This window comes from Diadema setosum, chromosome 5 (assembly GCF_964275005.1).
Source record: "Diadema setosum chromosome 5, eeDiaSeto1, whole genome shotgun sequence".
Classification (NCBI taxonomy): Eukaryota; Metazoa; Echinodermata; class Echinoidea; order Diadematoida; family Diadematidae; genus Diadema; species Diadema setosum.
The window spans coordinates 43,835,124-44,057,218 of record NC_092689.1 but is presented as its reverse complement, the minus strand read 5'-3'; the positions used below and the strand labels follow the sequence as shown (position 1 = coordinate 44,057,218).

General features: G+C 38.2%; 10 protein-coding genes and 1 pseudogene across 10 annotated transcripts in view; 3 read left to right on the top strand and 8 right to left on the bottom strand.

The window, feature by feature from the left end:
- Positions 1-6,934: 6,934 nt before the first annotated feature.
- On the bottom strand, positions 6,935-8,752 carry LOC140228337 (uncharacterized). The gene is made up of 2 exons (XM_072308564.1): positions 8,460-8,752; positions 6,935-7,580 (listed from the first exon to the last, which is right to left on the bottom strand). Exons 1-2 carry the CDS (start codon positions 8,750-8,752, stop codon positions 6,935-6,937), a joined length of 939 nt encoding a protein of 312 aa, XP_072164665.1.
- A 7,722-nt stretch (positions 8,753-16,474) lies between these two features.
- Positions 16,475-17,948, bottom strand: LOC140228336 (uncharacterized; annotated as a pseudogene).
- A 6,125-nt stretch (positions 17,949-24,073) lies between these two features.
- Positions 24,074-26,249, bottom strand: LOC140228335 (uncharacterized). Its single transcript, XM_072308563.1, has 2 exons — positions 25,957-26,249; positions 24,074-24,722 (listed from the first exon to the last, which is right to left on the bottom strand). The coding sequence occupies exons 1-2, from the start codon at positions 26,247-26,249 to the stop codon at positions 24,074-24,076; spliced, it is 942 nt and encodes a 313-aa protein (XP_072164664.1).
- Positions 26,250-33,412: 7,163 nt separating this feature from the next.
- Positions 33,413-34,850, bottom strand: LOC140228334 (uncharacterized). The gene is made up of 2 exons (XM_072308561.1): positions 34,558-34,850; positions 33,413-34,061 (listed from the first exon to the last, which is right to left on the bottom strand). The coding sequence occupies exons 1-2, from the start codon at positions 34,848-34,850 to the stop codon at positions 33,413-33,415; spliced, it is 942 nt and encodes a 313-aa protein (XP_072164662.1).
- A 2,549-nt stretch (positions 34,851-37,399) lies between these two features.
- On the bottom strand, positions 37,400-39,587 carry LOC140228333 (uncharacterized). The gene is made up of 2 exons (XM_072308560.1): positions 39,295-39,587; positions 37,400-38,101 (listed from the first exon to the last, which is right to left on the bottom strand). The coding sequence occupies exons 1-2, from the start codon at positions 39,585-39,587 to the stop codon at positions 37,453-37,455; spliced, it is 942 nt and encodes a 313-aa protein (XP_072164661.1). The 3' UTR covers positions 37,400-37,452.
- A 6,908-nt stretch (positions 39,588-46,495) lies between these two features.
- LOC140228734 (hypoxia-inducible factor 1-alpha inhibitor-like) lies at positions 46,496-63,836 on the bottom strand. Its single transcript, XM_072309015.1, has 8 exons — positions 63,672-63,836; positions 56,079-56,323; positions 55,250-55,398; positions 54,461-54,606; positions 53,786-53,892; positions 51,888-51,951; positions 50,527-50,637; positions 46,496-49,792 (listed from the first exon to the last, which is right to left on the bottom strand). Exons 1-8 carry the CDS (start codon positions 63,834-63,836, stop codon positions 49,718-49,720), a joined length of 1,062 nt encoding a protein of 353 aa, XP_072165116.1. The 3' UTR covers positions 46,496-49,717.
- Positions 63,837-66,304: 2,468 nt separating this feature from the next.
- Positions 66,305-135,277, top strand: LOC140228733 (uncharacterized). The gene is made up of 2 exons (XM_072309014.1): positions 66,305-66,797; positions 132,033-135,277. The coding sequence occupies exons 1-2, from the start codon at positions 66,401-66,403 to the stop codon at positions 134,633-134,635; spliced, it is 3,000 nt and encodes a 999-aa protein (XP_072165115.1). The 5' UTR covers positions 66,305-66,400; the 3' UTR covers positions 134,636-135,277.
- Positions 135,278-143,559: 8,282 nt separating this feature from the next.
- On the top strand, positions 143,560-185,968 carry LOC140228332 (SPARC-like). The gene is made up of 7 exons (XM_072308559.1): positions 143,560-143,772; positions 175,861-175,894; positions 180,811-181,044; positions 181,522-181,679; positions 182,293-182,472; positions 183,566-183,701; positions 184,153-185,968. The coding sequence occupies exons 1-6, from the start codon at positions 143,725-143,727 to the stop codon at positions 183,689-183,691; spliced, it is 780 nt and encodes a 259-aa protein (XP_072164660.1). The 5' UTR covers positions 143,560-143,724; the 3' UTR covers positions 183,692-183,701; positions 184,153-185,968.
- A 2,293-nt stretch (positions 185,969-188,261) lies between these two features.
- On the bottom strand, positions 188,262-199,344 carry LOC140228936 (interstitial collagenase-like). Its single transcript, XM_072309201.1, has 9 exons — positions 199,264-199,344; positions 198,760-198,883; positions 195,373-195,581; positions 192,948-193,170; positions 191,715-191,873; positions 190,863-190,982; positions 189,662-189,798; positions 189,159-189,303; positions 188,262-188,635 (listed from the first exon to the last, which is right to left on the bottom strand). The coding sequence occupies exons 1-9, from the start codon at positions 199,342-199,344 to the stop codon at positions 188,262-188,264; spliced, it is 1,572 nt and encodes a 523-aa protein (XP_072165302.1).
- Positions 199,345-211,115: 11,771 nt separating this feature from the next.
- LOC140228330 (uncharacterized) lies at positions 211,116-214,215 on the bottom strand. Its single transcript, XM_072308558.1, has 2 exons — positions 213,929-214,215; positions 211,116-212,176 (listed from the first exon to the last, which is right to left on the bottom strand). The coding sequence occupies exon 2, from the start codon at positions 212,102-212,104 to the stop codon at positions 211,223-211,225; it is 882 nt and encodes a 293-aa protein (XP_072164659.1). The 5' UTR covers positions 212,105-212,176; positions 213,929-214,215; the 3' UTR covers positions 211,116-211,222.
- Positions 214,216-218,279: 4,064 nt separating this feature from the next.
- LOC140228329 (aqualysin-1-like) overlaps positions 218,280-222,095 on the top strand; it is an 11,799-nt gene continuing 7,983 nt past the window's right edge. The window contains exons 1-4 of the mRNA XM_072308557.1: positions 218,280-218,320; positions 220,228-220,358; positions 221,077-221,217; positions 221,828-221,957. Of these exons, the coding sequence (XP_072164658.1) occupies positions 220,251-220,358; positions 221,077-221,217; positions 221,828-221,957 (379 nt within the window). The 5' untranslated portion in view covers positions 218,280-218,320; positions 220,228-220,250. The remainder of the gene's footprint in view (positions 218,321-220,227; positions 220,359-221,076; positions 221,218-221,827; positions 221,958-222,095) is intronic.

Below are 222,095 nucleotides of genomic sequence, written 5' to 3'. Positions count from 1 at the left end.
ACCCCAGCAAAAAAAAAAAAAAAAAACCTAAATGGCCATGTTATTAACCATAGATAATTCCTAATGTTCATTCATTTGTTTTGTCAGGTGCAGGTCATGAGACCGACACCCACGAGTTATACAGCCAACGAATTATACAGCCCACAAACCATACAGCCCATGAGTCATACAGCCCACAAGTCATGCAACCCAATAGTCACACAGCCCACGAGTTCGACACTACGTAAACAAAACACACAAGTTCGACATCACGTAAAATAGGTCCATGAATTTTACAACCCAGGAGTTCTACACTAGACAAAAGAGAGCGCATGAATTCGACACTACGGTAAAGAAGGCCCACGAGCCCGACAGGATGAACAGCAACATCTATAAACCAATTGAAAGTGTGTAATTGTATAGGGTGTCTCATTAGTGGATAACGAATGATGGGAACGTGCATGGTATTAATTGCCAGAGTTTTACCGCTTCAACTACTCTTCGTTACCCCCCTGGAATTTCCAAGACCTTTCGTGGCTGTGTGTATGAGTGTTTGTGCCAAAAACAAAAACAAGAATAAAATAAAACAAAGCAATACAATTCATCACACGTGTGCATCACTGGGATCTTTCCACTTTATTTCCAAAATTGCACCCTCGTTTGAGTGTTACTCCTCGACATTTGTAGGTATTCTTTGCCCCCCCCCCCCCCATAAAAAGGGGGATCTATGTGTGGTCATGGTTAATGTAGTCTATAGTGGGATCTTCAAGGAAAAAAATGACTACTACTGACGTTTTCAATATTGTCTCAATACAATAATTACTGCTTTGCTACTTTATAACTGTTCTTTAGGAAATTAAAATTGCACCTTCGCCGTCCATATTTTGATTTTTTTTTAATTTTTTTTTAGGAGGTAGGGCAAATAAAAATGATGAGCATGCATACTCAGGTTACCCTACGAGAAGAATATCCAGTTGTGAAATGAAGCTTTCAAAGAAATATTTCGTAAAATGATCAATGTATCGGCGCACACTTGCTGCACATGATCTGGAGGGGACGTAGTCATCACCAATCTTGTGCTTGATAGTGTGACTAACGTGTACTCTGTAGTATGTTATCTTTTCCTTCTGTGTCATTAATGCAATACCCTGAACAGATTCATACTAAGAGTTGCCATTCGTTCGCTCTTCATCTTTCAGTGCTCGTCCCTATAACTGGTCAAGACTGGAAGATATATATAGACGTTTTACTTTTCAGCTTTGTTCATTTCATGAATTTCCTCAAAAAAAGACATGATGTTCAAAGGATTGAACATGCAGGAGAAATGACAATGATAAACTGGAAAAGTATTTAAATCTATAAAATGGGACAATGTAAAATGTTTTAAGTGTTCACACTAATTGGAGGGGACGATGGTGGTACGGACTCTAAGAAATGTACAGTTTGAATTTTTTGTCACCTTATTATCACTTGTGATGTGCTCTAAGGTAGAGCCAGTGTTGTACATGCTTATTTTTCTTTTGTTTGTTTCTACGTTTTTGTCTGAATGTTACATCTTCGTATTTATTAGCAATGCCAAGTGTGCATGTCTGCTCTTAGGGAAGGTCACATGTTCGCAATTCTTTATTGAACCTACAGAAATATTATTCGCACCAGTTGAATCTATGTATCCACTGTATCCATTGTATACATTGTTTCACACGTTAGCCCATCGAGTGACACATTCCATTCGTGCTTGCAGAACCCCAGTACTTTTTATTCGCTCACTTGCTATTAGCACTTCCGAATTCCATGCGTTGATGCTGGTGTATTTTTCCCCGTCCTTACGTAAACATGTTTTCCCCACTGTCGGCAATAGCTGCTCAGGTGCATACATGTCTCCAGGACAAACATTATTACGTGTCTTTTACCACCTTGTATCTTGGTCAATGGCAATATGTCATGTTCAGTATTTCTCATTCTGCACATTTTGTCACATTTCTCAACGAAAATATTGTGGAAAATAGGATGATTTGCATAGAGTTTTATCCCAATGAATATGAGTGATACTCTTGCAGATGTTCAATTATCGGAAGGTGGAAGTTCTGTAACCACTACAAATAATGAGAACGATGATAAGTTTGCTTCTAAAATGTTTTTAACCACAGAATCTGATGAATTAAAATTAGATTTTGATCCTAATGATATTCCAGCTCATATGTTTTCTACAAGTTACTGCTTAGAAAAAGATCTCATTTCATCATCCCATTCTGACCCAAATCAACTTTACATTTCTCATTTTAATATAAGGAGTTTAAACCAACATTTTGATCAATTTCTTTTATTCATTGATGAATTACGATTCACACATGGTGTCATCGGCCTCAGTGAAACATGGTTACAGGAGAAGTCACCTTCCTCTTTATTTCACATTGATCGATTTAAACTAATAACAAATAATAGATTGTGTAAGAAAGGAGGTGGAGTTGGTTTTTATGTCACAGAAAATTTAAACCATCGGTTATTAAAGGAGTTCAGTTTTATGACAGAATTTTTTGAAAGTATTTTCATCGAGATAAAAGTACCAAATAAAGGAAATGTAATTGTCGGGGAAATTTACAGGCCACCGTGACCAAATTCGAATTTAACTGAGTTTGTTGAATTACTCGATAGCATTTTGTTGAACCAGTATCTTAGAAATAAAACATGTTTTCTTATGGGTGAGTTTAATTTAAATCTTCTAAATTATGATAATTATAATTGTCAAGAGTTTCTTAATCAAATGTTGTCTAAGTCTTTTATTCCTCTTATAAGAAAACCTACAAGAATCACTGATATTTCTTTTACTTTAATCGATAATATATTTGTTAATAAGTTATCTTCTCCTATTTCACCTGGTATTGTAGTTACTGATATCTCCGATCATTTTCCTGTGTATGCACTTATTGGTAACATTCACACTCTGACAGAAAGTGCGCACAACAATGCCGGTTTTCGTGTTATGTCAGAGTCAAATATTAATAGACTTAGAGAAAAGTTAAAACTCGTTGACTGGTCGATTGTTTATAATCAAAATGACGTAAACTTATCATTTGATTTATTCATTGACATTTTAATTACTCAGCTCAATACTGTTATCCCTTGTCGTAAATGTTTTAGATTAAATTATAAAAAAGTACCTCGGCAGCCATGGGTTACTAAATCACTTTTAAAATCTATCAATAAGAAAAACAAATTGTTTCGTAAATATCGTAAAGTACCCACTGTTATGAACAAGTCCCGATATACTCGGTATCGTAATATCCTCACTTCTTCATTACGGTTAGCCAAACGGATGTATCTTATGAATCAATTCGATAAATGCAAATATGATGTGAAGGGTACGTGGAGGGTGATAAATCAGGCGTTGAAATGTAATACTGACAATAATGCTCCTAGTTATATTCAAGAGGATGATGTTCGTATCGATGACCCCATAGACATAGCTGAAGTTTTTAATGATTTTTTTGTACACATTGGCCCAAATCTGGCTGACAAAATCCCTTCAGCGCACCAGGAATTTCACTCTTTTCTGGATGATAGAAATATGGCATCTTTATTTTTTGTACCGATTGTTGAAGATGAAATAATAAAGATTGTTGATAGATTAAATAACAAAAAAAGTTCGGGATATGATGGAATCACAAATTTTTTGGTAAAAAACGTGATTCATGAAATAATTTCACCTCTTACTTTTATTTTAAATCAATCCTTATCTAGTGGTAAAGTTCCTTGTAAAATGAAAGTAGCCAGAGTTGTCCCCATTTTTAAAAAAGGGCGAAAAGATTTTTGTTAATAATTATCGTCCTATTTCTCTTTTAACTTCCTTTTCAAACTTACTCGAAAGACTTGTGTATAAACGTACCCTTAATTTTCTTCTTCAGTCAAAAATTTTTACTGATTCTCAATTTGGATTTCGCAAAAAACATAGTACAACTCACGCATTACTCAAGTTCATTGATAAGATAGCTCATGCTATAGATGATGCATCTCATACTGTTGGTGTTTTTCTTGATTTTTCAAAGGCATTTGATACAATAGATCATGATATTTTACTTTATAAGTTAAATCATTACGGAATTCGGGGTAAGGCGCTAGAATGGTTTTCTGATTATCTGACAAATAGAAAACAATTTGTAAGTATCCACGGTCACGATTCCCAACCTAAGTTAATTTCTTGTGGTGTTCCCCAGGGTTCCCTGTTAGGTCCACTTCTTTTTATTCTGTATATTAACGATATTCAGAACTCATCTAAGATCCTTTCCTTCGTTTGTTTTGCAGACGATACAAATTTGTTCTTTTCTCATCAAAATCCTGATGAGCTTATAAACATAATAAATGAAGAACTTGTTTCTGTTCAATCTTGGATTTTTGCAAACAAACTTTCCTTAAACATTGAAAAAACTCATTATATTTTGTTTAGTAATTCCCCACCTGTACTACCTATCTCTGTCAAGATCAACAACATTGATTTGTCACAGGTCAATAGTACAAAATTTTTAGGTCTTTACATTGATAGTGATTTATCTTGGAGAACCCATGTTGGTTATGTAACTAGAATTATTGCTAGAAATACAGGGGTTCTAAACAAACTTAGTTATTATTTTCCATGTAAATTGTATTTTGATATTTTATGTAATACAGGGCTCTCTTGTAAAGCAGTTTTATGTACTGAAGAGACTACCCTGTATAAAGAAGACAGAATAAATAAATAAATAAATGTAATATTCTACAGAGTATATATTCAACTTTGATATCTCCCTATCTTAATTATGGGATTCTGGCGTGGAGAAATGCTTCTAAAAACCGTATCGATTCGTTATTTATTGTGCAAAAACGCGCTATTAGAATTGTAAACCACGCTGGATATTTATCGCACACGAATGAACTTTTTGTGAGCAATAAAATTTTGAAAAATCATGACTTATTTTCCTACAACGTTTGTCTGTTTATGTTTCAATTCTCAACTGGCCAATTACCAGATGCATTTTCTCAAATGTTTACAAGAAACTATACATTTCATGATTATCCAACCCGCCAACGTTATGCGTATCACCTTCCACGTACCCGAACAATTTTTGCGAAAAAAACTATTATGTTCACTGGGCCTAAGTACTGGAATGAACTCCCTACGGAACTTACAAGCTGCACCACTTTAGCCTCATTTAAACGAAAATTAAAACAATATCTTTTGAGCAGCTACGGCTTGCATATTGTATAGTACTTGTTGCTCAGTATTTTCCCCCTTGTCTATCTTATTTAACTTCTATTAGTAGTCCGACGGGATCCTAACCATGTACATTATTATTTTCGATCAGTCTGCCTGTTGCGCTCTCTAAAGCATTTACTGTTACATTCGATTGTTGGAATTCTTGAGCGTGGCAGCTGTCTGTTACCATGGTCACACGGCCTGCATGGTTTAGGACCCCGCTGGAATTTTGACTCATGAGCTCCATTGTCCTTGTGTGTATATTTTGTATTCACGACAAAATTCTATTATCCCACCTTCCATTTATGTATTTATGCCAAACTGTTACGTCATCATCTATACCTCCATACCCACTTAAATCCTGACAATCTCAGTCGTTGTTCTCTCAATGTCCTTATTTGTAGTAGGGTATAGTTGCAACATGTGACCTTTCTGTATTTTATTCTGTATTTTATTTAGTGACACTTATTTGATTTGATCTTTGTTCGTTTTAATCGGATCCCCCAATTATAATATGGTCTAAAAAATATTTGTACTTATGTTTCCCCAAATCTGATTTTATCACGGGACCTGCGGCTCTATACAAGCTTGCTTTTACGCAGGCCCCATCATATTTTTTCGCATTATGATCTCAGTTTAACTCGCATGTATACAGACCTTGTGTATACCAAGACAAATTTTTGAACATTCCGGTGAAGTTCTATTTTGAATTATGTTCTGTATAAATTTCGCATCAATTTACTTTATATTGTGATATATGTGAGAAAATATGAAAATAAATTGAAATGAAATGAAATGAAATGACATTGGTTACACTGCCTTCATCCGTTTATTGAATACAACAGAAGCAACAAATTTTTAAGACATACAAGCAAAGTATAAAGTCGTACAGTCATGTCTTGTTCGCAAGGTAAACCTGTGATCAGATAATGTTGAACTGGCACAGTTGGATAGGTGTCACCTCACTGCATTACTTCAGTGCAAGCGAGCAATCTCAGTATAATATTATGAAGACACTACGTTTCATGAATTCATGAAGCATTCTAACCCTTCTACTGTCGTCATACTTTATGAATTATCTAAAAGTAATTTCAACCCTCATGTGTGAATTATCATTATGCTTACATGATTTTGAGCTCGCCGGATCAAAAGTAATTATGAGGATCCATATTCCACTACTCGTCACTTCATAATTATCAAATGATTCAGATACATTGTAACATGTTATAGCACTAGAAAAGGAGTCTACTGTATAATCTTTGCGACTGTAATCTACAATCTAATGTAATGTTCCCTCAGTTAAAACATTCAGCCGACCATCGAAATGTTGCGTTAAATGAAATGACGAAATGAATTTATGATAGGAAAGAAAGCAGTAGCAAATAACTTCCTAAATAAAAAAAAGAATAAAAAAGGAAGTAGCCAAACACTAATTTACACTCTGTGGTCATATCAATAGCACCTCTAAAGGATTTCTCAATATGAGTGCATAAAGAAATAAGATAATCCCCTTCCATGGCATTTTTTCTTCTTTGTCCTTTTTGTTTGCTTGTACGGTAACTATGAAATCCTTGCCTTACTTTGAAATACCTTATGGCTGCTACATAAGTGGTATTAGGATGCATGTTGCTTTTTCAGTTGATGTTCTTACCCTATGCCTTGTTCCATTACAATTTTCATGGTATGGCGAGCTTATGAAGCGAAGAATGATAAATAGATTTTTGTTGATTACTTCAACCGATGTTGAAGCATGTCTTCATAGTAGGGCATCGCTTTCTCAGCGAGTTCCCGCACATCGTCTGTTACCTCTTCCCAGGCCGGGACCGCTGCCGGTGGAGTGAAATGGGTGCTGTACATGACCACACCCAAGAAGGCTTCATTCTTATACATGTTATCAGCTGGCCATTGCCACGACTGGGCTACCTCAGGCGATCCAGACCATTGTAGGAGCGACTCTGAGTAGGGGAAACCCACGGCTTTACAGAACTCTCGAAGTACCGGTGCGGGGTTGGTGAGAAGAGCAGACGAATCGATGACCAACGGTGACGGGTTGACATGATCTCGTATGTAGGTCCAGAGCTCGTGATGCTGCTGGAAGAGGGCATCGGTGCTATACTCTTTGGCGTAGGGACGAAGGTCGAAGGAACTTTCATCAGTTTCGTTGAACTCAAACATGTCAGCTTCTTGGAGCTGTGCGAAGGACGCCTTCCTCATAGACTTGTACACGAGCAGAGGATGCCGGATGATGAAGGCTTGCTGGTATCCCTTTGGGATGAATTGTCTTCTCTGGTCGGTTGGCATGGCTACGCTTTCATCTTTGACGAAAACATATTCACTGGTTGATTCCTCCAAATTCTTCTTGATAGTTGCAAACCTATATTTAACAGAAACAGGAGCGCATTTTGCATGATAGATTTTCTTTGCCGTTTATAGGTTACTGTTGATTTTCCTTAAACCTTCTGGACTGAAATTGGCCTAAATTAACATCACAGATTGTTCCTATTCCAAGAAAGACGTAAAAACATTCAATTGCCTTTCATTTTTTTTCTTTTCAATTCTTTATTGTAAATTAAAGCGAAGAAGACATGAGATGCAATAGTTGATTTTGGAAGATCGTATTCAATTCAATTTAGTTCAGTTCAATTTTCATTTATATTCATTAAGAAAACGTACTCTACGCAAATCAACTTTTCATCATCGATTTGCAAGAAAGAGATAATGCAGTGTGGATCATGAAGTACACATCAAAAATTTAGTTAAAGTATGAACTGTTACAATTGCATAACAATTATCGATTGCAAAAGAACCAATGAAACAAGTGCATCGTCCATTATTCCTTTATTTTATATCTATTTATTCATTCACCACTCATGAGTTGGATGAACCTATTCAGCCAATGGCTGCTTTTCATAGGGGCCCACACCACATTAAAAATACATAAAAATTCAAAATACAACAAATTCAGCTACATGAAATCAAACAATCAATACAGACATAAGATACATACAAGTATATAAATGAACCTAACAAAGGGACAACAATTATTGGGGGTAGAAGGAGTGAGATATGTTCAAATAGATCGTTATACTCGTAAACTTTTTAATGCAAATATTGTGCTATTCATTAGATTCTATTAGTGGAGTGTTATTCGATTCAATAGAACATGGTCGTTATTAAGATTCATGCTTAAAAGCTGCTTGTTCAAATTTCCTGTTGAAGAATCATAAAGGACATACACGCCTTAAAAACTTACGGTAATCTATCTGGAAAATAGGTGACCCCAGGCATGTATTTCTCCATAGCCTCGGCAGCTATCTTAAACTCCTTCTCGTGACCATCATAGCTCATTGGTTGCTCCGTAATCCCGATCTTCTCTAGTTCCTTCAAGGCAAAGTGGCAGAAGCCAAACGGTTCCATCCACACCTCGCAGCCTGGAATCCCCGACATGCACTTTGTGAACGCCGTCGAGATTGTTCTGGGTATCATCCACAGAATCGCCCGACCCCCGCTTTCTCCACCAGGGTTGTCTTTCGGTATATTAGACATTGTGAGGTGTATCGGGGTTGACTAAAATCTGAAACAGGTCTTCACTTATTAGAATTATGCCACCAAAGTGGGACTACTCAGTAATCAAGTCTGTTCACCGAGTTGTTTGCCAAGTGGCCTTTGATCGTCTTGATTACATAGGGATTCGAGATTCTAGTTCTTATGTTTGCTTTCCCTTTTCAACCTCTGTCTGACGTGTAGTGGTAGACAAACGTATGATTTGTTCATATCTGTAAATATAGTGTACGTATATATATATATATATATATATATATATATATATATGAAGTGTTTGTTTGCAAAAACCGATAAGTCCATATTTGCCAAATGGAGATATTTGCGATTAAAGGTCAAGAAAAATAAAGAGAATAATAAGAAAATTTGTGCTTCTTTTGACCATAACTTCAAAAATATACCTTTATATGTAGTGACCAATATATCATTTAAAAGGTACTATTTTGTACTTTATGACAAAGACCGTAACTCAAAATCTTCAAAAATGGACTTGTCGGTTTTTGCAAACAAGCTCTTCATATACATATATATATATATATATATATATATATATATATATATATGTGTGTGTGTGTGTGTGTGTGTGTGTGTGTGTGTGTGTGTGTGACGGAGGAATGACTCGCAGACATTGCAGTAATGTTCACTATGGCCTTTTATTCTCCCAAGCTTTCGACTGTGTTACCAGTCTTTTTCGAGGGCTTGATGAGACATAAACATAAAAGCAGAAAAACAACCAATTTGCATGCATTTTAACAGAATAAGGCAAAATAAAAGTAAAAATAAAAATAAAAGGCCAATCAAACGGAATATAGACAGCAACATGACATTCCCATCAATTTGCATACATTTAAACAGAATAAGGCAAAACAATGCAAAAGAAAATCAAAGAATCAAACAAATGTAGACAGCAACATGACATTCACTACACTTGCAGTGAAAATAATGGAACAGTAGTAGCAGTATAGTATATGAGCAATAACAGCGGTAATGATTGCAATGAAATCATTGGAAATACATAGACCAACATTTAAAACACACTGGTTACCTTTTAAGGCGTTGGGATGTGCTTGCTGTGTTTGGTGTGGTGTCAGATGGATGAGTGTTATTATTGTTGTTATTTTTTGTCTCTGCCTCTATCATTGTCGTTATTATTAATTTTTCACTATTGCCCTGATCATCATTATTTTTTGTATATAATATCCATGTTCTGTATTATTCTGTATTTCTGTCCGAATAGCTACGTCTACCGCCTCTTCCTAATACTCGATCTCACCTATACTATAATATGCGAGAAGAAGAGCATTCGTGGACGTACAGTAGCTAGTGATCAACGTGCGTGTTTATTGCCGATTATATAATTACATATTCATTATAGACTCACGCTATCTAGATTTATATTGTTACAAGTGTAGCCATACGAGTGAGTCATTTTTGTATCATTACAGCTGCCCTGATGAAGGTCCTAACGAGCTCGGAAAGCTCGGCAATAAACACACGTTGATCACTCTACGTCCACGAATGCTCTTCTTCTCGCATTGAATATAGATAATGAAGGAGCTACACTGGTGCTGTAAATGGTCGAGACCCCTTCTCTCACTCTCTCTCTCTCTCTCTCTGTATGTATATATATATATATATATATTTATACTTTTCATATACATATATCTATGCACATATACATGTATTATCACAACTATGTTCTTCCCCCGAAAGTGTCAATTGTTTCTCCTAGGAATTTTGGTGCAGCCGCTCTTTATTTTTTTGATAGAATGTTATGTTTGAAACATACCATCTTTTAACACGTTTTTATACTAGCCTTATTTTTGTCTCCATTCAATACGAAGCGATTATGGAATTTATAGATTTCAGTCATCTCTGAACTGCTGAGAATATCAAACAAGGAAAAATAAGAGAAGAATGAAGTATTAATGTGTTGTATGTTATCATTGCATTATGGTACTAGATTACGGATGGTTGATGAACAATAATACCAGAAGAGACCTAACACTGATTTTTGTGGGGCACCTGCAGCTACAGAGCCTATCAATTCTGTGCTGAAAATTTATATAAAGTGTTATGTTTGTGATGGTTTCACTATTCTATGTTAGTCGACATCACATTTTAGGGCGAGGCAAGAAATGATACACTCATACAGAGTTCTCCAGTTTACTCAAGGCACGTAATATAATTATCACAAGTACAATAGGCGCAGCGTACACAGTTGTCATTGTGTGTATTGAGTACATCACTTTAGGGCATATTTGTAGATATATAGACAAATAAATTATGTGAGGACAGAACATTGTATTACATAGATGATGACTGGCAAGGGAGTGAACACACCGAATATTCCACCCGAATGGTTTGAAATGCTATTGAGGGAGGTTATAAGTCCCGAGACGAATCGTGAATTTATGTGCGTGTGTATATGTGTGTGTATGTATGTTTGTGTTTTGAACATGTAGGCTACCAAACGTTCAACCCTCAAGGTTTGAAATGCTATATAGCCTCCTGAAATAGCATTTCAAACCCTGAGGGTTGAACGTTTGGTACATGTTCCCGACAACAAAAGTCATCATCTGTTATATTATATGGGTTAGTCTATTACATTAATCGGTCATCTGCTTTTTCACATTGTATGGAATAGGTAAACTTGTCCCATTGATTGCGTGAAAATATGATTGTTCAATCGTTTGCTAACGTTTGTCATTTTTTTACGTTACCGCTTTGTTACCTGCCCATGGGCGAACATAACCGATGTGCCCCCATCACGTGACTGTGTTTAACCAATCACTAACCGGTATTTCACTAACCCATTTGATATAACATAATGTTCCATTTTCGTCATGAATATCATGTCAAGATCTATGCAACCAAATTATAATAGCGAAGTCAAAACACAAACATACATACACACACATACACGACACACATACACGAATACACGACAATTCACGATTGTCAAACGCCATGTTCTACAGTAGCAAGAGTGCTTCGATCTTGGTTTTGCCGTCCTTGGTTTTGCCGCAGATCCCCCAAATATTGATAGCAAAGTTAAGATAAGGAAGATTGAAGGTACTGTATATCATAGATAAGACTTAATATAATATAATATTTTGTAAAATAACAGCGCTTTGGTCGGACGCCATTTTGGCTGTGCAAATGAGGTGCAAAGGTCTATATTCTTTACTTTGTATCTTGCTTACTAAATGCATAATCGGGACCAGATTTTGTACATAATATATGGACCATATTGCCTGGATCATTTCATAAAACAACGACTTTTGACTCAAATGCAATCTAGGCTGTGCGAGGCATATAGTCAACGGTCAAGACTATTTTGTCCTGTATCTTGGTAATTACATGCCCTATCACTCCCATATTTTGCACATATTTAGACCATGTCATATGGATCGTTTTATGAAATTACAGCTTTCTAATCAGACGCCATCTCGGCTGTCTAAAGTAGGGTCAAGGATCAAACAAATTTTGTCTTGTATTATGGTAAATACATGGCATATTGACCCCATATCTTGCACAGAAATAGACCTTGTCAACAGTCAAGAGGTTCACTTCATAAGATGACGGCTTTTTCCTCAGACGCCATGTTGTATGCCAAAATGAGGTTCACTTTGTCTCTTTGTTAACATAATATGCCCTTTCCATTTAAATCTGTAGGCATGACAGGTTTGATTCCCCTTTCTTCAATTATAATCTCAGAACCTGACAAATTCTCGAATCTATTTTTTTATTATTATTATTATTGTTAACTAAAATGTATGTCAGTATCCTAGTAAAAACAGCCTTAATTGCATGTTATCAACTATAGATAATTGCTAATGTTCATTCATTTGTTTTGTCAGGTGCACATCACGAGACCGACACCCACGAGTTATACAGCCCACGAATTATACAGCCCACAAGCCATACATCCCATGAACCATACAGCCCATGAGTCATACAGCCCACGAGTTCGGCACTACGTAAACAAAGCCCACAACTTCGACATCACGTAAAATGGGTTCACGAATTTTACAACCCATGAGTTCTACACTAGGCGAAAGAGAGAGCATGAATTCGACGCTACACAAAAGAGGCACTAAGCACGTTAAGGCCCACGAGCACGACAGGATGAACAGCGCCATATATAAACCAATTAAAAGTGTGTAATTTGTATAGGGTGTCTGAATAGTGGCATAAGGAAGAAGGTAATGAATGGTGCGAACGTGGAGTTGGTGAAGTTTTACCACTTCAACTGCTCCTCCTCACCCCCTGGAATTTTTAAGACCTTTCGTGTCTGTGCGCGTGAGTGTTTGTGCTAAAAACAAAACAAAAACAAAACAAAACAAAACAATAAAATCCACCAAACGTGTGCACCAGATCTTTCCACTTCATTTCCAAAATTGCACCCTCGTTTGAGTGTTACTCCTCGACATTTTTAGGTATTCTCCCCCCCCCCCCCCCATAGAAAGGGGATCTATGTGTGGGTATGGTTATTATAGTCTATATAGTGGGATCTTCTAAAAAGATATAACTGCTACTGACGTTTTCAATAGTGCCTCAATACAATCATTACTGATTTGCTAGTTTATAACAGTTCTTTATGAAATTAAAATTGCACCTTCGCCGTCCATTTTTTAGCTTTTTATTCATTTTTTTAGGAGGCAGGGCAAAGTCGTCCTGTCCCTTCCCGCAGAACATGATATACTCACGAAAAGAAAAAAAAAAAGAACAAGAAATGATGAGCATGCATATTCAGGTTGCCCTACAAGCAGAACATCCAGTTGTGAAATGAAGCAAGGAAATATTCCACAAAATGGTTAATGTCTCAGCGTACAAGTGCTGCACATGATCTGGAGGGGGCGTAGTCACCAACAATCTTGTGCTCGATAGTGTGGCTAAAGTGCACTCGGTAAGGTTTTATCTTTCCCTTCTATGTCATTAATGCAACACCCTGAACAGATTCATACTAAGTGTTACCATATTGATGGCGCTGTTCATAGTTTATGTTCATGTCGGTCTCGTGGGCCTTCTGCGCCCAGTGTCGGTCTCGTGAGCCTCTTGCGCAGTGTCGGTCTTTTGCGTTTTATCGGCCTCGCGGGCTTTTCTTGCGTAGTGTCGGACTCATGTTATGAGCCTTCTTCGCGTAGTCTCGAACTCATGAGCTGTATGGCGCATGGCCTATTTTTAATGTCGGTCTCGTGGGCAGTATGACTCGTGGGTGTCCTCGTGGGATGATCCCGTTTTGTCAGTCTTTTCTGACACTTATGTTTAGCGTTTTGTTTTCATTTTGATGTCGTGCTTTTTCAGCAATGACTGGCTGAAAACAGCCCTATGTAACAGGACCTGTGTATAATCAAACAAGCTTTACTGAACTGATCATTGCTGATCCGTCAATTGCATAAATTTCCTTCACCAAGTAATGGCTTCATATATTCCATAGTCTATATGATGGATTATCATGGTGACACTTTACTTGTTACAAGCGCACAGGCCTAATATACTGCATTATTGTCGTTCTTCAAGATTACCTAAATATCTATCTATCTATATATATATATATATATATAATAACTGAAGAAAATGAATTTTATTGAAAGCAATGTAGTTTTTGAATGACATTTAGAGCAAGTTTAAAAATAGTTTGAAAACATAGTATTGGGAAGGGATATTTCTGTATTCTTCTGAGAATAGTGATCGTCACATCAACTGTGGTCATGACTGGAAAGTATATCGATGTTTTCTTTTTAGCTTCGTTCATTTCATGAATTTACTCAAAATATATATTTGATTTTCAAAGAAGTGAACATGGATTAGAAATGTCAATAATAAAACCGAAAAGTATATAAATCTATTAAATGGGACAATGTAAAATGTGTAAAGTGATCACCGGCATTGTATGGTGGGGACAACTTTGCTATGGACATTGGTTAAACTGCCTTTGACCCACACACACACACATTTGAAAGTACTAATCCTCCGTTTATTGTATAGCAGGAGCAACGCCTATAAAACACATGTAAAAAACAAAGTTGTACCGTCATTTCTTGTTCGTGAGTTAAACCTATGATCTGATAATTTTGTATTGGTACAGCTGGATAGGTGTAATCTAACTACATTACTTCAGTATATACGATCAGTCTCAGAACGAAGACACTACATTTTCATGATCATGGGTGTCACGGGCTGGGGGTGCTTTGGTGCGAACACCCCTCCCCCCTTCAGACCGGTAGAAACAACAACAACTAATACAACAACAACAACAAACTAATCAACTCCACGGTCTCGGAGCCTTGGCCTTTTTTTTCCCTTGTCAGCTGAAGAAACCCGAAAGTGGAATGAGAACGTTGCGCTGAACGCCATCTCGTTTATCTTTATTTTTTGTTTGTTAGCTGATGAAACCCAGAGGTGGAACCAGAAATATAAACGCACCCCCCCCCCTTGAAAAAAGCTGGTGACACCCCTGTTGATACACGCTCAGTCGCTTGTCTGTTCACAAACAAGAAGCATTATAACCCTTCTGCTGTCGCCATTATGAATTATCTAAAAGTAATTCAACTCTCATGTCTATATTATTATCTTATCATGTTTACATGACATTGACACCTAGTCCTTTTTTTTTAATGAAACTTTTGACGTATAGGGAGGTGAGCTCGCTAGATCAAAATAATTATGAGGATCCATATTCCACTACTGGTCACTTCAAAGCAAATTATTCAGATACATCTTAACCATGTTATAGCACTAGAAAACGGAGTCTACCGTATAATCTTTGCGACTGTAATCGACAATCTAATGTAACGTTGCCGTAGTTTAAAAAAAATAGCCAACCACCAAAATCTTGCGTTGAACAACTTGAAAATGACGAAATTAATTTGTGATACGACGGAAAGCAAACGCAAATGACTCGCTCATATAAAAAAAAAAAAAAAAAAAGAGGAAGCAACCGAACACGAATTTACACTCTTGTGTTCATATTAAGCTGAGTCTACACCATGTTTTCGGCGCCCACGGCAGTCCCATTTGCCCGAAACATAGTGTGCTGTGGGTAGATGAGACATTCCCCTGCTTTCCCCAACTTCGCATTCTAGTCGTCTTCGATTCAGTCCTCGCGCGGTGAACATATTGCTATCAGACGCTGTTCTCACGGCGTTTGGTCAGGCTAGACTATCAATATTTTCATCGCGTCTCACTCGGACAGCCTCCAAGTTTTGTTACGCCTATTACATACCGCCGTTTTGTTACGTTTTACCCGTTCTGCAAAATAAATGGTCTTCATCATAAATCTCAATATATTCAAAGCTAAATGAAAAAGACACACATACATAGCCCCAAACTAACTAAATTCAGGACTTCTTTTGAACTGAATGCAGTTATTTGGAATATGGTTGACTATTCACGAATTTGAATGACCGACCAGATTCCGTCACCGGCTTGACATGAATTCGAATGCTAATTGCTGCTCCGATGGTGAATTTGAATGCTCCGACAGTGAATTTGAAAGCTCCGATAGTGAATTTGAACGCACCGATAGTGAATTCGAATGACCGGATTTTGAATATGATTGCTGATTCAGCGCTGCGATCGTGGAATGCGTGAAATCGAATGCTCAGAATAAGAACTTGAATGGCAAAGGTATGAAATGACCGGGAAAACCTATATAGTATGGCGTGCTTATGAAACGAAGAATAAACAGATTTTCGTTGATCACTTAATAAGCCGATGTTGAAGCATGTCCTCGTAGTACGGCTTGGCTTTCTCAGCGAGCTCCCGCACATCGTCTGTTACCTCCTCCCAGGCCGGGACCGATGCCAGTGAAGTGAAATGGGTACTGTACATGGCAACACCCAATAAGGCTTCATTCTTATACATGTCATCAGCTGGCCACTTCCACGACTTGGCTTCCTCAGGCGAGCCAAACCATTGTAGGAGCGACTCTGAGTAGGGGAAACCCACGGCTTCACAGAACTCTCGAAGTACCGGTGCAGGGTTGGTGAAAAGCGCAGACGAATCGATGACTATCGGTGACGGGTTGACATGATCTCATATGTAGGTCCAGAGCTCGTGGTGCTGCTGGAAGACGGTATCGAGCGTCAGCTCCTTGGCATAGAGGCGGAAGTCGAAGGAACTTTCATCAGTTTCGTTGAACTTCAGCATACCAGCTTCCTGGAGCTGTGCGAACCACCCCTTTCTCATAGACTTGTAAACAAGCAGAGGATGCCGGATGATGAAGACGTGTTGATATCCTTTTGGGAGGAATTGTCTTCTCTGATTGGTTGGCATGGCTACGCTTTCATCTTTGACGAAAACATATTTACTGGATGATTCCTCCAAGTCCTTCTTGATAGTTGCAAACCTATATTAAACAGATTGGATACAGATTGCATGATTATGCTTATTGTATAGATCATGAATGTCAATGACCAGTGCAAGTGCATTTTGCATAAGAGACATTTCTTTGCCGTATAAAGGCTACCTTCTGGACTGAAAGTGGTGTAAATGAACATCTCAGATTGTTCCAGTTCCAAGAAAAACAAATAACATTTAGTGTTCTTACATCTTATTAGATTCTTAATTGTTAAGTAGAAACAAAGAAGACATGAGATACAATAACATTTTGGAAGATCTTATTCAATTCAGTTTAGTTCAGTTCAATTTTCATTTATTTTCTTTAAGAAAACATACTCTACGCAAACCAACTTTTTGTCGATTTGCAAGAAAGAGAAAATGCAGTGCAGATCATGAACTGTAACAATTACATAACAATTATCAAATGCAAAAGAACCAATGAAACAAGTGCATCGTCCTTTATTCATCATGCTTGAAAAATGCTCGTTGGCATTTCCTGTTGAAGAATCGAAGAGGTCATACACGGTCGGAAAACTTCCGGTAATCTATCTGTAAAATAGGTGACCTCAGGCATGTATTTTTCCATAGCCTCGGCAGATATCTTAAACTCCTTCTCGTGACCAGCATAGCTCACTGGTTCGTCTGTAATCCCAAGCTTTTCTAGTTCCTTCAAAGCAAAGTGGGGGAAGCCAAACGGTTCCATCCACACCTCGCAGCCTGGAATCCCCGACATGCATTTCGTGAACGTCGTCGAGATTGATCTGGGTATCATCCACAGAATCGCCCGACCTCCGCTTTTTCCGCCAGGGTTGTCATTCGGTACATGAGACATTGTGAGGTATTATGGGGAACGAGACTTTTAAACAGGTTTTCACTTATTAGAATTATACCATCAAAGTGGGACTACTCGGTAATCGAGTCTGTTCACCGAGTTGTTTGCCAAGTGGCCTTTGATCGTCTTGATCACATGAGGGTTCGAGACTTTTTTTTTCTAATGTTTGCTTTGTCTGACCTTTGTCTGACCTACAGTGGTAGATAAACGAATGATAAATAAATCATAAATAAATCATAAATCTGTAAATATAGTGTACGTATACAGTATTTACATAATATGCGTGATGTCAATTCCTGACCATAACGTACGCGGTGTCTTATTGTGAATCAAATAATTTCATGTGGAAGAAATCAAGTTTTAGGAGGAAGTTGCTCTCTACTTTTCCCATTAATCAAGCTTTCCGAAGATTTGTTATTATTATTATTATTATTATTATTATTATTATTATTATTATTATTATTATATTGTACTACGATATTGTACTCTATAATATTGCAATTATTACATCATGGCACATTATGCCGTCTAGACAATTATTGTAATGTGTTCTCTGGTAGATTCTGGTGAAGCTTCATTAAAGGGCAAATTAGAGAGCAACGTCTGCCCTGATTTCTTATATCGGTTACATATATATATATTATTATGTATATATATATATATATATAGTGTGAAATGTGGGTTTTCAGTTGTTAAACCCCTGGGCCATCGCATCGTAGTAGTGTGTAGGTGAGAGGAAGGATGAGACGATAGACGTAGCTTAACACAGTTTGATTTTTATTCTCAAGCTTTCGGGCCCTGCCCTTTATCAAAACTGAGGATCAAAGAAATCGAACAAAATAATGATGATGGATACAGAACATGATATAGATATTGTATACAAAAATGATAATAATCAAGACAATATTGAAAATAATAACGGAAATGATAGAGGCAAAAACAGCAGAAAATAACAAAACAAATAGGAGTGTATTATATGCGTCAATCATACATTATATAACATACATACATGCAATCACAAACAAGCATAAATAATACACACGACGTCGTATAACCAAACACATGCGCACACATATGCACATAGGGTGCGTTCGAGCGCTCTCCTAAAGCGAAGCGTACCGTACCGTACCGAGCCAAAAGTGGACCACTTCCCGATGCGCTCCAAAAGCGTACCAAAAGCGTACCAAAAGTTCGCTGCACGCCCGTATCATGCGCATACGTCACAATGCAAAGACATCATTCTCTTTGTTCGGGACAGCTGTAAGTAGTTCAAGCGCAAGGTGGATGACATTCTTGCTACAAAATGCGTGACCTTTTCTAAAAATAACTTGTGAGGTACGATTTCTCGACAGAACGCTCGAGCGCTCCAAATCTGGCACAGTTCGGTACGGTACGCTTTGGTTCAGTTCGCTTTGGTTCGCTTTGGAGCGCTCGAACGCACCCATAGATACAAATATGCACGCGCATATACAAATGTATATCTGCACACACATGTGAAGACAGGCAACCACATAAACAATAACGACAATTAATAAAAATCAGTACAGTAATTAAATTTGGGGGTGTCTGCATAAATAAACTGAACACAGGCACAAAAAGAGGAGGACACATAAATAGCATTCCCAACCAGAAACATGTGTATAATGGTGAGTTTGACAACAATCACGGCGCGAACGTTTGAGACGACGCTTGAGCTGGACGTTCTCCTCTTCCCTGCGTTGTGCTGAAAAGCAGTTTTAGATTACACGGAGACGCAACCTATAAAAGATAAAATGCCGCCCCCATATGATTGGTGCATGAAGTAGCTCTCTACGCCGTAAATTGAGCGGATGTATGGCAAGCCATTTTAACATTCAATCCTATTTCTTGATATCAAGAATTCGACTTCTTGATATCAAGAATTCGATTTCTTGATATCAAGAATTCATTTCTTGATATCACGAATTCAATTCTTGAATTCGATTTCTTGATATCAATAAATCGAATTCTTGATATCAAGTATTGTCATTGGTTAACAACGCAAAGTCATTTCTTGATATCAAGAATTTGACTTCTTGATATCAAGAATTCGATTTCTTGATATCAAGAAGTCGATTTCTTGATATCAAGAATTCATTTCTTGATATCATGAATTCAATTCTTGAATTCAATTTCTTGATATCAAGAAATGAATTCTTGATATCAAGAAATCGACTTCTTGATATCAAGAATTTATTTCTTGATATCAAAAAGTCATTTCTTGATATCAAGAAATCGAATTCTTGATATCAAGAAATGATTTTGTGTTGTTAACCAATGGCATTTCTTGATATCAGGAATTCGACTTCTTGATATCAAGAAATCGAATTCTTGATATCAAGAAATGAATTCTTGATATCAAGAAGTCGAATTCTTGATATCAAGAAATAGGATTAAATGTTAAAATCGCTTGCCATATGGACGTAAAAATAGCACATAACGCGTAATGAAAACTCAGGCGCGCAAGCTATGAATAGATCGACTTTGTTTGGTACCCGATTCTGCGCACACTCAGAATAGTCCCCCCCCCCCCCCCGAACGTCCCCGTCGCGAAAATCTTAATCTTCCTTTTGTTGCTCTGAGGTGAGTTTCAAGAGCCGCTTTTCGAGTGCGATCATCGGGCATGACTGACATGCATCCCAAGCGGTGAGTAGCAATAATGTATCAGATGAAGCGTTAGTCATCATTAATTTTGTGTATTAGATATTATACTGATATATATGATATATCCTTAGATCTTTGTAGATCTCGTCAGTTATAGTGTTTTGCACATGGAATTTTGTCCCTTATGCTATAGGCATGATTATCCTTATAGTTTTTTTTTATTCCACAGACTGGTGAAGTTTTGTTCATATACATAAGGACGTCCATATCTTTGGAAAATAGCTTTTGTCAACCTATTTGGAGTTGATTTTACCCAGGGAGGTTTTCGTCTCATCTCCCTGATCTTGCCACACTAGTTATCACACAAACACACGCACACACACATACACACAGACACACAGACACACACACATCGACAGGTAAACGATGCCGTCATGTCACTAGGCATTTTTATTGTTGTAGTTCAATAAGTTGTGGCATGGTTCCACATGCACTTTGTTCCTTTCTGCGTTTTGCTATAAAGAAAAAGGAACCTTGAACTTTATATTGTGACATCGTATTGCTGGTAACACTTCCAAGCAAGTGTATTGACGTTCATATCGTACAGATGCAACTGCTGTGAGATTTTCCACAATTAGTCCGCTCGCCACAGGAGACATATGTTTCAAATATTCACACTTGCTCATTTCTGAAAGCTTAAAGGACAAGTTCACCTTAATTAATAAACATAAGGATTGAGAGAATGTAGCAATATTAGTAGAACACATCATTGAAAGTTTGAGGAAAATCGGACAATCCGTTCAAAAGTTATGAATTTTTGAAGTTTTTGTGCAGTAACCGCTGGATGAGAAGACTACTGCAGTACACGATGTCACATGCGTACAACAATATAAGGAAAATATAAAGAGAATTTCACAAAATTTCATCTTTTGAAAAAAGCACACATTCCCTTGACTTGTTACCGACATGTCATGGGTAATATTATTCCCCCCACCTTTAGAAAGAGGCAAGTCAAATGCTCTTTTATTATGCGAAAAAAATGAAAATATGCTGAATTTTCTTTACATATTCTTTATACTGTTGTACTCATATGACATCACAAGCTGTAGTAGTCTCCTCGTCCAGCAAGTCCAACACGAAATTTTTTTAAAATTCATAACTTTTGCATCGATTGTCCAATTTTCCTCAAACTTTCACTGATGTGTTCTACTAATATTGCTGAATTTTCTCAATCCTTATGTTTATGAAGGTGAACTTGTCCTTTAAAGGGACTCCTACAAACGCACGTATCTTTTTCTTCCAAAGTCGTTCTCACAGTGTTGTAGTAAATATCGGAGTCAACAACCCATGGATATGAAAATTATACTTTAAAGGGATTTTAAGTACATGTAGAAAGATAAGATTGTAAGCTATAATGTATCTCAGTATGTTGGTATATTACATACAGCACGGATAGGAACGTTATCACGGAGAGAAAGTGGTAATTTTCCTTGTCTTTTTTTTTCTGCGTATGTTCTCATGCATACGTGTTTTTACGTTTTAATTGTATTCATTTTAATGTACAGTTTTTATTTAGGTATTTTTATCGGCACTGACAGTCTAAAATACAGTCTGTACCTGAGACAGGATCTACGTATACACTACATAATTATATTCAACTGAACAGATCATTGTTGAAGGAGTCGGCAAATTGCAGGGATAGATGACTTTACTACACAATAACTGCATATAAACAGTTCATTCATTGGTTATGGTCCATTGTGAGATATAGTACATGTATTTGTAACAGGCGGATAACCCTGATTTACGTTTACACATAGGACATTGGTATTTTTTTTTAACTTTATTCCGATATGTTAAGAAATATTGAACACTTAAAAGTGATAAAAATTTTGTGAATGAAGCAGAGTTTTAAAGAGGTCTCCTAATCGACAGTTGGAGATGGACATTTTCTTTTCTTTTCTTTTAGTACGATGCAAAAGTGCTAACTACAGCTGGAAAGAAGTTGACGCTTTTTTCGGCTTTATCATTTTCATACATTTATTCCAAATGAACATTTGATGTTCACGGGACTGAACACACATAAGAAATGGCACTGACAAAACGGAAAGGTGTATCACTTCAAGAAACTGGACAATTTAAAAAACATATAGGCTAAAACATGTATCACGTACATGCTATAAAAAAATGAGTTGAACAAAATGAGTGTGGTCTTCGAAGTTACCGGTTTGTTCAACACCTAAAATAACATACTGAATTTTAGATCACATTATACGGTGACCATGAGGCCGTTATGAACGTTGGTTATCTGCTTTTGACGCACACATTATTTGGAAAGTTCCAATCATTCTGTCATTGTATATAGCAGGAGCAAAGCCTGATACAAGTAGATTATAAAGCCGTACATTCCTTTCGTCTTCTAAAGGTAAACGCTGTAATCAAATCATTAAAAAAATGTTTTATTGCTTGTTTGTCTGTTTTGTTTTATTTAATCATCGGATAAAAGGCCCTCGATTAAACATGTAAGGCTGTTTTTTAGAGAGGCTGTGAATACAATTTTACAACAACAACAATAACAACAACATGAACACAACAATGGGCAAATCAATTAAATAAAATCAACAAATTAATAACAGCGGGACAGGAGTTAACTGCATCGCTTCAGTGCATAACAGTCCACGTCTGAAGATGTTGCATTTCATAATATGGATTCCACGCGAAGTAACTAGTCTGTTCACAAACAAGAAACATAGCACGTCTATGTACTGTTGTCATTTTTAACTGCCTATTGGTAAAGATATAACTCTCACGTCTATAATGCTAACATTGGAACACATCATTGTCCTTTGTTGTATTCAACAATGACATTACGAGGGAGAGCTCACCAAATCAAAATGTGAGGATACATGTTCTGTGCTATCCGTCACTTTATATCAAATAGATATCATATCATATCAAATTAATATCGCATTACATATCATAATATATCGGTATCAAATTTTTGCGAATGTGAAACAATTTTGTTATGTTCCCTTTGTCACGAGATCTGGCTAACCGCTAAAATGTGAAATTGAGCGACATTACATTTTTGTCGCGATGAAACGAAATTTTCAAAACGAAAATCATTCCACAATTGATGTTGTTCTCATTTTTTTATTAATAATAAGAAGGTACAGCAGATAACTTTTTTCAGGGGTAAACCGAGATGAGATATACTTGTATTTGATACGAATTTTAACTTAATGTTAAATGAATAGGTGCGTAATCGCGCCTACCGGAACATCTTAATTGAATGTCATTTGCATTCAGATAATCTTCATAGTAGACAATGTTTTAGTCATGGAGTTCTCGACTTATATTTTTCGTGACTGCCAAAACATAGGTTATGTTATCACGTTTATAACTCTCTGAAATGACATACTCATCATGTATGTCTTGCTTCATGACAATTTCTTGTAACATGGAGTGTGTGTCCAATAAAAATAAACATACATTCTTATTGACTACTCAGTAGGCCGATGCTGAAACATGTCCTCGTAGTGCGGCATCGCTTTCTCAGCGAGCTCCCGCACATCGTCTGTTACCTCCTCCCAGGCCGGGACCGCTGCTGGTGGAGTGAAATGGGTACTGTTTATGGACACGCCCAAGAATACGTTATTCTTACAAATATCATCACCTGGCCATTTCCACGACTCGGCTACCTCAGGCGACTCGGACCATTGTAGGAGCGACTCAGAGTAAGGGAAACCCACGGCTTCACAAAACTCTTGAATTACCGGTGCGGGGTTGGTGAGAAGAGCTGACGAATCGAAGACCAAGGGTGATGGGTAGACATGATCTCGTATGTAGGTCCAGAGCTCATGATGCTTCTGGAAGACGATATCGACGCCCTCGTCCTTGGCATAGGGGCGGTAGTCGAAAGAATTTTCGTCAGTTTCGTTGAACTTCAGCTTGCCGGCTTTTTGGAACTGTGCGAAGGATGCCTTCCTCATAGACTTGTACACGAGCAGAGGATGCCGGATGATGAAGGCGTGTTGGTATCCTTTCGGGATGAATTGTCGTGTCTGATCGGTTGGCATGGCTACACTTTCATCTTTGACGAAAACATATTTACTGGTCGATTCCTCCAACTTTTTCTTGATTGTTGCAAACCTATATATCATACAAAGATCATAAAAAGATACAATCTAAACTAAAACTAAACATTACAAAACACGATATATGTAATATTATTACTGTCAATGGTGGGATTTTTTTTTTGTCCCAAAATGGTGAATTCTTTATTTCTCCGCCGTCGCGTAGTAGATATAGTCGATTTTTATTTGAAGTTCCAGCCTATCTGCCCTTGTGCACTTCAAGCACTTGCACGCACATTCACCACAATCACACATCAGAGTTTATTTTTCCCCTGCTATCTTCGCAGCAGAATTTGTATTGTTACGAATCTAGTACGTCCCTTCCTTTTCCTCGGGCCGATTATGCTTCTTAACTTCTTGTAGTTAAGAAGCATAATCGCTTCTTAACTACAATTGTTATTGTAATCCCTGCTGCATAGACATGCACACTGTATATTATATCATTAATTTCCTTTTGTATCGTTGTTTATGCAAGTCAAACGACTCTGTGTTAAATTTACTTTGTATATTTCTCACATGTTCATGATTATGTAATTTAGGTATATTGATTTACTGATTGATTTATTTATTTGCAGAAAATAAAGTATTCATCAAACAACAAAATCAAACAAACCTTATCAAAGACCCATGAGACTGAAAAAAGTGCCTATCTATAGACTCAAATTTTACCTTACATCATACTTATTCCTGTAAGAACACAAGTAGGAGGCACTGTGGCATACTGAGTATTTTATGAGATTCTTCATGTTCAGGTCCTACAGAGTCCTCACGTAATAAAACGTTGATGATTTTACCCATGAACTTCCTCTGGACCAATCAAATAATTGGTTTACCTGGAAATGCTTGGGTAATAATAATTCAAGGGCCTTTTGGAAGTCACCCAAGAGGCTACCCTTTAAACATAAACAACAGAAAATTATTCATCTGTATTACTATCATTGTCATCATTATTACATTTTATCATCACTGGTATCGTCGTCATTATTAGTAGTACAAAGATAGTATTAATATTATCAAAATTGTATATATCCTAGACTCTTTATCCCTCAAGTGAAAAACAAAAGAAGAAGCAGTGTCTCCATGTAGCTCACATGGAAATCAAACTCGGTTACCTTTTGGTATGAATGTTACAAAGTACCATAAACATAAACTGATTTTTAAACCCAAAGTAAACTATTTGTCATAATTGAAAATTCCTCGTTGTGCATGTCTTGGTAGCGAAGAGATTCGAAGACGCTTGGTTTACATGCGGTAGTCTATCTGGATAGAAGGTGGCCCCGGGCACGTAGGTCTCTAGTGCCTCGGCAGCTATCTTGAACTCCTTCTCGTGGCCAGCATAGCTCATGGGAATGTCTATGACCCCAAGCTTCTCTACTTGCGTAAATCCCAATTGGCTGATGCCAAACGGTTCTATCCACACCTCGCAGCCTGGAATCCCCGACATGCACTTCGCGAACGCCGTCGAGATCGATCTTGGTATCATCCACAGAATCGCCCGACCTCCGCTTTTACCGCCAGGGTTGTCTTTCGGTATATTAGACATTGTGAGGTATTATGAGGAACGAAAATTTGAAACAGGTCTTTACTTAGTAGAATTATACCACCAAAGTGGGACTACTCGGTAATCAGGTCTGTTCACCGAGTTTTTTGCCAAGTGGCCTTTGATCGTCTTGATCACATGGGGATTCGAGATTCTGGTTCTTATGTTTGCTTTCCCACTTCAACCTTTGTCAGTTTGTCTTACATGTTGTGGTAGATAAACGTATGATTTCTTCATATCTGTATATATATATATATATATACATATATATATATATATACAAAGATATAGATCTATACAGTGCATATATATATATATATATATATATAGGGGAACCCGGGGCAAAGAGGAACACAGGTAGAGTGAAACAACCCCACTTAACCTACATAATATATTCATTCCTGAATCTAAAGCTCATGCACCAAGAACCCTCTAGGGATGCTCCATCTTTTGATATAAGAGCTGTGTAAATAAATAATTGTATATGTGTCTTGAGGGAAAATATCTTTTTTGTATACCTCAAAACCAACAATTGATTTTTATATACTTTATGACAAATTATCAGGCTTATCTGAAATAGTATCTCGAAAACCATGATAACAACGATGCATGGATTTCAATTCAATTCAATTCAATTCAATATGATTTTGTTTCCATATAAAGTAATACAAAATAAGTCAAGCTTCCATAGATCTTGATATCAGGGCTAGCAAATATTGGCCGACGTCACAATGATGCATGTTGGGAAAAATCATACATGGTTGAGGCAAAGTGGACGGGGCAAGATGGAACATGTTAACTAATGGGCTTGTGGGTAAGATGAAGTTTGGTGCATTTTCACGCACGCCTCATGCTTTGCGTTTTGTATTCCACTTTGCCCCAATGGTCTGGGGCAAAGTGGAATTTTCATACTTTTTTCAAATTCACAGTAATTGATAAAACTGATAATCTAAAAACAAATTTTATTGTCATTTGTTAGCGGTGGTCCTAAAGTAATAGTATAAACAAAAAATCTTAGATCTTGCTTTACTCTGCTTTGAACTCCCGTTTTGGCTGGACAAACATTTTTGATCCACTGTGCCCCGGGTTCCCCTATACACTGTATAGATATAAGTGTGTGTGTGTGTGTGTGTGTCTGTGTCTGTCTGTGTTTGGGCGCGTGTCTTGGATTTCTGCTACCTATGAAACAATCATTTATATTACGTTCTTTCATGTCAATTTTACTCCTTGCAATTTTAGTGCAGCCGCTTGCTTTATTTCTGAATTAAAACGTTTTTAAATTAGCCTTGAAAATAACATAACTATCCACAGATGTAGCTTAAGAATTTCAAAAGTAAATAAAATCAGCTTTACTTTTTTTAATCAAAGCTTATTACATTGAAACCATATCTGAACATTTGTTGGCTCAGAGTGATCGTTGTGGTAAAAACGTAAATATTTTCATTTAAACTTACATATAAATGTCGACTGCATATAAAAAAAGAAAGAATAAAAGTCAATTTTGGAAAATTTCGGAAAATTAACGGAAAGATGTTTGACTTTAGTCAGACGAATTCGAACTGGTTATAAGTGGTCAGTGATATCTAGGTTTTGTGATATCCCAACTGGTATGCAAAACAAACTTTACTAGGGTTATTTGAGAAAATATCATTTTATCAGTGTTGAAAATTGAGAGTAAAATCCAGGTCACACCATCTAGTAGGTTATGAAATTACTAGAAAAAAAAGTGATTATGATAAGAGCATGTCTATAAAAAGTTTGAAAACATAATGAAGAAAACGATATGGATCACTCTTTTCATGAGTCTTTTTTTTTTTCGTTTTTGTTTACTGAGGAATGTAGAAGTCTTCCATCAGAAAGATAAAGATGTTCATGGAAAGGAAGACATGTTATTCCTATTCCATACATTCCCAGTGTAACTTCCATACAACTGTGACAAACATGCATACAATCGGCAATACACATGACATTCTCAGCATCAATAAAAAAAAAAAGCAATGTCGATGTACGCGGACCCCGAAGTTTGTTTTAAGTTTATTCAGTCCTCACTGATTCGAGGTAGGCGAGACTGATTGTACTCGAAATAACATCGAACCCCCTAGGCATATCAATAATAATGATAAGTACATTGAAGATCAAACTGATATGGCAGAAGTATTAAATGAATACTTTGCAAGCATAGGACCTAACCTTGCCAGCAGTATTCCGTATTCAAACACTGATTTTTATCACTTTCTAAAAGACCAGAATCAGCAGTCTCTTTTTTTTCCCCAACCAGTCATTGAAGAAGACATCGAAGATATCGTGCAAAATTTTAACACAAAGAAAAGCTCTGGATGTGACGGAATCACAAATTTTCTCCTTAAAAACATGATTAATGAAGTAGTTGCACCATTAACACACCTTTTTAATTTATTGTTATCTACTGGCGTAGTTCCACACACACAAAAAAAAAACAACAACCGAAAATAGCTAGAGTAGTACCAATATTTAAAAGAAGGACAAAAAGAATCCGTGACAAATTATCTCCCCATTTCTCTGTTAACTTCATTTTCAAAACTTCTTGAAATGTTGGTATGTACGCGCACACACAAATTTCTCGAAAAGTGTGAAGTTTTTTGTAACTCTCAGTTTGGATTTAGGAAAAAAAACCACAATACGACCCATGCCTTACTCACTTTTATCCATAAAGTTGCTCACGCTATTTATAGATGATGTCTCCCACACTAGTGGAGTTTTTCTTAATTATTTCGAAGGCATTCGACACAATTGACCACGATATTTTGATTTACAAGCTACGACATTATGGTATACGTGGGAAGGCTTTGGACTGGTTTTAAGATTATTTATCAAACAGAAAACAATTCGTGAGTATAAATGGCCGTGATTCCCAGTTAAAGTTAATTTCATGTGGTGTTCCACAGGGCTCCTTATTAGGCCCACTATTGTTTATTTTGTACATTAACGATATTCCTAGTTCCTCGCCAAATCTTTCCTTTATATGTTTTGCTGACGACTCCAATCTATTTTTTACACAAAGAGATCCTAATACTCTTGTTAACACAATGAATAAAGAACTTAAATCCGTGCAATCTTGGATATATGCCAATAAATTTAATATTGTTAAAATTCATTGAATGCTTTTTTAGCAACAGTCTTAAAACCCTTCCTTTTCATATTAAGCTTAACGAAATTGAATTAAACCAGGTTAGTAGAATAAAATTTTAGGGCTTTTTATTCATAGTGATTTATCTTGGAAATCCCACGTTAGTTATTTAAGTAATATTCGTTCTTAATAAACGTAAGAGTGTTTCTCCAAGTCAAATTCTGCTTAAATCTTTATTCTACTTTGATTACTCGGTACCTTAATTATGGTATTCTTGTGTGGGGGAATGCAACTAGAAATCTTCTTGATATACTCTTCCGTATTCAAAAACGCGCCATCAGAAATATCAACCATGTTAGATATTTGTCCCTCACGAATGATTTTTTTTAATAAAATACTGAAAAAAAAATCAGATCTGTTAAGTTACAACGTCGGTATATTTATATATAGATTTTCTGCCAAGGAGTTAGCGGATGTTTTTACTTGCATGTTCAGGAAAAACTATTTGATTCGTAATTATCCTACCCGCCAAAGTGACGCATTTCATCTTCCACATACTCGAACAATTTTCGCTAAAAAAAAAAAAACAACGATAATGTATACGGGCCCTAGATACTGGAATGACCTCTCGCCCGAAATAACAAGCTGCTCGTCTTTATATTCCTCCTTCCCTCTACCTCTCTCTCACTTTCTATCCGGAGCTTGACGGCAGACATCAAATGGCTTAATAGCTGTACATGTCACTTTTTGTGTCTTACTGATCATATCCTTGCGGTACTATAGTATTTAATGCAACAACAGTTTATGGTGTATATACCAAAGTAGGATTTATATGCAAATCATGTTCTACTCTGGAAACCAATGATAGCTCGGTCACAGTGATGGTTCACATTTTAGTATAGTTTTTTTTTTTTTTCTTCTTCTTCTTTTTTATCACATAGGCATACCCCGCTTTTCTTATTTGGCACCATTAAATCACCTGGTCTTATCTTCTACCCGTTTTCCGTTTCTTTTCCACAAACACTGTTTACTCGGGGCCTACAGCCAAACAAGCTAGCGTTCGTGTAGGTCCCGTCATACTTCTCTTTGATCAACCCCATTTCGATTTTGACCAGTTATCATTACATGTAATTACTGTGTTATCACCATGTATATTGTTTATTTTCTGCACATTGTTTACAAGGTAAAAGAACTTGCATTTATTATTTATGTTGTAATGTTCATAAATGAGAAGTATGAAAATAAATGAATTGAACAATCGAACAATTGAACTCTACTCACTTGAAAATTTGTCACCTGTGGCGATGTTTTACTCTACCAGTTCCCTCCACCATGGTATTAAACCTAACCATTTATTTCTATGTTTGTTTTTCATACTGTAATACAGTCACCGCCTGTGGTAAATAGGGTATTATGTCATTGTTTCTCTTGCTGTATTGCCTTCAAGTGATAGCCATCTTCTAAAATCAGTTGTATTATAGTGTCAATTTGTTGGGGGAAGGGGGACATGGAGGAGGATGAAATATCTGTCTCTTCCGCAATAATACAATCCTAAATTAGAGTTATATTCCAGTTCGCCAATATAGGTGTGTGTTCGTGTCAAACGGGTGTGTTTGATATACATGTCTGTGTGCGTTCGACACTAAGTAAACCACGGCCACAAGTTCGATATCAGGTAAAATAGACCCACAAATTATTCCTCAAAGGCGTCTCGTCCCTCCCCGCAGAACACTATACCCACTAAGAAAAAGAAAAAGAATGATGAGCATGCATATTCAGGTTATCCTGCTAGAAAAATATCCAGTTGTGAAATGAAGTTTGCAAGGAAATGTTTCACAAAATCGGTCGATGTCTCAGCGCACAACTGCTGCACATGATCTGAAGGGGGTGTAGTCACTAACAATCTTGTGCTTTATACTGTGACCAAAGTGCACTCGGTAGTATTTTATTTTCCCCTTCTAAGTATGGCATTAATGCTACACCCTGCACAGATACATACTTCTAGTTGACATATAGATCGCCCCGTTCATCCTGTCTGTCTCGTGGGCCTTCTTTGCTGTGTGCGGTCTCGTGAGCCTCTTTTGCGTAGTATCGTTCTCGTGGGTTTTGTTTTCGTATGGTCGGTTTCGTGCCGTGAGCCTTTTTCGCGTAGGGTCGACTTAATGGGCGGTATGACTCATGGACATATTTTCAGTGTAGGCCTCGTGGGCCGTATGACTCTTGGGTATCCTTTGTATTGTATTGTTCTGAGAATAGTGCTCGTCCCTTAAACTGTGGTCATGACTCAAAGGTATATTGATGTTTTTCTTTTTGCTTTCCTTCATTTCATGCATTTCCTCAAAATATAGATTTGATTTTCAAAGGATTAAATTTGCCTTAGAAATGGAAATGATAAAACGGAAAAGTATATAAATTTATAAAATGAGACAATGTAAAATGTGTGAAGTGATCACATTGTTTGCTGGGGACGACGGTGTTATGGACATTAGATATGCTGCCTTTGACGCACACACATTTGAAAGTACCAATCATCCGTTTAGTAGAAGTTAAACGCATGTAAAGCACAATTTAAACAAAGTTGTACAGTTATTTCTTGTTCGTATGGTAAACCTATGATCAGATCATGTTTGTATTGGCACAGTTGAATAGGTGTCACCTAACTGCATACGAGCAGTCTCTGTACGAAGACACTACATTGATCATGGGCGTCACGGAGGGGGGGGGGGGGGGTTCGTTGGCGTGAACGCACCCCTCTCCAGACGATGACGATTTATTTATTTTTTTGCTTGTTAGGTGATGAAACCCGGAAGTGGGACCAGAAATATAAACGCAACTCCCCCACCCCCACCCCCCTTGGAAAAGCTGGTGACATACCCACTCATTCGCTAGTCTGTCCACAAACAAAAAGCATTCTAAACCTTCTGTCGTCATTTATGAATTATCTAATAGTAATTACAGCTCTCTCTTGTCTACATTATCATCATGTTTACATGATTGTGTGACACCTAGTCCCTTTTTGAATGAAACTGTAGATCAAAATATCAGTATCTATAATCAACTACTAGTTACTTTAATAATCAACTACTAGTTACTTTATATCAAAATAATGATTCAGACATATCATAGCAGAAGAAAAGGGGCTTTATCGTATAATCTTGGCGACTGCAATCGACAGTTTACTGTAATGCTCCCTCAGTTGAAAGATTTCAAGTTTACCAACCACCAAAATCTTTCCTTCAACGAAATGACGAAATTAATCAATAAATGAAAATTAATCTATACAGATTAAAAAAAAATAGCATAACAATAATTGATAATAAAACAACAAAACTGCACATATGCACTTGCACCCTGACTCACCTTTGCACTGTTGCATTTTGTAGCTACTCTGTTCGGTTACACGATTTATAATATTAAATGATTTGTAAAGAAATAGAGCCATATGTTTTTCCAAAGGCAACCATCAACCTCCTGCTTAGTTAATTCTATTGAATAGGCAATGATTTTCCAATTATTTTTGTATGATCATAATTCACCTATACAGTATTTCATTATTGGTACATTATACATGACTATATTTATATTCACTTTGTGTTGGATACAATGTAAATAAGTAGTATTGGAAAATTGTTTATGTTGTATATACTGCAGAAATAAATCAAATCAAATAAATCAAATCAATAATTTGTGATACGAAAGAAAGTAACAGCAAATGACTTGCTCATAAAAAAAGGAATGAAAGAGGAAGCAGTTAAACGCTAATCTACACTCTGTTCTCATCAGCTACGCCTCTCAAGGATTTCTCAATTTGAGTGCATAATCAATTATGCAATTAAATTTCCTTCCATGGCATATCTTTTTCTTTTTCCTGTTGGTTTGCTTGTTTGTTTGCAATGAAATCTGTGGCTTACTTTGAACTATTTTATGAGTGTTATATATTATAAGTGGTATTAGAATATCTGTAGTTTTTCAGATGACGTTCTTACCCTATGCTTTGTTCCTTTACATTTTTTTTTATTATGACGTAATTATCAAACGAGGAATTAAAAGAAATCGCTGATCACTCAATGAACCGATGTTTAAGCATGTCCTCGTAGTACGGCATCGCTTTCTCAGCGAGTTCCCGCACATCGTCTGTTACCTCCTCCCAGGCCGGGACCGCTGTCGGAGGAGTGAAATGGGTGCTGTACATGGACACGCCCAAGAAGGCTTCATTCTTATACATGTTATCACCTGCCCACTTCCACGACTTGGCTACCTCAGGCGACCCGGACCATTGTAGGAGCGACTCTGAGTAGGGGAAGCCCACGGCTTGACAGAACTCTCGAAGTACCGGTGCGGGGTTGGTGAGAAGAGCAGACGAATCAATGACCAACGGTGACGGGGTGACATAATCTCGTATGTAGGTCCAGAGATCGTGATGCTGCTGGAAGACGGCATCGACGCCATCCTCCTTGGCATAGAGGCGGAGGTCGAAGGAACTTTCATCAGTTTCGTTGAACTTTAGCATTCCAGATTCTTGGAGCTGTGCGAACCACCTCTTTCTCATCGACTTGTACACGAGCAGAGGATGCCTGATGATGAAGGCGTGTTGATATCCTTTTGGGATGAATTGCCGTCTCTGATCGGTTGGCATGGCTACGCTTTCATCTTTCACGAAAACATATTTACTGGATGATTCCTCCAAGTCCTTCTTGATAGTTACAAATCTATATTTAACAGAAAATCGCAAATAAGATAATTACTCTGAATTTCTAGATCATTAATGTCAATGACCAGTGTAAGTGCATGTTGCATGATAGATTTGTTTTTTCTTTTTCGTACGTAGGCGAATAACAATCGATGTTCTTACATTCTATTAGATTCTTTACTGTGAGGTAAACACAAAGAAACAAGATGCAATAGTAATTTTTTGAAGATCGTATTGAACGCAATATAGTTAAGTTCAAATTTCATCAATTTTCATTAAAACAACATACAAAATACCCTATCCAAACAGCTTTTTGTCGATTTACAACTGTAATGCCGTGTGCATCAGTAGGTACACATTAAATTTCTGTTAAAATATGAGCTTTAACAATACAACATAAATGCAAAAGAAGCAATGAAACAAGTGCCTCGTCCATTATTCATTATGCTTGAAAACTGCTCGTTGTCATTTCCTGTTGACGAATCGAAAAGGTCATAGACGCTCGGAAAACTTACGGTAATCTATCGGGAAAATATGTGACCCCAGGCATGTATTTCTCCATAGTCTCGGCAACTTTCTTGAACAACTCCTCGTGACCATCATAGCTCATTGGTTTGTCTTTAATCCCAAGCTTCTCTAGTTCATTCAGGGCAAAGTGGCAGAAGCCAAACGGTTCCATCCACACTTCGCAGCCTGGAATCCCCGACATGCATTTCGTGAACGCCGTCGAGATCGATCTTGGTATCATCCACAGAATCGCCCGACCTCCGCTTTTACCGCCAGGGTTGTCTTTCGGTATATTAGACATTGTGAGGTATTATGAGGAACGAAAATTTGAAACAGGTCTTCTCTTATTATAATTATGCCACCAAAGTGGGACTACTCGGTTATCAAGTCTGTTCACCGAGTTGTTTGCCAAGTGGCCTTTGATCGTCTTGATCACATGGGGATTCGAGATTCTGGTTCTTATGTTTGCTTTACCTTTCTTTTCAACCTCTGTCTGACCTACAGTGGTAGATAAACGAATGATTTCGTCATATCTGTAAATATAGTGTACGTGTATTTACACACACACACACACACATGTATATATATATGTATATTATATATATATATATATATATATATATATATATATATATATATAACGTGTGATGTCAATCCTGACCATAACGTACGCGGTGTATCATTGTGAATCAAATAAATTTGTTTGGATGAAATTAAGTTTTAGGAGGAAGTTACTCTCTACTTTTCTCACTAATCAAGCTGTCATCAGATTTATGTTATTATTGTTATTGTAATATTATACGATATTGTACTGTGTGATATTGCAATTATTACATCATGGCACATAATGCCGTCTAGACAATTATTGTAATGTGTTCTCTCGCATATAGATCCTGATGAAGCTTGATTAAAGTGCAAATTAGAGAGCAACGTCTGTGTTTGCGTGTGTGTATAAACTATATTCACTATGTCCTTTCCAAATAAACTCACTGTTAATCGTTTCTCCTAGGAATTTTGGTGCAGCCGCATTTTTTTTTTTTTAAAGAATGACAAATGTTATGTTTCGAAGCATAATCATCTTGAAGCACGTTTTATATACTAGCCTAATTTTTGTCTCCATTCAATGCCAAGCGATTATGGAATAAACATTTAAGTACTTTAGTCATCACTGAATTGGTGAAAATATTAAACAAGGAACAATAAGAAAAGAATGAAATGTTAACGTGTTGTGTGTTACCATTGCATTGCGATACTAAATTATATATGGTTGATGAACAACAAAAAGAGCATGGACCTAGTACTGATTTTGTGGGACACCTGTAGCTACAGGGCGTATAAAATATGTGCTGAAAATTTATATAAGGTGTTATGTTGGTGATGGGTTCACTACTTTATGTTAGTCGACAGCATATTTTAGGGCTAGGCAAGAAATGACACTCATACAGAGTTCTTCATTTTGCTCAAGACACATTATATTATCACAAGTACACAGGCGCAGCGTACACAGTTGGCATTGTGTGTACTGAGTCATTGTGAGTACATCACATAAGAGTATACTGATATCTTCAATTAGACAAATGCTATACTACATGTCTAAGTAATTTGAGGACAGAACATTGTATAACATAATGTTCCATTTTCGTCATGAATATCATGTCAAGATATATATAACCAAATTCTAATAGCGAAGTCAACACACACACACACAGAAATTCACAATTTTCAAATCACCTGCAAATGCATTCATGTTCTGCAGTATAGCAAGTGTGCTGCGATCTTGGTTTTGCCGTCCTTGGTTTTGCCGCAGTTCCCCCAAACAATGTTGGGAAAGTAAAGATAATTATGGAAGATTGAAGGCACTGTGTATCGTAGATAAGACTTAATAGATATCAAATTGTTCAGTTTGTGGAATATACCAATATTTCTAGATTTTGAATTATACATTGTTGACATGATCATGCCAAATCTAACGACTTTTATAGTTACTCGTAAAGAATTTGATTGAAAATTTCCAAAGAGTTACACTCTTTATATCATAATGTAGGGATTTACAGTGGAGCGTGAGAATTTCGAAAGTACATAAAATTAGTTATATTATAGTACATCTAATGAAAGCCTATTAAACCATAACTGAACTTTTCCTAACTCAATAAGAGTTGATCGATCGGCAATGCCTTTATGTGAATATGATATATTTAAGAGTCATCTGCGAAAAGAATGAAAGAAAGTTTTGGAAAATTATCAAAAGAATGTTTAAATCAAGTAAGAACAATTCGAACTGGTAAGTGGTCGCTGTTAATCCAGGTTTGGTGATATCACAACATCTGGGTATATGCAAGACAAAAATACTATTAGGTTCACTTGAGAAAATATCATTTACCAGTATTGAAAATCGAGAGTTAATCCTATAAAAGTGGTTTATTGATAAGGAAAATCCCATAAACAGTAAAAAAAAAAAAAAAAAAAAAGCAAAACAGGCTGAATTGCTGTGTATACTTTACAATGAGTTAAAAGTGAACTGAATTACACACTGAGAACTCTAAGGTATGAATATAAAACAATCGATGAATGTGGACATACGCGTATATAGAAACTAAAAATTTAATCAATATATAAAAACATTAAGATAAACATAAAAATGGAACATGAATCTGATATATCACTTCCTTTTGATGTATAACAACAGCAGAAAACATTCATTCTCATTATTGATATTATATAGGAGGCTATGAAATGAATGGGAAGAAAGAACAAGATGCTTTATGACTGTTAATATAAGAGGTATCGAAATGATTGCTGCTTTTTCATTTGATGTTCATACCCTATGTCTTGCTTCATTACACCTTTTTTTTTCTAATACGGCATGCTTATCTAACGAAAAATGATCAATAAATATTCGATGATCACTCAACAAGCCGATGTTTAAGCATGTCTTCGTAGTATGGCATTGCTTTTTCGGCGAGCTCGCGCACATCGTCTGTTACCTCCTCCCAGGCCGGGACCGCTGCTGGTGGAGTGAAATGGGTGCTGTACTTTGCAACGCCAAGGTAGGCTTCATCTTTATAGATATTTTCACCCGGCCATTTCCACGACTTGGCTACCTCAGGCGACCCGGTCCATTGTAGGAGCGACTCTGAGTAGGGGAAACCCACAGCTTCACAGAACTCTCGAAGTACCGGTGCGGGGTTGGTGAGAAGAACAGACGAATCGATGACCAACGGTGACGGGTTGACATGATCTCGTATGTAGGTCCATTGCTTGTGATGCTGCTGGAAGACGATATCGACGCCATCCTCCGTGGCATAGGGGCGGAAGTCGAAGGAACTTTCATCAGTTTCGTTGAACTTTAGCATGCCAACTTCTTGGTACTGTTTGAAGGACGCCTTCCTCATAGACCTGTACACGAGCAGAGGATGTCGGATAAGGAAGGCGTGTTGGTATCCCTTTGGGATGAATTGCCGTCTCTCATCGGTTGGCATCGATATGCTTTCATCTTTGACGAAAACATATTTGCTGGTTGACTCCTCCAAGTCCTTCTTGATAGTTGCAAACCTTAACAGAAAATTCATTGATAAAGATTGCATAATTATGCTGATTATATAGATCATTAACGTCAATGACCAGTGCAAGTGCATTTTGGACAATAAAGGTACAAAATTAAATCAATTCATCTGGACTTACTGTTTTAATTCCGAGAACGGTTTCACGTCCGATCCTGGACGCTGCATCAGCTCGTCTGATTTGATGGCGGGAAGGCGTCGTTGCCAACTGGCGCAGACGCACTACCGACGTTAAGTCAGTCGCCGAGGAATTCTCCGGATGACAGAGCTGTACACCCGGGAGAGGTTGTGTCGCAGTCTCCCACCCTTGTTAAGGGAGGGGTTTTCGGAGTTGACGTAGACGGCTTCCCGAACTCCCCTCTCAAACCACCGAGGCTCCTTGTCTCAAATGCGTACATCTTTGTCATTGAAGTTATGTTTGAAGGTCTTCAGGTGGGAGAAGACGACCGAATCGTTGCCCAATGTACCTGGTCTTCGATGTCTGTAACGTCGGTAGTGCGTCTGCGCCGATTGGCAACGACGCCTTCCCGCCATCAAATCAGACGAGCTGATGAAGCATCCAGGGTCGGACGTGAAACCGTTCTCGGAATTAAAACAGTGAGTCCAGATGAATTGATTTAATTTTGTACCTTTATTGATCGTTACCTGGATGAAACTTACACGATTTGATTTGGACAATACATTTTTTTTTTCTTCGCCGTAAGTAGACTACTGATGATAGGTTTCTAGGTTTCTAGACTGAAAGTGGCCTAAAATAACATCTCAGATTGTTCCAGTTCCAAGAAAGACAAATAGCATGTAATGTTCTTATATTTTATTAAATTCTTTATTTCAAAGTACAAAGAAGACTTAAGGTGCAATGGTCAATTTTGGAAGATCGTATTCAGTTCAATTCAGTTCAGTTAAATTTTCAATCATTTCTATCAAAAAGAGTGAAATAAAATGCAAAACGTACTCTACACAAATCATCATCTTATCCATTTCCAAGACATAATGCAGTATGGATAATGAAGTATATACATTAAAATTTAATTAAAGAATTAACTGTAACAATATTGAGTCATTATCAAACGCAAAAGAATTAATGTAATAAGTGAATCTTTCATCATGCTTGAAAGCAGTTACTGATCGTTGACATTTCCTGTTGAAGAATTGAAAAGGTCATTATACGCTTGGAAAACTTACGGTAATCTGTCCGGAAAACAGGTGACCCCAGGCATGTATTTCTCGAGTGCCTCGGCAGCTGTCTTGAACAACTCCTCGTGACCATCATAGCTCATTGGTTTGTCTTTAATCCCAAGCTTCTCTAGTTCATTCAGGGCAAAGTGGCAGAAGCCAAACGGTTCCATCCACACTTCGCAGCCTGGAATCCCCGACATACATTTCGTGAACGCCGTCGAGATCGATCTTGGTATCATCCACAGAATCGCCCGACCTCCGCTTTTACCGCCAGGGTTGTCATTCGGTATATTAGACATTGTGAGGTATTATGAGGAACAAAAATTTGAAACTGGTCTTCACTTCGTAGAATTATACCACCAAAGTGGGACTACTCGGTAATCAGGTCTGTTCACCGAGTTGTTTGCCAAGTGGCCTTTGGTCGATCGTCTTGATCACATGGGGATTCGAGATTCTGGTTCTAATGTTTGCTTTCCCTCTCAGACCTTTTGTCTGACTGACGTATTGTGGTAGAAAAAAAAAAAACAACAACGTATGATTTCGTCATACCTCTAAATATATATTACATAAATATAAATATAGATATGAATATAAATATTAATATATATATGTAATACAAATACAGTTAACAACAAAATTATTCATACCCCTGAGAAATTATTAGTTTTGAGCAGATTTCTTACAAGTGAAGAATGGAGTGATGGTGATTGGTTGTTAACTTTTTACTCTAATTTGTCCTCTATAAATTGACATTCATTCCAGTTTCACCCCATTTGCATAACAATAGAAATGTTGAGATATAACACCCAATCACTATCACTCCATCTTTCACTTGCAAGAAATCTGCTCAAAACTAATTTCTCAGGGGTATGAATAATTTTGTTGTTAACTGTATATATACATATATGTGTACATATATATATATATATATATATATATATATATATATATATAGATATATGTGTATGTATGAATGTATATATATATATATAGAGAGAGAGAGAGAGAGTGAGAGAGAGTGCGAGAAGGGGTCCCGACCGTGTACAGAACCAGTGTAGCTCCTTCATTATTTATTCAGTGCGAGAAGATAAGAGCACTTGTGGACGTAGCTAGTGATCAACGTATGTGATTTATTATCGAGCTTTCGGTCTGTTTAAGACCTATCATTTCGAGACGTATTATTTCACAGCCCTAATGAAGGTCTTAACTGACCGAAAGCTCGGTAATAAATCATATACATTGATCACTAGCTACGTCCACGAGTGCTCTTATCATCTCGCACTACATATAGATAGATATATATATATGTATATGTATATGTATTATATATATATATATATATATATATATATATATATATATATATATATACAGTGTATATACAATGCGAGAGATCGATCCTGATTGTAACCAGGGAGGCGAGCCTCTCACCTTGCTGTAACGTACGAGGTGTCTCATTGTGAAGCAAATAACTTTATGTGGAAGCAGGGACCTCCCTGGTGGAAGAAATCAAGTTTGAGGCAGACGTTGTTCTCTACTTTTTTTTCCATTAAAGGGAACGCAAACCCCAAGAGCAATGTGGATTGAGTGGAAGCAGCAATATTAGTAGAACACATCAGTGAAAATTTGAAGAAAACCAGACAATCGATGCAACAGTTATGAATTTTTAAAATTTTGGTGTTGGAACCGCTGGATGAGGAAACTACTGGAGTTCATGACGTCATGTGTGGACAATATAAAGAAAAAAAAAAGAGAATTCCACGAAAATTCATTTTTCATGAAAATTACACATTCCATCAACTTGATACTGACATATGTTAAGGGTATACATAGTAATTATTCCCCCTGCTTTCTGGAAGCAGTTAGTGAAGTGCTCTTTCATTACGCTAGATAAGTGAAAGCATGTTGAATTTTATTTACATTTTCTTTATAATGTTGTCCACACATAGTACGTCATAAACACAAGTAGTCTCCTTATGCAGTGGATCCAACACCAAAACTTTAAAAATTCATAACTTTTGCATCGATTGTCTGATTTTGCCCAAACTTTCACTGATGTACTCTACTAATACTGCTGCTTTTACTCAATCTACATTTCTCTTCGGGTTCTGGTTTCATTTAATCTAGCTTTCAGAAGATTTGTGTTATTGTTATACAATACTTCACAGTATGATATTGTAATTATTACATCATGGCACATTATGCCATCTAGATAATTACTGTAATGTGTTCTCTTGGTAGATCCTAATGGAAGCCATGATAGGCCGAACGTCTGCCCTGATTTCTTCCATATGTCAGTATATGTATTCATTATTATATGTATATTATCACTGATATTTTCTTTCCAAATAAACGCAGTGTCAATTGTTTCTCCTAGGAATTTTGGTGTAGCCGCTTTTTTTTTTTTTTTTTTTTTAGGACAAATGTTATGTCTGAAACATAATAATCTTTAAGAACGTTATAAAACTAGTCTTATTTTTGTCTCCAGTAAATACCAAGTGATTATGGAATAAACATTGAAGTATTTTAGTCATCTCTGAATTGTTCAAAATATCAGAAAATGGACAATAAAAAAATAATGAAATATTAATGTGTGTTCTCACTGAATTAGGATATTAGTTTGTGGATGGTTGGTAAACAATAAAAAGAGGAGGGTCCTAATACTGACTTTTGTGGGACACCTGTAGCTACAGAGTGTATAAATTCTGTGTTGAAAATTTGTATAAGAGTATTCATGTATCCTGTACAATTACATATATTTTACTCTAAATTTTCAGGACAGAACATCATTTAACATAATGTTCATTTTCGTCATGAATAATATGTTAAGATCTATACAAATATAGTGAATTATCTAAGTCTTAAAAAAAAAATCATAACATAAATTCACAATTTTCAACTGTATCTATGTTCTACACCAGCAAGAGTGCTTCGATCTTGGTTTTGCCGTCCTTGGTGTTGCCGCAGTAGTTCCCCCAAACAATGTTGGGAAAGTCAAGATAAGGAAGATTAAGGGCATAGTATAATACAAATGGAGACTTTACAGATATCAAATATTTCTATTCGTACAGTATACCAACATTTCTAGATTTTGAATTTTGACATGATCATGCCAAGTTATACTGGCGTTTATAGTTATGTACTCCTGAATATTTAACTGAAAACTTTCTCGTAAGAGATACACCATATCATACTGTTGAGATTTACAGGTGGGACATGGGAATTTCGTTGAGGGTAATGAGTCATTGCTACATTAATGAAATTGCGAAGATCTGATAATGGTCTTAACTTTGAGTGGCAATCTGCAGAGTCACCTCGTATGTTCAGCAACTTTCTTGTCAAGTGGCCTTTGACCCTCTTGATTATATTTGGGGTTTGGGGATACAGTTGTACTGGTGTTTGCTTTCTCACGCCACCCGTTTGGCTGACGTAGTGGTACATCAAAATATATGTACACATGTATGCATGTATGCATATACATGTATATTATATATATATATATATATATATATATATATATATATATATGTATATACATTTACCTAGTCCCGCTATTTATTTGCCATTTGCAGATGAAACAAAAACCCAGCTTTAGTGCCTCAAAATACATGTAGTTCTAAAATGTGAGTTAGAGACAGAAACATCCAATGTAAAGCTGTTAATCAGTATAGGCAACTTTAAGTATTGTTAAATGTACAAATTGTGAATAATAGCTATGATAAAATTGTTTCTAGAATAAACTCGTCTGCAGTTACAATAACAAGAAAAGTTACAGGAGATACAGTATGTGTGACAAAATGCGTTGGCCACAAGATCATAACTCCAGACTATACATAACAAGGATAAGAACAGGGAAGCCGAACAAAGAAACAGTAGAAAATCTGTGGTAACTGTGACAGCTTTCCTCGGCAGAAGTGTATGCAATAACAAAATATTAATGTTATATAGAATTAACGATAAGTGGTATATAATATATATATATGTGAATATACATACATATGTATATATATATATATATATATATATATATATATTCATATATTTATCTATTTATATATATATATATATATATGTGTGTCTATATTCACTCGATAGGCTTGCCATTGATATTGACTTTTTTCGGTGCTCAGATTTGCTGGAAGTGCATTGAATAAGATTAGGGAGCAATATCATGAATTATTATTATAAAATCAAAAAAAAAAAAAAAAAACACTTCAAGGAACTAACAATCAGTACCGTATCTGAACTATCATCAAATGTTTCCTTACTATGCCTACTATCAACACTCCACTTGATTTTTACGCTTCGGGTGTAGGATACGTTAAAAAAAAAAATCTGAACACAGACTATACTTCACTCACTGAGAACTGTCACAGCTATACAGATTCACGCATAAACTTAAGGAGATTGCTAGATAAGACAATGAGTATTCAGTTGATGTTAACAAATAATGACATGCTTATGAAAGGTAAAATCAGGTACCTGTGGTCAAGAGATAGTGTCTCTTTCGTAACTTCATTACAATGAATGCCTATCAGAGCTTGTTTCTACGTGTGAAGGGACATCTTCAACTACTGACGACTTCTAGACTAGAGAACTCTCTTAGCATAACCCACTGCCAGATTGTTAACATACCCTTCCCACCTGCACTTACCTCTGCTCTTAATTTACCAGCAGGAGTTATAAAGTGTATAAAAAGATTTTATCATGGTGCATATAGTATGTGTTGTGGAACCTTGCTTGAAACAAAACCATCCAAGAATAGATTTTACACACTGCAACTGAGTGAAGCACCTACACTTTCGTTGGATTCTGCAGGTACTAACACATCAAAACAAAACATGTAGAGTGATTCCGCATTTATTCCTCATGAAATGCAAGATACAAGTGGAACAAATGAAAAATAAACTACTCTAAGCATCAAATTCCATAGAAACATTCATTATATCTTTGCCAATGAATATGTACAGCTCTCATATAATTACAAAACAAATTGGCTAAGTGTTAAATCTTCTTGATTCACACACACACACACACACACAATATCAAATGTGGTCTGACAGACAAAATACCAAATTTCTCCCAGCTGCAAATGACAAAAGAAAGCAGATTTCTCTCACTTTTAAAATTGTTGAAAATAAAGCCAAGCCAAATGATGGTTTGTCTGAAATAACAATAAAAAAAGACTTTATAAAACCATATCTACTTTATACAGCAGTTTGACAAACATTAAAATGTATGTATTGAGCTTCCTATTCTGTACGGTACACTATGATGGTGCATGGCTACGAATCAACATCTGTACCTGGAAAATAAAAGTGTACAAAGGCATTCTACTTTGTTGGATATGTTCATATGAATTAAAACAAGAGAATGGAAGTTCTTTGTCATTGAAGGTATTAGCAGAAAGTTTAAGTCCAGGCATGTTTTGTTAGAATAGGAACAAATCTAGGACTTCACTGCATGTCAAAACAAACCCAAGGATGAGAGATGAAGCTGAAATATGAGAACTCTGATTGGTGTTTGAGGAAAAAAAAATTCTGTGATCACTACCAAAATTTAATAATTTTTTTTTGTTTTATGTAGCCAACCTTTCATGTAGGTTTCATCCAAATCTGTTCACAACTCTTTGAATTATTTTGCACACAACAAACAAACCAACAAACACATGCCGATGAAAACATAACCTCCTCCCTTGGCGGAGGTAATCATCTCTGCTAAAGTTCCTGTATGGTTATCATATCATGTCATCATGCCTTCTAATTGGCAAGTTGTAGCGGCTTCTGATAGTTTGTGGCACACAACAATTCTTTGAATATAATCTTAAAATCTGTTGATTTTTTACATTTTCCTCATAAAGATTTCAGTCTGCTTGGAACATCAAATTCATCAATTACAACTCTTCATGTATCAGTACAGTGCATTCCCGTTATAATGAACACAGTTATGATGAAATTCCGCTAACAACAAAGTCAAAATTCAGGCAACAATACTATCTGCTCTATGTCTTTTTTTAATGGTTTATTTGTTCAATTATACTGAAATGTTGATATAACAAAAGAAAACAGCCTGTCCCCAGGAGTTCGTTATAACGGGAGTTCACTGTATTTTTGTTGTTGTTGTTGTTGTTGTATTCTTGATCTGTTGGCAATTCATACAAACAAGGATTGTAGGACTACACGCAAGCAAGTTAAGATATCATATTCATAAATGATTGTACATCAATCTGACAAATGTTTAATTTGTCTTTTCAATTTGAAATAGGACACATTACTGGATTTTGCTGATAAATATGCATACTGTCAACACCACCACCAGTAAAAAACAAGAGACATCCATTTGTAAAGACATTCCTCTTAATAACAGAAACTTGTCAAGATGTGAACTTGTAAAGATGTTGGTCTAAAAAAAAAAGAAAAAAAAAGTGTAAAATACTCTAGAAATGATATGCAAAGATCAATAACATTACAGAAAAGCAAACAATACAAAGCACTGGAAAGGAAAGATGGTAAAAGTTTTGATCACTTAAAACTCAACTTTATCAAGAACAGTTACACTTTCTATCTTGAAATATACTTTGGAGTCAAAGTTTGATTGCATGAGAATCCACATGTTCTTGACACATACATGTACAAACAGGCATCATACCCCAAAAACAGGGGAACAGATCTGACAGATGACTGTGCCATAAATCCTCTACTATTGTTTTAATTTAGTCAAAGTAGAAACCACACATTTAAACATTTTTCAGACATTTAACAGATTAAGCACTTCAATTTGGCTGCTGTTACAAGCATACATGACACTAGTGACAATGAATGGGAATGCATGGAATTTGGTTCACACCTCAAGAGGCAGGATGCAACAGTAATACTTGAATTCAGACCATACCATGAAGGAAAACCAGGAATAGGTTTGTGGATTTGCAGCAGAGCAGAAATTACAAAAGCAATAATCCAGTTTTGGTTACACTGTAATTTTTTTTTTTTGTTCATGGATGTGACATAATTTCAGATTGTCAAGCAAAAATTAAACACTGGCTATGTGTTTATATGCAATTTGGACTACACAATGCACAATCCATGTACAAGCTTTGCATCATGGAGAAGCTTGAACAAGCAGAAATAGATTTACAAATAATTCTTAACAAAACACATACACTACAGAGCCCCTCCCCCCCACCCGAAAAAAATTTTTTTTTTGTTCTTTCAGTACTATGAGAAGTGTTTCAAGGTACATGTTGTAAAAAGACACATTTCCACACGTAACAAAACACACTTGCATCCCACATACATGTATGTAAATTTAGAACTTAAGATCATGGCAAGAGGAAAAAGTAATCTTCCTCTATCAAACACTGAATTTCTCCACATATTCCATGGCACAGTAATTCTATCAGTCAACAAGTGATACTTCTTGAATAGCAGGTGCAAGGAACTTTAATTGAACTACAAAACTGTTTGTTTTTTGTTTTGTTTTGTTTTGTTTTGTTTTGTTTTTGTTTTTGTTGTTTTTTTTTTTTTTTTTTTGGGGGGGGGATACAATTGTGAAAGCAGACTTCAATGCCTGTGCATGTTTTCTGTCAAGTGCACTCATCACACTGGACAAAAACCAATTATTACTATACTTCCCACTCTAGTGGAGGGATATGCCTTGAGTTTGTCAAAGTCTTACCTGCCTTGAAAACAGTTCATACAGGGAAAAAAAAAAATTCCTGGCAAAGAAATGAAATGGAAGCATACAAGTGTCATGACAAGTTGATTATGGGACATTGTGGAGAGAAGCATCCCTCAACATCAGTGGGATATATTATCAAACCAGTATCCTACATATGGGCAAGTTCTTCAAAGCACGCCGACTTTAGTTTGCAATCTGAGCAATGGACTAGCCAAAAATGTTTCTATGTACATCTGAGTGTTGATATAAACCATGCATATCCTATCAGTTTTTACGCTTTTGACTTCTCTATATTGATCACTTAAATGGCATTATACATCCCACATATATACAGTATGTTACTGTAATATATGACATCAACTGAAAACAAATGTAAGACAGAGAGCTGTAAACAAGCACTACGTACTTATTCAAGAATTAAATGAGATCAACAATATTATCAAAAGTGCCACCAAATGTTAACAGACATTTTTTTTTTTAAATCACACAATTACAATACCTCTGATATCTTCATAGAAATTTTCTTTATAAAAATTACTGTCTATGTGTGAGGTTCCTTTTCTTTATTTTTCAGTGTTTCTCACATGTGATTGGTTTTGACAAAGCCTTCCGCACATATTTTGACGTTCCACACCAATCAGTTTTATCGCAGTGATGACATGACACATAACATGATCATCCTTTTATCCTACATAGAAGTGTACGTCAAACTATGTCCGTCACAAATGTCATATATTATCTCATATTCTATCTGTCACAAACGCTCCAGACAGCAGGTAATTATGAAGCTACAAGTAATACTTCATTTCTTTCTCCATTTATAACACAATTTGCACAACTAGTCAAAATATGCATAGCAACAAATATTTCAGTTTTATGCCCTACAAAACAAGTTTTCAACAAAAGAAAAAAAAAAGAAATGCATGCTGCTCCTTTACGGTAAGATTTTGTTATCTCTTTTTCATGGCACAGCAACCCCTTTGGAGAAAAAGGTTATTTTGTATTTGTAAATTTACCATAAAGAAAATTGCTACTTATTCATTATCTAAATAAACTTGAACAAGAAGAGAGTTGTAAGGGGACCCTCCCCACAGCTAAAATACTCATTTACTCATTGAATATTCACAACTCTTTCAAACTACAATGTATGTACCTCTACACATGGTCTAAGCGTCTTCTGGTCAGACATACAAACCCTTCATTCTCCCATGCACAACTTCAGTCATAAAAGGCACATACAAATGTCATCAAACATCCCAGAAAAAAAAAAGAGATAAATCAAACTGAATATGTCTTTGTACCAACCAGTTTGCAGCAAGCATGTAAAACATAAATCTACACTAATTTTTTCATATGTACAAAGAGAAAAAATTGCACATTCGATAAATACGTCTTTTTGACATAATTCTGAGGCATCAACACCATAACAATTAATGGCACAAGTCTTATGCAATTACTTTAAATCCTTTGCAATGAATCAAATACATATCAGGTTGAAAACTTTAAATCTAAGGAGCTAAGAAGATATGCCTGACAGATGTTTGATTATTAAAGCAATTTGTTTCATTTCTGCTCATCATTTTGTATCTGATGGCTTGTGTAAAAAATCATCCATGTGATAATTGTATGTGCTTAGCTTTCGTTTAAAAAAAAAAAAAAATAAATATCATCATGGTCAAACTCAGCATGGTATACTGTATAAGCTGTTAATTTTGCAAGGGTTTAATTTTCTCAAATAACTGTTGGATTACGAATTTAACAACACACAAAAATGTTGCCATACGCTATGGTAGCGATACATTTATGATAGTTTCGGTGTTAATTCCTGAAAACATAGTAATATGTGATGTTGAGTCATCATTGTGTATGATGTATAAACTAGATAGCTGTTTGTTTGATTGTCCCCATCTGCAATTACTATAAACTACAGTAGTAGTTATCGTGCAAATAATCATTGAATATAAATTCTGAGAAATGTTTTTAAACAGAAAGTTGTCAAGGATAAAATCTCACAGTTGTCATGTGCCATTTGGCCTATGATATGCAAGGAAATGAGTAGAGTATATACATACTTAAGAAAACAATTGTTCTTATTCATGTTTAAGATTATCAAAAGTGCACAACGTAGAAGTAGAGATAAACATGTATGAGGAAAACATAAAGCCTGCAAAAATACATAAAGTGAATATCATCTTAACTACTAAATACTTGTTCTTGGTTGTTGCTTTTGCTAATATATCTTTGTTGTTTTCTGCAAAGCAGGCAACATTCTCTCACAACTGTACACTATCCTCATCTCAATCAAGTAACAGATAGATCTGACAATCTTGTTGGAATTTATAACGACTGACTGCTAGCTGTCCAGCAATTTCTGTGATAAAAAAAAAAGGACTACATAGACAAAGCTTCTCTATAAACAAACATGGATATACCCTAGTGCTGTGGGGGACAATTTACAGGAAACATCATAGGCCTACAGAGCATTGTGAGTTTCATTTGGACTGATGCACTGCTTACAATCCATCACCTAAATCCTGCAAATCTCTCTAAGCAAGCAAGGTTCATTCCTTCTATTCGTAAATCATCACTAACATTGCAAGAACTGGAGGAAATCTCACCCAAATCAGATAACACCCGCATACCACTAACCAGCACAGCAGGTCCGTGAGAACAGTTGCCACATGATCTTACCCTTAGCCCCCCATGGGGAGGGGGTGGGGATATGACTTGAGGTAGGCGTTTACTACCGGTGCTAGCTGGTAGGGGGCATGGGGTCTACTTCATCGATGTAGCGACCATCAACGATGAGATGGAGGAGGGGTCCAACCTGTGGGAACATGGGACAGGAAGACACCAATACCACTGACATTCACTCTAAAACCAGTTATCTGAACATGAGACTCTTTTTTTCTTTCTTTTTGCGGGATGGAACTTTTGCAAATTGCTGTCCATGAAAACAAAATCATGAGTAACAACATGTACTACTAATAGAAGGATTTGTTGAACACACACTGCTGGTTGATATACAACACACCACAAACTGAATGAGCACTAATAAATACACATAGTTATGAAAACACAAATTAATGTGCACTAATAAACATGCTTAGTTATAAAAAAAAAAAAACAAAGCAAAACGAATGCCCACCACTAGAACAAAAACTAATATGAGTACTTGTACAAAGTACAGCATTGCATGAGCACCTACCACACAAGTCTCAACGGGATTCCAGAGCAGTTTACAACTCCATGGCACCCCCTACGAGAACTCTGGAGTAGCACCATAACACTGATCCTTAAAGAGTGAGAGTGTATTCAATATTATTTCATTTGTTTCCTCTCGAAGTGAGCATATCTGCAGGATTCTTTAGTAAGGGGTACAGATGTTGCGCGGTCTTTACCATTATCCTTGAGGAATGAGTACTCACTCTGATAAAAGTCAAAGGGTACCTTCAAAACTGAGCACCTTGTAGACACAACTAACCGTTCTTCCTGACAAGTGCTTGACCAATGTACAACCCTAACAAGGACTTCTGAGAAAGGACCATTAAATTGACAAACCTCATTAGGATCCTTGAGAACCTCTCCCAGCATCTTCTCGATGTTTCTTGTGATGGAGACCTTCTGCTGGGCCGTCAGTGGATAGTCAACTTGCTTTGGAGTTGCTCCAGCCTACACCATAAAAACAGCAGTGTATTAGACATTTTTTTTTTTTTTTTTTTTTTTTTTTTTTTTAACAATGACCTGGGCCCTGTGCATGAAATGATGCAATCAAACAGAACTCAGAAGATCATACATACATACATACATACATCAAACCTAACTCAGGTATCAGTCAATGAGAATTGAGTATTCAGCAAAGAGCTTTTCCCCAGTAAGTACTAGAGTGCGGAGTATGCATATGCCCTGTACTATTGTTTTGTGAGCACACGGGGAGCAATGGAAGATGAGGCGGTAGGCTCACCCCTCATGCTAACATGCTAGCAAACGAGCAACCGAGGAGCAGCAAAATCTAGAAGCACATACTCGCGTAAAAGTTCAAAAGTTCAAATACGCGCTGTAAAAATGTTACTTCACTACGCAAAAAGTCCGCCATTACTATTGAAGTGGGTAATGGTGGCAGCCCCCATGAAATCTCAAACACCATTGTATAGTCTGCCCTCTAGTGGTGGAGAGGAGAAACATCTCTTTGGTATTCAGAGACTCGTGTTTGACCTAGCAGCTTCGTATTGAAATTGTGCAATGTAATTTTCTTTAATGTAGGTCCGACTTCTCTCAAAGGTACTCTGATTGCTTTCTTGATTTTATAGATTTCTCTCTGAGTGACTTGTCATCTGCGCTACATCTCCCACCAGTACTGACAATTGAATTTACTATTTTGTTTTAAGCCCATTGCACATTATACGACTCACGACCATACGACCTTCAGACCAGTAGATCAGGTCGTACGACCTGGCAATGCACACTATACGATTAGACTTCATGGCTCTGGCCTCAGTACATTTCACTAATGATTACTAAGTATGAAAGTGCACGCAGTGCACATTGCATGTGCTTCTTTGCTCTTTGCATAATGCTGTATCTTGATTGGCTGAAAGTCCTCGAACGGTCGTGAAAATTCAACATGTCAAATCTTAATGACTGGCACTAAGACCCAGTCGTACGACTGGAAACTGGCAAGGCTGGTGACGTCATACTTCCGGTCTTAACCCATTGAGGACGGACAGATTTTCCTGCAACATGCATTTTCCAAAGACACCTGCCCGAATATACTCGGGACTCATCCTCAACAGGTTAAGGTCATTCGACCAGTCTGATTGTACAGTGTGCGGTGGGTCTACTGTTTCCCTTCAAAATGTACCTAACACTGACTTGACAGGCATTTGGGCACTGATGCAAAGAATGAAATAGGTTTAACCCACCTTGAACCAGAAAGTGACTGAGATGGTGACACCACCATGAAGGATGGATTCCACATGATGCCACCTATGGTGCAGAGACCACAAAGAGGTATATTAACCCTTTGTGTTGAGTGCCAATGGGGCAGTAAACCTCATAGCACTGTACACACTGTCTAAGGGTGCGTTCGAGTGCTCTCCTAAAGTGAACTGTACCGTACCGTACCGTACCCGCGCCAGAGTAGCGCTCGAACGCTCCTAAAGTGTACTGTACCGTACTGTACCGAGCCAAAAGTGGACCACTTCCCGATGTGCTCCAAAAGCGTACCAAAGCGTACCAAAAGTTCGTTGTAAAGTATGCACGTATCATGCGCATACGTCACAATGGAAAGACATCATTCGCTTTGTTCGGGACAGCTGTAAGTAGTTCAAGCGCCAGGTGGATGACATTCTTGCTACAAAATTGCATGACATTCTTGCTACAAAAATGCGTGACCTTTTCGAAAAACAACTAGTGAGGTACGCTTTCTCAACAGAGCATTCGAACGCTCCAAAACTGGCACAGTTCGGTACGGTACGCTTTGGTTCAGTTCGCTTTGGTTCGCTTTAGAGCGCTCAAACGCACCCTGAGGTCCCTGGCACACAAAGAGTTAAGTACATGAATGCCTTCAGATATCATTTCTTATCATGCAGTCATAGCATTATCACACTTAACGTGTTGACATGATGCTACCTGAATTCCTCGAAGCATAAATAGTAAAGGGCTATCTCACTGAGCGGCAAATGTTTGCGAATGTAGCAAATTTTAGGGAATTTCAGGTTTTGCCAGGTTTTGTTAACAGTTGCTATCAAATTCGCAAACAATTTCATTGTCATAAAGTTTTTCTTGTCGTAAAGAAATTTTGAACATGCTCAATGTTTCTTTCTGACAACAAAAACAGTTTACAACAATGAAAACTGTTTCCGAACTTGATTGCAACTGTTTACGAATTTTATCACAACTGTTAATGAACCCTGATATTCCTAGAATTCGCTATGCTCGCAAACATTCGCAGCTCAGTGAGATACCACCTTAGCCATTTACATAAGGAAATCAATATCTTTATCTCAGCATAACTTCAAGACATCTTAAATGCATTCTACTGAAGGCAAGATGAAATGTATAAGATACTTTCATCACTCTCTTTCAACAGTTTGAGAATGAGCTAGAATTTAAACAAAAGACTTATAAATGACAGATGCAATATGCATATGAAATATGATGGGGAAATTCTAATGGCATTTGCTGTAAGCTTTATGTCATACTTCTTTTGTATGGAAAATGATACCCAGGAACAGTATTACAATGCACATTTTTATTGTAAATGTTGGAGAAAATGTTAAGTCACATGTTACATACAGTACTCTGTTTGGCATCAAAGAAAACAGAACTTTTAGAGAATAAAGAAGAAACATATTAAACGGATGATACAGTATTGGTTGAGGTGAGGATTTAGCTTGTTTTTGCGAGATACCTAGAAACCATTCTATGAAATATTAAAGAGCATGCAATTCTAAGAGGAATGGCCGAGATATCCAAAAACAAAGTAAAACAAAGCAATCCTAATAAAAGGTTGGTCACACCTTTTATTACTATTGCTTTGTTTTGGATATTTGAGCCATTTCAAAACCAATATTCACCAAATAAACTTTGAATTCCTCTTAGAATTATATGCTCTTTCATATCTAATAAAAAGTTTCTCATTATCTCACAAGAGAAATTTGGAAACCTGAATCCCCATTTCAACCAAGACTATACCATCCCTTTTATGGCTGCATTATACATGGGTATTAACTCTTTTGCAAAATCTGTGGGTTTTTTAATGTACTCCTGGATTTCAACTGATAACTTGATACTTAATTCATGTTTCTGACGAACTCACCAGTACATGGGAATGTAGATGACGTCTCCTGGACCAACCACTGCCTCTACAGCCTTAGCATCTCTGAATCTGGGGAATCTCTTGAAGTCTGGTTTGTCAAAGTCCACCTAGTGGTAAGCATATTAACCCATTGAGGACAAGCAGATATTGCTACACCTGAACAAGTAAAATCTGGACTAGTCTTCGAAGGGTTAAGAGGTACATTAAGTAGAGGGGTCTAGAATCACTGGGTTAGGAACACATACAATGTATGGGCCCATATGTGTAAAAGTTCTCAAAGAAGTTACTTCCTTTATTAACTTTTTCCCCCAAAATCGATGAACATGCCTGTGTGAGTTACCACTGGAACTGCTGACTTAGAACTATGTAGAAACATTGCTGAACATAAAGTGTATATTCTTCAAATTGAATTGCCAGTCCAGGGGTGAAGATAATCTGTGATATATCAGACCAAAAAAGTCTACATTTAATTCATAAGTAATTGTTGCATACAAATACAAACCATCCCACCAACTCGGCTTGTTCTGTAGTCAAAAATCTACTATCCATTTCCCCCTTTTCTGGTGAGATACTACTAGTACTCCAAAACACAGGAAATCTAGCAAAAATTTGTGTGCTTGCATCTATAAAAGGCTGAGAAGTATGATGAGAAAGATGAGGAAGACCCTTTATTACCTGGCTCTGCCGATCACAAGGATGGTGGACTGGATAGGGGTACATACATCCAAACTGGCTGGGTGGGAACATGATGAAGCGCTTGTAACCTTTGACCTGAGCGAAAAAGTTCTCTTGTTCATCATAGTGTGCCGGTGTCACATTGCCTATATTAGGGTGGGCAACATAGAGAGAGAGAGAGAGAGAGGAAAAAAAAAAACCATATAGTGAGAGATTGGGAAAAAGATAAATGCATTTAATATCTGTCTTGATGAACTCCTAGAAAGAAACGTAATGAACTGATCTACGAAAGACAAAAAGATCAAATAGGGTTATCTGCACGAAACATACATTCTATCAGTTAAAGGTCCTTGTTCTCATGTTTTTGTTTGTTCTTTCTTATTTTATCTCTTCTTCTCTGTCAGAGTTGTTCATCTTTCATCTTATACTTCAGAGAGTTCAAAAGTAAAGAGTAACCTCAGAAATCCCTACCACCTCACTGCTTATCAGGGTTCTTTAAACTTGTAAATATTTCAGAGAAAAGACATTACACAGAGACAAACCAACTGTCACTTTGACAGCAAAATCAAATGTTCCTCTATTATTTGTGGAGGTTACACAAACGGCAGTTCATCATGAAGAGTTTCGTCTCATCATAGCAGAAGCACACACAGGAATTAACCCATTGAGGACAGAATGATTTTGCTACAACACGCATTTCCCATAGACACCTGCCCGAGTATACTCGGGACTCGTCTTCAACGGGTTAAAAGGAGATAAAGAGAGGCTACATGTAGAAGAGTATCTCACCTTCCATTGAGATGAGGAGTAAGTTGGAAGTGAGTGGACCCCAGCTGTTCCTCTTCTGATAACCTGTCACCCAGTGCCAGTTGAACCTCACAAAGTCCTCCACAATGTTGGGGCCTACTGTGTCATTTAGTGCCTGCTGTAGGTATATCCTGGCAGTCAAAAACAACAAAAAGGTGATCACAAGTAAAAAAAAACTCACAAGATTGGCTTGTCAGAATTGTGCCAATCACTCCTTATCCCACAAATATGAAACGGCACACATATAAAACTACATCAAATGTATGGGTTTCATTTTACATCAAATGGTTCTGAAGTTATGTCATCCACAAGATCAATTACAGGCAGGACAGACAGATGGACAACCTGAAAACATAACTCCATCGGCGACACTTCATGGTGGAAGCATAAGCATAGAATTTTTGACAATACAAATAACAGAACTAGAGACCCTTTCTCTTCAACTGTTGTGTGCCATGGTGTAAACTCCAGGGTACACTGTGCAACATTATTCTGAGACTGCAACGCATGAGTGTTCTTGCAAAACATTGTTTTTCAAGGCCATGTAGCGTCAATACTAGAAATACAGTACAGCAGAGATGTAGAGAAACTAGCAAGCTTTGCTAAGACATAAATCTTATGACAAAGCTATGGTTATGAACTTTCTCAATAAACCATGGCATGTGGAGATTTATCAGTCCTATCAGTTTATGTGTGGTTGTGCCACTTGAGCAAAATTTGCAACGCTGGCAAGCCATCGATTGAGTCGGGCTTGCATACGTGGTGCACACAGAAAGTATGGAACAAACATTCACTCTATGGTTTGACTCACTTGTCCATCTTGCCATCACTCTTCTCCAACAGTTTCACAAAGTCTGGAAATGTCATTTCCGTCAGCCGAGACTTTGGCGAAAACTTCTGCTCCTTGTTCAACTTCTTGTTGTCGTAGTACATGAACTTGTGGTTCTTGGAGATGTACACGTTGAACTTGCCATCGCCAAGGTTTTTTTCCAGATAGTTCAGATCCCACTTGAGTGCAGTCTGAACCAGGTTGCTACCTGTTATAACCACTGGTCTCTGTGAAGATGAAGAGTTTTATCTGTTTACAGCATGTGTGAAGAATTTGTCAACTTTTGCATACAATATCCATATAGGGCACTCAACTTATGCACCTCGTATTGAATACCTTTGTTATTATAAAGATCTCTTAACTGCTCCACACACACAAAAAATAAAATAAATAAATAAAACAAAGTCCCATGCTCTTGCTATTTCTAAATGGTCACTATGTAGGTGAGATACCTTCCTGAAACTTTGAACAAAAGCTATTAAAATCATCATTGACGCAAAATAATGACAGTGGACAATAGAAAGCACTTGTGCTATCGTGAATTGAAAACATGAGTATACATTAAACGCATAATTTATCATTTGCAGATGAAACAAAAACCCAGCATTAGTGCTTCAAAATAGATCTACATGTTAGTTAGGGATAGAAACAACCAAGGGACTCTGAATGTAAAAATTTAAATCAGTATAATCAATGTTAAGTATTGTTACATATATACAAAATGTGAACAATAGTTATATGAATATGACTCCCCTCAAATTCCTTCTAAATATGTAACTGTTGACCAATTTAAAGATTATACAAAAAGTTTTTCACAAAGTATATTTTCCATGTTACATCTAAATATAAGGAGTATTAATAAACATTTTGATGAGTTACAGATATTGTTAGATAATCAAAATAAACAACAAATTTCAGTAATAGGTTTAACTGAAACATGGTTATCATTTGACATTAATTTGCCGTATGCATTAAATGGTTATGATTTTATTGTTAATAATAGAGTAAACAGGACGGGTGGTGGAGTTGCTTTTTATTTTTCTAAAAAATTTGAATTTAGTGTTTGTGATGAATTAAATGTAATAAATGAAATTGTAGAGACTTTGTTTGTGGAAATTTGTATTCCGCAAAGTAAGAATATTATAATTGGTATTGTTTATAGACCCCCAAGTTCTAGTTCCAAAGATTTTTTGAATTGTATGACAAATTTATTAAAAAGTCCTCTATTTATTAATAAAAGCACTTTCATAATGGGTGATTTTAATATTGATTTGATTAAGAATGATGATAACACATCTAAAGAATTTCTAGAAATGTTTTTGTCAGCCTTTTTCTTGCCATTAATTTCGAAGCCAACTCGTGTTACAAATCACTCCGCAACCCTCCTTGATAACATTTTTTCTAATTCTGTGCAGATTTTAAATTCTGCTATAATTTTATCTGATATAACTGATCATTTCCCTATTATAACATGTTTTGATCTTAAACATTTGGTTAATAAGTTTCAGTTTTCTTCATTTAGACGTAGAGCTTCACCGGAAAATTTGGCTAGTCTTGGTGCTTGCTTAGATAGGGCTGACTGGTCCAGTGTTTATGATAATGATGATGTAAATGCATCATTTGAAAATTTTTCAGGGATTATGAATAAATATTTAGATGAATATATTCCTAAATTAAAAGATAAGTCAGTTAATTATAAAACGTCTCCTAAACTTCCATGGATTTCAAAATCTGTTCTTCGTGCAATAAATAGGAAAAATAGGTTATACTATAAATTCAAAATGAAAAAAACTGAGAAGTTAAAAAATAAATACACTTCGTATAAAAACATTTTAACGAAGATTATACGGTTGGAAAAGAGGAAATATTATATGATTCAGTTAGAAAAATATAAACATGATATAAAGAATACATGGAAGGTATTGAAGCAGGCTATGAATATATCAAAAAAGAAATTAAATATTACAAAGTTAAAACATGATAATAACATTGTTGAAGATCCTAATGATATAGTTAATATTTTTAACTCTTATTTTTCAATAATTGGGGAAAATCTGGCAGAAAAAGTACCACAGTCAAATACGCATTTTTCTACATTCTTAGGTGAACCTAATTCTAGTTCTATTTTTTTTTGTTCCAACAACCAAATATGAAATAATAGATATTGTTACTGCAATGAATAATAAGCGAAGTGCTGGTTATGATGATATAAGTAATTTTATTTTAAAGGGAATTATATCATCAATTGCTGACCCACTTTCACATATTTTCAATAAATCTATACTAAGTGGTGTTTTTCCTGAATTTATGAAAATAGCTAAGGTTTTTCCTTTATTTAAAAAAGGAGATGAATTTGATGTACGTAATTATAGACCCATTTCATTGCTTTCATCCTTATCTAAAATTTTGGAAAAATTGGTGTTTGTAAGAACAATTAATTTTCTTAATTTTCATAATGTTTTTACAAATTCTCAATTTGGGTTTCGTCAGAAACACAGTACCATTCATGCCCTTTTGAAGTTTATTGACCACGCCGCGCATACTATTGATAATCATTCTCATCTTATTGGTATCTTCCTGGACTTCTCCAAGGCCTTCGATACGATAAATCATGAAATTTTATTATATAAATTGTCTCATTATGGAATACGGGGGAAGGCCTTGGAGTGGTTCAGGAGTTACCTACAAAATCGAAAACAATATGTATCTCTGAACGGGAATGACTCAAATCTAGAATTTATTAAATGTGGCGTCCCACAGGGTAGCTTCTTAGGACCTTTACTTTTTATCATTTATATTAATGACTTTTGTAGATCATCTGATATACTCTCATTTATACTTTTTGCTGATGATTCCAACGTTTTCTTTTCTCACCGAAATCCAGATACTCTCGTACGCATTGTTAATTCCGAATTGAAAAAAGTTACTCAGTGGATAAGAGCTAATAAATTATCACTTAATCTCCAGAAAACTAAGTATATGCTTTTTAGCAATTCCGTAGAAGATTTGCGCACAAATATCATTTTTGATGACACTCTGCTAGAACGTGTATCTCATATAAAATTCCTTGGTATCACAGTGGACGATAAACTTTCATGGAGACCGCACATTATTAACATTAGTACCATAATTTCTCGTAATATTGGTATCATAAATAGACTCAAGTCTCATATTCCAATGTCCTCTTTGTTGACCTTGTATTTTTCTCTAATTTTACCGTATCTTAATTACGGACTCCTAGCATGGGGTAGTGCCCATCAAACTTTGCTAGATAAATTACTGTTACTGCAGAAAAAGGCACTTCGTATTATTTGTGGCATCCCACCACGTTCCCATTCAGAGCCACTGTTTAATAAATATAAGATTTTGAAAATTAAAGATTTGTATTTTTTACAGCTTGGTCAGTTTATGTTTAATTACAATGCAAATGCACTTCCCAGTATTTTCAATTCAATGTTTCCACGGAACCAGTTTTTTCATAATTATCCCACTAGGCAATCTAATGAGTTTCATTTGCCCCTCCTGAGAACTTTATTAGCCCAGAGTACATTTATATACACCGGTCCTAGATTTTGGAATTCATTAAGCTGTGAAATAAAAAATTCCCCTTCTTTGCATTCTTTTAAGCGCAAGTTGAAATCATTTCTCTTAAATCCTCTCTGATATATTCTTTATTAGTTAGATCTCATCAACCTCAGGGTTCATCATCCATCCACCAATCTTTCGATCACTGGCTTCATTATTGCGTAATAGATTACGTGTTTTATTATGTAATAGCCATCAAATCCTTGCACAGCTGCGTCCAGTACCAGCCCTCTGAAGCACATTTTCAATCACCCCCTGTTCCATTTCCCTAGTTCAGCGTGTAGGCATTCTCTCTTTTTTCTCTTCTTTTCTCTCTCTCCATTCTTTCCGTCTTTTTTGTCAAGTCGTGTCATGTCTTTTGTATTTCTCCTGTCTTGTTCTGTTCTGTCGTAGTGTGATAAGTATTTGTAAATAATAATTCATAAGTTTGTTCATTTTTTGAGTGGTTCACAACATACAAGCTTGCTTTTTAGTGGACCTCTCAGTTCTTTTTTTTTCTCAACTAAAGCATAACTTTGTACTTTTTTCCAGTATGTGTTCTTTCGTTTATCTGTATCATTTATCTTTTGCAAAGTCGAATGTTTATATTTATGATGTAATTCCAAATTTATTATGTGTTATGTTTTGTTGGAAAAAAGAAGAATGAAAAAATAAATGAATTGAATGAATGAAGTTATAACAAAAATGTTTCTAGACTAAACCGTCTACAGTTATGGTTTTTTGGGGAAAATACTGATATCTCCTTATAGTTCAGGCTTTATTGCAAAGTTTTTATATGCTATAATGGTAAAATGTTTTACGATACAACTGACCTACACATATGCATCTAATGTGATATCTCGAACATTTTTTAAATTACTGCTCCCACAGGTAAACAGGACCTTAAACACATATCACAGATCTCAATTTAAAATCCAATACTACAGCACATGATGATATTCTAAAGCAAAAGTAAAACACAGTTGCAGTCCATACCAGCCTTACAATATCACACATCATTAGTGCTTGGTTCTTCATCACTTGATGCATAAAAACATCATATAAAGCTAGCAGCATGCAATCTTTGCTACATAATGTGAAAGATACATTTTTATGATGATGAATAGATGTGATGACCACAAGACATGTTTACAGCTGTTACAGCTGCTGAGACATTGTTGTTGATATCAAACTAATGACATCTTGAAGATGGAACTGTCAGCACACACTGGCAGAGAGAAAGGACTTGATCTTTGCAATGCCATGCCTGAGCATCTGGCTGATTCATAACAGCTTGGATAATGCAATCTGAACTTGTCTAAAGTAAGTGGGGGAAGGGAGGGGTTGGGATAGAGTGACAAAGGTTTGAAATACTAGGAAATGATGGACCATCAAACCCCTCCCTACTCTTCACAAAAAAAAAAAAAAAATCATAAAAAAAAAATAGAAGCAGGTAACACCTTCAAATGTCTGTATTTCAAATAAATTGTAACATCCTATGATCTTAAACACAGCATACAGTGTTACCTCCTTTTTCCTTCATATGTTACTATTGTCATGGTTATCGGCATTTAGCTTGATTACTGATACCTTTTAAACACAGATGGCTGAAATATTTACCTTTGCTTCCATTGAATTAGCTAAAATAAACATGCTAAATTTGTTCATTATAGGTCAGTATGCTTATTGCACTAGATTCATATCATGCAAAAAAAAAAAAAACAAATCAACCTTGTCAAATTTCTTTACTGAACATATGCATTTATGGGCTGGGAGAAAAAAAAATCACAGTTTCCCATATTTCCCTGTCTATTTTCAAAATCATCTCAGCCCGCTTAATGCTATAAGGATTATAACCAACACTTGCTGTCGGGAGGAAGCTCGGTGGTCTAGTGGAGATGACGCCTGTCTAGAGATCAGGAGGTCATAGGTTTGAATCCTGCTCAAGTATGTACGCCCGTGATTTTTTGTTATCATGGCTACTACTAAAACACTGATCGATTCAGTGCTTATTTACGTTGATATAGGGCAATTTGTCAATCAGTTGCAATGAAAACATCTTGACGGAAGAATTTCAAGAATTTGTATCTCGGCCATACATGTACACAATTGTACAATCATACAATTCATCCAACTTTGACATTAATTCATCATTAATGTTCACTTTACATGACATGATGACATATCTTAACTGTGCAGTTTGGTTCCAGACCTTAAATTTGGCAAAAAAGAAAAAACATAAACAAAACAAAACATTTTGCAACAGATTTCAGTTAAGCAAAGCTGAAAAAAAAAAAGATTGAGCTTAGCTTTATTTCCATGAAATGTGCATAATGTAAGGAGGGATGTCATACAAAAATACAAAATGTTAGTTGCATTCAGATAATATGATTTTGTACTACAGTTGTGACACTTTGGCTAATCTTACACACCTGGAATCTTATACACCTGGGTTGAGAGGGACATGGTGGGTAAAAACATCTTGTCCAAGGACATAAGCACTGTAGACGGGATCTGAACTCGGGTCTTCCGATTGGAAGTCAGGAGTCTTATCCACAATGCCACAGCGCCTCCCCCCCCCCCCCCACTACTTGTTGTTTATTTCTTACAAGGCACACTGACAAAATATATTTGCATCAATATGCTGGTGTTTTACCTCAGACCTCTCCCTTGCATACAATATCCCTGCAACATGAACAGACTAGACTACAGGTATTGATGGCTCATACGGTATGACTGTCGGTGATGCAGCCTCTGGCTCTAGATTATGAAGTACTGAAACTGGCAACCTAAAGTGTATGAATCTGTCCACAAACAAACCATGTACATTGCATAGTCAGATATACTTGGAAACACATTGTGTACAATAGGTGTATGTCCATAATCATGTATTGCTCTACTGACATATTAGATGGTAAAATGCAATGTCACTGCAGTGAAACAATATTAAATTTATGACCTGAATGCAAAATGCCACAAAGAAAAATCTTTGTAGAACCTTCTAAAGAACGTCAAACATAGGTAATGCAGTGAGGAATATTCTTTTCAATTCCATCTTTCTGTCTAAATCAGTTAAAGATACATATATTTGTCACTATGAGTATGATTAATAATCTGCTAGGCCCTATCTCTCATGTACTTTTGTAGAAAGTGATAATCAACAAAGCGATAAAGACTGCCGACATATAGGAGTAATTCAGGTTCACATGCACACGACAGAGCTTGCACTCAGTGGAGGGGCAGACCACCACGAATTTACTTGAGTAGGGCTAGATGTGTTCTAACATCCGAGTGTCATTCTGACCTCGTACAGAAGTTTTATAAATTAGATATAACTGTTCGGTGTCAGGATATGATCTGGTATTCTGGACCTTACGTCTTTCCACACTGTCAGCAAGTAAGGAACAAGTGGTAGATTTCTAGGTCCTGCTGCTATTATATTTGAAATGAATATAATTAAAAAGATGATCAAATTAATTGTGGTCTGTAAATGTAAAATGATAACAGATATGACTGTGTTAGCTATGTAGTACAATCAATGGCAAAAATGAAGTGCGAAGATGGAAGTTCTTCTATTGGAACATTTTTTTAGTGAAGGTAGGACTCTATTCTGAGAGTGAGACTATTGTCTCTATAAATTCTAGACTTATTCTAAATGCTGTATAATGTTAGCTAGGGTGTTGCTAAGTTTTAGTTTTACAACATGTTCAAGACAGCTGACGTGGTAGAAGTTATGTGAGTATGACCTTATGAAGCATGGATAACTGTGAACTTGGCTTCTGTCCAATTTCGGCTCTGCCTCTATCTAGCGCGTCAGCGAGTTGTCACGCGATTACGCACGTAGGCCCGCGGCTGACACGGGCAAACACTTGCGGGAAGTTCTGCGTAGCGTTTACGGTAGCTGCGACTTTTTTTAGCTTCACTTCAACACATAGATAACGCACCGACATCAACACAATTCCACAATCAAGATGGTCAATTATCTATGAGCATTCTAGTAATCATACTTACTCCTTCTGCTACATACTCTTCAATCTTAGGGTCTGACACATCAAGCCTTGGAATTTGTCCTGTCGGGAATGTATACTCTCTGAACTGGGAAGGATCTAAATCAGAACTCTCTGTCCCATTTTTCTGAGGGTTTGAAGTTCCGCATCCACTTGCAGACGACGCCATGTTGTTTGTAAACAGAACGCTGATGGCGCTCTAACATCTACTTCGTACGCCTGATGCAGACCCCGCTCTGATGAATCTACGCATGAGACTTTTCAGTACACTCTTATCGAGAAGTTTCGGGTTTTGTCCAAGATAATCTCCTCACCACCACCTACTCATTATAAGTTCCTTAAGTTTTGTCCACAAAACTTTTTTTTTTCTGTGGTTTTGTCAGCGCGTAGTATGAAAACGCCCTCACGTCTTCTTTTTCCTTTATTTCCCTTCTTTTCAACAGTGACGATGTTAGTAATGATGATGATGGTGGCGATGGTGATCAGGGGCGGATCCAGGAATTCCGTAAGGGGGGGGGGGGGATCATTTTCCTATTATTTCTTTTGTTTTAACCAAACATTAAGGAGGTGTGCGCCCGGTGCGCCCCCCCCCCCCTCCCCCCTCCCCCCTCCCCCCCCCCCCCCCCCCCCCGGCCTGGATCCACCACTGGGTAGTGATGGTGAATTCAGATTACAATGATTATGATGATAATGATGATAATGAAAGTAATACTGTGTGTAATGCCGGGGGAAAAATGGTTCACTCCGTCAGGAGTTAGCCCAAACTTTGATGAATAAATTGTTAAAGGACGAAACTCTTTCGTTCTATGCCGCTCTCTCTTCATCGGTTGTCGGGGAGCGGCATAATAAATCAACCATCATCACTATAGGCCTACAATAGAATGTAACGACAAATAAAAATTGCGTTAGACGATATGTTTGATATGTTGATAATTGACATTAGTATAAATCGTTATAACTAATGATAACTCAAAACGATGATTATTCATAGCGATGACGATACAACAGCATACACAAGAGTTTGTTCGCAAAAACCGATAAGTCCATTTTGAAGATATTGAAGTACGGTCTTAGTCTGTCATAAAGTACAAAATAATACCTTTTAAATGATTGGTCACTACATATTTTTGAAGTTATGGTCAAAAGAAGCAAAAATTTTCTTATTATCCTCTTTATTTTTCTTAACCTTTAATCGCACTATAATATCTCCATTTAGCAAATATGGACTTATCGATTTTTACGAACAAACTCTTCATATCATGCATACTATATCTACACTACATATCACTATTAATACTATATACTGTATAATATTAGTATATACTATCTGTCAACACAATAACTGAAAGAGCTACAATTATGTTTCTGCACTAGGCCTATATACAACTTGGGCCTACATTCCGACTTTCTTTTCATTCCCTAACACTACGTAGGGTGCCTATTTCCATCTTACAATATTCTTTCTCTCTGCTGATAAACTTCAACACAATAGGCCTATACTCAACTGCGATACATACATTTTAATGAAATTTTGTGACTGAGGAGTAAGGTGAGTGAATTGTGTTACAAGGGACACACAACTTCGGAAATGGACCAATAGGACCTAATAGGCCTATCATTCTTCGTCCGTAAGTTGTTTTCACTCACAAGAGAATATCATTTCAAAAATACTTAACCAATTATTACCCAGCAGAGATACAACAGAACAGAAGTGTTTGTGAATCACGGTAAAACGATGAATCAGAAGACGCAATATAAGAAACTGAAATAATCTGTCTCCATAGCGGCAGTCCTCACTCTACTTCGTTGCTTTGTTTTGTGCAAAGGGGTGGCAACCTCTTTGCATGCCCCAGTTGTCTTTCGATACAAGACGGAAAGCATATCAAAACCCCAAGATTTTATTTTGTACTACAGCTGTATATTGTTAAGAAATGTACCCTTTTCAACCAAATTAAACTATTGAAATCTTATGTGCTATTTTGGTATCTTTGGTCGGCAAAATGATAGCACATTCCATTTCAGACCCGAAATGGAGTCAAATAGACCTCCTAAACTGGGCCCTTGATCTGGAACAAGATGTGTCAAGGGTCTATCACTGCACAGCAGTTTTAGAAGTCTGTCATCGAAATCCTGACATGCAAATCCACGTCCGAATAAAGAGTAGCACCCCTTACTTGTATCTTTTCCTCAACATGATACTGTACTGTACATAGATCCCTTTTCTAGGTCGTGCAGCGCGCACGGACACGAGCACGCGCGGGATCGAGGGTACGCACTTGCTCGCCACGTACCCATCCTATGGTAAGCCATTCCACTCGCGCATCCCTCGGCAACAATCAGGAGCTTGCGCTCAGATCGATCGCAGATACAGATGGGACTGTTCATACTCGCTACATATCAGTGCGTTTACACGGAGTGGGCGATCGCTGCTAAGCATGTGCCCCAAGAGCTGAAGGGAATCACGCTACTGACCATCTAAACACGGCCTAACCGTACCGATATATCGATACAAAGCGCCGAGCTTCTAGCTATTCAAATACTTAGTATAAGTACTCGATCGGCTCGATCGCTTGTGAGCTTGTTGGTTGAATGAAACAAGACAAGAGCTTAGCGTGGCAAGATGAGAAAGATAGTCGCTCCACGGGATGTTGCTGAAAGTTTGAGTACCTAAATGTTCTCGTTGTGTTCAAATGACTTCTCTACGCCATTGCTAGTTAGAGACGCTGAGACATCATGAATTCGTATCCAACTACTCAGAAAACGCCCACCAGAGACCGCAAACAAGTGAGTAAAAATGTGACAATAGCACCGGACTCGATAGCCATCATCTTCTCACCAGTCCCGCCGAAACCCTCGGCGGGCGGAGAGACCGATGCTTCGTCTAACACAGCACATCACCGGCACACGGCCAGAAATGGCAAGGAGCTTTTCAAAGAATTGCAGCGAGAAAACAAACACAGTGTATGGAATAAGCCCCTGGCCGACAGCATTCGAGGGATATCTTACTTGGGAAGCTTTGAACCTTGGACTATTTTTGTAAAGGGAACGGAACAGCAGCTGGATTGTTTGAGGTCGGCTTATGCCAGAAGAGTTCTCAAGCCTCCACGGAACTTCATGATCTCCAACCTAGGTGAGAAACTGCGATAGGCCTACTGGTAATGCTTCTGCAACTTGCGTGTTGTGCTATATTCTGTCTGCTAAAACGTCTGCAGACTTCAGTCTGCACCTCTTCTTGGAAGATTTTGAAAGTTCTGAATACCAGAGCACTGCGGAAGAAGGAGTGATGGTAGAAATTAAATTAAATTACTGTCCTAAGGACCTGGATGAAGAATTGATTTTCATACTTGTTATACTAAAATGCTATCGAATAGGTTATCGGATTGGACATAATTAATAGAAGAAGGGATAACTTTTGGAAGGAAGGCAAAAAACAAAAACAAAAACCTTGCGGGAGGGGGATTATGATATTGGGACTTCTAACATTTTGTTACTGCAAAATACATGTAATGATTTATCAAAGTCACACACGTATCTGCAGTAAGAGCTGTAATGTTTGGTGCTAGATTTTACATTCCCTACTGTTGGTAAGACTTCCATTGCTCCCCCCCCCCCCCCCATCCCCACCCCATACCCCACCACTCGCCAAGGATAGTGCATGTAATATAATTTACATCCTTGTGTAAGCTACAGCTATTACATGTAGGTAATAAGAAGAAGGGTAGGGTAGTATAGCCCAGGGTGGCTGGCAAAATTAGTTGAGGCTGGGGACTGAGGGAAGTTTTTCCTACTTTGTTTGAATGATTGCAAATGAATATCTGCATCTGTGCCACAGCATAGTTGTTAAAGCAGCCCCCCCCCCCCTCAAAAAATGCAACCCTTGCATTTATTGAATTCTGTGTACTATTCAAAACATTGTAGTACAGCAAGATTTTAATGAAACAAAATGCTTCTCTTTAGTATTGAATGAAAATAGAAATTTGTAGCCCTATACAGTGTAGCTGAGCTACAGTATATTGTTGAAGTACTGTACATGTATATTGAGGTATATCGTTGTTGACACAAATAAAGTACTATACACTGTACATGGTATCAGTGAGCTTCATGATACTGAAAAGGAATATGGCAGAGACATCAAGAAGATGAAGTTGCAGTTTGGTGAAAGCAAACATTTTGAAGAACAATTAATACTAAGAAATGAATATCCCAGTCCTTGCAGCAGGGGAACAAGATAGATGTCGAATAGTTCTGTCCTTTTGGGAGGATAGTTTGCTACAGTGTACATCCCTGAGGAGCTCCTGAAACCCTTAACCTGCAGTAACCCACAATCTGCCAATCTGACAGGCCCAATAATCTTCTTGGTTTCCGTGGCATTCCAGGCACGAGGCATCACCTATGGGTGACTAGGTCTTGCCCTCCTTGGATACAGGGCTGTGTTGTGAAAGGCGACCCCCTACTGTCACACCCCGCTGCACAGATACCGGGCCCATGGTTGGAAGCCCAATTATAATATTACACCAATACAGCCCTCAAACCCCTCTCAACAATATCATGTAGGAGTACCACATTTTTCACTTTCTTGTTATGTTTGTTTGGAACTCCTTGTTGTTTATCCAACAGTGTTTGGTGTATGAGGAAGTAGCAGTTCTGCTCTAAATACTCACTAGTGGATAATCCCACTGTCAATCTTGCATTTTCGTTATCTACGTGGGGGGAAATTCAACTTTTTTTGTGAAATTACAGTAAGTTTTCCACATCTGCCTGATTGATACATTTCATAGTCAAGTCTTGTTGCTGATAAGGATTAATAAATTATTTAAGATGCTAAATGTCCAGTGTAGTGTGTCAAGAATGTGGCTGATTCATGTGATTATCCACAGTAGTTCATTCTTTTTTAGCCTATTTTGAACCCAAAGAGCAGACTCTTTTTTTTTTCTGCTTCTCTGAGAATGGACAGCTCCTTTGATATGTCAATAGCTTAACCAATATATATTTTTTAAGTGTTTATGGATTATGGCATATAACTTTGTGGACTAGTGTTGTATGTGTACAATGTAGGCCTTATATCTTTTTGATGACATGTCAACATTATGCTCAGTAATAATTACTTAATTATGTATTCCCAGGAACTGTAGCGATTGATCCATCTGCTAGCTCCTGTGTTTAATACTGAACTACGTAGCTAAGAAAAGTTGTTATTACAAGCGTGTATTACAGTCTTTACAACATTCGTTTTACCAAACTCTGACTCATAGTCATCAGAGGTTTTGCATTCAAAACTTCTATCATGTACATGTACTGAATTTTTCTCAAGTGTTGGAACACTGAAACAGTGGAATGTATTTTTTGTCTTTGTTCATTATTTTATTTGTTTTTTCATAGAATGTTACTGGCATTGGTCTGTAACACATAATATTGAGCAAGATAAAATGGAATAGTACAGGAAAGCTGAATTCTTTTATTATCTTTGCCTAGCAGTCTCTGTGGCAGGAGATATTAGCCATAGACTGGGTTGACATGTGCATCATCTCACAGGCAAAATCTGTGTGCATAAATGACCAAGAAATGTTATCTAATTGGAGAATGCATTTTGATGCAGGGAAGCCAGAGAACCCAATATACGGACAGTTCAGTTTATGAGTCATTTTCATACCCATTCTCCACTGCATTGTCTGTCTTAGACTTTGTTTCAGACATTTTGCTCTCTGCCTTCAATTCTCATGGGTTAGCTCTTTCAACATTATGGCTCATGGGAGACCACTTAATGGAGACAGTGTCCACTGAGATGAAGAAATGAGATACCTTTCAAAGTTCCACACATAGAAAAGTCTGTGACTCATCATTCGCATACATTTAAGCTCGAGTCTAGCTAAGCAGACTAATTTATCTTCACTCTTGTCAACCAAGACACAGCAGGATGTCCAGTACCATTCATTTTCCTCTTCACGTCATTCATTTAATCCCCCACTTCTTGAGACTCCAATCTCCTGTTCTTTTTAAAAGATCATCCTGACACTTCAAGGGTTAATCTCCTCTTTCATCCATCTTCTTTGTTGTCACTATCTTTAACCCCCTCTTGCCAGAGTTGGCATGGTTATCTCATCCCCATTCTCTTTCTTTGCCCCATGGTGTCAGAGTCGTTAAGTGTATCTCACCATTCATTCATGGCATAGCCACATAACTGAGCTCATTCAGCCCAATAGATAATTGAGCCTCATTCATGGCTTCTAATTATCAACTTGCAAAAGCAGGAGAGTCCTGATGAACAGAAAAACACAGAGAAGAAAGGGAGGAGGCAGTTTGCCCACTGGGTTACAGCGTCTGATCAGGGCGCTGCGGCTCTTTGTTGTGTGTAGACCCAGTGCACACAGCCCACCCCTGGAGCTATTCATCGACAAACTGGTGAAGAATGGAGACAAGATCTGCCTCCATTGTCTACCACATCCAATCCTTTACAAACCAGGAGGCCATTTATTCATATTTTCCCTCACTGCCATTGAGTTGACAATAGAAGGAAAAGCAGTCCAGTCTGCCTGTTTGTGACTGTACTCAGTTTGTGTCTGAGGGTTGCTAGTTGTAGAGACAGCCATGTATTTGATGTGGAATACCTCAAGAAACTATTTTTCTTTTCAGATTTTAGAGATCTTGAGATACAATTATGTAGTTCTGGCACTGTACCTAAGGTTGTTCATTGCATCAACAAACAACTGTACAATACTGTATGCTTTGATTTCTGTAGAGACATACAGTCTACAAACTGTACATCTTAAGTTTATGCTACAATGTGTACCTCGAGTTTATGCCTCATTTCTACTAGATTGAGTCAAGAGGTTACTCTGCTGATAATCACAATGTTCATATTATAGGAGTCATAATACTTATGTGGTATTTTCTTGTAAGATTCACATTTTCTGCTCTATCTACCTGTAATTTGCAAATAGAGTAGAAAGGGAAAGCTTGAAACTTTCAAGTAAAGAGTCACTTTTCCATGGAAATCATTGTAAGAAAACATTTAGGATGTCATTGCTAATTGTCTCTCTGGCATTCTAGTCACAGGCACAACTTTTGTAACCTGTGTGGTCATGTTCTGAGTTGTGCCAAATTTTCTTACTGTCATGTACAGTACAGATACCATTCATAAGCACAATGCTCATGTACTGTAAAACCAGAAATATTCGAGGCATGAAACTTTCACGAATTGGAACCAACTGCCTTTTTCGTGGCACGAGACTGTCACAAATGGTCAAATTTGCAAAAGTTTGATGTATAGGCCCTACAATGCAAAAATTTCTGGTTTTACAGTATTCTAAACTTTTTTCATACTCTAAGGCAATGCTTGAGGTATCAACATCATTTTGAGGTCGGAGTTGTGGGAGGGTTGAATTTGAGGTCAAATATGTGAAGAAGAGCCACACTATTACACTTTGTACACTTTGTCAGAGCACTTGCATTATTAATTTATCACTATAAAGGATAGTTTAAAGAGCTGGAGTAGATCGTACACCTGCTCTCCACTACCCAGAATACCACAAGAATCTTCAGGAGATTAGAAAACAAAAATAGAAGGGTGGAAAGAGAATACTCAAAAAGAGAAAGAAAAAGATATGAAAGTGTTTATGATGTCAGACAGGATGACTGACATTGAGGTGGTAGTTTGATTTTTGGTAAAGATTAATTGATTGAGGTGGCAGATTGATTTTTGATAGAGGAATATGAAATTTTGTGGATTTGATAATACAGTGTATACATGTTGCCCCTACAATAGTGGATGGGTGACTTCCATCCATGGATACATGTACATTGTAGCCTATGTACCAGTGCATTTGTACATGTACAATGTCCCATGTAACCTTGATGGGGGTGGGGGAGGGTACTCTCATCCCTCTATCTACTATCTTCATTCTTATGATAAAGAAACAACGAAGTAAAATGAATAATCAGCATGCCTACATGGTAGGCCTACATGGGTAAACAAGGGGCTGAGTTATCTTGCTTATTTCACAGTTGAGAAACTTGTCACATGATACAGTATGTTTATCAAATGACCTTGGATATCATGTACATAGGGCCAACATGTTTCAATTCCTACACCATGTAATAAATAAAAGCCAATTTGCAGTAACACCACAGGGCACTGTTATCACAAATAATGATGTACAGTGTCGCTCATGACTTAATAAAGCTTTAATGAACTTCAGGTAAAAAGCTGATACAAATGAAATGCAGAAGGTCAAATGGCTTATGTTGCTGCAATTGTATCATTTATAGGCTGGCACAATTTTCTTTGTCCTGAACTTGGTTGAGAAGTCAGAAGGTGGTACTTGCTCTATACAGAACTGAAGAATAAAAGTACTTCTCACTGTCATTATCGGAGAAGCAGCATTAGTAAACCATGCACACATATTATACAAATATAGTACCTACGTCACAGAGGCAGCAATAATAGTGTCTAGGAAGAACACATCCAATTCTATGTCTTCAGAGAAAGAGCTGCCAGTTATTATTACAGGTTCAAAACAAATCAATACACCCCGGTAATGATTACAAGGCCAACTTATTTCAAGCAATCATGCTCCAACAAAAGGCCTTGAATTGAGCTGGTGACTGTGTGAATAGAAAGATCAAGCCCAGGAGTTACAGTTGAGTATGCACAGGTGTGTAATTCTGTGTGGGGGGTAATTGTTGTAATCAGGGCACAATTAAATACAACATACACTTACAAGTTATGTATTGAGTGATTTGTTGATGGCAGAATATTGAAAATTTAACTTAGCCCCTTTACCTAAGAGAAACAATGAAATGCTCGACTATTTGCCAATACTGTATATGGACAAATCTCCTACAGTAACTGTACATTTCCTATTAGGGGACTCCAGAAACAAACAGTAGCACGCATTCGAAATCTGGATTTCACTCATCTGTCATCATTTTCATCTGTTGTTTGTGACATGTGTTCTCTCGCATCATATTTCGTGACACTGATCTCATGTTTATGATCCTTTCATTTCCCATCGTACCTTTCAATAATACCTTTCAATGACGAGGGAGTACTCTATCCAGGAGACAGACCAATTTGTGCATGTATCATATCTGCAACAATCTCAGTGGCAATTTCATGCCGCTGTGCAGGACTGTGTACCTTTGGGACCAAAGTGGCATCAACCTCATTTTACCCTGTAAGAGGTCCCCAAGGGACATGAACTATCATATCAACAATCATTGAAATTTTAGATGGATGGAGGTAGCACATTATTTCCCCAGGCGAGGTCCAAATAAATGTCCTAATATTGCTGGGAGTGGGGTCAAATCACTCCCAGGTGGGAGTACAGAAAGGGGCCGCCAGTCATTCAGGGAGGGCTAATTGACTAGTGTGATAGGGAGAGTGGTTGTTACATTAGGGCAGCTGAGTGAACCATTGATGGCTGATGAGTTATTGGTAGAGGATTTGATGTATAGATGAGAATTGGATGAAGCTGCCTTACCAACAACATAACAGCTTGAAACAGTTATACTTTACATGTTACAGGGGAGAACATACCATCCTCCGATTCTGTACCACACTTCTGTACCTGCTACGTGTACTTCTGTTTAATACAGATAGGGTTCGTATAGCCATGAATTTGTACCAATTGTAAGGACATTTACAAAGAGTATGATAGAAGACCAGTGAATGAGGTGGTTATGTTTATATTCTTTTTGAATTTGGGCAAGATTTCTATCTAAGTACCAAAAAATTGATTGTTGTGCATGCTGATTTTATTAAGAAATATAATGTATCATTATCATTGTTATCCCATTTTGAATTGAGAACCAGGAGACTTTTGGCACTCTTACAAACATTTTTCATGGAGATCAATATACTTGACTGAAACCCTGCTGAAGCTACATGTATACAAGCTTTATACATATAATGTTTGAAAACATCTACAACCTATGCATGAGCTCTAGGTTGGATTTTAAGTTTGAGGTCTAGGAAAATATATATCCTAACTGAATTAAGCAAATGAAAGATAAAGATATGAAAACCAACAACTTCACTTTGCTTGCCATTACTTGAAGTGTTGAGATGTTATCATTGTATTCATGAATCACATTTTTGACAGCAAGCCTGAAGCTGAGCTTCTGTACATCTCCTATCACAACACAGGAATTTTGTTGTAATAATTAATGAAACTTCATTAAGTTTATGCAAAAGGGATGCATCTTCTCCACCATTCCAATTCTCAAGTCACTGGTTTCCTTAAAATTGATCATCTTGGGAAGGAAGTTGTGTAGATCCCCAACATAAGAAGTCTGCTTCAGGACGTACAAGTAACACGCAGCTCAAGGTTTTAACGAGTGAAACCCATGTACGCTGTGATGCTGTAAAGCTGTAAGATCAGCCTAAAAAATTTGCACAGAGGATGCACGGTGGTTGTGGTAATCGCATTAGAGCATGGGATCATGGGATCATAATTCACTCAAGCTCAAAATCAAATATCTTCTGCCGCAAACTTCTAAGCGGTCAAATTAGATTTGGGCTCTGGTATATTGATTCCCACATCCATGAGCTAACAGAATGTTCTCTGCGCAACCTCCTCCCACCTCCACCCCATCCCCCCCCCCCCCAAAAAAAAAAAAAAATGAATAAATAAAAAAAAAAAAAAAGAACTTGAAGAAAAAAGCAAGGACCTTTATTTCAGAGTTTATTCCTGTTCACAGACACAGATAGAACTGTGCGCAGGTTTGCTGTCACCGAAAAATGATTTAGTAATGATATTAACCTTCAGCAAACTTCAAACATCATATCTTCATATCAGGCTCTCAATGCTCGTAAATCATGTGACATGAAGAACTGATATGATGCTCGTAGTCAGTCAGTATTGATGGATTACATGCTCAAATCTTGTTTTAAGTACATACATGTATTTGTCTAGTGGGGTCGTAAAAATACGAAGTTTATACTTCACATTATACATAACATATTCTCATTTGTATGGCAACCATTGCCCATACAGTACTTGAGCTGTGTTTTTGTTGGTCATTTCAATACCACCATTTCAGCACAAGTGGGGAAAATATATATTTCTTCATTTGTGCTGCTTTCAGAGCAAGCCTCAGCCACAGACACAATATTCAGTAAATTCTTGACAATCAAACACAACATCTCAAACAATACTACGAAGTTTGATTGCAACACCTGTAGGTAAAGTGCTTGGCTCATGGAGCTTTAGTGCAGTCATTGGGTGTGTTAGAGCGCTCTCCTAAAGCGAACCGTACTGTACCATACCTGCGCCAGAGGAGCGCTTGAATGCTCGTAAAGTGTACCGTACCGTACTGTACCAAGCCAAAAGTGGACCACTTCGCGATGTGCTCAAAAAGCGTACCAAAAGCGTACCAAAAGTTCGCTGTAAAGCATGCACGTATCTTGCGCATACGTCACAATGCAAAAACATCATTCTCTTTGTTCGGGACAGCTGTAAGTAGTTCAAGTGCGCCAGGTAAATGACCCTTTTGCTACAAAATGCTTGACCTCTTCTAAACATAGCTCATGAGGTACGCTTTCTCAACAGAGCGCTTGAACGCTCTAAATCTCGCACAGTGTGGTACACTTTAATTCAGTTCGGTCAGTTCGCTTTAATAGAGCACTTGAACGCACCCAAAGTCAAGTAGGCATTGGAAACAGCTGATGGACTTACTGTTCAAAACAAGTACAGAGAAGCTGGTGACCTTAGCTTCTTGTCCCAGTGTCATCTAGCCATAACTCATGGCGTGGATCAAAGGCACTCTTTGCTCAGATCATGGACCTATTGGCCTGGAGTCTCCCCCACTCGGAACTATCTTCCAGCTTGAATGGAATCTCCACTACTGTGCATTATCTTCCGGATTTCACACAAGTCCAAGCTGACTTGCTAAATCTGCTAGTGCTTATGATTTCCTTCTTGCTGCTTGTGCTATTGGTGTTTTAATGACAACAAGAACATAGCTAACTGACTTTTTGGAATTTGAAAATACTTGGAGGAACATAGCATCCAAGTTATGTCTCCTTCATTTTCAGTGTCTCAGAACCAGTGAGGTTTATTGCTTTATTAACTGTATTGATTTAGTGCACTTTTTGGTCTCTTGCCTAAAAAGTTAATGCTCATGGGATTCTGCTTGCCATATCTGATTTGCAAAAAATGTGCTCTATGTCTCTTTTTAAATAATTTAAGTTATGTATTATGCATTAAGTGAGGGTAGGCTGTTTGGTGTATTTCAAATGACCATGCTATATTGTTCATTCCAAACATTACCAGTAAAAAACAACAACAAACAAACAGAGGCTATGTCCAAAACATATACTGAGTAGAATCTATAAAGATGGAACATGTCATTCCAAGGAAAGTTAATTTTGACCTGTAATTCAATCATATGCTCACACTTGTTTTTTACTGAATTTCATTAGCCAATCAAGTTTCCACATAAAAATTTAATGTAGATTTTACACCCTCCAATTACCTGACCTTTAAACAACCAAATATTTCTAACCATTACAAGTCAAGCAGTCATGTGCATTACTCAACACCAATTCCTGATACAACATGATATTTCCTTGGAGATTGCCATCTCAATATTTTGTATCTCCAGTGCAATCTAAGGGTGTGATGTGAACAGTCCCATCAGGCATGTGACAGGAATTTTGTCAGATGTGTGACCACAACCGGCCTCCGAAGACATAAATCCAGATTATTTGTGCTTGGTCTTGATGTCAGGGAGAGTTTACGGTGGATGCAGATTAATTCTGAGCTTGCCATAACAAAATCTTACAAATGGATGTATGGAGCACTGGGTGATCTATTCCACCGCCGGTTTAGATGCCATCTCACTGAACATTTTCTCAACATCTAGGACACATATCTGTCACCCTATGAGATTAATGCATTACATCAAGCTGGGGCTTACGTGGAGATTGCTCGTTTTCCAGCTCATCAGGAAATATTTCAGAATTTGAGGTGATAGCCTCAAGATACAGCCCTACCCCCACCCCATACAATCTGTGAGTTCACTTCCATGATACCTTGGTCTTCTTCTCTGTTTACAGGAAGCCAAATAACAGTTTTGGTCCTTACTCCAGAGGACATATGAGGGAGAAATAGTACCCCAAAACTAATACTGGCAGAGGTTAGAGGTTGGATTGGTATGTTACCGGTCCTCTCTGTGCCTGGCTACACACCTGGTGTTATCAATCTGAGATACCAAAACACTTTGTTGCTTGCTGGCAGTGTGGAATGCATAGTGCTGTAGATAGCCGCTATATTCAGCTTGCTAGAAATGTAATGAACTTGACTTTCCAAATCCAGTCTTTTAGTTGTTTGAGTCTGCATAGTACCTCTGGTATTCAATTCTTATTCTTCCAGGAATGACCAAAGTTGATTTGTTTCATTATGTCAATCAAATATTGGAAGTAGGAGAAATTCTATGCAGTAGGCGGCCTGCTATACAAATATTGATGGGGGCAGTTTGATCTTTGATTTGTTGCATTAACAATTGATGCACTCGAAATTAAGGGCTCACTTGACTGTTCAATCAATGCTTCAAAAGTCAGCCAGCAGATCACGCTGGGTGCTGTTAGATGCCATATGTATGCTGCATATATGTAACAGAACCTGCGTTCTTCAGATTAATTAGCTGATCAATTAAGTGACCGCTAATGGGTCAGGATGGGGCGAGGGGGCGAGTGGTGTGGTAGTTCAACTGTAAATCGACTCCCAATCAAAGTCAGTCGAAATTCAAGGTGGCTGCAGATTGTTTAGCCATTAGATGAGGTGAGTGATGGATGAGTTTTAGTGGCTTGTTTACTCATTTGCCAGTGGAGGTGATAAATTTTCATAAACAGTTGTAACATCTTGCTCGTAAAAAGACAAAAATAAAAGGAAAAGAAAAAATACAGGCCTTTGGTTTGTTCTGAAGGGAACCAATATACATGTAAGCTCTAGATCATCTCCAAAGATTGACCTCAATTGTACTCATATAGTTTTATGTATCGTTATGGTAAGATCACTTTTGTTCAAAGTTTGTTCAGATTACATGCCAAATATTATTCTTAATCTCAAATGATTAAATCTGCTATACTGATTTCTCATATGAGGTTTATCAAGTTGATATTGATCACATTGTTTGTATGTTGTTGTTGTTGTTGTGTTTTTTTTTCAAGATTGTTGTACCAGGGTTCGAAATTGGCGATGGTCCGCTGGCCATTGGCCACCCAAAATCACGTCGGACTAGCTAAAAATCATAAAAATTCTGAAGTTACTAGTCCGTCTGGCTAGCCAAAATTTTGCTATAGTGTCAAAATTGATTCTAAGTAGTCCGCCTGGCTAGTTAAAAAAAAAAGTTAAGTGCGACCCCTGTTGTACTGATTCTTTTGCAATGAAAGTTCATGGTCCATATTTTGGATGTCTAGAGAATTTTTAATACAATAAAAGTTAGAGATATGAAGTACTAATAGATTACTAACATTCTCACCTCCCATGATCAGAAATCAAGTGTTATTGTCTAAGAGAGACAGATGGCATTAAAGCATTTCGATTTCTATTTACATGGGAAATGATTGTAATTTACATGTTAGGACAAAGCAAGGCCTGAAGTTCTTTTTGTAACAAATCTGTTCTTATTTCACTCCACCGACAGTGACATTATACATGTACAGCTAAAATTCATTCTCCCTGGAAAGAGCTTGATAATTGAATCCATGAACAATGGAATTAACTATTATAAATCATATGTTTCAGTGCTTATTAGCATTTTTTTCTGAAGAAGAGGCCAGTTCCTACATCCATAATGCATTTTTTTGTCTTTGATAAACAACTGCATCAGTTTAGAATTGCATGGAGTATATGCAGTACATTAGTGGGGAATTATTACACGCCCAGTCTAAGCACTTAAATTGATTTTGAATATAAATGTTGGTTTTGTTCACATCAAAATATGCTTAGGGTGAGAGATAAATCAATGGCAGACTTTATATACTTGTAGGGTGAAATCAGTGCATTGAAAACCAATCAAGCTTCACTTTTTTTGCCTTTGCCAATAGCAATTGATTCTTTTTCCGGTTGATAACGCAGGCAGTGATGGCAGCCTGAATTAGCGTCACGGTCTATGCCGTGTTTATACCGTATGGGATGCCTGCACACTGCACCAGATTGTATAGTAGCCTCACCTTGAATAGGGCAGGCAAGACGAGTAGTACTAGAGTGTTGAACCTCGCTAAGCCGTCCTTTGTTTACCAGCAAACAAGAGGACAATAGCCGTTTGATCAAAAGGGGGGAAAGAGATTTGGACCATGGGCAAGAAAGCGCCCAGGGAGTTATTCTGGCCAGCAGAGTGTATCTGTATGTCTTGTATATGAAGCCATGCACACATTTGAGGGTGAGGGGAAGGCAGTAGGTTAAAGCTTTGATAGATAGTAAAATGTATGAGTCATTGAAGTGATGCCCAAAATCTGTCCCAGTAGATTGGTATCACAGGCCTTTTTCATCTCAACCTTTGCTGGTTTCTCTGTGGTGACCTGGGCTGTGGCACATTTACTTTGTGTGATCGTTTTCTTTTATTCCCAAGTCTGTGTACACAGTGCCCTTTCATATCTTTTATAATGCAAGTCACTGAGTTGATTACAGAAAGTGCATTTCCCTCTGTCCAGCCAGGGAGGTGTTACAGAGATGGAGTGGCAACTCTTCGTAATTCATGCAAACACATGTTTGGGTTCAAGGCCTTACAATGGGATGTCTAGCATTCCATTACGCTTTGAAGTCATGCTCGGCACCGCTCTAGTTGCAAGACGAAGTTCGGAGACGAAGAACGCATTTCACCTTTCGTTGAATTACAAGCTTTATTTCACCGCAAAATTTTAAATGAAATACTCTAATATTGATTTAGAATAGTTTAGGAAAGAATTCATTATTAACATGTATTTCTAGTTTCTTCGTAATTTGCAAATCGAAAGGAAACGAAAATTAGGCCCTCTTAAAAACCTAATTTTTTCTATAATGCGCACATTTCCGCATGTTAATTTTCTATCTGTTAATAAGGGGATATTTTAATCTTTCAAATAAAGTACTCCGTTAAAGCGTGTTCCAGCGTGTTTTTAAACTATTTAATGTTAAAATTGTGAGTTTTACACTGCATTTTGATTCGCTGCCCCAATTCAAGGTACACAAATTCATTGTTGCCATCACATTGAAAGAGAGAGCGAATTGCAGTAGGAGCAAATATTTCTAGATGTGAGAGCGCTAGTCCCGATTATTGATGCTCCCTTTTGTCAAGGCACATGGGTAACACCTGTAGTTGAACGCATAACTTCTCGGCGGTGCCGCGCATGACTTCAAAGGAGAGCTTTAGTTGCCTCTCCTTCTCTAGCACCTCCCTGGTCCAGCTAAATTTAGTTGAATTGATGCACACCTCTGTATCATATTTCCTTTAGCCAATATTGTCACTAACAGGTGCAAAGTAAGGACACTATATTACAGATATTTAACCGACTGGCCCAAGTGGGCATGCAGACAATGTCATATTTTCAACAGGCAAGTGAAGTTTGTATTAAACACTTGCCCACCATAACTTTGATTGCTCAAAGTTACAGTGTAGTACTTGGCAAGTGGGTTCATAGCACCTTGCATTGCCAGTACAGGTGTCAGTGGATGACATCAATCTAAAAGCATATTAAAGGTCATTACCACTTTACAGGATCTGATGCTTTGTTTAAAATCTTCTAGCACTCAACTGATGTATAGGTTTACAGGTGAGATTTAGGTTTTGCTGCATTCTGACATTTGCACATACACAGACTTCAGCATTTCGAGAACGTGTCAAATTAGGCCCTTTATCATTGTGAAGCTGTTGCAACAAAGTAGGCTAATTGCCCAAGCCTGAAGATATTTGCAAATGCTCTTTACCATGAGTGGGGTAACTTCTGTACAAGTGTCAGCTAAATTCCAGTTCCTTCAACAACTCAACTGCCATTGATAGCTGTATAGATCACCTTCTGTTTGCATTGAAAGGTGATTGGGTCTAGCATACTGATCTACATGTGACACTTTGGACATAATTTTCGTTATCTATGTGATAAATACTCTTGACGGCATTGTATTCAATGTGTTGTCCCATGTATGTGCTCTGCACCTTGGACTCCTTGTCCATATTGCACATAAGATGTATTTTTGATACCCTTCAGTGCGCTGGTTCCAGTCACCCATCTTTATGGAAGTTCACACACAAATACATAAAAATCTGTTGTAGGGGGAATGCTTATCTCTGGGCGACCGTTTGGGGCCCTCCTGTAGCTGGCATTGTTGGCGTGTTTGCCCATGTTGTAAAGAGGTAACCCTTGCCTTTGACCCTGAACGCAGGACGCTAGCTGGATGGGGCAGGGCCTGGTGCAAGATTGACTCAGATTCTGCTCAGTGATGACAGAGAAGGCATGCTGAAAAAAAGAAGAAGTTTCTTAACCCTCTCAGTACCAATGTACACCTTTTCTGTGATGACTTGTGGTTTCCATATTAGCTTGTCTGACTCTGGTAAACCTAGGCCAGATTATGGCCCAAGTGTGACTGGCTATGTTATCTAAACTTTCATAGGGAAGAAAAAAAAAAACAACAACAATAAACTCCTCACCTCTATCTCCATGGAAACAAAATCACAGCTGAGATACTGTATCTCTGAGTGAAAAGGTTCACAAATGTTGAAGATGAACCACATGTAATTCATTGCAATGCTGCCACAGCTTGTATTGTGTGAGATTGTACTCATCTAGCTATTATTTGAATGTGTGCGATTAAAGTAGAGAGACCCAAAGGGAGACAGACCAAGGATTTAAGCCAGTGGTAGTGGGGCTGAACATGAATATTACTTTCTGAGTGGTCTATTGTAAGTGGCAGAAGTTACATTGCCCTTTCCATAGGGTTCCCTGCGTCAACTTTGATCAAGTTTGAAGATGTGAGGATGCCTCCAACTCCGGCATTGATTTTATAGTCTGTCAGGGAAATTATATTGTTCAAAACTTGATGCCATCAAATGTATTTTGAGATGCGCTGAATTATCTGATGGATTCTTTATTTTTGACATTTTAAGACAACAGAAAGAAGTAAGTCTTTTTGAAACTAAGTGATGGAGAGAGGCTCAAACAGAGGTCTCTGCTTGTGCATGCCCTGTAAAACGGGGACCAATATCTTTCTGTCAAGTCTACCATCAGTATTTCATTTGTACGAAAGTTATGGCAGAAATCCATGTTTCTTTCAAGCTGTAATTCTGATCAAGAAAAAGAGATGGGGAAAATGATCCTTTGCAAACTTGTATCTCTAGAGTTATCTTGACCAATTTATCATAATCCACTATCATAGCATATCAAAAGAGTGCAATAGGCTCCCTGGCCTCAGACTTTGGTTTCCAGCACTATCAACAAAACATTGTGCGCAATTCATGTTTAGTGTACCATGTCTGTCATAATAAACACTACTTCCTTGCAATAGCCCTCAGGCTGTTGTCCCAAAAGAGAAGAGAGAGGTATCCCTAAAAAACAGAAGAAGAGCTGATTGAAAATTGTGCTCAGAGCACACATATGAACAAGGGAACGAAGTAGAATTGCACAGAGCATTTGTCTCCTGGGTGGAAAGATTTCTATGATAGATTAATATGGCTCTGGGAACAGTCCTGAGTCCTCCTGTATTAATCTGGAAGATCGTGTGTGTGATGACATGTAAACATTCCAGATTACTTGGAGCAGTAGTTCGTTGATTTAAAGAGGTAATGTTTAGCCTTTCTTCAGGAAGTGTGCCCAGGAAATGGCTCTTTGGTGGGCAGTTATTAATTCACAGGAAGGAGGATGACGTTGAAAGGCAGGTTGATGCTAGCCAAGGATGGAGATGAATCAGGGAGAAGAGTGAGTGGTCTTTGGATCTTTCTTGGAGTGACAGGATATGCAACTTGTTTGGTGGGATTGGGTTTGTCAGTACCTACTAGAGTCTGAAATTCCCAGGAATATAGTGGAGAATCCACCGCGGTCCCATTATGTGAAGGGTTAAATAAAGTTGATTCACTGTTAAAGCTTCAAGTCCAGTATGTTTAAAGGCAAGGCTTAATTAATGTTTCAAATGTAATCATGGTGCAATTAGAATTGTATCAGTGACTGAGATGCTGTAAAATTTCAACCTTTCAACAAAATTCACACATTATGTCACACCTTTTAAAGTAACATACGTGTACACTATGTAAAGATGCTGAGTACTTGTGGAAAAAAAAACCCCCAAAAAACAAAGAACTTTCAGATTTAAAACTAGTTTTGAAACCTTCATATGTCAATGTCACACTAATTGAGCGGCCAGAAAACCATACATTGATATTTCTTGGCTGGCATTGTGGCAGTACCTTTTTTAAATAACAGCTTGTTTGGAATATTAAACTGGAAAATGTATGTTCATTAGCTATTCATCATTTAGCATGATGCATTACTCTATAGAACTTCCTCTCATAGTGATAACCACCTATTTTTTTATTGTTTCAATTAGTTACGGTGCATGGAACAGTTGTTGCCAAAGTGTCTTTTGTGTGATATTACATCTCCAGGGATCATATGTGAGTCCCAAGTCCAAAAGTTTGATTGCAATAGCATGACACCCAGAGTTTGGTTACGCTTGGCAACAGGTCCGGCTTCTATTTGTGGAGCGTTGTGTTGAGTCAACATCGTGGCTTCCCTGTCCACTGGGCCATTCATTCGGTGGGAAATAAACATTCCATGCTTGGGTTAGAACGATCCAGTGCGAGAAATATAGATTAGGCCCGTTCACACACAAGGGAAAAAGTGCGATTTAAAAATCGATTTTCTTGTCGAGATCAAAATTTCGAAATTTTTTCCAGTGTGGACAGAAAAATCTCACTAATTACCGCGATCCTTATCGCGATCCAACTCGCACTATTAGTGCGATTTTTCAGAATAATCGCGAGTATTTTGCCAAGCATCATGTGTGTGAGCGCGATCGAGATTCGGAAATCGGTATTTTTAATCCCATCGTTCGTAGCGCGTGCGAAACTCTATTGGGACTGCGGGGTCAGTCTTCGGTCATGCAAGATTCGCGCATGCGCAGTTTGGCCACTGATCGTTCTTTCCTTGCTGCGAAGTGCGATTTTTCCCTGTGTATGAACGGTCGAAAAAAAAATCGAAATTTGGATCGTGATTGAAATTTCGATTTTCGTTGTTTGTGAACGGGCCTATAGATTGACATTGGAGAAAAGTACAGTGAGATATTGCGTAGGTGTTCCACAGGGACGTTATACATACGTGTACATGTGCCTTGGAGATGTGATGTAAGGACAAAGCCAAAGTATAGTGTTGCTACTAAAAATCAATTTATAACAAAAATATGGGGGAGGGGGTTCGAAGTATTTAACAAAGATGGGAATTCTTCAACTAATCTGATATTGCATAGAGGAATGTAATTTGAGGAAATCCAATATACAGCCTCACAGAGTGTTTTAAACTGAGGAGAAAAAAAACCCAAATGTTATAAAAGTTTCAGCACAGAGACATAGTATATAGATATGAATATGGATATATGGATGTGAGAATCAGTTTTGTTTTTGTCATAATGAAATTGTGGCAGTTCAATGTATTTGTCGTCTTTGTACTCAAAGCAATGCTGGTAAATATTCATAATAATGATCATCGTAGTCTTCAAAATCTTAAAGTGTTACGATGGTAATCATATTATTTTTTAATTGATTTTATTAGTATTTCTTTGCTCATTTTTCCACTAATAGATGGTAATTATAATCAGCTTTCATACATTTTCCAATCATCACTTTCAGACTGCCAGATTTTGAATTTGTGCAGTATCAGATATCCTTTCCAGCTCTTGAGATTGTTTTTAACTATGCATTAAGCCTCATTATTCCTCTGTAGAGTAGAAGAATAAAGGTATGTCTGCCTTCTTTGTTTGGTTTTGTTTGTCTTTATTGGTTTGTTTTTCATCTTTTTTTTTTTTCTAAGCTGAGGGAACCCTTCTTGGTCCGAAGATGCCAGTTTTTGAAAAGGCTAGGATTTAGACAGTTTTTGATGAGGAAAAGTCATAATGGGTAATAATCGTTGACTGAGAGCGAGGAAATGTTCCGTGGCAGAGCACTGATCAGTGTGGCAGTATTTCATTTATCCATCATTTCTTGGCAGACGTGTGAACCTCGCATCATCACAACTTTGAACGGCGTGCTCGTTACCGACAAGCCCAGAAAACGAGGTGCATGATTGATTGTGTCTCCTGGTCTGCACGTATAACTGTTTATGTCCTGCAGTTTTCAGGCAATTTACGAATGAGAGAAATGAACCATAGCAGTTTTAAGTGCTAATTTTGGGGCGTCAAAGTTGCAACATTTTCCATGAGCAATATGTTCTTCAAAACACTCTGAGAGTTGTAATATGAGATTGTCAGAGCACTCCATCAACAGCAAAAGGAAGCAAAGATGATGAAATCTGCTGGTTTGGTTTACTACAGTTTGTGTGTAATAGCGCATCTCTGAAATCTTTTATCAGTAACAACAAGCATGAGGGGTACAATGCGAGCCATTGCAGTGCTAAGTACCAAACACTCCTGCTACACTGTTTTTGAAACGACATGCACACATAGCGACAGTTTACCATTTTTCTTTGTGCTGAGCGTGTGCAAACAAAACTGAACGTTACCGGTAAAACGAACTGCGATAACTCAAGATGATTCAAATGTTTGCTTTTGCAATAACCTGAGTGCACTCACACATAGCAGTAGTAGATTAGAGACTTGGCATGCATTGGAAGACTTGAACAGAAAGAAAAGAAGGGTAAAAGATGCACCCTAAGGGAATGAATACTACACGGTAGTGTAATCAGTAGAACAATACCTTGGTAGAATTTATCTATCAGGTGGAGATATGGCCACTCAGATATTGTAAATCTATAGACTACACTAACAAATGCCATTGCATCCCTTTTTTAAGTGTTTCATAATTCATAATTTTGCTGTTAGATTTTCATTGTTTCGAAACATTGCCAATATTTATGCTCACATTAGTTGATGTCATCCACATGTCCATATCCACCGTGCTGTTTTGCTTGCCTACGGTGTAGCTAATCACTGATTATGGTTTGCTGTAAGAGCATGCAGCTGTTTTTTAGGTTACTTTCAATTGTGTGTAGGAGCGCTGTGCTTGGCGTAGAAAAATGCCTGCCCGTTGGATTTAATCAATTTTCCACATTTGTTAATTTCCCCGTGGCTCATTTATGATAACCTTGAAGCATACTGCCAATCATTTGATTTTACATATCTTGTGAAATTGTGAAAATGAAGAAATATAAATCAGTGTTTAATGCCAGTATCCCATATCTTGTCCTGTACAGATGCAAATTATCATGTTATTTTGGGATTATTTCTAGTGACATGTTTTGACTCTGTAATGTTATATAAAACAAAAGAAAATGAATGATATAACATTTGTCCTGTCTTGTTTGTGTGTGAAACAAAACATGAAATTAAAGAAACATGAAACTACCACGTATAGTCACATTAGAAGTGATGCAAAGTTATCTGAAACAGAAAAAAATTCTAGTCAGTGAGTAGATTAATTCCACCAAAAAAAAAAAAATATACACAAAATACTTCACACTTTGTATTAAGATGGTGTCTGGTCTATCCTCTCACTAGTCCTTCATTTCAAAACAAAACTGGAGCATTCAGATGAAATAGGAGTTAAAGGTTATAGAAATATATTCCTCATACAGTCCTTTGCTTTCCGAAGAGAATTATCTTTCTATTGATATGTATCCACAAGTTTACTGTCAGCTAAACTGCTTACTTTGTCAGTAAGAAAATGCATATGCAGGGTAGATCAAGATTCTGATGTGATTTGGGGAAAAATATCTATCGTTTCTCGATGAGTGTGTCAGAATGTACAGAAATGGCTCTTGCCTAAAGTTTGATTGTAGATGGTGGATTGAGAAAACTGATGAATGGTTTGTGCATTTATATTTCACCTGTCAGCACATCCCAATCAGAATGCCTCCGACTTTCCTGCCGAGAAGTGATTTTGCTCAGCTTCTCTTGTCAATTGCTACCTGTTACACTAATTATGGTCTGGGGAATCACTGCCAATCAATTCCTTGTGCATCAATCCTTACAGCAGATGGACAGATAGTGTCATTCTCAAAATGAAAGCAGAATCTCGTTCTTCAGCTTCAAACTTTGTTTAATCCTGCATAAGTATGTCGCCATTTACAACGCATACTCAGGGTATTTAATTTGAATTATAGATAATTTGTTACTTGTCAAGACAAGTATGCACGGACATTAATCAATGGATGGGTCTGTTTCTTTCTCATTATACATGTATTGACATCCATTTGAGCAGCCTTTTTCCATGAATTAATTACTGATGATTCTTTGGATGCCATCTTTTATAGAAAATATTTAATATAGCTTTGACTTTGTCGGTCACAGGAGTATTTTGTTGTTCTCTGAAAGAAATTTAAGTTCATAATATAAAAATTCAGTCCTTGAAAAATAACTAGACACGTGAAGATCAAACTGTTGAATTTCAAGAGATAGATTTGATGGTGTGCTTTGGGATGGAATAATGGTTGACTCTTCCAGATTTATTGCCTGTTACGTTTATTTGGTGTATAACAGCAAGAATATAGTATAATTAATATTTTACATGTACTCTGATAAAGACTTTTTGCACCATGACATTTTTTTTCTTCTCATGTTATGTTATTAATCTAAAAGCTGCTGTATGTTAGAAGTAAGTTTCTTTCATGATTTATCAAGTGTGAGTATACCTCTTAGAATGAATCACATTCAATGCTGTTCGATTAAAACTACAGTGGTCACATGATTTATCATTGGGAACTAGGAGATAAGTTAAAGAATCCATTAAATCATAAATTTGAAATTGCTAATCACATTTGATTACCGTGATGGGCAGTTAACTGAACAATCTTAGTCCCTGAGATAACGTTGCATGTTTGTTCATTTGTCTCGCATTTCCTTTCTCCCATCCATATTGGCCATTAATGAGTTGTCCCTCTGTCATCATTAATCCATCCTTGCATCCATCTTCATGCTGCCTCATTTCACCCAATCATCATTAGCCCTCGTTGCTAAGGAAGGGGAGGGGTCTGCATCCAGCCAGCTATCGACCACAGCGGGGGAGAACCGAAAGCTGCGTGCCAATGCAGGCGGACATTTGCCTACATAGTCTGTAGTCAAGACATTCATGGAATGATGCATACATTCATCAGGACCTATGGACACCTTACAGGGTCATGAAAGTCAGAACTTGTGCATCGTCTCACATACTTTGACAACAACAACAACAACAAAAGAATGTCATTGAATAGACTCTCTTTGCAAGCAGAATTCCATCAGAATAGTTTTAGAATGTGAATATTTATATCTTTGTAGAATAGTTGGTATATACTACTGCTGATTGGGATGGAATGACATGAAGGAAGTCTGCAGTGCAAATGGAGTCACAGCAGTCTGTACAAATCATTAAATGTTCCTGTGAAGGTATGTCTCATTCATGTATGTTTCATTCAGATGAAGATTACAATGGATTGTAATCACGGTAGTTGATAAGTTCTTTGGGCTTTTGCTCAATTTAAGTATACCTTTATTACGTATAACTGATAGGCTTCTTCAGAATAGATTTTGCATGCCTGAGATGTGTGGCTTTCTCATGATAGAAGTTGAAGTCTAAATGCTAGATCTGGCATAATTATCATCATTATCTTGAAGAGCATGTGATGTGCAAACTATCCAACAGTAAGGATGTCAATTATAGATAATGTATGCTAGAAGCATAATGGACAAAGAATGAGGATCATCCAGTCATGAGAAAGGAGCAGCAAAAGACTATTTAGAAATCTGTCAATCGCTAGACTCAAGAAATAGTGGGACAACATTTTCAGCATTCTGCCATTCACCCTGAACTTTTCCTTGATGATGACTTACCCTGGAAGTGGTTATGATGACTCAGTAAGCATTTTGTTGATTTAATCAAGTCTGATCTCAAGTGACTTCAATTTGACCATTGAAATGCAAACAATGTGAAAAACGCACACGATTCTGACTTGCTCAATTGTCCAAGTACCTTATCATTCAGTTATATTTATTCACACTCTAGTAACCAGCGAGGATTCTTTTTTTCCCCCTGAAAATAGATGAGGAGTTTAGGTATTATTTTTCCCAAATGTGAAGGTCACATATCTTTATCGGGCATGATAGTGTTGATGGTATTTGTGTGGACTCCGCAGAGATGAAGAAATTGGTATGACTGTAGATGTGACACATCTGTAGAAAGTATTTGAGGAGACAAAAAAGAAAGAAAGGAGGAGAAATTGGTCAGGGATTATTCAACTGGTTGTAAGTGGGCACCAGGAGGTGATGTTCTCTCACTTCTTCATTAAGGATGGCATTGGTGTGCAGCCTTGAGGAAGGAACCAAAGCCTGGGATGATGACTCACTAAATAGGGCTCAGTCGGTGGTCGCCGCTCTTCGCACCCACCACCAGGGAAGACGGGGATTTCATTAGGTGTACCTGAGAGAGCTCCAAGCATGGCGTGATCCAGTCTCAACCCAATTGATTTTTCTTCTTTAAAAGAGGAATTGGAGCCATTTCTTTCTCAGCTCTCTCTCTTATTACACTCTCTTGTTATGTCAGTACATATTTGCCGATACACATCTCGTTCTTCATTCCTCATCTTTTTCCAAAATGGTTCCCATGACGATGGATGAAGGTGGCAGTTACTGCAAAACTGGCATGAGGTGGTCTCCATTTCATATTTCATATCCGGGCCTCCAGAGTTGGTGTGCCTTGCTCATTCATGAACAGCCAGTGTGCTTGGTAAGCAAGATGAGCAATTTGATCAGGAGCATAAGTTGTATTGAAAATGGTGAAATCTACTCAACAGTTCAGCAGTCAAGTCATCTTCTCTTCTGCTCTATACTGTAGCTGAACATATAATTTCCATCAAAGTTTTACTGCCTATCATTAATAAAGTGAGATAATGGAAAATTTTTAATGAAAAGTCAGCGTTGTATTTTCCTGGAGCTCATTTGTTATGGCCATAGCTGGTTTATGTGAACTCTTAATTTTCCTTTGCACCTTTTCAAATAGTGTTCAGGCATGATCACACAACTATCCATTAGGGTCATCTTAACGCATTACTTATCGGGATCAGTTTTACTGTGCATCAAATCTATTGGCAATTATGGCAGAGAAGCAACAAGGTTTAGAAAGTCATATGGCTGTGATGTCACTTGTGTAATACCTGTCATTTACTTCAAAGTTATGTAGATGTTTTGCATATCATGTAGGAAAAGGATGTTTAACAATGTACAAAATTCCATGCTGTAACTTTCACTTCCCTTGTTTCGAAGTTAGCTCAAAATCATGCTGATTTGCTACTTTAATTCCACCAGTTCCTCATGAGGCTACCTCTTCTGTGTGGCAGTCCATCTCTTTTAACCCGCTGAGGACGAGTCCCGAGTTTACTTGGGCACGCGTCTATGGGAAATGCATGTTGTAGCAAAATCAAACCGTCCTCAACGGGTTAAGGAATGTATAAAACGGGGCTCTTTGCAGTAACACGCAAAGTTACTTTCCATTTTTGAGTGTTTTCACAACAACATTCTGTTTTGGTTAGACTTCTCATTCGCTTAGTCCCACTTCTCTTATCCCTGCGATCCAGAAGGCAGTCAAGCATGAAATGGGTTCACTCCACCATAACTTCCTGACCCCAAACAACCAAACAATTCTTAGTGTCATTGATCCTCTGTTCTGACTTGAGTTTCCGGTCGGAGATTTCATCCCCAGGACTTTTTTCCCCCTGTTCTTTCTCCCTCGCTTGTCCACAAAGTGCAGGTAAACTTTGTCACGACATCTACAGTACAAGACCTCTACCACAAATGCCTTACAGGTTGCAACAGAAGTCATTACCTTCTCCCTTTCTTAAGAGTCAAGCATTATTTGAAGTGAATTACCTGCTTTATACTGGTACGTTACACTGGATAAGATAGGGATGAAAGGTACAATAAAAATCAACAGATTGCTGCTTGCTGCAGATTTTTGTTTCCTTACAATGCACGTCGACAGGAAACTCAGGGTTAACTCTTTTTTTTTCTTTTTTAAAGTCTTATTATTTGTACATCCACATCAGTATAATTCCAAAGATTTTGTTAACTTTACAAAATCAGTGATGTGAGAAGAAAGTAGGGAGCAAACCACAACCAGTTATCCATGTCAAGTTCCCCTTACCCTCATTACCTTGTGGTTTGGAGGGAAAGATGGTACAGATTACCCACTTTAGTTTTATTTGAAATTGATTTAAATTGTTACAAATTGCTCACCATTGATATCAGCTAGGAGCTCCAAATATCCCAAACAAATCTCCTTGCCTTGGCCTTAGGCATGTGCCTTTATGTCAGTGCCCTGGTTTGGAGGTTGTCTGAATATGGCGAGGAAGGATTGGTAATGAGGGGAATATCTAATGGCCCATAAACATAGCTCATTATGTGCATAGAAATATTGGCATTTGATAATGGACCCTCTCCATGTTTATCCCAAGAGGCTGAAAGGTTAGCCATGCGGTGGGTGGGGGTATACTTCAGTCTAAACATACCAATATTTTAGCTCACTATGAACACATCTATGTATCAACAGGGAAAATTATGAAGGCAGTTTAGGAAAATGTATTGGAAAAGAGGATTATAACTAGTTTTGTCTGAACTGGATGTTGGTTTTACCCCTTCCTTCCCAACCTTTACCCACACCCCCCCCCCCCAAAAAAAAGAAGACGAAGAAAAAATAAAATTCTCATAAGATGTATTATATGACAATTGGATTTTTCGTTTTGAGGGATCAGTAGCTGTGTATTTTGTTGAATAAACTGATGATTGGATCTACCCTGTGGGATATATACTTGCAATGAAGCGTGAATTTTCAATTTATAAAAGTCAGAAAAGAATATGGAAGCTGATCACTAGGATCAATATCCAGGGATGAATGCCTCATTCACCTTGTGAAGGCCAATTTTCTATAGCAGGTGATTGCATTGCACAGACATTGTAATTGCTTTGGATGAGCTCGGAAGAAGCACAGAAGCCTACATACACTGTAATGCGTCATGGGAATAAGTTATGAAACAAACCTATCTCAACAGGCAAACTTGTCTGTTGTAGTTGACTGGAAAGTTGGCAAATAATAGAGCTGTTCTGTAGAATAAAGATCTGTCCATATGTCCATCTTGGATGCCCATCCTGTAGTCAGGTCGCTTAGTGAAATTACCGTTACACGGCGGATAAAAGCACCAAATTTGGAGAGATGACCCCTCAGGACCTACTCCTTGATATTTGAGTAGGAGCCCTCTGCAAAATTTTTATTTTCATGGTATAAATGCTGAATTTCATTTTGCAGAAAATTTCGCAGGAATGAAACTTTTGTAAATTTCGAGAGGAGCTAATATCGCAAAATCAAAATGCGCGCGATTCTAAACAATGCATTTGATGCCAGTGGCAATTTGCGGAAGTTTCATGCTGCGAAAAAAGGTCGTCGGCTCCAAGTCACGAACATTTCATGTCAGGAAAATAACACCGTTTTTATGTATCTGAGAGAGTAAAGTAATGAAAACGAGGTTCACATTTGTGGTACTTTTTTCATTTTCATGGAACTGGAAAACATGAACCCTACCTTGAATTCCATGATCAACAAAGCATTTGAAACATGGAGGTTGGTGAATTAATTACCGATTTATGAAGAGAAAATGCTGTTGAGTTGTCACATTGTGGTGTAGGTCCCTATTCCCAGTTTAGTTACTTTATAAAAGGGGCTTAGAACGTTTTCTAATGGTAAGGGGAGGGGGAGATCACTGACCCTTGAACACTCCCGTCAACGGTCCGCAGCCCCCTCCTTCCCTCCCTCCCCCCCCCCCCCCCAAAGGGGGAAGAAAAAAAAACATTAGAAAACGATCTGCAGCCCCTTTAATATCGGGTCTATGCTTTATGTACATAACTCTGAACTGGCATGTACATGTGACACTGTGACACCTCGACAGCATTATTCTCTTCATAAATCGGTAATTAATTCAACCACCTCTATGTTTCAAATGCTTTGTTGATCATGGAATTCAAGATTGGGTTCATGTTTTCCAGCTCCATGTAAAATGAAAAAAGTACCACAAATGTGAACCTCGTTTTCGTTACTTTACTCTCTCAGATACGTAAATACGGTGTTATTTTCCCGACATGAAATGTTCGTGACTTGGAGCCGACGGTCTTTTTCGCAGCATGAAACTTCCGCAAATTGCCACTGGCATCAAAAGCATTGTTTAGAATCGCGCGCATTTTGATTTTGCGATATCAGCTCCTCGCGAAATTTGCGAAAGTTTCATTTCCGCAAAATTTTCTGCAAAATGAAATTCAGCATTTATACCATGAAAATAAAAATTTTGCAAAGGGCTCCTACTCAAATGTCAATGAGTAGGTCCTGAGGAGTCATCTCTCCAAATTTGGTGCTTTTATCCGCCGTGTAACGGTAATCTCAAAATTTGACGTTAAGCGACCTGACTACTGGGAATGATAGGAAATATAGATGTAATCTACGATTTGTTTGCAGTGAATTATTTCATTTCCTTTTGCTCCTGTGGCCTCATACAGTGTATAGTTGAGGTGTTCATGAAACTTGAAACTTTGTGAGTCAAAATTATTGAATCATCACCATACAACTTATGATTTCAAAGTGAACGGTTCACGAGAAAGAAATAAAGGGAGGGAGAAAGAGAGAAGTTAAAGGATATGTTTGTACAATTTTGTACAATTTTTGGATACTAAGCAAAGGTGCCAAATCTGGTTGATCTTATGTATTAACTTGTAACTGTTATCTTTTCACCCTACTGTGCTTTTCAGTGCTTATAAAGATATGAACTGTTACATTGATGCACATTATGATATTATCATTTTCAGATTGAATTAAATAAAACTTGCTTTTTCTCAGTGGTATACTTTGTATGATCTCAATGGTAGACAAAAAACCTGAATTTTTTTACAGTGAAACATTGAAAGAATGGATAATTTTCAATCTGCTGAGTGAACAAAATCCTCTCAGTCACATATAATATTACTTGCCTCATTTGATAAAGCAAAAGAGGTGTGTGATACCTCTTTCGTAAAGCCTAACAGCAGACATTTGAATTGTGATTCAAGTCTGGATGCCAAGGTATTTCCTCCCTTTAGCTCTTAAAACATGCTCCTTGCCAAATATGCTCCTTGCCCTACGTGTCCAACTCTATCTGCCCTTTGCCCTCCATGGGATTCCTGCGAAAGAAAGAAAGAAACGTGGCGGTTAATTTGTTGGTCCGTAGACACCAGCGCCAAGGTTTCCCCGTCTTTTTTTGTTTCAGGTGGGATTAAGTCAATATTGACGGGCAAAGATAAAAGGCAAACAGGATGGTGAATGCTTTCCTATCAGGTGTCATGGTGACATCCACATGCATGATGCTGCTCGTCAAGCTGAGGAACACCTCACCAAATTGAGATGGAAAAGTGATGTGGACATGGAGAAAAAAAGACAAACTAGGAGGAAACAGGGAGAAAAGATTGTAATAGAGGGAGGAAAAAAAGTTGACTCATCAGAAGATACAAACTTTATTTGTAACATTTAGAGTCTAATGGAGATGTTTTTTTTTTTTTTTAAATAGATGGAGACTAGTAATAAGATGGAGAGAGAGGAGGGGAGAAAGGGAAGAAGAAGTTGTCTAGTTAGGCAATATTTTTTTTTCTTTTTTAATTCAGGATTTTTATACCCATTGATACTGCCGGCAGGTTTCAGAGCCTCCTTGAGGAGGTTTTGAAAGCCCACGCGAAAAAGTGGTCTCTCATCTGTTTATACTGCTCAGGCTGGTTTCGCCTGAGCAGGTCTAACTGACTCCGTTCCCATGGTAACAAAGTTCTGCTCCGATACATGGCTCAGGCTTATGAATTTCTTACATAACGACAAGCATGACTGAGCACGAAAGTGTGCAAGTTGCGCGGCATTTATCAGCAGCGGTTGGTTGCAACGGCTGGTTTGAATGTTAGGCGGTGATGACCTTCAGTGATAACTGCCGGTTAGGCCAAAAAGTGGCTTCTTGAACCCCCTAGCATTTATACTGCAGCCGAGGCTCTGCGAGGCTGTTCTGAAAACACCCCCTGTAGGTGGTTTCAGAACCTGATCTGAACGGGTCTCCTTTTCTGAAATCTGTGTGTTTATATTGAGCTGAAAGGCTCCTCGAGGCTGCTGTGGGAGGCTTCAGAATCTGTGTTTTGCTCAGTATAAATGGGGTAATATTGACTGCTTTTGAAACAAAATTGCAAACTGAGAAACAGAATGGCATTAATGCTCTGGATAATCCATAGAATTAAACTCTGTTCTGCCTCTCAGCTGATGGTTATTGTAAGCTGTTCATGCAGGTTGGTGAAAAGCGTGGACCACAGTTCTGTCCTGTTTGCTGTTGTGAAAACTTCCATGTTATCATGCATTCATGAGAGCCCAGTGAGGGGGAGTGGATGAGCAAAGTAATGAAGGAGGTGGACAGAGTGTGCGTCCGACAGAGATGGATGTTTGCTCGGTCCAAACGTGTCAGAGATACCTTTCGGTGCATGGCAAGATACGAGCGCACACGTGTCGGTGACAATCACGCGAGGACTCGTGAGCAAACGATGAACAAAAGACAGGGGTAACATCAGACTTTTACAACATCTTACACTCTACACCAGGCAAATGTTAAGGATATCCGTGCTTCCTCAAATACATGTCGATCCCCATGAATGCACGTACCCGTCGAGGCAGGGAAAAAACTTCATGTGTCATTGGATCACTTCATTTCCATGTGAATATATCATGTTCATTCCCTTGATTTCAGAAAATGAATTGATTTCTTGCTTGCCTCACAAATATCACACCCTCAGAAATGCCAGGAATTCAGGTTTTATATGAGTCTTGCAGTACTCTGCTTAACAGAGTAAAATTCTTTGTTGCTGTATGAAACTAGTGGTAAGGCGTACAAACATGCATCACTTAGAGACATGCCCATCCCCGCCATCACACACCTCCATGTGATCCATGGCAGACCCCCCTGTATGATTTTCTAAAGAGTATGGTTATAACATAACACAGAAAGGCATATTCATTGGAACTTAAAGTAGTTCTTACCGGACTGGACTTAAAGAGAAACTAATTTAGATGTGAAATCAGTGTGCCATGTGATGTTTGGTACTATCTGTCACTGCTGCTGTGATGCTCAATTGAGCTTTGACTGGTCGACTCACTTTGTAGATGCAGAGTATGGTTATAACATAACACAGAAAGGCATATTCATTGGAACTTAAAGTAGTTCTTACCGGACTGGACTTAAAGAGAAACTAATTTAGATGTGAAATCAGTGTGCCATGTGATGTTTGGTACTATCTGTCACTGCTGCTGTGATGCTCAATTGAGCTTTGACTGGTCGACTCACTTTGTAGATGCAGAGTATGGTTATAACATAACACAGAAAGGCATATTCATTGGAACTTAAAGTAGTTCTTACCGGACTGGACTTAAAGAGAAACTAATTTAGATGTGGAATCAGTGTGCCATGTGATGTTTGGTACTATCTGTCACTGCTGCTGTGATGCTCAATTGAGCTTTGACTGGTCGAGTCACTTTGTAGATGCATAGTGGTTGATTCTGACCACACCTAGCATCTCTCCAGTGGCTGTCTCATTAATTATGTCATTGCTACTCTACATTACATGTTGATTGTAATTTTCAAGCGATGGTCCAAAGAGGATTTAAGAATTCAAATGGGTATCCATGCTACAATTGTTTGAGTAAATGAAACAGAGGATTTAATGACAAGACCATGAACAGTAGTTGTCTATCTTCTTGACTGCCTTTCTTTCGCTTTTCCCTAGCTCATCTGTTTCTTCTACTTCTTCCTCTTCATCTTCTCCCCTTCCTACACACACCCCTCCCCTCTCTTTGGAGCCTTTTCCTTTTACTACCTCCTCCCTTCGACTCCCTCTCCAGTGTGAGAACCTTTTCAGACCCTCATAACGAGGTCCAAGCACAAGTAAACTCTTAATTTTAGTGGGATCGAGTGCAGACAGATGTGCCCAGTGGAAGCAGACATGATGATGAGGGAGATCAGTTGGTCTCTAGCTGGGACCCAAGAGGAGTTGGGACCTTTAAAAAGTGGCTCCTCACTACCACCAGAGTTCAATTCACTTTTTTTTCTTCCATGTCTGCCCAAATAGTCTGAGTCTGGTTTCGTCTGCATCCAAGAAGGGATTTGGAGCGACCTGTTCATGCACATGGGACGGGATGAGTGACAAGGAAGAAAACCAAGGAGTGGGAGGGGCGGTAATTGATTCGTGTGCTCTGGAGGAAGAGGAAGAGGAGGGAGAAGAAGAGATAGAGGAGGAGTAAAAGAAATAGGAAGAGGAGAAGGAGTAGGAGGTGGAGGAGGAGGATAGGGAGGAGGAAGAAGAAGAGATAGAGGAGGAGTAAAAGAAATGTGAAGAGAAGGAAGAGGAGGAGGAAGAAGAAGAAGAGATAGAGGAGGAGTAAAAGAAATATGAAGAGAAGGAAGAGGAGGAGGAGGATAGGGAGGAGGTGGAGGAGGAAGGAGAAGAGATTTTGGAGGTACATCGTAGAGGGAAGAGTATATAGGAAGAAGTGGAGGAGAAGGGTAAGGGAAATGTGAAAGGAGAGGTAGAGGAGGAAAGGAGGAGGGGGAGGGGTAGGACGGGTGGGGGGGGGGAACAGGAGGGGATGTTGCGACTAAAGAACAAATCGTGTTGATTCATTGAGGAATATAAGAGATTTGCAATATACATGTACTAGTATCCAAGTTACCCTGAACTCAGGTGAGATGCCAAGTTCCTGACTACTTGTGACCTATTATTATCAGTTCATTGTAATGTTTCAGGCAAAAACGAGAAACAGTTCAAGAATGCTACCCATGGAAATAATTTCTCAGGTGATATGTGGATGACACAAGACCATGTTTCTTCTCATTCAATTTTTTCTGTCTGACCTTGGAAATACGTTTGAATAAAATGGTAAATTGTAGGCATGATTGCATAGTCTAGCTAGAAGAGCAGCACTGGTTTCCTGTAAGAATTAGTATGATTTTTATATATAAATGTTTTTGAGTGATGAAGGAAGGTACAATATGCTCTGTTCCATACTGTTAATCTACAGCCATCTTCTCAGATACACGTAGAAAATGAAGCAAATAAACTAACTGCCTACCTGGATTTTGTGCATAGTATTCCCCTTTGTGCTGATGATTACAGGATAGGCAATGATATTAGATATTAGAACTACCAGATAGTAGTGTTCTGTGACTGCAATCGCCCTGCAGTTAGTGAGAGGGATCCAAAGAGTGTCTCAAACAAAAGGCAGTCAGTCTTCATATCACTGTTAGGCCACCGAAGGACCAACTTCAATGGGGCAGCATTCAGCATCACCGTACAGGGGAGACCTTAGAGGAAATTGTATCCGCAGCTTTTGTTCGTCGCTCTTGTACATCCCTTTACACTCTCTCGGGATTTTCTGTTTTTCTTTTCCTTTCCTCTCCCCCTCTCTCTCCCTTTTTCTCCATCTCCCTCCCTCATCTTTTCTCTCTCTTTTGAAAAGAAAAACGTAAGACTGATAACTGAACAAACTTGTCTGATATGGTTGGCAGGGTAATGTGCAACGTGACGGGAATAGAAAGCCATGGGCTGGCGATGTATTCATGTTTGACATTGTGCTTGAAGCATGTACTACAACCGGAGTGGATTATTACGTCCAGTCATGCTCTGCAAATTTGAGCGTCCTCCTTTACCAAGGCGGGGGAAGAACATCCTTCCGGCAACTTCTGATTCATACAAACTTTATGGAAAATTGATCCAAAGCTGTACTTCCAGTGGGCATATCTTTCATATTGCATTTTACACATGAGAAAGGGATATGAACAGTGAAAGGGATAGATACCTATATGCATACACAAGGGCAGAGGGAGAGAGAGAGGGAGAGATATGATAGGAGCATACTGCAAGTAAACCTGAAGGTGTTACTGTCAAAGCCAAGTGAACAGAAAACTTCATCTGCATGAGCAGCGAGCAAATGGAACTACTATGGTGTGTACCAACACCTTCTTGTGCAAACAAAAATATCTTCTATGCAAAGTCTCCATGGCAACTGGTAGTCTTTACCTCCAGACCTTCTTGCAGAACTCTGGTTTAACAAGAATTGTGTGGGGCATAGTGATTGTGTCCACAAGCAAAGTTGCCATCCACAGTAGTAAGTTCCATGTCACGGATGCCAAGCTATGTAGAATGAATTATTCTCTCTTTTTTTTTTCTTTGTCCTGATTTTTTTGCTCAGTCAACTGATGCATAATATCTGACAGAGAGTCATTCATCATCATTATAAAAATGCAACATTATCTAAAGAGAGGGAGAGAGAAAGATATTTAGATGGCCATACAGAAAGAAAGAGTAAGAGTATATAAGGAGAGAGAGAGGGGCAACATGAAATAATAAGATAGATACATAGTTCACTGTAGTCCCAACCTGTTAATCACATTGAATTGATCCTGAAATTTTGAAGGCAGGAAAGTAGGATTAATGGCACTCTACACAGCAGAGACACAATCACATCTGAAAGCCGAATGAACCACCAGACACATTGGATCAATCCAAATCACATCTTATGATACATGTAGTATAAACTTTGGCTTGTACATGTGGGTTTGTGTATGAAGTATGGCATCTACATGGAACGTTATTGATACAGCCACTGACTTTTTATATATATACACTATACATATAGTTTGTTTGGTGGGGAAATTAATAGTTATTCAGTTTTAGAATAAAACTCTAAGCCTGTGTGTAATAATGACAAAATTGTCATTTACTACATCATGATTATCGTAATATACTTTAGACAATATAACTTGGATGATAATAATAATAATAATAATAATAATAATAATTGTTTTGGATATAAACTCCAAATTTTATTGTCCAAGAATGGAAATTCATTTTGCCCAATTGATCGTGGGCCCGGCAGCCACTGACCAGCGCCAGATCGACGTTGCTCTAACCTTTTCAACTGTTGAACGGCAAACAAGGCAGCAGCAACTCCCATCTTTTAACGTCTTTTGGTATGACGCGGCCGGGGTTTGAACCCACGACCTCCTGATTGTGAGGGCAGCCGCTCTACTCACTGAGCCAACACATCGGTACTCTTGATATTCTTGAATGAGCTACACATGATATTCTTGAATGAGCTAAAGGTTTTACTTCATCTGTACTCTCCATTTGAATAATAGAAGTTCTACATAAAAAAAAGTGAATTGCATTTCAATTGATGCATTAAAAGCCATTCTAAAGATCTGTGAAATGAAATACCTGGTAGTAGGTAGATTCTATGTGGTAGCTGCTTTCAATACAAAATCACACAAAAAAAAAACACTGCTTGCTCAGTGTTTATCCTTTTGTGTTCTTGCAATGTTGATTGGCACAGAAAACCCCAGAGCATTATACACACTGTCTAGTAGTCCCTGGCACAAAAAGGGTTTAACAACAGAATAGTCCTTACATGATGTCATACCTCATTACAATTCATGATCAAGCATTTTAATGTTTTGTAGATGGTATGTACAGCACTTTATTGAAGAAAAGCTACTCAATCTGTAAAACACCACTTGTTTAGTACACAGACTAGGAAGCACAGGTACTCTGTCTTCGGTATCGGAGGGTATTGACTGAAAATGCAAATGGAATCTGTGTAATTAAGCAGAAGGATGATTCACGATAGATGCGCTCATTTTGAATATCGGCGGTGAACTCAGATCGCTTGGACAAATAAGGTGCATTAGACACAGTGCTGATTACCATACATCAAATCTTCCGACGAGGGAGACCTGTTTCACGTACATGGATGTAATGGGGAGTTTCAGTACCTGCTGGTTAAGATTATGTGGCATTTGGAAGCTGTAAACCTCAAACTTTCTGCCAAGAATGATCAACAAATACAGCAAAGTCTCCCCACACAAAATTATTATCGTGAGTTCTCTAAAGCAGTGAAGAAAGCCTAGAGCTTAATACAAAAAAAAAAAAATGAATCTTTTATTCGAATCACCTCAAATCAGTGCAAACTCTGCCTGCTGTCTAAGGCAGAAGTGAAGATATTATGAATTCAGTCATTTTGCTTCAGATATGGAATGGTTCAACAACAGTGCTATGCATGATTTCGGGAAAAAAGCGGCAATTGTAGCTTTAGTGTTTGACTGCATGCTTTGTACTGACAATATTAATTCTGACGATGATACCAATGACAGTGACAAATTATATGTTTCTGAAGTAGCACATCAGTAACTACGTTGATGACTGCAACACTTTACTTTGTAATCTTGTTGAGGAGTAATGATTCTTCTGCCCTGTTGTGGAACATGGCAACTTGTGTGTATTTTAGCCTCCATTAGCAGTGCGTAAACATTTTCAACATAAATATTTGAACCTCGGTGTGAAAAATCATTACTCAGTGGTCTGGAATCGGTACAAAATGCAAGAATAACATGTCAGTTTTGAGAAAAATATGTGCAAGGTCAACACATACAATGGAAAAGAATGGAAGTTCATTCAAATTGAGGAAAAGAGTCAGTCAGAAGACATTGAGATAGAGCAATAGAGAAAGAAATTAAGAGACAGAGAGATGGGAAAGATAGACAGAGAGAGATAGAGGGAATGAGTGCAATAGACTGTGAGAGATTGAGGGAGAGAGAGAGAGAGAGAGAGTGAGAAGGTATAGGCAAAGTATAGATAACAATCAATGGAAGCAGAGAATGGTAAAAAAAAATGAGGGATGGGAGGGAAGGCGGTGGTGTTTGCTTTTTAAAAAAATGAAAATGAATAGGAATGGTTGATTTTGGAGAGGGTCGAGATTGGTATAGCACTGGGAAAAGAGAAGGAAAGAAAAAGGGGAAGAGACTTGCGTGTGGTGGTGACGTGAGTGAGATGGGAGTTTGAAGAAGAATTTCAGGTTTGCTGTTTGCTTTCGACATCTCCTGCTTCCTGATGGTGTGAGGAAGGAGAGAAACCGAGAAGACAAATGCCATCCGTTGTGATGGGGGAAGGAGATGTGTGACTGGAACCTGTAGCTGTCTCTCTCTCTCTCTGTCTCCCCCAGCATTTTTGTTTGCTCAAATTTCAAGAAGAAATAAACTGTGAGAAGGAGCAGAGCTAATTTGTCTTCTTGCATTCATTCCTCAGTGTCAGCAATTTGTTACAAAGTGTTCTGATGATTGCAGAACTGCTATATGTGTGAGTCCAATTTTGCAGTTTGATTATCAAAAGCTGTGGCCATGTGTAAGTTATAGCTATGATGAAAGATTCATCTACAAAAAGTAATCAGTGTATCAATGCTAGCTACCTGTAAAATTCAGCATTATGGTTGCCAGGTTTTCGTGAAAATGTTTCCTTCTGCACCTAGATGTGTATGAAATTTGCACATTTTATCATACTCAAGTTTAACGATATAACGGTATAATGCTCGTGGAACATTCAAACAATTCTGCTTATGGGACTCATTAAAAATTAGGCTGCTCATCTTATTTATTCCTTTGATTTTTTTTTTGGGGGGGGGGTGGGAAGGAGAAAGGTTTCTTTAAGGTAGGATTGGATATCACCTTCTGTACCAGTGATAAACAAGTATTGTATGATGTTCTTTAAAGAGTAAAAGCCAAAAGGATGTGCTCAAAAAGTAGCAATCAGTGTCTTAGTTTTGAGATTTTTTGCACAGTAATCCAGAAGGGATAGAGGTTTTCAGCCGAGTATCTCTGACCGTTGTTTTTGTTTTGTAGAGAGAGAGGCTATTTTGGTCATAGCTATGACCGCAGGTGACCCTTGTTTACTCCAAAATGGACATCTTTACTAACTGATACTTTCGATGTACAATACCTGAAGCTCAACAACCATCTCTGCCCAGAATAAAAGGTTTGTGGAGCAGGAACAACTGCACGTCTCCAAGGTCTCAGAGGGAAGACCTTTAAGTCAACTCCATGCTGAATACAGCTACTCACTGCTTACAGTTAATCAGATTTTCTGAACCGATTACCTGCCCAGTCTGCTACGGTTTTGCCTTTTTATGCGTAGATTTTTGTCTCTGGTGTAAATGTACTGAAACTAAGTAAGGCTGTATGCAGCAACCTATTCACCTGTATAGAGTGATCAGCTACTAAAATGCTCTTTGCCTAAGCTAACCTAAACTCAATTACAAAATCTTTCTTATTTAGATGAAATTGCTGATGGATGAACGTGAAAGAGAGCTTCATTCTTATCAAATTGTTTTTTGAGGTAGCGATCCCCCCCCCCAAAAAAAAAAAAAATAATAAAAATGATTCTCCATGTAATGCCTTACTCCAAGGCTTGGCTTCGTGGATGCTATTTCAAGTACAGTATGTACATTGTAAGAATCATCTTCTCATCACCACACCTTTGTGAGTGAACCAAGTGATAACAGCCAATTCAGTATATAGTTGCAATGATAACTTACCAAAAAAAAAAAAAAAAAAATCCCTAAAAAAGTAACCCTAGTACTATAAGCATCAGTATTTTTATGTTTTTATTTTTTGCACTGAGTGGCTCAAAACCAAATTCACAGGTTCTTGAATTCACGCTGCTCAATTGTCAACGCTTTCAAAATGTGCCGAGAAAAGAGCGAAGATATTTTCAAGACTTTTAGAATTTGCGCTAGCCGTAAGTACCACTAAATATCCAAAAATTACTGCATTTACAGTATAAGAGCTGATACTTCGTCTGCTATGAGGATTACAGGAGGAGTTTTCAAATAGTTCATAATCTTCTCATACATTCAAATTCATGAAATTCTTCTGTCGAGTTGTGTCATTGCAACTGATTAAGAAATTGGCCTACATTGACATGAATAATTAGAAGCACTGAATTGATCAGTTTTGTGTGTGTATGCCCATGATTTCTTTTGTCATGGCTACTACTTAAACACAGATCAATTCAGTGTGATCAATCAAGTGCTTATTTATGTCAATGTATATAGGGCAATTTGTTAATCAGTTGCAACTTCTCATACATGTAGTATATTCTAAGGTACCGTGTACAGATATGAGATTCTTGACATCCACAGAGTTGATATCACATTTAGATACAAACTCTGAGGTTTTTCTTCCAAATCATCTCTCAAGATTGAAACCCAGGACAGCCTAAGCCAGGCTTCTCAACCTTTTTTAACCGAAGGCCCACTTTGGCTCATATAAGTTGTTTTTTTTTTTTTTTTTTTTTTCCAGTCATGATGAAATATATAGGTTATTTGATCTCTTTCAGTGATGATAGAAAGTATGCAAGCAAATTGATTTTTTTTTTTCAGTTATGATGGAAAATATATCAGCAATTTGATCACCGGGATTTCGGTCCCAGTGATTTCGTATTGTATGATTTATATCCATTTCCTTTTGGCTGAATGTGACATATAGAAGACCGTCAAAGGAGAGTTCCTCAACAAAAAATTAAGAATAAACTCTTCCAAAGAGGAAAGAGGTTTCCTTTCCTCTGCAAATGGTCACATTTTAAGTGTGCTTGATTTCCTGAATTTTAGAGAGAGAAAAAGAGGGAGGGTAGGAGGGAAAGAGAAGGAAATATGAAAAACTGCAGTTTCAAAACTTGAAGGGGCTTCATTCTTTGGAGCAACTCCTGACAAAAGGGCTGAACCGTGCCTATGGCCTTGGTAGCTGGCGAACCCTAAGTACTTCCTACTCCTCCTGGACAAACCTTGGAAGAGGAGAAGGCCCCAGTGGGTGTGAGGTTCTGGCGGGGCAATTCCCCACAGGGATGGGACTAAGGGGAGCCAGGTATGAATACAGGGAGGTGTGAAACCAAACGATGACGTCACGCCATGTTTGTCCTCTGCCATGCTCCTTTGTCCCTACCATGTGCTTCCCCATCCTGAAACATGAGAATGGATTTCCTCACGTAGACAAAGATGGAGAGGGAGGTGGATGTGGAAGGGTTGGACATGGGGGAAGGAGAGGAGGGGAATAGAGAGGGTCAGGGTTTGAGGGTTAGATGAAATCAGCTTAAGCCTGGAGAGCGATTGGAATTGGACTTGGATCTGTGAATATGATATTTATGCCATTATTGCCTTGCATTAAAGTAAAAATCTCCTCATTTCTATATCTGAATAGTGAGATTTGAGTGGAATGGAATTGCCAGAAAGTTTAAAGGACTTCAATGGAAGTTGATTCAAAAGGAAAGTGCATTTTGTGGTTTTTTGAAGATGATGCTTACTTGTACTTTCATTCTTATCATACTTATTTCTTTAAATTATCAGCATATTTCAAATCTATCTCAAAGATATACATTTACATCTTAATGAATAAAGTGGACGCAGCTGTATTATCAAGCACTATTAAAATTATTTCACAAGTATGAATTGTGGAGAGGGAATGCTATCATCATATGGATGATAATAGATCATTCAACATTAATGACCAATGTAGATCTCACAATTGTGATCAATCAAAAATTTTCCAGAAGATTTAAATATAGGAATATCCCTTTAGATTCCCATCAGTTATTCTCAGAGTTCAATATTTTGGACCCTTGAAACTTATCATTCTGATCCATCGCAACATTCTTCATAGCCTGTCACATATTCTTATCAATATTTTCATTTCCATCAATTCAGCCATTTCTCATGCCGCAATCTGTTAGCATCTCTCGTCCAGTCAACATGGGTCCACTGTGCTATCAGAGAGTCACCCTTTTGCCATTGTAATCATGCATCATCATCTAGGGTTCTTCCACTGCCTTCTCCCTCTCATGAATGTGAGGAATCAATGTGATTAAGTTTTTTTTTTTCTATAATCATTCTCACATTCATCCCTTATCTCTTTGTCTGCTGATTTCATCCATAGTCCATCTACCCTTGCATGTTTACCTTGAAAATTAGATATCTTCTATATGCCCCTCCTGCAGGAACTTGCTATGCAAAGCTCATTGCATAAAATATTCTAGAGAATGTCCACCCTTAGCTCTTGTTAACCTGTTAAGGATGGGCTGATTTTGCTACAACACACATTTCCTATAGACACTTGCCCGAGTATACTCGGAACTCGTCTTCAAGGAGTGTCAATTTGGGCACAGGTTTATTGTTTCTGTTTCATTCAATATTTGCCAATACAATTGTAGTTTATTTTTTTGTTCTGTATTCATTAGGCCTGTTTGTTGTTGTTGTTTTTTAGTTTTATGTACAGTGGCAAATTAAACCCTCCTGTTGCAACCATTAATAGTACTTTGCAATATGTCAAATACAAAGATGAAGACAATACCACAGTATGGTATATAGTGAATTCATTTCCTCATTTGCTATTGCCTAAGGATGTCCTGTGTAATCTATTTTATCAAAGTCCCTTCTCAATCTACTCTCCTCCTATCACTTGTAGATTGCTGCTGCCCACCATGTTATGCCTCTTTGCTGATAACTTATTCCAAACAACTTGTCCATCACATGCCACTGAGATAGTTTCCAGCTCTGATTAAGCCATCTCCTTTCCTCAGACGATGCAGTTGTCTTTTGCGAAGGCTGTTGGAGGTCCTTGGGAGCAATGAGGTGTTCTCATAACTCTGAAATCGTAAAAGCATTCAGTGCATGATTGAAAAATGTAGTGTTGTAGAACAATTTTCAGGTCTGTCAACTGAAAGATATTGTGAGCCATCAAAGTAAACATGTAATGGAACATACAATTTGTCTTATACTAAGAGTTCATATATTTCCCACCTCATGGAGAGGGTTTGAACTCTGGTTGAATGTGTTGCATCCATGCTGTGCTGATACCAATTATCATCTTTGGATGTGATCTTGTGGATATGAGAAGGCTTGCATCAAAAGAGCTCCATCTCCATTCACATCCTTAAACCTACCATCCCCTGTTCCCCTCCCCATTACACCTGTAGATGCTTGTCTCTGGATCCACCTGTTCCCTGGTTGTCAATTCTTGTCTTTTTCTTTTTCCTAAAATCCTTTTCATGTGCCCTTCCACCCCCAAGAAACACAAACACAAAAACAGAACCCATTCTGCTGAAGTCACAGGCTGGTGATTATGTGTACTTTAGACTGAGACTGTACTGACTTGCTCATGCATTATTCAGCCTACATTCTCCAGCCTCTTCTAGGGATCTTGATGATTATTTTCCCTCTCGGTCGCTGGGCTCCTTCATTGATGCTTTTGTCTGTGAGCATGTGCCAGCGAGGGCAGATGGATGTGTATTGCTCTGATTTTTGTTTTGTTTTCGTGTGTTTGTCTGTATCGGAAATTCCCCATTTATTTCATCTATTCGTTCCTGTTTGTTTCTTTGTCTGCCTGTTTTGGCATGTTGTACTTAGAATCCCTCATTATTTCAAATATTGTTCCACATCCTTTCTACTAAAACTTCATCCCATCTCATCTCCACCTTCTTTCTACCTCATCTCTAATCATTGCCCGCCTCCGCTCACCAGCCGCGGCGATCCCCGACAAATTAATAGACAAGCAGCAGAGCTCGATTCTGACTGATTACGTTTTTTCCGCCCTGTCGTTTCAGACGGAGGACGAGGCCAATTTTGCAATTGCCGTTTTCGCTTCCAATCAGTGAGGTTATCGGAAGTAGATGAGAGCGTATGTAGACCCATAGCATGGGGTGCTCTGTTCACACATGGTTCAAATACTGAACCATAATGGGTGCAGCCAAATAGATGGGTATCTTCACATCATGTCATGCTTGTACGTCATTGGAATTCGTGCAGACAAGGCATTGAACGAAAAGCCAATAAACTCAAAAAAAGAAAAATAGAAAAAAATGTGCCTGTATTTTTCGTCTTGAACTTACTTTGTCAGCCACAATTTTTTCTTTTTTTTCTTTCCTTTGTGTTTAATTTGTTGTAGTAAATAACCATGCAACGGTCTATCTAGGAACTGACTGCCTGCTGATTAAGTGTTTGAGGATACAGTACATTTGAAGTGAACTTTCTAAGCTGAGATCATTTGGTGTCATGATATGTGACACAGTTTGCAGGATTCTGTGTATCTGTGACTCTGACACTGTAGATTGTGATAGGACACACATTGGCCCTCTTCAGTCAAACCATACCCTGCTCTGTGAGTGGATACCGTCATGAGCAGTGTCTGTACATACAGTTTTACACTGGAGAGAGGATAGATGTGATGTAATCAAGACATTGTTCCAGTTCCTCCTGTTACCATGGCCACTCCCTCCAAGGAATCAGTAAGTGGATGCGGTTCCATATCACAATCAGTGCAGTGGTATCAGAGGTCTCCATCTCTACAAAAACCTTCCTGCTAATGAACAAGTGTCTGATACAGTCCTATATTTGAAATGCTAGGAATGGCTATGGTGCACGAAGCAGGCCCCTTGTAGGTCATTGACCGCTCGTTACTCAGCAATCAGCGAGCGTGTACAGCCAGCAACCATTAGTACAGAAGTCATTACAACAGCGGTCAATATGCAATCAGTACCGCCAAGCAGAAGGCTATGTATGTATAATATGTATACACACACAAAACAATCAGCATTAAAATTGCAGAGCTTTGCAATCAGGCAAATTAGGAATCGCTCAGGTCTGAAGGTGTCAGAACCAAACTGTGATGATTAGATTGATGAGACAACTTTTTGATAGGAGACAAACAGATAGACAGACAGGCAGATTTACCCTGGCACACACACACACACACACACACACACAAATATGGCTAATTGCATTTAGTATCTTTGGCGTGATCATGAGCAGGGAGTTTGGCCAATGAAAGAGGCCTGTTCTAGAGAATGTGTCAGTTATTATGGATCCACCCTATTCAGGGAGGTGGGAAAAAGACTGGGGGTAGTCCATCACCTTCACTGCTGTGTGTTCATCAGCTGTCTTCATATTAGCCTGAAACCAATCAATGAATATCAAGCAATAATGGTTCATTTACTCACTTAATTATGGTGGGCCTTGTGCTTTGATTAGATTAGGTAATAGTGTGAGTTAAGGAGTTCAAACATACTTACATTATTGCAAGAATGGAGTTTAAATTTGCCTAGGAAAAGTAAATACCAGTTGGTATTCTGCTTGCCCTGTGCTGTAGCATATCAGCTGATTTTCTAGCCCCATGTTAACCCTGTCATTATTATCAATGACTTGTTTGAGTAGTGTCAGTGACATTAAATCTGGTGGGCCTTAAAGGGTTAACAGAGCTCAAATCAATGATGAGCTCAGAGAGTACATACACACACACACACACACACACACACACACACACACACACACACACACACACACACACACTATTTTCCATTGCTTATTGAGATGAACAACTCCAGGAAAACCCCCTGAAAATATCACAGTATAAAACTCTGATTGGAAATCAGTGAAATTCTACACTATCAGTTCTTTTTATAGACATGGTAGTCTGGGACGCATGATGATTGTAAGTACACACATATCCAAAGAATCTCACTTGGAGTCGACTGTTACCGATTAGCTTACGCTTTGATGCACATATTCGCTGATCTGTGCTATTTGTATTTTTAGATGTACCCCACTGGGCAGCGAATAAATCAGGCCACCCATGAATCCCACACTGCCCTGTCTTTAAAGTAAACTTGCTGACATTAATCCATAGTAATGCATTTCTCTGAAGGTACACAACTACATTTTTTCATCTAGTGTGTTGTCTAATGAATTTCTCCTACAGGCAAGTGAGAGATGGCTTGCTGGACCTTATCAATGTATGTCATCTCTATATCTTCATGGAAATATTTGACATACATTGTACTTCTATTGACATGACAATTGGGTCAGTGGATTGAGTAAGGATACGTCAAAGGAGCTGTCACTGATGTAGCTGAGACATTCTGGGTAATGTCCACGTAGACCCTCTTTCCTGTCACAACCCAGGGTGCAATGAAGATGGATGCTGAATTTGCGGCGACTGTCACCCGACAAGATAGGAACAGATTAAGGATGACAATATGTAAAGGGCTCCTGAGCAAATACCAGTAATTGAAGTTTGTGTCTGTAATGTGCAAATATCCCGTCGGGATGGACAGACATATTTTGCTGGGAGAACTTTTCTATTTTCTCTCAAACGTATTTACCGACGCTCAGCCAGACTGGCTGGAGGCGTGGGTGAGGGGTCGACTTGTTGGAGATTGGATCTAGGGGTGACGAGGGTACACCGTGTCAGAGTATGGGAGGGAGTACGCTGAATATGCCGACAATCAGCTATCGCCTGTGAAATCCAGAGGCTCTTTAAGGCAATAGTCACCAGATAGAGTTCTGTAAAAAGGGAAAAATTGTCCTCTTAGACAAATGCATGAAATTTATACAGTTGGCTGTATTTGAAAAATGCTTGAAGTAAATATCATCACTTTCAGAGATGATGAAAAAAAAAAGTAATGTTTTTGTAGTTTTCACTTCAGTTTCCTGCGACACAGACCTCACATAATAATTTGAATTGCCCCTTGGGGGGGGGGGGGAGATAAGTTGGAATGGTATCAAATTAGTATAGAGAAGGATTTCTTGATAAGGAGCAGAGAGAGAAAGAGAGAGATTGAGAGTATGTATATGTGTGTGTGCTTGCAAACATGTGCACAATGAGAGATTATGGTAAAATTAAGCTGTACATTAATCCCAGACAGGTAATGCAGAATCTGCAGTAATAAACCCAAATTATGAAGTACCGTTTTAGGCCAGAACAACTATTTGAGGTATATTCATTTAAAAAATTATATTTCCCAAATATGAGGCACACTGTCCACTTTCCATCAAAAAACAAAACAAGAAGAAACAAACCTCCTTATACATAAATGTCCTGACATACTGTATTAAATACAAATGTTGTGTACAGAAAAACAACACAGCTAGGAATTCCTCATCCCCAGTGCTCCATGGAACGTGATCTGTGTTTCTTTCTGGTCATTACTATAAAATAGAATTTGACTCTAGGCAGATTGAGAGGAACAATGCATTGAGTTATTTGCTACGATGGACACATAATGGCAGAACATAATCCACAAAAGAGCTCCATAATGTTGAGGAAACGTGAGCTCATATGGAGTTCTCGTCTTACAGAGCAGCGAGAGAAAAATAGCAAAATCAAAATCATTGGAATGCTATTAAAGGCTTTTGGCTGAAATGGTGTCAGAGTACTTTCAAAGTTCTCAAAGTTAATATAGGTAAGTTTATTTTCTTTTTGTTTGGTAGTAAATTATTATTTTTCGGTGAGCTCTTTTTGCCATTATTATGACATGCCATGCACATTGCAGGAGAAAACTTAGAGAATGGAATACATTTTCATTTGACCTTTTTGGCGTTTTGTTCCTGCTTTAATCAAATTCACCTAATCGCTGCATTTCAACTTAACACAGGAGTGGTATTTAATAAGGCATGCGCATCAAGTTTATTTTTAGTTATTACAAGGTGTACTTTCGAAGCCTGATATGTTTTACAAATCACATTTTCATCAAAACAAAAAGCAAGTGATCCCAAAGGGTGTTGCCTTAAGGGTAATAAATACTAAACAAGTTTTAAAGGATAGTTTGCAGATTGGCAATACTTTTCCTTGTTTATTCTTATGACCAGTGAACTTTCTGCACTTGCTCATATTAACCCATAGAAGATGTTCAAGTTTCTTTGAGTAAGGGTTAAAAAAAAAAAATAGGCAGTTTTGATGGACCAAGTATAGCCAGGGTCTTGAGATGTTCGTCTACAATAGACTGAGGAATGTAGCCACTCATCCTGAACTCAGGCAGCAAAATCAATTTCAATTTCCTGGTGCTGCTCCTACCACAGACAGTGCTTCTGAAGCTGGAGACATTTTTTGGCGAGGGATGAGGGTTCTGTCCCGCATGAGTGAGCCTTAAGAAGAGGAGGAGAGGAAGATATCTGTGGAATTATTTCCAGTTTGGTCTCATTCTAAGCCACAGCCACCGTGTTCATGTAATAATTGATATCTCATCAGTGACATTCGTACACATTTCATTCTTCATGATGGGGGGGGGGGGGGGGGCTCCCCATTATCACATTTCAGCAAAAGAAATTGAAAGGGGAGGAGTCAGATCTTGTCTTGTGTGTCACGAACTCTTTCCCTTCGATCTCAATCTTGTCAATTTCCGAGATGAATGTTGGAAACATATCCCTAATTTTGGTGGAAAGAATTTCGTCTCTCTGTGCCGTTAGTCATCCGTCACTCGACAAATGTGATGGATGCAACTCGGTGCGGCTTGCAGCACTGGATTGTCAACAAATGCATGGATCTCAATGAAGATATGACATCATCTGAAGAGAGGTTCTGACCAATTAATCATGGTTAAGAGGGATGGTATTAGGATGCAAGCAGCCATGTTAAGTCACTTTTGAGAAGACTCCACCAAAACTCGGGGTTGATTGGCTTTGCATGGATTAAGCAGACAAAGATGAAATCTTATGAATAAATCGTGTGAATTCCACCTCTCTGAAAATGACAATCTAGACACACAGAATCCAAATCTCATGAAAGGATACGCTAATATCTCACCATAAGAATATTATATGCATGTTGTGTGTCATATTTTTCATGAAGGCGGCTGTGCATTTGCATACATTGTTATCCATTTATACCAGGAGACATAATATCACGATCCAAGAAAAGACCACTGCAGATTAATGCAATAGGCAATGCTCGTATACAAGATTTGATTTAGATCCCAAGTTTGCAGTCTGTTCTTTGTAGTTCTTGTTACAGAAGCGTGTTTCTGTTGTTATGAGAATTTAAGGATATGGATGTAGCAAAGAATCTATTCTATGAAGAATATTTTAATTTAGATATTATTTATCTCAGTAATGAATTACAGTTATCCATTTAAAGTTAGAATTGCTGGAGTGCATTTCAGCTGTGGGTCAATATGATAAGGTTGCTTTCCTGGAAATGAGTTGGGTTGATTTATTCCTCTGGGAAGTAATTAAGGGGGAAATATTTGGACATCTGATTGGGTTGTGGGGAATACAGAGTGTATATACAAGGGGTGTCTGTGATAAATCAATTTGAGATGATGCCCAGTGGTTTGAAGGACTTCTGATAAATGATACTCTGGAGACGGGAGACAAATATAACCATTCTCAAGGAGATCAGTCTCTACCACCTGTCACCTTCAAGATCAGCTCTCTGCCAAAGTGACCGGTAGTCTCTTTCTTCAGGCGGAACACTTGAGAATCTTCTCAGAATTAGCCAATGGTTGCCTTTCATACAGGTAGATTTTATTTTCAGTTATGGCCATGAGTCACTATCTGAGGAATGAGCTAGGAAATGATCAGGAAAGGGATGGGTTCTTGTGAAATTCCCATGCGGAATGATGTGCATTAGATGGCTGTTCTTCTGTTGATTAACCCACTTTATGTAGAGAGAGGGTCATAAAGAGCTATCAACCCACCAACTTGGAGAGGAGCTGAGAGATTCAAGCCCGATGGCTGAAAAGTAAGCAGAGAATTGGGGGAATCACAAGCAACAGTAATTTGATAAAGCTGATTACACGAAATACGAGGACAGAACTGAAGCCCAAATGTTGTGTAGGGAAAACAGATGCATACACACATGCACACAAGTTTAGAAAAAGCAACAACAAACAAACAGAATCTTTCCACTACTTATCTCCTTTTACACAGCTATTTCATTGCTGTGGAGAAACACCTATCTCCAAAAAGAGTTTGAAAATGTGAAATGATAGCAACTGTTAATATGGAAAATTCTCTGTATGGAAATTTTTACTCGTTTTGCGCTCTTTGATACTGTTGCCAAAACTACACTTTCAAATACTTTATTTCTCCTTCGTTTTACCATATGTTTATGCTGTCATATCAGTAGTTAAGTGTCAATAGCCAATGATGTATCAACAACATGTGGACTTAAGCTTTTAAGTTAGACCAAGTATGAAAAAATAATCAAGCAGAAATATAATTCTTAAAGTAAATCTTATTTTTGCATAGCACAGGCCATCTGTCATGAGGAACTGAACTATCAATTAAAAAAAAATGATATATTACGTTTTGTGACAACTTAACGCCCTTATTATTCTCAACCGACGATATATCTACAGTAGATGTTGAAATACAGCTCTCATTTCTGCCTTATTTCCTTATTGTTACTCTGTCATGTAATTTGATTTCTTGTTACGAAGTTGAAGTTGAGACATTCTAAGTCAAGCACCATGAGCACCCTTCAAAGGCGGATACCATCACTATACAAGAAGCCATCATCATCATTGTCATCCTGTGAATTCAAATTTCAAATGGCAGTTGCATTCGTGCTACCTGAATGAGAGCACTTTCATGAGTATGTAGAAAAGCATTCTGCACATATTGTTCGTGAAAGAATGTTTTTCACAGAATCCATTGCCTAATACTGTGCCTGTTTGTATAACACATGATTGTCCTTACGTTGGCAAGAATTCATTAGTGTCATCTTAGGTTTGTCATTCAAGGTGAGTGTGCTTGTGAGTACATTCATCCGTGGGATCTATTGGGATGCGAGTGCAGTAGGGGGGATAGATGAGGGGTCTGGTGTTGAGTCTAGATGGATGGTGGTCAGAGTGAGAGAGTGAGTGATGTGGCTGTTTGAGATAGGAAGCTACATCACAAGTGGCTTGTTGCCATCATCAGTCGGCATGCTGCCCGCTGTAAGGATGCCATCCTGGGGGGAGAGAAAAAAGAGATGTACGCTCCTGGAGAACAATGTTACCCTGCACTTTCCTTTTATCTTTTCCATTACCGACAATGAAAACAACCTCATTAATAGGTTTGTTTTTCTCCCATAGGACGCTCTATCTCGTACATGTTTTTTTGTAGTAACGACATGTTACATACAATAACGTCTTGCTTATTTTGACACAGCAGTTAGAAACCTATGCTTTAATGATTATTGTTAATTCAAACTGCAATTCAGTTCAAGTAGCTATAACAGTACAGTTCACACTTTTGTTTTTGTTTTTCTGGGTATATACTGTCTATCTAGATATGCTCTCTATATGTAAGTATTTATATCATATGAATCAGATGGAAACATTTTTAGTAGAGCCGTAAAAATGAAAACATCAGTGAACTTAGATATCGCTTCTTTCGATTTTGTTTAGCTGTTTATTTCTCTACTATGTATTAGAAAGGACTTAAAGAGAGTAAATGTGTTTAAAGAATTTGACAACTAAGGGGAAACATTGGCTAAAATTCACGAAGGTGGTTTAAATCTAAACCATGGTTTATGGAAATTTCTTTTGCATAACGATTGAGGGATTGTGTATGCCAACAGACATCCAGTGACAAAAGTGCGTAAAATACGCCCATGTCAAAGGTATGCCTATTTCACACTTACACTGTAATAAATAGTCCTTACTCTAGATTTAAACCACTTTCATGAATTCGGGCCATTATGATGCAGGCCATTAGAAAGGTGTCATCGGTCTATCATGTTTGCCATCAGATTACCTCCACTATGACTTGCATGGTATTGCCCAGGTTGATGCATGTTATTTCCATTGTAGTGGAGAAAGTACATCCCTCCCTCCATGTGACAAAATTACACATCCACCTGCAAACCAACATGACAAAATTACATGCACTACATACAATAAGGAATTATTGCAGATGATCTCTTGGCATGTTTTAAACATTGTATGTGAAATGTCTACCCTCCATTTTCATGGTCATTCGTAGCCATCAATTATCCTTAAAGCTTTTTATAGTAAAGATAGACAGTTAATACCGTATTGTGGGAAAAATGAGGATTCTCTACCCAGCTTCGATGAACACAACTAAGGATTTAAGTTGATATGAGTTGGTTACATACACATGATATACACTATCTTGTAAAGATTTGAACGGATCTTTGGCTTGATGCAGCATGACAAATTCTTTGCATAATTCAGACACTCTGTGAAAACTAACTTTTATTTACTGATGAGGACAACGTAGACAAAGTGAAGGATGATCTTATTGTCTGATCAGGAGTGATTCAGATTTGCTAGACATTAGGGCTGATGCTGATGCTGTGAGAACCAGCACAAAGATCAAACCAGGACTTCTGCACTGCACCTTTAAAAGTGGCAGAATATTTTGAGAGGATGCGATACCAGAGATACCAAGCAATTGCAAGGATGCATTCTGGTCATGTCCAGGCCCCCATCAGTGGCAGCTTCCTCCGCTTACCGACACTCGCCAACGAGGACTCCTCTCCTAATTGTCTCCCCAGGAAGTCAGCGGCACGTTTTTGGCCCTCCCCTTAGAATGTACGCAGGGAAATCGTAATTGGGAGTTGAGCATGCCGTCATGTAAATGCATTGAAGTGAAGTAAAGGTTGGACTAAAGAGACGGACAGACAGACTGAAGAGAGGAGAAGAAATAAGGGTTTGGATAATGCAAAGTAGCTCCACAAAAGCACAGGGATTTGTATGAATGGGACAGTGGAAGCGAGAATGAAAGTAAAATTTATTCTAGGATTTTAGTATAGGGTGGCTCAAGAAAACGTGACCCAACAGGGGTGGTATTAAGACTGGCAATAAGGAGTGGAATAAGGTATAGGGAATGACAGATTGCAGGATAGATTAATGAATGGCTGAAGGATAGATGATTAATGAGCTGGTGGAAATAATGAAAAGAATTTTAACAAGAATGATGAAACATATGAAAGAATACATACTGTAAAAGTGGAAATTTTCGCGGTGTTGAAATTTTCGCGCATTTCGCGCATCAACAAACTAGCGCGAAAATAAAAGCACGCGAATATTTTTGCTTTCTATATGGGTAACCTGTGCGTGATGTCTTGATTCCGCGAAATTAAAAACACGCGAAACTCTTCTTACCCGGCCAAGCGCGAAAAATTAGTCGCGCGAAAATATTCACTTATACAGTAACTGTCTGCATGCCACATTCATCTCCTTTCCAGTTGGTATTTGCACGAAATCTATGCATATTTGATTCACTGGCACAGAGAGGGTTAATAACTATCAAGAAAGGATGGCGGATCGCATCTTGTGGAGACACATTGTCAACTATCAAGAAAGGATGGCGGATCGCATCTTGTGGAGACACATTGTCAACTATCAAGAAAGGATGGCGGATCGCATCTTGTGGAGACACATTGTCAACTATCAAGAAAGGATGGCGGATCGCATCTTGTGGAGACAGATTGTCAACTATCAAGAAAGGATGGCGGATCGCATCTTGTGGAGACACATTGTCAACTATCAAGAAAGGATGGCGGATCGCATCTTGTGGAGACACATTGTCAATTATCAAGAAAGGATGGCGGATCGCATCTTGTGGAGACACATTGTCAACTATCAAGAAAGGATGGCGGATCGCATCTTGTGGAGACACATTGTCAACTATCAAGAAAGGATGGCGGATCGCATCTTGTGGAGACACATTGTCAACTATCAAGAAAGGATGGCGGATCGCATCTTGTGGAGACACATTGTCAACTATCAAGAAAGGATGGTGGATCGCATCTTGTGGAGACACATTGTCACGTCTGGTGTACAAGGCTGTTTGATGAACAAGAATTTTTTACATTTATTTACTCCTGTCAGAGAGTTTTGACTGAGAGGATGTTTGCACTCTTTTGAAAATCCCAAAATAGAAGTCAAAAGTGCCAGTAACTGCAGCTGTTTGAGATGTGGAGAAACAGAGAAGAGTGTTTGTGTTAGCACTGTTCCAGAAAGCAATTTGTTCCACTCTCCAAGGCTGTATGACTTACATGCCAACGCACTTGGGCTAACATATATTGCCTTTGAGCATAATGTTTGATGTTCTGTATTTTGGGTGTGCAGGTTGCCAATAAGGTGCAGCAATTATCAGCAGAATAAATGGAGTCATTTCGGCATGAGCAACCATGACATCTATTGTTGTCTTTATGGATGCCTTACCTGCCATAAAAAGTGCATTGACCTTGTAAAGATAAGCACTGACACACACAGACGCATCCACACACGCGTGCATCCACACACAGACATGAGCTCATTCATTACCCTTAACAACCTGCCTGGTGTCTATAGTGCTTGTGAAAGGGTAGAAGCGTTAACCTTATCTTGGGGTGGCGTGATATCATGACCAGTCAGGGAGGGCAGACCAATGTTACCAAAGACTCCTTTGGATGGAATTCTTCCAAATGGGAGTTTTTTCTTCCCATTAGAGAAATTCTTCTCTCATGGGGTGCAAAATACATAAGTGTGCCTAGAATAATTACTTGTATGAGATTGTATGGAGGGAAAGACGATGCTTCCTGCCAAGGGAATTTCTTGTCAAAATCAACAAGAACTTGTAAAGAAACCTGGCATGCTACTGTAGAGAACCATACCTTTGTAGATGCTACACTTCTCAAAGACCTACTAGTATCCTGATACAGAATATGTGCATGTTATGTACAGAAGGCGAGAGATTGTTTTGTCAGTGTTGGCATTTGGTTATCTTTGTAGTGAATGGCTGGGAATAGCAATGGGACTACACGTGAGCTGAATGCAAGTTGATCCCAGTACAATAGCAGACACTGAGTCACTGGCTGTGGTTCCATTCATCAGGGCTTGTGCTGTCTACTTTTGCTTGGATTTCTGTAATAAAGTTAGCTTTCATAATTCACATCCTGTATGGGGATGGGGGAAAATGAATTGAAATGAAGTACATTTGTATGTTATGTAAACGTATTGTCGTTGCGGAGGAATGATGGACATATCAGGATGTGGCATTAGTCAGAATGATGTTGGATGTGAAGTTGGTGTTACAAGAGAGAAGAATATGTTTCCAAATTAATTTTATTTCATATAGACTGTATTATGTTATCATATATTCTCTATATTAGCATTGAAGGGAGAGAAGAATTTATCCATGTATTTTCTGCCACTTTCATTATAAAAATATATCTTCCCACAGAACATTTATTATCTTTGTAGAGTTGATTTCATCACTGTTGCATCTATTGTAAGTACATGTACCAAATATTATATTCTCAGTCATGTTGCAATCATGAAGTCATTGACCTTTTAAGAACATAAACTCAACCTGTTCCATATGGAAACCCGGTGACCTGTGTATTAAGTCTATGGGGATTTCAAAATTCAGCATGAAACAGGTTAATTTTAGCCAGCAATGTCAAGGCAGGATCTATGTAAACTTCACCTCACTTCATCAGTACCTGTTTTAAGGTGTTTGTTTACAGTGCCGCCAAGATTCTTGACTGTTCCACTACCAGTCAGAGATTCCAAGTCTTTTAAATAAATTCATCTATGATGCTATGCTGTGTGAGTGTGTTCAAAATGTTTTGTAACAAGAAAGTGATGTTAGATAGCCAATGCATATCTTTCCTCTTATTTTTTTGTGGTTTTTTTTTTTTGTGCTATACATTAAATCAATCAATGGTACATGTAATAAGAATCTGATCTAGATGTTACCAACTTTTGTCTTTCTCCAGCTATTATTTGTCCATATACGACAAAGTTTGTCTGAATATATACAGAGGCATAATCACCAGCTTCAATTCATATGCAATATGTGTATGATACTAACTGAGAAAGATATATCTACAGTCCTCTGATGCCTTTATGAGAAGACAGTTGTGAAGTGTCATCATAAAAGCAATATGATGCATGTAATACCTCTGTTTTTGCAACCTGATTTCATATGATTTTTCTTTTAAGATGAATGATGACCACAAAAGAAGAGTTTTCAAAGCTATTTGCTTATTTTCAGGAGCCTGCTTGTAGTAAAATTGCATCCTCTTTATAATCAGAATTGAAAAAAATAAATTCATAGAGTGGAAGACCAAACCGAAGAATAACGAAAGGTTTGAAAACTGGCCAGGTCAATCTTTATCAGACATGACAGAGCGGCATTTAAAGTAAAGAAGATACACAAGGATTGGGGAAAAGGCAGATGTGACCCACATTCCAAGGAAAACACTCCAGTAGATGACAGCCAGGTCACTTTGTTGAAGTGCTCTCTGACTCTTTGAAGAAGAGGAAGACTTTTAACTCATTCAGAGTCAGCACAGGGTAAGAATGGGAATGTGGAGTGACAGACAACTTTGCGTGGATTGTGGCATGAGGAAGCCAACGTGCCGATACTCGCCGCATTCTTGCATTTAGATTTCGCACCTCGACCAGCAATTTACAGAGTCTAGCCATAGTGGCCATTATCTCCCGACTGTAATTTGTGAAGCAGGCATCGTAAATCTTCTTGGCTCTGTTTATGACGTGCAACATACAAAGTCATAAGAGAGAGATGTGAGAGATGAATGGAAAAAACGTGATGACCAAGATGTGAATTGATAACAGGTGATGCATGTGTCCCAGATATGCATTAATGATGGACTCAACAACTCATTAGCTAATGGAAATTTCTCAGAGATTGTTCTCAACAGAGCTATTTACACTCTTCATGTACCTGATGCCATTTTTATTTTCAAACCTGGATTGTTCTAATATTGCTAATCCAAGAAGAAAGTACTTTGCAGTTCCTATTCTGTATGGATCTATCATGATGCAATAGACCGGTTTGCAGTTAGTGATGGAACAAGTGACCCAGAATTTTTAACCATTTAAAGAAAGCAGTTATGATGCAAGATATTTATTACCCACTTACACAAAATTCATCTTTCTTTTATGCCATTTTGAATGTCTAAAAATGTACTTTGACTGCAGCATAAAGAAACTAATCAGGTGCTGTCCATGACACTGCTCATTGCCACTCTATGTTTCGTTATGTCATTTTTCTCTTTACCTGCTCTTGCACTGGGTGTTGAATATTCAGAACTGGTCTATTGCAAAGAATGTAATATATGAAGGGGGAAAGCAGGCAATATCAGAATTTATTTCTAAGATGAGTAGTATTCCATGCTCAATCCATTCATTTTACAAGGGGGGAAAGTCTATTCCAACTTCAGATATAGTGATACAATCTTGTATCCATCTATCATAGTTGCTCAATCTGTTGGCACAGCTACAGTTGTACTTATGTTTAGAAAATTTTAGCTGTGGAGAGGTAAGAGTGAGCCCACCCACCCCTCTTCAAAAAAAAAATAGAAAAAGAAGAAGAAGAACAGAAAGAAAAGACAGAGGCAGAAGTGGAGCAGGAGAGGAGGAGTAAGGTAGAAACCTGCAGCATCTCTAGCTGGCCCCTGTGATTAGCTGGACTGATTATTCATACGCTACCTTTACTTGAAAGCTGTCAGGAGACTCGCACCCACAGGAAACTCTAGAACACAGGTGAATTTAAATCGAGGGGGACAAATGGGGAGAGCAGGTTGAAAGGAAACTTTATTCTTGTCCGTCTGTATTTTCTTTTAACGTTTCAACCTACCTGCCTCACTCAGAGACCACCGAGGGATGTGGAACTGAAATCACCTTGTTGCTCAAAATTACAATTCAGTGCATTAGCATTCACAAATATTTCAGAGTACCACAGTTCTGCAAAGCTCAACCTCTCAGTACTATCAGTTGAAATCTAGCAGGCATCTCATTTCAGTCATGTCAAATATCATCTCAAGATGTCTCTATCATACAACAGAAATCATGCAGGTATCAAAGAATGCTTGTACCACTGATTTGTCATTGCAGTGATGTAAGATTTGATATAAAATCTGATCATGATAGCCACTGAAAAATTAACTGATGATGGAAAATATATATATTTTACATGATCTCTTATTACCAAAGGTTCCACTGAAACAACAGACCCTCTCACTAAAACAGTGAAAAATTTGTCAGTCTGTCTGAAAAGATGGAGAATTACCTTCCAAAGTATTAAATCTTTAAGAAACTCCAACAATGTAAAACCTGCACAACCAACCCCCCCCCCCCCAACCTTTTAAGTACATACCCACCCATGTTTTGGCCTCACCTGTGCCCTGGTTTTTTGTATGATAAAGAGAAAGGATAGCACTTGACCACATTCATGCAGTTTTCATGTTTCCAACTGGAGGATTGTCAATGGAGTGATGTGGGAGGCCACTGCCCCCTTGAGTGGTGTTATGTATGCCACACCTGAGTGATGCTGTCGAGAGCAACCTAAGCCTCAGGGAGCACTTTCCACTGGGTGCCGTTCCTCACACAAACTTCCGCCCAACACGCTTTTATTCTGTAGAGATGAACCTACTGTGCTCCAAATAAAATGGGGACCTCCTGGCATTGGCTTCATGATTGGCTTCATGATATAGAATGTTTTGGGGCAGATCATCTGTGTAATTGGTTGATGCATGATTACAATCAAAACAAAGTCAAACATGTTTTCCTACTGATGAGCTGTAAATATCGACTGAATGCTGTATTAGTGTATGGTGAGCAAATTAAAGACTTCTCAGTTTTATCTTACAGTCGTAAAAGAACGTAGTACCAAACTTCAGCCATTTGGACAGTGGACTTCATTAGTCGTATCATGAGTACCCAAATCTGATGCATCAGTGCCTTCAAGAAGGAAATTTGTGTGGAGGCAAATGTTATCTACAGTTTCTTCAGGGGAAAAAGAAAATGAAATTTTATTCTCTATCTGTAGTTATCAGCGTTTTGAACTGTTCCAAAAGCTTCAAGTGAAAACAGGGTCATATGCCCTTAGCTTGGAGAGAGAAAGTGATGAGGCAGGTGAGCAGCTCAGGTGAATTTTAACCAGGAGGCCTTGGAAGAGGGGCTCCATCAAACACCTGTTAGGAGCTCCTTAGAGGGGCGAGAGTGCCTCTTTTGCCCTCCAGCCTCTTCTTTCTCCGAGGACAGGTGGGAAGTAGAGGGGGGAAAAGGAATACTAATTTGAAACTTTTCTTTTTCTCAACTTTACTCGAATCTCAATGGTTGAAATCAAATTTCTTCTTGAGGCCAATTTTGTTTGATGAAGATAGAACAGGTGATATTTCAGAATCTACCAGGTGATGATTTTCTTCCAGGCATATCATGGCTGCTGCCTGAATACATCCAGATTAAAATTGTATGATGTAGGGTTTAAGTGCATCCAAGAAAGACCATGGAATGTTTCCCCTGTGTTGCTGCGCATGCTGCCTACCAATGATGGCCCAGAATGTTCTCTCCTCCCACCCCACTGATTGTACCCAAGTTTTGAAAGTTAATCCTAAAATATGCATTACTGGGATAATCAGAGCATGGGTGAACGTGACTTGAAAACCTTGATATGACCGATCCATTCCTCATCGTAGTGTCATGATTTCTCTGTTGCAAGTTCTGTCTAAAACTATATCAAGGTGATATGTTAGTATGAAAATGATACATCATATTGTAATCTAGCTTTGTTCATGATCAGTAAGAACGAAAGACATGTAATATCACATTATGCTCTTAAATGCCTACGTTTCCATCCATCTTCAATGAATTATCCATTCAACTCAAATTTGGTAGATAACTTTAAGATGAAACCATGGATACAACATATGGAACAATGTTTTACACTTATGATTATGTTACAATGAGGTAATCATTAATTGTTCCTCAGAACTGCTATAATATTTTGCAAGTGTTGTCTGTTGGTGCTACCATTAACCCATCCTCTCCCAAGAGATATGTTTACTGTTTCTTTTATCAACATCATGTGTTCTCTTGTATATATGCATTTCTGCATGAGACACTCCTTTTTATTTCCCTTGTAAACAGTGCCTGGTCATTCTTACTGGGCGACAAAAAGACAAATAAACGCCTTCAGGAACACACAATCAAATGAATTCAAACTGAGTCAAATATGATTTTTCTTCATTAGTGTTACTTTTTTAAATTTTATGACTCTTTCAAAATATTTCCTAAGGACAAAGGCATTTTCTTGATGACTTGTGAACAGTTCCCTCTTGACCTTATGATCTATGATGGATGTGATTTTTGCAATATTCGTTGGTGCGAGGATGGAAGATTTAAGATGTTTACATATGATGAATCATGAGTTGGCATGGCAACATGACATACAGCCACATATCTTTCTCCTGTCCTCCAGGCACGTGGCTGTCTTGATGATTTCCCAGGAGCAATCTCACGAGATGTTATCACATCAAATTTGTGACCTAGTTCTGTCAACATTTTAGCCTGACATCATTGAATAACTAAATAATGAGATTTCTGTTATTAAAAAAAAAATCTTTATTACATCTTTAACATGAATCTCACATTGACGTCAAAGTCACTCTGAAAGTCCTCTGTGTATTTTTTTTTTTTTTTTGGGGGGGGGGGAGGCTGGAGGGGAATTAGACTTGGCTGATAAGATGGGGAGCTGGGGGATGAAATACTATTCTGCTCAGAGTTACTGAATGTGACATGAGTTGCTCTTTGCTGTGTGAAGGGATGTCAGCGATTGTCTCACACATGGAGTATCTCATTTCCATATGCCTCTTAAATCTCAGCATTAATTGGTCATAAGTTTGCCAATCAACACATTTTGAGGTCACTGGAGAGCCTTGTTTCACACCTCATGTGTTACATTTAACACTCCATCACAAAGCCTTGTCACATGCATGAGATTGTAGATCCCTCCAAAATTAGAACTTGAAGGACATTATATCTTTGGTGTGTAGTTGTGTAGTCAGTGTACAATACCTTGAGCCACAATGAGCAAAGAATCAGTGACATACAAATTGTATATCTTACTCTTGCAGAAATTTCACTTCTGTAAAGACTATCAAGTACATTATGTGTATACTCATATAATATGCATTCAGTGTTATCGCCATGCATTCAATGTACAATGTACATGTAGTGTAGGAGGTTGACCCCTGTATGCTGTGATGATGGGTGTCAAGCATGATTGTACATTCATAGTTATGGATATGAAAGCATTCTATCATATGTGTTGTACTCGTCAAATTCTACTAAACTTTTTGGTTGATCCCTCTCTTTGGTTATTGATATTTTCACATCATATTCTCGTCTACTCGGGGGTACATTCCAATTGATAATTCATATTACCAGCTGCACAGCTTAATGAAGGATGCAGTATAAAGCAGGGAAGAGTACGGTGGAAATGGGTTATTGCAAGAGGAAAGACATCTCTCCCTACCCTTCAGAGAGATGTAAACAATGGGGAGAGACACTCCTCCAGTGTCTCACAGAATGGGCAACCGGTCCAGCAGGCCTCACCTGATCAATAGTGGACAATGGGCACTTGATCAAAGCGATCTTTTGCTTTACAATAGCCGGGCGATTGACCACTCAGACCGCTGATCGTGGTGACCGCAGTTTTCCTTGAAAGAAGGGGTGAAGGATATGGAAACACACAAAAATAGATACAAAAAGTGGCTGTTTTTAACAAGTAGAATACATACATATACAGTGTATAAATATGACTTGTTTTTTATTTGAAATGTAGTCACACAAGGATTTTGTATACAAACCAAACAGGAGGTGCTGTCATTGACTTTAAAGCACCATCAACAACCATTCAGCAATCTCACAGCATAAGATTTAAATCCTGTTTTGTCATCATTTGCATTATCCATTCTCTGTTTTGTTTTCTCTAGACTAGAAATGATGAAAGAAGGATCACCTAACTGTTCGTTAGCTGTGGTCAGACATGAATGCATTTTGTGTCACATCACTGCCACTTCCCTTGTCTTTACTTTGCCCCTATTTAATGCTACAAAGAGCTTATATCCACAATATGGGATCACTACAGGTCATTGACCTTTGGTATATCATGTGTATGACGATCTCATGCAGAACCCTAAAGGGATTATTCAAGATTTCATGGTTGTATCTATGTTTTATGGTCATATCCATCTATATATGTAGAGTGATAGTGTGCTATCACCTCTCAGTAGAAGTTCAGTAGAATTTGTGCCTGTTTATGATTCAGTTGGCTCCATTTGTTGGTAATATAATGCTCCCACAGCACGTGAGAGATTTTCATTACCTTCTTTTTTTCTTTTTTGTCCAGACGTATTATGTTCAGGCGTCACAAGAGGTGTGAGAGATATGTCATAATGTAATTCAACCCTCCGCCTTTGTGTAAGTCTATACCAATTTTGTCGCCATTTGTGATGGCATTTTCACAGCTCTGATATGAGCTCTAATTTGACTTTGTCAGGTTGAAGGTCTCCACTCTTCATGAAATTTCATTGGTGTCTAATTCTCCCGGCTAACTTTATATCTGCCTCACAGTCATGGAGACGCAGAAAAGAAAAACTTACACCAGGGGGTGTTTTCATCACAGACACCTGGGTGGTGTTAGCTTGGCCTAAGCTACTGCAGTCTCTTACCGCCACACACACCTTTTGTTCACCTAGCTTCTCTCTGACCGCAAACTAAGTCCCATTGATTAAAAGTGATGCATGCAATATATTGAAGAGTATCCCCATACTAATGGGCGCTTTCTTGAGGCCCTTCCTGCATTTTGATATCACCAGAAAAAATGCCCCTCAGATGTCGTTGTACTGTAGTCTCTTTTTCTCTGTAATGTAATGTAGAGGACAAGTATAAACTCAAACTCATTGATCAGTCAGGCATATGTATGGTATATCAGAGTGAGGTATTGCAGTCTAGTGGATTACCCTCTGCATTCAGCAAAGAGGTCAATGGTTTAAACTCTGGCACTATTGTAATTGTAGTGTAATCATTAGACCTTCAAGCAAAACAGAGCATTTAAGCATGTACATATATGGCATGTATTTTTTTCCACTCTCTTTTTACCGAGGGTAGATATCCATCTGGAGTTGTAAAATGTGAAGCCAGTCTTCAGTTTTCCAATGTAGACAAATTTAAGTGGTTGTCCTTCCAGGTGTAAGTGAAGATAATCCTAAAACACGTCGATACAAGACAATGACAAGTAATTGATACTGCTTTTAGGTCCAGCATCTACGTTGGTGTTACAATAGGAAGTGCTCTCAGTCTCTCCATATCGCCTTCTTGCAACTGTGCCATTCTCATAGAGCGGCAACAATTATTGATTTGCTGATCTACGCCAGTTACTTCCACTTCGTCTGAGCTCCATGGCAGCGCCATGAGGCTCAGGAGCCGACAGAGAAAGAAAAATAGCAATTTACTGTATGGTTGATGGAATAATCGACGCCCATGTCAAGGTGCTCTTTTGATGAGGAATCTCTTTTCTTAGCTCTTTCTTTGTCTCTCCGTGCGCCTGCTTGTTTGCATGTCTGCCTCTTTCCTTTTCTCTTCCTTCGTCTCCCTTTGTCACCCTCGTGTGTCCAGCCTTTCTGTTCCGCACAGTAACACTGACCACCTGTGATTTGCTTTTGTTGTCCAGCCTGTGGATGACGTTTGTGCGGCCATAATTGGAAAGAGAGTAGTGTTGAAATTGTGCTTGTGTATCGTTGCATTGCCTGAATTACTGTAGATTCATCAAAATGCAGAATTTACATCATGTGCTTGAAAGAACAGCGAGCAAATTCCATTTTTTTTTTTTTTTTGTGCTGGGAGAAAGGGGGGAGGGTAATTCTTTTTTTAATGGTGGCATCTTACTATTAACGTAGGAACTTTGACAAACATAAAGATAGACTGACTTAAGAGATATGTATCTGCTATCTGTATTTCTGAGGCCCATCAAGTTTTTCTCCCTTCATGATTTTTTCAGTGACAAAGGTTACAATGAGAATACTACTGACAAACCAACATGAACTACAAATTGAAAGCCAAGGGCATTGAAACTTACCACTTGATAAGAAATTTTGTAGAAGGTTGACTTGTATGTTGGCAGAAGAGAGATGTGCAGTGTGGTATCTATGGAAACAAGACAGGCATGATGCTGGGAAAAAACTGTCTCTCATTTGTGCTAACATTCCCCATTTACTTTTATCTAGCTAGCCAAGTATCCCTGATTCTGCAGTGGGCTTCCCGAAAATGATATATTTCTTGATGTCCTGACACAAGTATAGAAAAATATCTTGGATTTTGGATCTATTATTACCTGTTGAAATGCATGCAGCATTGTACTACCTTGTGGTAGGTCTTTGTAATCCCCTGATTTTGATTTTGAAATGGTGGCAGCCTTGAATCATGTGTATTGTTAATCCATCCCACCAGACCATCTTGATAAGCCTGGAGAAATAGTATTCATAGGCCAAGACAGGATTTGCCAGAAATTAGTTTCCTTGAGAAGAAAAACTACCTGAAGCAAATACTGGGGAAGATAAAAACGGTTAGTGCACTCATTTTCCATTGCATGACACTGTGTGAGGCTAATAGTATACACTGTACAACAGAAATGCAGTGCCTGATCTGATAGCCCTTTTCTGTAACCCATAACCCACCCCCTCCCCCGGGTAAAAATAAAGTGAAGTCCTAGAAACTTCTGTCCTTGCATAGCACAGAGCTAGGAGCGCCAAGATGTTATCTGGTATTATGTATTATATTAGGGATGATTAGGAGAATGAATGAACCTTCATCATACCATTAGCAGTGCGGCAAACAAAAATACCTTTAGTTAGGAAAAATGTTTACTCATGAGACCCCAAATCCAGTCCCTTTCACCAGCCTCCCAGATTAGGCCCTGTGTTTGAATTTTGGTAAACAAATTAAAGAATGCCGGGAAAAAAAGAGAAAAAAAAAGGGCGGTGAACATTTCTTCATAATTCCCTGTGTAGCCCAGAGACATCCGTTCTGCATCCATTCACGGGAGACCCAGAATTCTGACAAAGAAAGAAATGAAACGGGCTGTGCGGCTAGACTTGTTTGCAACAAATTGTCTTCTATTAATTCTGTTTTGGTGAACGGAATGGAGCAAAAAGCCAAGTTATGGAAAGGTTTTAAAGGAACCCCATATTACTAGTGTGCATATTTCTTGTCTTGTGCATGACATCATCTAATCACTAGCTATGTGTGGTGAAACACAGAAAGGGTTTATATGTGAATATGCATGATATTCAAAGCAAGATTATGAACCTGTTTGAGAGCTGGGCTTGTCATACAGTCATATATTCACTTCTGAGTCATTATGATTAAATGTGAACTATGTCAAATGTATTGCTTGCTGTCAAGTTTCGGTCCTGCACTTACAGTATTGAGTAACATACGTCTTACAGCGATACTAAACTTTGCAAACTACCTACAGTGTATCACAGAGATACTAAACTTTGCAAACTACCTACAGTGTATCCAGAAACTGGGGGTAGTTTTTTTTTATTATTATTCTGTTAACAAGTTATGATTATGAGTAGATCATGGGAGATCTCATCTCATAATTTTTCACTCTTGTTGAGATGGTGTAGGTGATTGGAATTCTACTCAATCCTCAGCAGTGCAGGTAGATCGACAAGCAGTTCTTGAATAAACCATGCCAGAGTGTGGTCAGATTGTGCGTCTACAGCTGCTGCAGTTGAATTTGAATGAGTGTGTGTGGGGGAGTGTTTGGTAAATAGATCAGAAAGGGGGGTACCATGATGAAAGCCGACATGGATCATTTGAGAAATAAATGATGCCTAATAACTTGCAGTAGATCAATGCCTCCGATAAGCTATTATGGATGCTTTGAGATTTCTGAATTACTCCCAAGGTATTTATGCATATGTAGCATAGCAACACTGTGTATGTATTCTGTGTGTGTGTGTGTGTGTGTGTGTGTGTGTGTGTACAGCTGTACTGTATGTGTTTGGTTACATATTTGTTTGTCTTTTTTTGTGGATGTGTGTGTTTCTGTATGTATGTGTGCTTGTGTATCTTATTCATCTGCATTTGAAGTTGCAGTCTTCACTTGAATATCTTGCTGCCTGCATCTTGCTCTTATAGTGAAACATGACAATTATGACATGAATGAAGGAATCTAAATTTATTGAGATTGGATCCCTTCTAGAATAACTCTTCCATGCTCAAAAAATAAAATAAAATGAAATAAAATCATACTGTCCTGATATGAATAGCAGTGAATAATCAGTCGAACAGGTAGGACCTATACTATAGGGGAAAAAATTATGGCAAACTTTGGAAATTGGTCAGATGTAGGCTTTTTTCAGTTAACTTATGGAAAACAAAAGATGAAGAGTATGAACTTGTATGAACTTGCATGAAATTGGGGAATGAAAGGTAAAGTAAAAAAGAGAAAAATAAAGCAGAGACAGATTAGAATGTTTGCTTTGAGCACTCTGGGTGTGTAGGAGAGGATGTGACATGCCAGTGTAGCAGCATGCTGCCTTGGTTTGAGCCAGAAATAGCACTAATCCTGCAAAGATATATTCCAGCAATTATGTGATAAGATTATTGTAAATCTGTTCATATTTTCTGTTTCCAAGAAGTTATTTCAAAGTAATTGCTATGACAAACTATCTTGAGGGAGTAATAGTCCTCATTCAAACATGTTTCAATAATGATTTAGGCAGAATTGATACAATTTGGTTCGATAGTGTACTTCAAATTCCTAGTCACTGAAAATTAGTGAAATATATAGTGCTGCATACATTGTGCCATAATCCATACTCTCAGTGGATAGAATACAAGCATCTGATGAACTTGTTCTGGTATTTGTGCAATGTTGGAATCTCCTACCCACTATACCCCTTTGTATTAGAGAACAGAAAAAAAAAAAAAAAAACAGAAAAATATCAAACATTCTTTCATTCAGTTTTTCCATGTCATTAGAATGTGTATCCTGTGAGAATGCCTTTTTGATATTGGAAATAAAGCTTAAATAGACCACTTCATATTCATTGATATGAAAGAGAGTAGACGGCAGTGTCCTCATATACACCAGAATATGAACAAAGATTTCTTTCCTCACATTTGTAGACCTGTCAGTGCTGGTTTTCTCCTCCTGTGTTGGAAATAGGACATTGAACACTCCATCAAAGTTTATTTTTTGACTCTGTCAAAACTGAATTATTACACAAGTTCAGATTTAACTGCCAAAGGTCAATGTATGATGGACAATCTGCCGCCTTTGTGAGAAAAAGGAGACTTTATAGTCGGCATCATTCACCAGAAGTTAATGTACCATGACGGAATAGGAACTCTTTTTTTTTTTCTTCTCTTTTTAAGTGTTCATTGTGATTGCATAGGTTCACAACATGGTTGCATAAAAGGGCAGTGAGCTCAGAATGTGAAGTTGAACAGATGGTTGCCACAGTCATGATTTCCTGCTTTTGTTAGCATGATTTAACAAGTTTTAACTGTTGGTTCAGTTCATGGTATTCATATATCTCTATTTTGCAGAGGCTTTCTTTCTCATTTTGGTGACATAAAATTGTCTCTTTGTCCACAAACTCAATTTTGTTTTGTTTCTTTTAACACAGTGTGAGTTTACTGAGTTGAATGACATGTTTTGTGTGTTTTGCAGGGAAGAAAAGGCCTTGTATCTTGTGGTAATCTGTATTTCTGAGACAAATAGTAGAATGGATTCCCTTATCGACCTATCAAAATAAAGTCTGCAATGATTGTTCTCCATGTCATGTTTGTCTGAGATAATTGCAAATCCAAGAAAGCACAGCCAGTGAAAACCAGTCTGTTTGCCCTCCAAAGTCATGATATAAAGGTAAACATGTTTTGAGGAATGTTGCATCACCTTGTCAAATCTCCAGCAAAAACTGGTTAGGGGGCTGTACTTTTTGTATTGAGGACGGATGAAAAAAAAAAAAGAGCACAAGAAGAAATAAACAGTCCGAGTATCTAACAATGAGAAGTGAACAATTTGCAAGGTTCCTTTTGATAGTGTTGACATCATCAATTGATGTATTATTGTTGTTTTGTTCTGCCTGCTCTGTCGTGGTGTCCCAGCCCCATGCAGTGGTGCCTTTATGTCTCTGCCAGACAAAACAGTGTGGGACACTATATGGCTTGTCAACTCAGATGGCGCTCTTCTATGGACCTCATTTGACATGTGCCAGTTATACCCGTCCATCTAAATTTGCTCTCTCTTTACATTTTGTTAGTGGTTTAATTCTCATTTCTCCTGTTTTTACAAGATTTTAATGATATTTCAGGCAGTGTCATTTTACAGTGTAGTTGTAATGAGTATTGTTTAAATGATGAAAATACTATTGTGAAAATCAGGCCTTTTTAGTGCCATTTACTCTAAGTGAAATCAGAGAGAGCCCTATTTTCTTTTTCTTTTTTTGCATATTATGTCATAACTTTCCTATTTATTTGCATCAAATCAATCAATCAACTTAGTTCCAGATATTAATTGATCTCATATCAATGGGTATGATAAGAACATTTGACCAGAGTGCAATTGGACACTTATATGTGCCACTTCAGATTATTTCGATAATCGTCATTGCTCTACTCACAATATATGCCTACATTGGGCTGTACAGTGTGAACACCAGATCAAGTCTATTACACTTAGGATTTACTCCAGTGTAAATCTTTTTATTTCCTTGCAGGTGATGTTCCCAGTGTGGAGCTATGGCCCATCCAGCAAGCCCAGTTCATCCCACTGACAGAGGTTCTCTGTCTGCTCATATCTGAGATGAACAGACGCAAGCTCGTTGCCACGCAGGAAACAGTACGCAAGAAGCTGTCTGAGTGCTATGACAAGATGCCTGTACCCAGCCCAGAGATCATCCACAAGTCTCTGACTCATCTCATGAATGAGGGCAAGATCCTCCACAACGGCCTCGGCTATTACATCACCAAGGGTGACGAGGTGCCGCCTGACACCACCGACGCTGAGAGTGTTGCAACTTTTGCCACTGCTAAAAAGAAGGAGAAGGTGAAACCAGCCAAGGAATACTTGATGTACAAGGATGGTGTGCTGACAAGACACACCTTCCCAGAGAAGGTGAATGAAAACATGGGTATCAAGGTCCGAGCAGAGTGCAGCGCTTCCTCAAGGCCAATGTCCTACCCAGCCAATCCAGCTTTAGACAGTATTCCTGAAGGCCGCGCTGCCTTCCAGCGCAGCATGTCAATGAGAGAGAAGCGCAGTCCTCAGAAGAGGTCCAATTTTGACAGAACCAGCTCCATGCGGCTACCAAGCGACATCTCCTACTATGACCAAGGTTACCTGACATCAGACTCCGAGGCAAAGCCATCTTGCCTTGGACGACTGCTTGGCAAAGCTGTGCAGAAGAAGCCAAAGCAAATGCAAAACAACAATTACGCAGCTCCTCTTCAAACATTTTCTGCACAGTTTCCTCCGTCAGACATTCATGACCCATTCTTTAACTACAACCACTGGATGAAAAAGACTCCTGAGAAGCTGGGAAACAAGACACAGAAGGATGATGATAAAAACCGAGAAGAGAGGGAGAAATCAAAGACTCTTGAAGCTGCGCCATCAATGCCGAAACATACAGTGAGCCCTAAGACAAAGAGGAAGAGTTTGCCAGCAGATATGAATAATGTGAAAGCATCACACCACTATGCCCTTGATCATGGACGCCTTACCCAGACTGCTAAAGCTCTTCAGCAGAAGTACCAGGATGGGCAGGAGTCCATGCCTGAGAGTGAAGCGGAGTTCCTCCGACCCACAAAGATGTACGATGGTAAGCACAGGACTAAGGCTGTAGCAGAACAAAAACCGTTACTATCAAAGAGTCCACAGAAGGCAGTAAAAGATGACAAGGGGGACAAAATTAAACATTACTTCAACTCCATGGACAGATCTCAACCTCACAATCCCAAGCCATACCAGGGTCTCACCAGTGAAAGTTCCCTGGCTGGAAGTGACTCAGAATTGGAGATGAATCCCAGGAGGCGAGTTGCAGCTGTGGAGAAGAGGTTGCTGAAGCAGAGACATGCTGACCTCTTGAGGGAGAGAAGACAGGGAAGATTGTTTGCGAGTCAAAGGGTAGAGCCCAATGGATCAACAGCGAATGTGTCAAGCCAGAGACAGGCAGAGGAGGATTCACGCGTGCATCCCTATGAACGCAGTGCAGTTGAGCAGTACGAGAAGCGAAGAAGTCATTCAGTGCGAAGATGTTCCTCTGAAGAGGATCTTAGTGATGCCCAGATGGTGCAGCCTCCTGAGCATGAGAGGCAGCTGGTAGCTACTAGCCGCAAGATCTGCCTCGCATTCCAGGACAATGGCAAGATGGTTGTCAAGTCAGCACCACACCACTCCTCACTGCACAGCTCCAACAACCAGGTGTCGGAGAGCTTAGAGAACAACAGACTGCAGCCAGAGTCAGACAGGATGGGAGACAGCACCCAGCTTGAGAAGGTTGTCATGAGGAAACATGACTTGCTTCAGAAGAGACCACACTCAAGTCATGAGACCTTCTACAAAGACGAAGAAATAGACAAACTATTAGAAGAAGAGATGCAGAATGAGAAGGCTGACCAGAAACTGAAAGTCCACTCAAAGCGTGAGGAGAATGATAAGAACAGGTCCTCTGGCATGCAGAGCTATCCCGAAATCCTGGACCACTGTAACAGAGGGGGTAATGGAGAACTCAACAGGAGCTTTGATCGGGAGTCATTCATTTCAATGAGTACCACTGAATACACAGACCACGGTGATCCTCCATCCATCGTAAGTCACCCAATAAGTCCCAGTGGTGCCATCAATGGTAGTTGCCCTTCGTTACCCCAGGGTCAACCACCAGCCCACCAGAGAATGGAGAGTCTATCAAGCTCAACAGGTGACAGTGGTTTCAACTCACCAAGGTCATCTGTCAACAACGGCTTCAACTCCAACGGTTTTCCCTCCAAGCAGGTTTCCCCAGACTCCCTGACCATCAAGTCTCACTCCAGTAGCAGCAGCAGTATCCCAGTCCTGGTTAGACCCATCCCTCGGCGAGGTTACAACAACACGGCCATGGCCAAAGTCAGTCCAACAGATCCACAGCGGCGGCGTCCACTGTCCAGCACAAGTGACCAATCGAGCAGCTCAGACCTGACCGTCAAGTCCCTGAAGGAGAGACGGCGCAGTGAAAGTGATGACAAGGATGGGAATTCAACATCATCAGAAAAGTCAGGTCATAGCTCTAGGAGCAAGAGACTAAGCCGAGTGAAGAGTTATGAGGTCATCGGAACAGTATGAGAAACTGAAACAGGACCAGAGGTGACCATTTTATCCCACATTTTATCTTGCTCTCTGTGTAGTATTTAACTGCCCTTCCAATATTTGCCTTAATGATGCTGAGATTCCATTGAAAATTTAATAGTCTTGTAATTGTTTTTCAACCTTGCTGGATAACAGAACTAGAACAATGCCATACACATCTTTTAATTCTATGATTGACTGTGTCGAATTGTACTGTATTCTGTTATGAATTGCCAAATTCTTTGGTATTTACTACACCAAATATAATGTTGTAAAGTTAGAAATATTTACTTATTCAATGTAAGTTCTCTACCATGGTATGTATTCTATTCCAGGACCGTAATTCAGAAATTTTGTAATGTTGCATCAGTGCTTCGGCAGTCATGTGAGAAGAAGTTGACACCACGATCATTGGATTGCAGCAGAAGTGATATAAGTATTTAGAGTCACCTTTTTTAGATGTTCCACTGGTGTGGTAGCGAAGTCTCCAATGGAGTAAACTTCTTCCCATTCGGTGTTTAGGAATCTTGGGAAAGAGCATATCATCAACAGACAGAAATATGTAAACACATTGAAAGGCCTGTTAAAGAGTGAATGCCTTTTGCTTCCAATCTGATGATATGTGTGGTATACATCAAAAGCTACAAATGATATTGTCCTGTGTTATATTTAGAGAAGCTTGATTTACATCTTACTCATCTCTTTGTTTTTCCTGGTAGATTTGGGTTTTTGTTTTAACTTTTTAAACTCATAACTCTGTTTTGCCAATTTTCTCTTTCATCGTTTGTTCATTATGTATCATATTCCCATATCAAATGAAATCCCATAGGTCAAAATTGAGGAGCACTCTTAGGAATATAATTGAAAAGAGTAGTGCCATAGACAGAAAAGGCCTTGCTACAATCCATTCTGACCAAAGAATTGATAGACTGCTACATTTAACATTTTTGGAATAGACCACTTTGGGTGGAATACAAAAAAAGGAAATGTGAATTGTGGCACGTGTGCATTTGGCCAGTTACATGACTGCGGTGCTTTCTTGTGGCTCTTTTCAGCAAAATGTTTTATTCAGATGGTGAACACAAGTTTAATCTAGCTGTATGTACAATGAAGAAACATGCATGTGAAGAGATGTCATGTACGTAAATGAAGTTGATGCAGCCAAAGGAATAATCATGATTAATTTATGAATAACCTATTTATATGTAGGAGTGCTCATGAAAGATCTGCAGTCTTCTATGAGAGATCAGCATCAAAGTACTGCAGAGACCGCTTGTTGTACATTTTTAGACAAGTTGATGCTGATGTTGAAACAGTTACTAGATGGATACTTGTACTATTATGCATTGAGCTGGTGTGAATATCAATTATGGAACAGACGTCAGTACTTATGAGGTGTTGCCACACACCTTAGGAGAGTGAGCAGCTAGCAGAAAACAGTTGTGATGTTCGTTGGTTTGTCTAAAAGGAAAGAGCAGTAGCGTGGTGACAACATTAGGTTGAAGAGCTTTCATATTATGTTTTGTGAATATTGACTTTGTTTTGTATCATATACATCATGTCTGAAGAATGTACCATTGAATAAGAATCTGTACATAGCTCCTGTATTCTACAGATGTAACTTTAATCTACTTCCCCATGTTGTTATGTAATGAAGATATTTATTGTAAGATATTGTATTTTTAAGTTATAGAGGTTGAGAATGAGATTAGAAAACATTGTGTGTTCATAGAAACAGGAGGTAGTTTGCCAGTATGTCTTCACACTTTAAACATTTTCAAGGATTACGGTGATTAGATTGTTGCAAAGAGAATCATTTCATAAATATCTTGATCTCTAGTATGGTGCTGAAACAAACATTCTGCGTGATTGGGAAGTGTACCATCTTTTGAAATGATATCTTTAAAAAAAAAATGATTCCTGAATAGTCAGTAAATATCTCAGCTCATTCCAAAGATTAGATCCATAGATTTGTGGATATTCCCTGGTCTCAAATCATCTTGACAAGTAATGAGAGCCACAGAAGTTGATAAATTTGTCACAAGATAGGCCTACTGATGACTACATCTATACAGAGACAGCTTGCAAAACTCTGTTGTGTTAATGTCATGCATATCTTAGTAACATGTCCTTTGAATGTCACTTAGTCTAACGTGTCGTGTATATGTGACTTTTTTTTCCTTGACCACAATGCTGCAACAACAATTCATGAATGTACTTAGTCTACAAACAACATTATTTTAAACCAAACACTAACTATGCCACCAGTCCTGTATTATTATAACTCTTGTGTTCTTCTCATTTGCTTGTGCCATATTGCTATACCTGCCCTTAATACAGTCCAGACTTCATTGTACGGGTAATTCAGGAAAGTGTTATTTGGCCTATTGTTGAAATTAATGATAAAGTTAATGATATCGTAATTCATGTATACATACAGTTAGTTGTCATTGTTTACTTAAAATTAGGTGATTATTCCCCAGTATTATGACCCAACATACTATGTGATGTGAAACACATTTCAATATTGTACAAAAGACTCACAGATAAGAATTTTTATTTTATTCCATCTTTTTTGTTGGAGAGGACATTTTTAAAAATACCTGTTGAAAAACGCATGAAGAAGTGGGCAGTAGATCCTTCATTTAGATATGCTCAATATATAGCAGTGTAAAGACCAGTTATGCGGGAAAATAGAAGGGTTATTCAGATTTCTGTAGAATGTGTAGTGTCTTTTAAACAATCCTTGTGTATGTTCATTTTTTTTCCAACATGATATTATGTAATTTGATAATGGTCTGTGAAAATGCTAAGATGTCTTTCAATTTGTATATGAAAAATAATATGTTTACCTAATCATGTCTTTTGATGGGAGATGATCTTTCCAAGTGACTCCTCAAAGTTATAAATGTATCCCTCTCCCCTGAAGGTAATTCCCCGAGTTGGTGTAGTTTGTACAACTGACTGACAGTTTAGCACTTTCTCACGCATGCCCCATTATAGTGTCAACCTGATCGTTTTAGGAATTTCTGGTTCATTATCAAGCCAAAACTACGATAGAAAAACTCACTTTTAGCCTGCACAAACTCTTGATAATCTATTTTCTAGAGTAAGAAAGGGAATAATGATGTGTTGGTCTGTGCTATCCCCCCCCCCCCCCCCCCCCGGTGATTACAGATGCACAGAGAGAAACAAAGCAAAACCAAGACATCAGTACAAAATTACTACACTTGTAAGTACAATGTAGTTTGGAAAGTTCCTCATTATGTTTTGATAGTAGACATTTTCACTTCCAAACGATGCATGATTTCATTTTCTTCCTCAAACTTTCCGGCAGACATGTTGATGAAGTCAAGATTGTTATCACAACTTCTGTCATCATGCTTCCAGTGTTCCACCTCAGTGTGATTGGTAGCAAATGAAAAGTTAAAGGTCATAGTAGTGACTACATCATGCATTGTGTGAAGTGGGATATTCTCTGTGTACGTGTACATGTCAAATTATGTTTCAATGTCATGATGTCCTCTGTTGGCATAAATTGTAATTTTTTGAATGACGTGATTGACATGACAGCTCATTAAATAATGATCATAATTATCAGCGAGAAGTGAAAATGACCTGTGTTTCAGTGCTTATCTGTACAACTTGTACAACGTACCTCCTCACATTTTGTGAGAAGGCTGTTTTATTTGTGCCCCCAGGGTAAAGTGACAGAGAGAAATCTACTATTGGTTTGGTTTGCAGTTCACCAAAATGCAAAACTCTCCTCACATAATTCACACAACCATGCAAACCTTTAAACATCATAAGATTTGTTATTGTAACCCCTTTCTTTTACGCATTACATTTTACCTCAGGAGAAATATTTTGAAGATATATCATTGAGCCTTTGTGTACAATATTATTGGGATAAAACAGATGGCCAAGGAAACATCAAACTTGTGTTAAGTACATTTGTATGTGAAGAGTTTGAATGCACAAGCAGATTAACACCATTTTCAAAGTTCTGTTTTTAAAGTATGGTCATCATCAAAAAGAGAACAATCAGGTCTTCAATGATACTGCACAAGTTACATAACATATAATTTTGAAGATATTCATGTGCCTATCAGATTAAAATGAAAGGTTGTAAAGATGTTGAATGTACAATGTATAGGTATGTGGGTATGCCTGAATGTGTGAATGTGTGTGTGTATGCTTCAAAATGTGTATGGAGTATGTATGTACACTGTATGAACATGTGTGTATGGGGGGGGGGGTGGGAGGGGGTATTGATACTTGATCCCCCATACTGGATTGCTCCAGTAACTTAACAACAACCATGCAAACTGGATTTCAAGTATCATAATAATTAATGTCATAATTATTGTTGATAGAAAAATTATGAATCCTTTTCTAACCTTTTGGACACACTCATCACTATCAGTGGGAAATCAAGCATTCAAATGACTACATACCAAATAGGGATATTACAGGGTAACATTTCTGTGCATTGATAGATAACAAACTCGGGAACCAATCACAATTATGCAAATTTATTCTGTGTAGTGGTAAGTTGTATATTCTTTCACACAAATATGTCACAATATCAAACAAGTTTAAGTGTTCTGTTCAGTGTAGACAAAATAATTTTTGCAGCAAGAACTGTGGGAAAAACGGGTTGCCATCAAACTTTAAACTACAGTACATGTAGTACCAATACTTAACTACTTTTTGGCATTGGTATTACAGTGTGTGGGCACATCCCTAATATGTTCAGTGCAAGTAAGTACGCTGTCACATGAAGAGCTTCCGCTATTGTATAGCGCCCTCTTGTGTGTCGTCATTGCACAACATATCCTGTTTCCGCTATCGATGCTTTCTCATCGCGTGGAGGAATATCCATGGTCCCTTGGGTCAACGCTTTGCCAGCGCTCCACAATGTTTTGAGGTCAAACATCGTTGTACACGCATCCATGGAAACACATGTGCAAACAATCAGGTAGCCCCCAGGTTCAAGACGCATCACAAGCGAACGAAGTGAACGAACCACACTATAGCTGTCAAGTACAAGGTACATGTACAGTGCACTAGGCCGCTACAGTATTCTCTACAGATGTGGAGAATTTTCAGTTTGTATAATGCATTTTAATTGTTAAAGCAACCATTTTAAACTGTTCGAGTTAATGGCATGATTTCAAGAATCATTCAAGCTTCACAAAGTGGAAACCGCTTATCGTGAACCTTGAACGGAGGAACAAACCCTCTGACCGAATACACATAGGAAGCACTCGACCTCATGAGTGTTTTGTTTTGTACATGTAGTTTATCATTTTTTAACCCTGTCAATAAACATGGTATGATTGTTGTAGTGTATAGTATATCATAGTGTAGTTGACTGAAATTTCCAGAGAGTTGACCTCATCCAAATCATCCTTTCTCATGTCCTTGAAAGAATCGGAAGAGTGGGGCTCGAGTACGACGAGATCACGTTCACTGATTTGAAACCAGTACATCAGCATGTAAATGGGATAGCTACGTGAGTTTTGCAGTTCAAGCTCACTTTTTCTGAAAAGGAACGATTAATATTTTGTTCATGTTCTTTTAAGATTCAATGAAAATGGATTTTAGAGGTACATAGATTATAGGAAAGCAGCGGTAGTAAAAAGTTATTTTACTTGTCAATATTAATACCAAACTGTAGCTCTGTACACGAAGGCTGTCCAGCGCAATAAGCTGTTACAGCAGAGCACTGTGTGGCAATGAGTCGGTCGCACTGTTCTGTACGCCTAGCCCCAGAACGAAGATAAAAAAGCTATGCACACACTCATCGAACATAGCCTACATCTATACACACGGGCAGATGAATAGTTTGATTAGATAGATATGTATTAGTCAAGAGAATAAGAATTCAGAGGGATGAAAATGGGCTACAATCAGAGATACATATTTCATAAATTGTCACCCTCTACTAGAAGTCGATCAGCAGTTACGATCTTACAAATGCATTCGTATAGACGATGACAATAAAAAAAAATGCATCTCTCACAGTATATAGGTAGACAGTTGTGTAAATAAAACGACAGATATAGACAACATAACAAATAACAATGAAAACACCGTTAACAATCAGCTTTAAGTCATCTAGATGCCTGTATTATGTCCGGGAAGGAAGAGATTCCTGCTGTTCACTGTCCAAACAAACCCAGTGACTACAGAGACTGCCATCTCCCTTGAACATTATGGTTTGCACGTGTGACCTTTGGCCCCTTTAGAAGAGAGTGATGTATCTGTCAATGAAATCAATTTGAGTAGCAGTTTAGAATTTCGTTACCATTGGTTTTTTTTTTTTTTTTATGTAGGCCTATAGGGCCTATACGTCTATTGTCGAGGTTACGCGTATGTGGGTGGGTGTATTCCTCTATAAACCTCTGCACCGTATTTGCCTACCCATCTATCTATCTATATATCCATCCATCTACTAGTATTCATCTATCTATCTGCAATGTATCTATCTATCTATTCATTTATCTATCTATCTATCTATCTATCTATCTATCTATCTATCTATCTATCTATCTATGTAGTCTATCTATCTACCTATCTACAGCGTATCTATCTATCCATCTGTAGGTCTGTCTATCTTTCTATCCGTCTGTCTGTCTAATTATCTAGATAATTTATCTTTCTACCCTTTTTACTCTCATTTTCTCTCTCCCTCTCTGTCCGTCTGTCTGTCTGTCGCTATCTGTCTATCTATCTATCTGTCTGTCTGTCGCTATCTGTCTATCTATCTATCTGTCTGTCTGTCGCTATCTGTCTATCTATCTATCTATCTATCTATCTATCTATCTATCTATCTATCTCTCATAGCATTTTTTTTTAATGAAAGAGCAAGGCTGTATGGGGAAGAAGAATTCATTTATTAGTCTTTTTTAAATTGTCATAATAATATGGGCATTGATTTATAGCCGATCATTGCAGTACAAAGATCTGAGAATAGTCCATCAGGACTATTCTCATCATCGGAAATCCCTTTTTAAGATGACAATTCGCATGCATTAGAGCATCTCACATGCACCCATGCTCTCGTTATGACGTTTTAAGTAAAATTGAGACTTATTACAATACATCGTGAACGTCAGGGTAGTTGGAAAGTTCGTCATTCAACAAACATCAGAACTCTGTATTACTTTGGAACCTCGCAATAGATTTCATGGTTAAAAAAGGGATGGTATAGTTTCGGTTGAGACCTAATTTCAGGTTTCTACCATTTTTGGTGAGATAATGAGAAACCTCTTATGAAATATGAAAGAGCATGTAATTCTATGAGGAATTCAACGTTTATTTGATGAAAATTGGTTTTGAAATGGCTGAGATGTCCAAAACAGAGCGATTCTAATAAAGTGTGGGACCCACATTTTATTATGATCGCTTTGTTTTACTTTGTTTTTGGATATTTCAGTCATTCCAAACCAGATTTTCATCAAATAAACTTTAAATTCCTCTTAAAACGGTATGCTCTGTACTATTTCACAAGTGTTTTCTTGGTATCTCGCAAAAAGTTAAAAACCCAATTCTCATTTCCACCAATACTGTACCATCCCTGTAAGTGACCGTGATCGCCGTGGATTTTCTTTATAGTGTTAAAAAAAGATATAATAGTTCTACAGCAATTTTTAACAAACAACTATTCTTGATTTTTAGCCCCCCCCCCCAAAAAAAAATAAATAAATAAATAAATAAATAAAATAAAAATAAAAAATAATAAAATCGGTATTATCTTTTCGAGATTGATAGTAACGTACGGTAGTTGAGGAGATAAGAAATTAGCACTGGATTTTTCTTTAGATTAACGATACAAGTAATATCAGTCACAAGAACAAAACTGCTCCACAAGACCACCAAATCATGATTTGGCCCCAACTTACTCAATCATACCTCATGATTTTTTTTATTTTTTTTTTTGCGATCTTGTTCCTTTTGCTCCATCATGCTTATGCAATGCTTATTTTACCATGTGATGTAAATTGTGGTTCATTACAGCCTTGAAGGGGAATGAAAACCAAATGCACACGTGCACGGATTGAGTGAATGCGCTAATAAAAGTTGTAGAATCAGAATCGGCAATCCGTTCAAAAGTTATACAGTTTTTGAAATTGCGGCGTTGTCATCGATGGATAGAAGGACTACAGGGATTTGTGATGTCACTGTATAGGACAGCACATGAAAGAAAAAATGTAATGAGAATTCAACTTTTTTTATTTTCAAAGCATAATGAAAGAATAACTGGCTCACCTCTTTGAGAAAGCAGGTGGAATAATTTTACCCTCAACATATTTATATCAGTAAAAGGTGAAAGAAAATGTGTAATGTTCAATAAAAGATTGATTTTTTACTTACATCTTTTTCACTACTGTGACATCCCGAATTGTTGTAGTCTTCTTAACCACAGATGACGGTACCAAAACTTTACTTTTTCATAACTTTTGAACTGATTGTTCGGTTTTCCTCAAACCCCGCTGACTGAGGCATATCCCTCCAAGGTTCTACTAATCATTACTGCATTTACTCAATCCACCCAAGTATAACATGAGGGTTTCATTCCTTTTAACGGCATCATAAACTCAATGAATGTAGGTATAAGTCAAACAGAAGGATAAAGGTAGACTTAACTGAATCATAAAGATGCTCCATTTTCTATTTTACATAATCTATTGTCCATCGGTCAATTCTGGTTTCAATTATCGACGGATATATCCAACCAATAGCGTCTGTCGCCAGCAACAGCTCGTCTGGACGTAGAGGGCGACAAGGTCACTGTGTAAAGTCCTCCGTTTCCTTTGAGGAGACTCCGCGGGACGGAACAACTGTTCTGCTCAGGGACTCACTGTCGTTGTGCGACGATAGATCGAGCGCCCAGTACTGTCTGCTACCGTGCGCGTGTGAGGACGCCGAGTTGAGTTCTCTGCTTCGAATCTGTAGAACCAGGACTGTGCCTAGTCCAGGACTAAAGTGAGACAGGAATACCAGCCTCGTTCTTCTTGTCTGCTTTAATTGGCACTCTACTTGTTCGGATAAGCCAAGAGAGGCGCTGTGAGAGAAAGATGACGAATATGTTCTGGTTTGCTCTCATCGGGCTCTTTCTGCCCATGGTAAGTCAACATCATTTGGCTCTCTTTTCACCATCCGTCTTCTTGAACCCCGATAAGGTGGTCCGTGTCTAAATATCTTTTCTATAATAAGAATCAACAAATTGTGATAGTTTGAATCTTTGAAATACACACTTTTACATATCCATCTTGTGTAGCATGGTTGTGATATCAAGCAAAGAAACTTAATCATTTTATTTGTTCTTTACGAATATCTTCATCAACAACCAACAATGCTCCCAAATTTCGATGTTGGCTCCTGAAATCAAGTCCAAGAGATAGGTTGCAACGTTGTCCAGGATAAACTCGCTCCACAGTCACCCTGAGGACTCAAAGTTAGTCACTTTAATGACGTACCGCGGAATGAAGAAAGAATATTGTTATGCAAACCATGCAAGAATAATATTATTCTATGATTTTGATTACAGCAACACCAAACATTTCTTTGTGCTAATTCGTATTATTTTGCTTTATTGTGCTGTGCTTTTTATTATTCACTGTGAACTCGCTACGATTCGAAACACATCAACTACTCAGTGAGAAAAAAGCTGAACCCGATATCTCAAAATATAGAGAACGGCATAAGCGTTTCTCTGTTCTCATATCATGCACTTAGTTATGTATGTGTAATATTAATTTTGGTGACATAACCGATTATCGCCCGTCAAGTCCACGTTGAAGCATATCGGGTACTATATTCAGATCAACCCAGTAGGTTTCCAGGACATTTTGACAGACCGACATTCCTCCGAGACAGGAAACATATGCGTTTCCCCAGCCACGAGAGGTAGGGGGCCTGCTAGAAACGGCACATACGGCATCACCTAGGCAGGGGGCGTTGGTTTATATAGAATACAAAATTTATGAATATGATTACATGCGTAGTATATTCCTCCAGAATGCAGTGCGATGTTTAGCTTGCTTTCGAAAGCACTGTCTAAAGGTGTCAATGTACAATGCAATCATAATTTATAACTGTTGATGCGTTGTTCCGCTCATCTGCTTTCTTGTTGGGATACATCGCATAAGATGACCCCCCCCCCCCTTCCAGGAAAAAAAAATCCTTTAATGAAGATCTTCTCGTGTATCTGTGATTGGAGAATAGGTTTAGTATCAAAAGTTACGCCTTTATTTGAAAGTATTTATTGAAATCTCATAGAATATAATGCTCGTTGAAGCATCGACCGCCAATAAGTTTTATGCGCGATATCGTGTGGACATATTCTGCTGTCACCGATTGTGAAATTAATCTGCTCAAGCCCCAAATAAGATTTCTCACTATTAGTGGAATATCATTTATTTCCTATCAACCAACTTCTATAAATGAAGAGATAACGCAGCGCACACACAGACAACATAATCCTAGAAAAAGGCAAAGGCTGGCAGTTGTAGTACGGTACATAATGTTCTGTGTTGTATCATTTTGCAGTATCATGAGCAAAGACATGCTTTATACATTTGTGAAATGATTATGGTAGTCATGATTCAGTTGAAAAAGATAATGTACCAGATTAGTACTCTCTCGAAAATTCCCTTCAAGCGTTGTTTTTACTATAGTGTAATGGTGTAAAAAACAAAGATGTTATGAACATTGGTGCACTGCGTAGATGAAGGTACATAACTGGAAAGGGCATTCACGCTTAGTCACTTTAAAAAAATGCTATGCCAAGGGAATCACATCAACACAATCGCCGTTGTCTATCAGTGGAACACAGCCCACATTATGACCCTTCCCTCCTCCTCCTCATCCTCCTCCGCCTCCGCCTCCATCCCCCCCCCCTCCCCCCCCCCCCCCCCCGGGGGAAAAAAAAAAACCCACACACACATACATCGTGCCCACTCCTTATTACTGGTAATTGGTAAATCAGACCTTGGAAATGGAAAGGTTCGAAATCAAATTTCATTCCAAAGTAGATCGGCGGACTGCAGAAGCGAGAACGTGACAAGTTATAAACTTGATAGTGATTGAATCTGTGTGAAAATAGCAAAAGACACGCACTACTGCAGTTGATTTAGACGTGTGTTTGAGAGGTTATGAGTGAATACACCTGATCAACGAAGGCTCTTTACTTTGACATGGATCTGCGATTTCTTCACATTATCAGACAAGGACTACTAGTCTAGTGTGCTATTCGTGCGTGTATCTTTATTTCGAAAAAGCGTTCAGTTAACAAATGAAAAGGGTAGTAATAACTATAATAGGTGCAAGAGTAGACAATACATGGCTATGAGTGAGGGATGTCTTGTGAAAAGATATTGTTATATATTGTCAAATCATGGTGGTAATATGATTTTATCTTGAAGATGAATGACATTCCATATTCCATTAGGCCCTGTATCGCCTAACATTTATCGTTACCTCTCTACAAGCACTTCACAACTAATGATGGTGACATAACATTTATACGTCTTTGAAATTAAAATGTATAAAATTTAAATCATAGACTGTGCGCATGCAGGTATCTGAAATACGATACATCTATAAAAAGATGGCACACAGTTTAAATTGTGTAGAAACTATTCTGCAAATTGTTCACAATTCATGTGATAACCGTTGAGTTTACAGTCCTCATATCATCGTCTGCAATACATTCCAAACAAACATCTCGTCAAATCTCGTTTCGCGAACGGTCAGTGCTGTCTAAAGTTGCATGTCCGCCTTAACAACTCTGGATATCTTTGGCTAGCGCTTCGTCCGCCATACCGATGGCCGTGAAACGAACACGCCACGCACTGACGGCATTCCACGAATGTTTGGCTCTCTGGGTGAGTGTGATGTATGGATGGTAACACTGCGACTGCATAAGGCTGGTTCGGACAGCGATTACAGAGGCAAGCTTTGGTCCGTAGTGTATGGTATCATTATTATGAGCATAGCAACGCAAGTACCATATAAAGGAGCCGCCTTTGTGTGAGCGAATAGGCCTACAGCGCCTTCATAATTGCTTATGACAACTTTTCCCACGTTATCTGGTTATGCGACAAATTATAATTTGATACGCACAAACACACGCAAATACAAATTCAACCACAAACCATGGAGATACCATGCACAAACAAAGTACTAGGCCAATTGTTGGTCCTATCAGAATTATGATTATGGATGGATGAGGATAATTCATTGTGGATATGCATCTCGAAATGACTGGACGAAAAAGTTGAAACTGCAAGTTAAGGCACAACACTGAGAAAATGAGACAATTATGATTGCCAACAGTAGTGTCCAAGTGTTTGTCTCCATGAGATATGAAAATCGTTCATCGTACTAGTCCAAGTTGTTAGAACACTACCCCAGTTATCATCTGAAATATAGAGTGCGTTGTTTTTCTTTTGTTTCTGTTTCTGTTTTGTTTGTTTGTTTATTTTTGGTCCACGATTCATGCTGATCTTGCGGCTTTCTTCATCAAAACTTACAATTTCTTTCCCCAACATGTGTAGCCAAAATACATTTGTTCATGATACGTGGGGTGTCGTGAATAGATGTGACTGAAAGTTCGCATTTATTAATTCCAACCATTCAATTCAATTCAATTCATTTTATTTTCATACTTCTCATTTATGAACATTACAACAGAAACCAGACAAGTTCTTTTACCTTGTGAACAATGTGCAGAAAACAAACAATATACAAGGTGATAACACAGTAATTACATGTAATGATAACTGGTCAAAATCGAAATCGAAATGGGGTTGATCAAAGAGAAGTATGACGGGACCTACATGAAAGCTAGCTTTAGACCGGGGGCCCAGAGCATTTATTCAGCTGAAAAGGGTCACACTTTTTAATGGTCTCATCATATAGGGATGTGTCCAAGGGTCAATAAAATGCATTGCTGGCAAGTCACATCCTGTACCGTAAGCCTAGGGGCAATTCCATGGGAATGTGGACATGGCACTAAAATTTCAAGTTTATTATATTGCAAAAGAATTACTCATTATGTATTACCCATATATTGAAGTTGAAGAAACTCAAAGAATTATATCAATCGGTCAAATATTTCCTGAGAAACAGCTACAAATGTTCAAGACAATTTTTCAGTCATCCAAATTGCTAAAATGCATGCTTAACTTGATATACATTTTTTTAAAAGAAAAATCCTGCTAGCACTTCAGTTAAATCATTTTAAAGAAGCAAATTGGTTCTACTTCAGTTTCCCATGAGAAAATTTCTATGCCACCTTCAAAAAATTTTTATCACCACCTGAAAGTTCAGCCCTTGAGCCATGTAACGCGAGTTACCGAAACAAAAAATATCTTTCATTCTGAAGGAAGCAGTGGGGGTAATTTGTTGGGAATCATAATTTTCTAAATTCATCACACCCTGATACTGTACACAGGATGTTGACTTGAATAAACACTGTCATCACATTAAAAAATGTCAATGAAAAGTGTAACGCGAGTTACCATGTAACGCGAGTTACCGGTATGTAACGCGAGTTACCGACTATAAACACAAGTTTCCACCAACGTAAGCAAATTTTAACACTTAATTGAGCTATATCATGGTGAAAACAATCAAACCTAGTGTTATACATACTATGCTGGACTGAAACAAAGGAGAGTAGCCTAATAAACTGTGATTGTATAATACTAGCATCAAGGCCACTGATCACATGCCACATTGAGGAGTCTAGCCAGGCTTACTGCATGTGTACATAGTCTGTACATGTACATCCAGCAGTGAACGAGGTTAACCTAAAATTTATCTTCTGAAATTCCTGCATTAGTATTACAGAATTTTTATTACAGTAGACCTATAAAGCAGCAAGTGTTGGTTCTAATACTTATTCGGTGGTCTAGTGAAAATGACGCCTGTCCGGAGATCAGGAGGTTGTGGGTTCGAATCCGGCCTGCTCAAGTACCCATGTGTGCCCATGATTTTTTATCATGGCTACTAATAAAACACTGATCAATTCAGTTTTTATTATGTTGATGTAGGGCAATTTGTCAATTAGTTGCAATAATAACATCTCAACGAAAGAATTTCATGAATTTGAATAATTATGCAGTACCCGCTGCATGATATAAGGATTAGAACCAACACTTCTAGTCGGGCGGAAGTTCGGTGGTCTAGTTGCGAGATGATGCCCGTCCGGAGATCAGGAGGTCTTAGTTCGAATACTGCTCGAGTATGCACGCCCATGACTTTTTTAATCATGGCTACTACAAAAACACTGATCAATTGAGTGCTTATTTAAGTTGATGTAGGGTAATAAGCCAGTTCGTAATTACACTGTAGTTCATGTACACATTGGTACAAATGACCTTTCTTTTCTCTCAGTTGGTTCGGCACTTCACTCTTTTTCAAAGTGGCATAATGCATAAAACTTGCCTGACATAACAATTTATGGAATTCATGTTCAAAAAAAGAATGAACTTTCATTTCGATCAGGGGATCAGAATACTCCCATCAGTTTATAATTTAGCAAGCATCCATTTCATTGTTTTGTATTGAATGCAGTAACAGCTTATTTCCTTTTATATTGCAAAATACCATTCTTGCTGTCAGGTGGATGTGCTGGCAAGCATCATTTAGATAAGGATCACATGAATAATCATCACATCACAGATGCTTATATCAGTGAATTTACAAACCAAAATGCCTGTTGGGACAAATGAACTTTTTCTGCTCATGCGCAAAGTGGAATTACGAACTGGTCTATTTGTCAGTTAGTTGCAAAGAAATTAGAGTTTTCAAAAAGACAGGATTTTAATTTTTGAAAGATTGTAGGCTTTTTTGTAAACTTGTTTATAGGGTTTGATACTTTTATGTTTTGTTTTTAAAAGAATTTCAACATCTTTCATTTTTACACTCTGAAAATTATGTACTTATACACCTAAATCATCTGGGTATATATTGAAACATATTCAGGGTCTCTTTGAGGAGTGAAGCTCTTTTTAGTCTTAAAAACATTCTTCTCTATCAATTGGGTTGATTAGTAAAATATTTGTTTAACATTTATTCATTTTACTATGTACTAAGCATCTCTCAAAATATTCAACACAAGATTCAATGCCATCAGAACAGTTGTATGTCATCAATTTGTGTCACCCTGTGTTAGTGGACATAATGTAACGCGAGTTACCGTAACGCGAGTTACCGATAAAAAGGCTCCCTACATTTTACCAGGTCATTGTTACTCAACTTTGATAGTGTTAATTCATGAGTCCTAACCCACTATCAATTCAAGGTAGGAAAACTTTTATCAGGATTGTCTAGTATGAGGAGACTTTCCAAAAAGAGGCCTTTATAGAATTGACCATGTCCTTTTTGTGTAACGCGAGTTACCAAAATTAAATGATTCAAGAATCCCAACATGTTTGTCCTTTATTTTTCTTTTTGGATTCATTTAGTTGGTGTATGTCTACTTAACCAATGATGAAAAAAGTAACTTGTGGATCCTTCCAATTACAAAGATATCGGCACATTATCCCATAAATGTACCCATTATTTGTAACGCGAGTTACCGTGGAATTGCCCCTAGGGACCACAAAAAGGGACCCCGAAAAATGGATTTATTCAGCCGAAGGGGGTCACGGACAAAAGTTGGTGGATATTGTTCCTTTGGGTGTACTTATCATGAAAACAGCAATGCCAGCTATTTTATCCTGTACGGGGCCCCAGACAGTAGCCCCAAAGGGCCCCAGAAATATGGTGTTATTCAGCTGAAAAGGGTCACGGCTACTTTCTTTTGCAATGGAAGTAGTTCCCATCAGAGATATCCAAAACACCAATGCCAGCTATTTTATCCTGTACGGGGCCCTAGACAGTAGCCCCAAAGGGCCCCACCCCCATAGGCCTACGTATAAACACACACAAACATTGATTTTATTCAATTAAAAAGAGTCAGGGATAATTTCTTTTGCAATGGAAGGAGTACCAATCAGAGATATCCAAAACACCAAAGCCAGCTATTTTATCCTGCACGGGGCCCCAGACAGTAGCCCCAAAGTGCCCCACCCCCTATAAGCCCTACGTACAAACACACACACACACATTGACTTTATTCAGTTGATAAGAGTAACGGCTAATTTCATTTGCAATGGAAGTAGTACCCATCAGAGACATACAAAACACCAAAGCCAGTTATTTTGTCCTGTACGGGGCCCTAGACAGTAGCCCAAAAGTGCCCCCCCCCCCAACATACATACTCACACAATAGTTTCATTCAGCTGAAAAAGGGTCACGGCTAATTTCTTTTGCAATGGAATTAGTACCCATCAGAGAAATCCAAAATACCCCCCCTTACCCCCTCCCCCTCCCCCTCCCCCCCCCCCCCCCCCCCCCACACACACACATTGATTTTATTCAGCTGAAAAGGGTCACGGCTACTTTCTTTGCAATCGGAAGTAGTACTCATCAGAGATATCCAAAGCACTAAAGCCAGTTATGTTATCCTGTACGGGGCCCCAGACAGTAGCCCCAAAGTGCCCCCTACACACACACACACACACACACACACACACACACACACACACACACACACACATATATATATATATATATATATAAATATATATATATATATATATATATATATATATATATATATATATATATATATATATATATATATATATTGGTTTCATTCAGCCGAAAAGGGTCACGGCTAATTTCTTTTGCAATGGAAGTAGTATCCATCGGATATCAAAATACCAAAGTCAGATATTATTATCCTGCACGGGGTCCCGTACAGTAGCTCCAAAGTGTTTTGCTTTATTCTCTTTATTGTGTGCATCTCTTCTTCTTAAATATGCGCTCCTTCGTCTTCATTTTCGCAACAACGACAACGCGCCCTCCTCATCATCATCAGTTTTGCTGTTCTGGAAACATTTTCCAGCGTATCGGCTACGTTCGATTTTAGAGCGGCGAGAGCGGAAGACGTGCATAATTGAGTCTGGGAAAGCGTAGGAACAGCGTAGCTAAAGCGGCCAACAGCGTTATCGAAGCAGGAATGAAGCGTCGTAGGAACAGGCCTTGATTTTATACGAGAGTAGAGAACTTAGTGAGAGCGTCGTTAAAGCGGGAAGGTCGTGCTTTGATCAAGAAAGCGGCGTAGCAGCGGGACCATGTCGTCGGTGTCTAGTTTAGACTATATTTCCCGTTCTTGTGCCGCTGTTACTACGGTCAGAAAAACCTGGAATTGTTACGCTCATCCCGCGGTATTTACACTGTCACTGCTCTCTCCCCGTTTGAGCTACGATTCAAAATAGGTCAATTTTGATGGGGAGATGAGGAAGAAATTTTGAACCAGTTCAAAATTTCTTCCCAATCTGTAAAATTGCAAGATCCAACCCCATCACCCAAACGCTGCTGCTACGATGCTCCCGGTCCCCGTACACTTTTGCCGCTCTCTCCCGATCTGACAGATTGAATAGATCGGGATGCAGATCTTGATAGTGGAATTACATGTGGGGACACTTTAGGAACACTCCGTGGGACCCCGTACAGCTATATAACTGGTTTCGGTGTTTTTGATACCTCCTTGAGTACTACTTCCATTGCAAAAGAAATTATAGCAATGATTCTTTTCACTTAGAATAAAATAATACGGGAGCACTTTCCAGCTACTGGCTGGGGGCCCCTTAACTGGATGGGTTTGTGTTTTACGTATCTCAGCTGTTAATTCCACTGCCAAGGAAAATAGGCATACATGACTGTTTTCACCTAAAAACAATTAATTCATATGGGGTGGGAATACCTTGGGGCTATACCTGTCAAGGGCCCTGCATCCGGGCCAATATCGCAACTCTTTTAATCGAATTCTTAAATGTTGAATTAAATTTAGCAAAAAATTCGCCTAGATGACATGGTAGTTCAATGTCATATTAATCTCTTCATTCAAATTTATTTTGAAACATTCACATTACCTCTAACCTTATTCTAAATAACACTTTTTCAACTGAAATCCATATATAAGACAAGTACCATTCCACTATCCGTTCATTCATAAATTCATAATGATATAGTCACGTGATTACATGCTGCGCTCGTTCATTCAAATTGATTTCTGGCCTTCTAATTTAACATGTTCTGCAGTCAATTAAACAGATATGTTCATGCTTGGCCTCTTTCCTTATTTTCTTTCGTCGTAGTTATTGTTTTGTAAGCATCATAGCATTTCATGTTTTCGTATTCGTTTAAGAGACTTTGACACCATTTTTTAACGTGCTTTTTGAATCCAAAGAAGTAAGAAGCCACAAATTATCTGGCCGTTACGAGCGCTTTATTACGAGCGGTCGGCCAGTTACAAGAAGTCAAGGTTATGATCCTCAAATGTGTGTTTTTTTTTTTATATAATTCTTTCTATGTCTTCTAGAGATATACGTCTGTATATATTGTGCTGTCATGACTATAAAAAATGAAGTTAAGCTGCATTACCGGTACACGTATAGGCCTATAATGACATGTATATGAAAGAGAAGGAGCGTTACCAGTCTGGTTACAGAACACTTTTACTGCTTTATAACAGTAATTTATAGATGAAACGAAAACACACATAGAAAGACATGTTAAAAAGATCTGAAACAAAGAAATAGCATGATTTGAATTTGAATGAACACGTTTGGAATTTGACTGTCTTTCGCGAAATTTAATGACTGAAATACACTTTTCTGCAAGTCAAGGCGAATTTGAATGAACGTAGGGTACCAGCCAATTTGAATACCCATTTTACGAATTCGAACCTTCTATCAAAATTAATGAACCAACAAAAGTGCGAAATTGGCTGGGAAAACCTAACTGGCTTTGATGTTTTGGGTATCTATGATGTAAACTAAGGCCTACTTCGATTGTAAAAGAAAAACAACTATGACTCTTTTCAGCTAAATGATGTCATAATAATTATGTGAGGGAGGGGCACTTTATGGCCACTGTAACCTGGGCCCAGTACAAGATGAAATGACTGGTTTTCGTAATATGGTCATCTTGGTTGTGCACTATACAGAAGTATGCTTCCTTTGCAAATTTCTTGAGTGTTTTGCTACTGTAACCTATGGGACCCCGTATACAGGATAAGTGACTTGCTTTAGTGTTTGTGATATCTCTGTTCAGTAGGCCCTGATATTAACGTTACAAAAGAATTTGTAAGACCATTTTCAGCTGATTCACAGTACATGTATAATGGATGGGACACTGTGGAGCTACTGTCTAGGGCTCTATGCAGGATGAAATAACTAGCCTTGGTGTGTTGAATATCTCTGATAGGTACTTCTTCCAGTGCAAAAGAAATTACACGTGTTTGGGGCTATACTGTGCGGGGCCCCATACAGGATAAAATAACTGGCTTTGGTATTTTGGATATCTCTGATGGGTACTATACTTCCATTGCAAAAGAAATTAGCCGTGACCCTTTTCAGCTGAATGAAACTAGTGTGTGTGTGTGTGTGTGTGTGTGTGTGTGTGTGTGTGTGTGTGTGTGTGTGTGTGTGTGTGTGTATGTGAGTGTATGTGGAGAGGGGGGGGGCACTTTGGGGCTACTGTCTGGGGCCCCGTTCAGGATAAAATAACTGGCTTTGGTGCTTTGGATATCTCTGATGGGTATACTTCCATTGCAAAAGAAATTAGCCGTGACCCAATTTGGCTGAATGAAACTAATGTGTGTGTGTGTGTGTGTGTGTTGGGGGGTGCACTTCGGGGCTACTGTCTGGGACCCCGTACAGGATAAAACAACTGGCTTTAGTGTTTTGGATATCTCTGATGAGTATGCCTACTACCAATTGCAAAAGAAAGTAGCCATGACCCTTTCAGCTGAACAAAATCAATGTGTGTGTGTGTGTGGGGGGGGGGGGGGGGGGGGGAGGGAGCAATTTGGGGCTACTGACTGGGGCCCCGTGCAGGATAAAATACAATTAGCTGGCTTTGGTATTTTGGATATCTCTGATGGGTACTACTTCCATTGCAAAAGAAATTAGCCGTGACTCTTTTCAGCTGAATGAAACTAGTGTGGGTGCGTGTGTCGGGGGGGGGGGGGAGCTCCTTTGGGGCTACTGTCCGGGGGCCCGTACTGGATAACATAGCTGACTTTGGTATTTTTGATATCTCTGATGGGTACTCCTTCCATTGCAAATGAAATTAGCCGTGACTCTTCTCAGCTGCACGAATGAAATCAATGTTTGTCTGTGTTTGTACGTATGGCCTATTGGGGGTGGGGCACTTTGGGGCTACTGTCTGGGGCCCCGTACAGGATAAAATAGCTGGTATTGGTGTTTTGAATATCTCTGATGGGAACTACTTCAATTGCAAAAGAAATTAGCCGTGACTCTTTTCAACTGAATAAAATCAATGTTTGTGTGTGTTTGTACGTAGGCCTATGGGGGGTGGGGCCCTTTGGGGCTACTGTCTAGGGCCCCGTACAGGATAAAATAGCTGGCATTGGTGTTTTGGATATCTCTGATGGGAACTACTTCCATTGCAAAAGAAAGTAGCCGTGACCCTTTTCAGCTGAATAACACCATATTTCTGGGGCCCTTTGGGGCTACTGTCTGGGGCCCCGTACAGGATAAAATAGCTGGCATTGCTGTTTTCACGATAAGTACACCCAAAGGAACAATATCCACCAACTTTTGTCCGTGACCCCCTTCGGCTGAATAAATCCATTTTTCGGGGTCCCTTTTTGTGGTCCCTAGGCTTACGGTACAGGATGTGACTTGCCAGCAATGCATTTTATTGACCCTTGGACACATCCCTATATGATGAGACCATTAAAAAGTGTGACCCTTTTCAGCTGAATAAATCTTCTGGGCCCCCGGTCTACTTGTTTGGCTGTAAGCCCCGAGTAATCAGTGTTTGTGAAAAAGAAACGGAGAACGGATAGAAGATAAGACCAGAATGATGTAGGTTGCCAAATTTTATGTAATAAAAAAGAAGAAGAAAAAGAAGAAGAAGAAAACAAACAAACTATACATTAATATGAACTTACTGTGACCGAGCCATCATTATTATACAGCCTACTTTGTATATATACTATAACCTATTGTTGCATTAAAACTTTCACCAGGATATGATCAGTAAGACACAAAAAGTTAACATGTACAGCTATTAAGCCATTTGGTGCCTGCCGTCAAGCTCTGCATAGAAGGTTAGAGAGGGGTAGAGGGAAAGAGGAAGAGAGGGAAACGAAGTAGAATGTGGAATTGCTAATGATGAATTCAGAGAGCCTGATGGCAAGACCCCAAATGGAATCTGCAACGTGTTGACAAAATGTTTGATTGGACAATAACATACCACAGTATTACATAAGACATTACGACTGTTCAGTGTCTGCAAAATATGCACTCAATAAAGACTCTTTCAATTTACGTTTAAAGGAATATAAAGGCCCGGTCCCACTGGCCGACGGACACAAAGCGTATGCAGAAAGGACACAGCGGACGAGCAAAATTTCGGGGATGGCTTCATCCGCTTTCATCCGCTCCAGAAATTGACAAAATTGGCGAAAATTGGCGGTAACAGAACGGAAATAGAACGGACGTGGGTAGTATGTAGTGGGGATGTCAAACGGATGTTCATCGGAAGCCTAGCGGATGAAAGCGGATGGAAGGGGATGACAGCTCCGAATTGGTTACCGGAGATAATTGCGAAACGGACGCATAGCAGAAAAAGCGGATGCAGAGTGGATGCAGAGCGGATGCAGAGCGGATGCACAGGGGATGCTTTCGAAATGCTTTAGATACGAGATGCATACGCTTACATCCTTTCTATTAACGTGCTATTAACGATGTAAAGACGTTCCACGTACCATATCTTTCCTCCCTCTTTCCGTTTTTAGCTGCAGCGGATGTGAGTTGCGAGGATGCCCAGAGGATGCAGAAAGGATGCAGCGGACGTTTAAGGGATGCCGCACGGACATACAACGTTTGTTGCTCGTATGTCGCGGATTTACATCGTACACAGCGGAAAGTTCATCCGTTCTAAAAGTTTTAAGCAGCTTAAAACTTTTTGCGCGGATGAAATCACAGTGGACGGATGCTCGATGGATAGAGCGGATGAAACACGTATGCGATGGGTACACAGCGGATTCGTAGCGTTTTCCAACGGATGGCAAGATTTTTTGTACGCTTTACATCCTCTTTGCATCCGTAAGTGCAGTGGGACCGGGCCTTAAAGACGAGCAGCTTGTTATTTCGGGGGAGAGGTCATTCCAGTATCTAGGGCCCGTATACTTTATCGTTTTTTTAGCGAAAATTGTTCGAGTACGTGGAAGGTGAAATGCGTCACTTTGGCGGGTAGGATAATTGTGAATCAAATAGTTTTTTCTGAACATGCGAGTGAAAACATCCGGTAACTCGTTGGCAGAAAATTTGTACATAAACATGCCGACGTTGTAACTGAACAGATCTGATATTTTCAGTATTTTATTTTTCAAAAATAAATCATTCGTGTGGGACAAATATCCGACATGGTTGATATTTCTGATGGCACGTTTTTGAATACGGAACAGTATATCAAGAAGATTTCTAGTTGCATTCCCCCACACAAGAATACCATAATTAAGGTACGGAGTAATCAAAGTAGAATAAAGATTAAGCAGAATTTGACTTGGAAAAACACTCTTAAGTTTATTAAGAACACCCGTATTTTTAGAAAGAATATTACTTAAATAACTAACGTGGGATTTCCAAGATAAATCACTATCAATAAAAAGCCCTAAAAATTTTATACTACTGACTTGATTTAATTCAGTTTCATTAAACTTAATATGAAAAGGAAGGGTTTTAAGACTATTGCTAAAAAGCATACAATGAGTTTTATCAATATTAAGTGACAATTTGTTGGCGTATATCCAAGATTGCACAGATTTAAGTTCTTTATTCACTGTGTTCACAAGAGTATAAGGATCTCTGTGTGTAAAAAACAGATTGGAGTCGTCAGCAAAACATATAAAGGAAAGAATTGGCGAGGAACTGGGAAGATCGTTAATGTACAAAATGAACAATAGTGGGCCTAGTAAGGAGCCCTGTGGAGCACCACATGAAATTAACTTTAACTGAGAATCACGGCCATTTATACTCACAAATTGTTTTCTGTTTGATAAATAATCCCGAAACCAGTCCAAAGCCTTCCCACGTATACCATAATGTCGTAGCTTGTAAATCAAAATATCGTGGTCAATTGTGTCGAAGGCCTTCGAAAAATCAAGAAAAACTCCAATAGTGTGGGAGACATCATCTATAGCATGAGCAACTTTGTGGATAAAAGTGAGTAAGGCATGGGTCGTACTGTGGTTTTTCCTAAAACCAAACTGGGAGTTACAAAAAACTTCACACTTTTCAAGAAATTTGTGTGTGCGCGTGTATACCAACCTTTCAAGAAGTTTTGAAAATGAAGTTAACAAAGATATAGGGCGATAATTTGTCACAGATTCTTTTTGTCCTTTTTTAAAAATTGGTACTACTTTAGCTATTTTCATTTTTTGTGGAACTGTGCCAGTAGATAACGATAAATTAAAAATGTGTGTTAATGGTATAACTATTTCATTAATGATGTTTTTAAGGAGAAAATTGGTGATTCCATCACATCCAGAGCTTTTCTTAGTGTTCAAATTTAGCACGATATCTTTGATTTCTTCTTCAATGACAGGTTCAAAAAAAAGAGACTGCTGATTCTGGTCTTTTAGAAAGTAATAAAAATCAGTATTTGAATGCGGAATACTGCTGGCAAGATTAGGTCCTATGCTTACAAAGTATTCATTGAATACTTCTGCCACATCAGCTTCATCTTCAATGTACTTATCATTATTAATAATATGCCTAGGTGGTTCGATGTTATTTTTAGTGTTCAGCGCTTCATTTATCACCTTCCACGTACTCTTGATGTCATTTTTATGCTTGATAAATTGCTTTGAAAAATACATTCGTTTGGCTAAACGTATGGATGATGTAAGAACGTTGCGATAATGCACATACCGAGACCGAGTTCGACTGTTTGGATCACTTCGGTATTTGTAGAAAAGAGCATTTTTACGGTTAATAGACCTCAGGAGAGATTTCGTAATCCATGTTTTTTTTGGAACCTTTTTACGGTTTGAACGAGTAAATGGCTTCACGGGTATAATGGAATTGAATGCGGATGATAATATTTGTGGAAAGTGTTCAAAAGCTAAGTTTGCATCGCTTTGGTTATTAACAATTGACCAATTAACGGATCCTAGTCTCTCCCTAAGTCTATTAAGATTAGTTTCTGACATTTCTCGAAAACCAGAATTGGGCGAATAAAAAGAGGCATTACTTATGTTAACATTGGGCAGAACAGCGAAAATCGGAAAATGATCGGATACATCAGACACTATTACACCAAACGTGATACTGGAAAGAGAACTATTAACAAAGATGTTGTCAATTAGAGTTGCTGTGACATCTGAAATTCGAGTGGGCTTCTTTATAAGAGGTGAAAAGGACTCGGATAACATCACATTGAGGAAATCTTGGCATGCGGAGTTGGTATGACAGTCTAAAAGGTTGAAATTGAAGTCACCCATGATAAAACAACTTTTATTCTCCAAATATTTATCAGCTAAAAGTACGGATAAAGATTCAATAAATTCAGTGGGGCTTGTATTTGGAGGTCTGTATATTTCACCGACAACAATACTTTTTCTATTTGGAACCCTAATTTCAATGAAAATACTCTCAATAACTTCAGACATTAAACTGAGTTCGTCTAAGAGTTCATAATTCAAATTCTGAGTGACGTAAAGCCCAACTCCGCCGCCTTTTTTACCTGCCCTGTTTTTTGTCAAAAGTGTGAAGCCATCAATGGTAAATAGCGAAGAAGGTGATGTTTCATTTAACCAGATTTCACTGATTCCGATAACCTGACTATCAAATTTAACTTGATTCACGAACATATTGAATTGATCAAAGTTTTTGTTTATACTCCTTATGTTAAAGTGTGAAATAAAAAATTGGTTTGGATTAGAATGAGATAATGAAATTATGTCGTCTTCAATGTGGTATTCTGTGGGTGGTATTTGAGGACTGGTGTCGTTTACATCAGAGTCAAGTATCAGTTCGTGAGCTTGTGAGTTCAAAAAACTAATTATATCAGGGTTATTACCCTCTTCGCTATTTGTGGCATGTACGGGTACATCCTCTTTGTCTTGTGCGTGAGCAGACATAACAACAATTCCATTATTCATATCATTCACACTATTTGACTCAGCCATTGTGAAAAAGTTTCAGAACAGTGGGTATTACATAAACTTGTTGACACAAAACTCTGCTTTTGAACTTGTTTGCTGCTTGCTGTTTAGAGAGAAGACGACATTCACCTGGCTGAGTTATATAAGATGCTTGAGTAGCTGGCAAAGGAATGTCTGTAAACAAAACATGAGCAAGCATTATGCGTAAACCAAGCTTGAAGTACGAGTACAATTTTTGTCTTGAGGTAGGAATTTCACGGGATGATTTACAAAGAAAGATACCTGCGTTTGTCAGTACAAGCAGCAAGAAAACTGTATAAAAAGCAGGGAGAGACACTGGAATGACTATTTTCCCCTTTGAAAAAATGTGACACATTTGAGTAGCTACGTAGCTACATGAGGCAAGCATATTAAATAAAGTCAGACATTCCTCTTTAGTGATGTCACAGTTACGTGACTAAGACGTCTATTTTGAGGTGCCCACAGGACGTCACGTGACTCGCCTTAAGTTGAAAGGTCATCAGATTGTTGATGTGTATCACATTTTAGCTCAAATCCTAGCCTATACTTGTTACTCGTGTTTACATTCGGGGTTTTGAAATATACTTCCAAGGGTATGTTATTTCTCCCTATAGCAATTTTCTCTCTACTATGATACGCCAGTTTCCTTCCGCCATCCACCATCAACATATATATCGTCTGCCCAAGATACCAACCATTCTTATCAACCATTGGTCAGTATAACAGTACAGATATGATGTTTAGATTTACCTCCGCGCTTCACGACTCCTTTTCATCTTCTGCCAACCTAAACAATCAAAACGAACTTAAAGACAAAATACAAAGCTACATAAAATAAACAAAACTAATTTCAAAGAGTAAACGGTGTTACTCTTCAATATTTCCACCGTAACCTAACAAACGGGAAAAATAAATTGTGCAATATGTAGAAAAGAGATAATTCTTTGATTTAGAAACTGTAGAGATGATATAAACCATGAGGTAGACATTAATTCTTGTGGTGTCAAAAGTCACAGACTGAAATCAGACGATCTGCATGAACCCGGAATCTGGCAAAAACATCGTTAACCTAGTTCCCTTTGTATAAGCAGTCATTGCCTCAATCTGTGCATGTGATTGTCGTGTAAGTTACAAGGATCTTATTTCTTCGGGCTTTTTTCTCTTATTCTTCTGCTTCCTCTTCCCATTTTCTTCTGATTCTTCTCCTCCTTACCTCCTCCTCCTCCTTCTTCTTCATCTTTTTCTTATTTTCTTTCTCCATCTCTTCTTCCTCACTTTTCCTTTTTTTTTTTCGGGGGGGGGGGGTCGTCTTTCTCATCTTCTTTGATCTGATGCGACACGCTCCGTTCTTCCATCTAGCACTGCCTGGGAGTAGTGTTTTTCACGCCAAAAGAAAATGAACCAGTGAAGATTAAACTTACATACACATGTTGCTTGCGGTCAATGAAAATATATAAATCTAGAAAGAAAATTCAATTCCCGAATTTATTCCTCTGTCTGTGTCGTGCAAGTTAGTAACGGACAGTATATTGGAGTGTGTGAAAGCTGAATCCCAGGGTACTCCCTTTGTTTGTTTATAAGGTGGACCATGACATTTTGTCAACTTCCCATGCTTACCTTCGACACTAAAACTGTTTACTCTGTGGCATTGTGCATGGTACAAAAATATATGGGTGAGATTCAGCATTCAAACCGCTGGGTACTATACTTATGCAGCCAGTTCTTGCACTGAGAGGCCTGCCCAATATCTGGCTGGTCACGCCAAACAGGCAACGAAAGAATCTTTACAAAATCGGTTCTTTCCAAGGCATTGATGCTTTTCACCCCTAGGCTGAGGTATCTGAGAGGGAGGATTTCTTGAAAGGTTTTCGAACTTTGCATTGCAGACACAAACATTTGTAGTCAGAAGCAAGCCCGATGTAGCGATGATACGCCGAATAGGCTTCCGTAAAAAAAAAAAGGGGGGGGGGAATGATAACTGTGTGTTGATAACTTTGATGGGTAATCATTCTTCAAAGCTAACTGAAATCCTTCAAAAGTTTGTCTGTTCCCCATTTCACTGTTTGTTTGTTTTTTTTTTTGTTAACTCGGAACTGAAAAAACCCCCAACAAATTCAATTGCCTCTCTACAATGAGATTACTTGCTCGAGTTGGGTTTCTGAGCAAAAGAAAACCAAGTATGCTGGAGTTACCTTTTTTCGTGGATGTCAATTGTATATCATTTTGCGAGTCGATTTACACTTCTCTTTTTTTTTTAAGCGCCAAGCCAAGCACACAGTAAGCATGATGGGCATTGATTGCGAGTGAGCATATCGAAAATAATGCAGCAAGGAAGGAGGTATCTATACCTCCTTTGATGCACCAAATTTGCCTATCCTATATTCATTTTTTTTTCTATCGGCCCAACCGATTCTCTGAGATTTCGCTTTCTTGAAAGTGTCAGTTTGGCGGCCACATTTCAGAGCTCCTTCCGAGCTTGCTATTCGAATAATCTATACTTCAGTCATGTTCACCAACAAATAATACGAATAAACACTAAAAAGGTCTTCTTCAAGAATAGAAACATTCCTATGACACCCTGTACCCCAGATTCACTTAATGATAATTATCTTCTCTCGAGGCTAGTGATTTCATGTGTTTTGTTTTGTATTAATTATTTTTTGGCTGTGGGCTGAGAAGAATACCTGTTTCACAAAGATGAGAATAATTTCCTATTGTCTGAGTCTACATCCAGCTTTATCTTTGTTGTCTGGTGCATATCAGCGTCAATAAATAAACATTGTCATTTTTGAGTGGGTAGTCCAGAATGGTTGATGCAACCCACACACTCTTACACGCATCTATTGTGATCACAATCTATGGTAAAGAGAGTAGCGTGTGACTCCCAATCGCAATATGCTGGGTCACAAGGCCGCCATCAAGCCTACTCCTCGGGGTGAAGACAATACCCCATCCATTGGGACTGCTGCAGCAGACCCCGGTAGAACTTGATCACCGTTGGGTTGAACCAGGGAGGTGCTCTTCCCACCTCCCTGGTTGAACCACCGTTGGTAAAACGACTCCTGAATACGAAAGAACAAAAATTTCCTTATTATGGTGGTATCCAGATTTACTTTTACGATCCTTTCCATCTTAACCATGTGGTCATATCGCTGGGTTCTTCTTGATGCTTATAGCGTTCAATGAATTTGGCTGTCTGACAGGGTAGATGTTATCATCGGGAAGGTTCCTTGATTCGAAAATGAAATAGGTTTCGTTCATCCGAACGTACTTTAGTCTGAAAATGAAATAAGGTTCGTCATTCCGAAAATGAAAAGAAGGAGCGTACTAACGAACCTTCGGAATTACGAACCTCATTTCGTTTTCGGAATAACGAACCTCCGGAATGACGAACCTCCTTTTTTTTTTCAATTTTGGATTAACGAACCTTCGGAAAAAACGAACTGTAACCGTTGAACAGTTCGGCATTCCATATCTCTTCGTTTGGTATGGTGAGCCCCGTAGATTAAGATCTATAATAATGTCTGTGATGGCAACGACAGTTATGACAAAAAAAAAAAACAACAACAACAACAACAATCATATCGATCGATGCAATGATGTCAGGACTAATAGTATTTGTTGCTACTGATACCTTCACGAGATGACGTGGAAGCAGACGATAAGAAAAACAAGTTCAAAGAGAATTCTTACTGATATTGCCAGTGCCTTTACAGTGCCTTAAAGGTAGGGGAGACCTTTTACAAAACTCCTAAAATGCAGCAAAACATTAAATATGAACCTCAGTGGACTTGTTTACGCCACTGCTTAGAAATTTGGAAGTCAACAAAACTCAACTACTCAGTAGTTCTGTGTGTCAGCCACACTTAAGCCTTTTTGTTGCAATCTTCTTTATTTTTGACCTATAAACACAAATCTAAAAGTATAAGAGCTGATGTAATAACATATAGAGTGTGTGGCAAGTGATGGATATAGAAATGTTTGTAAGTTTTGATGAACTTTATTCACAAAATATACATGATGGACACACATGCAGTGCATGGGTCTGCAAAGGTAGCCTAGTAATGTACTGGAATTTACGGTGAGCCCCGAAAAAAAATTCAATTCAAAATCTAACGGTCAATAAAAATGTACTAAATGTTACCTTCCACTTTCAATACTTTATGGGACTTTCTAAAATGATACTCTCTTCAACATACCACTGTGTTTATACAACTCTTCATTTAAGGCATGCAAATGGGATTCCCTACCTTTAAAACAACCCTTTACCACCCTTTCAGTGCGACTTTCCACAAGCCTTATAAACTTTGAACAGACCTCATCACATTGCTGTAGACAAAAAAAAAATGTTATTCGTGCACATATTTTATCTTATTCCCTTCACTATGTCACTGAAAGACATGCTTCGTTCTCTTTCTGCCTTGGTGGCACTTTAAGTTCACGAGAGAGGAGGAAACCGCGGAGCGAAAGTTGCATTCGTGCTGAGATCAGTCTCAGGGGTGAAAACGAGAATGACTGGGGTGGTGGTATCTAGGATAAAGTTTGGTGGCATCGCTTGTATCAATTCATGGAGATAGTTTCTTAAAGTCTAGTTGATGTATTGCCATTATATCAAAGCACCCAGAAAATGCACCAAATAATACATTGTATTTAACGAATGTTTACATTTGGTTCGATTTCCCCTATTGCGCTTTAGCTATGTGTGCTTATAGCAATGTATAGCGCTTTATTGACATTTTGAGAATTACCATTTCATTGTCAATATTGTCGGATCATAGTATTTGAGGAGAGTATAAAAGAAAATGGTTTGCATGCATGGTATTTCTCGATGTCGTTAACAGTCGACATCAGATAAATTTTATATACTCCTTTTACAAGAAATACACTAGGAGAAGTGGCTTTCTCTCTTGCAATGACTTAGTATCATTTGTGACTATTGTCCTTTTGAGATACCAGATAAAATATACTAAATGAATGATTTCTGTAATGAAAATAATGCCAATGATGATGATATAGAAGTTGAAAGAATGCAGTTATCGTTGTGAGATGCGAGTCCCGGAGATGTATTCGTGAAGGCAACTGTACTACTTGAATTGAAATAGCTTTCCGCGCTACACTCAAGTACTGTTTAGGTCCTTTAAACGGAGGGAGGGGAGGGGACGTCCCGCTCACTGAAGTTGGCATCCTCGTTGGTTGGTTCCTGCTTGGTTCCTGTCTCGGGAGAGCAAAGTGAGAGTGGTGGATGCGGAGATCGTCTAGACAATGAATTGAGATCTGGGAAACACAGAGAGACAGAAGATAGATAAAACTTAGACCAGAATGGTAGAGAGTTCGGTAGGTGGCGAGATGCACACAGCATCACGTCTTCAGTGCAGATGATAACCAGGGGAAAAGATCATTCTTTGGAATTTCAGCATTAAAGTCGTTCTTATCTCACTATCAATGACACGAATGATCCACTGTTAGACACAAACGAGGGTTTATAATCATCCCTTCTGTGACTGGCTACGTCACACTGGAGACCCAAAGGGGCAAGACATGCAGCGCAGGGTTTGCACTGAGGCTCCTCCTACACAAATACCACTTCATGTGAAAGTTGATCACTTGGTATGCCCATTTCTAACCTCTATACTAAAACGGAAGACAACGAAAATAACAGTGCGGGGGACAAAACGACAAATCCCCGTCTCTAGAATTTCCGACAAAAGTCGCGAGTTAATGTACAAGATTTATCAAAGTGTCTACAAAGTCCCCAAAACGGGACCACAATCAGTACAACTATAGCAGAACCAAAGCTACAGCTGAAGTTCAAGCTGAACAAAATTCAATGAGACAATGTAATAAGAACGATGTTTCATTAGATATTGGTAAACCTATGACAAAATCAAGAACACTCTGATCTTAATCTACGGATTACGTTGTTGCTAATCTAATTCATACAAACACCTCACCCTTTTGCCACAGGTAAAATTACTGACTTGACACACGTGTCTTTGTGAACAAGTAAACGGAATTTGTTCTTTTGTCATTTTTTCATTCAAAATGGTAAGTCACATGAGTTAACTACTGATTGCCATTTTACACACAAACTGTTAATACTTTCTTATTTCAATATAAGATAATGCTGATTTCACTTTGTTATTACTGTATAGAAGAATTTAGCGCTCGATGTTTGCCGAAGATTGCATAATTATGGGGTCATTTTAATGCCATTTCAGGGGTTTAATTCTTTTATTTCTTATTTGATGGCTGGAACATAAAGGAAAATGATCTCTTATGTTAACTTTTTATGGGATGATGTTCACTCGTGGCTACAGTAAGCATGACACATTCCATGATTTGAGTTATGATAAGCCCGAAGGTTGATTGGAACATCCGGGGCATACGCCCAAACATTATTTCCCACCGAGGTCAGGTATTTGTGTCTTGGTTTTATATTCTTATTTTATTAGGACAACTAATAACGCCCTCCCTTATTGGCCCGTGGCCTTCTTTCTGATTCTCTCAGCATGAATGTTTACATTTCCCTTGATTGCCGATCTCACGCAGTCAATATACCCTAGGACAAGTTGGACTGATTGAATATTATAGCTAAATACTTCCGGTCAGCTGGACTTGATTTAAATAAAAAAAAATGCCCACAGGGCACGTAATTAAGCAATGATGCACAAACGATATGAATTGTGAAGCGTTTGTTCTTTTTTTCCCTTTACCTCATGTCCAAAACAACCTAACTATATAGGCAGTTGCGTTGTTGTTTTTTTTTCAAAATTTCTATTTCTTCCTGAGGAATGATACGTTATTATGATAATCTATTCCATTTTGTGTGTGTGTGTGTGGTTTGCACGATATCTCTGTATTGCAGTGCAAAACATGAATTGATATTTTAAAGGGTTTTATAATTACTTTCTAGGTTCTTTGAATAGTTTTCATATATACAAATAAAATGAAAAATACGAAGTCAATTCTAACCGACCTTTAATGTTTAGCTGTCATTGTTGTCTATCAAGGACTGAAAAGATCAACTTTTCCAGACCACCTACGACGTTCACTACAGCAGGGCTGCTATCAATGATTGCAATCGAACTGAAAATCCATCTCCAATTCGTTAGTATACGCCACCATGTCAAGGACACAATTTCATATTTTCTGTGAGGAATTGGAGTGAATGACAGGATCTTTTCGATTCATGGTCCAAGATAGGATAGGATATCTTACGTAGCTTTTATTGTCTGTGGATAGGATTTACGCGGGAAATGAAATAGCGTTGGACTTTGCACACGTGGGCGATGTAATAAACGTTGTATAATATACCATGACAGAATCCTGGAAGATCTAGTAACCTAACTTTTCAGTTTAATGTGTTATTCTCTGTCGATATGTCTCTTATCTCAGAAGATTTACTAGGAGGACATACTAAAGAGCCATTCAGCCTAGTCTAAGAACATTCCTGTTCAGCTCGGCAACCAAACATCCGATGGGCCAGAATAAACAATGGCTGAAGATGTTACCACGCCTTCTACCAGTGTCGTAAACTTTGCGAGACATGTCTTGCAAAGGTTATCGCAGGTTCAAACGTGTACTAAATAGAAAGCTTGAGTGTAAGCCTACCATAATTCCGCTCTCGATTTAGCACGAAAGATCGAGTGACTAAAATGTTACCCAGAAAACAAAAGACGTTTGCTGTTCGTTTCATTTTCTTAGTGTTACTTTTGCTCTATTTTTTTTTAATTCCAATTAAAGTCTTTGATGCTTCATAGTAACGTAGGATTTTTTTTCCCTCTCTCTTCGATAATCAAATCTTAGCAGGCGAAGCTGACATATTGACACAGCAGTTAAACAGGAGCTGTATAGTAACACGTGTGAAATTCTTTAATCAATTGTTCCGCAAATAATTATAGGCGGTGCGTCGACAGCAAAACTGATCAGTTCTTCGTAAAAATCGCGTGTGTATCATGAGACGTAGAGGACGCGTGTTTCTTTTCGCCTTCCAAACTCAGGATGCCCGGCGAATAGTTGCAGCGTTTAATTGTAATAAATGGCTTTGCCATTCATCGTAAAGAACAGAAGAAAACGAGTAGATTGGTTGAAGCAAGTGTGGGAGCACAGTGGTATAGCTCATAAGGCTCTTGGATCTAAGGTGATGGGTTCGAGGCTTATTCCCAAGTATACATCCTTGGACAAGATATTCCCCTCTCCTATACGCCTAGATGGGTACCTGACTGGCATGACAGCTAAGAGATTGGGTAATTGTGACGGCAGACCTCTTCTCGAATGGTGATAACACTGAAAAGATTAATGTGAACAAGATCATAATATGCCTGTCCCACAAAAAAGACAAAAATCAAAAGAGAAATGTAAAAATACAGGTAAAAACAGTCATCTCATAAGGGCCAGCATTAAAAGTTTGGTAACACATCGTTTTTAACATGCTCTGACTGTTGTGACGGTTAACCCATTGAGGACGGGCTGATTTTTCTATGGCATGCATTTCCCATAGACAGTTGCCCAAGTATACTCGCGGCTTGTCCTCGATGGGTTAAGCTGCTGCATTTATAGTAACTTTATAGTTTCCCTATCCTCACTGCTTGTGAATGCAAATATTAAGCTGAGTACCTGAAAGAGGTCAGCAAAAAAATGGCGCTGCCCCATACTATCTGTGCACATCGAGTACTTGGGACAAGTCATCACCTACTTGCAGCTGTGATGCCCTTCTTACCTCAAATCTCCGTAAGTTGAGTTATGCACTGCAACATGGACCTGTAATAAAATTGGTACAGTTATTGACAAAATTACCTGAAAAAGAGAGAGAGAGAGAGAGAGAGAAAGGGTTGGCATATTTATCTTCCCGATAGATACATGAACGAGGTGGGGATGAATTGCATTCATCCCTGAGGTGGGGATTCATTCTGCACGCCGCGCTCGCAGCTGAAGTAGAGTACCGACATATTAGTAATCATAAGTGTTCTGTGCTGAAGTTCAACACACAGAGGTCATAGGTCAAGAGTTGGATACACCCACTCACACATGCCGCCCTCATCCGTCAGACTTTAACTTGAGTCCGATACATCTCCATCACAAGCTGAACAAGAGAAGCACTGTTTAAAAAGCAGGATTCTCACATTCTTACCAAAAGCGGGCTTCTTTTCTTCGTCTTCCTTGCTCATTTTATGTTATTTTACTTCAGATCTCTCAACTTTCCTGACGTATCATGCCGGGGGGGGGGGGGGGGGGGGTGAGGCCAAATACCGAACTGCATGGTCGCATGTTTTCTCGTCGGAGATGTTCCTACGCAGTCACCTTTACACTTATAGCACGTTCATTCTTTTATCGAGTTTTTGATTAAAGGGTTAATCATTCAGATCCAGCCTAAAGGATAAGCACATGAATTAGAAGTTGCAGGGTTGAGTGGACCATCCCAGTTTACCTTTCATTTCATTTCCGACAAAAATATACAATGCAATGTGACATCTGCATATAAAAAAGAGAGTATAATGTGACTACTAGTATACTCAGCTGCTGCAGGGATTACCCATTCAAGGTTTAAGTTCATATAAATGCCGAGAAGGTAAATTTGGTCGTTGTCATAATTAATCAGCAATATCGAGCAATGTCCTGAAGATTTGTACGATTACTAGTATTCAGCGTACGAGTACACTGATGGACAGACGCAGGGCTTTAAGGGGCTCTGACCCAATAATTGCTCATCAGGTTGAAATAGGCTAATAAACATGACTTTCGGGCGACATTTTACTCTTTATTGATGAAGGATTACTTTTGGGGTTTAATTCTAACAAAATCCAACTATTCTCTTCGCGCGATTTTACTTTTGTCATCTTGACCGGGAAGACCAGCTTAGCATAACTGAATATGGGCTATCCAGCCTTCTTCTCAGAAGGAAACAAACAAACAAACAGACAAACAAAAACACAAGGTCTCTTTTGAAGTGATGTGCCGGCATTTTACTTTCTTTCAACAATTCAGTTTCAGTTTCAGTTTCAGTAAGTTTTATTCATTTTCGAAAGAGGAGTTTTAAACTGTTGTGTGTTTTATATTCTCATAATCACAGGATTTAGAAAGCGGAAGTATTCCAAGACCAGACACCAAAATAAACAGAGCCCAAATAGAGGAGATGATCCAATATGACGTATTGATAACACCGCTGTCCCCGAAACCGCACCATGTCTGTAGAGTTCATGTAGAGTTGTCTACCTTGCAGCCATGTATGCTCGGACAGACGCCTGTAATTTACCCACTCCTTTTCTTTTCGAAACGCGCTAAAATCATCTGTCATTTCCCATCACCTGTCTCATGAATCTCCTTTGATGCACAGCGAAACGCGAAACGCACTAGGAGCCAGAAATCATGTGGAGAAAGCAGGGGAAAGCACCAGATAATAATGGGCCATGCATAACCACAGTTACCTCTCTGTAGTGTCACATGACAGGCGTCTGATGACGAACATGTATTATAGAAAAGTGGGTAAAATTATCCCTCTCAAATGCTGAGAATGCGGTTTTGCATAATCCCTTAAAAACAAAAAAGTTTGGTCCGAAAAAAGAAGAAGCTTTCTCCGATTTTTTTCCCTTACCCCCTTTTATCATAGTTTCCGAGATCTGAAATCAAAGCCAGTACTATATATGATTTTTAAATCTCGAGCTGGTGATTTCTAACTATAGAGTTTGAAAAGGAATGGCGTAATCAACGATTCAGAACAGTTTAGCGGTGTGATTATTAGGCAAAACAGAAACTTAAAGGGATAGTACAGTATTGGTGGAGATGAGAATTGTGCTTTAAACTTTTTGCGAGATACCAAGAAAACACTTATGATATAGTACAGATCATACCATTTTAAGAGGAATTCAAAGTTTATTTGATGAAAATCGGGTTTGGAATGACTGAAACATCCAAAAACAAAGTAAAACAAAGCGATCGTAATAAAGTATGGGTCCCACACTTTATTAGAATTGCTCTTTTTTTGGACATCTCAGCCATTTCAAAACCAATTTTCATCAAACAAACGTTGAATTCGTCATAGAATTACATGCTCTTTCACATTTCATTAGAGGTTTCTTATTATCTCACACACACACACACACACACACAAAAAAAAAATGTTAGAAACCCGAAATTAGGTCTCAACCAACATTGAGCTTTTAACTTTTTGAGAGCTGCTAAGAAACCACTTATGAAATGTAACACAGCATACCATTCTAAGAAAAAAAAAATCAAAGTTTATTTGATGAAAATCGATTCTGAAATGGCGCAGATATCCAAACACAGAGTAAAACATAGCGATTCTAATAAAAGGTGAGTTCCATCTTTATTCGGATCGCTTTGCTTTGGATATATCGGACATTTCAAAAGCAATTTTCATCAAATAAACGATAAATTTCTCTTAGAAATTACGTGCTCTTTCCTATTTCATGAGAGATTTCTCATCATCTCATCAATAAAAGTTAGACCCTGAAGCCAGGTCTGAAACAAAACTATTCCATCCCTTTAACAGGTTTGTTTATTTGTCCATTTACCTGTTCATCTGTTTCTTTTAAGCATCCTTTATTCAGGGGAGCCCTACTCAGTGGTTTATTTGCATTGTTATTCTTGGCGGCACTGCAACATGGTAACAAGTTACACATGTGTATAATTAATTCAAAATACACTTAGTATAGAACATGGCAATGCCATGACATCAGTAAACAGCGATACACAAATCATGGCGAGCTTCGTGCAGTGATATAAACACGCCTGGCACGCCTGGGTCTTTTACGACATGTATTGTAAGCTCATGAGGAGGACTATCCTAACATTTTGCTGCTTCTTCCAACAGGAGCTTCCCCGTCTGTCAACGCCTGTATACGGAAGGAGATAATAGATCTGACAAAACACTACATCTCTATAGGAAAACTAAAAATTAAAACAAAAAAAAAAGAAACACCCACAGACATACACAACGAACACTTCCTTCTTTATTGCAGCTGCACTGTTTTTCCACCAAACCCTTCGTTAAAGTGCAACTCCAAAGGACTTAACTTAATTTTGATTACAGAGTATAATCAGATGAACCAAAAAAAAAAAAAGAAGTAAAAAAGTGATGAAGAAAATGTTACATATTTTTATATCCCATTTGTGCGCGTGAAAAATCAACAAAAAGTTATGTTTCTGGTCTATTTACTTTTTCTACTATTTAAGTCGAAAAGGGGGCAATTTTGATTAAAGTGCATAAAATTTCGGTGGGTTTTAATCGTGAAACTATGGAATCATCATCCTATACACGCTATATAAACATAGGTCTGCAATATGTTTTATGATGTGTTAGCTACTAATCTCACTCTGTATCCCTTATTTATGAAAACATGCTATGTAAAACTTTGAAATTCCATTCCTTTCCAAGTAAATGCTTGGTTTTTATGAAACCCTTCATTGCTTTTTGTTTGACTCTTATCTATTAATCCTTGTTGATCGAACCTTGGCGTGGAATTGAACTTTAACCTTACTTCCATTACAGTTTATTCTTAATCATGCTAACTTCTCTTTATTCTTCCAAGTGACATAAGTACAATATAATCCTGCTTGAGTCCATGCGTTAGTCTTGATTTACCTGTTGTATGAGTTACTGTTGCAAGTACTGTTAAAAATAACTAACAATAGAACAGGTCTTCTAAAATCATGGGAGTCTTCTTTACAGTCGCAATCCAGTCATAATCGCTCAAGAATGCAATGCACGAACTAATCCATGCAGTGCCTTAATAAAACAAACTTTTGTCAGCTATTGCAAATCAGAACTTCCGAAGGAAACAGTGCCACTCGAATCGACTTGACTCGATCTGACATGGCAAAATTTGAAAGCAAGCCAAATGAATTGCAAATAGTGACACCTAGCTGCTTTCCAACTGAATTTATACTTCATAACTGATTGAGATCAATTTCTACTTTTTCAGTCCTTACCTTGAGATAGCAGGTTAGACCCCACTGTCACATGATATAAGATCACATTTTGGATAGCCCTAAAGGGCCAGATGATTGACTGTACGTAATTTCATTTCGAATACAGGGGCCGCAAGTTTGGAGGGCTGCCAATAACATCAAAGATCAACAGAAATAGCAACAAGAACAGCGACGAATGAAATTTATGAAATGGTTAATAGTTCTATCTTCATGGGCAGATTTTATAGCCTGTTGCGATAACGCACCATCTTGAACACTGTCAGGAGTCATGGCTTGCAAATAGATGGGCGGGAAACGTGATTCATCATTTCAGTATAGTGTGCCTCATAAGCAAAACAAACAAACAAACAAACAAACAATTTAGGCATACAGGTAACAAATACTCCTACTCCAAGTCCCTTGGCAAAGCGTGTTAAGACACCAATCATTCCCCCCCCCCCCCCCCGTAATTTGAGGACTCGGGTGAAACTACTTAATGTACTCATATCCCAAACACGAAGAGACATTATCTTTCGTGTGTTTTGTTCCTATATTTAGCACACATAGTATGGCGAGCTATCAAAATGCCTTATAACCAAAACGAATGTTTCCTATAGGCTCCAAGGTCGTGAAGGAAGACTTAATTAAGCTCGGGCGAAACAAATAGTTGACGCTTAGCTTAATGTGGTTGGCATACTTAAGAACGCAGCTTTAAAGACACTTTGATAATATGACGGATGTATGCATTATTTACTTTCTTTCAGCATAATACATGACCAAATATCAAGCTGGTGGCCTGTAAATGCAAGCAACTAGCAGTGACTAGCGAGGGCAGTGTTATTCAGCTACATTTGGACGAAATCCGACGGGGGTACTCGTACTGAAATCGAGCCCTGCATACAGTTTATTTTTTGGTATCTCTGTCTTTGCTGGTGAACATTCACGATATTTCGCAGAGTGGACTGAAAATTGACACATGATCCGCATCAAAGATCGAGAGAGCCCTCGACTTATAGAACAAATACGCCACGTTTTTATTCCCTGCCTGCTATTTTCGTTTCGGGAATGGGAAGGAAATGGATTCTGTCGTGATTGCGTTTCGTTGCTTCCTTCCTGGACAGATGGGCCATAGCTTGGTCCCCTGTAGAGCCAGACGGATGAAGCTGACCATGGCGGGAGAGGAAAATACAACCATCTGTCCCAAAAGCTACTGTCGCCTGCGTCCTACTGGCGATTCCCGCCACCTGAGATTTTAGGAAAGGCTGTTTAAGTTTGCAACCAACGCCCAAAACCGCGAACACTGACCACAAGCTAATATGAAAAATTGGATTAGATTTACCCACGGTATATGTCTTTTCTGTGATAAGCAACAGCGACTTAGGACACTGTATAGGATGCAAAGTGTCCAAAAATTCATATAAAAAATGGAATACTTTTCTCACAAGAACTCTCAACACTGTTATATTATCTCTTGAGAGAACTGCTTTTAGAGGTTGATTCCAGCTATAAGATGAAATGAAATGAGTGTGTATTCTTCAACCATATTATCTATACAATCAGATCGTAATAAAAAAATATATATATATAAAAGTACGACTGAACGGTTGTACCCCCTCTCCCTTTGGCTGCTATGTGTGTTATGATGGCTTTACAGTTCATTGATAAAGTCTTCTTTCTCTAATCAGTGTATGTAATTTGATTTGTGAATGTGCCTTATGAAAAGGTCTGTTTGACTCTTCAATAATGAAAAATATCCTGAATGAGTTTGTTAATTCACTACTAAGAATCCCAAACTTCATAAAAGTTTCTCACATCGCTATTTTCTTTTTCGGCAAAGGTTTTTTTTTTTTTGTTTGTTTTTTATCACAGAATAACTAAAGGAAATTGGTCGTGTCTAGTGTAACTATTTTGGAGAAAACTAACTATCCATCGAGGTCATCGAATGTCAGACAAAACTCATCTCTAGGCCGAAAAGTAAACCAATCATTCCAGATGTCTGCTGTATATAGACTGCGGCTGGATACCTTTGTCAATTTCCTGTCTTGTCTGTCTCCCAGCTGAGTATCATTCCCATTGATCAAAGTGGACGACAGCTTTTTAATTGATACCACCTTGCAAAGATGCAATCATCATTCTGCTGATATACCCATATGAACACCAATAATGTGTTGATCATGTTACAAACTAATCACCGATCTCTACCATGTCTACCGTCTTTGTTCCTCGCAAACGCCAACCATGTATTAAAAATTTGATATAATTAATATCAGGAATTTGCTATCGTTAAACATTGAGAGTTTGATTGCAAAGAGAATTAACTACATTCTTGTTAATTTGAGATATTTAGGATAAGAGCTGTTAAAAAAAAAACCCCGCAGATTTTAAGAAAGTATGGCTTATGTTAGTCATAACCTCACAATTTCATATTCCTTGTTTATAAATGTGTATGTAATAAGTGAGGTATCACTGGGAAGGTTGTATTTTGCCCTAATGATGGACTTAAAAAAAAAATCCGCGGTTATATCCGTTTTACGACCAACTCTTCGCTTGTTGGTGCAGTATTGTCTTCTCTTTGTTTTTTCTCTCTCTCTTCCCCCCCCCCCTTTTTTTTTTTTGGGGGGGGGGGGGGGGGGAGTCATATACCAGCTAGCATATCGACACATTCTTATTCGTACCCTACAAAGGGGCTTACATTATCAGATATTCTCATCATTTGCAGTGATTCAGTCCCTATAATGTTTAGTGTCGTTGGAGATCAAACTATCATTACATCGATTTCTGATTGATGGGGACGTAAATCAATGTCATTCTCGCTGTAGTCGTAAACATTCCAGAAAAGTTCCTCGTAAGAATTCATCCTGTTCGGAAGATGGAGTCATAAACAGTACAAATAAGAAATAAAGAATACAAAACAAAATAACAGCAATAAAAGACTATTGCACTTGATTTCACCTATGTCACATGTGTTTCTTTTATTTTTCTTCTTTTTTTTTCTTGTCAGGTTCTGTCTCAAGATGCCCTGACTGAACAGTATGGTGAGTATACCTCGGAATTTATGTGAATTTTGAAATGAAGGGAACATGAAAAGTTTGCAAAATGGAAGGGAGACCTCCTTCGCAGCCCCACACGGTGGTGGCTATAAACGTGCCCCCCCCCCCCCCTCCATCTCTTACACTCCTACTCCTAATCATCTCTTCTCGTTCTTAATCCTTCTCCCTTCTCTCTTTTTAGGACGAATATGTCTTTATCTCTCTTTCACTACTACACTCTCTTTCTTCAATTATCGCACACTCACACATACACACACACACGCACGCACACACACACACACACACACACACACACACACAAACACACACTCTGGCTCCCCCTGCCTACCTCTCTACTTTCTCTATAACGATGACGATATTGAGAGATGACAAGGAGAAAGAATGTTGGCCCTACACATTTCTTGAGTAGGTAAAGAGAACTTCACCAGTATTTTGATCTTGCTGGTTGTTGGCATTTTCAAACTGTGTCCTCATGTAGTGGAATGTTTAGAAGTATAGTGTGAAAAGGGAAATAAATACAGACAGTTCTTATTCAGTAGTCAGTGGCTAGCGTTCATTTGCAAATCTCATTTCAAATGGAATAGTTTAAAGACGTAGGCCTACTACTCGTTAGTCAAAGGGATAATAATCCTGTTGATCCTCTGGACCAACATTATGGTCTGTGTTGAAGGGACAGACGTGAAACAGATGTAGGATTCGTCTCTGAAATCAGGTCAGGGTATCACCCAAACTTGACCTTTCATCCCCACTGTTCGGTCGCCTATGAAATATGTTATAAGTAAGAAAGAGAGTCAAACGGTGTATCGAGAAGAAGGAAAGAGGGTAATATCAGGAATCAAAGAGTATCGTATTTCATCGTGGCTTTTCAATCTGATGAGGCTAATATGACTGTGATTTTCACGGAACATTAGCGCGGTGTATTTGAGATGGATTAGTACATTCCAGGCATCACTCATAGTCAAGAATACTTAATACTGCCCTATTTGCTTTTGTTTCGAAAGAATATATAATGTAGTTGAAAGTGAAATCTAACTCAGTCGATAAAAGAGTGCAAGAAAGCCGTTGTGTTTACAGATTTCTTACTATGTATGAGTTGTATAAAGACGATCAATTTCTCATGCGTTTCAATGCGAGAAGGGCGAGTTTAAGAAATCTACGAAGTTCTCTTTGAAATACTGAACATTTACATCACAATAGCCTTTGATTGAATGCTTCTGAGTCATGTAACTGAGAGGAATTCAGGACAAAAGAATTAAGCCAAGTCCCTTTCTAGTCCATTTCTCTTTCAATAATGAATTTGCCAGGGCTCCATGAAGGTAACGAGTTCTTCTTTTCAGGGACACAAGCGCGTACGGCAATATAGACAGATATACATGATACCGAAATTGTTGTTTCAGTAAGATAAGATTCCTTATGATTTGTAGCAGCTCTCTCTTGCTAGAAACGAAACATTGTCACAGGAGACAAAGTCTTGGTAAAATTTTCTTTTGCTTTGGTAATGAGAGATGCAAAATTTTCGATGAAGGTTTCCCATAATGTTAGAACCGTCTTCTGTTATCTTTGTTAAGTATCACCCTACGGGTGTGAATTCAAGCCATGGAATTTAAAAACAACAAAAAACAAATGTTTACCTTGGGAAAATCTCAAACCAGACATGATCCAATTTCTACTCGAAATCCCCTAATGTTATTCGGAACGGGGGTTAGCACATCGCATGTATATGTGAAAAGAGAGCTGGAAGAACAGGTTGCCAAGAATCAAGCACAGTGAGAGGTGCTTGTGAGGGTGCGTCGCGTTTTCTTCCACCCTTGGATGGCCACTAACCCCAATATCAAGGCGTGACTGTGACACCATGGGTCAGACAATACCAGCTCAGGTGACACGCCCTTTGAAGAGTGAGAATCAAAACTAGATTTTAAATTAGATTTCACGACCTTTACTCTCTCGATCATCAACATCAATAACCTGTGAAAGTGGAGACATCTTACACTTTTCTCCCGACAGACGCGAGGAGATCTACGTCTGCTTCGTCCGTGTTATAATGGGGTCTACACATTCTCCACGACCACTCGTGCATCATGTTGTTACTTGGTTTCCTGTTATAGCAGAAAAAAAGAAAACACCTGTAGGATTGAGCATTGTTGCAATTGAACAGTGAGTTGTGAGAAAACCTTTTGTAGGTGCATAGGTTTTGGAGACAGATTGTGAAAAACATAGGTGCAGACCGATGTCAAGAAAAAAACAAACAAACAGACAAACAAGGAAGACTGAAGTTGAGGCGCGAGAGATCGAATCAAAGAATTTTGACTGAAGATAAAAAGAAATCATCGTTCGCAGTGATTGAAAGTTTCGTTTGTTTATGAAATAAAGAATTTTTGCAGTCCTTTGGCCAACATTTTATCCGCACTACCTTACAGCTACAATGACTAAATAAAGAATTTCTATTTTTGCAGTAGGCTATCATATTAGCGCATAGAAATTATTCTATTATGGAATTATGATAAAGAGCGAAGCCTGTTAATCTAGAAGTCTATAAGTCGTATAGTCGTGAGTCGTGTATAGTGATATGGGAACAAATTGGGAATTCAGGGCTGTTGCAAAAGGTTACCCATTGTCATTTTTTGTAACCCAACTTGGAAACACAGGGGAGATGAAAGGGACTCTCTCTCAGTTACACCAAGCATATTATGGCGCTATGGGTAGACATCAAGATTTCCATCATCGTCCATTCTTTAGAAATCATGATTCCCGCCATGCAATTTGGCAGAAATATCTTCTATAAGCAAACCGCCCCCAGTGGTAGGACAGAATTAATTGTGTCCCCTGACACCAGCTTAGCCCTAAACCTCCCAACTCGAAGCCCAAACTATCAGTGTTATCAAAGCTGACTTTCACTGCGCCTTGAGGGGAGAAACATCTCTGATATCATTGCTATAGTTCGTGAGGAAAAGGCAGCTTGCCTTATGTGTTATTTTCTTCTGTGATCATGTATTTACACATCGTCACTGTAAAAAATTGATCACAAGAGCGCATTGATTTTGTGAGCATCAATGATAGTTCATGATTTGAACTTATATATACTGTATCTATGATAACAAGGAGGGTCTTTTATTTGCACATAGCCGTTGACAAGTTTTGCTGTTATTCAGTGTTGTACAAAAAGACAAACTTCGTAAGACAAATATATACTATGAATTACTTCATATACCATTTAAATCGCGAAAATAAGTTGTATTCATAACCTTTTGGAAACTGATACGATGTGTGGGATTCATGTTTTGCCATCCCACAACGATGTATGTTTTTCACATCCTCTTTGTTTCTCAACTGATCACTTGCATTATGACATTGTTCAGGTTGACCGTGAATATTTCTTTGTGATAAACCTATACCCCTATCCTCTTGGTGTTGACTTCTACTTTTTTATACGCAAGTTTTCTGTGTAACGGTTGGACAACAGAGCGAAAAGAAATGGAAGTTCACAACAATCGGAGAAGGCATGGGGAATATAGAATAACCAATTCTAGGCTCACTACTGAGATCACTAGGAAGCTAGTTTGCATATAGAACTCTGCATCCCACCACACGCAGTGCGCCCCATGAATGCTGGTAGGCCTTCTCAGAGAACACAAAGAAAATCACCTCTCTATGAACCTTTCACTGCGTCCCTCTTTTCAGAGTCATCCTCCCACAGTTGCTGGTGATGCGGGTGTCTCACTTGGAGACCACCATCCATCACCTAGCGGCTCGTCCCAAAATAAACATTGGGTCGGCGAAATTTTGGTGATAATTGGCCTGTAAGAGACACAAAAACAAACAACAAAACTGTATTGCAATATTTTTGACCTAAATTGCAAGCAGCCAACTCTATTTCACTCATCACAAAATGTCCAATTTGTAGCGTGAATTCGAGAGTGTGTTCTCTGCGAGAGTTCTTTGAGAGACCATAGAAGTGAACCAGTGAAGCTTAAAAGTGCCACCGAAAAGAGGAAGCATTTCTCCAACTTTTCGACCTCTTCGTGTCCGAGAAGACGAGAATGAGATAGGGCGCTGTTAGCAAATGTGAAGTAAGATTTTGCATCAAGTGCTACCCGCCCTTGGACAAGATGTCTTTACCCACCATGTCCCTCGCGACCTATAGGTATGTATATGGGTACCTTTCAGCGCTATATAGGGCAACAATAGTGGCAGGACTCCCTTTAAAGATGCCACCATGGATAAAGTACACCATATCCGAGATAATGTCTTCTAGACTTCTTGGGTCCGAGGAGGCAAAAGATATGAGATATGAGATCTCGTCTTCAGCCTGTCCAAAGAAAGAAGAAGGCGGGTAGTGAGCTCTCGTCTCTGGTCGCTAGTCTGAGAAGTGAGATGTGATGAGATCCGAGGTTGTGACGAATGATCTCATTTTTCTCGGTGGCACTTGAAAGTTTCCGTAGCGGGCAGTCTACGATAATAGACCACAGAACGATGGGTTAGGCTGACCACAAAACAGTCTTCAATCCACTGAAGAAAGCGCCATCTCGACTTGTGCTGCGTATATACCATAGTCAATAAGAATAATACACTTGAGAGGACTTGTATGCAGTCGACTCCGTTATAACGTAGTCCTTGGTACCGGCAGATTTTCTTCTTCGTTATAAAAGGAATTTCGTTATAACCGTCTTCGTTATAACGGGAATGCACTGTATACCTTTGATTCTGTGACCTTTAAAGCAAGGATGCCGCAAAAAGTCTAGAATAAGTATGGATATCTGTTTCGTTGTCCTTTATATTTTGTACTTCCAACTTATTCGTATATAGGGCGACTATAAAGGAATTAAATCATTTTTAATCTGATATTTGAATTTTCTTTAGTGCATCATAATTCTATTGTTTTTCACGATCTTTCCTGCATACAGCTGAACTATGTGAGAGTATGAACTGCAAGAAGCCACGTGGTTCATGGTGTCAGGTGGTCATGAAGGAGGGCGTGCCCACAGCTGAGTGTCGATGCCCCGTGAGCTGCGCTGGATATCCCGAAAAACCTGTGTGCAGTGTCTTCGGCAAGCAATATGACAACATCTGCGAGTTTCACAGGTTTCAGTGCAAGAAGAAGAAAGTCATTCGCCTCGCATTTGAGAAGCCCTGTGTCGGTGAGTTTGCCGTTATTATTTTTTGTTGTTGTTACTGTTGTTGTTATTGTTATCAATATTTTTTTTTAAGTTATTGGCCCTTGATGGATTTCAATGTTTCGTTTGCTCTTTGAATTTTGACATGATGCCGTTTCAGAAATAAATCTTTTTTCACGAACATGTGACAATAATGACATTTCATTCTAAAGCTGAATAGTGGAAACCTTAGGCAGTCAAATGGCGTATGACAGATATACCGTTCGAGGAATAAGTTGTATTCATTCTAGATATCAGTGTGTTCTGTTTGGAACAATGTAGAACTTAAATCGATCTGCTTTCAACACAACATGTATTATTCTCAGTCAGAAATTGTTAAATTGGCAGAAGATTTTACAAGTAGTCGTTGTCTATTGCCAATTGGTTCAGTCAGCGCGTTTCACCCAATGTAGTCTGTGTAAAGTCATCACTTCCTACTCTTCCTCTTTGTTCTGGTGGCAGCGTCCCAACAACCGTGCACGAAGCAAGAGTACTCCCAGTTCCCCTACCGCCTTCTGGAATGGTTCATGCACCTCAAGTCGGAGGAGGAGATGGGAAGGATCGACCCCAACCAGCACATCATTGACCTCGGGCCAGAGGTCAGGGAAAACGTCGCCATGGTGAGATGTCCTCCTTTTCTTAGATGGCGTCTTCGAATGCAACTCCATATTAAAGTCAAAGATCACCATCTCGAGCAAGCCGATACATTTAAGATTGCAGAATATTGCAGTGGTGGGTTACCACGTGGTCACATGCATGCAGTCTCCGTGTATGCTTAGCCCCGTTGGCTTCAGCTAAAATACCTAATCTTTGCATATGATTTGTGCAGAGTGACCTCTGTTTCATTTTGCTCAGAGATTTATATTCTGCCTATTTTACAACAACACCGTGATAATATCGTTTGGGGCGCTTATGCGAATTTGAAAACTAATGTTAAGCCCGTCGCACAATATACGACTCGCGACTATACGACTGACAGACTTTGGATCAGAAATAAATGAGCATGTTTATTATGAGACTATTGTGATGTATTTCGGAGCCAAAGTCTATAAGTCGTATAGTCGTGAGTCGTGTAGTGTGCGACGGGCTTCGGGGGTTCTGTGATAATTAGTAAACTCAAGCATTCGTTAGTATTCTTATATGCTGTATTTCCATTCTGTTTTAACTTTTTCTACTTGTGTCATTTCTCCCTTTCTGCCCTTCCACTCAACCCCGTGATCTACGACCACGCAGTGGAAATTTGACCAGATGGATGAGAACAATGACGACCAGCTTGACAAGCGAGAGTTGCTTAGATTCCGATATGCACTGATGCCACTCGAGCACTGCGCCGCGCCGTTCTTCAGCCGCTGCGCCAAGGGCGACAAGATAGCGAAAAAGATCAGTGCTCAGGAGTGGGTAGACTGTCTCAAGGTGAGATACTCCTTCCAAAGAACATGAGCGAAGGCGAGTCTGTTTGTCTGTCAGTCAACAGAACATGCCATCACCGTTGATGATATTTTTCCGATGCTTCAATCAGCAATGTCAAGTTGCCATTTCAGTCATATTGTTATTCTCTGGCACATAGACATGTATGAAAGAAACAAAGGTAATATTAATATATGTCAGGTAATAGAGTGGATTTGTGTCCTAGAACAACAAAGAAATATCTCATCTTCAATTCTCTGAAATCTCTCAGGCTTCTTATTTATGACGTTTTGATGCAGATATAGTTGTTAGTGTGATATTGGACATGATGTAGAATTCAAAAGTTTACTGAAATTCTATACTGATACCGGAAGGCGGCTAATTGCATGTATGACATTACACTACACAATACAGTTGTGCTACTGTCAGTCATGTCAGTAGCAGGTAATTGGACAAAGATCGTCATCCATGACCAATAGATGGCGCTGCGATGGCAATTGCTTTCTGTGAGATAAACACTGCACGGTGAAAGGAAAATGAGAAAGTATCATGGCTTACATAAGCAACCTACTTAACGCAAACGATGATTCAAACTTAGATACTCTGTTCGGAAGAAAATTAAACACATATCTCTTGAATTTAAAAAAAAAAGCGCCTAGTTTAATCAGTTATTCATCTCTAACAAACGAACTAACTACAGTGAAGAAAATTGTTTGTATCATAATCTATACTGATAAAAATCAAAATTTGACTTCGTAGCCTTTCACCCTACCTTACGTCACTCTATAATTGATTAAAACAAACTTACAAAAACTTACTTCCTCATCCACTCACACCAAATTTCCCTTATCCCTCTACATTCTATCTCTACGCAACTTATCTTCCTAAACTGAACCACCACCCCATTTCACCCTTGCCCCACTATGCACCTTCACCCTACTACAACCTATTGCACCACACCACACCCTATTGCTCCCTCACCCCACTAAACTCCATTGCATCTGCATCCACCCCACCACACCCAATTCCTTCCTGCACCCTATGTGTACACCACTCAATCACACCAATTTCGCTCTTACCCATCGTACCGCACCTCAAGGTGTACGACGAGCTTCCACCTGAGGAGGCAGAGGAGAACGCCCAGACCGAAGCGGAGGCCCAGCAGCCCGTTGATGAGGTGGAGGAGGAGGAGGAGGACGGGGATGAGGAAGAAGATGAACAGTAGATAGATAGAGGTAGGAGATGGGTGATCATGTGTCTCAGACGCTCATTTTATCAGGATATGGAACTCGCTTTATGAAGTGTCTCTTTACCCTCCCCAAAATGATAATCATAATTTTAAGTCTCTCTGAATATCGTATGATACCGTCATCTGCAAGAACATTATCTTTGAGGGAAGCGTGAAATGACGTGAGGTCCATGACCTGTAATTTAGATAGAATAATAAATTATAAATGGACATTGGTTATCGTTTCATGCTATCGCGTAATGCTTTTTAGTAGGTCCCCCACATTCATGTTTGTATAAATTGTTTTCTCATGTCTTCTTTTTGAATTACGACGCTATGTCTAGTCTTATGTTCAATCGATTGTATCATGTTATTTGTGTTTGAGATGTGGAACAATAAAATAAAATAAAATTCGAATGGATGTCTGAATGAATATCTCTATCCTACCTCATTTTCAGAGGCACCATAAGTGAACTCCGCCAGAAGAAATGATACAGAAGATACCATGACTCAATTAACTCAATTCATCACGTCGAAGTCATTGCCAGACTGGTGTTCATGAAGCTAATACTAACTCGAAACCACCAGCTCTCTACTGAAGACACTGCCATATCAAAGTGTAGTTTTATAGTACTAAATTCCTGACTCAATTGTGACAATGATACTCTGCTGGGGGCACGGCAGTCGCATAAAATTTATCATATGACCGATACTTGATCGATACTGACACTACTACAGACTGATGGCGCAACAATATAAACCAGCGTGCCTAACCACGAGACCAACTGTGAGAACTGTGCACGTGATAATCACTTCTGTAATTGACGCCCTTCGTAGTTACTAGCATTATCTAGATGAGAAATGTAAGAACATCACTGATAAAGTGAAGGTCTGACAGAATTGTTATCTCATACTCGTGTTGAAGAATGGCATTAAACTTTTAGATTGTTACATGGTCTTGAATTGAGGGAAGAACGGTCTGCGAAAAGGCACCCATAAAACCGTCAACAGCAACGAAAATTTTTTATTGGACTATGTTTGTCAGTTCAGTCGCATGTATACCCGTGACACCTGGTTAGACGGTTGATTTTAGGTGCTTGTATTTTTAATATCTTGTTTGGCTGGGATGAAAAGAATTAGGGGCTCGTTTCATAAAGTGGTTTGATATTGTCGCAAGTTGCAATATTTTCAGTCACTATGGCAACAGCTAGCACACACAAAAAAAAAAAAAAATCACGTGTAGGTAATAAGTGTTGTTAGTACAGTATCTACAGATATTGCAAAGTGCGCAGTTTTCAAGTATCTAGGTAGAAAAGACTCCAAGATTTTATGTTGCCATTTACGCGTATGTCTACATTGACAACCAATAAATTTGTATTTTCATATACAGTGTAGCTTCAAGTTGAGGATTCAGATCCACAATGATTTTACGTTCAAGAAATGACGAGCTTCCAATGACTACAGAATTGGGATTTACTAGATGCACTAAGATCGCCAACCTTGTATCTTGCCATATTTCTTAGGGTTTACAATCAAACGATCTTGTAGTCATCATAAGTCGTAGACGCTGATAGAGGTTATTATCTTTGTGTAGTCCATTCTTAGCTTCAATTGTGGAGTCATTCAGAGCTAGAATCGTGTACAGAAAGTACCACAGGGTAGTAACAACACACGATTTGTCAATGTTTCTTATTTCTCTGTCATGTACAGTTTATTGTAAATAATGGTATGTGCCTTGTCCATTTTAATCTTCGTAGCTGCACTACTGTATTTAAGATATAAGTTATGATTGGTGCTATGTTTTTATACCCTATATAATGCTTGCGAGTGTAACTTTATAACTTTGGACCCCGTAATTCTTGTTATCTTTTTCCCGCTTGATTTTATACATTTCTGCTAAATACAAACTTGATACACCTTTTTTTATGGTACACATTTTTGTGGTTTGTTAGAGATAAATACTTATTTTAGAAATTAGATTCTATTCATATGCAACGCGAGTGTGATTGTTGTGTGATTTGGATATGAATACTGATCTTAGATAGGAGTGTCCGAGAGACGCTACTATTCTGGGATACTTTAATTCTTTGGTATTTTCTGGTCTTAATTGCGTATATGTTTACTGGGAGGATCATAACATTTCATATTTCGATAGTGGTCACTGATGATCACTTGTTCAAAGTCTGCACAATTACGTCATTGAAACTAACTCTAAGATTCTTCCCAAAACAATTTTTGAAATAAAGATCTCATAGATTTTTTTTTTCTATTCTATTTGGACTTTGTCGTTTCCTGTTCTATCGTTTACAAAATGTTCCAATGTGTGTTTGTTCTCTGTCACTATACTGATTGGAATGCATGGACATCGAGCACATGGTCCCCGAAAAGAAGCCTCTTTTGATACTAAAAAGTCTCCCATTATACCTTCTGATGATAACCGATAGAAGTCGGTTTTAATGGTCAGTAGAATGGTGAGTGTGTGCGCGCGAGAAAGATGAATAGACAGACAGGTAGATAGATAGATAGATAGATAGATGGATGGATAGATAGATAGATAGATAGATAGATAGATAGACAAACAGACAAGTAAATAGACAGGTAGAGAGAGATAGATGGATAGATGATAACATACTTGAACAAGCAGAGATAGAATGAGAATCTCTAAGTGGAAGACTATTGAGTGGTCGGGACAACACAGGATAAAGTGTGTGTGTGTGTGTGTGTGTGCGTTTATGTGTGTGTGTATATATATATATATGTGTGTGTGTGTGTGTGTGTTTGTGCACGAAATAGAGAAACGGTCTGACAGAAGCAAAGACAGACAGGTAGGTAGATAGATAGATGGAAAGACAGACAGACAGACAGATAGGTAGATAGACAGATAGATGGATGGATTGAGTGAGTGACTGATAGATGGAGAGAGAGAGAGAACTCTTGGAAAGCGCCATCTTTGGCTCAACGCTATGATGTCAAGCACACGTTATTGGTAAACCTTTCTTCGGTCCGTTTCCTGCAGCTGTACTTTTTTTCTTCTTTGATCATTTCCGGCATCGCCTCCATTCGTCGTTGTCATCAACTCCCTCATCATCATCCCCGTCGACAGTGGCCATGGATATGTCAGATCTAGCACGTAGTCTGCCATTCCATCAAAGAGGCATTATCATTCCTGAGTATAGACGTTGACAATTACCTTCTAGTTAGTCATTTCTAGATTCATCGTGAATTCATATTCAAAAGAACATTTGAACAACAATCACTTCCAACGAGAACAGCGACTCAGTTTTTGTCCCCTCATAGCATTATCAGACAGTGTAATTCAAATTTGATCCACTCAAAGTCAAGGCAACACAATCATTCATATGGGTAATAATGATATTTTTTCTTTATTAAAGCTTATTTGGAAAAATATAGTATAAACAGATATAAATGAACAGTACTCGTTTAGTAAAGTGACATAGCCTCACAGGTTTGTACTTTATCTACGAATTCACACAGAAAGGCACAGAGACGCACTTGGATCACACAACATTATATACAGAACACACCAAGTTAGGATACCTTATAGCCTTCCGCCAGGCGCCCAACAAAATCTGCCTCATTATCACATCATTGTCAATTGATCAATTATATCATCATTGTCAATTGATCAAAAGATCAAAATATAAAAATATACATCTTAAATACTCTATGTACAATCCTTCTCTTTTGCGTTCTTAAAAATACAATCGTATTTCTTATACGAGGGGAACAATTAGCACAATTTTCTTTGAAAAATCTTCAAAAGCGAAGGGAAATAACAGTTCACATTCGTGCCAATGTCATTATGATAGTAGTAACGTGTTTGTGATTGGCAAATGTGTTTCAAAAGTTCTCATAATCTCTATGTCATATCATTTTCACTTCCAGACGTTTTTAGAGCGAGGTAATTTATTGCTGTCCCATGCTCACATTTTGACATCAAACTGATGTACATGTAGTTCCCAGTGTAGCATTTGCTCCTCGCGTGTTGTCGTCTTTCTTTTCTTTTCTTTTTTTTTTTTTTTTTGGTTCTTTACTGCAGTTGAGCACCCTTTATAATCTCAATACACGTTATACTAAAATGTAGCAGTGACTGAAATCAAGGATCTAATGTCTGGTCTGAGTCCTACAGTACTAGTAATTTCCATGTAGTATAACAGTGCACCTATATTAGCTCAGGGACAATGTTTGCAGTTACGTGAGTTGAAATAATACCCCGTAGCATGCTCAGCATGGTGTCAACTAAAATACTGATAATTGATTTTTTTTTCATTCTGATTGCAACTTAACATAATTGCTTGTAAATTTCTTTGTGAAATGTGATACTAGTAGGTATCTGACACATGATCGATTATATCACTATCACATCACAAAAGCAGAAATAAATATTTTGAAATCTACAGCACCATCCGCCTCCATCGTCGTATTCACAAGACACCATTTCATTTCAGACACTTATTGGTATTGTTCACAAGGAAAAGAAACGACGTCCTACATCCACAGCTTAGTTCGGATACTTATTCAGTACAGAGTGTGGCTTGGAATGCAGCTAGAGCTGTGACAAGCTCAGTGCAATTGAAAATAGCAGGGCCAAAACACTTATGGCGTCCGTAGTCGCATCCGAACTATCCGTGGTAGTCGACATCATCTTGTTATTCGCAGCGGTCGGATCCGGGGACATCCTGACCTGCATTTCTTCGCATTTCAGCCACAACGTCGACCGCCTTGGATAGGTGTTGTCAACGGTGAACTGGTTGTCGTCGAACCGGCGATACTCGCCGCCAGTGAAGAAGTACGTGGCCTTGTTGTGGAACTGGAAAGCCGCGTCAACTTTCGTACCGATGCCGTTCCACACGGATAGGGGTCTCGGGTAGTTGGGATCCACAGAGGCAGTTCGGAAGTTGAATCGGTAATACTGGTTGCCTGAAAAAAAAAAATGAGAGAGAAAAAAAAAACAATGTGTAGAAGAATAAGGACACTGCCCAAGATATACATGGGATGATAGGGGAAAAAAGTGAGATTGTGACGACTGTCCAAGGTACATGTCCAAGATCAAGCTTTTAATTTTCGATGAAACCTATTCCAACCTTTTCATAACCAAATGTTATCTTGAGTTTAGCCATTCTGTGAGAGCATCAGTACAAACATACTGACAAAGAATTGACAGATGCTCAATGGGTTGTCAGCAGCACACCAGGGACCACCAATGTATCGAGAACCTAATTGGGGTTTAACTGTTTTGTGATAATATAGGATATGATCTGGAATTGATCTATCCTTGTCTTCAATGTAACCCAGTATAACCTTTTTTTAGAATGAACCTTGCTTATCACCCCTGAACTCCATCCTTTAATTACGCATCTAAACTTGAATTTTACAGTAACCCTGCACAAAGCTGTGTGATTTTAGTTTGTTTTTGCTTCGTTTTATCCTATTTTTCTCTCACCTTTGACAAAGTACGTCATTCCATTTCCACTCCACACGAAGGCAGCGTCAAGATCGCTAGGAACGTCAGGCCCAAATCCGGACTGAATGTTTCGTGGATATCCACGATCCAATTGGAAGTCCGAAAACCGCCAGTAGTTTGATCCCTATTAAAAAGATAAGAAAAGAAAATGACAGATATTGAAAAATTTACTGATAGTGACTGATATTGATTGAAAGGTTTGATGAAAGCATAATTATTACTTTACGTTTTCTAATGTAGTCAACGATATGAATATCCCCCTCCCCCGTAGCCATTTCAAAGACGTTGTTTTGTTCTTATTTACGATTGTTCCTGGTAAAATTTGTGCAACAAAATTGAACAAGAAGAGCAAATTTGTATGACGTACGCCGCTATGAAGGTGGTATCGGGGAGCCGTGATAGGTTTTCACTGACGTCTTTTTCATCATATCTATCTATATAATATATAGCTGTCTGGTTGGTAGAGTAATGGTGTTCCTCACCTTAAAGAAATATGTCTTGCCTGTCCTCTCGTAAAAGAAAGCTGCATCCAGATTGTTCGGCAGTCTGTGGAAGAGGGAGCCGATCGGTACGGGACTTCCCGCCAGTCCACTCAGCGTCATCTTGAAAGCGTGGGTAGCTGGGAACGAAAGAGGAAGAAAATACCAAGTTAATTATATATGCTACAATCAGAAACTTCTTCTGGAGTTCAAAGTTTATTTTATGCGATTGGTATTGAAATGGCTGAAATATCGAAAAGGTGGGACCCATCTTATATTACGATTGTTTTGTTTTACTCTTTTTGATATCTCGGCCATTGCGAAACTGATTTTCATAAAGTAAACTTTGAATTCCTCTTAGAATGCTTTGCTCGTTAACATTTCATAAAGTGATTTCTAAGTACATGTATCTCACAAAAAGTTCAAAGCTGAATCTTCACCTCAACCAATATACTATACCATTCCTTCAAGTTGCATTCATAGTTCTAATATTATAATTAAATATATTGATACAATGGAATGGAATCAATGCTCTCCAGCAGCCTGAAATGTTACCTGTTACAACTTTGAATCCTAATGCAAAGACTTTTCTTCTTCAGTGTTACTGTATTATAGTTTATCCATCGATTTGATTCCATAGAAGAAGATGCTGCATTATGTATCTTGCTCAACTCGATAATGATGATAGTGATAACAATTAAATCACAAGTATATTGAAATTATGTACGTATGGTAGAATAAATGAATAAATGAATAAATAAATAAATAAATAGAAAGTATAAGATAATAATAATAATAATGATTATCATCATTATAAATCATCATAATCATAATAAGCATAACAAGCAGCATAAAAACAGAACAATGATAAAGTAGAAGCACTGATTTGAGTACGGGTTCCACGAAATTGTACACTCTCAGTGTCAAAGCAAAACGAAATGTTATCTTCGGTGCGTACTAAATAATGTACCTGGGTGTCCTTTCATGCTCATCACATACTGGATAAATGATCTTTTTTTTTTTTTCACTTTTCCATTTAGAGTGACGCTTAGCCATCACCTGCTTATTTTAGAGACATTTTTCCCCATAATTTCAGGTCTCATTCGATTAATAGAATCAAGACAAAATGTGATAAATATTATTGAGAAAATCACATAGAATATCGTTTTCATCGTTAGCTTTTGCTATTGAAAAGAAAACTTACTATTGAAGAGATATGAGCCTTGACTGGCAGTCTGTGCTCCAGCAACAAAATTGGCAATACAGTCAGAGGTGACCTTTGGCCCCTCAGTCCCTTCGACTTCCGGTCTGCCTGAGTTTGCCCCTGTGTGCAAAAAGACGTGATGGTACGTCATAAACAGCGGAAACATGAACATATGACATAATTCTGACATTCTGGAAAGTTCGAAAGACCAGATAACTATATTAGAAGTCTTTTTAGCCTTCATAAAAAATAAATTGATGCAAGTCGAGAAAGCTATGTCATAACGTCAACCCTCCAAACAAAATACTTTCATTAAGCTATGATTTAAGGATTCATATCTATAATCAAGCGAATCAATGAAATTCCAATGACTCTTCAAGTTTTAAAGTTGTTTTTTTTTTTGGATAATTTTTATGTCCTCATAAGTTTGATGTTTTCAACCTGTCTCAGTCCAAAGTGTACAGTTTAGTGCATAATACTTGCTGATACAAGTTCCTTTAAAGTGTACAGTTTAGTGCATAATACTTGCTGATACAAGTTCCTTTTTTAAAGTACATGATGTCGCTTACCTTGCGAAGATCTAGAAACTTTGTGTTTGCATGTGGTATCCAAACTTTTTCATGCTGTGCCAAGTTGTCTGAAAGCTTTTGTATCTAAATGACAATCTATAAGCAATGAGTTGTAGTGAAAATGAAACTATGTCCCCAGGGTATGTGCGGTTTTTCAACTATGTTCATTTTTTTTCACTTTGTAGACTCTTTTAATCAAATCGTGTTAGGTATGTACGACATTCTCTTCAATTTTCAGGTCGTCGTAAGAGTATTAACTGTAGTTCACTGTGCGTGAACTCACCATAGAGGGCTTGAATACCCGCAATGTCGTCATTGTGCAGTCGTGCATTAGGTACGTAGCCTCGGTAGATGGCGGCCATGATAGCATCGGGCGAGTTCGAGTGACCAAGCCCGAGACTGTGGCCGAATTCATGCACGGCGACCTGGAAGAGGTTGGTTCCTGGATTTCAAATGCGGGATAAGGAGAGTAAACAACAAAATGATCAGAATCTAAACTATTTCGCGCATCCCGTTGCCATAGCCACCAGTTTCCTGCTCCAAGCCTGGTATGGCTACGCAACCTAACCATCCGGTTTCCCGTTTGGAAGTGTGACAGAAAACATGATCATCAAAATACCTCGATTTCAGGTTCAGCATGGGGGCAAAACACATATCTAGCAACGATTATATATCTGCTTTTAGAGTGTACTCAGTAGTAGATATATTTGATTTGATAGATACTTTATTTTCTGCAAATCAATATACATAAGTTACATAATCATGAACATGTGGGAAACTTACAAAGTAAATTTAAAACAGAGTCGTTTGACTTGCATAAACAACGATATAAAAGGATATTAATGATATAATATACAGTATGTATAATATACAGTATGTATGTCTGTGCAGCAGGGATTACAATAACAATTGTAGTTAGGAAGCGATTTTGCAGAGGGCCGCCATTGTAAGCATTGCTTGAAAAGATGGCCGGCCCATTCCAGACTAACAGATTGATTTAAAACTACTCAGTGAAATTATGTATATTTTTTTCAAAATGCATACCATAATAATATGTTTTGTCTTATGACGGATTAAGTAAGTACATTCAGAAAGCTTAGTATTTTGTTCGAATGAGTCTTACAAAAAAAAAATGGTATAAGTTGTCATATCGCCGCTGTAAACAAAACAAGAACATTTTACCGTAAGATATTATGGTCATTGCATTCTTACCTTCTTAATTGGCGTGCACTTTGGCCGAAATAAATCTAAACATGTATTATCTATGTCAAAAATATAGGAATGACGCGTGTGCTTCATTCTTGATTTGCTATAAATGAGAAGATAATAATCAAGGAGTCGTGTGTTTGTTTGTTTGTTTGTTTGTTTATTTGTTTGTATGTGCGTGCGTGTGTGTATGTGTGTGTCTATGAGTGTTTGTCACATTCTGTAGTGTCTGGACTTTCGTGCGGGGTATATTGTGAATCAGGTGGGTAAGTGTTATATCTACAGAGAGCGAGCAAGACCACCATCTTACCTCGAGTGGTCCTGTCCGTGTATGCCTCAGCCTCATCAAAATGTGCGTCTCCTGCAATACTGTACGAGCGATCTGGAGTTGGGAAGTACGCATGCGCCAGGACGCCTCCTGATCCGTCGAACGGGTTTCCATCGCGATGATCGCCATGCGCAAAGCTGATCTCAATGTCCGCTTGACCGGATCTCACCTGCCTGAAGGTCAGTTGGGACACGTCCGCCCAGGTCTGATGAACCAAACAACACCACAGAATTCGACAAAAATCTGACCTATCAGAAATTATTCCAATTATTTTAAATGAAGAGAAACTTTACAACTTTCGTGTTGTTAAAGAGTCCGTTTTAAAGAAGTCTGCCACACAATATTAGCGTATGACATGCTACAGGTTCAGCGAGAAAGAGGAGTCTTTTCCTCCTTGTTAGTTTTCATTGTTTTACTGGAATGTTAAAGTCACGCCTTTAAGATATACAGTGTGTCAATTAAAGTTTATACCATCTTAGCCTCTGAACTGGCTGAGTAGGGACAGTTCACATTTTAGATTGTTATTATTATTATTATTATTATTATTATTATTATTATTATTATTATTATTATTATTATTATTATTATTATTATCATCATTATTCGACGGCCGCAAGTGATGTGCAATTAAGTGTATTAGCATTAGCTCAACCCCGAATCAAATTAGTGTTGACGGAGGTTTACTATGTTCTGTGTAAACATTCCCTTTGGACCAATAATGTACGTATTGCGCATGTATATTTAAACACAATATTTCGACCAACAACAACAAAGTGCTTTCATAGACTTCAGTCTCTTATGGAATGGAATGTTCTCCCGAACAAGACTGGCGAAGTTACTTTCGCCTTTACGTACCGACGGTTATTGAAAGCCATAAACTAAAAACAACAACAACAACAACAGAATGAAAACACCTCATAGCAAGACGCAAAGAATGAGTTGATCTGAAGCTATGACACGTAAAGTCGTGTAATTCATGCATCGAAGTCTGCTTTGAATCCAATATTTGAGACCACCGGCACAGTTATTAGACTGATACGAAAAAACTCGTTATCCTTAATCAAATTTGCACACGTACCAACAATTACAGTTCAGAGAAGATAAGATATTTGAAGAGAGAGAAAATATCATTATGCAGGAACCATAAAAGGGAGACACGCTGCTGTGATAGATGTTGTGAATTGTTGGAGTTTAGTCACACGTGACCTTTGACATTTCCACGATAATCGGTACCACATTAAAAAAGTTAATGTAAAGTACAGTTTCAAACGTTGCATCTTGCGAACACCAATCCCTGCTGTACATAATGTCGAACATAAAGTGAGACGGTACTATTCTTCTCAACACCACGTACCTTATCAATTAAACGGCCTTTTAATTCTCTTCCTCTTATTCCTTAATCCTATATAATTTATTTCTTTTCAAAGGTGGCACTTCAATAAAGTAGTTTGAGACTTCTTGCATCATTAAATCATCACAACATCACAAAGATTTACAATTCCCGTCATTATAAAGAATATTAACCACTGACTCGAGAAAGCGTGATTATCATGGTAAGAAAATTTAATTAATTGCTGAAATTTATTTAACTACACCAATGGCTGGCATTTTCATTACACATTTTACACAATGTTCCAGGATGTGCTTCCGGAAGAGTCATTGTCGCACTCTTTGGTTTCAGCTAATTACATAGTTTTGTACCGGCATGTACATCATTATCACGGACAAACAGTTTAGATCCATCAACAGGTCATTATACGGTCAAAGAGTTCACGCATTTTATCAGAAAATGAAACAGAGGTCCGGCTTCAGCGTCATCTGCCGTAGTGACTGACTACTGAGCAAATATGTTATTCTCATGGATACAGATAGATTATGACGAACATAACAAACATAAAGAAAAGACAACAGTGATATTATCATCATCACTCGAGGTTCCTATATTCAGTCAAAATGTTCCAACCCAAAGCGGGAAACTGCAGACTATAATAAACTTTTCCTCCGTGTCATGACAGCTGCAATGCACCGTCAACAGTTTAAATAGGTGTGTGAGTAATCTAGTTTTGATATGACAAGAAGGACGTACATGATGACGATGCTCTATCGGAGTAGGCCTATATCTAGAAGACAGTTATAATCCAAGTGGAAATTCTCTTGTTGCTTTCACTCACATCACGTGTTTGGAGGTCAAGTAACCCACACGTATGTTCACAATTGGACATCATTGTTTTAGCCCTGTATAGAAACCTATTCATAACCATTTGGTTCAAGTGGCATCATTAAGATTGAATAGCTTCGAGAGTATTGGTGACTGCAAAAGTATACCTTCCGATTGTGTCATTCAGTGTATAATGTAATGAGAGCCCGCAGCTTTACGTATCAATATCGTTTAATTAAAGATAGTTACCTGTAGTGCACTTTCCATGATGTTTTCAACGGTGCCACGGCTGAGGTCAGGCGTGTAGTTGACCATTCGCCATGTCAGGTCGGTTTTGTGCCAGGCGACGTCAGACTTGGTGTATCGTCTGGCTCGGTTAAAGCTCTGAGTGCCCGTGTTGTCCGGCAGCCCACATCGAGGCATCTGCATCAGCTCCAACACATCTGGGGTGGCCAGGCCTTTTTGAAATAAACGTGACATTGACATGCAGTGTCTCTTTTTGTTTGTTTGTTTGTTTGCTTATTTGTTTCTCAGCTGAAATATGCCCACTACACCAGCTGCCAGAATATGATTCATGGTTTTACGACCCCTCCGAATGCAAACAAGACATAAGCAATAAGAAGAAGTACATTCAATTGACTCAGATCAAAACCAATGGTCTTTCAAGAACTGGAATCAGGGAACCCAGGATTGACAATTTGTGGTCTAATCCACAAAGCCACAGCGGCTCTATGGTTATATCAATCTATCAAATTCTTGGGAAACCGTCTAAAAGCAAGTTTTTCATTCAAATTTCTTAGATGTCCGAACCATAATCAAAGCTCTTGACTTTTTGACAGAACCTTTTTTTCAATATTTTGATTTTGTCTTCTTCTTTTTTTTTATTTAATCATTATTCAGTAAAAAGCAATAACAAAAGAACGACATCCTTACTTTTCAATAATCTTAAGAAAATAACAGATAGAATGACATTTTCGTGGAAATATATACGTCAGCTTGCGCTCAACACAGCAGAACATTTCTGGGTAACGGACGAAAAGCGTTTGGTAATGTGTTCTTGCAAATTATTTCCTTGAGTAATTTCTTTGACTGTCCTAGTCATCTAAGTTTCATAATCACATACTATACTCTTGATGCTTCGACCAACCAAAAATAATGATTTTGTATATGGCAGGCATTACAAACGCATAGTTTGAATTTTTTCTCATTACTTCACATTCGGTCTATTCTATAATTTGTCTGGTGTGACCGTGTACAGTAACAACAATAGGATTAAAGTCTATCAAGCGGACTTTTATGCGGTAACCGTCCAAGAGAGATTCCAAAATTTGTCAGACCCTTGCTCGGAGACACTTCGGCCTCGTAGTTTTTTTTTTTTTTTTTCAACAGATAACTACCGTTGTGCAATCGTTTGAGCCATCTATTACTATGGCATAGCACATTTTCACATTCTATCTTCTTTTTTTTTTCTTTAAATAATCTCCGCTGCAGTTGACAATACAGCTCATGTATATTAAACATGATAGCAGAAGTTTAATTGAAAATTGGGCACAAAAAATGGCAATGTGAAATTCTGATCCCTCGCAATATTTTCTTTAAACAGTGGTACTGATCCCAACGACGTTCATAAAACTTAGATAATGTAATGGTGTCATCTGTAGATCTCTCACACTGGTTTGTTCTCAGTATCATCAAAATAATGAAAAATAATATACTAACACTTTGTCTTTCGGTCGACGGTTAAACAGCTACAACCATGACAACCCATTAAAATCTAAAAGGGATATTACTTGCTACGCTGTTGCAATAAAGCAATAGTTCAATGCAAATTGAGGATACAATTTTATGTCTTTCGATTTCATTTTCAACAAGGAAAGACATAAGGAATAAAAGACATCATCTCATCTAATCTGCATGTGATGAAATTACCTCACACTGGTGTGACTTTCTGTTACTAATATGATACAACCAACTTGATTTAATGATTTTCCTTGTTAATTTTCAATTTGAAGACACTTCTGCCCTTCTGTTTGACTTTTGGTTTTAATGAAGACTAATTTTAACATGTGAGAGGAGTAAGCCGTATGCCTGGAAAATGAAAGAGATATTTTTTTTTATTATTTATTATTTTTTTTTCTATTCTTTGGAATTGAAGTCACATGAGTGAGCAAGGAAGGAAGGCTAAGTGGCTGGATACAAGGAAAAGCCAGTTTCAGTGGCAGTATCAGTGTGAATAAAGACGCTCTTGTAGAGTCTAACTTTCGATTCTAAAAGATGCATTATCATCATATTGTAGGTCATAACAATACAAGACAACTTATAATGTTATGGTCACTAGTCACTGAATAATAATGTCACATGTGATTAACATTACATGAAGTGTGTATCATAAGTATACAGATTCTCTCATGTCACACGCCCTTTGTCACTGTTTATTGTGATAGTTTTACCCCGTTGTTTTACTACTTCCGGTTTCCAACACCACTTTCACTTTCTCGCGCAGTGATTTTGCTTTACGTTGATAAAACCCTCTTAAAATACCTACAATGCAGTTTATATGTTATTGCTTGAAGAAAACTTGAAAAATATTAATTTAAATTGAATATCACCTTGTAGAAGCAGACATTTACGAATTATGCCCATGTATTTAAAAGTAATTCTTGTTTAATATGACCCTGATTCAGTCAGCAATGCAGCCAGCAAATTTCACATTTAGTATGTTGTATCGCACATAGCACAGGGTCATTATACGGGCAGAATGTAATCAGCTGATTGGGCAACTCTACTTTACCAAGGCGGTACAATGTACAATGTACTAGACAATCCTGTGTCTCCTAGGTAGTACACATGTCAAACAGAAACACGAAAGTACAATGTAATATAATTTCTTTAAGAGCAAGGAGAGATTTTCACCTCTAAAAACATAATTTTGATTCTGTTGTTAAGCATCCTTTGAGCAAACTATTCTCTATCACATGCAGTCATTTTCAGCATTTTCCCAGCTCTGTCATATTATAGAGTGTGTGATGAACCACAGTACTCATAGCATTTTGGTCTTATCGTAATGGATTCTTTAAGAATGGTGTGAGATAATGACCCATTAGCTGGCTCGATGCCCTGATCATGGTCCATACAGGTAGGAACCTACGTGTACCAGTTTATTTGTGAGATAAAAGTACCATTCCACACCGAAGCTGGCTTCAGTGAAAAGAGTGAAATATTATACGAATAGAATAATAGTGGTTCAATGATACAAAATCGTAGAAGAAATTCACTAAATGCCACATCTGTTATGTTTCTTGCATGCAGTCATCAGTAATCAGTCATCAGTAATACTCGGATTAGCAGAAGAGATGATACCATCATCTTACACTTCTCCAGAGAATACTGAAAATCTTAATATCATTTTTTTTTTTTTTGACAGGAGATCCTTTTCCATTACATTGTTTCGATTTTGCAACAACCAATCAACGATGACTTTGATACGTGGAATCTTAGCATTCCATAATCTTTCTTTTCTTCCTGTGTGTCCGATTTTGATGAAACTTCAAACTATCTGTCAATCTGATTTTAGCTATAATCAAAGATCACTTGAACATGCCGTGGAATACACACTTTACGGAAGCTGTGCCTTACCTGTTACGTTCAGCCCATTTACTCGCTGGAATCGCCGAATCGCATCATTGAGAGAATCCTGACTCCGGAGCCGACCGCTCGACAAATCGTTGTCTGGAAAGTAGTGGTACTTTTGCAGATAATTCTGATCGGAAAGAAAGCAAAGCAGACAACAAACAAGATGATTACGCTTATAGAATAGACGCCCTATGTAAAATTGAATAATTTATATTAAATTGAATTGAACTGGATTGAATTAAATTGAATTGAATTGAATTGAATTGAATTGAATTGAATTGAATTGAATTGAATTGAATCGAATTGAATTGAATTGAATCGAATTGAATTGAATCGAATCGAATAGAATTGAAAATCGTTTGAACAAAAGTGTCGGAAGAGAGAGATACATGTAAATGCCAACGAACTATGTTATGAATATGAAATAAGAAGCCGTTCATGCGTTTCTATGGTTACCATCAGTCTATGATTATAATAGCACATTAATGAATATATAAGAAATCTTACCAGGGCCTCGTTTAGTCCAAAAGAATGCACTCTGACCGTCCATGTTAGGAAGATGGAGATGAGCAATAAATGCGTTTCCATGGTTACTATCTGTCTCCACCAGTGAAATGATTAACAGTTTGGTTAAAAGTGTAGTCCTTTTTCGCTGAGAAAACGCACAACGAGGGAGATTATTGCAATTTCTTTTCCAAAATGAACTCAATTGACGCAGAAACGAATGAAGAGAGAAGTGATCCTTGAGCTCACGAATTTTTCCCGAGAGCAGCGATCCAACACCACCAATTTCAGAGTTACTGGCTTTGGACTAACATGACCTGTCATTTTATAGTGCAGCCAGAGCTCCCCCCTTGATATGAGTAATGCTTCACAGCCCACGCAATAGTTTAGGAAACTCCGACTCGAGCAATATATAAATACGCCAACACTTCCTAACAACGAAAGTAACACGCTGATTTCCTGCTATATGCTGACTCGCACGCGTTGCCGTTTTAACTCCCCCCCCCCGCTCTGCTTCTCTCTCTGTATCTCTCTCTCTCTCTCTCTCTCTCTCTCTCTCTTCCTCTTTAGATTTCATGGGCGAGTATCTAAGAACAAATAAACAAAATGAAAATATGTAATATGTTCAATAGGGACGGACTGCGTACTGACGAAAGAGGTATAATTATTGTGAGTTGCTTTCACAGTTATCACAGCATAAATTATCAAGCTGTTGTTGGGCGTTGTGGTAATAGTACTGTACTTCTCTCGGCGAGCATCCAAGTAATTTGGCTTCAAAGTAAAAAGCCAAGGTTGTCTATGTGTGTCATCTGAGTCATGTCGCTTTGGAAAAGAACAAATGCGAGTTTACAGGGACATCCAACTTGGGTTTTTTTTTCTAATATATTTGTTTATTGCATTTGCTTGCCATGTCTTATTTAAAGATTTTACCTTAAGCAACGCTCTGATCGGATATAATTTATTTTTCCACAAAGAAATTCTATTCCACGTATTCAGATACAAATAAATGTCACTCTACATGATACATAGCATAAGTAAAACGATTTGACAGACAGCTACAAACAGTCAAAGTAATACTAATAATGTAAGATTCCACCTAATATGGGATACAAAATGGGGCATCCAACTTGTGATCGTATGATGATCGGTATCGATATCACAAACCTTGTCATGATTGTGAGTACATCAGTGATAAATTTTACTACTTTACAATCTTTAGGATTCTTATAAATATCATTACACATTGTCATTTCATAATCATCAGAAACCTGGCACCAGCGGTTTTGGTTATTGCTATCATCACGATAGATTTTCTTTGTGTAAGTATACCTCATGTTTCGTCACATTTGTACAATTGACTTAACTTTTTCCTTTCTCTGAGATAAAGTATGTTTATGATTGATTAGACACACAACGCTTGCCTACTTACCTCATCCTTGCACTTAATTCTTGTGTATTCACTGTGGTTCACTGGCTCGATTCTCCCCTCATTAGAGTGTATCAGCTCATGAGTTAAACCTTGCATAATTATATTTGAAATTTCTGCATTATATGCAAAAATGAAGACTTGGTGAATCGTGAAAACAACAAAAGTCACAGTTTTCCTTATTTGCCTGTAGCTGAATACACACAAACTGAAAATAAACAATTTGGGTGAGCATTCTGTCCTTGAACACCCCGTTTACTGGTGGTGTGTATCTTCAGCTATTTATCAAATCTTTTAAAATGTGATTACCTTGACATGTATTCGAGCAACCACAACACCTTTTGTAATGATTATTTGATTTAACCGAATGAAGAAAGATTAGTATACAAAAAAAAAAAAAAACACCTGCAATCTACGCAACATCTCAACATAGCATCTATACATGAATATCACGTTAACCATATTTCAGTTACAGTCAAACCTGTCTATAGCGGCCACCCAAGGGAGACGGGAAAAATGGCCGTTATAGACAGGTGGTCGCATTGGACAGGGTCTTTGATATTGGTTTTCTCGGGGGGGGGGGGGGTAGTGGTCGCATACGGCTGATGGCCGCTATAGACAGGTGGCAGCTAAAGCAGGTTTGACTGTATGTTGATTTTTGAATGAATCAGAGTATGATTTGTCTTGATGTTCACTCACCATAAAGCGAAGCACTCTAACTATTTTTGTTTTATCCCATTAACAGAAAATGTTTTGGTTTTGTAAGTGTGGACGGTCAACATCAACCCTTATTAGGTAGGCCTATTGATATCTTTCATGATATGGAGTCACTTGTTCCGGGTCCTTCTACTATGCATGCAGCTAGGAAGTGTCATCGTCTACCAGCCACCATTGCAGGAAACTGACGCACAACCACAAAAACACAATCAAAGAATTTGGATCGGGAGATTAAACAATAGCAGGGATTCGTACCTTGACCTTAACCATGTTGAAAAGTTATGTGAACTGATGGAATGATTTCCAAGACGAGGTGACGCGTGATTAAACGCTTTTATGTAATCTTAAGAATTCGCTGTGTAATAGGATATGTCATACATATTCCATGAAATGAGTGCAGTATAATGCACTTGTAAGCGGACAGACACCTACACATGAGCTCCAAACATACACACCAACAAACACGATAACGCATGGTCAATACTTGTAACCAGCTTACAGGTGACTTTGTACGTCACAACACTCGGTGGTCATTACAGCCGTAATCCCTATCCTCCAGCTCTCCGTAAAATCTATGCTGATGTGTGTTGTTTAAGACAGAAGGAATAGCGTCATGGGCGCCGGAAGCGGGGGGGCAGGGGTGGCACTTGCCCCCCCAAACAAAATGTTGGGGGGGGGCAAAACGAGTTTTTGCCCCCCCCCCCCAAAGTGCCCCCTGTAACAAATAATTAATCACTGATTTAAAGACCAAAATGAACAATAAAGGCATATTTCTTGTCTAAATGTAGTAATTTCATAACTGAAAATGCAAAAATTATAATACACGTAACAACATACAGTATTGTATCTATACGCTAATAGGAACTTATGAGTAAATTTAGTGTATAGATGGTAGCCTCGTGTCCTCGAGTGTGCCCGCTGAAACATACCTTTAGTAAACCTTACATTTTTCATTTTCTTCTTTGTTTTCTAGCAGTATAAGAATATTTTTCATTGTTCGAACGATGCGATCACGTTTAAGCTTTTAATGAGTACATTTCAGATAAATTGCAAAGTGAAAGTGGCTCGCTCGTTCTGCCCGTACTTATAGTAAAATGAAAAGTTTTCATAAGTTATCATAGTCCTTCGCAGTGATTTCTTTTACTATGTTTAATTCCTCAGAAATTTAATTTAAAATGCTCTATAAAAGCGACTTTTATACTCTGTTTTTACAAAAAGTCCCTACCGTGGGAGGGGGTATCCTCCTCCCACATCCTCCCCCGCTCGGTCGCTTCGCTCCCTCGACGAGGATCTCACACCATCACAAACCCCCGTATGTTAAGATCATAGCCCTTCCAACTGATTTTTTTTTTCAATATGTTAATTCCCTAGAAATTTGCTTTTAAATGTTCTATAAACGCGACTTTTATACTCTGTTTTCACAAAAAGTCCCTACCGTGGGAGGGGGTATCCCCCCTCCCACACCCTCCCCCCGCTCGGTCGCTTCGCTCCCTCGCCGAGGATCTCGCACCATCACATTATTAATGTACTCCCGTATGTTATGATCATAGTCCTTCCAACTGATTTTTTCAATATGTTAATTCCCTAGAAATTTACTTTAAATTCTCCATAAACGCGACTCTTATACTCTGTTTTTACAAAAAGTCCCTACCGTGGGAGGGGGTATCCCCCCTCCCGCACCCTCCCCCCGCTCGGTCGCTTCGCTCCCTCGCCGAGGATCTCACACCATCACATTATTATGTACTCCCGTATGTAATAATCATAGTCCTTCGCACTGATTATATTTCACTATGTTTAATTCCTCAGAAATTTGCTTTTAAATGGTCTATAAACGCGACTTTTGTACCCTGTTTTACAAAAGCTCCCTACAGTGGGGGGGGGGGGGAATCCCCCTTTCCACCCCCCCCCCCCCCGCTCACTCGCTCCGCTCCCGCGCCGAGGATCTCACATCGCACATAAATGTGCCCCCGTTGACATTTTGCCCCCCCAAAACCAGAAGTGTTCCGGCGCGCTTGAATAGCGTGTGTGTGTGTATCGTGTGGGTGTGTGTGTGTGTGTGTGTGTGTGTGACTTATTGGGAAAACAGTTAACATTAGGGATATAATGTAATGACATGTTGGATTTATGATGCAGGGTCACATTTTTACACCTTTCTCTTTTTGATTTTCTACACAATGCTACAAGAAACCATATCTTTTCTAACGATTTCAACTTCTCTGGTTTTTTTTCCGATCTACATTGCTCTTACAAAAAAAAAATGTTGTTGCTGCCTTTCCCAACGACGAACTTGTGGTCAATTTCAAGTAATTATTACATTTGCAGCCGAAAATACATACTACAGTATATCCCAGCACTTGATTAGTGCTTGTACCGCTGCCCCAATTAACGGGAAGTAGCAGTAAAATCATCGATTTACACCAATAATCCTTTGAGCAAAAATTCATCCCTTCACAGCAACGAGCCAAAAGGATCACTCAACTGGCGGGAATTTGTCGTATTGAGTGCAACGTTTAATACGCACGAAGTAAAGAAGTGTGACTGGAATTGCAGTAAAGGTTATAAACATTGGTATAAAAAAATTGCGCTAATGCAATAACAGCCAAAGGGACATGTTGTGTCAGCCATGGCATACCATCTATGTGAATAACAGTAAGAAAATCTGAGAGTGCAATGTACTACATAATTTGCTAACTGGTATACGTCTTTCAGAATGAAACTTATTTTTCACACAAGCAATTGTCACTTGCTACTTATCAATAATTGTTTGTCAATTCTGTTTGATTCTATGTGTCATTAAACGCCCTTAGGCTTACATGTTTTAAAATTACAATAATTGATATCCAATTAGATCATGAAGTAAGCTCAGTCTGGGATACGAGTTGCAGGACACAGATTGTAGCAACTGAAGCAGTAATCTCCAGGATGTTTTATGTGGGTTGGAATTTGTTGTTGTTGTTGTTGTTGTTGTTGTTGTTGTTGTTGTTGTGTTTGTGTGTGTGTGTGTGTTGTTGCTGCTGCTGCTGTTGTTGTTGTTGTTGTCGTCGTCGTCGTTCGCCAGAACATTGCAATCAATAGTTTGTAAATTACTTAAGTCAATGTAGGCAGTTTCATGATGATAATCAGATGATAATCAATTACACACTTTAAAAAATAATCTACTTAAATGAATGGAAACAATGGTTACAGCTCGTTATTTCGAAGGTTCGTTATTCCGAAGGCTCTTTATTCCTAAGATTCGTTATTCCGACGGTTCATTGTTCCGAATTTCATTTTCGGATTAACCAATCTTCGGAGTAACGAACCTTCGGAATAACGCCACAAATTTTCGGATTAACGAACCCTTTTTCAGTTTCGGATTAACGAACCTCTACGTATAGGAAATTTGCGTGTTTCGGATTAACGACCCTTCGGAATAACGAACCTTCGGAATAGCGAACCTTCGGAATAACGAACAGCACCCGGAAAGAGGTTAGGAATACCCTTAAAGCACAAGAGGATGGATTATATCCAACGATGTCACATGTGTCTTTTGATTCTCAGAATATCTTATTTTCAGAATCCAAGTTACGTGATAAAAAAAGTCAGATATAAAAGACATCTAAGCTGAAGAGAAGCATTCAGATCTTTTCACCTCACATATCACCCACGCAAATTATATGGCCAAACTTTTAGAACTTTCAGATCTACCTTATTACTTTAAAAGGCCAATCATGGTTTGACACCGTCCCACATTCATGACTTCCTTATATGGCAATCCCCATAACAGTCATTACACACTTTCAGCTCACACGCTATCATCTGGTCGTTGGGGCTTTCCCGAAACTGTTTATAGATGTTCGGGCCTTTACATTCATGTGGCATGAAAATTGGTGTGTTCAAATTTGGTGTGATTGAAACAGTTGAAGCTACATTAACAATAGATCCTTTCTTCTGAAAGTGCACGGAAATGAGTCAACCTGTATCAGGGAAATAAAAGAAGACTTTCGATTCATGATCGCTGAATATATTTCCTAGGTTATGATTTGCGCGAGTACACCGACCCTTTTGTTTAAAAATGTGACACATGCAATCAAATTGAATCAAGTATTTCTCGAATTAAAAGAAGAGTGCGCTTTCATAACGTTGGCTTAATGGGTTAATTCTGTCGACATGTACACCAACTGTATTACACAATCTAGGTGTGGCAAACGAATAATCATTAAACTGTGTAGTGTTATGGGAATGGTGCCCATGGGTGTTTGCCAAAGTTTGACCGGTAATAACAGTCATTAGATGGATGATTTGTTTTGATTGTCATTCATCTGACAGATAAAGCAAAGTGTGTTTTTTTTAAGTTTTCGTCCCCTCCCCCCCCCACCTTTCCCAGTTATTAATTCTGCGTTTGTAGGAAACTGCAATACACAAGATAAGCTTTTTAGCAGCCCCCATTGTCCATTATCTCATACAACGTTGATTAATTCTATATGACTTGATTTAAAAAATTCTTACCTTATCATAGCAATTCACTAGCAACTAAAAATTACGTAGATAATATGCACAAAAAAAGTAATTGTCGTTTATACGAACGTCATATCTAAATTATCATAATTACTTACTAAAGCATGGAAAACATCGTTGTATGGACCGGCGCGTAAAGAGTTCAACGATAAGGGACTGCTGCACTTTTCCCGATTGACTGTGGTAGGAAATTACAGGATGTATGCATCTAGGTAAAAGTATACAAAGTAATCCGTTACATTCAATCCACGCTTAAATATTACGAAAGGACATATAACTTCATAAACGCACAGCGGAAGGTTATTATTCTCACCAAAAACGTTCCTTGCCCCCCAAAAAACAACAAAAACAACCCCATGGAAAAAAAAAATAGAAAGTACACATTGGCAGCCTTCAAGCCTTGCATCCTATACGAAGTAGAGCACTTGGCTTATGGCTACATTCCTCTGGCACGTATTCTAGCCACAGAGATAAGTCATGTGACCCAAGATTTAGGAAGCCGGAAACTTATTCAACAACTTCGCCTGTTTATGTACTCGTAACACTTGCGTTGATGTAAGGAAGGCATCATCTGTGTCCCGGATGTCGCAGGGCGAGGTGCAAACTGCAAAACGCTTAGCATGGTAAAATGATTTGTTTTCTCTACAACGTTTACATGTTAGATAATTTTTGTTATGTGTTTTTTATTCTTAAACTAGTGAAATATATAATTTTACTCTGCTCTGATGTAATCTTTCATATCGATTTGCAGTGACAACTGCGCTTTGGTTGGAAAAGAGGAAGCTGCGGAAAGTCATCAATTGGCTGGATAGTATATTTGATGATTAATTCCCACTAACCTCAAAGCAGCCGTATCATTACGTGAGGTGAAGTGAGTAAGAGACAGACAGACAGATAGGCAGAAAGGGAGAAGAAGAGACAGACAGAAAGACAGACAGACAATCTGACAAACCGATATGGCTGATGTCTACACGAATTATAATTACGTAATATATTTTGTCCTGAAGTTGTACGATGGTCATCTTAGATCACTCATAAGGATCAGCTGTTTCTTTCACAGATGTTTAACACTGTATAGCGATTGATATTACCAAGCACTTTGACTTTGAAAACAGTGAGACTACCTGTTTAACATGGACATCGCGTTTAACCCCCTTCTCTCAAATAAAACAAAAACAAAAACAAAAACCTGAAAGAGTACAGTTCCCTTTTCGGGCGTTCATAGAAATAAACGATAGCATCTGTTACACAAGGCGAAAAGATCATAAAGTCGTGAAAGTGTTGCTCTTTTATTATGTCACCCTAAAGTGTCAATTGCTGCCACAAAATAAAATAAAGGTAACACCAATACCTTTCCCTAAGCACTCATCTCAGTGAGAGGTTTTACAAAAGTGTAGACAGGAAACTTTGGCTTTCACCCGTTTCATGTCCTCGTAAAGTACATAGCTGTCAGTGATTATAAAAAAGTGCAGAGAGAAAGATGGATAAATAGATGCTAAATAGATGAAATGTTTCATGGGTAGTTAGGTTGTTTCTCTTTAAGGTTTCATCTCAGACTTCAGCCATCCAAAAGGACTCTCCTGGAAGTGGATCAAATCTAGTAGAATCAGGGATGACATCTTTTGGACAGCTCGTACGTTGAAGGTCTGACACCTGTCAATGATTCCCCTTGGACACACGTGTTAATGTTTCCGTTTTCCATGTCAAGGGGAACTACTTTGTTCAACCTTAGTCCTTAAAGGGGATGGCTAGTAACTGATCAGTGGGAATCGGTGGGAATGCTGGGGGTGATTGTTCCAATCCTTGTCGGATTCATTTAAGAGTACATTATATATCTATTGTTGTGTGAAAATTATTTGCTTCAGAATGGTCTCATATTCAAGTAATGTGCAGTTCAATGTTTCCAGGTTAGCATGCCTGTACAGTGACGGGGCGATCTTTAACGGCCCGTTGAATCCCACAAGGATTGGAACAATCAGCCCCCAGATTCCCACTGATCAGTTAGTAGCCATCCCCTTTAATTATGATTATTATGCAAGGCCGGGGTGCTCACATTTTCTCCAGAGGTCATATAGGAAGACGATCTTACCACTAAAAAACTTCACTGGATCTAAAACTTTTTTCTTCTAGATTTGCGCAGAGAATCATCATAGTCAGTTTTTAGTGTAAAAGTCTCCAACGCGGTGCATTTCTGTCAGTTTTATTCAAGCTATTGCTATATAATTATGTATATTACGTTGACTTATTCACGCATTGGCATTGATGTCAAGGGAAAAACGGTTACTATCACTTTTGCTATAACAAGGTAATTTTTTTTTTGCCAAATTTTCGATGGGCTACTCCTTTTTCAAAGCCCTGAAGAAGTGGGAGGCCCCAAAAATTCGGCAATAAAAAGTATCTTGTTGGAAAATATTCACTAACCGTTTTTCTCTTGACAGTCTATGTCTATATATATATATATATATATATATATATATATATATATATATATATATATATATATATATAATATATATATATAATGCATATATAGGTAATAGACAAGTAATATAGTGATGATGGTCTCTTTGCCCGGGAATATACAGCAGAGTACGCAATATCCAAAGAGAGAAGTACATTTTTTTTTCTCTTTATTTTTCAAGCCTGTTCAAACTGGTGACACTCATGTGGAATAAAGTCTATCCTTTCTATTCGCCATGAGGTATACCTTATCCTCTTCAGGCCATGATCTTAACGCAACGCAAAGAAACCAAAGCTAACACACTTTTTTTTTTGTTTTTCAATGATGACACAAACACACACGCACACACACACACACACACACACACACACACACACAAGGCCGAAAAACCACTTTTCATGAACAAAGTATGACTAAGTCTAAGTATATTTTCTTGACAGAAGTGTTTTTTAATATTATTTTATCATACTTTGTATGACAGACATGAAGGCTTACATCATATCAGTTGTAGGTATACATTGTAATATAGCAAAATGAGCAAATACAACTTTGTCGCAAAGAATGGCAATACATGTACCGAGCGAGAGATTTGTGATAAAAGCAGAAAATTGTGAACTCAGAAGAATCAAACTGATTTACTAATTTTTCTTCAACCAATAAATCATAGACATAAACGATTTGTGAGAAACCATGATGATATAAATTCAGAGCATAAAAAAAGAAAGTATTTAAGTACGCAGAGAAACACCTTAAGAAGGAAGACATCAAATAACAATATGATCGAATACAGAAATAAAAAAATAGAAAATCTATTAATTCCATGCATATAGTCCTTCTTAATCCAAATTACATACCTAAGACCTCCGCTGTTTGAATTCAGACACCCATAGATGAACGATAACGCTCATCACCACGCGTGCAGATTTATTTTCATATATTTGATTGATTTCTCGGGTTCAGAGATTCTAATTTTCAATATTGATTATCCTGCCGTAACTGTTGTAGAGAAAGAAAGCGATATAATCGTCTATTCAGGGAAATCACAGACCATTTTGCTATTGTGACGATGGATGACGTCATTGTTGATGCTATGAGTAGTAACCGGTTATTCAGCCTAAAATTGAAAATCAGTGTAATACCTTTTTGATGATATGGCTATGCGTCACATCCCTTTAGACTTCCCAGGTATTGCGGTCAATTCTCTGACTACAAAATTTTGGTTATCGATTTGAACTTTGACCTCGCTACTGACGGCGATTATGTCGGTCTTCCCGCCCAATATGGACACGCTGGAGGATGAGAAAACTTTCTGAGTGATCGGAAATATCCCCACGTTACTGTATACGGTGGCATCAAACTACAAGAGCATAATCATGGTAATGAACTTTACAGATGTGTGTGCCGTACAAATAGAGTAGTTTAAAAAAATCATTAAAAAAAAACCTCCATTAAAAAAAAAACCTCCATTGAGTCTGGACACACACACACACAAAAGTAGAAATCATTATGATGCCAGGTAACACACCGTCGATCAGGAACATGTCATGCTCTATTACTTCATCATGTGCAAGTTTCATTCAGCCTCTGTCTTTTATGAAGTATAATTTGTCTCATTCGAAGTTTATGGGGCAAATTATCATGCAGAAAAGGGGCAAAATCACGCTCATCTGATGACAGTCAAAAAGCGCACGATCTCGGACCGGACAGCAGCTAGGCCTCTATAAAACATAAGTGCACCAGCTGTGGTTAACGTGTTAGAATTTTTTTTTTCCATACAATGAAATGTTTTTGTTGTTCTTACAATTATTAATTACTTTGCAATTGCACTCCTATTTAACTTATGAATTTAACCTTGCAAAATATTCAAAGACTTTAGATTCATATTTCAATGTTCATAAACATTTCAATAATAATTTTCATGCATTCACAAAGTAATGGGAAGGAAGGTATGATGAAACCATAGTTGCTACATACTTTACTAGTCATTTTACTTGTTTTCAACTTAATTTATCCAATAAAGTTCTAAATAAACTTTGAATTTGAGGTTGGCAGTGAGGAAATGGTGTGACAAATGACATTCCGCGCTACTCCTGCATACTCCTATTTAGCACAGGGAGTGTTTGCATTCGCATTAGGAAACTTTGCCAAATAACAGGGAGTTTATTTCGCACCCCTCCTGCTATTCTTCCTTCGGAAAGCCAATGGAGAGGAGGACAATGGATTTCAGGTTGAATGTCAAAAGGCAAGACAAACTGGTCTCATGTAAAATGTATATGGGGAACAGAATAAGACGGTAAAAGCATGAGAGGTCGTCGTTTGACAATTAAGTTGCATAGACTTGTTGAGAATTTCAAGTGAGTGCTAAAGTGTGTGAGAGTGTGTGGGTTTGTGAACAAGTTGTGGTGGTGAGTGTGTACACAGTAGGTTTCTGTTTATTTAATTATTGTTGTTGTTCTAGTTGTAAAATGGTTCAATACCTAAAGCAAATGCTCACAGTTGTCACAGTAAACTTCTGTAGAGTTCTTTTTTTCTGGTTTGCTTGATATCATTACTACAATTATCTGGACGGTCGAGTCTAACAATACGTATTCTGTCGTCCTCCTTTATCCTAATTCATATTTCTAGTAGAAACACTCCAGTAGGAGAGAGAAACAATTTGGTAAAGAGCGCAAGATTGTCAAATAACTGAAACATTATACCTTGTTGTAAGATTGTATTTTTCCGAGGTCAGAAAGATAATGATGTTCCTTCAAATTTGCAGCAATTGCTTCGTAGAAACTTTCGTTAGCAGCATTTGTACCTTTCACGTACATAAGAATAGCGTAAGTCATGGACTTTGCCTTTGTACACTATGCGAGTAGCTACAGACTGCCTGCTGTATCAGAGTTGAGTGTTTTCACCCCAGTGCCTGCATCCAATGATTTTGTCCTGTTTCGAATGACTTTTAAGAATTTATCGGCAGGCAAGCCGGAAATTCTGGCCTCGAGGCTCAATCTATCGAAAACTTGAGACGATCTCCTCGTTTTCTTCTCGGAGTCGGCGAGCGACGAACGGAACGAGCTGGTGGGGATCGGGGGCTTGCCCGTCCTGTCAGCGACACCAAGCTGGTGAGTCGATTTGACGGAACTCTCCGAGTGTTTCCTCAGACGCAAGACTTCTTTTTGGGGCCGGAAGTCTAAACAGGTCTCTTGAATGCTAGAAGTAGAGTCCATGTGGGCTGGGTTAGGTAAACGCTCAGCTGACTGTGACTTCGGACGGTCCTTAAACCTTGAATGGGAGTCGCGTCCGGTCAGGTCGGGTAGCGTGGAAGGCGTGCTGATGGATGCTCGTCGAACTTGCGCGCGTTTTAACCCGGAAGAGCTAGTCACCATATCTGGATTACTTCCAGTTGAACTATGTCTCCGGGAAAGAAGATGCTCTCCCTTGGAGTGCAAGACGTCCGATGGAGTGAGAGGAGGAGGAGGCAGACCGAGGCACTCGGACCGGCGTCTCTCCCGCCTCAGTGTTTCCTTGCGCTGCTTTTGTTCTAGATTCAGGTCGATGATTTCTCGGTTGGTCTTACGCAGCGATCGCTCCTCCTGCTGCCGAATCCTCCGGAGGTCCTGCTCCAGCCGGCCCTGCTGGCAGCTGTTCCGTCTGTAGAGGTGCAAGGATGTGTCTCTTTCACCTGTTCCCGCTGAAACCAAGCCCACATCTCGTAGGTAGGGCTCCGAACCGTACATTACGTAACTTTTCTCGTCCATTTATCTCTTGAAGACTCTCGAAACATGGCGATCAACTTCACGCAAAGTTGTCTCGAATTAAGTCTATGCGTCCTACGAGAATGTAGAAACAGGTTTGAAAAAAAGGAGTAAATCACAATGTGGCAAGAGAATTAACAATGGCGGCGATGAACAGTATAACAGTGCATTCTAACACTATTATACAAGCAAAACAATTAGTGCACAAAGATACAGACAACATTTTTCTTCATCATTCAATAAATTTGACGTTTCGAATCAATGTATGAGCTGCACAGCTCGAAAGCTCCAATTCGTGCACACACACACGCAAACATATATATATATATATATATAAACAAAATTATTTCAAGTGTATTCTTTACTAGCGTGCATCAAAAATATAACCCTTGTGCAGTTTTATGCCAGTCTATTTCTATATCCAGTTCGGTAAAAGATGATTAAGAGGGCTATCAATGCATTTGGAGAGTACATAGTCCAAAATGGTGCACGGCAGATCGTCCACTTTTTTTGATTCACTATCCTAGTCCTAAGTAACAGGTATTCATTGCATTAGTTACACATGTACCAATTATATTGACACTTATTTCGCATAGGGTATGCACTCGTGGAAAAAAAAAGCAATGACGTCACGTGAGGTCAATGCAACCGTTGACGTTTAATCATGATGTGAACATAATAATCATACAGAGTTTACTGTACTGTGGTCAATGTTTACAAGATTCTGATGAAATTCTGCTTCTCTCCATATCTTGTTAGAATATGAAGGTATACAATATATACTGAGGATTTTGACTGACAAATACAATAAAAATCATGATGACAATGACATAATGATACTGATGATAAGATATATATGCACACACACATAATACATTAATGTTTGCATTTATATGTGTATTTGGTTTTAAAAATCATTGGAGACAAAAGTCTGCAAGAGAAGATACTTGGAATTAAGTTAAGATATTATGAAATGAATATACGTTTTACATATCATAAATTTTTATTCATGTTGAGTAATCAAAATGGCATGATATTATAGTCCGTATCTTCGTTTTGAAGCTGCAGCTTCAGGTCACATTCATCCACAGGAAATGGAAATTCCAGTAAAAAAGAAATTAAAACAAAAACAAAACGAAACAAAAAAAGAAACTAATAACATCAGTGAGATAAAAGATGAGATCTGCATAGTTCTTTACGAAAGTGTCATTGCACCAGTAGCACATTATGGAAGTATATTGTAGGATATAATGTGGGTCTAGGGGTACTGACAAAAACGGTATTACAGACTTGTAATTCTCTAAATATTGTACAGTCCAGTACCTAAATAATCTAAGCTATATTACACGTTGTAATTGCCCCCCCCCAAAAAAAAATAAATAAATAAATAATAATAATAAAAAATAAAATAAAATTAAATAAATAAATAAATAAATAAATAAATAAATAAATAGATAAATAAGGGCATATTATATAATAACATTATGATACATATAATACGTTATCCTGTAAATGGTCTTTCTTCTGTCTTTTAATTAATTTCTCTCTACTATTTTAAATATAGAATTCCTAGTATACTTTCCATAGACTGTAATACTCAGAAAACAGAGGGAATCTCAGCCAATTCCGAAACAGAGTGCATACTAAATGTACATTGTATACTAGACATTGCCATAATCGCCTGTGAGCAGTTGCATTAGAATTCAAAATCATCTAGCACCCTGTCTTCGGTATTCAAAGCATTTCTTTACATTGTAAGCGAGTTGTTCGAAATGACCTAATTATCTTCAAATATTAAGAGGGACACAATAATTGCTCTGGACCTACCACCTGATGTGTTGCACACTCTTTGTCTTCTTGAAGGCCAGACGTTGTCAGATGAAATTGCTGTCAGATGAAGCCGCTTTCATGTCATGGTCGCATAAGCTTCGCTTGCACCAAACACGTTGTAGCAATCACTACAATGTTTACTCCAGTCAGACCAGTCAGCAGATCCGATTTCTTCTCAGAGTAATTTCCTGCTTTGAAATACGACGTGGGAATGGTAATAGATTGCTGTTTGTATACACAGTGTCCGTAACACGCCACGAAGAGCTAAGTGTTGTACATGTACTACTCAAGAAGTACAGTGCGTCTCATTGCGTAGGAACAGGTTCTTGGTCAAAGGTCATATGACAAAGCGGCAGTATGCCTCCCAAGGCAATTTGACCTCTTGAGGTCACGTACAAGAATAGCATCGCTCTGGATTAGGAGAATCGAAGCCACAAACATGGGCATCGAACTTTGCCTGTTGTTTCCGATGAACATCGGACAAAGCTTTTTTTTTTTTTTTTTAAATGTAAGAAAGACAGGAAAAAGCATACCCACACAACAAAAGTTGCGTAGTTGAGGGATGAGGCATAAAATCCCCAGGATCCAAAGATCAATCATGTCGTTTGCGACCATTTCGACAGCTTTTATTTCACTTCGCGAGTTTCATGTATGATTGATCTCATCTTATTGTGATTTTAGATACAGTGCTACACAAGAAATCAACCCGGAAATGGTGTCATGTAGGCCTACAGAGATATGAGAAATGCGTTGCTAGATTGGTGAAAATATGAGACGTACATCTCCGTATGAAATATTACAATCATGTTTACCTACATATCGCCGATAAAGATTCTGGTGGGTTACTTTTATTGGTTTAATGATAACATGATACCAAAGGGTCAATCGGACTGAAAAAAAGGTAACAAGACAGCGTCAGGCAGCAGTAGTAGTATTGATATTTCCCTATTAATCAGATACCTCAATTTACTCATCAACTGAAATCGAAGCTCATCATAAACACAACATTGTAATTATTTTTCTAGTGTTGCAAGTGTTCAGCATTGAGATATTTTTTTTTTTTTGCCAGTTTGAATTTTCCTTGGTGTCCAACGGTTACAGCTCGTTATTCCGAAGGTTCGTTATTCCGAAGGCTCTTCAGTCCGAAGATTCTTTGTTCCGAAGGTTCGTTTTTCCGAATTTCATTTTCGGATGAACAAATCTTCGGAAAAACGAACCTTCGGAATAACGCCACAAATGTTCGGATTAACGAACCCTTTTTCATTTTCGGATTAACGAACCTCTAGGTATAGGGAATTTGCGTGTTTCGGATTAACGAACCTGAACGAATAACGTGTCCAACATGAGAACATAATATTATTATGAAAAAAAAAAGAAAACAATAACAAACTAGTGGGAGCAGACAAAGAATACAGACAGACATCTATGGGTAGTTAACAAGAAGGATATGGCAGAGTTTCATCTTGGTTTGAAAGAAAAACGCTTTGTGCTTTGTCATGGATATCATTCTCTTAAAAGGAATGATTTTCAGACTTTCAGACGATTTTCAGACAGAGTATTGGTTTATCTGCTCAAGAACCGCAATAAATTCCACAATCTATCCATGGCACTATTTATGCTCAAAATGATGTAAAATTATATAAATCGTCTGGAATACTTCTTTAAAAGGACTGCGACATAATGCTGTCTGTAGGTGTAGGACCTTCTGTTAATTCTTTAGAGCAATATATCAATCAAAATACGCACCGATATCCGGAGACACATACAAAAAAAAAAAAAAATGTTTAGCCTATCCTTCAATTATTGAGGTAAATATGCAATTACGCTTTTTATAGGTATTAAGCTCCCTGCCTCCAAATTTATGAGAAGGTCAAACAACTTAGTAAGATTTTACGTGTGCAATAAATTGATCAACTTTAGGGTACTGCAGATTAAACGAAATCATCAGAGGCACATGTACATGCCAATTTTAACACATACCGCGATAACACGTTACCTAGCTGTTGTGAAATTAATGCCAATAACACAACTTTAGCCTATGTGTACGAGAGTAACTAAAACAAAGAATACCAACAAAAAAAAGACAGAGGGGTGACAAAAATCAAAATTGGAAAAATGCATACACAATCATGACATCAATATAAGAATAAGAAGTTATCTGGCCGTGTGCATAATCTCGCTTTGTGTGTTATAATGTGTACGTGTGTGTGCCATTGTCACGTTCAGGCAGTCATATCGCTGTATCATGTTCGCAACGGAATGGTCCTTCATCTTACGAAACTGACTTAACTCCTGACCCGCTCTGCTTTCAAGATTGTTTGTGGGAGTCTAGATTCTTGTTTGGAAATGACTTGTGAGCACCATATGGTTGACACTCTATCTACAGTTGTTTGTTTCCTCCCATTTTCTTTCGTCCTCTCTCTCTTTCTCTCTCTCTCTCTCTTTCTTTCTCTTCATATGTTTTTCTGTCAGCGATGTAACCTTAAGGAAATAGAAAAGTTTTGGTTGAGGTGGGGGATTCAGATTTTTAACTTTTTGCGATAAAAATGAGAAACCAAATATGACTGGGTCAACAATTCTAAAAGGAATTAAAAGTTTATACTTGATGAAGATGGGTTTTGAAATGGCTAAGAAATCAAACAACAATGTAAAACAAAGTCGTCCTAATTAAAAGGTGGGTCCCAACTTTGATTAGGACCTTTTTGTTTTTGGATATCTCAGCCATTCCAAAACCAATTTTCATCCAATAAACATAACATTATTATCTGCATATATATATATATATATATATATATATATATATATATATATATGTACACTCAGCCTACTGGATGATTTGGAATAAGCCAGTTCGGAGTTAGCTCATGGGCACATTGGTCCGAATGACCTTTGTTTTTTTCTCAGTCGGTTAGGGACACTTCACTCGTTTTCAGAGCGACATAATGCATAAGCTTTACGTATCATAACGATGTATGTTATTCATCAATCCTGCTCAAACAAAAAATGAACTTGCATAGACCAGATGACCACAGTGATCCGTCAATAAAACACTTGGGAAAGTATCTGTTTCATTTTCTAGCATTGAATGAATTAACAGCCTCTTTCAATTGATATTGCCAAATACCACTTTTGCTGTCAGATGGATGTGCTGGCAAGCAGCATTTATAAGGATTGCAGAATAATCATTACATAAAGATACATCACAGATGCTTTTCCCAATGAATTTAAAAACCAAATGGCCTTTTTTCTGCTCATGCTCAAAGTGCAACTGCGAAGTAGCTTAATAATTACTGGTATAGGAAGATCTCAACTTGTGAAGATGATGTTAACATGAACCAAGGAGACCTCCGTTTGGGACATAATGCACTTCTATCCATTGTAGGCTGAACGATTTTTTCCAGTTTAAATTTTTTGTTTGTTAAAGATTGAATGATGGGATTTTTACCAGCTGCGTTTCATATTTCTCCGTTTTTGAAGTCATAAACAAACACCGTTGCATACGCAATGATGATATCTTTCGCAATTATTGGAGCTGGAAATACTTATCAAGCAGCACAATAACAATGCTATCTACATTTCGATAAGAAATCATATCTCCCATCCTGCGCGCTGTAGAAATGACTAACCCACTCTGTTAATAAATTGCACACCTGTCTTCTTCCCCACCGTAGCTTGTAACACGGGAATCGAACCCAGGTCTGTCTGTGAAGAAGCTTGTGCAGTGATGAACAAATAAGTACGTATTGGGTTTTCCAGACTACTACTGGTCGACATTTTCTGATTGAGTTCGGAGCTCCTCCTCTTCTACTCGCGTCCGGTACTTTCATTCGTTAAATTGTCTGACGCGTTGGTAATCTAGTTGGATTATTCCAAGTTGTTATTATTACATTATATTACATTACATTATTACATGTTATCATAACATTTGTTTGATTTCTCAAGATGCGCCCTCAGATTTCATCATGTCTAGTGCGATCACTTTTCTGGTATCCACGTCATGGGTTTCATTTTTTTTCTCTTAATTTGCATAAATTGTTTTGACATGGATCATTTTGTTGATTCACGTGTGGAAGGTACGTTGGTAATCTTAGTGGTAATTCTAAGTTGTTATCATATATACTTTCGCATATATCATTCGTGTGTTGCTGTTGTTGTTGTTGTTTTTTCTCCAGACGTAGGACCTCCCATTACGTCATGTCACGTGTCATCACTTTGCTGGTAACCACGTCATCGGTTGGGATTAATTATTGATGGTGAATTCTTAATTACGACTGCTCCTAAGATATGTTGTTCAGTACATTTATCGGTCAGCGAAGGAGTAACTGTTCAATTGGATCATTGCTTGTGAAGAAGTGTCATCTAAGACAATCTGGTCTCACTGAGCTTAAGGTAAGAAGATGTTTGAATTTTCCTCGACTGCATCGTTTGTCTGAGTAGTAATTCAAACCCGAATGTTAATCCAGTTTGAAATATTAGTTTAATATTCCATTGAATTTGACAAATATTACTTTGTCTAGAAATGGATGTAAGATATTAGGCATTTTTATCCTCGGTATTCCTTAGAATAACTTTACCTTTTATTTTTTATTATCATTTCAGAGTTAGTGTCACATAACATGTATAATCTCACTTTAAAAGCGACACAGAGAAGAAATTATTAACACTATTCCCGTTTTTACTTTTTTTTTTAACGGCAGGTGTGTCATACAGTCCAGGTAATTTTCATTTAAGTATTCCATTAAAGATGTTAAAGCTGAAGTCGTCCAGGCGTAAAGTACACTATGGAAGAACTGCCTTATTTTATATATAAACTGCCTCACAATATTATCACTTAAAGTTATGCGTAATAGGCCTACATATTGCCACTTTCTATGTATTATTTGAGTCTATTTTAAAGTGTAAAGTTTAAAGCCAAAGTTAACAATGTGCATTGTTACATAGCGATCTCAGGATAATGACGGTGGTAATGTATTTCGGATATCTCAATTTTCATCGGGCTATAAGATTTTTTTTATGTAAATCTAATGCATAGTACTGGGCAGTCGAGTTCCATTTCCTCTAAACAAAATAGCAAAGCGATAGATAAACTAAAAAGAATCCATTCATTTGTTTTGTTCAGTCGACCTTGTAAAGCTCGAGGATGGAAAGGTGAAGATACATTAATATTAAGTAGTATTCACACTTGCCATGAAACATTATTTTTTTTTTCCCCCGCTAGGTATGTATACACTCATGAGGCATTCATGATGTCTCGAATATTGCACGAGACACTCTACACACGTCGGGGAACACATTCTGAGAGAATTCAGGGGAGATTGATGTGTTCCCCCCCCCCCCCCCCGTGAAGATTACGATAGTGAAGAAATATTGACTGCTATTGGGGTAAAACATCAGCCATGACATGACTGCCAAAGCAGTCAATATTTCCATTTCATTCCAAATTTTCATCCACGGATGACGTCGCATTTCGTCATGAAGTTCATTTTGTGATTTATCTCGATATGACGGCACATGTCCTTTTCTAATCCTTTTTCGAAGCAGCAAATCAACGTTGTTGAACCCAATTCACAGAAGCCCCTTCGTAATGGGTGATCTCACGAGCTTTATGTATGATATTATATGTGTTTATGTACATACCATCGATACGCTAATAAAGTCGCAAAGTTTTTGAGAAAAAGTCAATTTGACTAGGTTACAAGACCTGAGATTTGTTAAAAGCCAAAAAATAGTTCTTTAATCAATATTTTATCTGCCTCTTGTTAGAATGTCCCACTTCGAAAATATCTTTTGAGATATGTAACCTTCCTAGGTTTTTTTAATGAAACGTGTTGATTCCGTAAATTAGATCAATCATGCTGTAATTGAATACTCTCCCTCTCATGTTATTTGACTGCACCGATACTTGCACAGCCATTTCCTGAAAACTATGTTCATCTGGGGGCCAGCGATTTTGCTGTTGTTGCATTGCGATTTTGAAAATATAGTTGCACACAATATTCATATCACTGAAAGCCGAATGTGAGAATTCAAATATACCCGAAATCGGAAGTTAATGTTTGGCAACTTTATAAGTATCATATACCAGGGGCGGATCCAGGAATTCCGTAAAGGGGGCGGGGGGGGGGGGGGGCTTTACAAAATGAAAGGGGGACATATGCCCCCATTTTTTTCTCTTTTATTTCTTTTGTTTTAAAAAAAAAATTAAGGGGGCACGGGCCCGGTGCGCCCCCGCCTGGATCCGCCACTGTATACATAATAAGTTTTGCCATGTTTTGTTATATGACTCCCATGTATAGGAAAGTGATAACATCACGTGATCATGCATTCCCTGATCCTGACTCTCCTATTGGTGGTCACTGTGACCAATGGGTTGCCAGCTGACAGGCTTACTGCAGCAATCAAGGACCGCTACATTGTCGTCTTCGAGGTACTGGTTCAGCCATATTCACCATCAAACAGTAGCATATATTAAACTTTATGTCATTACGAGATTAATCACAATTCTGGCTGGTTCAGTTATCATAATAACTATTATTTGCTCTATTTTTTCCTTTCCTGGAAACAAGAAGTTGTATTGTATTTAGCTACAGGTGATGATTTTCTTTCCGGAGGGGGGGGGGGGGGGGTGGATAAAACACACACTCGACGAAGAAATTATGTCTAAACAACCAAAAATGCAAAATGCAAAATGTTCGAATTAAGCATGATATAGCATAGCAAAGTTCATAAATTTGAGAGCATATTTTTCTCAATATTTTGGACACTAATGTTTATAAATGATAATATTATCATTATATATATATATATATATATATATATATATATATATACATATAGCTGTCGATTAAGATGAAGATGTCTGTTGATGTTGTGTTGATAGACCGAGTTACTGAAATAAATGATTTACGCTTGCCCTTAAAATCAAAGGTTGTTACTGGCTACTAAAAAGGTTGCATAATAAATCATTAATCGACATTGTATCCATAGCTTATATGAGTGCAAGCTAGATTTCAGAACTGAAATATAGCAAAAGGAATATGTTGAATTTAACGTCTACTCCTTCCCTATCAAAACTATAAAACTTTCTCAAAATGGACATCATGAAACTCTTTCAGTGTGGAATCTTTTAACCCTTTTGCGAACAGGACAACGTAGTCGTCGATGACCTCGTGAGGAGTCTTGAACTGGAAAGCTTCTCAATTGGTGGAAAGTTTGATGTAGCTCGCAGATACTACACAGCCTTGAAGGGGATGGCGGTTACTCTGGACGAAAAGTCCCTCAAACTGGTGAGCTGTAGAAAGAGACAAAGCGCATGAACTTAATTCTTAATAGACCCGTTTTCATTACGAAAAAAAGTAATTTGCCGGTCAAGTATTCATTTGTCATAATTATTAAAACAAAGTGCTGGCACCATGCGATTCCAGTGAGAGTCAACATGCATTTGCGATTACAGAATAGCATTTTCAAACAGCTCGGCTCGAGAATAATCAAAAAGGGATATCTAAAATTCACCTTATTTACCCAAAGTCCTTGCATTTTCCATTGTGTGTGTTCTTTATCTTTTTCCTGTCTGGGGTTAAAGATTAAAGCTCTTGAAGTCAAATGGTGAAAGTGTCGTTCTCCCAAAATCATTACCTGAAAACAAACAGACAAACAAACTTCCACACTGTTCAGTGTTTTTCTTTCGAATGAGATTCATACCTTAAAAAATAGATAAGTAACATTGAGAATTAAATGGGAAAGAGTTTCATCTCATTTTATTTCCAACAAAGTAAACCTACAGGAGAACATTTCACATTGTTTTTGTTATAATTCCACCTTTAAGATTAGAGCCATTTTTAATTGTCAGAAAATAATAAGTTACGTTATGCATTTAGGTATTTTTTTTTTCGACAGGTGAAACGAATGCCAGGAGTCAAGTACGTCGACAGCGATGCCATCGCCACGATCGACGATGTGTCATCTTGGGGACTGGATCGCATTGACCAGCGCGACCTGCCTTACGACAACACATTTGATATCGATGGTATATAAATATATATATATATATATATATATATGATATATATATACATATATATATATAGGCTTGTAGCTTTCACCGCGGACAGTCACACAGTCCAAACATTTTTTTTTTCATTAAAAGCACTTGAAAAGGTGCAAA

Coding starts and splice junctions, on each gene's coding strand:
- LOC140228337 (XM_072308564.1), bottom strand. CDS start 8,752: ATGTCTAATATACCGAAAGACAACCCTGGTGGAGAAAGCGGGGGTCGG. Junction 7,581..8,459: donor TATTTTCCAGATAGATTACC/GTAAGTTTTTAA, acceptor TGTTAAATATAG/GTTTGCAACTATCAAGAAGA.
- LOC140228335 (XM_072308563.1), bottom strand. CDS start 26,249: ATGTCTAATATACCGAAAGACAACCCTGGCGGTAAAAGCGGAGGTCGG. Junction 24,723..25,956: donor TTCTATCCAGATAGACTACC/GCATGTAAACCA, acceptor TATGATATATAG/GTTTGCAACAATCAAGAAAA.
- LOC140228334 (XM_072308561.1), bottom strand. CDS start 34,850: ATGTCTAATATACCGAAAGACAACCCTGGCGGTAAAAGCGGAGGTCGG. Junction 34,062..34,557: donor TATTTTCCCGATAGATTACC/GTAAGTTTTCCG, acceptor TGTTAAATATAG/ATTTGTAACTATCAAGAAGG.
- LOC140228333 (XM_072308560.1), bottom strand. CDS start 39,587: ATGTCTAATATACCGAATGACAACCCTGGCGGTAAAAGCGGAGGTCGG. Junction 38,102..39,294: donor TGTTTTCCGGACAGATTACC/GTAAGTTTTCCA, acceptor TTTTCTGTTAAG/GTTTGCAACTATCAAGAAGG.
- LOC140228734 (XM_072309015.1), bottom strand. CDS start 63,836: ATGGCGTCGTCTGCAAGTGGATGCGGAACTTCAAACCCTCAGAAAAAT. Junction 54,607..55,249: donor ACTCCTCATCTCAATGGAAG/GTGAGATACTCT, acceptor ACCCTAATATAG/GCAATGTGACACCGGCACAC. Junction 49,793..50,526: donor TTCTCAAGGATCCTAATGAG/GTTTGTCAATTT, acceptor ATGTTCCCACAG/GTTGGACCCCTCCTCCATCT.
- LOC140228733 (XM_072309014.1), top strand. CDS start 66,401: ATGAATTCGTATCCAACTACTCAGAAAACGCCCACCAGAGACCGCAAA. Junction 66,798..132,032: donor CTTCATGATCTCCAACCTAG/GTGAGAAACTGC, acceptor ATTTCCTTGCAG/GTGATGTTCCCAGTGTGGAG.
- LOC140228332 (XM_072308559.1), top strand. CDS start 143,725: ATGACGAATATGTTCTGGTTTGCTCTCATCGGGCTCTTTCTGCCCATG. Junction 143,773..175,860: donor TCGGGCTCTTTCTGCCCATG/GTAAGTCAACAT, acceptor TTTTCTTGTCAG/GTTCTGTCTCAAGATGCCCT. Junction 175,895..180,810: donor TGCCCTGACTGAACAGTATG/GTGAGTATACCT, acceptor TCCTGCATACAG/CTGAACTATGTGAGAGTATG.
- LOC140228936 (XM_072309201.1), bottom strand. CDS start 199,344: ATGGAAACGCATTTATTGCTCATCTCCATCTTCCTAACATGGACGGTC. Junction 198,884..199,263: donor TTGGACTAAACGAGGCCCTG/GTAAGATTTCTT, acceptor CTTTCCGATCAG/AATTATCTGCAAAAGTACCA. Junction 195,582..198,759: donor AAATGGGCTGAACGTAACAG/GTAAGGCACAGC, acceptor TATTTCAAAAAG/GCCTGGCCACCCCAGATGTG.
- LOC140228330 (XM_072308558.1), bottom strand. CDS start 212,104: ATGGACGAGAAAAGTTACGTAATGTACGGTTCGGAGCCCTACCTACGA.